General features: G+C 36.6%; 18 protein-coding genes, 2 long non-coding RNA genes and 5 pseudogenes across 24 annotated transcripts; 17 read left to right on the forward strand and 8 right to left on the reverse strand.

Moving 5' to 3' along the window:
* Positions 1 to 5,850: 5,850 nt before the first annotated feature.
* Positions 5,851 to 8,235, forward strand: LOC147569351 (uncharacterized). Its single transcript, XR_015231251.1, has 3 exons — positions 5,851 to 6,056; positions 6,878 to 6,943; positions 8,008 to 8,235. It is a non-coding gene; the product is annotated as an uncharacterized LOC147569351 (long non-coding RNA).
* Positions 8,236 to 11,439: 3,204 nt separating this feature from the next.
* On the forward strand, positions 11,440 to 13,991 carry IQD21 (IQ-domain 21). Of its 3 annotated transcripts, none has more exons than XM_086655838.1 (5): positions 11,440 to 11,586; positions 11,761 to 11,852; positions 12,444 to 12,737; positions 12,959 to 13,303; positions 13,409 to 13,991. In XM_086655838.1, the coding sequence occupies exons 2-5, from the start codon at positions 11,769 to 11,771 to the stop codon at positions 13,871 to 13,873; spliced, it is 1,188 nt and encodes a 395-aa protein (XP_086511964.1). In that variant the 5' UTR covers positions 11,440 to 11,586; positions 11,761 to 11,768; the 3' UTR covers positions 13,874 to 13,991. The 3 variants fall into 3 exon arrangements, with proteins under 3 accessions (XP_086511964.1, XP_086511966.1, XP_086511965.1); XM_086655840.1 differs by having other exon boundaries at positions 11,493 to 11,586; positions 11,741 to 11,852; XM_086655839.1 differs by having other exon boundaries at positions 11,493 to 11,586; positions 11,765 to 11,852.
* A 252-nt stretch (positions 13,992 to 14,243) lies between these two features.
* On the reverse strand, positions 14,244 to 16,913 carry LOC147569353 (DCD (Development and Cell Death) domain protein). The gene is made up of 5 exons (XM_086655841.1): positions 16,098 to 16,913; positions 15,918 to 16,018; positions 14,856 to 14,939; positions 14,599 to 14,709; positions 14,244 to 14,504 (listed from the first exon to the last, which is right to left on the reverse strand). The coding sequence occupies exons 1-5, from the start codon at positions 16,645 to 16,647 to the stop codon at positions 14,463 to 14,465; spliced, it is 888 nt and encodes a 295-aa protein (XP_086511967.1). The 5' UTR covers positions 16,648 to 16,913; the 3' UTR covers positions 14,244 to 14,462.
* Positions 16,914 to 26,187: 9,274 nt separating this feature from the next.
* On the reverse strand, positions 26,188 to 31,357 carry LOC147569354 (cellulose synthase-like protein G2). The gene is made up of 6 exons (XM_086655842.1): positions 30,442 to 31,357; positions 28,877 to 29,029; positions 28,587 to 28,712; positions 27,874 to 28,320; positions 27,425 to 27,772; positions 26,188 to 26,940 (listed from the first exon to the last, which is right to left on the reverse strand). Exons 1-6 carry the CDS (start codon positions 31,057 to 31,059, stop codon positions 26,344 to 26,346), a joined length of 2,289 nt encoding a protein of 762 aa, XP_086511968.1. The 5' UTR covers positions 31,060 to 31,357; the 3' UTR covers positions 26,188 to 26,343.
* A 776-nt stretch (positions 31,358 to 32,133) lies between these two features.
* LOC147569355 (phytolongin Phyl2.2-like) lies at positions 32,134 to 33,673 on the forward strand. Its single transcript, XM_086655843.1, has one exon. It carries the CDS (start codon positions 32,698 to 32,700, stop codon positions 33,409 to 33,411), a length of 714 nt encoding a protein of 237 aa, XP_086511969.1. The 5' UTR covers positions 32,134 to 32,697; the 3' UTR covers positions 33,412 to 33,673.
* A 4,774-nt stretch (positions 33,674 to 38,447) lies between these two features.
* LOC147569356 (cellulose synthase-like protein G3) lies at positions 38,448 to 43,827 on the forward strand. The gene is made up of 6 exons (XM_086655844.1): positions 38,448 to 39,104; positions 41,645 to 41,794; positions 41,932 to 42,051; positions 42,190 to 42,630; positions 42,722 to 43,069; positions 43,209 to 43,827. Exons 1-6 carry the CDS (start codon positions 38,508 to 38,510, stop codon positions 43,758 to 43,760), a joined length of 2,208 nt encoding a protein of 735 aa, XP_086511970.1. The 5' UTR covers positions 38,448 to 38,507; the 3' UTR covers positions 43,761 to 43,827.
* Positions 43,828 to 48,273: 4,446 nt separating this feature from the next.
* On the forward strand, positions 48,274 to 49,647 carry LOC147569357 (F-box protein CPR1-like). Its single transcript, XM_086671909.1, has one exon. It carries the CDS (start codon positions 48,303 to 48,305, stop codon positions 49,554 to 49,556), a length of 1,254 nt encoding a protein of 417 aa, XP_086528035.1. The 5' UTR covers positions 48,274 to 48,302; the 3' UTR covers positions 49,557 to 49,647.
* Positions 49,648 to 71,635: 21,988 nt separating this feature from the next.
* Positions 71,636 to 94,956, reverse strand: LOC147569358 (IAA-amino acid hydrolase ILR1-like 5). The gene is made up of 3 exons (XM_086662512.1): positions 94,753 to 94,956; positions 72,692 to 72,817; positions 71,636 to 71,974 (listed from the first exon to the last, which is right to left on the reverse strand). The coding sequence occupies exons 1-3, from the start codon at positions 94,954 to 94,956 to the stop codon at positions 71,636 to 71,638; spliced, it is 669 nt and encodes a 222-aa protein (XP_086518638.1).
* LOC147569359 (uncharacterized) lies at positions 80,432 to 84,651 on the forward strand. The gene is made up of 2 exons (XM_086655845.1): positions 80,432 to 82,181; positions 82,270 to 84,651. Exon 2 carries the CDS (start codon positions 82,310 to 82,312, stop codon positions 83,474 to 83,476), a length of 1,167 nt encoding a protein of 388 aa, XP_086511971.1. The 5' UTR covers positions 80,432 to 82,181; positions 82,270 to 82,309; the 3' UTR covers positions 83,477 to 84,651.
* Positions 87,884 to 90,622, forward strand: LOC147569360 (uncharacterized). Its single transcript, XR_015231252.1, has 2 exons — positions 87,884 to 87,930; positions 87,970 to 90,622. It is a non-coding gene; the product is annotated as an uncharacterized LOC147569360 (long non-coding RNA).
* A 7,141-nt stretch (positions 94,957 to 102,097) lies between the features above and the next one.
* Positions 102,098 to 110,341, reverse strand: LOC147569361 (protein NTM1-like 9; annotated as a pseudogene).
* Positions 110,342 to 110,967: 626 nt separating this feature from the next.
* LOC147569362 (secreted RxLR effector protein 161 pseudogene) lies at positions 110,968 to 111,671 on the forward strand (annotated as a pseudogene).
* Positions 111,672 to 112,081: 410 nt separating this feature from the next.
* LOC147569363 (F-box protein CPR1-like) lies at positions 112,082 to 113,333 on the reverse strand. Its single transcript, XM_086662545.1, has 2 exons — positions 113,110 to 113,333; positions 112,082 to 112,934 (listed from the first exon to the last, which is right to left on the reverse strand). Exons 1-2 carry the CDS (start codon positions 113,331 to 113,333, stop codon positions 112,082 to 112,084), a joined length of 1,077 nt encoding a protein of 358 aa, XP_086518671.1.
* Positions 113,334 to 121,860: 8,527 nt separating this feature from the next.
* Positions 121,861 to 165,780, reverse strand: LOC147569364 (cellulose synthase-like protein G3; annotated as a pseudogene).
* An 8,043-nt stretch (positions 165,781 to 173,823) lies between these two features.
* Positions 173,824 to 174,507, reverse strand: LOC147569365 (phytolongin Phyl2.2-like). The gene has a single exon (XM_086671920.1). It carries the CDS (start codon positions 174,505 to 174,507, stop codon positions 173,824 to 173,826), a length of 684 nt encoding a protein of 227 aa, XP_086528046.1.
* Positions 174,508 to 178,149: 3,642 nt separating this feature from the next.
* LOC147569366 (cellulose synthase-like protein G3) lies at positions 178,150 to 186,859 on the forward strand (annotated as a pseudogene). The gene is made up of 6 exons (XR_015234802.1): positions 178,150 to 178,874; positions 183,130 to 183,279; positions 183,398 to 183,523; positions 185,097 to 185,543; positions 185,650 to 185,996; positions 186,575 to 186,859. The product of XR_015234802.1 is annotated as a cellulose synthase-like protein G3 (transcript).
* A 22-nt stretch (positions 186,860 to 186,881) lies between these two features.
* LOC147569367 (cellulose synthase-like protein E1) lies at positions 186,882 to 187,123 on the forward strand. Its single transcript, XM_086671931.1, has one exon. The coding sequence runs from the start codon at positions 186,899 to 186,901 to the stop codon at positions 187,121 to 187,123; it is 225 nt and encodes a 74-aa protein (XP_086528057.1). The 5' UTR covers positions 186,882 to 186,898.
* A 3,510-nt stretch (positions 187,124 to 190,633) lies between these two features.
* On the forward strand, positions 190,634 to 195,674 carry LOC147569368 (putative potassium transporter 11; annotated as a pseudogene).
* Positions 195,675 to 201,299: 5,625 nt separating this feature from the next.
* Positions 201,300 to 202,499, forward strand: LOC147569369 (uncharacterized). Its single transcript, XM_086662588.1, has one exon. The coding sequence runs from the start codon at positions 201,300 to 201,302 to the stop codon at positions 202,497 to 202,499; it is 1,200 nt and encodes a 399-aa protein (XP_086518714.1).
* Positions 202,500 to 204,139: 1,640 nt separating this feature from the next.
* Positions 204,140 to 208,347, forward strand: LOC147569370 (uncharacterized). The gene is made up of 3 exons (XM_086655846.1): positions 204,140 to 205,562; positions 206,525 to 207,067; positions 208,029 to 208,347. The coding sequence occupies exons 1-3, from the start codon at positions 204,591 to 204,593 to the stop codon at positions 208,128 to 208,130; spliced, it is 1,617 nt and encodes a 538-aa protein (XP_086511972.1). The 5' UTR covers positions 204,140 to 204,590; the 3' UTR covers positions 208,131 to 208,347.
* A 1,825-nt stretch (positions 208,348 to 210,172) lies between these two features.
* Positions 210,173 to 220,331, forward strand: LOC147569371 (uncharacterized). The gene is made up of 5 exons (XM_086662598.1): positions 210,173 to 211,685; positions 217,299 to 218,225; positions 218,702 to 219,084; positions 219,222 to 219,282; positions 219,442 to 220,331. The coding sequence occupies exons 1-5, from the start codon at positions 210,276 to 210,278 to the stop codon at positions 220,114 to 220,116; spliced, it is 3,456 nt and encodes a 1,151-aa protein (XP_086518724.1). The 5' UTR covers positions 210,173 to 210,275; the 3' UTR covers positions 220,117 to 220,331.
* A 9,803-nt stretch (positions 220,332 to 230,134) lies between these two features.
* On the forward strand, positions 230,135 to 232,345 carry LOC147569372 (uncharacterized). Its single transcript, XM_086662608.1, has 4 exons — positions 230,135 to 230,265; positions 230,518 to 230,879; positions 231,085 to 231,487; positions 231,706 to 232,345. Exons 1-4 carry the CDS (start codon positions 230,135 to 230,137, stop codon positions 232,343 to 232,345), a joined length of 1,536 nt encoding a protein of 511 aa, XP_086518734.1.
* A 14,193-nt stretch (positions 232,346 to 246,538) lies between these two features.
* Positions 246,539 to 248,924, forward strand: SCL8 (SCARECROW-like 8). Its single transcript, XM_086655847.1, has one exon. The coding sequence runs from the start codon at positions 246,915 to 246,917 to the stop codon at positions 248,910 to 248,912; it is 1,998 nt and encodes a 665-aa protein (XP_086511973.1). The 5' UTR covers positions 246,539 to 246,914; the 3' UTR covers positions 248,913 to 248,924.
* Positions 248,925 to 256,420: 7,496 nt separating this feature from the next.
* On the forward strand, positions 256,421 to 260,443 carry LOC147569374 (protein DETOXIFICATION 35-like). Its single transcript, XM_086655848.1, has 7 exons — positions 256,421 to 257,105; positions 257,779 to 258,404; positions 258,500 to 258,556; positions 258,966 to 259,204; positions 259,281 to 259,399; positions 259,877 to 259,963; positions 260,081 to 260,443. Exons 1-7 carry the CDS (start codon positions 256,803 to 256,805, stop codon positions 260,129 to 260,131), a joined length of 1,482 nt encoding a protein of 493 aa, XP_086511974.1. The 5' UTR covers positions 256,421 to 256,802; the 3' UTR covers positions 260,132 to 260,443.
* Positions 260,444 to 277,354: 16,911 nt separating this feature from the next.
* On the reverse strand, positions 277,355 to 282,737 carry LOC147569375 (nuclear poly(A) polymerase 1-like). Of its 2 annotated transcripts, XM_086655850.1 has the most exons (13): positions 282,241 to 282,703; positions 281,917 to 282,133; positions 281,757 to 281,834; positions 281,555 to 281,662; positions 281,160 to 281,222; positions 280,909 to 281,070; positions 280,502 to 280,615; positions 279,778 to 279,840; positions 279,358 to 279,687; positions 278,941 to 279,105; positions 277,990 to 278,838; positions 277,764 to 277,837; positions 277,355 to 277,638 (listed from the first exon to the last, which is right to left on the reverse strand). In XM_086655850.1, exons 2-13 carry the CDS (start codon positions 282,022 to 282,024, stop codon positions 277,593 to 277,595), a joined length of 2,160 nt encoding a protein of 719 aa, XP_086511976.1. In that variant the 5' UTR covers positions 282,025 to 282,133; positions 282,241 to 282,703; the 3' UTR covers positions 277,355 to 277,592. The 2 variants fall into 2 exon arrangements, with proteins under 2 accessions (XP_086511976.1, XP_086511975.1); XM_086655849.1 differs by having other exon boundaries at positions 281,917 to 282,737.
* Positions 282,738 to 288,358: the final 5,621 nt, after the last annotated feature.

Genomic DNA, 288,358 nt, shown 5'->3' on the forward strand with positions numbered 1-288,358 from the left:
GTGAGGGTGAGAGTTGTAGTGAGAATTGTAACCGGGGAGTACACTAGACTTTGTGTACGGTAACTCGGGTAAGTTGTAACTTCATATTCTTAGTGGATTTGCTTGGTGCGGCTGAAAGAGGACGTAGGACTTGCTCCGAACCTCTATAAATCTTGTGTGTCATTATTCTTTATTTGCTTCGTGGTTATGTTTGATTTATTCACCATTTCATCCAAGATCCTGGTTTTCCGCATTAGAGAAAAACTCTAAGTAGACTGATCACCTATAAGGAGTGGTTAATTTTCTCAACAATAGTGATGTTATGTTTGACCCTCAAGGCGACAAAATCTCAACTAACTTGTGAGACAGATAGGAGATAGAGAAAGATGTGAGATCAATTTATGGTTTTATGCCATACTCTTGGTTTCCACCCTTCGAGAGTTCGAGTCTGGGTTCAAGACACAAATATTATAGTACTTTAAAGAACAGAGTGAGACCAGTTTCTCTCTCTGACCGTCTACTTAAGAAGGTTGAATTTCTGGGAGTTGGACAAAATATCACTATTGTTTGTTGTGGTAGTTTTGTCCCACTGTCCTGTCGGAGAATATCATTACTAGTTTCCAAGCATGTTAATAATGATTTTGCGGTCATTTCTAGATCTTTTCAATATATTGATACATGTATAGCCATTTTTAAAAACGTTTTTCTATGACGAGCTCAAAGGGGAGATTCTTTTGTGCACCATCAAGAAATGCAACCCTTCTGCACAGGTACCATTGGAATGGTTCATTGGGGATAATGGTAAAATAAAAGTGTAATTTTCGACTTCTAAACGTGTAGAACGAGTACCAAGTAATTAGTCGAACATGTGAAGACGGTAACTACATTTTCAAAAAAAAAAGGAAAAGAAAAACGATACCCACACAAGTCTAGTCAACGAGGAAGTACAAAATTTATATTTGTATTCATGATCCCAGTGTAACCACACAAGGACCATATAATCTAATATTGTGGTCATGAACATGAACCATTTTAAAAAGAGACCAATAAATCTTCCTGCTTCGCTTTGAATGATAGTTTTAATTGTACATTAGTCGAACCTTACATATTACACATACTATTCATAGAAGAATCAATGAGGTTTGTTACAGTTGCAAGACAAGAAATAAGTCTATTATTGAGACGTAGTGATAAATTACAAATGTCAACACTTGATTGCCCAAATGGTTGACAGTGTTGACATAAACTTCAAAACTCTAGAGGTCTTAGGTTCGGTTTCTAGATAAAGTAGAATCTATAATTATTGAATTTAAATTAAAGAGAGTAGATTTCTCAAAAAAGAAAAAAAAATAACACACATAGCTAGGGATTCATTCATTACATGAACAAGTCTAGGTCGTGAGGTAATACTACTAGTCACGACCACAAATTTTTCTCCGCACACCAACAAATGATGGGTCTTTAAATGGTACGTACCTCTGGCATGATTTCTTCTTGAGCTCAAACTTAAGTCAACTACTAAAATACTCATTTTTTAAGCAATACTTCTAGATATAGTATCGGAGGTGTTCATTTTTATTCCGACAATACAATGATTTACTAAATATAGAATGAGAAATCAAAAAAATATTCAAAATTGTCTATGAATTTGCAGCTGATTGGGGGGCAATTTGGAGTTTGGACCACTTCGTTTGACCACAATGGTTGATCATGTGGAAGTAGTGCTGTCTATGAGACTTTTCTTTTGGGTGGTCCAAAGGATATTATTTTTTTTTTTTTTTTTTGTTGAACTATCCAAAGGATATTATTGAGTAAGGAAATCAATTATATTATAGTTTTTTTTTTTTTGATGAGAGAACATTGCATTAAAGAAAAACGAGAGTACAAAATACAAATCAAACAACTAAAGTAAAGCCGAAACAAAAGAAGGTACAAAATTCCACACTTTTCTGTCTTCATTTCTTCTTCCCCATTTCGCAATCGCATCAGCTGGAGCATTGCAATCCCTCGATACACAGGTGAACATGATTCCTTCGAAATTGTCTATAAGGGATCTAATTTGTTGTATAATCTTTAAGGATTGCCAGTGTAGTCCTATATTTTGACCATTGATGAAATTGACAAGAGCTTGATTATCACTTTCTATATGAGCGTGAGTAATGTTTAATTGTAATGCCCATTGTATACTTGAGAGGATAGCTATTCCTTCACACTCTTCCGCGTTTTGGCATCGCACCGAGTTTGCTGCTGCTATAATGAATTTTGACTCTTCATCTCTGATAATACATCCTATTCCGGCTGGATCTGTAGCTTTGGTAAAAGAGGCGTCAACGTTCAATTTTAAATATGGTGTCGATGGAGGTCTCCATATTTGTTTCTTAGTGGATTTCCTGCATTTGTTAGTGATAGCCGACTCAATCTTGAGAGGAGTGATAGACACATTATTAATTTTGTCTATTATTTGTCGAGGATTTTGTTTGTTCGTGTTAAAACAGTTTTCACATCTAGCTTTCCAAATGAACCAGAGTATCTTGGCGTATTGATTGGTAATATCCTCATTTAGTGTTTTCCATTGTTTGATCCATTGATTAGTCGAGCTAATCTGATCTGTTCTCACTTGATAATTGAACCATATTGCTTTAGCAAACGTGCAGTGAAGCATCACATGGTCTAAAGTTTCGTTTTCATCACAGTTGATACACGAGAATTAGTCTCCAATGAATTTGCCAATTTTAGCTTTGACAGGTAAGCTATTGGTACAACATTTCCATAGGAATAGTTTCACACGTGGTATAGTATTCAAATTCCAGATAAATACCCAGTCGGAGTGGTCTTGCATAACATTCGTGCTTTCTGTTCTTAAATAGTAATACATTGATTTTATAGAGAAGTTACCTGATTTAGTTAATGTCCATATCGGTTTATCTTCTTGATTACCTTGGAGGTTGATACTCAGGATAGATCTGCATATCTCATCATTAAAACATTGCTGTAACATCTGAAAATTCCTAGTGTTATTAGTAATAAGTTGTGAGACCCATTTAAAGTTAGACCCCGTATGGTTAGTTATGGGAGGGGGGTGGTTCGGGATCCAAAAATCTTGCCAAATGTTAATGTTAGTCCCTGTATTAATGTCCCAGAAAATAAGACCTTCCATATTAGAATAATGCTTAATAATAGATTTCCAGGGCCAAGAATGAGTGGCCTTGGGGGGTGGGCTTATGGGTTTCGGGGAAGTACTTGCTTTTGAGCACGCGAACCCATATAGCATTAGGGTTATTGATAATACGCCAGATTATCTTGCTGAGAAAGGCCTGATTATCAAGAAGCGGGAGGCGTAACCCCAGACCACCCAGTTTCTTCGGTTTGCAAATAGTAGACCAGTTGATAGTGTGGAAAGTTTTGGATTTTCCCCACCAGAAAGTCCTTTGGAGGGACTCAATGCTGTTACATATGCCTTTAGGGATGACAAAGCACTGCATTTGGTATCGGGGAACGGCCGCTGCGATAGTTGAAATGACTACCGAGCGACCAGCTTGAGAGAGAAGATTCGATTGCCATTTGGCGAGTTTGTTTTTTATTTGGGTGAGAAGGGGTTGAAAGATAGATTTTTTGTTTTTACCAATGAACAGATTAGTGCCGAGGTATTTGTCGCCAGCCGAGGATTGATGAACCTTAAGTTCACGAATAATCATACGCTTGAATTTCGGATGCGAGTTTTTAGAGAAGAAGATGTTGGATTTAGAATAGTTTATCATCTGACCCGACGCGTCACTAAATTCTTTAAGAATCATCTTGAGATTGTGGATGTTGTCAAGAGAATTTTGACCAAAAATAATACAGTCGTCTGCAAAGAGTAGATGATTGATAGTGAGATCCGAATTAGAGACCGGGAAACCGATGAAAGGGGTATGACTGTTATGTCTATCAAGGAGACATTGAATTATATTATAGTTAGCAAATGTTTGAAGAAATATTTAATTAAGAGACATTGAGGAGTAATGGGCTTTTATTGATGAAGTATTAGTATTATATTGGTCCGAGAATCTATAACTATACATAACCACATATGCTTTTATATTTTGGTCAATGATGTTGACAAGTGGAATGATGCAAATTTTTCATTAACCAGATCTTAATTAATTTTACTGTTTCTGATGTGGAATCATCCAATTTGGTCCAATAGATATGAATGGTTAAGTAGTCAAAGCAATTTCGCCACTTTCGTGTACTTACGAGTAGGGGTGGTAATTTGGTCCGAACCGGCGGATTTTTGTCCAAATTCGCGCCCTAATGGAACGGGTTTTACCGACCCGTTTATTAAACGGTTCGGGTTTGATATGAAGTTGAAAAAAATAATCGGGTTCCAGGCGGGTTTGGTATTAGATAGTAAACCCCGCTCTGAACCGATTAGTATGTTATATATTAAATATATGTTTTATTTAAGGTTATGTTTCTAAACTTTAATCTTATGTTAGCAATTTAACTATTTTGTTAACAATTGTTATGTTACTTTAAACTAAAATAACTTTTGTGAAACAAAATACAAAATATTTTGTTTGAACCCGACCCGACTCAATTCATATTAAACTGAGGGGGTCGGTAGTGATTTAGCAATTTTTTAATTGGGGCGGGTATGGTAATTGAATATCCCCTCCGATTAATTATTGGGACGGTTATGGTAAAACCCGTTTACTAACGGGACGGAGTTGGGAAGGGGATGAACCGTCTCAAACCCGCCCCATTAACATTACGGGACGAGTGACCACACCCTTTGGGAGGTTCCTTAGGGACTAATTCACTCTATGTAGATTGAATGAACATAAAAAGCTAGCAGACAATTGGGGTTTTAACTAGATTTTAGTTATTCATGATTACTTTTGATATCTTGTGGTGTTGTCACTAAATGTGTCCTCTAGCGACAGACCATTTCCTTATTGACACCGTAGTGGCTTGGTGAATCACTTGAACCCTAGCACATTTTGGTTCTAAGATAGCAAACTTGAGAATCTTAGATTGATCCAACTATAAGAAATGAGAGAACATCATTTGTGATACTCCCTCGAGTCATTAGGTTCTTTTCATTTGTTTGGTGTGTCACGGTTTGAATCAGCAGTTAGAAAAAAATCAAAAAGTTGATGGTAATCACGTGGGAAATAGAGAACATTATTGGTTTGAAGTAGTAGCGGCGCCCCCGATGATAAAATCAGGTAAAACTCGTGAACCGCACGTGGTGTTTGGAGGATTGATGCAGTCGCTTGTCATGTGAGAGAGCCGAGAGGTGGTGAAAGAAGAACGTGAACCGCATTTAAACTTGCAATTTGGTCTTCTTCTTATGACGTGTCCCTTCATTGTCTTCTCTTTCTATAGTTCTATATGCGCTCCGGATTATGGCTATAGGCGCCCTATCAGAGCCAAAATTGGTGTGAAGTTTATGTGTAAGTGGTGTGCCTTTTGTGTTCTTATTTTTTGTCCATTCAAGTTTGATCCCTTAGTAGCAACAAAAAGAGTTTAATCCCTTTATTTTTAGGTTTCAATCACTAACTATTTTCTAGGCTTCAATCTCTTCATCACTTATCCGGTGGTAAAAGAACGAAGATGTTTGTGCTCATAAACACAAATTTTGTGTGCTTTTAAGATTTCTGTTTATGATCAAAACATTCACACGTCTAGCCTGGCCCAGTTCCTACGGTCTACCAATCCAAAGCCCTACCTCATCTAAAGCCTGAAGGAAGAATGGTGATGTGACATCCCATATTTTTAAAGTTAGTTGAGGGACTATTTGACATTTGGGTCAAATCAAAAGAGGGGCTAAATCAGCAAAGAGTGCAATTTGGGGGGTATTTTGCAATACGGCCAAATGGAGGGACTTAATTGAAATTTCGGCTATTTGGGGGAAAACTCAGAACCGACTTCTCTTGCATTCTTTCTCTGTTCGATTTTCATGAGAGGGTTAGGGTTTGAGTGGAAGAAAGTCGAAAACCAAGTGATTTGGGTTGATTTTCAAGGAGGATATCTTGTTTTTGTTGAATTAAAGTGTTGGGAAGTGATTGGAGCTAGTCTTTATGGATAATTTGGTAAGTAAAATTCCCTTTCTCTCTCTAGACCGAATTTCTTTTGAATTTGGTTGATGAAATCTTGTTTCTACTTCGAATTTATATTAGTTGCGATGAAATCATGAACAAGTAGAGTAAGAACAACTAAATCAAGTAAGAAATTATGGTTTTGATGATTTTATTGGCTTGTTCTTAAATTCTAGGGTTTGGGGTTTATGGAATTTTGGGTTTTCATGGTTCATATAGTTCTAGGGTTTATATGGTTGGGAATAAAGTAATTTTGGTGTATAAGTAACTTTAGAGAGATTATGTGATATAGGTTATCGATCGAACGACAACTCGAGGGACTGAATTAAACCTACTGTCCGAGCCAATCTGGGATTGACATGTTGCTCGTACGTACTTTCATAAAACACGAAAGTCGTAGCTTAGGTTGTTAGCTTTCCGAAAAGGTATGGTACAAGTCATTTCGATATCGGACGAAAGAATTATGACTGTTTTACCGAACAGTGCGCAGTTAGGAAAAAATTCTGCTTTGCTGTTCGTATTTTTGCAAACTTCAAAGGCGATTCACTTGGATTTTGGGGAATACATCTAATGACTAAATGTTAAGGTTATAAGTCAGTTCAAACAGTGATTGATCGACCCCGATTGGGCATGGTATGAAAGATAGAAGATCGATCGAAATTCGGTTAAGTTCGAAGTCTTCCAAAGTTATCGTTTTGTTTTTATGTTATGAGTTTTCATTGTTTTGTTTTATTTATCGTTTTTGTCGTGCAAGGTTCTTCGTTTAGAACCTAATGTTTCTATTCGGTGGTTTTGGTTATTCTTCCTTATCTCAGAGTATGCGAATGAGGAGGAATAAGGTCGTCTGGTAGGCGGGAGGTCTTTGGTGAGCAAGGACTGAGGTAGGGGTTCTGAATCCTTTATCCAGCATGGTTTTATAGATAATGAATATGCTAGATTATACAGTTATATATGCGCCATTATAACTAGAGTTCAGGTAGCATGAAACTCGATTTATGTGATGAACTGAAATATGCTTGAAATATTTTGATGCGATATGAGAAATGTTTTCGAACTGATTTTTCGATGATTGTGAACTACTGGGATTTTCTTGTATGTACCCGACTGCGGATTATGTCAACCTACGGGCACGTAGCCATTGAGGGTAGGATGACATGTGGACACGGTTGTGATCCGTGTGAGACCGGTGAGGTGGACGACACTAGTCATGAGACCTGTGGGAGTAGAGTGCTTCACTTGCTGGCCATTGGTGCTCGTGCCTCCAGTTCGAGGCTCAGGGACGTACTCCTGACCGCTCGTCTGGGAGGTGACATTGATTGGGAATCCCTCTGCTTTGTGGCGATATGACTCTTGGTTGTTCCACTTCCGTGTTTGATAAGATAATGAATTGAATATGAATATTGGTTTTGATATACGAATGAAACTGATTTTGAAAGATCGCATTAGATGCATGACAGGGTACCGAAGAGAATGAGGTTCAGGTCCTTCCATGGGTATTGGGGGACGGCTCTCTTATTCGAACTCGGTGATCAAAAACGTATTTAGATACTTAAGGTATATATGTATCATGAGGTAAACTCTTCAATGATTGCGGAGTCCCTTAGTGGGAGAGGGGCTTACCGGCTAGGGGTAAGTCTCTTTCTCGAGGAGACGTAGTGCATTAGCTAGTGCCATAAATGGGCTGGTACTATCTAACGCACTCTAGGTTCTCCTGAGGTACTCTCCTCTTATTGGGAGCGCACCATGGGTGGGCAGCTAATCACTGCTATTGCTTGCTAGATTAAGGAAAATGGTTTTGTATATAGTATATACGGTAACTGGTTTGATAACTCGCTTTGTCATGATGTTTACAACTTATTAAAGGAACTTTTGAAAACGTGATGGGTTTTGGATTGGTCTTCTACCAGAATAACTCGTGTCGGTGAGTATTCTGACCCCCTACCAGTTGTTAGTGTGCAGGTTCTTGGTTGTAGCCTCGAGGCGGAGTGTGTATTCTAGCCGGTGATCTTGTCTGACGAGGCTAGCAGGGTTATGTCGTTGTCTTTGGTTTTGTTTATTGGCTTTTCGTTATTTTAAAGTTATGTATTTATTACAGAAACCAAACTCTAATATGTATATACGTAAAACTTAGAGTTGTTTATAAGTTGTATCGGCGTTTTATGAGGCGTTTGTATTTTTGTGGTTCGGGTTTCGACCCGAAACTGAGTTGAGTTGTTTAGCTTCCGCTTTAGTTTATTTTTCTTGTATATGCGAATGTATGGTTTGCATGACAGGTTTTACAGGTACGACCGGTTCGATTTACAGAGGAGACTCTGCCGGATTTTTGTCTCGTCTGTGAATTGCCGGGACGTGGTCGTGTCTATTTTGGGACACGGGGCGTCACAGGTGAGCCCTTCATGTCCCATAAGACCGAAGTTTTGAGCCACCATCAGAACGACTAAGCTTAACTACGCAGTTAACTGAAAGCTCGATAATTTGAGTAAATTTAGACGCTCTTTCAAACTTAAGTTCTCTGGGTATTTTGAGTCGTAGTACCATTTGTGTACTAAAAAATCATCTTAGAATTGTGCATAAAATGGATCTTGTTGATACCACCTTATCGTTGTTGCACATAAACTTGAAGTACTCCGTGAAAATGGATTAACATGAAACAAATACTGATTCAAAAAGACAAAAACTGATCCAAACAAAAAACTATTTAGATTTTTTAAGAGATGATATTTGACCCAAAAATGAGTCAAATAGGAGTCGGCCACAGGCTGAGGGCTGATGTAGCAGGCTCCCATTGATCGAGCCATGCAGAGAAAGATATGGGCCGACCAAGAGCCGGCCGAATCGGCCTTTGGTCTGGGATTGACTCCAACTTTGGGGCCGAATAACACCATTTTATATTATATAGATGTAGAATTTCACGTGAAAGTCAAATGGATGATACTTAATACTTTCACAAACCAATTTCACGTGAAAGTCAAATGGATGATACTTAATACTTTCACAAACCTAATTGGCATGCCTGGTTATGGAACTCTATTTCAAATAATCAGGAATACATTAATAACCTCATTTTGTGGGATATAGGAGATGGTACTTCAGTTAACATATGGTCTGATAGTTGGGTTTCAGGTATTCAAAGACTTGTCAAACCTGATGATACTAAAGGTTTCATTACTGTCTCTCAACTCATTGATGAGAATCACTCATGGAATCTCCAAGCACTACAAACTCTCTTCTCTTCAGATATTATACAAAGAATACAAGCAATTCCTTTAGATGCCCCTCATGATAAACAAAAATGGATTATGTATTCAGGGGACTTCTCAGTATCCTCTCTGTACAAGCACTTAGCTTATTCTCAAAATCAAGCTATTACTCAATCTGCTTCATTTCATGCTTGGAAGGAACTTTGGAACTTAAGGATTCATCCTAGAGTCCAGCTTTTTCTTTGGAAATTGGCTAATGATATCCTACCATTAAATAAACTCCTTTCAACTTACATCTCAGAGATTTCCCCTATATGTCCCCTATGCTTATCAGAAGAGGAGGGAACAATGCATTTCCTTTTATCTTGTCCAGTAGTAAAGAATATTATGGAAATGATCATAGGGAACACAGTTATATCTCCTTCATGCTCAAGTTTCCAGGAATGGTTTTCACATTACAATGAGGCTTCGATCAAAGATAATAATGATCATAAATTAAGAATGATAGAAGAAATATCTATTGCTCTTTGGCATATCTGGAAATTTAGATGCAACAAAGTGTTTCAAGAAACAGAACCTCATATTCCAACACTTATAGCCCAAACTAAAAGCTTCATTCAAACTCAAACAGAAACCTTAAGTAGTTATCCCCTTAGTGTTCTATCTAACCCAAATGTTTGGATTCCACCACCTATGGGAGTAATCAAAATAAATTATGATGTTTCTTTTATGAAGTCTTCTTTAACCTAGGCTTTGGCTATTGTTATTCATGATCACACAGGAACAGAAATCGGAACCTCAAGATCAGTAGACGAGGGTGAAGGAAAAGCAGTCGAGCTAGGCTTTTTGTGGGCTCAGAAGTATGGGTTTAGGAAACTCATCTTGGAGGGAGATTCGATTAATGTCAACAACTTTTTGAATGGACTATCCAGCTCGGTGCATTGGACTGCCAAGAATGTACTGAGGAAAATCAAGAAATCTTCCTCCTCCTTTGACTTGTTAAAATTTTTGTATGTACACAGAAACTTAAATGGGAAAGCTAACTCTTTAGCTGTTAGTACTAGGAAGAGTAGAACTAATGTGACTGTTTGTACTCCTACTCTCTTACCTTCTCTTCATAGCAGCAATGTAACTCACCTTTATATGAATGAATAGATGCTATGACTGTTATAAAAAAAAAATTGGCATTTCAATAAAATGAAGAAAGGGAATCTGTGACGGGAAGAGGTCTTGTCATCACCAACTCTCCATCTGTGAGACATCAAACCTAATTAAAAATAGGTATTGGATTTACTTTCACTTTGAATACAAGCAAAAGAGTATTAGAAACCTTTCAATTTTGCCCTAGTATAATGAAACACTACCTTAACACAACAATTTTGAAGGCAAATGTTCAAGTGCTTAGAACTAAAGCAAGAAATTCAATTGTCTGATGGTGGTGAATTGCCTCCACCTTAGGGTTCCCTACAAATTGACCTTTTGTATGGAGTGGGTGGGGTGCCTGTTTACATTTTCTTTCCTTTATCTTTCTTTCTTTCTTATTTAACTTATTATTTTATACCATGTTTTTTTTGCTTATTTAACTTATGGTTTATACTAATCTGTGATTAAAGCCAGAGCCAATTTACTCCAAAATGGGAGTGGCTAAAAGCACCCAACAATTGCTATTAGCACTTGGGGGAGGAGATTGACTAAGGTCAATCTCTGTAGACTCAAACATTTGTTAGCACCCAAGTATAAAGGTCTCGGGTCGAACCATCCGAAACCCAATCAAACATTTAGATTCACACCAGTCCGAAAGGTTTTAGACTGACAAATTCGAGAGGTTTCGGATTGGTCAGTCCGTGACAATTTCGAGAGAATTTTTAATGGTGAATTTGGTGGTTTTGGAGATCAAGGATTTGAAACAAAGATTCGTTCTCTCTCTAACTCTTCATGGTTGGTTTGAAATGAGGATTCTTTCCATAGTAATTTTACTCTGTATTGTGGGCACCCGGTCCTCCGGGTACCTTTAGCTGCTTCCAAAACCGAATCCAAAATGACAGAAATCGTATTTATGTCAAAGGCAATAATCAGGGAGAATTTTAAGGTAACAGTAAGATAGTAACTGCTTTAGTAAAACACGTGGTGTTTCCCTATTAGTGGGTAAATTGTGCCGCACGGTAAAGTAGGAAAACGAGGACCCCCGTGAGAGCCATAAAAGCGCAACTCCTCTCCGCGGGTCTCTCCCACTCTCCTCCTTGTTTTCTATCTCTCTCTAGAAAGTTTTGATTTGTGATGTTAAATTCACTCAAATGCACTTAAAGACTGAGAAGAGAAAGAAGGTAAACTCCTAATGCAAAGACTCACTTCAAATTTCTACTTCTCTAGTTTACTCTTCTCTCTCTCTAAAATTTGTCTATCATATGGGTGATTTCAACAATCAAGATCAAGAAATATAATTGATGTATTGAAGATACATTTTTTTTTTCTTTTGAGTTTTTAATTTTGTTGGTTAGGCAGATAAATGGGGAAGAAAGGTAACTGGTTCACTTCTTCTGTAAAGAAAGTTTTCAAGTCTTCATCTTCTTCAAAACATTTGGATGAAAAGGTAATTTTGCTAAAACCAAAAAGATGTATGTTCTGTTTATTCCTAATTCACTATTGAGTAATTTGCTTATCTTAAACTATATTTTATATAATCATGTCACTCTAATATGGTAAATGTAGTGTAGGTCGATTTACGACCCTAATGATCTCTTTTATAGTCTTCATATGACCTTTAGGATCTAAGTGTTGTGCTTATGTAAGTTATACACTTAGTCAATTCGTATTGTATCTTCATATTGTATCTTATCAGGTACCCATGTCACCTATCAAATTGTAGTGACTCCTGCGGTCCGGCCTAGTCTTGTTGAAAAACACATATATCTACATATAATAAAAATAAATATGATTGATAAAGGCGGTCCAAATCAACCTTTTGCTTTGTTTACACTATAATTTAGATAATCAAATTCTTGAGGTAGACAACACAACCTAAATCTCCAAAGTAAGACCTCTTGATATTATAGAGGAATGGAATATCCATTTGATTTTGTAATTTATTCAACAAGTATAGAAGTTCTGCTTATATTATTATTATGTAGTTACTCAATCACTTGATCATATTTTTGATATTTGTAATGTGAAATTAACTCAGACAGAGGAACCAAATAAACAACAATTTGAGAAGCAAGAGATTTTGTCATTAGAACACTTTCCCGGTAAAGTTTCCACTGAGACCGAGGATTATCACGAAAGCGCGACACAGTCCCCCGCGACAGAAGATAGAAACCATGCAGTTGCGGTGGCAGTGGCGACTGCTGCAGCAGCCGAAGCAGCGGTAGCAGCCGCACAAGCAGCCGCGGAAGTAGTCCGACTTGCTGGTTACGGACTTCAATCTGAGGAAGAATGGGCTGCCACTTTCATACAAGCTCATTACAGAGGCTACCTAGTAAGTTAGTAGACAGTAATGGCCTTAAAGTTGAGTCTATGTTTGGGACTGAATCCATGTTGACCCAACATATGGACCAATTGACTAAAGGCACCACAACTTTTAGTCTTCTCATCCTACCGAGCAATGTTTAAATCACCTACTATTTGATCACTCATTGGCCATTGACAAACAAAATGGTAGAACCAACTTTGCTTGATTTATAATGTTGTTTATTTCAGGCTCGAAGAGCTTTGAAGGCGTTGAGGGGATTGGTGAGATTACAAGCCCTAGTGAGGGGGCATAATGTTCGAAAACAAGCACAAATGACAATGAAATGCATGCAAACTTTGGTACGGGTACAAGCTAGAGTAAGAGCTCGGAGACTCCATCTACTTCATCAAAAATTCGAAGAGCAAGAACCTAATGGTAGAGAAGAACAATCCAAGAGTCCATCTGAGCAAATGGGGAATAATCGAGAAATCAAACGCCAACATTTGGAAACCGTGCATTATGACTCACACCAGAAATATAACATTGTCGTTGAACGCGAGAAAGCCCTTGCCTACGCGTATCCTTCTCAGCAGGTTAGTACATTTTACTAGACAACTCTTTTTCTTCATAATGTTTGGCGAGATATCATTCAAACGACCCCCCAATAAGTTTCACATTATTTTGTTATCTTGGCAAAGGATGGGGATAAACCACAATGGGGTTGGAATTGGCTTGAACAATGGATGTCCTCTCAACCATGTCAGACACACCAGTTTCCACCTCTTCATACGTCATATGCCACATATACAAATACGGATTACACATCAGAAAGGTCAATTGATGTCAACGTGATCACACCCACAAACTTGGACGGAATTGACACAATCCCATTTGGCAGAAACCGAGTTGACTCAGTCCCATACAAGACCTCACCTCAACAACATCAGTCTGTTCCCAGTTACATGGCACCGACTCAGTCCGCCAAGGCTAAAGTACGAATGCAAACCTCAGTCAGGCAACAACAATCTGTCTCACCTACAAATAAGTGGAACTCGTCCACTAAAAAACAGGTGGGTAGTGACTCGGTGAGTTTGGGGCGCAGGGGCAATAGCTTTGATTTAAGCTGCGGATATGATCAAACATCGCCTTCCCAAGCCTGGTGACTTGACTTCAGATGATTGTGATGATAGAGTTTGTACAATTCTTGTCAATATATACATTTTCGCACTCAATACCTCTATTATCTATGTTAATTTTGTCAACAATTATGTACGCAAACAACTGACTTGTATGTACTTAACACATGAGAAGTAGATGACACTATTAGGGTTGGCCTGCCAGTAGATGGGCATATGTCTGTCATAAACTAACAACTGTCGTGCGAGAAGTTCTATTTCGGTTTAATATACTTGTTCAATCGATGGGTTTGTTGTCCAAGTATTTGCGCAAATAGGTATAATCCCTATAGTCACCTACCTAATAGATTACATAATAAAGTAGCAACAGAAGCCAAAAAAAAAACACACAGGCAAATGTTTTAACACATATATATAGCTCATGTTTTAGCCAAGTTTAGTTACACATATATTTAAGTTTTGAACTCCATTCTCATTCTCCCTTTCAAACTATGTATAAGAAAGTAAACCCTAGTCATTTCCTTCCCTTTGCATCTGTTTTGATTTCTCTTTCTATTTTATACCTTAAGTAACTCTTTCTCTCTCTCTATACAATACATATATGCCCCATTTCTTTTCAAGAACTTTCCTCTGAAAATATGTCTAAAAGTGCAAGTGCCTGCAGAGTATCAAGAAGAAGACTGTTATTATATCTCATCAATAAATCTTCCTCCTACACAATATATATAACTTATTTTGATAATTTGATTTACCTCTGGTATGTTGAGTTCTAATCGGAACTTGGGTCCGTCGTAGTGGTGGAGTACTGGCCTAAACGAGTCTTCCTCTAAAGGCTTACATACTTTACGCGTAACAACCCTTACCTGTATACACACACAAAAACAAGTCTCTGATTATTAGGTTTTTCTAAAGAAGAACCATTCACGTGAGCAAGATCAATAATGCCATGTTTTAGGATGAATTAGAAGAAGTAATAGATGAAACAGTTTGTCGAATTAAGATCGTTTACCTGAGCAGGGAAACGTGATTCACCAGGACATTTTTTATCCTCCCATGCTGATGGATCAATGTTTGTTCCTCCAAAACTTGCAGCCTGAAAGAACAGGATGAGATTACATTACAGACTTCCAATATTATCATCTTACATACACTACATAATTCTTAGTATTATTAGGGAAACTGTGAGAATAGTCCCACATGGGAGAAGGGGTAACTAGCAACCAAGAATATAATATCTAGGTCATCTCCACTCATAGCCAATTGGTTTTGAGTTGAATGACCACAAACTTAACAAAAACCTGTTAGGGTGGTTTGCTCGCGTTGGTAACCATCTACCGAACGGGTCCATGAACACAAGCCACTTAATATCCCAAGCCCTAATTGTTAGTGATAATGTCACTGCTTTCTTTCGTCCCAGGCCTACGCCCAAGCCTTCGCCGGTTTTCACTTGGGCCCAAGCCAAATAGTCATGGGGCGCCTATAGGTTCGCACAGGCAAAGGGTCCACGAAACCACCAAAAGCCTCAATGCTTACTAAGCTTGAGCCAGTATCTACTATAGGTCAGACTAAGGACTAGCCGCTCCCCAAGGCGAGTTAGTACTATCACACGCCCCATGTATAGAAATTTTCGGGAGTGCTACAGTGACAAAATCCTTGACTTAATGATTCATTTTCACTAAAGGACAAAGTTTTTTCAAAGTTTGACTTTGATCTAGACCGTTCTTTTACCCGTGTGACTCATCAAGTCAAGGGTTTTGTCAAAAATTCTTTGTACACTTAGCATTTTCCAGAAATTTTTGGTTCATCCCTTGCCTATCTCCTAACACATGAAAACTTTCATATGACTTTTTACTTGAATTCTCACTTAACACTGTAATCAGATGATCCAATTGTTTCATAAATATTTTATCTAGAATCATAGATCCATCTTTAATTTTTCATTCTTATTTCAAAAACCTATCTTTGTATACTAGAGAGAATTTAGTATCAACATGTAAAACTTATAAATCAATTCAAACACCTTAAAGCCACAAAAAACTACAAAAATAATAATTAGTAAACAACCACAAACCTTAAATATCCCATGGAGTTGGTGGGTGGAGTAGTTGTAAAGAAAAAGGGGCAATCCTGGTGTTATTGCTCTTACTGAATCTCTGTATCTTGGAGGCAGTCCTACAAAAATTAACAAATTGCTTACAAGTCCAATGAATATGAGAGAGAGAGAGAGAGAGAGAGCAAAGTGTTGTCTTACCAAAGAGTTGTCTTTTCAAATTCTCTTCCATGGTATCATTGTTACAAACAAAGATATACCCACCAACAGTTTCATTTCTAGGAAGAGATTCTGTGGGTGGAAGTGTCTTAAATCTCTTATCAACACTATTTTTGCTCTCATCTTTGTTCTTGTTATTACTTTTCTTCCCACTTTTCCCCACTTGATCTTCCTCCTTGTTCTTGTTATTCTTCTTCTTGATGTTGCTATTATTGTTCAAAGTGCTCCCAAATTTTGAATAAACCCCATTAACACCCAAATTCTTCTCATTTCCTCCAACAATTCCACCAAAACTACTCCCAATTTTCCAACCATCATTAAACCCATTAAAATCTATATTTTTGGGTTTCAGATTATTACCATTAGGTCTTTCACCACCTACCCTAATATCAAAATTCCTCCTTTCTTCAGGTTTTTTTGAAGTAAGTGAGTTACCCCAAATAGTATCATTAATTGATAGATTAGCCAAAGTTGAAGATTGAAGCCTGAGTTGATCACTGAATTGCCAAAAAGATTGTTGATTATTTTCCATCTTTTTTTTTCTTCAAACAAGAAGGAGACAGAAATGGGTTTATTGAATGAAGTTCAGGAGATGGTGATGATTTATAAGAAATCTAGAGAGAGAGAGAGGGAGAAAAAGGGTAGGAAATTTCAAGGAAGGAGAGAGAGAGAGAGAGAGGAGAAAGCTTGTTTATTTGTCAAAAAAGACTTGATGAACTGTTCCAACTTTTCTAGATGGTCCAGAAGTTACTTTGGATTGCTTAAGTGTTGAGGGAAGCCAAATATGACCAGGTACTCACTATCTTTTTAAGTGGGAAAAAGACTTTGTGGTTGTGCTGTCTTTGTTTCTTTTACAAGTGTCATCTTCTTAGCTACCGGTTCTTCACAAAGGACTAATCATCTAGGATGTTACTATATGCAACTTCAGTTTTGCTAAAGACAACTATTAGACAAAAATAACTAGATAAAACTAACTAAAATTGTGTCCTAAATTGCTAACCAACACACAACACCAAAAATCAAGTATAATCGAATCTCTCTTCCGTTCTATAAACAATTCTAAAAAATTATTACACAAAATAACTAAATAAAATTAATTGAATTTTGTCTTAAATTGCTAAATCCAACACTAAAAGAAAAAAAATCAAATATAATCAAATTTTTTCTCAAAATTCAAATTTCTATTACTATAATTAATTATTCATAAATAAAATTTATTCGAACATTAAACTAAAAAGTTAACCAAATATTAACAATCAACAAAAAAAATATTATTTTCCAATCAGAGCTTTCCAAGCTATAATTTGAGGTAAAATCCAAAGAAAAAAAAATCAAATATAACCGAATTTTTTCTCAAAAAATATTGGGTTCAAAGAGATAGAGATAGTATCTTTTATAATCCTAATAACTGTGACTTAGTCAAGCTTAGTTTAAATTTTGGTTCTCATCAACGGGTATATTTTCAACAAAAAAGAGTGCCAACGGATATTCATTCATAAAATCATACATAAAATCATACATAAAATCACCAAGTATCTTCTATAACCCTAACTACTATGACTTAGTCAAGCTTAGTTTATACCTTAATAGTGTATATTTCATTCAATCAAATCGTGTTTATAGATTAGAATTTTGGTTTATCAAGTCCAACGGGTATTTATAGATTAGGATTTTGGTTTATCAAGTCCAACAGATATTGTTCAACAAAAAAAAACTAACGGATATATTTTCAACAAAAAAAATCTCATGGGATATTCATAAAATCATACAACATAAAATCACTATGTATATTTTTAAGCTTAGTTTAAACTTTAATAACGTATATTTCATAAAATCATACTACATATAAATAATGTATATTTTTTTAAACCTATAACACGTTTAAGCATTTTTTAAAAATATTAGATAACACTAATACAACCAATTTTATTTTTGTTTGATAATTTAATAAAAGAAAAAATTGTGTCTAGTAAATAATTTTGGGAAGTTAAAACATATTTATATTTAGCAATCTAAGATTTAAAAAATTATTTGCTAGATAAAACCAATAAATCGATCTTTAGTGTTGTTTAGCAATTTAATAAAAAAATAAATGGTTGTGTCTAGCAAATAGCTTTATGAAGCAATTATACAGCTTCATTTAGCATTTGTCATCATCTATATTTTGTGTTTTGTTTGATTGATGACTCTTATTATATGAAAATGATTTTTATTGTTATATCTATGAAAAATGATAAAAGGGTAGATCAATTCCCTAACTGAAGACAGATTAACAGATAAAAAGTTGAGTTGGTGTTGATACTCAACTTTTTATCTGTTAATCAGGTGTCTAATTTGCTTTTTCTTTATAAAATTCGGAGTATAGTACTTTTTTTTTTTAAAGAATATTAACGTGAAATCATTTTATGATTCCTCTCGAAGGTACTCCCCCCTTCCTTTTGGAATTCAAGTGTCGGTTTTATCAATTTCATTGTTACATGGAGCTATGTATAAGTTTCATCTTTCATTTAACCAACTATTGCTTCTAAGATCAGATACAATATTATTTTCAAACACAAGTTGTCAGATTTGCAAGCTACAAAATGAAGAAAACATTACGGATCAAAAATATACTAACAGTTCTCCATCATTGTAATATATCTTGAAGTATTAACGGTTGAAAAATTTAATGCATTTACCACGAAAAATGAAACGAAGGTCGCGTTTAAAGATCAAAATATTTATTGATGGTTAAGTATTTTCCTGTCTCTTCTTTTGTTAAATGCTTGGATGGATCTCTAACACTAGCCATGTTTATTTATTAAGATCAGATAAGACCTTTGGACAAAAAAATCAGGTAAGACCACCCAAAAGGCCTTAAACAAGTACTAGAAACTAACCTTGTCTAGTGCCCTTTCAACAAAAAAAAACCTTGTCTAGTGCCTTTAAGAACAAAAAAAAGTGTTTTTTTAACATGAAATTGGATTCGTATATCAAAACATTTAGTACAATAGATCATCATCTGACTATGAGGATTCTAAGTTCACCCATTCTAGAGAATGTTTAGTTCTTGGAAAGGATTTTGCCAAATTATCAGTTTTGTCATTGTTTTCCTGCAAATCCAATGTCCTGATTATCTTCTCCTATGTAAACTTGCAATTATATTATGCGAATCTCTTTCCAAAATGATGTTCTTTGGGTTGACTTTTACCATTAAAGTTTTTTTTCCAGCAAGTCCACTGCCCTTCTTTCAACAAAACAAAAAGTCCACTGCCCTAAATAACTCGCAACGTCTGAACTAACTCGTCAAAATAAACATCTTTAGCGGTTCTCTGAAATAACAAAGACCGTTCATCCGACCAACTAATGTAATAACTACCTAGAAGTTTCTGGAGGCCTACTAAATAATAGTAACTCTGAAACACTAAACCCAAGTCAGGTCTAAATATATTGAAGTGTGAAATGAAAAAAAAAATTGTTGGGTAGAGCCTTAGAGGACTCGAACTGGCGACCTTTATAGTGAAACAATCCCGAACTGGGCTCCCAAATCCGTCATGCACCATAGATTTTAAGACCGCGAAACAGTGGGGTGATCTAAGCCAATAGACCAAAGTCAAAGTGGCAAATGAGGGAGGTGCCATTAGCAAGAAAGCGCTTTTAGAAGTTTCCTTTTTGTATAAGCTCACATGCCCTTAGTCTTTAGGTGGCGCCTCCTCTATTTTCCGGCAGAATTCAGTTATCAACTCTTGATTAGGCAGTTTCCAACGGTTATTGTTGGTTTCTTTTCAAATTCGGTGTTGGTTTTCACAGATAAAGTCCCTCAGGGACGGTTATCTCCTTTCTCCATCCTTTAGGGATTCCTTTTGTCTTGAGTTAATCTCAATCTTTAGTAATTGTTTTGTTTAACATCATTATGGATTCAGCAGATGAAGAATTTCTACGTCAATTTGCTTCTCTTACAACCGAAGAACCAGCGCCTCCTACGGTGGACGGGGAGGATCTACCACTTTGGGGAGGGGAAGTTATTAAAAGTGGTGTAGCTTGGATTCAAAGTTCGAAAAAGATAGAAATTGGTCAGGCTATGTTACGTTTCTCTAAAGTCTTACACGGTCCGAACAAATTTACCATGACTGAAGTCAAAGATAATGTGTTTCTCCTTAAGTTCATGACTTCAACAGAATTGGAATTGGCTTTAGAGAGTTCGCCATGGGTGATTCAAGATGAATTAGTGGTTTTTCAGTCGTGCCAACGAGATGTCTCTCCGGCTGATCATATATTCTAATCGGCATGGTTTTGGACTCAATTCCATGGGATTCCCCTCAGACATTTGAATAGTACAGTAGTGAACAGATTAGCATCCACCATAGGCAATTTCGTTCCAACTACTGTGGAGGATGCTATGAAATGGAGTTCATTCGGTAGGGTTCGAATTGAACATTCTCTGATTACCCGAATGACTCCTAGGGTAAATCTCAAACTTTCAAATACTAAACTTATTTCCATTGATATAAGAGTTGAGAAATTACCCCGGTTCTGCATCAATTGTGGTTTTTTAGGGCATACAATCAAATTCTGCCCAACTATGTTGGCGTTGGGTGATTTTCTAAAACATCAATTGACTGAGGATCAGAAAACTCGAATTCTCAAGGCAATGACCCCTAAATATAAGGAATATTATAAAGTTCCTCTTAATCAGCGAAATCAAGGGAAAGAAATCGGTTCTTATGGCAGTGAAAGAGCAATATTGTTGGATCTGGAGGACGTTGGTGAAATCAACCAAACAGATTTTGTAAGTAAAACTCCTGGCAAACATTCCATTAATTCTAACTTGGGTGAATCGCTTTCTGGTCCATCACAGGCAAAACGAAGTAGAATCACTCCAACACAAGGAGCCTCGGTTGAGATTTCAATGGGAACGACAACCACGTTCAGCCCAATGGGAATGGCAGCATCCACCTCCATCATGAAATCATCACACGAGGATGATCAGATCAGGACAGATGGAAAGGAAGACAGACCTAAGAGATAGTATAAGCGATCTGCCAAGCAAATTATTATCGACAGCAATGATGAAAGGGTCTCGGCATCCCTAATGCCGACAAATGAACGAGTATTCTAGCCTGGAATTGTCGGGGAATCAGGAACGCCCCGACAAAGGAAACTCTCAATCAGTTCCTTCTTTCGACCAAACCCGATTTGGTCTTTTTATCTGAAACTCGTATTATTAATTATGAATTTTTCTCTTTCTTTAATAAATATGAACTTCTTAATTTCCACCATGTTCCCGCGAATGGTCGTAGTGGGGGACTTCTGGTCCACTGGACAAATTCTATAGATGTAAATGTGGTCTTTTCTAATGCTAATATTATTCATCTTAGGGTCAAAAGACCGTCAGATGTAGACCACTGGGAAATCCTCTGCATTTATGGACCTCCTAGGGTCCAAGATAGGCTTCCCTTCTGGAACAATATACTAAACAGAATCCGTAGTATTCCTCACCCTTTTATTTGTATTGGCGATCTTAACGCCTTATCTTCCAGAAATGAAAAATGAGGGGGGGGGGGGGGGGGGGGGAACCACTAATATTCCTTTTTTGTCTCAGTTTCAGCAATTTGTTCAGAATGCTCAATTGATTGATTTAGGGTTCAATGGCCCCGGATACCTGGACAAATAATCAATCCATTCATCATCTCACTAGAGAGAGACTGGATAGAGTTTTGTGCAATTCAAATTGGCTTTTGCAATTTCCGGATGCGGGGGTCTTTCATCTACCCCGTTACAACAGTAATCACGCTCCCATTCTCCTAAAATTGAAAGTTCAAGGACAGATTCTCAATACAATCGATAAGTTCGAAAATTATTGGACTAAACATCGAGATTACAATGATACTTTTCAGTCGGCCTAGAGTCACACTACTGGATCTTTCCCGGAGAAAATTAGTCAAGTTAAAAACAGTATGCGCTCTTGGAGCAAGACGACTTTTGGTATTATTAAGAACAGACTTTTAATCCTTAGGAAAAGACTCAAAGATATTCAATCCCTTACCCCTACCGATGACTCTCTGAACATAGAGAGTGAACTACAAGAACAGATTATACATTTAGAGGAGGTACAAAGATTGAAGGCAGAACAAAGAGCCAGATCAAAATGGACTCAGAATGGTGACCGTAGCACTAGAGCTTTCCATATGGCAATGTCGGCAAGACGACACAAAAATAAAATTCAACATGTCACATTAGCCAATGGTGACAGAAAGATCAGTCAGGATGAAATAGCGGAAGAATTCATTGGCTATTTTCAGAATTTGTTTCAGGCGGACATGGTCAATTCACCACCTACCGAGATCCTAAATTCATACAAGATACTGACGGTCGAACAGTTGGGCTACATCTCTAGGATTCCGTCATCTGAGGAGATTAAACAAGTCGTGATGGACATGCCTGCAATCAAAAGTCCGGGTCCTGATGGTTTGCCTCATTTCTTTTTTCAACATAATTGGGATACTATTGGGGAAGATCTCACCATCTATATTCAATCGGCATTCCAATCAGGTTGTATCTCTCCTTCTCTGAATTACACGACTATTGCTTTAATTCCCAAAATCAGGAACCCGAGTATGGCCGCAGACTATAGACCGATTTCTCTTTGTAACTCGGTCTACAAATTCATCACCAAAATCATTGCCAACCGTCTGGGTCCATTTTTAGATGAATGTGTGATGTGGACCCAAAATGCCTTCGTACCGGGCAGACAGATCATGGAGAATATTATCATTACACAAGAGCTTCTTCATTCCATGAACAAGTCTACTAATAAAAATGGTCATTTTTCCCTTAAAATGGACATGGCTAAGGCCTATGACCGGGTTAGTTGGAGTTTTTTGGAAGCAGTTCTCCGTGCCATGGGTATCAATGGTACCCTGTTATCCCTGATTATTTCATGCATCACTACTACTCACTTCAACATCCTTCTTAATGGAAATTTGGTTGGAGACTTCACGGCCTCTAGAGGCCTTAGGCAAGGTTGCCCATTGTCCCCGTATCTTTTCATTCTAGCCTCCCAGTCTCTCTCCCTCTTAATTTCTCATTATGAACAACAAGGGAAATTTACAGGTTACAAGGTTAATCAGGCCGCCCCTAGTATATCTCACTTATTATTTGCGGATGACCTGATTATTTTTGGTAAGGCAACAAAAGAAAACTTAGAATCTACTTTACAAATAATGGATGTTTACTCTAAATTTTCAGGACAAAGTGTCAACTTCAATAAATCATCAATCCACTTCAGCAAGGGAGTTCCGACCACCATTAGGAATGCATATACCAATCAACTCCAAGCTCCTCTTATGAATGATCAATCAAAGTATCTCGGGTCCTTCATACTCAAGCCAAGCAACAGGATTAAAAGTCATCAATGGTTAGAAGAAAAATTCACAAAATCTCTATCAACTTGGAAAATGAAATATATTACTCAGGCTGGAAGAACGGTACTAATCAAATCTATTTTATCCTCCTTCTGTACATATCCTTTTAGTTTCCAAATTCTACCTCAGACTGTTATCCATAAGTTAGAAAAAGTAGAAAGGAATTTTTGGTGGGGGCATGATCCCGATGAGAGGAAGCTACATTTCATAAAGTGGGATATTCTCTGTAGTCCAAAGAAAAGTGGAAGACTTGGAATTAGGTCATTAAAAGAGGTCAATGAAGCTCTAATAGCTAAAATGACTTGGAAGTTACTAACAAATTCAAATAGTATATGGGTCAAGTTAGTAAAGGCAAAATACATTACGGGTGATGACTTTTGGTCTTCTTCTAATCCAACCTCGACATCAAATTTTTGGAAAGCTGTTACACATACTAAAGCGACAATTCACAGGAATTGTCTTTGGCTCATTGGGGACGGTTCAAGAATTAAAATTAAGCAAGATCCATGGATCCCTGATTTACAAGGTCATCAGCTACAGTTTAAACAAGAACTTCCAAACAACATATATTGGGTGGCAGATTTAATAAAGAGTGATTCAATGGTTAAACAGTGGGATATGGAGTTACTTAACACATATTTTGAAGAATCATCAATACAGGCTATTTCAAGTATAGTGCTTCCTCAACAACCACAAAATGATAGGCTTATTTGGACTTCAGTAGAGAGTGGACAATTCTCCACAAAATCTTATTACCAACAGATCAAAACCACTCCTATTATTTCTGATCAAGCTTATAATTTTCCATGGAAGATATTCTGGAAACAGAAACAAATGGAGCCGAATATACAAATATTTATTTGGAAATTAATTCATGATGGCTTACCTACTCGAACCAATATTAGTAGTAAGGTACCCAATATAACTAACCTGTGTACCATGTGCGACAGAAGGGAGATTGAAACCAGGGATCATTTGTTCTCTCACTGCAACAGTTTCAAAGATCTAATTAGGCATACGAATAATACAGATCTACAACCTCTAAATACGGATTTAGTGGGATCTTTGAGATCTATGCTTTTACAAAACATTAATGGTAACAATACATGGTTGGAAGCTACTTATCTTCTTTGGAATTGGTGGAAGATGAGGAACGATTTGATATTTAATCACTCCTCCTTAGATATAGTTGGATGTTGGCGAAGAACGAAGGAGTCTTTAAGGTTTGTGATCCCTAACTTACCTCTTAATGAAACTAATAATCTCTTGCAGGAACAACAATGGATACCACCTCCTGAGGGTACAATAAAAATTAATTGTGATGGATCTTTTAGATCAATCATGGTGGGTTCTTGTGCTGCGGTAGCAAGGAACAGCTCAGGCGAGGTAATCGGACAAGAATCTAAACTAATTTTTCCGGCGACTGCTCTGGAAAGTGAACTTCTTGGAATAGAATTAGGTTTTGGTTTGGCTAATCGGCTGGGGGAGGAAGCATTTATATTGGAAACCGACTCTAGGGTTTCGGTGGAGCTGCTCACAACCGTGGATCCTTCAATCCCGTGGAGATTATGGACGGCTGTAAACGACTTACGTGGTGCGATCTCAAACCGGCGAGTGGCAATTCAATTCTGTCCACGTGAGAGAAATCAACTCGCCCACAACTTAGCGGCTTCTTGGTTTAGTCCTTTGTAGAGTCCTCGTTGACTGTTTGACCCATAGTTGATAAATGTGTTACTTAGAAGTCCTGCTTTTATATTTTTGATTTCTCGTGGACAACTTTGTAATATCTTTTGTTTATGGTATTTCCGTTCAAAAAAAAAATCCACAACATTACATGGTACGAGAGTATTTATTCCTCTGATAACTTACATGAGAGTTACATAAGTAAAATTCTAATCATAACTTTCGAACATAAAGGGAAAAGAGTTAACAAGACAGACAAAATGAAAAGATCATTAAGCTTTGGAATGAAAAGACCCTATACAAACATGGGAAGAATAACTTTCAACCTAAAGTGCCTCTTAACTACTTGTGTCACTTTGGTGTTTCCCTATATAAACATGGGAAGAATAACTTCCAACAAAAAAAACATGGGAAGAATAAGATCCCTACAAGGAGATAACAAACCCATAAGGCCATAACCCTAATTATCCTCTTGTATCACAAATGGCAGCAAGCGGATACTCACTGGAGTTCATGCTTAAGAAGTTTATATAATGGGCAAAATGAACTGAAGAAATAATAGAGGGATTATGTGTAAGAGAACGAAGGTATGTACAATGACGAACACATAAAAGCGAAAAATGTAAGGGAACAAGATAAATCAGGTAAACTTCGGGCAGTAATATTATGTGGCTTGCTGCTATTCATGCTTTCGATGATTCTGATACACTAAATCGCGAATCATGGCAAACCACATAAGATACCTTCCCAGAATACATAACAAATTTAGAGACATTTACTAGGCACTCACAAAAATTAGAAGATCTACATTTTTCACATAAGAACGACAATCTGAATTAAGACTTGACCCATAGGACTTGTGAAGTTTTCTTTGTGGGTTTTGCATTGGAGATGCTCCAACTGCTAAGAAAATGATCAAGACAATTGAATATTTAAGCACGCATGCGTGGACTGACTGTACAATATAAAGTATACAACAAACCCCATTTGAAGAAAGATGTTATAAATTATTATATCGGAATCAAAAGTTTAATTATTAATATTGTACGAACAAGCTACCTAAATTTGTCTGATTGCTTCCACGACTCAAACCTATTACAGAGAGGTTCTTTTGAGCGTTTTGATTGAATATGATCAACCATTCAACCATACATGTTACGTTCGAAAACGTACTCTAAAATTTTTGTGCATCGCTTCATGGAGAAACCAACTCCATAACAAAGAACCAATGTAAGGAAAATGGCTATTGAAGTTACTCTTGTAGGCATTCTTCCTCCATCACTTCTTAAAACCATAGCTTCAAAAATAGGCCAAGAATTCGCCACCACAAACCCACTTATAAATAATTGAATAAACATCTCGTCTAACTTCCCATCTCCCACAATTATCTTCATAATTCCCCAACTTAAAGACACTAAATTGATTAATGCAAATGTGGATATTGATACGAAAAATGGTGATTCCACTCCAAAATCAAATAGCTCTTGATCATAACGTTTTTGTTGTTCGTTATCGATCACTTTACTTGTAAGACTGAAATTCGGAGTTGAAATACCAACTTGTTTAAGCGCGAATTCAACGAGTGCAAAACTATAAGATGTCACCCCTCGGATCATCCACATTCTTTGGTCATTCCACCATTGTTTGAATGGTACATCACACAAGTAATTTTCAACGATATCTTGAAGATAAGTTGCTGCGAAGAGGTACACATATAGATAGAACCATTGATCTGAAACCTGCAAAATATATATATCAATGTATACTATTAGTGGAGTTTTTATTATACTTATAATGTAAAAATATATATTCAACTTCATATACTTGTAAATTGAAATAGAGTATGTGATCCTAAGGAACCAAAGTTTGATCAAATCCTTCCACAATTTGATGAAATCATCTGATAATTTAACCCTCTAAACACTTCTAAACTCAATCACGCCCCTTCCACTATCAATGTGGGATTATCCTAACAATCTCCTCTCCAGACATTGACTTTAACTTCAAAAGTTATTCGGCCGACTGTTATATCTTGGACTTTACATACCTCTTGAGCACATTGAGAGTCTCTACTTGGTCATAACATCTCTCCCACACGCTACAACTAAGATAGTGTTTACGATAGTAGAAAGTGTCGCATAATAAACTTTAGACGAGAGGGAGAGAGAGAGAGAGGAAGGGCGAGGAGGAGGGAGGAGGGAGGAAGAGAGAGAGAGAGAATACCTTAGGGAACAAATAGACCCCATTTAGAAGACAAAGCTGTGGAAGAAATCCATATATCACAACTGGTATACCCCATAAGGGCCACATAGAATAGAATCCATAAGCCATGCCCATAAGTAGAGACTTATTTTTAGTACCAAATATGAAAGGGCAGTACTTGGAGAAACCAACTTCAATCAACCCAACTGACCACCGTTTTAGTTGTGTCAATGTATCATTCAAACTGATTGGAAAATCGCCAACAAATGCTGGAACCGCCGGCTCACAAAATACTGAACTCCATCCCTCACATTGCATTCGAAAACCCGTAAAAAAATCTTCAACCAGTGACCCATATCTGAATCCCATCTAGTCAATAGCACATAGATGAATTCAAGTTAGAAAAAAATGTATAAATGACAAAATAATATAACAAGAGAGGAGTATCTTTTTATAGTAAGAGAGCTTACTGTCAATCCCCAGTTTGTTCCTTGCTCATACTTGGATTCTGCAACTTTATGAGCTTCTTCTAATACCAAGCTTGAGTTGATCGAACTTCGATCTAAAGTTCCATTGTTTTGGTATCCAGGGAATGTTTCAACGCTCGCTTGAGATGGGGGTCCGTAAAATGCCTTTCGGTTAACGAAAGGACCAGTTCCGACATAACTAACAGTCCCAAGACCATCTAAACCTTCAGCATTTATCTTAAATGGTCTTTTAAGTTGGTTGTTATACATATCGCTCGAGTTAATGCCTCTGAAGTGTTGAGGGAATTGAACGAAAGCTATTTTTGGACCTTCAATTGGATCTAATAGATGACATAAGGCTTTTCGCGAGGCTCGAGGATCGTTGCTGAACATATCACAGTCGAGACTAAGAACTATTGGTGCGTTTGTCATGATTGCTGATACACGTATCTTCGTAGAGTAAAGTTAAAAAAGAAAACGAAGTTAAGTTCTTTTTCTTGTACAACATTGGAATTACAAAAAAAAACTACTAATTAGATTTTGCAAAGTTCTTTTTTGTTTAGTTAATGATACTTTTACACACGATATATAAGTACTGTTGCAAAATTGAATTTTAAATTTTTCAAAAGTGTGACTGAAAAGATTGAAGAACGCTTTTAGCAAATATTTTGAGGTGCCTGTAGAACTACAAATTGAAAAAAAAATTACGAACGTACCAGCACATTGAGAGCGCCTGCCTTGAAATTGTGGTGAACTTTTTTATTTTTTTCGCGAGACAAATATATAAGATTAGGTAAATGTTCGCCAGAAACATCGATATCTACTCTTCCGTCCATGATCACCTGCCGAATCAATACTTAATTTTATGATTTATACACAAGAATATATTTTATATTATTTTTCTTTGCCAAGAAATGTTATTAGTACCTACAACTAATAACATTTGTCTCGCGAAAACAAATAGAGACTTCCAAAATAAAAGAAAACAAATAGAGAAGAAATAAACCTGAATGACGGGTGGGTGATCATGGGTACTAAATCCAGTTTTCCATTTTACAAAAGCTTCTCGTTCTACTTCTTCGCTAGTAATCATATCATCATCAACATATCCTTTTTCCATCACTCTCTCCACTCTCAATTTCAATTCTTCATATAAGTTCTACAAAATGGATCAAAAATATGTCAAAGTTTCAAACGAAAAAATTGGGGTAAATAGTCTTAAAAAGGATATAACTAGTTTCATATTTTTGGCATCAGGGACGGACCCATTAAGAGACCAATCCTTGTTCTAGTGCTGACCGCTATTTTAAAATTCAAAGGGACTTGTGAAATGGTTTATCATTCTTTTGTTGTCATTATCCAATCACGTTAATTTGCTAACCTAAAAGAATTTTCCTTTTTCTTTTTAAAAATATAATTTATAACTGAAAAATATAAAGAGATAACATGAGGTTTTGCTCAAAGAAATATCACCCCAACATATATGAGTTTTTATATGAATTTTCCAATGACTACGTGTAAATATGTAAGATCAACATCATAATGGACGAAAAATGATAATTTAATACGTATACATTATACAATAAGATAAGATATATGTGATGGAAAGAATCTTTCTTGATTTTCCCTAGGTTTGTGTTTTCGTTTCATTATCTTCTTCACTTGTGCTATTTGCATTTTTTTTTTGTTAGAGAACTTAGGCTATTGGCTTGAATACTGAAAATAAAAGATTAATTATTTTTTTTCTATTTTCCTAGGTAATAGGGAAAAGTCAAAATATATGCAAGTAGGTGAATAAGATTCAAGAAATAAACAAATAACTTTTGGGAATAAAGAATGAGTTGTTAATTTGATATGTAATTATATCAAAATTGGTGGTAAGATATTCATGATATAATAATAGGCAAATTGGGATACAAAAGTAAGAAATACTATAGGTCCAGAAAGGCATTTGTCTTTATATATACTAATTTTTAATAAAAAATGTTTCAATTATGAGATGGTTCATTGGTTCTCACATGCTCTCGGTACTCCCCTCAAGGCCTTAATAAAGAACTACGTACTAAGTCAATAATGGCATGTGAAGACAGTTTGCTTAATTAAGTACACGTTAAATTAAAATAGACCAGTAACACAGTTGGTAGTGGATCTAATTAGCGATACAGAAGTCATTAGATCCATGAAAGTACAAATTTAACATTACTTTTTTTTTTGAGAATTTGACTTCGATGCACGATAGTCATTACAATGGGATTGACACATCAAAGATGTGATAAGTTCGGTAACTGCCAGATTAGACAAGAACAGACTTAAAGCCCAATTAATTATAGTCTAAAATTCATCTAAATTATTGAATTTGGATACAAATAAAGTTGTTTGATAGGTTTTAAGTCTGTAACAAATTTAGGTCACGTAATTAAAATGGTTAATTTCGGACGGTGATAATGACAGGACAATGAGACATTTTTTTTAATGTTATTTTCTCCCAATTATTTGTGCTTCTATGAAATTAAGAGTGTTGTATATGAGTATCAAATGGAGAGAGAGGGAGAGAGAGAGAGAGGGAGATACCTTCATCTTTTCCAACTCTTGTGGGGGAAATCTAATATTATCATCACCAGTGTTACTACTCCTTCCATCATCATTGAAGAAAATTTTGGGACATCTATTTTTGATCTGGTACCTTTTACAAAATGGTAGCCAATGTTTAGCAAATCTAGACCCTTGGATCATGGCGTATAGAGTCATCTGAGACCCACCATCATCTGAGATATAAACAGATATCTTATTTGAAGGGTAATCAAAAGCTAATACAGACAAAACTGTATTCACAACTTCAATTGGTGGTTCTTTGTATGGGTCAGCTGTACAGATGAACACATCCAACGATGGCAGATCTTCATCGGCGACGACTTTTGATAGATTTTCGGGATACACGTTTCGACGAATGGGACGCCATCGAAACGCTTGAGATGTAACCCACATGAAAGCAAAGACTAAATCGGCAATCAAGAGAGTGAAAGATGGTAAGTTGATTGGACGGTTAGAATGAATTAGATGATGATAGAATAAGGCTAAGATGGCACACGTGTAAACTACCATGAACACACGAGTGGGTTTTTGCCTTGGATGGATTTTGAATGAGCTGAGTGGTGGAAGAGACTTGATCTTCTCTCCGCCCTTCATCATGACTTTACCAGAACAGAGTTCTTCTTCTTCTTCTCTACTTTCTTTTGTTCCTCTAAAACTGTATTATGTTAACTTATAAGTGTGTGGTTGGGGTTTTTATATAGTAAGTAAAAGAAGGAGAGAAGACACTACTACTGTTTAGTGTCTACTGGTATAAAAGGGAAATGTACAAATACTGTGATGTATTTGATGATGAGAATTTAGAGGTTCAAACTGGGCGGGCTAGAAACCTAGTTTAGACGGGTCACACTGTCCTGCCGCCTTCACCAATCTGATCCTACCCTTCATGGACCACATCACATATGAGTATGTCACATGCCATATATAGAAGGATTCCCTTGGGAGACTGAAAAACTTGAAGGGAGATTTTAGGGTTATTTTCCTAATAGCCCCTAGCTTTGTGACCAGCTTCCTGCCTAGCCTCTACCTTTAGCAATAATTCTCGTATTGCCACTTTGTTCCGTTATCTTTAACTTTCCGTTACTCTCTCTCCTCCATCTCATTTCCTCTCTCTGCCACATCATTTGAGCACGCCACATCATCATCTTCTCCGGCAGGAATCGCCAGCCGGAAATTTGGCCGGTCATGAATAAAATGTCTCGTAGACATTTCGAGACATTTATCTATACACAAAATGTCTTTATAGACATTGAGTTTGTAGACAAAATGTCTGGGGGACGTTTAACAACACTCTATTTTCAGAGTGTCCTCTTGAGACATCTCTGATTGTCCAACTCATCAATATTTAAATTTCAACCAATAGAAATCAAGTCTTCGTATATTTCCAAAATAACTAATTATTTTTTCACAAAAATAACCATGACATGTAAGTAAAATAAAAAGTTTAGAGTGTTGCATTGGAGATGCTCTAAAATGTGTCAAAACGGACAGTATCAGTAGCAGACTAGAAGGTTGGTCCGCAACTCCACACAATCCTATATTAGTACACAAAGATCTAAACAGAAGTCAATAATATGAAAGGGAGTCGAAGGCAAAATTTCCCCTCCAAATCTAGTAAAGGTAGGTTGAAATTAAGAAGACATCGGAGGGTATTTTAACGAATCCAGAGACATTCTTGTTTAGCTTTCACAAATAACTGACGTTGGATTCGAAAAAGAACCCATCGTTATCGATTCGTTACTTTAGAGAGAGAGAGAGAGAGGAAAAAGTTCTCCTTCAAACAAGAAACCATTAGATTCTTCCAAAAATGAATTTTAGATATCTTTTCTGATACATTCTTCTTCCTCTTTTTTCTTCATCATTTCAAATATCTAAAGATCCAAGAGAAATCAGATTGAATCAATCGATATATTTTGATTTCCGTCTTTCGTGCGAAATCCTTCCAGATTTGATCAATTTTCGTCAATTTCATCTAAATCGCAGTCGATTATGTAAGAAATCGCCTTAATACGATCTTGATCCGGCTGTTTTCTGTTCATCGAGGACGACATTGTTTCCCGGACCAGATCCCTATTTGTTTTCGTTTGAGATCGTCACGGATTTGATTCATGACAATGTTGTTGTTTAAGCGGTAAAGCGGATTTAGGTTTTCGTATCGGAAATTGTTATTCTCATTCTTCTTCCTGTTCTGTTTTGATTCATAAAATTCTATTCTAATCGTTTTTGTTCGATCAACTGATGGTTTCTGATCCAAATCTGGTTTTTTACGCCTCTGTTTCCAAAGGAAACATGATTCTTGCGGAGATCAGCTCCGGCGACAGCGATTTGGAAACCCTAGCATTACAATGTATCGAAAAAACCCCTAATTTCCACATCACATATTCTCACACGATTAGAAACAAAATATACAGCTTTTTAATGGAAGATCCATACGTTTATTTCACTATCGTGGACGAACAAGTTGGAAATTCACAAAGTCTTCAGTTCTTGGATCGAGTTAAAACTTCATTCTTGAAGTTGATAAAGAAAAAATCTTCAAAAAGGTTAGAAAAACTTACTTCTCATTGTTTCCATGAAGAATTTAATCCATTATTTCGCAATTCAATTCAATCACCAGTAGTATTATCATCAAAAAAATCAAGAAATGAATCAAAATCATTGATTGGTAACCAAAATAGAAACTCAAAAAAGAAGAAAAATTCAGATGAGAAAACCATTGAAAGTCCAATTGAAAAGAAAGTAGATCTGTCTAGTGAAGTTAACCTAACTAGAGAATTTTCGACATCGGTTTTGAAGAATGGTTCTTATGTAGAAAACTGTGATTATTTACAAGCTAAGAAAATGTGGAGGAAACATGTTTGGACAGTATTGTTAATAGATTTGATGATTTGCTTACTTCTTCTTGGGGTTTGGTTATGGATTTGTAGAGGTTTTCACTGCATTGCTAGCTAGATAATTTTTTCAAGCTCTTCGATGATTTGAGTTCTAATGGCATTGTTGTTGATTTCTTCGTATCGACGAGTTCTCATATTGGGTACAGCTTAACTTGGGTAATTCTATTTGTTCTTCCTTGTATCGATTTCGTTGTTGTTGTATTTTTCATTCATATGTTATTCTCTGTCTATTAGCTTGATTGTTGATATAAGTAATGCTTGACTTTGTATAGACATTGTTTCTAATTCTTTTATCGATTTGGTTTGTTGGTGTGTTCAAATTCTGTTGGTAGCTTAGATCATTATGAGTAATTAAAAACATCTATTGATATTGCTCATTCGAAGGAGAAGAGAAACAAAAACCCTTAATGAATAATGAGATAGGTATTAGCTTATTGTGGAATTAGTTACAGAATGAGTTATATTATTCTGATTTAGTTATTGTTGATTAGAGAAGAAAGACGGATAGTTTTAATGGTTCTGTGTAATCGAAATGACTTGAATTTCACCAATTTAACCACGGAGTATAATTCATTCTTTTTTCATTTTGAATGTCTGAAAGACTAGTTTTGTTATGCCAATCATTTCTGTAGCTCCTTCGCGGATAGAACAGTTATTTGATGTAACACCTGCCTGGCTCTATACCAATGTTATTGTTTTTGACTTATGCATGATTTAGGGTTTTCACCTGGACTGGACTAGGATACCTTAGATAAGGCAAATACTCTGTTGTTTAGCCTACCTTTGTTTTTCTCTCTTTTATCTTACCCTTCAGAGTTTGAAACTTTGAATGGGTGCAGCAGTGACTTTAGTTCTAGCGTAAAGGTTCCCATTTGACCAGTCATGGATGATGTGAAGAAACACAGATATACCAATTCCATGGATGGGAGGAGAGAGCGAGGGATTCAGTTGTGAGCTATTTTAGACAATGAGTACACCAGAGTGTTCCATGTTGCTCATATTTGATTGTTTTTCTTACATCAGATATTTTGAATTTTTGTTTCTCTTACATGAGATATTTGAATTTTCGAATATTATTGGAGAAACCTAAGAGCAAGTCCAATGAGTCCCGGTCCCGGGCCCTTAAATTCACCTTTTTATTTAAATTTAAGGGTCCGGGCTCAGACCCTCAAAATCAGCTCCAATGGGGAGCGGTCTCGGGCCCTTAAATCTGAATTTTGAATTTATCTTTTTTTTACCCTTCCAACCACCATATTAAATTTTTTATCAACTTTTTTTCTCTATAAAAACAACTTTTTATCAACACGTGTGGAATACGAGAACTAACGACAACGAATAGATCTTTTAAGTTTAAGTTCTTTAAGTTTTTGAATTAATGTGTTAGATTATTTTAAGTTTAAGTTTTTAATGAATTTTTAAGTTTTTAAATTAATTTTACAAAAAAAAAAGAAAAAAATTTCCACCGTTGGATGTGATCCAACGGTGGGATTTGCTCCCCAATATGACCGTTGGGAAGCCCCAACGGTATCTTGGGGAGTAAGGGGCCAACCCTTGTTTCTCTCAGCTCTCCGCCCGGGACCGTTTTCACTCCAATGGGGAGGATGGGGTGTCCCGGGCCCTTAATTTAAATTAATGGCCCGGGACCGCTCCCCATTGGACTTGCTCTAAATGACGGACCTAAAAGGGACTAAATAACTAATGTCTTCAACTTCATCTTCTTCACCATCACCAAATAAGTACCACCACCCCCTACTTCCCCACCCCCTACTTCCCCACCCCAACCACCGAGCTTTATTGTAGAAAGGAATATAGCTTGGCATTGAAAGCTCCACTAAAAGCATCTCCAAGCTCAGCCGGTTGAGGCCGGGTATTTAAATTTTCGGCCTCAGTTGGCAAATCCAACCTCAGTCGGCTCTTAGTTAAGAGTCGACTTGGGGACATCCCAACGGTCATGTTGGATTTTACCCAGCCGTTGGATGTGATCCAACGACCAGATCTGGCTATTGGATCGCATCCAACGGTCCAAATTTTTATTTTTTTTAAATATATTAGTCCCTAAGTCTATTTAGTTTTTTTTGAAGTCTAATAAATTTTTAGATTTTTTTAAATCTAATTAGTCTTTTTTTCGAATCTAATTTGTATTGTTTTAAAAAAAATATTATTTCAAAAATAGTTCAAACACTTTTAGCACACCCACAAAAAATCGACACACACGTTTTCCACATGTATAAATTTTCGGCCTCAAGAGAGACTGGGGTTGAAGCTGAATTTTTTAGACTGAGCTGATGCTGAAAATTTTGAATGAAAAAGTGATTTTTTCGGCCTAAGAGCGGCTGAGGTTGGAGTTGCTATAACAGAGCCTCTAAGCAGCGGCGAGCCCACATAGCACCCCTTGAGCAATACCCAAAATGTGCCCCCCAAAACTCACGTATAGAGCACTAGTTCAAACCTCACTGAAATTTGAAGCCCAACTGACTAATTAGAATCTCAATTATTACTTCCCTACAACCGAGTCCGTATTTCACTTCGACAATTACATACTGTATATGCTACCGATGTACGAACCAAAATCGGATTCGTCTTTTGCTTCATCAAAATCGAAATTTCTAGAACAAAAACTTTATTAGGCTGACAACAAAAGAACAGAGGATGAACAATCATGAGGGCAATTCTTTGCCAGCTAAATAGACAATTATCAGAAGAGATAAAAAAGGAGTGGATGGATGGAGAAATTTATGAACAAACCCCGTCAGAAAAGAGCCCCTTCATCGCATGCAGCAGAAAAATTGAGAGGTTCCCTCTTTCTAACTCTTCATCTCGCTATATCTCTCTATCGCCGAGAGAGGGAAACATTCTATTGACAACACTCTTTTTATTTTGTGATCTTTTCTTACGTTGTGTTTACAAGTAATGCATGTACACTAAAAAAATGCCCGATTTTTCAATGAGTTGGTTATAAATGAGTGGGTTTTATGTGTATATATAACTTTGCGTTTCACTTTTAACTCAACCCTCCGAGCATAATTCTTTCTCGGTATAAGTTTTTATTATTTATTGTCACTAAAATGTGCCCCCCACATCAAATAATTCATGGTTTCGCCAATGCCTCCAAGCTCCATCTTTCCTAGGCCTCCATTAATGAAAGCTCTACCAATATATGCTCAAAGAGAACAAACTAAAAGAACAAAAATGAAGGAGCTCCTCAAATAGAAGAACTCCTCAAACGTAAGAGCTCTTCAGTGGTATACCATTTTCAGAAAAAGATGAGAGTGAAGGGAAAACAGAGAATAAGAGAGATAAAAAAGAACAACAATAAGGTGGCAAGTGAAGAAAGAAGAAACGAAGCGGAGGAAAGAAGGGCATATAACTTTAAAAAATGTAGAGATTAATGTTTTCACATTCGGAAAGTTTTAAAGGCATTCCTGATAAATGTTAATGGTGCCTCTCTCAAGGCATATTTGAAAGGAAGTTTGTGAAAGGAGGCATCAGTCACAATAAAGAAAGGCGCCTTTAAAACTCCCTTTTACATTTTTTATGGTTAATCCTATCTTAGCTTCTAAGATACTTCTGGTCTTTACTCTTTAGTGGTTAAATCAAATTACGTGACACTTTGTGAGAGTTAAATGACTAATTGGTCACAAATTGGTGGTCAAAACATAGTTCAACCTTTTGTTTATTTTTTTGAGAACTCTTTATTTCACAACCGCGAGAGGATAAGTATTCATGGCGTCTGACGCACACAAAGGTACTTTTGGAAGATAAATATTGACCCTAAATTAGATGGAATTAAAGAAAAAGAAAGTTAATTTTGAATTTACGAAAAACATGGAGCTAAAAAGAAAGCTGATCACAAATTATAGGGTCAAAAAAGAAATAACCCTCAACATTATATAAGAAGTCATGACATTATTGTATATGTTGTCAATGTTGTAAGTCAATCCCACATTGGTGGGAGACGGAGTATGTGCTCCTCTTAAGAGGTTAAGCACCCTTCCCTAGTGAGGCCTTTTAAAATCGTGAGGTCCAGGTGTGCCAAAACGGACGGTATCACTAACAGCCAGGAAGGCTGGTCTGCACCATCTTATAACACGTTATCAGCACGATTCGCTCTACTATGATGTGGTCTTGGGACGGTATGTTGTAAGTCAATCCCACATTGATGGGAGACGGAGTGTGGTGCTCCTCTTAAGATGTTAAGCACCCTTCCCTAGTGAAGTCTTTTTAAACCGTGAGGCACATGTGTGCCAAAGCGGACAGTATCACTAGCAGCCCGGAAGGCTGGTCCGTACCATCCTATAACAGTCAACACTTTATAACAACACAATCGTATATGTTGTCAAGAGTTTATAAGAACATATTTATATATATTATCAACATAGAAGGGTGAGAAGGGGATTATGAAAAAAATATGAATGTCTTGTTAACAACATAATTATATATGCTGTAAACAGTTTAAAAAGTGTTAAAAAATGAATTTTTTTTTACATTATTATTTTTAGATGGTATTTTTCTTATTAGGGTCCAGATTTTGGACTTTTCATTCATTTTTTTTTTCAAAAAAGAATGTAAGGCATCTAAAATTATGCATAGTCATACTTCATTTCTGATTTTAAATTATTCAAGATGAAGAAGATCGTGTCGTTTTAGGCGTGTAGTTCGCACAAGTGGAGCTGATTTTTCTGGAATCTTACCGTTAAAGGAGTAGGCTTGCTTTTTTTTATATATATAGATTACGATAGTCACTAGAAGTCACTGATACATCATTAGGATGTGATAAACAACATAACCACCCGAAGTTAAACATCTTAACTAGTGGGCCTAAAGCACATCTAAACTGTAGGTCGGGTCTAACGCCCATGTCAACTATCTTTTATTTATACCGATAGTTAATAGATTCTGGATTTGTCCTTCTACGAAATCAAACTTGGAACTCTGACTTGCTACTACAACAAGAAAAGGTGGAAAACGGAAAAAAAGAAAAGAAAAGAAAGAGTGTCCCTAATTGATCGGGGATGCCCAGGCCTAAATTCCCTAGCCTAAATGTTCCCACGTGCGGTTTTCTTCAAATTGCTTATATATTTCCTCACTTATTTCTCCTCAACCCTATCTTGTTCTGTGTTAGGGATATAGAGTGGGTTAACAGATAAGTCCACCATGGACACTTCCTCTTCTTCTTCTCCTCCTCCTCTTCACACGCTTAAAGTCCTTCATTTCACGATGTTTAATCGTATATTTGCCCTAGTTTACATGTGCGGTATTATCTCTCTATTCTTCCACCACTTCCTCACTCTCGTCCACTCCATCACAACCAACACCATTTTTCTCCACCTCACTTTCATACTTTCAGATGTAATACTAGCTTTCATGTGGGCCACCACTCAATCCTTCCGTATGCGTCCCGTTACCCGCCACGTTCACCCAGAAAACCTATCCAAAGTGGTATCGAACGAAGGTGATTATCCAAAGCTAGACGTGTTCATATGCACAGCTGATCCATACAAGGAGCCACCCATGGGTGTAGTTAACACAGCTTTATCAGTCATGGCTTATGATTATCCGTCCGATAAGATATCGGTATATGTATCGGATGATGGAGGATCAGAGTTGACTCTATTTGCTTTCTTTGAAGCTTCAAAGTTTGCTACTCACTGGTTACCTTACTGTAAAAAGAACAGGATAGAAGATAGATCCCCTGAGGCGCACTTTAGCTCTGTCCATGCTAATAAGTCAGCTGAAGTTGACCAGCTTAAGGTACAAAATAGATTACATAATTTTCTTATTCATGATTTCTACTTTATGGAGCTTGTTTTTAAGTTGATAACCTACAGTCTCTAACCAGTTCTCAAGTGTAGGTTAACCAAACGCCCCAAATTGTTTTATTTTACAAATTCGTATTGGGAAACATGTTTGAATAACTAAATACATAAATTCATAATAACACAGAATCCTGATGAAATTCTAAATATGTCTCAAGCCCTCTATTATGAGTAAAATTATAAAGTATGGTCATTGTGAAAACTTCACATAGTATTTTTTCCATTATTTCTAAATAAAATATCAATCCACAAAAACTAAAAACATATCGAATTGCAAACTATTACATTGTTACCCTATTACAATTGATTATTAGGCCAATCATATAATAAACTTTTAATTGACAGTCATATTGGTCTATACCATAACTACTACTATCAATCTTCAAGAAATTCTTTTGTATTGGTAACTCCATTTGGAAAAGGCCGGTGTTACGGAGAAATAAAGGAACTTTTCGGGGTGTGAAATTTTGAGTGGAAACATAAAATAAATTAGATTTTTTTCCCCTAAACCACCAAATCCTTTTCATCTTCTTCTTCCTTTCACCTACCATCTCCGACGACTTCCATAATCTCCGGCGACAACTTTTTTTTTCTCCTCCTCTCATCTCCGGCGAAGGGGAGGAGCCCCTTCGCCGGAACTCGTCTGGTGTGCAACCAGACGAGTCTGGTTTGTTCTTTAAACCAGATCTCGTTTGATTTTTCAGAACAAACAAGACTCGTCTGGTTGCACACCAGACGAGCTCCGGCGAAGGGGCTCCTCCCCTTCGCCGGAGACAGGAAAGAAAGAGAGATAAAGAGAAGAGAGAGAAGAAAGAGAAAGAGAAGGAAAAGAGAAGAGAGAGAGAGAGAGAGAAAAAAAAAGGGAGATAGAGAAAATGCTGAAGTCGGCGGTCGTCACCGACATCATCCGGCCGGTGACTTTCTGCCGGCGACTTATAAGGTGCGTTTGGTCTGATTTTTTTCATTTTTCATCGTCTTCACCAGAAATATTCCTACTTTCCCCAAAGAGGTGGGCCTCTGGAAAATTATTGTTTTTTGTAAGACTAAAATAAGTTTCAGTGACCTTCGCCACAAGTGGGTGAACAAAAGCGGTAAAGTTTCACTCAACAGATTGACCGTTATCATGGACGTACAGTCGTTAGATTTTTTGTCGAAATCCTAGACTGCATCAAGGTACTTTTTTTCTTGGGTGAAAGTGCATCGAGGTACTTTTCAACAAATAAAAAAAGATTGCATCAAGGTACTGATTGGTCGGTCGCATTATTTTGCTCTTGACTACTCATTGGAAAAAGACAAAAAGATTCCGTAGATCCGGGAGTTGGATATATAATCAAACTATCCATCTCTTTCATAGACCATGTGTTCTTTCCGTATAGTGTGCGTCTAGGTACTGCCATGGCCCAACATGAATAGACCTTTTTTTTTGTTGAAACAACATGAATAGACCTAAACTTTGTTTTTCTTCAGTATTAATGATACAGCTATTTGTCTATATCACTGAAATTTCTTATGATAACTTATGTTTGTTAGTATATTATATGAATTTTATCAATTTTTAATTTGATCAGTTGTTAGTGATAGTTTAATTGTCAAATTATAACATTAAATAGAGAAAAAGTATCAGATCGAGTATTTTTAACTTATATTAAAGATGTTATAGCTTGTAGATGATCATTAATCATTAATTGTACGTTCCATCTTAGCTTCAGACAAACATATGATTATAGTTTATATCATTTTGGTTTCAACGGTACCTCCTTTAAATCTCTCGTTATGATACCATATTAGACTATTTAACTTGTTAGTTGTTCTAATTGAGAACGTCTCCTACAAGATGTCACTTTCACTCTATTATTGTGTTAGACTGCTTAATTATCTTGTTACTTCTCTAAACAGTTCAATTAGTAGGTTTGAAACCCAATTTTCTACATCACTACCCTCATTAAAAAAGAATCAAAAGATTTTCAAGATGTTACTCTTTCATTTGAGGGTTGGGGCTTAAGGGGGACCACTGAACACGATAATATAAAAAATATAGCATATTTCGGTCGAAAGATAATCTCATCAAACCACATGATTTCACGTGGTAGGGGGTCCAATATACAATTACTCGATTGAATAGAAATGGTCACATTTTCTTCTGTGTTGAAATCGAAATGGTTTCTATTGCTTTAATGTTTACTAAGTCAACAATATATCTCAAGATCCACAAAAGAAAATAATTAAAGGTAGATTTTTTTTTTTATTTTGTAAATGTTTGGGTGGCTGAACTTGGTAGGACCAACTATAGAGACAAATTTTTGTCTCGAAGTTTTTTAAACAAAAATCTCACGTCTAACAAAATGAAAAGTTTGGCTGTATCTTGACTTCTTTTATGACCACATTGACAAGTATATCAAGATTAGCTTTCAATGTTGGACCTCTCTTGATTTGACCAACATGATTGATTTTAACCATTGGATTTTTCTGATCTAGATTATGTATGAAACAATGAAGATGAAGGTAGAGAGTGCTGTTGAGAGAGGTTGCATTGTTGATGAGCACATCAAAAGCGACGAGGAACGTCAAGCTTTCAACAAATGGACGGCTGGATTTTCTCGTCAAGATCATCCCACTGTAATTCAGGTATTAAGATGATGACTGACTCGACTCAGTCAACACTTCAGATCTGAGTGGAAACTGAGTTGAATCGGTTATAGATAATATTGAAGAATGAATATCAATAGTTACAAATGTCAAAATGTTATCTTGTTTGTTAACAGGTTTTGTTAGAGAGTGACAAAGACGTCATGGGCCACGATATGCCAAATCTTGTGTATGTCTCTAGAGAGAAAAGCAAGGCTTCCCCACACCACTTCAAGGCCGGAGCTCTTAACGTTCTCGTAAGTTATTTCAGAAACATTATTTTCACATATATGTAAAGTGAAATTGTTTTTTGCACATCTTTCATCTTTTGAAAAGAAACAAAAATTGATTTCTATACATGTAGTAGTGACAGTTTTTTTTTCTTGTGATTTTAGCTCCGGGTATCGGCTTCAATGACAAATGCACCTGTTGTCCTAACATTAGACTGTGATATGTACTCAAACGACCCCAAAACTCCGATTTATATGCTTTGTTTTCTGTTAGACTCGAAGATGTCGCAATATGCTTATTTACAATTCCCGCAACGTTTTCATGGGATCAACACGAATGACATCTACGGTGGTGAAAATAAACGACTATTTCAAATAAACCCTATTGGTATGGACGGTTTGGAAGGGACGAACTATGTAGGGACTGGAACCTTTTTCCGTCGACGAGCTTTCTTTGGTGGCCCTTCTTCATTCATATCTGCTGAAATTCAAGAGCTAAACCCCGAACATGTCGTAGATAAGTCAATTCAGTCTGAATTGGTTCTTAAACAAGCTCATACTGTTGCAAGTTGTGATTACGAACGTGGTGCAAAATGGGGTTCTGAGGTAAGCGGAAGCGGACTATTGGGCTTCACTTGCAATTTTTAAATAAATCTAATAACATGACGTGATAGTTGACATGTACATATGTTTGTAGATGGGCTTCAGATATGGGTCACTGGTGGAGGACTATTATACAGGCTATCAGTTGCATTGTCAAGGATGGAACAGTATATTCTATCATCCAAAAAGGGCTGCATTTTTGGGTGACATTCCAATCAACCTCTATGATGTATTAAGCCAGAACAAAAGATGGGCAGTGGGCTTACTAGAAGTAGCCTTTTCTGAGTTCAGCCCAATTACACATGGAACAAAATCTAGGGGCATCCTTATGGGCTTAGCTTATTCGCACTTTGCATTTTGGGCTATTTGGTCCATCCCAATCACTGTATACTCACTTGCTCTTCCATTAGATATTTTCAATCAAATGAAGATCTTTCCCAAGGTATGTATAGATAATGCAATTCGATGATCCTCAATTCCAGGGGGCCTTAGGCCCATTGATTCTCCCATAACAAGCTGGGCCTTGGGCCAATTATAAGCCCATGTCTTCCATCACTTCTAATGCTATTGTGATATTGCAGGTCTCTGATCCTTGGTTCTACTTGTATGCTTTCCTATTCCTTGGGTCTTATATACAAGATTGTCTGGACTTTGTTCTATTGGGAGGAACTATGGGACAATGGTGGTGTGACCAAAGAATGTGGTCTATCCGAGGCATTTCATCTTACTTATTCGGAGCTATCGACTTCACACTTCAGTCATTACATATTTCTAGCTTTGGATTCAATATAACAAGTAAAGTTATCGACGATGACCAAAGTAAACGTTACGAACAAGGAATTTTTGAGTTTGGAGTCGCATCGCCGTTGTTTGTACCGTTAACATCAGCAGCCATAATCAATCTAATTGCGTTTTCGATAGGTTTAACAAGAGTAATCTTGGGTTATGTGAACATGGAAGAAATTTTTGCTAAATTGTTCATGTCAGGGTTTGTGATGGTAAATGCTTGGCCAGTTTACGAAGCAATTGCGTTGAGGAATGATAAAGGAAGAATGCCTTTGAAGACTACAATGGTGTCTACTTTTGTAGCATTACTTTTGTTTTCAGTAGTCATTTTTACACGTAAAATATGAAGTTGGTTTTGTATTTGACTGTCAACTTAGTTGACCAATAATGCCATTAGCAACGGTTCATATCAAATGTTACCGACGGGTTTATACTTTGATTAGTTGAGCAATCTGTTTTGGTTTTTGACTAACTAGGGATGCATTTAATGTTCTACGTTTTGCACTTTCAAAAGACTTGCAGTGTTTCTCTTCTACTATATTCTCGTACACGAAGTAAAATATTGAGGTATTTGCACAAAATAATTTATCCCATTTTCCTGCGGGATGATAATTATAAAATAAAAAATTTGGGTGATAAATTAGGTCCTAAAACTGAAAATTATGATTTTGGGACAGTGCCATGTGAAATTTGTAGAATATGAGGTCATCTTGCTACAAACTGTTTCTTTAGGTATGCCCAGCCTAAAGTAAATAAGAATCTTCAACAAAATTTGGCTGTTATTGATATTGAAGAAGAGGAAGAAGAAGATGAAATAGGAGAAATTGAAGAAGGAACTGATTTTCTAGATGAAAATGAAGAAGATTTATGGTGTGTTTGGATGCAGGATTCCTAACTAGGATTCCTACCAAAAATGGGATTTGGTAGGATTCATGAATTCTTGGTCTGTTTGGCTACACAAAATCCTAGGACTCTTGAATCCCAAGGATTTCTAATTCCATAATTTGTATTAGCCCAGAATTCCACCCTACCCCCTAAGATTTGCTAGGATTTTAGATTTTTACGCCCCAAATCCAATTCTCAAATCAACCCAAATCCTCCCGAATTTCGGACAGATCTCAAAGTCGGAGTTCCAGTCGTCTTCTTCTCCAACACTTCCGATTTTCAGAGAAAAACTTGAAGCTGAAGCTCGGGTGAGGTATTATCTCTTTCTCTCTCTCTCTCTCTCTCTCTTTCTCTCTCTCTCTCTAACTCGTATCACTCTCTCCTTCTCCACAAAGCTTGAAGTTCCGGATCTAGTAATTTCAAAACCCTAACTGTCTCACTCTAACCTTTTGTGATTTTCAGATTTCTTGCGCTTAGGATGTGGAATGAGTGTCAGCGTTAACATGTTTTAGAATAATATGAACTTATATTTTAGAGCAATATGTATTTGATTTTTAGAATGATATGTCATTGATTTTTAGAATGATACGTATTTGATTTTTAGAATGATATGTCATTGATATTTCAGAATGATATGAATTACGAATTTGTATACTTGTTTTATTTACATTCTTATTTTGTTGAACTATTAGAGATGAATGAAGTTGATTCGCAAAAAAAGGAGAATGTGACATGGACTGTTCCAATGGACAAAGCGATGCTTGACACTTTAAGAGAACAAACTCTTCTTGGCAACAAAGGTAAAGGTGGTAATGCCGGTTGGAAAGGACCTGCTTTTGTTGCTATTTCAAATGCTGTTCAACCCTTATGTCAACAAAAAATCAGCAAAGCTAACATTCAAAATCGAATAAAAACAATGAAGAAGTTAAAAAACGGTGTGGAAGAACTTCTGAAACTTAGCGGCTTCGGTTGGAGCTCTAGTAGGAATATGGTTATTGCTGAGGATCGAGTATGGGATGAACTTATACAAGTAAGTTAAATACCTTCAATGACTATCTTACATGAATTTATCACTAGAGTTATGAGAATGCTTCGGTTGGAGATAAATTCCATATTTTTACCATCTTGGTTTGGAATTCCCTAATCAATGTAAGTCTGGGAATATTAAGAATCTTGATAATGCCCTTGTTTACTTTGATAAATTGGTTTCCATTAAACCATTTATATCTACCTCTACCTTTAATCAACTATTGAGTTCACTTGCCAAAACTAGATCCTACTCAGATGTGTTTACCCTCTATGAAAAGATGATTTTGGTTGGAATCCAAATGGATTTGTTCACATTTAATATTTCGATTAACTGTTGCTGTCAATTAGGTCAGGTAAACTATGCATTTTGTGTAATGGGAAAATGTCAAAAGAGTGGGTATGAGCCTGATTTGATCACTTGTAATACACTTATTAAAGGACTGTGTCTACAGAAAAATATTAGTGCTGCCCTTGAAGTGTTTGATAAAATGACTTCGACCTGATAATGTTACATGTGGAACTCTTATAACTGGCCTATGTAGAGTTGGTGAAGTGGGTCTTGCTATGGAATTCCAAACCAAGATGGTAAAAATATGGAATTTATTTCCTGATGTTGTTTCATACAGTGTGATAATAGATGCTCTTTGCAAATTAAGCCAAATCAGTGAGGCAGTTAAACTTTACTTCCATGCATTTTTGTTATAAAGTTATGATTCCAGCTTTTATTTGTGGTTTTCTTATGGTTTTCTCTCTATTATTTGTAGGCAAGACCAAAATTGAAATTTTTAAGAAACAAGATGGTTGAAGTGTTCGGAGACGAACCGGCAGTTGGGGATAGAGAAACAACAACTAATCTTACAACCGATGATGAGTCTAACACAAATGAAGGAGCTCCTTCTACCGAAGTTGATGTTGACTGCGATTCTTTTGATGTTGGCGGTGATCAATGTCGCTCATCTTCATCTAAACGTGGCGGCTCCGTTCTAGAGACACGCAATAAGCGTAGTCGTTCTATTTCAGCAACTTTGAGCCAAGAGATGACCGGAGTACGTGTCGCAATTGAAAATGTTGCTAATGCAATGGCCCAAAGGAACAACATGGACGACAATTGCTGGAAAGACGTAAAGAAAGCACTTGACACCCTCCAGTTAGATACAGAGACAAAGATCAATTGCTTGGAATGGTTCCATCATGATGTTGAAAGAAGGAGGTTTTTCTTAACAATGGAACCAGATGAACAACTTATGTGGATCGAGAGCAAATTATTTTAGCATGGACAAGAGATGACATTATTTTTTTTACCAGTACTTACTTTTTATTTTTAAGACAATACTTGGATGAGGTTTTCTTTTTTGGATATTATTCATGAATATGAAGGTATTATTTTAATTAAAAACTTATTTTGTAAGAATCCAATTATGTTTGCCAAACAAGCCAAAGGATTTTAGATGAAGGAAACAAGAATTCTAGGATTCTTATAGGTTACCAAACACACAAAAAAAAATCATTTGGATTCATGAATCCATGGAATCATGAATCATTTGGATTCATGAATCCGTGGATTCATGATTCCTGCATCCAAACACACCATTAGTGATTGCTGAATGTAACTTGGCTGTTCTTAGTGATTCTTCAATTATATCAGAAGATGAATCACTAAGAGAATGTCATTTAGCACAAACAACTCCTTGGCTTGGTGATACTGGGACTTCTATTGAGATACGGAAGATATTAGATCTGGTTACTACTAATATACCAGATATGGAAGATATTGGAAGGTATAAAATATATGAGACAGATTGAGATAAAGAGATCCGACGATAAAGAAGAGTCCAAGATATATGAAGATACAGAAGATAAGTTCATATATTCAAGATATGGTCACAATTGGAGAGAACAGTCACACCCACAAAAACCAATACACCCGTTATTTAACTAACTAGTCGTATCTAGCGGTTATATATTGATTAAAACAAAAACATTTTTATGTAACAGTGATTCAAAGTCTAAGCTTCGTCAACTTTCGGAGCACCCTACGGTCTATATAACAACTATAGATGTTAGCCCAATGAATTGAACTGACTTATTTTGGTAATCAGCATCTAGTTAAGAAAGCAAACAAGACAACAAATATGAGACGGTAAAACGAAGAGAAAATTGAATTATTGAACTGTACCTTCTGCATAAGGAAACCTTCAACAGAAGTCTTTAAGAACTTTTAGTAACTCCCTCAGTGGAAGCATGACCTCTATGGGGCAGTGCCAAAGGCATCATTCACATATAGATTTGCAAGAGAAGCTAGCTTATTTGCAAATGCGGGGTCGTAGCTTATTAAAATAGCATACCTTGACTCGTAGGAGTTCCGATAGTGTGGGCACAAGAGGCTTGAAGATGTGTTTGGGAGTAACACCTTTTGGGCGTCCCTGATACCAAGAATTCAGATACAGTATTTTCATCAATCGTCATAAAGCGTAAACAATTTTAGGCTACACAGCTACAACCAATGATTGATTATGCATACAAAACAGGGGAATTAATTATCCCACAAATCTGCAATGAAATTTCAATCTTACCCGCAAAAAGTCTTAAACTTAGGTGATGTTTGTTTTTCTCATTAACTTATCTGACTCGTCCTACTCAAAAAGTCTTAAACTTACGCGATGTTTGTTTTTCTCATTAATTTCAATCGTCCTACTCAAATAAACCCAAAAATCAACCCTAACTATCCATTCAGACGACGAGTCAGACAAAAATAACAGTCTGAAACTGACTCTGATAGAATAAATGTAAATAGTTATAACCGACCATGAACCTTTCCAACCCTAAACTACTTTCTATTTTTTGTTGACAAAAATCCTAAACTACTTAGGATACGGAAACTTCTATTAATGCTAACAAGAGTTATATACCTTATATATAGACGAACCTCTCCCTGTCTCTGGGTTGTGTGTTGTTGAAATAGTTCCTAAAATATTATGATGATGAAGAAGCAGATGAAAAGACAAGGAGGAGTTTGTTCGATGCTGCTGCCGAAGAAGAGCCTCCTCCCTGAAGAAATCCTCATCCATGATATATTTCCCAAGTTACCAGTCAAATCTATCATACGATTCAAGTCAGTATCCAAAACCTGGTCATCTCTTCTCTCTGATCCTTATTTCATCAAACTTCACCATAATCATGCTGTTCAACATGACAAATTCAGTCTAATTCTCAATGACGCTGAAAATAAGAGAATATACTCTATCGATTCTGATTCATTGGCATCTCAAAAACCTCTTCACATTACCGACTACCCATTCATCTGTCTTCAATCCGATGCTGGTTTTATTTTTGTGGGTTCTTGTAATGGTTTAATTTGCTTCACTCACAGTTCTAGTGACCATATCCAACAAATTTACCTTTGGAACCCATCTACTGATGAATGTATATTGGTACCACAACCACCAAATACTACACCAATACTAGATGCTCTCGAATTTTATGAACTTCTCAAACTTGGCTTGGGTTTCGGTTATGATTTCAAGCTTGATACTTACAAGATTTACATGGTTGCAAGCGTGTCGGATCACCCTGGTTCTTTTTTTACTGTTGTCCAATCCTACACTTTAGGTTCTGATTCGTGGAAAGTCAATAACGACAAGATTCCTTACAAAATCCGTGGAGATCGATCTGGCCAGTTCCTTAATGGAGCTCTTCATTGGATGGGAACTCGGCTTACTGAAGGACCCAGTGAAACAACAGACTGTCATGTAATACTTTCTTTTGATGTGGGTGATGAGAGATTCAAGGAATTGTCCATACCAAAAAGCTCGAATCACAAGCGCTCAGCACGATTGTCAACCTTTGGTGTTTTGAGTGAGAATCTTTGCATATTTGATAATAGTGAGGTTGCTTTTACTGATGTGTGGATAATGAAGGAGTACGGAGTGAGTGAGTCTTGGACTAAACTATTCACCATCCCTAAATACAATAACAAGATTAATTCCATTTGCTTCATGGAGCTCATCAACTCTTTCAAGAATGGTGACATACTATTACGGAAACATGTCCCACTTGAACCTGATAACATAGTTTTATATGACAAGCAGAAAAAAACTACAATTCCTAAGCTAAGTGAAGTTCAAGATGTTGTAATGTCGTGTGTTAGTAGTTTAGTTTCACTGAATTCCAAAATTTATTTGAAGCAAGAATTAGGAGATAATTCCATTAAGAATCTTACTCGTGTCTGAATTATTTATTTCAACTTTAGTTCTTTGTAAAACGTTACTTATATGAATATATCAAGCCTCTTCAAAATATTGATGTCTCTTTATAGTAAAAGCTATGAAATTTGTCAACGGCCTTTCATTAATCTTTTGTTTGTATAAGTAAGCTTTGAAGAACTACCCTTTTCGACTGAGATTTATCCCAAGTCCGAGATGTGAATTCAATAGCCGAGTGGGTTCAATGATACCCAAGTCAGGGTTCCGATATTGCTCACGATCATTGTTGTAGATCTAAACTGAAGAACAAAGTAGAGAAAAGTTGAACTAGTTTTTATTGATTATTTTCTCTCATAGTTCTTACAAGGAAAAGACTTAGATAAACACAAATGATCTATATGGACTATACTACCCTTACATTAACTATATATTTACATATTATATTATCATTACTTCAACCCCCCCCCCCCCCCCCCCCCCCCCCCCAAGCTGGAGAGTAGATATTCGACACTCCAAGCTTGATACATATACTCTCTAACTGGTTCTTAGGAAGAGCCTTAGTGAAGATATCTGCGAGTTGATTAAAAGAAGAAACAAAAGGAGTGCATATTTCTTTAGTTTGAAGTTTGGAACGAATGAAATGACAATCCACTACTATATGCTTAGTACGCTCATGAAAGACAAGATTGCTGGCAATATGAATAGCAGCTTGGTTATCACAATAAAGAGGAGTTGCGCTAGTAGAGGAGTAGCTAGAAAAGATTTCAGCCATACAAGCTCACATGTAGTATGCGTCATAACACGGTACTCTGCTTCGACACTAAACCGATCAACAATAGATTGCTTTTTACTCTTCCAAGCAACAAGGTTACCCCCAACAAAAGTACAATACCCTGTCGTGGAGCATCTATCAGATGGAGATCCAGCTTAGGGTTGGGAATCGGTCCGGACGGGCAGTCCGCGGACAGACTTGCTTCCGGTCCGGGCGGAACGGACAAAACTCCACGATGACCGTTCGGACTGGCGGACTAAACAGACGGACTAAACGGAATTTTTTCCTCAAAATGTCCGCCCGTGTCCGTTTTATCCATCCGGACATGCCGGGCACCGGTCGGTCGGGCTTCGGGAATGAGAAATAAAATACGTGCAAAGAGGCGAATATTTAGAATTTACTGAAGTCTGAACCAAGCGAGAAGTGTAACAAAAATAAAATTAAATTACAAAGCAGACAAGATAAATCGAAAAATGAAGTACCAAAGTAGCCTAACATCATTAGCTTCAATTCTTCGACACCATTAAATGCACACGATTAACAAAACACCATTCTTAATCTGTTTCAAAATCCACCTGATGCTTTTTCGAACAAACTTGAGTATGCCGAAAGAAATCAATCGTACCAGTCTTAGACTCGCATATCGTTCTTTCACCACAAATTTTACAGACCGCAACTTCTACAATTCTCCCAACATTATCAGGATCAGGTACTTCAATGATGTCCCACATTTTCCAGATTTTGGCAGTCCTCTTCTTCATGTGTTGTTGTTCTATCCTGAAATAACAAATAAGATATAAAAAGAAATCAGAAAACAAAATACAAGAGTCTAACATAATATCACACGACCATGAATGAAATGAAATAGTTACTAACCCTAATATGCCATCACAATCGGTCAACATTAACAACCCATATCGGATAAAATGAATATAAGAAAGCATACAATACATGTTTTACGGACCATGTTGCCAATGTCCATGACCTACAACATAACTATTTCAGTTGTTCCTAACTCTACAACATGCCTAGAAATCTAGAAACAACATATTTACAATGTTAGAGTTTGTCATCATTTGGTAAACAACCTAAATCAGACCATGTTGCCAACTCTAAATCAACCATCATCAATAGGAAGCGACTCAACTTGAACAAGTCCGAAAACTTCTCTAGGAATCATATCGAGTTAACGAGGTCAGTCCTCAAGTAAACAGAGAAAACATTAAAACAAGGTTATGAGTTTTACCTTTGAATCTTGTAGATCTTATATTGCAAAATTATCACAGCCAGTGTAAGATGAAGAAGAAAAATGATTCAGTAAACAGAGAAAATAACTAATCAGTAAACACTATAATTTGTAGATCTTAGAAACAAACAATCTTTTCTAGATGTTAGAAACGAAGAACGATTTGAAGAATCAGTACACACTATTACTTGTAGATCTTAGAAACAAAAAATGATTTCTAGATATTAAAACAGTACACTTTTTTCCTAGATATTGGAAACAAAAAACAATTTAAAGAATCACTAAACACTATTATTTCTAGATCTTAGAAACAAAAAACGATTTCTAGATTTTTCGAAACAGATAATAAGTAAACAAAAAATCATTTGAAGATTCAGTAAGATTTTTAGAAACATAGCATAAGTAAACCTTAAGGCCTAATCTAAACAGTGAAATAGATCGACAAAAAGGAATAAATATTATTCTAACAAAAAAGTATCTAAAACAGAGAAAAGGAATGAAATATTTAGATGATTAATTTGTAGTTTCGTACCTTTGATTCAATGAGAGTTGAGGGTTGAAACTAAAGAGGGTTGAATCTTCAACCGAATCTTCAAGACTACAACCCAAAAAAAAACATAAACCAACTGATTCTTCGTTGAAGAGTGAAGACTAATGGCTAATGAGGGTTGAACGTTGGATGATTAGGGTTTTAGAATACTTAGAAGTTAGATCTTAGGGTTTGGGATTTCAGAAGTTTTAGGGATTCCAGCCGTTTAAGAAGTGAGAAGAAGAAATGAAGAAGAAATGAAAGGATTGTAGGTCTAGGGTTTTTTTTTGGTTATATACTCAAGGAAATCCAGCGACTCTAATAATACCCTACAAAATCTAATGGTCAATCTTCTTCCGGGTATATGGTCGGGCGGTCGGTCTTTAGCTAAAGCAGTCGGTCACGGGCGGACCTCCGGGTAAGCCCTTTTGTCCGTGACCGTCCGCTAGAACCTTCTCGGTCGGACGGGCGGTCACGGTCCTTTGCGGACATGGGCGGACGCGGGCGGATCCGGGTTTTCGGAACAAATTCCCAACCCTAATCCAGCCCAATCGACATCCCTATGTAACCTTCAATATTCAAATGGCCATTGGGACGATATAGTAAACCACGACCATGTGCCCCTTTAAGATATTTGAGGATCCGAATCACTGCATTAAGATGAGGACCACGAGGGTTAGCCATGAATTGGCTAACACTACTCACAACGTAGGATATATCCTGCCGTGTGATAGTCAGATAGATAAGCTTTCCAACAAGTCTTCTATACATTTCAGCGTCTGGAAGTATATCCCCAACTTCAGGACAAAGTTTGGAATTTGGATCCATAGGCGAGTTAATTGGTTTGCAATCCAAGTAACCTGCTTCCTCCAAGAGATCTAAAACATATTTCCTTTGTGACAAGTTAATGCCAAGATTCGAGCGAACAACTTCGATACCAAGAAAATACTTGAGGTTACCCAAGTTCTTTTACAAAAATGAGTGTCTAAATGATGCTTCAGAATCTGAATCCCTTTCTCTTCACTCCTGTAACTATAATATCATCAACATACACGAGTAAGATAACATTACCTCGAGAAGTCTTCTAATAAAAGAGATAGTGATCGGCATGGTTGCGGGTCATCCCATAAGAAGTAATTGTAACACTAAATTTATCAAACCATGCCCGAGGAGACTGTTTAAGCTCATAGATAGATTTCTTCAGATGACACACCAAGTCACTAGAGGACTCGAAACCAGGAGGCTGAGCCATATATGCAGCTTTCATAAGATCTCCATGAAGAAAGGCATTTTTCACATCAAGTTAATGAAGGGGCCACTCTAAATTTGCTATTAGGGAAATAAGAACCCGGAAGGAGTTCAACTTAGCCACTGGAAAAAAAGTTTCATCGTAATCAATGTCGTAAGTTTCAGTAAACCCTTTTGCAACCAAACGTGCTTTTAAACGACTAACTGTGCCATCTGGGTTATGTTTCAGAGTAAATACCTTAGCATCAGTTGGTCGTGAGACAAGCGGCCAAGTATGATTCAAATTCAACGTGTCCATTTCCTCCTCCATGGCCTTCTTCAACCAGGGTGCTCAAGAGCCTCTCTGTAACACTTAGGCACAGTAACCGAGGACAAAGAAGTAGAAAATGCACGTAAAGATGGAGAGACATTATCAAGAGTGTTGGGTTTTACACCCTTATACTAATGTCAATGGCGGAAATAAGACATCTAATGTCTACATTAGTATTCCCAGGATCACATGCATAAGCCCATAATAATACTAAGCAAAACTAGAAGATGAATACCTTATTCGCTAGTTTTTCCCTCGAACCTTTCCAATTGTTTTTGAGAAGACCAAGAGCTTAAAACGTAGCTCCTCTACTTAAGACACGAGCAATCAACTTGATCTCCCACCTTGTTGTTAGCTAGCACACCAATGGTGGTTGGAAGAAGAACACCTTTCTTCTTTGACTAGATAGATAGTAATGAGAATTAACTCACTTTCTCCTCTGTACTTGATGTGGTAGAGTAAGAAAGCTTAGAGAGAAATTACACACCTTATTCTCTTCCCTAAGAGTGTTTATATAGAACCCTAATAAGAATCCACCTCCTTTTAGGTTTCCTAATACACCCTATAGAATAAGATTTAGGGAAATTATCGAAAATAGCAACTAGTTGATATTTTCTCAATTCCCTAAGGAGATGACGTCCAAACCCAGCTAAAATTGGCTGATTTAATGTTCATAACATAAGGAAATGACCCGCCAGAAATCAGCCCAATCCGAGCCCTAAACGTGCCCAAATCGGTTTAGGCCCAAAACCCTGTTTTTGGGCTTTTTGTACTATCTTTGTCGAATTTCTCTTTAGGCCTATGAGATATATTTATGGGACACTCCCATTATTATATCTCACTCCCACTAGTCATATCCTAGATCAAATTGACACTCTTATGTGTAACCCGTTGTAGGATCCGATCGAAGTTAGCCGCGAATTACTTGGTAATTCGACGATCGTGGTTGGTTTCTAGCTTAAACTCCACGACCCCTAAATCAAGTGGACTTGATGATCTTCTCCATCAATTGTCCTAGCCGACAAATTTGTCGCATTGCCACCTTGGTCGAAGGACATCTCCTTCAGACTTCCACTTGGACTTAGAACAAGTGCAGTGCTCGATTCCCGTGTCAATTAGTATCCCATATGATACGTCACGTCATTCAGACTTTCTTGATATCCGAGTACAACTGTAAAAGACAAACGATTAACTCCTAATCCGTTTGAGCATGGCCACGCATTTTTCAGGTTCTACTCATCAAGTGGCCTTGAGACACTTTGTACCTAATGTGATAAGGATGACACAATCCATTCTTGCGCTCCCACTTAACTTCATGTCTATCCTGTCATTTCCAGTATCTGCTTTATAACCTCCTTTTACGGCGCGGCGTTTAACGGAACCAAAGTCGGACATTCCTTACATAAGATGAGTGAAGCACTCATGTTTTTAGGAATCTCTCCAATTGTCTTTTATGAGAAGTATTTTGACGTTTCATCACGAGTGATGTACTTCTCATATCGAGGGTTATCTAGTGTATAACCTTTTACACACCCACATAGTCGAATTGAATACTCCTATTCTATAGCCCATGAAACTGCGATATCTCATCGACATCCCGTGCGAGTCTTCCTTAATCGTTGTTGTCCATGCAACGACCTGGACTGGGGAGATGATAATAAATATTCCAAGTTCACTCAATAGGGTTTCATTCATCAGATCACATTTCTGACAAACCTATTCGGAATGTTTTATTATTTGTGGACTGTCGTTTAAGTACTAAACCAACCTTAGACGACTGTGAAATAATTAACTTTATTTCCGATAACGAGAGTTTGTAAATTTGAGCCTCTTCCGTAAAACTCATTTTTGCCCGCTCAATTTACTTGTCAAGGTCTATTCTAAATGTACCCGATGCCTTTAGACTTGTGTATGAGTCTCATACTTTGTCTTAGGTGACAGTTTAGTTTGACTACCGATGTAGTCTGTTTTAAACTTTGCTAATTATCAATAAATTTGAAGATTGCTATCTTCAACCTTGATAATTTTTAGTAACCTTTACTAGAGTTAAAGCTTTTAACTCTCATGTAGTATTTGCAACAGTTTCCGGCCTAAACGCTTTTAGCCTACTTTCCTTCCATGTCTGGAAGTTTGCTACGATGACTTGTTTCAACTCTTGTACTACTTCATCCTTTAGCCTTCTATGATGTTTTAAACAGTGTTTCGGTTTTCCAATCCGAATTTGGATGTCTAAATGCTAATCATGTCCAACATGATTGACTTTATGTTTTCAAACATAAGTGTCTCTCTCATGCGTGCTTGCTCATCGGTGTCTTTTCAGACTCCGAGTTTTGCAACGCTCTTTGTCATGAGTTTTTGAGTTGAAATTCTTTTAGACTTTTCGAGTCTTAGATTTTCGGTTTTGGATCTCAAGCGTCTCAGCGTACTGAGTCTTTCTAATCCTATCATCTTTCATGATTTACGCTTATAGACCTTTAGATGCCCAAAATGACATTTTATCCTTATGTGTGGTCCTTTTATTGAGTCAGTACGTTTACTATTACACAACATCTTATGTCGTACTCAATCTTTTGTATGTACTCTGCATACGGACCTGGAAGGTTTGTTGCTCCCGCTTACCTTCTTGAAGTACGTGATTCAAGAATTTCTTCATTCCTCAAGGATCAAACCCAATTTGATTGCCTTTATGAATCGAAGATTCTGACTCTTGCGTGCTTTAATCCGTCGATGGATTCTTTAAGCATGAGTATGGGCATAACTGGACTGGGGAAATCCAATTCCTTTTGTCTAGTTTCGGGAAACTCGAATGTTTCCATCCTTCTCAGTTTTCTATTCTAGAAAACTAATTTAAGTCTTCCGTTGACTTAAATTATCAAGCTACATGTCTTGATGAGATATGGATTCCATGGCGATTTTTGATTTCTAGCCAAAATCTAGAGTCAGTTTCCGTCTCTGTGCAGGTCTTTTATCTCTTCAGAAATAACCTTTATCTTCTGAATCTTTGAGATTTTACTTTTGACCTTTTAGGGCTTTTGAACAACAATTTGGAATATTCTCAACTACTTCGAGATTTTTCCTTTAGAGACACTTTCAGCTACTTTGAGAGTTCTCCTGCGAATTACATTCGCTTTTGTGCGGTAGGTTTTAAGATCTAATCTCCACCTTTTCCTTTTTCGGGAGATCCGCAGTTTTACTGTCTTTTAACAGTTTTGTTGCTCTTGGTCGAACTTAATCGGCCTGTACAATTTTCATGATTGTTCTTCATGACTCTTCATGATTTTTCTCATGATCGAATTAATTCGACTTGTACTTTTCTCCCACTTATTCTTGTAATAATTAGTACTTTTCTCCCAGACTACTAGGTGTGCTAATTACTATAAGAATACTATCGTGAGCAGCAAACACTTTGTTCTCTTGATTGCTTGTGGAAAAAGCCCAAATTTCTTCTAAAGAAATTGCGTCAGACTTTAGCTAAATTTTGTAACGCTTTTACAAGCTTAGTTGTTAGACGGATTTTCGGTAAATTTGTGAGAAGCTATGTCTAGACTTAGTGGATTTTGGAGGATAGGGTTTGATTCGTGTTTTTCATCTTTATCCCTTTTGGACATTCCAAATTTGGATAGATTAGAAATACACGACGATCAACCATCTTTTTTGACTCAAGACCTTCTTTCTTGTCAGTCGACTCATTGCTTCTTTAAGCATTCTTGGTTATTTTGGACATACCGTCCTCATCCTTTTGTGATTTGGATGAACCTGTTTATGAGAGTTACAAGTCTCTTTGCAGGTTTAACCAATTTTAGAATCCTTTTGGTATAGGTTGTTAAATTAGCACTTTATAACATCTCAATATAGAAATAAACTTCTTTATTGATTCACCATAATACTCAGTACAAAGATGATGTTAAAAACTAGAAAAACACTTAATCTAGATTAGTGCCTAAAGTAGACTCCGATCCCTTTCAGCATCCTTAGCAGTCTAGGCTTCTGCTTCTTCTTGGATTTTGTCTTCTTTAGCCAAATACTCAGTTCCCAGCTGCACTTGTACATTCACAATGATAGTCCATTTTAGGTATCCAATACCATATTGGGAATTTTACAGTATTTGATAAATTAACTGTTAATACCTGAACCGAAAACTACTATTCCGTTCTTCTTGTCCTCCAGGAACTTAGGGCAGTTTCTCTTCCAATGACCCTTGCCATCACAGTAGAAACATTTGGTGTCAGAAGGAGGACCTTTGTCTTTAGGTTTGGCAACTCGTTTGCCTTTTCCTTTTGACGCAGTTTTCTTCTTCCGTTTCCCACCTTTCTTGAAACCTTTGTCCTTTTGTACCATAAGAACATCCTTCTTATTCTCCATTATCGCTACATCCTTTTCGGCCGTTAGAAGCATGATATGAAGTTCCTCCAATGTCTTGTCCCATCCATTCAAGTTGTAGTTCATCTTAAACTGATTGAAACCATTATGGAGGGAATGGAGGATAGTATCGGTAGCCGTCTGTTGGCTATAAGGAAAACACAGTTTGGCCAGCTTGCCAATGAGCCTGATCATGTGACGAACATGAGGCCCTACTAGTTTTCCTTTCTCGAGGCGCATGTTCATAAGTGCTTTAGAGGTTTCAAACCTTTTCAATCTCGACTGTTTCTGGAACATTTCCCGAAGTTGTCGAATAATGGAGCAAGCATCCATGTCTATGGACTGCTCTTGAAGAGTTGGTTCCATGGTTGCTAGCATCAAGCACGTTACTGGCTCTGCCTTCTTCCGAATACTCTTTTCATTATCTTTCTCTTCTTGAGTCGAAGTAGCATCCAATATAGGAATTGGAGTTTCTAGTACATTTTGCTTGCCTTCCATCCTGAGAACTATTCCCAGGTTCCTCTCCCAGTCGAGGAAGTTGTGCTCATTCAGCTTCTCCTTCTCGAAAAGTGAGCGAAAGTTGAAATTCTCTTTTGTCATCTTAATTCTACAGAAAGAAATGGCAAAGTTTTAAAACTCGTTATCGTTTTTGAAAAACATTAGTTTTCCCACATTATTCAATAAAATCGTCCCCGATTGAATAACTGATTCCAAGACCCCAGTTCTTCGGAGTAAAGCGGACGAAGGCCCTACCCTTTAACTCCGTCATTCCGGGTGAGCGAACTACTTCACTGATCATACCTTATGACTCTTGGTTGACAGATTTCATTGATGAACTACTAATCTATCCTTTTGCCTCGAGTATCCAAGACTCTCTTGCTGATCTCGTTGATTAGAACCATTTAGACATGTAGGCCTCTTCTATAGACCTACCCGCATTGTCCCAAGGTAGATGAGGTACTCTGCGAAGGCCGACCCACCTTCCTCGAACAAGGGCGCAATGAGTGTCTTAGTTTGGATAAGCACTTTACTCAAAATTACTTTTGGGGACTTTTACGCTAGTCTGGCGTTTGTTATAGTGAACTATTTAGCCTAACTAACATCCACGACATAAAGCGTAAATAAGTAAGTAAATGCGCGCGAGAAAGTAAATCAAGCAGACATGGATCCTAGTATGGCCCCTAACCTAGAAGATCTAATCTCCTTTGGTTTTCTTCTTGTTTCGCCTTTTGGTTCGTCTTAGATCCCCATCTTTGATCCTCCATTGATTTTTCTCACTCGCCTTTGGATTCCTTTCTCGAGCTTCTTCAATGGACTAATTGACCCTAAACTCTAATTACAAGACTCTAACGATTCGCAGATCGTATAAACTTGAAATTAAAATTAATTACAAAGCATGCACCCATCCGTGCTTAAAACAAGAATAGAAATAAATCTATGGCCATACTAGTTTCCCGCATTCACATCACATGCAATCATATAATATCTCAAAGTTAAGAATTATATATGCATGATAATCCGGGAGGTACTTTTGTCGACATCCCATGTCACATTATGGATCTTAAGTCTAAATTCGAAGAATTCGACTAATGATGCGTTCTTGTTTTATCTTTTATGATTCTAAAATCAACTTTAAGAAAAACTTCGTTTTGGGCTCGAGAAAGCCCGGGTCAATTTCGGAAAAACTTGGTTCGATTCTTAATGATTTCATAAATCAATAAAAAGAGAAACCCGTTTTGGCGTTCTGGATGGCCCGGATTAATTTTGGAATTATTTGGTTGGAATTGGAAGAAAATTTAGCAAAAACTCCCACTCGAATGATGGTCCCTTTTCGTGGTCCGAAAAACCTCGAAAAAGCCCGGGACAAGTCCCGGCCCAAGCCTACAAAAGGGCTCGGACAAGATCCGGACATGGCACGGCCCATAGGGCCGGCATGTCCTGGCCGAGGCCTACCAAGGCTTGGTCTCGTCCTGGTCGGAGCCAGGACGCTAGTCCATGCACCAGACGCGTCCTAGACGTGTTTAGTGTGGACCGGACCAACACTAGGTGTCTTGGACCTAGTCTGAGACACCCAGAACCTCCCAGACGCGTCTCCAAGACGCGTCTAGAAGCTTCTATCGCAGCTGCTAGTCGCGTCCAGAAGCTTCCTGGTTGCAGCTGCTGGATGCATTCAGGACGCGTCTCAGCAGCTGCTCTGGATGCGCCTTGTAGACGCGTCCAGAGCTTCTGGTCCGGCCAGGAAGCTTCCTGGCCGGACCCTAGGAGTTTCTAAAACTCCTTGGTTTCCAAATTCTCTTTTTTTTTTTGTTGTGCAAATCTCTATTTGCTATTTTTCAAATTTTAAACTCTTTCTAAAATTTTGAAATCCTTTTTAGAACACTTCTAAAATTTTCAAAACTTTAAAGAAACTTTTAAAATTTCCAAATTTTTGTTTTTGGAGTTTCCTAAAACTCAAAACAACTCTTTTAGAATTCTTTCTAAAATTTCCAAATTGTGTTTTCGGAGTTTCCTAAAACTCAAAAACTACTCTTAATCAAACCAATTTTGGATCAAAATTCTAGGTTGTTGAAACTTTTCAAGAAAATTTTTGAAATCAACTTGATAAATTCTTGAATCCTATTCAAAAGCAATCAAAATTTTTGTGTTTAAAACACTTTTGAAAACGAAATTAATCAAATTGAATCTTTTGAAACACTTTCAATCATCAATCTTTGATTCTCAATTTGAAAACCATTGAATCCCCATCCAAAACATTCAAATTAGATGTTTAAAACTATTTTAAACATAAGTATCAACCTAATCAAGCATGGATTAGTTCGATTCTTAGCAAAAATAAGCTATTTGCAAGAGGCTCTGACGCCACTGTTGGGTTTTACACCCTTATACTAATGTTTATGGCGGAAATAAAACATCTAATGTCTACGTTAGTATTCCCAGGATCACATGCATAAACCCATAATAATACTAAACAAAATTAGAAGATGAATACCTTATTCGCTAGTTTTTCCCTCGAACCTTTCCAATTGCTTTTGAGAAGACCAAGAGCTTCAAACGTAGCTCCTCTACTTGGGACACGAGCAATCAACTTGATCACCCACCTTGTTGTTAGCTAGCACACCAATGGCGGTTGGAAGAAGAACACCTTTCTTCTGTGACTAGATAAATAGTAATGGGACACTACAAAAAAAGGCCTAATAGGGACACACGTTTTTACGTCTGTCCGAAATAAATTCATAACAGGGTCAGTTTTATAATATTTGTCCATAATAAAACTACAATAGGGACAATTGATGTATTTTAGGGACAAATTCTCAGAGTAGTGGGGTGGGGATAGGGGTGGGAAAACGGTCTGGGAATCCGGGTCCCGGCCCGTTCGGACCCGCAACCCGACATGTACCTGAGCCGGGCTTACCCGGCCTGAGAGAACCGGGCTTATAGGGCGGGACTCGGACAGGCCCTTAATTCCGAGTCCCGTCCCGTTTGGTCCGTCCGACACCCGAGCCCGCTGGAGAGCCCGACGGACAACCCGATAGAAAACTACGATCCGTCCATCTGTTCGTATTATATCTCAGCCGTTGGATCAAGTTGCCTCTTCATTTCTTATAAAACCCCTCCCCAACCAGAAACCCTAACAGAACCCTAAACAATCTCTCTCCGCCTCTCTCTCTAACTCAGACGGAAAACTGTAATTAGGGTTTTGAATTTCGTTTGCTCAACTTCAAGACTAGGGAAACATTAGATTCCCTGTTCGTGAATCTCGAGTACTATTTTCAGGTATATGCATGTTCCCTTTTTGTTTTATTTTTTCGTATTCTTCTTGTTTTAAATTAAAAGAAACCCTAATCCGACTTGATTTGTGGTGAAGAACTCATCATCTCCAGTGTCTGGTTGCTGAGCCTTAATTTCTTTTTTTTACTTGGTTTGTTTGTTTATTCTTTTTCACTTCTTCTACTTGCTCCCAGGGATAGGAGAAAAGAAAGCTTGAATCTTTGTACTCACAGTACATGAATCTGCTATTGGGTTGAATAGAATCTAGAAAAATATTTTTCTTCTCAGTTAGAACATTGAAGAAGTGGTAAAAATAATAAAGGATTCATGAAAGATGATGAAGATATTGTTTTATTTCTAATGAACTCAGTTATTTCTTTGATGTTTGTATAGTGTGTTCATGTTCTAGTACGATGTTCAATATTCTTAGCCGTTAGGGTTTACTTGAGATGTAAATTTGAATCTAAAAGTCTTTCACCTTCTAAGAATCTTCGGATTAATCGGAACAAGATTTCGTTTTTCTTTTACAATTTACTTCTCGTAATGTTGTTTAATCCCTCTATTCTATTGTAGGAGTTCATCCTTACATCTTAGTTGAAGAAGAAAGGAGGAAGTCGTGATCCTGAGTCTGCCTCGCGAATTTAGTGATAATGGTGGCTCTTCTTTTATCCATCTTTTTTTTTCTTTCTTTGTTTAATTATTTTCATGTTTTTTCTATTTAGAGTTTGTGTTTGAATGATTTTCTTAATGTTTTCTCTTAATTCAGGAGGCACTATTTGATGATCACAAATCCATCCTAAGTTGTGGAAGTTGAATGGGGAGGTTAAGAAGGGGATGATGTTGATGCCCTATCTGTTTTTTAATCTTTACTATGTAAATTTAGAGAAGATATGTAATTATGTAATTTAGTACAGATATTTGTGTTTTAAGCTTTAATTGTTTTTTTCTTATATATTTTTTTAAGTCACAAAAACCCTAGCCCGCCCGACCCGAGCCCGTTGGAACCCGCTCGGGCAGCCGGGCTCGGACGGGCTACGGGCACTTATAGTCAGTGTTTGGTCCGGCCCGATCCGCCCGACTATTTATCGCGGGATCGTCTTATTCGAGCCCGATCCGCCCGTGTTCGGCTCATAGTTGCCCGAACCCGTCCGAACCCGTCCGAACCCGTCCTATTCCCACCCCTAGGTGGGGATACCAAAAAAATAGCGGCCAATTTTGGCGCAAATATTCCCGCTATTTTGACCTAAATTTACCCTAATATCATCATCAGATTTTATAACCATTTTTTCCTTTCTTTTTTCTCTCTTCTGGTCTTCCCTCTTTCCCAAGTTTCATCAGCCGAGTTCTTCTCCAGGATGAATCTTCACCCAACCAGTTAGTTATCTATATTTCTTCTTCTTATCATCATCTTCTTCTTCTACTACTACCACAAACTATTTGACAAATTCTTGATTGAGTGATTCTAGTGAAATCGGTTGGGACAAATAGACTTGAAGAAATCAGAGAAATCGGCTGCTTTTGTAGGTATTACTATGCTTAAATTTCTTCTTCATCTTCTATTTTTTGTTCCTAACCATAGCTATTATGAAAAAAAGTCCATTAAAACTATTTAGGGTTATCAAATCATAAACTTAATTTCTAATATAAGACAGACAAATTTATTCAGGGTTTTTACAGTGATTATCTAATGCGATTTTTTTCAGATTTAAGTAGAGATTTTAGTTCTTAAATGATATCTTTTAGGAATTGGGTTAAGTTTGGTTTTTAGTTGTCAACTATTAGCTTAATTGCAGACTTATATTACTAATCATGGCGGAAGAAAAGAGGAAGATTAAACAGTGAAGAAATTCAAGATGGTAACAGTTGAAGTAGTAGTTCACCATGGGAGTTGTTTTATTTCTTCTGTTGGAAAAAACCATCTTCATTAAACTCAACAAGTTCAAATTCTTAAGATTTGATGTTTAATAGCAATGAACAAATCCTCAGTTGAATTCGTCTATGTGTTTTGATTTCTCTGGTCAAAAAACTTGTTAAATCACTCGAATAGGTCAATTGGGAAGATGTGGAAAATTCAAATGATCTACATGACTTTTCATTTAGTTTAACATCCTTTGCTTAGTTCTAATATTCACAGATTTGATTTTAGTGAAATCAGAGATATCGGCTAAGAGATCCTAGAGAAATTAGTTGCTCCTATAGGTAATATTTTGATTTAAATTTTTTTTTTGCCAAACTTATCTTATTCCCGAACATCAAATTCATCTTAAGAAGAAATTTGTTGATCTTTTGGAAGTGGTTGAATTGTGGTCTTGATCTTGTAGGTACTTCTTGTGATTTTTGAAATCTAGATTATGTTTTCTTTGATTGGTTTCCATTTTCTACTTGGTTTCGTACTTCGTAGATTTTCATATTTCGATTAGATTGTCGTCAAGTGTAGTTGTGATGTCTAGTAGTTGTTTGTTGGTTAGTCTGGTTTCCTAGTTAAGCAATACAAGGTTGGTTCTTCCTTTTGAATTCATAATAATCCCATTACCTCATTGCTAAAATTTTAGTTTCACTTCGGCTTAGGTTTTTGGTGGTTGTATCACGGGTGAAAATTGAAGTAGTAAAAGTTGTAAGATTTTAACAAAATAAAAGCACCGAATGGTCTGTTAAGGGAAAATTGTATGCAGTTCCTCCTCATTTATTTCTCTTTCTCTAAGAGATATGTGTGTGTGTGTGTGTACTTCTGAACCTCTCAATTTTTTTATTCAATACATGTTTCATCTCTTCATCAATTGATCTTGTTTCAGGCCTTCTCATCTAATGCTTGATCTCCTTTTGATTTCTATCTTATTTGAGTTTTGTGTGTTTTTGTTTAATAATGGTTTATCAGCTTGAATTAAGCTGCTAGGTTTTTACTGAATAGGTTATGATTTTAAATTTTCTTCCTAAATTTACATTTTTCAGTTGATACTAAAGGATCCAGGATCCAGCTGCTTAAGTTCTTGAGTTTTGTTACTAATTTGCATTCTGAAGCTGGAGCTTACACTTGAACTTGGAGATCTTATGCTGGACATCTACTGCATTTTGGAATAGGCAAACCGAAATGCCATGCTTACTTTTAGTGGTTCGTGAAACAACGTATGTTCTTCTCCTTAATGATTTTTTTTTGTGTGTTTGTTATTTGCACTACTTTTATTCTATATTTTGGTTTTTGTACTTATTCGATTTATATCAGCATTTACGTTTTATTTTTTGTTCTTGCAAATATACATTTGATATGCGTTGGCATAATCCTTTGGTAGGTAAAAGTCGTTGCCTCTATCCATGATATACTGTGCACTTTCATGGGCACTTGTAAAACACTTCTAAAGCACTTTTGCCTCTCGTTGGCTGAAGATTGGACATACCAGTTTGGTCTAACCTTTCCTCTTTCCGATCTGCTGTTAATGGAGATCAAAAGGAGCTTATTCTCCTGAATCTCTATTCCCACTTATGTTTTAAATCAATTGCTCTCACCATTTGATAATGTGATATCAAGATGAATATTAGTTTAGATATCTTGTGGTAATTAACATATTTAACTTCATTAAACCAACCTCATTTTAGATACCATCTCTATTTTTTTTTGATGAAGAAGATACCATCTCTATTGGTTAGTTAGAATGCAGTTTCTTGTTCAACATGAGTCACTTGACTGGATCTTATATTCTTATAGTGAAGTACAAAAACTTTAGTATAGACAAAGATCTATAGTTGTTTCTTGTTGGAAGCGTTGATGAATGAAGTTTGATTTTCCAATTAGGACTTCCTTATGTTTTCTTTGTTTCACGTCATATCTTGTCTTACAATTTTATATTGCTTCCGGTACTTGGATCCTTCTCCCGTTATGTATTTGATGCAAAATGGGTCTTAACTCTTAAGGTGTTGTTTACGTTGAACTTGTTTGAAACTTTTTAGACACCACTTGTTTCGTTAGTTGATTTTGTTATCATTCCTTTGTCATATTAATTTAGATGAACACTAGTCATTGGGTTCTCAAATGGGCTTAAGTAGTTGTGTTTTATTTATGCTTTTAATTGAATACTTGTATTGGTTAAAAGTTTTTCTTGTTCATCTAATGATTCTACTCTGATATATTTTACAAGTATTGGTAACACGGCTGCCTTCTGTCTTGGTTGGATATTGAAATCCTTCACTCCTAGTTTTATTACTACCCTTGCTGGAATTCTTTAGAGTTAAGAACTTTAGTTAGTCTGCTATGATTTGACTTCTTGATTGCTTACTCTTTATAATACTTGTATTTTACTTCATAGATATGATTTGGACTTCAACTAATTTGAATTCTTGTTTCTAAAATTTCTCTTTCAGGATGCTTGCTAGTAACTACACTGTATAGTGCTTGTGACAACAAAAGGCAGGAACTTCCCTCATTTCCTTTTGGCGCATTGGAGGTATTTGTAAGATGGATAACCGAAAACAAGTTGGTCAGATGATAAGAGGAAATCAGGAAACCACAATTTGTACCAGAATTTGGCATTGTTGTCGACAATTTAGCATTCTTATCGATAATTTAGCATTCTTATCGATAATTTAGCATTGTTATCAATAATGTGAATATTGGCGTACATGTATTTATGTACGTGAATTTCTTATTAATTAATACAATATGAATAAAATTTTATGGGAAGTTAATGAATTAATAAATTTGTTTGGATTTTCTTTGATGAATTAGTAGCCTTTTAGGCCCAAACAAATTGGAATGTAATCTTTTTGAAATAATAGGCTACCAAAAACTCGCATCAAATTTAATACAAGGAGTTAGGACTGGGACAGACATAAATCGCCCAAAAACATTATTGGGGACAGCTAACTGTCGCTATAGCTGTCCCAATACCAATTGGGACGCCACTTTCTGGGACAGATATCAATTGTCCCTAATAAACTATTGGGGACGGTTTTCACATTTTTGGGAGGATTTTTGCCGTCCCTAATGGCTATATTTTTTGTAGTGGGAATTAGCTCACTTTCTCCTCTCTACTTAATGTGGTAGAGTAAGAAAGCTTAGAGAGAAATTTCACACCTTATTCTCTGCCCTAAGAGTTTATATAGAACCCTAATAAGAATCCACCTCCTTAGAATAAGATTTAGGGAAATTATCGAAAATAGCAACTAGTTGATATTTTCTCAATTGTCTAAGGATATGACGTCCAAACCCAGCCAAAATTGGCAGATTTAATGTTCATAACATAAGGAAATGTCCCTCCAAAAATCAGCCCAATCCGAGCCCTATAAGTGTCCGAATCGGTTTAGGCCCAAAACCCCGTGTTTGGGCTTTTTGTACTATCTTTGCCTAGTTTCTCTTTAGGCCTATGAGATATATTTATGGGACACTCCCATTATTATATCTCACTCCCACTAGTCATATCCTAGATCAAGTTGACACTCTTATGTGTAACCCGTTGTAAGATCCGATCGAAGTTAGCCGCGAATTACTTCGTAATTCGACAATCGTGGTTGGTTTCTAGCTTAAACTCCACGACCCCTAAATCAACCGGACTTGATGATCTTCTCCATCAATTGTCCTAGCCGACAAATTTGTCGCATTGCCACCTTGGTTGAAGGACATCTCCTTCAACTCCTTTAAAGAGAAACATAAAGAGATATAGGATATTTGAGACAAGATCGCTTACCTACCTTACGAAGAGCAATGTGCACATCAATATCAGTATAAGGAGGCGGATCCTTAGACGAAGGAGGCAATGGTGAAGGAGCTAAGATTACGTTAATAGTCTCTTGTGAAGGAAGAATCTCACGTTGTGGACGACGAGTGTACACGATATCAGTCGAGGGTGGAATGGTTTGGGGGTTACTTGAGGATTGCGAATTTTGGGGATCAGTGGAGAATGGTGGAATAGGTTCGAAAATAGGATGAGGAAAAACTACATTCTCACTAGAAATTGTGTCTAATGAATTACACTCTTTCAAAAAATAAGGAACATGCTCAAAAAATGAAACATCTGCACTAACAAAGTGTTTTCTCAACGTAGGACTATAACGCCTGTACCTTTTTTTAGCACAAGAATACCGCAAGAATATACATTTATATGCACGAGGATCAAGTTTATCACGACTAGGACTCATGTTATGAACGAAACAGACACAACTGAAAACTTTAGGAGGAATTAAAAATATCTCATCGTCCGAAAATAAAAGTTGAAAGGGAGATTTACATTGCAACACACGAGAAGGCGTACGATTTAAAACATAAACTGCAGTCGTAACAGCGTCTCCCCAGTACAATTTTGGAACATTCATCTGCAGTAAAAGAGCACGGGCAATAACAATAATTGGACCATTCTTTCGTTATGCTCGACCATTTTTTTGGGTGTAGCTACTCAAGAAGTTTGGTGAAGTATTCCCTTTGATTTCAAGAATTAGGACAATTCACCAGATTTGTATTCTTGTGCATTATCGGAATGAAAGACTAGCACTTTAGCATCAAACTGATTTGTTATTTCGGCATAAAAAGATTGGAAAGTAGTAAATAATTGAGAACGATCATTTAAAATATATAACCAAGTCATTCGAGAATAATCATATATAAAGGTAACAAAATATTTAGGCCCACAAAGACCAGTTGTCCTACTAGGACCCCAAATATCAGAATGTATGAGTTCAAAAGGTCGAAGTCTATGACTATTAGGTCGAGGAGAGTAGCTAGACCTATGATGTTTACTGAGTTCACATGTTTCACAATCAAGAGAAGAAAAATGTGGTAAATCAGGAATCAAGAGACGTATAATGTTAGCGGAAGGATGCCCTAATCTACAATGCCGTTGAAAAGGAACAGAAGAAGTGTGCAAAGCAGTAGACTTAATCGGTTGAAAATAATAGAGACCATTCTTCTCAAATCCTCCACCAATCGTCTCCTTGGTCTTTAGATCCTGAAAAACACAATATTCTGGATCGAAAATTACAGAACAATGAAGAAGTTTGGTAAATTTACTAAGAGATAAGAGACTAACAGGAAAATTAGGTATATATAAGATAGTATAGAGGTTCATCTCAGAGGAGGGGATGACTCTAATGCCACTTACTTGTAATTTGGTGTCGTCAGCCAACGTAACATAGGAAGGAGGAATGTTAGTTTTGAGGTCATGTAAAAGGGTATGGTTACCTGTCATGTGATCAAATGCTCCTGAATCAATTACCCATGGAGTAGAGGAAATAGATTGAGGACAAGTGTTACCTGAAACCAATAAAGTAGCAGCGGAAGAGGATGGAGAGGGATCAAGCACACGCATCTTTTCAATCATAGACTTATATTCCTCCTTAGAAAGGGTTACTTGACCAGAACTAGCCTTAATAACTTTAGAATTACCATCTTTATTAGTAGCATGATTAGCCCATACCGGATTTCCATGTAATGCCCAACAATAATCAACAGTATGGTTCTTACGATCACAGTTGGAACAATATTTGAGGTCTCGCCCTCGACCACAACCATAATATAATTTTTCATCCATTATAAACACTAAGTAAACTGTTAGAATATATAGTTAGTCCCACATTGTTCAATTGCTTAAACTTCTCTCTTGTATTACTCTTTATAAAGATCTTATGTAATAGCTAGGAAATCAATACAATCAATGCAATTTCTCTTTCTTACATGGTATCAGAGCCTAATTCTTCTTTCTTGGGAATAGTTAGTCAATAGAGTCTTCCGCTTTGCCGGCGGCGGTAGTCCCATTAATGGCTACCGTCCGCCGGGTTTTTATCGGTTTTTAGTTCAAGTTTAGTGTTTTTTTTTTCTTTCCAATAAGAGTAGTTCTTTTCTATTGTTGAGATCTAATCATTCTTCAATACTTTTCTCAATAGTATTTGAAGATGATGAAGATTAACAAGAAGATGAAAGATCTAAACAAGAGTGATTTGTTGAAGAAATCACATGATATACTCTTCAATGATCTCAAGCATTTCAAATGTCAAGTCCTTCACAACATCAAATCTATGTGTATCCATGATCCATGAAGTTATATTTTGAGAGAAATTGGAAAGCTATTAGAGAGGGGGAAAAGAATTCATGGATTTCTTGTTAGAATAGTTATATACCCCATGTTTATCTTGAAACTATACTTATAGTTCTCCAAAATCTTGATTTCCAATATGATGCACATTAAGTGTTTGATAGAATGTATCAAAGACATCATGCTTATGCTAAAAGATGGTTTTCTTTTGATGTTTTGAAAACATGTTTGTGGGTTCCTTTATGGTAAAAGAGTTAATTCTCTTAGTTGATTTGCTCATACTTTTCATATCAAGGATGAGAACTCTCAAATGTTTCTTTGGTTAGTAATCTACTTGGTTCCATTAGTTTTTCATAAAATCATATGAAGAGGAGATAAGAGAAAATTAGAATAGAATTGAAGTGGGAAGAATCAAGAATGGTGTTTGCAAACAATATCAAGTTTGAGTAACAAGTTTGTGAAGCAAGTAACCAAAAAGTCGGTATTTTAAATGGAGTAATAACCAACAACAAGTTCGAGTTTGGGCGAGAAATAAACAACCAACAATTTCGAGTTCGAGTAAAGGATGCTTAGAAACAACCACAAATACCACAAATAAGCTGAATCTAGAGAGAGAAAGATAGAAAATGAGTTGAAATCTAGAAAGAGAAAGTTAGGGTTCAGATCTGCCCTATGAAGAAAGAAACAAGAGAAATCCAACTAGAAAAGGGAACTATGAGCCAAAATGTTTTGAGATTTACCAAGAACAAGTTTCTCTTCATTGGATTTATTGCTCTGATACTATGTTGTAGATCTAGAGTGAAGAAAAGAGTAGAGAAAGGTTGAACTAGTTTTCATTGATTAGTTTCTCTCATAGTTCTTACAAGGAAAAGACTTGAATAAATACAAATGATCTATATGGACTATACTACCCTTACATTAACTATATATTTACATATTATATTATCATTACTTCAACAATCACGAACACTACTTAAGGGATTTCGTACTAAACACATCCCCCTATTAAGCCTTATTCTTGACTGGATAAACAAGTTGTCTATGTTGGGTTAATAAATTGTATGGTACCATTAGCAATTTAGCGAGGGCCCTCAGAAGAAAGAAAAATACTAGGTTTAGGTGTTGTTTTTTTGTTCAACCAGCTCTTTTAAAAGAATATATGTTAAGATAAGTACATAATTTGGACAACTATGAATATATGGAAAACAGATAAAAGTAGAAGAAAAAGGGTCAGACTAAAACATTGAAAGGGGAGTATAGATTAATGCACAAAAACATCTGGGGATAAGACGTATGCTTAGCTTAAAGAATGTCACTGTAAATGCAAAGAATATGCGTTCATGTTGTATCTAAAAGTTCGTGTTGTATCTAAAAGTTAATAAAGCAAGGGATGTTGAGTGATAGGGTTTTACTTTTATGATGATAGCTTTGATTGTAGAGAGAGAGGGAGGAAGTAGAGAGTGGGGGAAGTAAAAGTTGGCTCGAATAGCGTGTTGTTTCCCTTGTTCTCTTTTAATATAACAAATCCTTAAACTATATTTTTCAAACAAAACAGAGTAAACCACTTTGTTTGTCTTTCTATCTGATAAATCAGGTTGAAAACGATGAAAACAGTAATTATTAATTAAAAATTAAACATAACAAAGATCCAAGTCGAGGATACCTCTATCCTTAAGACAGTTTACACCATGTATATAGGTACTTTTAATTTTCATACCTTTGTCGTTCTAACACGAGGGCTATTTTCTCTTCTTTTTTTAATTTTCTTTTATTGTTGTACATCGATGGATATCAAGGTTTTCTCATGGTAGAAAGAATTGATATATATATATATATATATATATACAACCTCATGAAAGCGACTATATATAGTGATAGCGCCTTACTCGACTATGTTGGGGGTCTGTTTCCCTTGAGATAAGTTGTTGTAGAGCTAAAATTGCAAAAGAAGCGGCGAGTATCGGGTCCACATTTAAATGAGGTTCAACGGAGTTTGTTCCTTTTCCTTTTATTTTTGTTTCAAAAAAACATACAGCAGCAAATGCAGGTCCAGCAATGGATGCTATGCTTCCTGTGGGGTTTTGGTAGTCTACGTGCATTCCAAAGATTGCTTCAGCTTCACCAAGAGCACCTTCCTTGATCATGTGAGATGCACCTGCACCACCTTCCTCGGCAGGTTGGAAAAGAAGTCTCACTGTTCCCTTCATCAAATACATAGCATTTTAACAAATTCAAACAATAAAGCGAAAATCATTTTGACTGCGAAATCTCCAAAAATCAAGCTACTGAAGCTAGGCTCCTGGAACAATCCAACACATTCTGAAGCTAGTAATAACTCAGAAGTTCCCCCTCTACTGTATCACGCTTAAGTGAAGCTACAAGAAAGCATTAGTCTTTTATGAAAATGAAACGTGTTATAGAAATGCTAGTTACATTCTTCCAACTCGAAGAAAGAATTGTTTGTTGAAAATTGGCTACATAAGCATGTATATATGCAGCACAAATAGATGAGGGGACGAAGATCCAGACCCTATCAAGTCGGACAAAAAACTTTAGGTTAAAAAGTGACCATTACTAATGTGAAGTCCAACCCTAGTTGGCCGATCAAAAAGCCAGGTTTCCAAAAGTTCATTTGGTTCTAGTTGAGCAAAATAGACAATAACATCACATGTGAACATATGTATAGAGCTATTGCATACACGTTTACATCATTTAGAGCATTCAAGAACAAAATATTTGGCCTTACCGAATAAATCCCGAATTTCCACTCAGATCCTAATTTAATCTAGTTCCCAACTTGAGTGGATTTGAAACGTATTTAACTTTGTTCTGGAATTGCGTAAGTTTCACTGTCCCACTGCATTACGATTTTAAAAATACCCAAACTCTATTCTGAAGTTTCAAATAACACTTTTTACCTTGAGATTATCTTTGCTTTGATTAAGCAATTTTGCTGCTCCAAGAAGCATTGTCACATGAACATCATGTCCACAACCATGCATCTTTCCATCAACTTTGCTCTCGTGTTCCCATTCAACAAGACCCTTAAATTGAAAAATGGGAAATCTTGGATATCATCATCCAATTACGTGGCAATGAGTGAAAAGAACTTAGGTATTTATTCTTGGTTAGAAGACTACACTTTGTCTATGTGGGACTATTCTCACATGTCCCCCTACACTTCGGCGTTAGAGCCTAAACACATGTCTTTTCGGGTGACATGGATCAAACATAGCCCTTAGGCCTGTCACATGTGGGTGTAGCTCTTATTATCATGTTAAATTTGTGGACAACCAACATAGGACCAGTGTGTGGACGATCTAGATATTTTCTTAATGGTGAGAGTACCCGTGGTGGGACTATTCTTACATTTATCACCCACATTAAACAAATATGAAGCAATTTAGAGAAAAATCAAAAGATGGGATGATTTTGGTCTATATACTCATGGACTCTATTTTCCAAAACAGATTTTCTCTCTCATCCTTTCAAATTTGGAAACCAAATCTATATATCACTTTCTCTCACTTAATTTTCAGATTTGGAAAGAGTATATTTTCTGAGATCAATTAGCGTGATTTGGGGGTTAATATTCAAAACATATATATCAACTTTCTCTCACTTAACTTTCATTTTGTTCTCATACATAAACACACATCGAATACAAATTATGAAACAAGTTCGTAAATTATGTGTTATTTATGACGAGGAAACCATCATTTGTCATGTATACAACGTAATTTATCATATGCGTGTGTGTCATCCATTATGTACCATTGAATACTTAGATTATTTTCTGACATAAATTACTTGTTTTTTATGTCATGTTAGGAAATGTACCATTGAATCCATTATGTACCATTGAATACTTAGATTATCCATTATGTACCATAAATTATAGTAACTTGTTAGGAAATGTAAATCTGAAATCATGTTTTTTGTTATAAAGCATGTGATTTATCATAAATTATGTATACTGTATAGTAAATAACACAACCTTTGTACGACTGAAAGGAAATTTTATTGAACAATAATCTGTGTTTTATTGTAAATGAAAAGAACATAGTAGACTAGGTAACTTAAAAACAAACTCCGTCAAAATGTTGCCCGAGCTCTCGATCCTTACTATCTTTGGTCTTCCAGGTTTACGGCGAATCAAACATGGTAGTGTTTTTGACTCTTCATTAAATGTACATGGTTCATAGAAGTTAGGGGCAGGGTTTATATGTTCCTTGTAAGTCTTCACGTAAGACTCCGTTGTCCAAACAGGATCATAGAAACAATTTTATTCATCGTAATTTATACTTCTATAGTTTATGTGATGATTCTGTAAGAAATTTCATCAGTGCTGGTTTACTACAAGAAAAAAAAACATATGTATTAGTTAAAAAAAATTATAATCAAATTTACATACATTAATAATGAAACATTTAATAAAAAACAAATGAGATGGATCATAAATAACAGGTACAGATCAATAAATTATGTATAATGTATGGAAAAGTACAATTGTTTATTAGGTTAAGAGAAGTTTTATATGCTTGTCATGGCCACTGTTCTGGTAAAAAAAGGACGTGTAATGTTGGATAAATTTTTCATACTTTACGAACCTTTGATCATTAATACTATCATCTTACGTGAAATGTATGCAAATTGTATCAGAAAAGTATGGTAATTTATCGTAACGTAACTGTAATTTTTATTCTGTTACAAGAATAAAAAAGGATAAACATCAAGATATTATTAGCAAATTTTATCAGAAAACATGGAAAGTTATCGTAAAGTACTTGTACTTTATATTCTGTTATAGGAATAAGTGTGGATAATCACAAAGATCAAGAACTGTACGGACAGATGATTCTGATCTGCAAAAAAAACAAAAAAAAGAAGAGGATTTAACGTAGATCTGAAGAAATATACAATGAACATTGGAAGGAGAAATAACATACTAACATTGAACAAATCATTAAATAAGAAATAAACATCAAAGATCTTAAAGAATTATGAAAGTTTTAGAGAGAGAAAATATAAATCTTCCATTCGAAGGTAGTTAAGATTACAGCAAAACAGATTCAAAGTTATTGAAATGGAAAACAAGAAAAGAAAGACCTAAATCAAGATTTGATGTTTTCAACGATTCTATATGAATCTTTAACCTATAAAGCAATAAAGATAAGATTTTAAACCTGAATAACAATGGCTAGAATAAAGAGATAAACAGTATAAAACCTAAATAACAATGGAGGTTTTGATGAAAGCTCTTGATTGAATATTAAACAATGAAATTTTTAACAGCTGGTGGTGAGTTTAATTTATGTTTAATGAAGATTTCGTTTTTAGAGAGAGAGATGGAAAGTTACCGGATTTCAGTTACGGAATATTATCAACATAGTAGTTAGTTACAATTCAAACGTGATTGGAGAGAGAAAGTTGAGATAAAAATGGAAAAAATATCTTTAACAGTTTAGAATGTAAATCACGTTTTGATATTAAAGAAGGTTAATATAGACATTAAATCTTTAATATGTATTATATGGATTTGTGTTTTCTCTCTAGATGAGACAAAAAGGACTAGATATCCATTTAAATTATTATTTAGGTTTTGAAATCCTTTTTAGGATTATAGAGGACTATATCTCCTATTAGGACCCTATTTTTGGTCTATAAACTCAAAAATTATTTATCATATTCCTAATGGGAGAAGATCAAAATTTGCTAAATTAAAGATCTCCGCGATAATCTCATGAATTAGAAGTAGTTGCTCTAATAAAAAAAGAAGCTTCTTTCTGATCTTGTATCAGACAAATTAAACACAATAATGGATAACTAAGAGATGGGTGTTGGAATTTTGGACAAGTTATTAAGTAATCTATTTTATAAAATCAGAAATTAGTTTGTATTATTTGAATTTGATTACTAATAGTTATATCTTTGATAAATGTATATGGAGAGATATACTTTTTTGTGAAAAGATTTTGTTTGAAAAGTGTCTTTTTGTTTTGAGTTAATTCCTATATGGCCCCCTACTTTGTGACCAGCTTCCTTTATGGCCCCCTTTTTTTCGTAAATTCAAATATGGCCCCCTATTTTCAAGTAAATGTCCTAATTGTCCTTCCTATTTATAATTTTTCAAAATAAAATTAAATACATTCCACCTCATTTCCACCTCACCTCTATCTCCACCTCACATGTCTCTCCACTTTTCTTTCTCTCTCTCTCTCCACTTTTCTTTCTCTCCACTTTTCTTTTTCTCTCTCTCCACCTTTCTTTCTCTGTCTCTCTCTTTCAACCTCTCCCTCTTTGTCTTCCCCGACAAGGTCGCCGGCCGGCGACCTTAAAAAAAAAAAAAAACTCTCATCTCTCTCTCTCTCAAAAGATTCCGGCGAAGGGGTTACCCTTCGCCGGAATCTGTTGAACCAGACCTTTAGGTCTGGTTCAACAGATCTGAAGGTCTGTTACGAGCAGACCTTCAAGGGTCTGTTCGAGCAGACCCTTTGAAGGTCTGCTCGGAACAGACCTTCAAGGGTCTGTTCGAGCAGACCCTTCGAAGGTCTGTTCTGTTGAACCAGACCTAAAGGTCTGGTTCAACAGATTCCGGCGAAGGGTAACCCCTTCGCCGAAATCTTTTGAGAGAGAGAGAGAGATGAGAGTTTTTTTTTTTTTTTTGAGGTCGCCGGCCGGAAAATTTTTCGGCCGGCGAATTTAATCGGAGAAGACAAAGTGAGGTGGAGAGAGAGAGAGGGAGGTTAGGTGGAGAGAGGGGTTAGGTGGAGAGAGGGGTGAGGTGGAGAGAGATAGAGAGAGAGGTGAGGTGGAGAGAGAGAGAGATGAGGTGGAGAGAGAGAGAGGTGAGGTGGAAATAAATATGTTTTTAATATTTTATTTAGAAATTAGGAAGGGTATTTACGCCATTTACATAAAAATAGGGGGTCATATTTGAATTTACGAAAAAAAAGGGGTCATAAAGGAAGCTGGTCACAAAGTAGGGGGCCATATAGGAATTAACTCTTTTGTTTTCTATAATTTAGATCTTCTCAAAACAGATTATAAGTTGTCTGTTGTCGTAAAAATTATGTCGGAATCTCTTTTGCCATCTTCAATATGTTCTAATGGTCCTTAAGTGAAATCTCCACAAATTACTTGGTGTTGTTTCACAAAGGCTTGTCATATCTTGGGAAGCAATTTGCCTAATATCCTTCAAGTAATCTCGAGTGAGAGGGGGCAAATAATGCTTAAGGAAAGTGTACCTAGTACACGTTTCAAGCTTCCATCCTTCTTCTATCCATCAGTATTTGTTTCCCAAAATTATTTCTATAACAATCTTAAAGCATTATTTGGTGAAGTCAGAGACTGTTGTGAGAACAATTAAATTGATAAATCAGTACCGAATAAATTACATTTATAATGGTATCAACCAAAGACAATTCAAAGTTGATACACAAACAAAGTGGAACAGCAGTTTGAAGAGATATATCTCTGATTGGCTTTTGAAGAAGTGATGTGTCTTTTCAACTTATATGACATAGGGCCACGGGAGTAGATTATGGAGGTGTTGATGCAAATGGAGACTGACCTACCTGTTGTTCAATAGTGTGAAATGAAGAAGTTGTACTAAGAATTTAAGCATGATCATCATATATCAGTAACTTGAAGATGGCCAATAAATTTGGATTTGCAAAGTGTATGTCGTTCACACAGGAAGAACATTGCATCACAATTGTTTGTAGGCGACTAAATTCGTAAAAGAAGCGGATGACTTCGACTAAATCAATAATCTATTTCTCTTCAGAGTTGCAATTGGAATGATGTCCAGATAAGTTTTCTATTACTCTCTCTTTATTATAATATTTTATGATATTTGGACTTCTTAAAGAGAGATTGATGAATCTTTTGAAGAAATCTGTATTTCAATCACAGTGTGCATAAAATTCGCACAAAACACTTGCTCACAATAGTGAAGAAACTCTTTATAACCAGAAAGATGTTTCATCATATGACAAACAACTCTTTGTATGACAAAGTGGTTTTATTCTAAATGACTTTGTAGCCATTAGAGTGGATATGTGAAAAGTAACTGTTGGTGTCTTCAGTGAGAATGGGGTGTTTTAATTAACGAGTTGAAATTGAGGCAAATTGGAAGTTAACATGCATGGTATATCTAAGAATTGTGTATTGTTACCGATTCTCCTTGAATCAAGATGGTTTTGTAGAGTACTTTGAGGGGATTAGTACTAGTTATTCAAAAATGAGTCTTCCCAGGATGAATTTTGTTTCTAGACATGAGAATCTCTCGTACTCAACAAGACGATTTCACGACTTTAAGTGCCTGTGCTGATACTGGGTATTTGAACTATGGAAGCAAACTTCCCGCAGTTGTTAGTTATGGGAGTTCTAATGCAAACCAATGAAGACTTATTTTCAAATGAAGATCATCATAGATTTGTTGAAATACACAAGAACAAGAAGAGGAGAAACAATAACTTCTATAGATCAGATAAGTCCTTTCTTTCTATTGTATTTTGAATCGTATAATTAGTCAAGTTATAATTATAATTTTCAGATATATAGTGACAATTCAAAGCCATACTTGTTTATGTGTCTTGTGTGATTATTGTAACTTGTTCTTCTTATGAGAAGAAGACCAGGGCAACATAGTAGCGCTACAGTAAACTTAAATTTAAACGAAGAAAATAATAGAATTATTTGTACTTCGAGAATGAGATGAAAAGCGGAAACGAACAACACTATAAAAGGTTGTATGTGAAAATGAATATAATATGGGATGTTAATTTATAGTGGGGGGTTAGAAAGTTAATTTGTCATGTTTGGATAGGAAGATGAGATCCATCCACATGTTACAAGTTTTTTTTAAATTCCAGGAGAGACTTTGATTATGAACATCAGAGGGCCATGTATTTGAAATAGAGAACAATTACTAAGTTGGCATTATTTGGATGTTAGGGACATGGGGATTGTCTTTTGTCGGAGTACTCTTAGAAAGATGCTTGAGACATTCATATGGAAGTATGGAACAATAGATATAGCACTTCAAATCAGTGATTTTGTTCACCTTGGACATGGAGACCAAGACATAGCAGATTGGTTATTTTTGAGGAGTTATACTCCAAAGATGACGCAAAAAAAAAAAAATGGTACGTGTCCATGTTTATGAGAGGAGTCACAGAGATGTTGAATCGTATGGCAATGTTCCTGGTAAAGTCACTCGTTCTCTTTTGTCGGAGTACTCTTTGTATGAGTTTTCTAAAGGGTCACATAAAATCATGTTAACTTACACAGCAAAAGAAATGTGGGGGTGCCTACATTTTTTTTTTTTTTGAGAACCGATTACATTGTCGTTACAATTGGTATTGAATACATCAAAGATGTGATAAGCCTGCTACCCACCCACTCAAACTCTAACATGACTTGGCCTATAGCCCACTCAAACTTCAACATAACCTGGCCTATAGCCCAACTAGATAATGGCCTAAAGCCCAACTACACTACATTATTTATACCCTAATAATCCCAATTCAAATAACCAAAGATTCCACCTTCTCTGAAATTCGAGCCTGGGACCTCCAGGTTCTGGAGTCACCAGAAGAGGTGATCAGGTAACGAAGTCAAGTTTGATTGTTACCATTTACCAGGAACTCCGAAGTATTGTGTCGGATGACTTGTACAGTCATGAGTTCCTTAAGAGTTTTTTTTTTATCACAATTCAATGATATCTCGTCACTTTACATTAAATCACATTAATATTTGTGATAATAACTTTGGAGATGCCACTGGGAGTATCTACTACAATAAATCACATTAATATTTGTGAATGGGTGATGGGTCATGAAAATGTCCCATCTGAGTCGTTTAATTTAGCCAAGTTAGTCGGTTTCGAGTCTTTATTATAATAAAATGGTTGGTTTTCTTGATTAGGTGTCTTTTGGAGAGTTAGGTGTGAAAAACGGTTAAAATCGAGGAAAAGATGCATAAAGGGTATTTTGGTCATTTGGAGTCAAGGACAATCTGGTAATTTGGCCAAGTTCAGTGCGTGGTTGAAAAGTAGAGGTCGAGACGAGCCCGTAGGAGAAAACGGAAGTCAAATCGGAGTCCGGACGAAGGAATTAACCAAAGTCAAAGTTGGGTCAAATGCTGTTGACTTGGTGGGACACTTTTGGTAGAAATTCGGGCATGCGGTATACAAAGGAACACGTGGCGTTCTCCGGAGGCCGGTCCATCTAAATCCCGTATTCTCGCTCAGCAACAAAATAGACCCTAAGAGCATGATCCGGTGGAGCGCGCTGCAGCTTAATTTGGTGGTCCCGATCCAACGTTTTAATCTCAGCCGGTCGTTCCCGCGCTTTCAAGATCTACGGCTGCTGTGACTCCCGACCCTTATTCTTGTTCTGTGTTGCCCGAAGCTTTTTAGCTTCCGTGCTCCCGACTACGTGGCCTAGTATTAGCTATCCAGATCCGGCGTTCTCCTGATCCGACGGATGCTGTTTGATGCCGCTTCTTTTCCCACATAGCCGCGAAGCACTGAATCGCTTCATTCTAAACCCTAACGGCCAGATTACTTGCCTTCCCTCCTTGCGACAAGTGTCTCCCACTTTCTCTCTTGGAACCCTAGCCGCCGGGGTCATGAGTAGAATTAGGGTTTTATTCATTTTTAATCCTATAATCCCAAAACTAACCCTTCTTTTCATCCTTTTTACCATTTAACCCAACCAAAACCAAAACCCACCTATAAATAAATCATTTTCTCCTCCATTAAAACCTAGACTTGCAAACCCTCTCAATGGCTTCCTTACCTAATTTCTAAGCCACTTCTCTTTCTATCTTCTAACCCTAATCCTCCATTCTTTTCTTCTACCTCTTCTTCTTACCTATTTCTTTCTTCAACCTAATCCATTTTTCCCATTCTTTTTCTATCTTCTCTACTAATACTACTACTTTCTTCTCTACCATTAATAGTCATCTCCTTCTTTCTTCCATATTCTTCCACCATTTCTAACCCTCTTCATCTCTTCTTTCCAACTTCTTTCTAGATCTAATTTCTTCCTTCTATCTCTTTTTCTTATTTGGGTGACAATAAAATAGCTATTACTTGGATTTCTTGGAGTACAATTCTTGAACATAAATGGAGCAAATCTTGGACATCAAAATGGAGATACATGGGAATATGGAATTTGAGCATTCTTGGTGATTTCTTTCCATTAATTTCTTAGTATTTTCATTTATTTTACAATGTCAATGAATGTTATTCTAGATTCCATGTATAGTTAATTTAGCAATCTAAGGTTGTAAATGAAACCCATTTTGGATCTTTATAATACTTGTTCTTGATTAATTAAATCCTTTGATGTGCTTTAATGCCTATTGATTGTCATTTCATGTTGATTCTATAACCTTATTGTCATTCATGTATTATAATTAGATATTTCATGCTTTTATTGATTTATTAGATGAGATATGCCTTTTAGATCTTGAATGATAGTGTAGGAAATTAGTTTTATATGGTAGTCAATCATACATTCTTAATTATAAAATTGTTTTATCTAGAATATCATCCGGAATCCAAATAGTTCATTATATTGGATCCCGAGTAAATACAAAAGAGATTTAAGTAATTAAGTGCTTGTTTTATAAAGTGAAATTATGTGGTGGATTTTATAACCTTAGATATCTTCTTACCTCTATCTTAGTTAGTTTAGTTAGTTTTATTCGTTTTCTTATTTCTTACATGCAAATCAAATCAAATCTATGAAATGGGGTGTGTGTGTGTGTTTTAGTCTAAGTTAGCTATTGACATTTTGATTATTGGGCTAAACTCGCCGTCAATATCCGAAATTTCCTACTTATCCCTTGGGACGATACTCGATCTTGTTTTCAATACTATAACTTGACCCCGTATACTTGCGGGAAAAGACCTAGTTTTAGGTCAACCAAGTTTTTGGCGCCGCTGCCGGGGATAGGTTTAGTAGTTAGGATTTTGTTTGCTTGTTTTGTTCTTTAGTTTAGTGTTATTTGTTAACTTAGACGTTTTCTTTCTTTATTTTCGTAGTTTCTTATCTATTCTTTTTTTTAGGTACTACTTTAAGAGAAAAGCCCAAAAACGGGAACACAGGAGCGAAGGGGAACAAAAGAATCAGAAAGGAATCGGAAGGAAGAACGAAATGAGAGGAGCATCCGCTAGTATCGTATTCTATCTCTTTCTTTCTTACTTGTGTGTGATTGGTGGGATAAGTTTTGATTTGCATTGATAGCTTGTTTGTTAGTTCCTTGAGCATTGTGAGATCATGGCACGTTCTTATAACGGTTGGCCATTCGATGTTGATGATGATGAGCTTATTTCGAGGATTCCCCGCACTAACCGACCTGATATGACCTTAGGTGAATACCAAAGGATGTGTAGAGATGCTTCGATTAGTGAGGGGAATAGACCATTTGAGTCTGACCGATCTTGTATGACCCTAGGAGAATACCGACATATGTATAGAGATGGTCAAATTAGTGATGGATATGGTCCGACAGTAAATATGTATGAGAGACCTCATAGTTCACACTATTCTGATACCAATGATTTTAGAGGCAGGTATGATCCTAGTATGTACGGTGGGAGTTATTATCAAGAGTCTTCATTTAATTACACTTGTGAGCCTTATCACGAAGAGACTCTTGAAGATAGATCTCAATTAGAGTCTGTGAGTCGTCTGACTGAAATGATGTTACAACTTGAAGAGACACAAAATCAATTTCAACAGACGCAGATTCAAATGCAACAAGAGTTACACCAGAGGTTTGAGTCTCTAAATCATCAATTAGAATCTCTAAATCATCCATTAGAGATGATGTTGTCACAGTTATTAGCCGACGAGGAAGGGGTTTTACCACCCCAAACTCAAGAGGGTACTAGGTCCGATGGCGAGGGTAATACGTCATACCCTAATACTAAGTTAAATGTCGACGAATCAACTGAGAGGGCCCAAGAGCTTGAACAAACTGATAACCTTGTTGTCTCGTTTCCTCACCATGTATCATCTCATCATGATAGAACTATATTAGACTTTGAGATTCAGGATGATGGCTCTACGAGCAAGTTTGAGGATGACACGATTCCGAACTATCCAATTTTTGACACTTGTAAGGAGTCAGTCTTAGATGCAATGCTAGGAAGGCCTGATATTATAATTGATTATGAAGCTCCAGATGCCTTTGAGGATATTGATGACGTAGTAGTTAGTGACATGTTGGATAGTTTGTCAGACTATTTGCCTAAGGAAACCATGGATCTTGACTTGGTCCCCGAGCATACTGCCTTACCCTTAGAGTCTAGTTCGACTTTTCACATGATCTCAAACTCGGTTGTTGATCCCTTTTGGGACATTTCAGACGTCTTTCCAAAGACGTCTATGGGCATAGTGGATATTCTGTCCACTAAGCTTCCAGATGATTTTTTGCCTTCGATTGATATTTTGACTCTTCACATGTATGTCGATCCTTTTGATGATTTCTTTGTTGTCGTTCCTTCTATTTATACCTACTTAGTGGACTGTGCACCCACTAAGTTTGGGGATGGCTTGTTTTCTTTTATCGTCTCATGTGCACTTCGTATTCTTTATCTTTTTTTGAGACGATTAGCACCTGTATATATCTTTCTTTGGGTTGACCCCCAAATTTTTCGTCTTTTGCTTTATGATAGTTAGGCCGATTAATGGGTCTTGATGTTTGTGGGTATCATCTCTGGAAACCCTCCACGAGACATAACTCGTGTTCTTGTGTGAAATCAAGAGAACTAAAGGCTAATTGCATAGCTCAATGCAATCGTGTATACCCGCGTTAGTGGTAGGTTTTATATGGTCATATGTTTTATGTGCTTCATTCTCATGATATTTGTTGATATTTTAGGAGCATTTCTTATATGTTTTACTTCCGAGGCGTGGTTTGTTCCAAGTTTGGGGATGGCGCGAGCTTGGCATCAACTTGGAACCTCTTTATACATGAGCCTTGGTAGTATCATCTTTTATCTCCTTCGGTTATGGTAATATCTCTCCACTCTTCTTTTTAAATTGATATGCCTCTTTATCTTTTGGTGAGTATATGCTTAGAACATTGAGGACAATGTTAGTTTTAAGTTTGGGGATGCGGGATATGACCATAACCAATGCATGACCATGGGTTTCAAAGACAAAAGGGTTCAAATTAGCCAAAATTTGAAAATTTTGAACATTTTGAGTAGATTTGCATGTGATTCTAGTGATAGTTTTAAGAATTTTGATGCATATGTGTCGAGTTGATGAGTTTTGTGATTGCTAATGGCCTTTGCATGAAAGTCGAGTCTTTTAGTGTTTGTGTTGTGCCATGTGAGTTACATCTTAGTGAAGAAGAAACATCTCTAAGAGACCTAAAGTAGTCATTAGTGGAGACTTAACCCATGTGAGAGCTCAAAGCCTAAATTGCCATTCGAGTGTACTCTTCCGCGCTAACTCCGAGTAGAATGAAGAGCTACTCAACCTCGTAACTTATAAAAGAGCTCATTTGATCTCGTGTGCTCAATTTCCTTAGCCACTAGGAGTGACATTAGGATAGCGAATTAACCTTGCCCTTGTAGTCCATGAAACCCAATGAGAATGCCAACTAGGGGAAAGCGGATACGCCATCATCTTATATCCCGAGAATGAAGACATGAGATAAAAGAATGAAGAATGTCAAAAGCAAGTATGAAATGAAAAGTTGATTGCAAGAAAAGAGTTGTGTGTGTAGTATTTTGTTTTGGTTGACTATATTTGTGTTATGAAAAGAAAAAAAAGAAAAAGAAAAAAAAAAAGAGAATGAAAAAAAAAAGAAATGAAAAAAAAAGTGATAGAAAAAGAAAGAAAAAGTGAAATAAAGTGATTTTTGTGTATGTTTGAGCATGTGTTAGCTCTTTTGTGTGAGTGATGTGATTGTATATATGTGTTGGTGTTTTTGTTCATGAATAAGTATTCGAAGCAAGAAACAAATGTTGAGATGCTTAAGAGGTTCTATCATGAAGAGGTCGACATTCTCGGGAATCCACCATCATTATTCCATCTCTAGTATCCGTTAACCTTTAGAATGCATTTTTAGAGGGTAGAATGGGTGAGAAGAGCGAGTGAGCTTCCCCACTCTATTTAGTGGTTATATTCCTTTTCGTAGATCATTCGTTCTAAAATATTGTCCTCACCCCTTTTTATTTGTTGAGTCTATAGTCGTGATCACACTCACACATACGAGCGAACCATTTCTGAGTGATTTCATCTTTTAGAGCGTATGTCTGTGAGGCCAAAGTCGAGGCGAAATGTATTAAGATAGGGATCAAGGGTCTGTCTGCTTGGAACTGAAGTGATTCTCATTGTGGCTAGTCAGGTACACTTTGAGTCTAGATTATTAGTGAAGAGATCTTTAACGTCTGTATAGTGTTGTTAACTTTGACTGATTCCTATTAGCTTGCTAAAATTTTCTAGGAGATAAACATTTTTAGTCCGTCTTAGTTGACTTTGAGTGCTTTTGGACCCTATTGTATTTTAGAAATGTTTTTGAATTTTGTGGGTATATTCTCTGGAAACCCTCACGAGACAACACTCGTCCACTAGGACAACCTAGGGGTTTAACGGCTTGTTGCATATGCTAAATGCAACCGGGATGCCTCCGAAAGTGAGTTAGGTTTTTCTTTTATTTTGTTTTGCTCGAGGACTAGCAAAATCTAAGTTTGGGGATGTTTGATGGGTCATGAAAATGTCCCATCTGAGTCGTTTAATTTAGCCAAGTTAGTCGGTTTCGAGTCTTTATTATAATAAAATGGTTGGTTTTCTTGATTAGGTGTCTTTTGGAGAGTTAGGTGTGAAAAACGGTTAAAATCGAGGAAAAGATGCATAAAGGGTATTTTGGTCATTTGGAGTCAAGGACAATCTGGTAATTTGGCCAAGGTCAGTGCGTGGTTGAAAAGTAGAGGTCGAGACGAGCCCGTAGGAGAAAACTGAAGTCAAATCGGAGTCCGGACGAAGGAATTAACCAAAGTCAAAGTTGGGTCAAATGCTGTTGACTTGGTGGGACACTTTTGGTAGAAATTCGGGCATGCGGTATACAAAGGAACACGTGGCGTTCTCCGGAGGCCGGTCCATCTAAATCCCGTATTCTCGCTCAGCAACAAAATAGACCCTAAGAGCATGATCCGGTGGAGCGCGCTGCAGCTTAATTTGGTGGTCCCGATCCAACGTTTTAATCTCAGCCGGTCGTTCCCGCGCTTTCAAGATCTACGGCTGCTGTGACTCCCGACCCTTATTCTTGTTCTGTGTTGCCCGAAGCTTTTTAGCTTCCGTGCTCCCGACTACGTGGCCTAGTATTAGCTATCCAGATCCGGCGTTCTCCTGATCCGACGGATGCTATTTGATGCCGCTTCTTTTCCCACATAGCCGCGAAGCACTGAATCGCTTCATTCTAAACCCTAACGGCCAGATTACTTGCCTTCCCTCCTTGCGACAAGTGTCTCCCACTTTCTCTCTTGGAACCCTAGCCGCCGGGGTCATGAGTAGAATTAGGGTTTTATTCATTTTTAATCCTATAATCCCAAAACTAACCCTTCTTTTCATCCTTTTTACCATTTAACCCAACCAAAACCAAAACCCACCTATAAATAAATCATTTTCTCCTCCATTAAAACCTAGACTTGCAAACCCTCTCAATGGCTTCCTTACCTAATTTCTAAGCCACTTCTCTTTCTATCTTCTAACCCTAATCCTCCATTCTTTTCTTCTACCTCTTCTTCTTACCTATTTCTTTCTTCAACCTAATCCATTTTTCCCATTCTTTTTCTATCTTCTCTACTAATACTACTACTTTCTTCTCTACCATTAATAGTCATCTCCTTCTTTCTTCCATATTCTTCCACCATTTCTAACCCTCTTCATCTCTTCTTTCCAACTTCTTTCTAGATCTAATTTCTTCCTTCTATCTCTTTTTCTTATTTGGGTGGCAATAAAATAGCTATTACTTGGATTTCTTGGAGTACAATTCTTGAACATAAATGGAGCAAATCTTGGACATCAAAATGGAGATACATGGGAATATGGAATTTGAGCATTCTTGGTGATTTCTTTCCATTAATTTCTTAGTATTTTCATTTATTTTACAATGTCAATGAATGTTATTCTAGATTCCATGTATAGTTAATTTAGCAATCTAAGGTTGTAAATGAAACCCATTTTGGATCTTTATAATACTTGTTCTTGATTAATTAAATCCTTTGATGTGCTTTAATGCCTATTGATTGTCATTTCATGTTGATTCTATAACCTTATTGTCATTCATGTATTATAATTAGATATTTCATGCTTTTATTGATTTATTAGATGAGATATGCCTTTTAGATCTTGAATGATAGTGTAGGAAATTAGTTTTATATGGTAGTCAATCATACATTCTTAATTATAAAATTGTTTTATCTAGAATATCATCCGGAATCCAAATAGTTCATTATATTGGATCCCGAGTAAATACAAAAGAGATTTAAGTAATTAAGTGCTTGTTTTATAAAGTGAAATTATGTGGTGGATTTTATAACCTTAGATATCTTCTTACCTCTATCTTAGTTAGTTTAGTTAGTTTTATTCGTTTTCTTATTTCTTACATGCAAATCAAATCAAATCTATGAAATGGGGTGTGTGTGTGTGTGTGTTTTAGTCTAAGTTAGCTATTGACATTTTGATTATTGGGCTAAACTCGCCGTCAATATCCGAAATTTCCTACTTATCCCTTGGGACGATACTCGATCTTATTTTCAATACTATAACTTGACCCCGTATACTTGCGGGAAAAGACCTATTTTTAGGCCCATCAAGTTTTTGGGGGCGAGGCTCACATAGAGAGTAATATTACTATATATTAGTGTTGTTAGAAAGGCCGGGCCGGCCCGTTCCGTACAGGCCCGGCCCGGCCCGGCCAGTTAGGATACCGGGCCAGGTTAGCCCGGGTCTGTTGGCGGTCCCGGGCTGGGCCTATAGTTTTGGACCGGCGGGCCATAACCGGCCCGGCCCGGGAAGAACCCGGATTTCAGCCCGGCCCGGCCCGGCCCGTCTCAACGGTCAGATTTCAAATTTTTTTTTTTTTTTTTTTAACCAAGTACAAAAACGGCTAGTTGGGGGTTTTTACCATTTTTATCCCCCAACTAGCCGTTTTCTAGTTGTTGGGGGGGGGGGGGGGGGGTAAAATGTGTCATTTTACTTCCCCCCTTTTGTTATAAATATCTCCTCTTCTTTACTCAATTTCCATTCAAAACTATCTCATCTTCTCTACTTCTCTTAACTTCATCTTCAAGCTCTATATTCTTCAAGCTCTAAAAATTTTCATCTTTATTATTTTACCTCTCATTATTTAGAACTACAAATATTCAAGATATCAACATTTTCAAGTATTGGTTTAGTAATTAAAGAGGACTATTATTCAAGAGTCAAGTGATCAATTATTGAAGACTTCAATTAATTACTTTAGTAATCAATTACTCAAGACTTCAATTAAGTGTATCAAGTAAGTAATTTACTTCCTTGTCAACTTATTTGAGTTTTTTACATATAATTTCTTTTCTCCTACCCTCTCATTTTTATTTTAGTTATGGATAACTATGATTTTGGTAGTCCCTCCGGACATGATAATGTCCAAATGTCCGGTGAAGAACCAACCGTAGAGACTAATACCCCCGGAACCCAACAATCTAAAAGAAAATTGAAATCCAATGTATGGAATTATTTTACGCAAGAAGAAAGAACGGTCAAAGGGGTTAAAAGTATGAGGGCGGTTTGTATGTTTTGTAAAAAAGATTATGTCGGAGACCCTTCGAAAGGATCGTCTACTTTAAAACGACATTTAGAAACTTGTAAACCTAAGCATGAAGGGAGTGCTCCAACTCAAACAACCATAGTTGGAAGTGAAAATAGTAGTCAACCATTATTTACATATAATAGTAAAAAAATGAGAGAAGATTTAGCTTTATATATTGCAAGTGGTGAACAACCTTTAACATATGCCGAAGATCCAAAATTAGAACGTTGGCTTAAGAATTCCGTTCAACCCTTATATCGTAAAACTAGTAGACACACCATTAGGAATGACATCATTGAACTTTTTAAAAATCAAAAAAATTTTGTGATGAACGAACTACAAAATGTGAAAGGGGGTATTTCTTTTACTTCGGATATATGGAGTGGTTGCAACAAACTCGGTTTTCTAGTTGTAACCGCACATTATATTAACTCCGAGACATGGATTTTATGTAAACGTATTATTGGTCTTCGGTTATGTAGTTATCCTCATGATGGTAATCAAATATATCAACACATATCTAGCATACTTAGAGAATATGATGTTATGAAAAAATGTATTAGTATTACTTTTGATAATGCGTCCGCTAATACAAGTGCCATGTCTTTACTTCAAACTCTACATTTTAATGAATTTTACGGTAAAAAAATAACTCATGTTAGATGCGTATGTCATATCATTAATTTAGTTGTTAAAGATGGTATTAAAACAATTTCAAAAGATGAGAATCTTAATTTTATTGAAAAAATTTCCGATGCTCTTACTTTCATTGATAGTTCAAATAGTAGATGGCAAAATTACTCGGAATTGTGTAAAGCTAGGGGTCTAAAACCCAAAAAATTTATGGCGGATGAACCCACTCGTTGGAATGCAACATATCTAATGTTAAAATCGTATAGTGGTTATGAAAATGTAATTATGGACTTTGTTGGATTTGAAAATCAATTTGGTTTGAATATTTTTGATTTTAAAAAATGTGATTTATTTTTAAATATTCTAAAGGTTTTTTATAAATCTACCACTATATTATCCGGTATTTATTATCCTACCACAAATCTAGTATTAAGAGAGCTATATGATATGACCGAAGCTTTTGCTAATTCTAAGCATTATCAAATTTATGATAAAGTAATTAGTCAAATGGAGCTAAAATTCAAAAAATATTGGCAAGAAATTCCTACCTTATTCATTTTAGCTTCATGCATGGATCCTAGATTAAAGGTAGAAAATACCTCTCTTATATTATTTAACATTTATGATAACCTTGGTAAACGCCCAAATTTTTCAATTGACGAATATGTGTATGGTTTATTAAAAGATTTATATGAACAATATGAACGGATATATGGTACTCAAACGATTCAAAGTAGTGAAAATATTGCTTCGTCTAGTAAAAATCATCCATGGCAAAAATTGTTACTAAATAAAAGAAATAATCAAGGTGATCAAAGTTGTGGTGAATGTTTTGAACTTAAAATGTATTTACAAGGTGTTTTAAACAATGACACAAGCATAAATGATAATAACTTCGATGTTCTACAATGGTGGAGACAAAATGGAATCTACTACCCAATTATGCAAATTATGGCACGTGATTTACTTTGTCCTCCCGCATCAACCGTTGCATCGGAGTCGGCTTTTAGTGCATGTTCACGGGTTTTGACCGATTGAAGGAACCGGTTAAATTGGGATATTTTTGAAGCAATTATATGCGTGAAAGATTGGGATGATTTTGCAACTAGACAAACCACTTACATAGAGGAACTTCAAAAAGAATTTGAAGATCTACAAGTGGAAGATGAAGTAATTATTGAAGATTAGTTACTTATTTATCATGTTGTGTTTTAATTTTATTTTTCTAATGTAAAGATAATTGGAAATGATTGATAGGTTAAAGTGGGTGCCAACCTAGTTGGGATGTGCTTAATCTATAGTGATCCAATTATCTACCTTTTGTTTTGTAATTTTTTTTATTTCATTTTATTTTAATTAAATAAAAAATAACTTTATTTCTACCATTTTAATGTCTTTCATTTATGTTTCCAATTAATTTAGTTGTCTTGCAAAAGAATGAAGAAACTAAAAGAATTACACTAAAAGACAAAATAGTGACCACTAAAAGTGACACCAATTAATTTGAAACCACTAAAAGACAAACTAATCTAGATAAAGAACTAAGGAAAAAAAAAAGTAATACACAACTTATAGGCTTTATGAAAAGAAAAAGTGTTTTCAAATAAAAAAAGTTGTGTTCCAAAAAAAAAAAAAAAAAATTTGACCTGGCCCGTTTTTTGAAGCCCGCGGGCCGGCCTGGCCCGGACCGGTCAAACCCGGGCCAGTTAACAGGCCAGGGCTGGGCCCTTGTATTACCAACCCGGGTTGGGGCCCGACCCGTCAATTTTCAACCCGGGCTGGTTAGGCCCGGCCCGGAAAGGCCCGGCCCGGAAAGGCCCGGCCCGGGCCGGCCCGGCCTTGTTAACATCACTACTATATATACTCAAAACAGTGGGGGTTAATAATTATATTATGAGATATTTTATGGAATTGTGTTTCTCATAATATCGAGAAAACATTATTGAAGTTGTAACAATCTTGATGTTAGAGTGGCCAATCTAATTTCAAGATTGAAGATGTTACAAGTTTAATATTTGGTGTTTCTCTAGAACATTACATGAGAGCCGAATGAAAGAGAGACAATCAATTGTTGGATATTTAAAATTGTGGGGGTATCCAATGTGATTGTTTATCTCTAAATGTGATTGTGCATATAGTGCAAAAATAATGAGAAGATTAGACATGGTCGGTAATATTAAATGTGAAATACATAATTCATGATGGAATTATAATTTATTATATTTGAGACCATTTAGTAAATCAATTTACTAAACCTCTGGCGAGAGGTAAGTTAAATTTAACATCTAGAGAGATGGGGTTGAAACTCTTTAAATAAATGATGTAGATTGTTGCGGAAGCGTAAAAGTAATGGAATCCACCATTGTTATTAAACCAAACTAATGAAATAAAGCTGATGAAATCAAGATAAAAGCGATAAAACGATAAACTTGATTAATAATAAACGATAAACTTGATTAACAATAAACTTGATTCATAATATTCTCTGATCTGAATAACAAGGACAAACCTGACTTCCTTTTGTAGGAACTTAGAAACTTCTAGATAGACTCAATAGGAAATAATAAAACATGGAAACTCCTAAACTCTAACCCTAATGGGCTCGACCATGAGGCCCTCTAACTAGTTCGGCCGTGAGGCCCATCTTGATGGTCTCCATCATACTCCCCGACCGAGAACGAACTTGTCCTCAAGTGAGACTCCACAATGCAATCCTTAATTCCCACTTCGAGCGAACATTGCATTGGGGTTGAAGGACACCCACTTGGACGAAGTCACAAGCTTCAATCTCATAGTGCAAAGAATCTTGCAAAAATAAATGTAAGAAAGAAACTTCCAACAAATTGCAACATCTCCCGTCATCTTTTAATTTGATGAATAAGACCACAAACACCACATAATACTTTATGGAAAAATCAACCTTGAATTTCTTCACTTGAACGATCTTCCCGCGTTCATCTTTGTGTTGCTTATAAACCAAAATCGAATATGGCTTAATCAAATCTAAACTAGAATGAACTGACCTTTTCAAGCTAAAAGAGGATAATTCACTTTGTTCTTCTTTTTCCTCCGTCATTGAGAAAATTTTATTCTTTTTGTCAAGAACTTCTTCTTCAATACCATCGAACACGGTGACCGAAATAACATTCAAGAACTGTCTACTGGATTCAATCTTTGTCTCCACATATGAAAAATATTCATCTAAAGGAAGAAAAACATACCTAAAGATGCTTTTCAATGTAGTCCAATCGTCGACGAATTTTTTCCTTGATCAATGAGTCTCCATTGCATCTCGTTGAATTTTTCATAGACTCTTTTAGACAAGTGTTGTTCGACGACAAAAACCTTATCTTCGTCATGGACTTCTTGGTTTATAAACCAATCTTCCATCTGTTGAATCCAAAAATCTATATGATATTGATAATCAAACAAAGGAATTTTGGAATCGACATTAATTTTGTTTTGATCTTTTCGATCAACATAGAGTTGTTGTGCATCTCTTAAAGGATCCCAACCTAAACGTGGAAGATTATTCCAACATTCAAGATGAGAAGTATTTAAAAAAAATTTATCTGTTCCCAGATTCTTAAAGCTCTTAATACCAGCTGATGTAGATTGTTGCGGAAGCGTAAAAGTAATGGAATCCACCATTATAACAATGATAAAATACGTAAATAAACTATAAAATACGTAAATAAACTGATAAAGTAAAGAACAAAACGATAAACTTGATTAACAATAAACTTGATTCATAATATTCTCTGATCTGAATAACAAGGACTGACCTGACTTCCTTTTATAGGAACTTATAAACTTCTAGATAGACTCAAATTAGGATTCCTAAATATCAAAGATACTCAAATATAGAAACTTCTAAACCTAGACTTAGTAGGAAATACTAAAACATGGAAACTCCTAAACTCTAACCCTAATGGACTCGGCCATGAGGCCCTCTAACTAGTTCGGCCGTGAGGCTCATCTTGATGGTCTCCATCAATAAAAGTCACCATTGACGGCAACCCAACCTAACACTAGGAAATGACTAGTCTCAGGTTCAATGGGTAACAACAAATAATTGATAAGTAACTAATTTCAACACTTAAATTTATATCTAACCCTATCTAGGATGATAAGTGTTGGTTGCTACGGATTGAGGTTGAGTCTAAAACTCTTAATGAAGTTCAGTCAAGGACAAGTGTCTCTAAAGTAGCAAAGATACTGGAAGAACTTCAACTATGTGAACTTAGAAGTGGTGTTGCCTCTCTTGAGATTTAGAGTTTATCTAAGGAGAGTTCATGAAACCAAGAAGCACTTGGTCATATAAGTGCTGAGCGAGAAATGTGTGGAGCAAAAGAACAAATGTATTGTGTGTGTGGTGTAACCGGTTTTATCACAAGGAATAACTGGTTCAAAGCTACAAGCTACCTGGGATTTCGATAAAACTTTGTGCACTTACACTAAGGTATGGTTCAAATCGAAAGATATCATACTTTATGCACTAATACTAATATATTTAGTTTGGCAAATGAGTTTTATTGAGGGTTATTTCCCAAATGGCCCCCAACTTTGTGACCAGATTCTTGCCTGACCCCCTAGATTAGCAAAAATACCCATATGACCTCCTTTTTCAGTTATCTTTAACTTTCCGTTACTCTCTCTCCTCCATCTCTTTTTCTCTCTGCCACATCATCTCCTCCGGTGAAGGTCACCGACCGGCGACCTTCAAATTAAAAAAAAAAAAAAAACTTTTTTTTCTCTCTCTTCTCTCTCTCTAATTTTTTTTTTAAACCCTCTCTAGATCTGGTGTTTTTAAAAAACAAAATTTTTAGAGAGAGAGAGAAATATATTTTTTTATGTTTGAAGGTCGCCGACCGACAACCTTCACCGGAGAAGATGATGAGGTGGCGTAACAGATGATGTGGCAGAGAGAGAAAAAGTAATGGAGGAGAGAGTGTAACGGAAAGTTAAAGTTAATTGAAAAAGGGGGCCATATGAGTATTTTTGCTAATCTATGGGCCCAGGCAGGAAGCTGATCACAAAGTTGGGGTCCATTTGGGAAATAACCCTTTTATTAATAATTGTCCAAGTGGGGGATTGTTGGAATTTTGGACAAGTTATTGAGTAATCTATTTTATAAAATAGAAATGTATATGGAGAGATATACTTTTTTGTGAAAAGATTTTGTCTGAAAAGTGTCGTTTTGTTTTCTATAAATTAGATATTCTCAAAACAGATTTTAAGTTGTTGTAAAAATTATGTCGGAATCTCCTTTGCCATCTTCAATTTGTTCTAATGCTCTTTTAAGTGAAATCTCCACAAATTACTTGGTGTAGTTTCACAAAGGCTTGTCATATCTTGGGAAGTAATTTGCCTAATACCCTTCAAGTAATCTCGAGTGAGAGGGGGCAAATAATGCTTAAGGAAAGTGTACCTAGTACACGTTTCAAGCTTCTAATTTCCATCTCTCTTATTTGTTTATCGAAGACAATTTTTTCTAACAATGGGTTTATCATACTTGCAATGGAAGAGCATCCATATCAGCTCGAAGAGCAACCACACTAGTTTGGGCAAGAGGGTAAGAATAAGAAATCCCTTGTTTATCGAGTTCACTGCAAATAAGAGCACAAGTTTTGTATTCTTGAAATAGAAGTTCTGGGTTTTCATGGATTTCTCTCCTGATTGATACTAACCAATTTTGTTCCTTCTTGGTCGATTTCATAAGCTCTTTTGAGTAGCTTTCATGGTGATCATGGTGAAAGGTAGAGAGAGAAACATATAACAGGAGTGATAGAATTGGCAGAAGGAGAAGACATAAGGGTTTCATACACCCAAGAGAGAAACAATCGAGATTCTCACATAAATATGTAAGCTTAAGTTTGAAGAGAAAAATGTTACCAAAGAAGGGTGAAGATGCCACTTATCACTCATGAAGTCAGGCAGGTAGTGATATTGCTTTAGGACTTTTAAAATATAATTTTTTGATGAAAGGCCAATTTTTGGGCCCAAATACAAAACAAAATCCAACAGGGATTATTAACCCACCCAAAACCCAAAAATCAACTAAAATCTCAAATCAAACCCAAATACACATCCCTATGCTCAATCTGGACCCAACTTGTATCTCTAAGACCTAATATTTTCTTCTAATATCTCTTTTGCCCTCCTATATATATCCAACAACTCTCTACCTCTATAAGAAACCATATCTTTCTCTCTCCAAAATATCTCTCTTCCAGAAATCAAATATCTTTCTCTCTCCATAATCTGTTTTCACTTTCTCTCTGTACCATATTAAAACCGAACCTCACTGACCATCGTTTTCTTCAATCATCATCTTCATCTCTCTACAGTCATCATCTTCTTCGATCATCATCTTCACTTTCTCTCTCTACCTAAACCGAAATACAAACCCAAACCCTCTTTTCTCTCTCGAACCTCAGCGACCATATTCAAACTTTTCCACCTTCATCTCTCTACAGTCATCATCTTCTTCAATCATCATCTTCAATCATCATCTTCAATCATCATCTTCGTTAATCGCCATATTCAATCTTTTTCACCTTTCTCTCTCTAAATAAACCGAGACACAAACCCTTTTCACGTTTGAGCGACCTTCATCATCTTCTTCGTTTGAGCAACCTTCATCATCTTTTATCTTCAATCATCATCTTCTTTAATGGGGGTTAAAAAAAACTTCAAATCTGGTTTTAGGGTGTTTTCATGGTGTTTTCATAGTTTTGTAGAGAGTTAAATATATAGATTTATATATCTACTTATTTGAAGCTCCATTGGTGAGGTTGTTCTTGGTTTTAGGGTATTTTCATGGTGTTTTCATTGTTGTTCCGTACAGGTTTTTTAATATTAGCAACCACTTTATCGTTTTGTAAGCAACACTTTACAGTTTGTCTAAACATTTTACGGGATGTGTTAACACTATTCCGTACAGTTATGTTAACAGTAGCAACTTGTTCTCGTTTTGTTAAAAACACTTTACAATTTGTGTTAACATTTTAAAGGATGTGTGAACATTTTGAAAAATGTTCACCACAATTTTGTATTAAAGATGTTCAGATCAGTCTAACGTTTTCTAAGCATTTTAAGCAGTGCCCAAACATTTGTTAAATTGCAAAGCATAATTCAATTTAAAATACCTACACTTCTCCGCTGATGAGAGAACTTTTGAATTTGAAACGAACATACTCCGCCGTTGTGTAATATTTCCAAATTTGCCTTAACATTTGTTAAATTGTTTGACCACTACCCAGACAAACTAAACATTTCGTATAATGTTGTGACATTCATCTAGATGTTGTAACAACACTCTTGGATGTCATTCGACAGAAGATTATGAACAAGATGACAAAGCACAGAGACGCCGCTATTGGATGGAATACATTTCTTTGCCCCTCCATTAATTATGTTCAGGATGGGAAATTCAAAGTTTCCGAGACGTGAGTTACGTCGAGGCAGGCCCACTTATTTTTGAAGTTTATTCCACTCTTACATGCTCTTGCCGGCGTTTGCAAGTAGACATTCTGAAAAATGTTGAATGAATGGATTGTGCCTTGATATATTTTCTTAAACAAAAATGATATTTATTTCTGTTAATCATATAATGTTATCAACATTCCTCAATATGTCTATATATCTTTGGTTGTGTCTTCACATTTTGTTTATTTCTTTACACATTCCGAAAAATGTTGAAAGAATGGATACTTATGTGGTTAACTTCTTTTGTAGATTTCTTTTTCATCCAAAACAAAGGCAAAACTGTAGATTACATTCATAATAATGTTAGAACATTATCGATTGTGGCTTCATATATTTTCTTAAACTAAAATGATCTTTATATAGAGTTTGAATCATATAAGGTTAGCAACATGGCCAACATTTTGTCGACATTCTCTAAAATGTCTATACATCTTTGATTGTGTCTTCACATTTTGTTTACTTCCTCAGACAAACTATTTATTGTCTATGCATCTCATATATTTTGAAGAACAATAATAATATATTAAACAAATGTACTCCATATTCTTTCAACATCAAGATCCCGCAACAAACAAAAAAAGTACAATACCGCACAAAATAATTTACAATCATTTTTTGTTTGTCCTCTAAGCAAAATTGAAGTCGTTGCGGGTTTACGAATGTGAACATAACACCGTTTCTCAAAAAAACTTCACTATTGCTTAGAACTTCTTTCCCCAAAGCACAAAATATCAACCACACTTTCAATTCAGGTTTAATCTCCACAATCTTGTGTTTTCCTTCAATATTGATGACACCGCCCGATGCTTCAAAAACGCCGTAATACATATGTTAGTATTTCTATATATTTCTTGCAAACACTGTAAGACTTATGCAAACAATCTGTAAAATGTCATACCACCACCACTAATGTACAAATATATTCTGAAATGGATGAAGATTAGGTAACTTGCCCGCTACATTATACATAATGCTTGAGGAACAATTTCTGCAATTCTTAAACATTCTTGAAAATGTTCCAACATTATCAATAACTATACACAGAACCCTAAGAATAATGTAGACAACATTTTCCAAAATGCCGGGACACTACCAATAATGCGAAAATATTATACTTAATGCTAGACCACTATCAATATTGAGAGGACATTTCAAAAATCTGGTGCCACTGTTTTTCTCAAATTTTAACTTTTTTCACAGAACCTTATGTCATTTCGTATGCATTCCTAAACATTATGCAAAATGTTTAGGAATGCATCTTACCTTGGTCTGTGATTCAGTCACCTTTAATACTTTTTTGCTTTTTTTACTAGGCCCTGCAGTCGTTGTCTCTTCACTAGCCCTCTTTCTAGAGCTAGCTCTTTGTACAGCCTATTGTCTTCCTGTTGCTGCTTCTCCTTTTTAAATGTTTTACACAAAATATTCTACACAACCCAAAATGTCAAAAACATATCAGTTTTTACTCATTAATAACCACAAAATCCATCAACACCCCACTAAATGTTAAAACATAAACCAAATTGTCTGCCACATTGAACAATAACATCACTGTAATAATCAAGTAAAACTCCCAAAAATCATAAACAAAGTACTAAATGTCTCAACATAACCCCAATTTCTGGAACACAACCCAAAATGTTAAAACAACCCATTCATTTCATCAACATTCTAGAGAACAAAAACTGGACTACAAATGCTTCTAAATTGTCCCTTGCTACCTTGTGAATTGCTTTCAAATTACATTTGTTATTTCAAGAATTTTTCTTCTTTTGCTCCCTTAACTCTGTACGTTGAGCCTCCACCATCTGCTCTTTCGATTTGGATGTCGCAGATCGATGCTTCAAACACACAGTAATAGATATTTTAGATCTTTCAGCAAAATGGTCCAACACGACTACAAATGCTACAACACCTTAAGCTGATGCCAATGGTTTTCAGAACTTTTCACAAAACCCTAGGAATAAGAGTAGGAATAAGTGAAGCACCATATTACAGAATGACAACACACTAGCAATTATGCCAAAACATTATACAAAATGCGAGACCACAAACAATACTGAGAGGACAAACTCCAAAATGTCTCGAAATTATGTAAAATGCTTAAAAATTGTTTGAAATATTTATTGAATATCATACCTTTGTCTGTGATGATGTCGCATTCATCATTTTCTTGCCTTTTTTACTAGGCCCAGCGGTGGTTGGCTCTTCACTATCTTTTATATGTTTTCTGCACAAATTGAAATGTTTGTAGTATACCCCCACATGTTTTAAACAAACAAAAATGTTTCTACACAACCCAAAATGTTACATCATATCAAGTTTCAGGGGTAAAAACCACCAAATTCATCAACGCCCAATAAATTTTTTTTTATAAAAAAAACAAAATGTCTCCAATATTTACCAAGAACAGAACCCAAAATGTCTCAACATAACCCTAATTTCTTTAACAGAACCCAGAATTCTAAAACAAACCATTCATTTCATCAACAAAGACAAACAACCAAAAATCGAAAACAAAGTACTAAATGTCTCCACAGAAACCTAATTTTCTGATCACAACCCAAAATGTAACAACAAACCCATAATTTCATCAACAAACCTAACCTAAAAACTTGATGAAGAACCATAAACCCCAAAATTACCTTCTGTGAAGATGCATGATTCCGAAATCAAAAACAAAATCCATAAATGTTTTATCACAAACCAAAATATTTTCAACAATCACGAAGAACAACAACTTAAGAGCAAGTTAAACCCCAAAAATCAGAATCAAAGTACTAAAGGTGTGAAACGAAACCCTAATTTTTTTAAAACAACCCAAAATGTCAAAACAAACTCATAATTTCACCACCAAAAACCCTAAAACTTGACCAAGATGTTACATCATATCAAGTTTCAGGGGGTAAAAACCACAAAATGCATCAACACCCAACCAAATTGTTTTTTTTTTAAAAAAAAAACTCTCCAATATTTACCAAGAACAGAACCCAAAATGTCTCAACATAACCCTAATTTCTTTAACAAGACCCAAAATTTTAAAACAAACCATTCATTTCATCAAGAAAAACAAACACGCAAAAATCGAAAACAAAGTACTAAATGTCTCCACAGAAACCTAATTTTCTGATTACAACCCAAAATGTTACAACAAACCTAACATAGAAACTTGATGAAGAACCATAAACCCTAAAATTACCTTCTGTGAAGATGCATGCTTCCGAAATCACAAACAAGATCCATAAATGTTTTATCACAAACCAAAATGTCGACAACAATCACGAAGAACAACAACTTTAGAGCAAGTTAAACCCCAAAAATCAAGATCAAAATACTAAATCTGAGAGACGAAACCTTAATTTTTTAAAACAACCCAAAATGTTCAAACAACCCTAAAACTTGACCAACAACAGAGAGAGGAAGAAGATTTAGAGGAAGAACAGAGACGTACCTGTGTGTTAAACTCTGACGAACAAAAATTAGGGTTTGATGATGCTCGAACAAGAGAGAGAATCACCGGATTTGTTGAAAGAGAGTGAAATAGAGAGAGAGAGATGAGAAGATCAAGTTGCTTGTTGAAAGAGAGCGAAACAGAGAGAGAGAGATGAGAAGATCAAGATGCTCGAACAAGAGAGAATCACCGGATTTGGTTTCGTTTGATCGAGATATAGAGAGAGAGAGAGAGTGAGAGAGAGAGAGAGAGAGAGAGAGAGGCACCAAAACGTTTTGAATGAAGAAAGATAGAGAGAGTTTTAGTTTCTAATCAAGGCTGTAGAGAGAGAGAGTGTTTTGAGAGGAAGTACTTTTGAATGAAGAGAGAGAGAGAGTCTTAGGGTTTTAGTGTCTAATCACTCAGACTAGAGAGAGAAAGAGAGAGGCATGTGTTTGGCTGACGCAATGACAGATAGGAAGGACGTTTGGGCGGGAAATGGGTGAGGGACATAAGAGGTAAGTATTTCTTTTAGGTGGATAGGAAGGTAAAATCACTTTTTGGTTTTTTTTTAGATATTATTCCCTATTGGGTTGGATTCCGTATCTGGGCTCCTTTTTTGGGCCTTAGATTTATCCTCTCTTTAAAATATGTCATTTTCATGACAACATTGCATTCCTTCTCCTCCTAGTATAAAATTGCTTTACCACAATTATAGATTGTCGCAGTCTTTTATATTTTTTTTATCGGGAGGAAATAATCATTTAATTAAGAGATTCTGACGATGCACGATATGAGGTTAGAATTATAATGTCATTTAGTCTTGGATCGAAAAACTAGTTAGATATACACATTCGTGTTGCAAACACCATTAAAATTGATGGAAAAAGTCCATCCAAGTATTGCCCTAGAGATACAAAGTTGACGGCGATACAAAAAGGGTTATCGGCAGTGAGTGAGAGGCAAACCCAAATGTCTATCATTTTCCTTTTTTGTTGCATATTCGGATATGTTTAACCATTTACTATTTATTTTCTAAGTCTTCTTTTTATAGTGCACTCTCTTATGTTTGTAAATGAGAATCCGAGTTATGCGGTTGATAAAGTGGTTAAGATGACCTCTTCTCTGACCAAGTTGTATGTTTTGGTGGAAAACATTTATGATTTTCTGAGAACAAGAAATTGTTGAATGTAAAGAATAAATGTTTCAGAAAAATAAAGTCTTGGGTCTCCGGTCTCCCTGACCAATACAAGTCATACAACAATTGAACTACGTTAATTAGGTCTTGTAAATTTCGAATCACAACTTATGAATTTATCTCTCTCTCTCTCTATAATATATGTATGATATCTCAAATCTCAATTGATGATCCAAACAAATACCTAGTAAAAATGATTGTGCTTTCACTTTCTGCAAGCGGCCAACAACCATTGAGGAACAACCAAAAGTCATGTTGTATCTGAACAACTGCTCACAGAAGCTCTATAAGTATATTATATCCACCATCGATAATGATTTTAGCATATCCTTCTTCTATTGGACTTTTCTAAGTTATGTAAACTTGAAATATTATACGGGATTGTCTGATAGCAACTATATTTTCATGGAAGAGTGAGTCCGACAAAACCCCATCTAGAAGATATACAAAAAACAATTGAACACTCCTTTATAAACACATATAGCCTTATTTTCAACAAAATAAAACATATAGCCCTAAAGTTTGAATATTCCCAGCATCTCCTACTTTTTTTTTTTTTGTTGAAAGCAGCATCTCCTACTTACATGATATACCTAATTTTATTACTACAAAATATACTGCACTATAAAATTCTTTCCCTTTTTATACTGTTACCAGGATTGCTATAATAATAAACTAATTGGCAACATAGATTACCAACATTTCATGGAGATGCACATATTCAATCTCAAAACTAAGTGAATATCAGCCATGGGGTTGATCACAGGAAGTCAAATAAGGAGTTAGAATGTTAAAACTACACATTCTAGCAGTCAACACCACTTCTTCAATGATTTCATCATATACCTCCATCCCCCTGCAAAAACCATGACCAAGACTGATACAAATGCCACTAACACAATTGACTCAGGAAACTCAATCGGCGAACTGGACGAGTTTTCTCCACAAGAAGGGACTCGCCAGATTTGACCGAGGAGGTCTCGTTATGGTTATCAATGGTGGGTTTGGTGGTACTTGATTCTGCCGCTACTTCGGAATCCTGTCACCAAGAAACAAGTTTAGAATCCATGAGTCAATATAGCTGTATATCCTCAACTATTACTTTTACTCTATCAGATACTTACATTGTTTACTGTTGGTTTGCTTTCGTTCTCGTCTCGAAGTCTCTACCCTTGAAGGAAACTACTGTCTCTGAAAGAAAGTTTTTTCTGTAGACGAATTCTTCTTGGAGCAGTTCCCTGTGTCATAACGTTTTGAGAACTTGACTGTAACCAGCTCTGGTTGACTACAAACCCATCATTGTTGTTCACAGAATTGTTCTGCCTGATTTGCTGATCGAGTGTATTCAATGAGTTAGCGAAAGTTTCCATGGTCGAATCAGTGGATAAAACATCTTCTCCCATATCTGTCCTGAAAGCCATATTCCCGCTTCTAAACTCCCCACCAAAAACAGCTTCAGTTTTGGCATATCCTAATACCTTTTGAATCTGTGGGTAATCATTTGCACTGACATGATCGCTGAAGCACCACGGTCCCTTCAAATCATAGTTCTGTAATAACAGATAACATCGGAAGAGTTACTTATAGAAGTATTGTTTATGAGAAGAAGATGGCAGAGAGAATATTATATGGTAACAGGTATTTCAATTCCATGGATCCTTCAAGGTTCCTGACAGAGACATGGTCTCATTTAGAGAGGGAAGAAATGTGGGCATCAGTCACAATTCAGGATAGAATAGTCACATTACAGAACTGGATAGAAACACTAGAAGATTGAATCATGCGATGAGTCCTAGCCACTTCAAGTTTTTCGTATATATTGTGAACTTCTACAAGACTCTTGTATAGTTTGGGGTCGTCAGGGCATCGACCTAACCAATGTTTGTTTTTAGTTTGAAGTGGTTACAATATTGATGAATGTATGGTACTTCGCTGGATTTCAGTTCCGTTTGAGTTGTCAGGATTTCTCTAGTGCCTATGTTTTGGGCATGGGGATCAGTAACAAATAGTCTTAGAACCTCGTCATTCTATTTTGGATGTAGAAAAGGACTTGTACATGTGGTTCTTGTTTGTTTAGTTCCTATATAAACTGGTTTAGTCTTTACCTGTGTGTGTGCCACTTCGGTGTCTATGTCACTACCGGATCCACTATCCTTGCCAGATGCATACATAGGAGTTCCCCCCTCTTCCTGCATCATGCGAATGTAATCACTCTGATTGTCGTATTCAACACCCGAGGTCTTTGCACCAGTAGAACCTTCACAGGATTGCTCTTCCTTGACAAGAACATCCTCCAAAAACTTTTCGACTGAGATATCTTCGTCATCGATAAGATCTTGAAGTTCTAACCTGTTACAGCCATCGGCGAAGTCATTGATGAAGTCATCTACGAAGGCACAATCGCCATTGAATGATCCCAACTCATTCTCCATCTATGAATCGAACTGTGAGAATACACTGTCATCAAGTATCTGCTCAGGTGTTGAATCTGTAGGATTTGTCAATTCATCCTTCGACACTGGCTCCATCTGAGAAAGAAAGAAAACATGCTTCAGTTTTGTATTTCTTTCATACTATCTCTAAATACAAGCAGAATAGCAAGATTTCATTCTCACCTCTTTTAATGTTTTTTCTATTTCAGTGTCCTTCATGTTGGGAGATATATTAGTATAGAAGTTGCTACGATCAGGTACTTGATCAGAGGTAAAGTATTTTGCGTTCCTCGGCACCTACCTCTTCCTTTCTGACCTGCACATGTGATTCCGAAATTTCTTTGAGCGCTGGACGGCTTGAAGAGGTGCATCTTCAGGAGAAGATATGGTTGGAGTGGGGCATGAACCAGTTGGTTCCACTTATTCGCGATTCGATTCAGTCCCCTCATCTGGCTTATAAGAATAAGCGGCAAAGAACAAAAAAAGCCTAGACAAAGGAAAAAAAGGAGAAACAAGGACAAACTGCAAATTAGTAACTCACAATCAGATCAAGCAAAAGCATAACTACTGATTTTAATCTCACAGTGCAATCATAAAGAAACCCAGACTCCAAAGCATATGAAAACAAAGAGAATTGAAATTCTTAGAACAAACAGAACTTGAACTTCGACATGCCATCTTAATATGAATTTCGCTCATACGAAGGGAGACATGTATTTACATGTAATATGCATTTTCAACAATCTTCATCGATATGAAATGTATAAAAATCTTTATGATTATGAGTTAACATAAAGCGTTACCTCTATTTGACACAATGGAAAAACTCAGAACAATTCAATTGATACAAAGAAAACAAGACAGTGAAACTTACTTGTCGACACAATAGAGTGAAGTGCATAAACACCAAATACAGACACTAACTTAAAAGATTTAGGAACCCATAGTATATCAATGGGTAAGCCTAGTTCTGGTTCCACATTCAAGCAGAACCCCTAACTGCTAAACCCTGACCTGTTTAAGTTGTCAGTTTTTTTATCAAACCAAAACCAAAGCAATAACAGAAGAAGTAAGCAAGCCAGATTTTACACTCAGATTTTTTACAGTTAAGAAAAAGTGAACTTTTTCTTTCTCAATGTCATGAAATGAGGCTAATCCCATGGAAACCTAATAGGATCAAGCAAGATGCTAGACATTCAAAATCTAAGCAAAAGCAGAAGAAGAACAATAAGTATAGGAAAATTACTAAAACAAAGTAACCTAGAGAGAGCAATAAAAAATGAATGTGTTATTTCTAGAGAGAGAGAGAGAGAGAAGGGAAGAAACCTAACTGGTACAGGGTACATGCGGTACTCATGCATCTTCCAGGCGGTTCTATCACCATTAGGAGCTCTACCTTTATAGAAAACAAGTGTTTTCTTCATCCCAATCAACTTCGAGTTAACTTTAATGGTTCTAACTTTACCAGTAGCTTTCCAGTAACCAGCTACAGTTCCCCTGTTTGAACGACGACCATTAGGATACTTAGTATCTCGAGGACAGAAGAAGAACCACTCCATATCATTCGATTTAACCACCGATAAACCTAAAAACACAGAGTACCAATTTCAACACAGAGAGTACAAAACCCTAAAAACCATACCTTTAATTTTTTTTTTTGTTGAACAAAAACCATACCTTTAATTCAATTAAAAAAACTAGTTAGAGACAATACCACATATCCATATCATAAAAAAAAAAAAACCTAAATTCATAATAAAGAGAGAAAAATAATTGGATTGGGGTAAGAAAAGTAACTTCCTTGGTAAATCCCATGGCTCCCTAATAGGATACGTTACATAAGGAGGATCGAAAATAGGAGATCCGGCGGTCAAGATAAGTTGCAGAAATAATATACGTGTGTAACACGTGTATGTACGTGACGGATCGAGAAGACGAGATCCGACGATCAAGAAGAATTCATAATATATTTGAAGATACGTGAAGATATTAGAAGATATGTGAAGATATGTAATATTAGTATAATATATTCAGAATATCTCTTGTAACTATCTAATGGTAATATTAGATAGATTTTGTATTATTTCTTAGTTTAGTAATCAGAAACTAGGAAACCCTAAACCCTAAGTTATCTATAAATAGGAGAGGGTTGTAGGAATCAAACTCATCGAGTTATGTCTGACCAATGTAACCGATCAACCCCACATACAATTGTATGTGGTGATTATTAATAAAGAGTTATTTCTCCGTGGATGTAGGTCTTGAGTATTCGACCGAACCACGTTAAATTATCGTGTCTTTACTTCATGTCTATATCTCCGATTATTATATAATCGTGAATTTAACATGGTATCAGAGCAGGTTAATTGATCCTGATTAATGCTTCCGCAATTTTCCAACTTTTCTTTTAGTTGTGATTATATTATATTTCAATCGTGTATACTATTTATTTTCCAAGATTAGTCTTGTGATAGGAGATCCGGAAATCAAGTAAAGTAGGAGATTTTTTCAACCAAGAATAGGAGATCCAAAATTATCGATGATTTTATGGGATTATTAAAGTTCATCGAAGACGCACTTCTTCTCCAACAAAGGTATGATTCTACATTTTTTTTTCAATTTTTTCGGATTTTTTTCAATTTTTTCGAGTTCTCTAGACCTATTTTAGGTCTGAAATTAAAAATAGAAGTTTCTGAACCAAACTATCAGATCTGGTTCGTTTTGTTTCCCTGTTCTGGAACAAAGTTCCACTCGGTTTTTACTACAACCCGCGGCCAAACAAACCCTTAGCACACGCTGACCAAGTCACCGACCTTTGACCCGCGCCTTTGACCCGCGCCTTTGACCAGTCTGCACATGTTGACTGTGCTACACCAATCTCTAACCCGGTTTCTTCAACCCGTGTCTAACCCAGAAACTGGCCCTACCCCTTATTTCTTCTTCTTCCCGTGATAGTACCCTTTTAGGGTTTATTGCTGTTGAACCAGCAACCAAGCAAGTGAGCAACTCCCCCGTTTTAGTATTGCTAATGCTAATAGGTGCCTTCGTTTTGCCATATACCGCCGCCGAAGTCGTGTCGCTGCAACGAATGTAACGAAGCATCGATTTCTTTTGCTTCTTCGTCCATTTTCTCTCTCTAGAAATAAATCACCATTACCGGTCATATATGGCTCAAATTCATTGGCTTTTGGACATGGTATTCACTTAATGCACATTGATTGGGGATCTTCCACTACCCTATTTGTGTTTATACCTCTAATTGAGAAGGTCTTAGTCTCTTAAGAGAAAACCCTAATTTAGGGATTTCAATTTTCCCAATTTTATTTGGGACAGCTTATCTTACCACTGTTATGTGAGTCTTTTGCCACAGTTTCTTGCTGCTGGAAATTCTTTTTGCGACAGAATGTTACTGTCACTTATATCCAATTTTTCTAGTTGCGACACAATTTTTCTGTCACTTCCTATTCTATTTGTGACACTAAATAGATTAATTCCATCTATTTCTCTTTCCGGATATACCCGTGATATTTCTCAAGTCATACTTTGTTTATGACAATTTTATTTCTCTACCAAAATTTTGGACTTTCCCTTCAACGAAGAATTCTATTTTGGATTTTAATTTCGGAATTCAACCGGCGAAATTTTCATAATCATATATTTCTCATGATTATTTTCTTTCTTCCAATTCTATTTTGGTTTTTTTCCTACCACGAATAGAATATATCTATTTTGACCTTTATTTCCAGATTCTCCCGTGACATTTTCCAACTCATACTTTGTCTATGATGACTTGTCTTTCCTACCAAATTAAATTTTGGAATATTTCTCCACCGAATAAAATATCTCTTCAATGAATAGAATATCTCTATTTTTTCGGAATTATATCGATCTTGCATATTTTTGGCAATGAATTTAATGTCGACCATCTTTTTAGTTGTTTCTTCTCCAATATTTTTTGGCAATTACGACAATGATTTCTTGTCGATTTTAAACAAAACAACATTATTTTGTTGTCACTCCTAAAGTTCATACTTGACGTTTTTATACGACAAGATATTGATCATCACAATCTTTTAGTTGTTGACATTTTCTTCATACAATGACCAACTTTACTTACATGAGAAAAATACATGTAGTTTCGTTGTCATTGATTTTCGCTCAATTTTTTGACCGCAACTACCAACCTTTTGGTTGTGACTTAATCATCGTTCAATCATCTTCCAACGCATCCACAATCCAAGAGTTGCAAGAAGACGAATACGACGAATCAAGAAGTATTTTCTTTTTCTCTCTCCAAGTCGGACACTTCAAAATTTACGTGCTCCAACTTGCGGGGGTGTAATAGGATACGTTACATAAGGAGGATCGAAAATAGGAGATCCGGCGGTCAAGATAAGTTGCAGAAATAATATACGTGTGTAACACGTGTATGTACGTGACGGATCGAGAAGACGAGATCTGACGATCAAGAAGAATTCATAATATATTTGAAGATACGTGAAGATATTAGAAGATATGTGAAGATATGTAATATTAGTATAATATATTCAGAATATCTCTTGTAACTATCTAATGGTAATATTAGATAGATTTTGTATTATTTCTTAGTTTAGTAATCAGAAACTAGGAAACCCTAAACCCTAAGTTATCTATAAATAGGAGAGGGTTGTAGGAATCAAACTCATCGAGTTATGTCTGACCAATGTAACCGATCAACCCCACATACAATTGTATGTGGTGATTATTAATAAAGAGTTATTTCTCCGTGGATGTAGGTCTTGAGTATTCGACCGAACCACGTTAAATTATCGTGTCTTTACTTCATGTCTATATCTCCGATTATTATATAATCGTGAATTTAACAGACTTACAAACATCGATTTCAGGAATCACTTCAACTTGTGATTCTTTACCTTTGATCTTCAACCGCAAATAATGATCCACAAGTTCTTTATCAGTTGGACTAAGAGGGTGTTTGATTTTGGGGTAATTTCTATATAGGTTTTAATATTGAAAATATGTGAAAAAGCATAAAACATTTGAAAATTATTATTCACCTCAAAAAGTGTGCAAATACTAAAATACATTTTTTTGTCATTTTGTGTAACTAATTTCTTTTATTTTTATTTAAATTTTAAATCGATATAACTTGTGTTTGAGATATCGGATTTCTACAAAAATTATATATTTAGAATTGATTTTTCATTAGCTTTCTAACAAGATCCACTTTTAATACCTTTTTTTTAAAAAAAAACCCAGAAAAAACTACGTTTTTTTCCTTTACGTTTTTCTGCAAACGTGTTTGCACCAATCTGTTATGCAACCGTGTTTGCACCAATCTGTTATGCAAACGTGTTTGCACTAATCTGTTATGCAAACGTGTTTGCAACAATCTGTTTATTCAAACGTGTTTGCATAAGTTTTAGTGGAGAGAGACGATGTTGTGTAGTAATTGAGAGATGAAATGAGGAAAATAAGAAGTTCTATAGATCTTTGATATAACTTAAGATTACATAATAGTAGAGATAAAACATAATCTTCGTGGTACCTTCACAAAAAAAACATAAAGCGTTCGCCATAACCGAGAAACTTCCATCTCGAAAGAAAAATAATTACGCATCCAAAAGCAAAAAAACCTTACTTAGCCACTGCCTTTACTTCTAAACTAGTAGTCATTTAGTCCGATAGGAGTACACCGCCGAAGATTATGAACCTATCATGAACTATTCGACATCCTCAACAATTAAGCAACCAACTAGCTACCCATAACTCTAACAAGAACAAGATCACCAGACTAAATCTTTTAAGTGCGTAAAGACTAGTATATCATATATGTTCTAAGATTGAGAACTGAAAAAAGAGAAGTTCATTGCGATATTTTCATTTAGTTACTTCAGAAATAATATATGTATCAACGTTTCAAGAACTGAAACTCTATTCAATAACTTAACTTAAAACTGTAAGAACCAGATGTCATTCAAATAACCATACCATTGTCAAGTATCACAAACAAAAGAAATAATGGTGAGATCACCAGCAACATCTTTCTGCATCACCATATCCATGTCCGTCTTCTTGCTAGCCTCTACTATGAACCCACCACAACAAATTCGTCATAGAATTTCCATTATCAAATCCTTTCAAGCTTCTTATCTTGTCCAAAGCTCCATTTTTATCATATAATCCTTCCAATCTTTCATGGCATAAAGAAATCCTCTCCACCCTTCTCCAACTCCTTCTCTTGCCAATGCCGGAACCGTCCAATTCACCAATTCTCTAGCAAAGTTAAGATCAGAAAACAGGATTTTAGTGATGGGCAGTAATGGTGACATTTGGATTCTTAATCTGCACTCCGTCCGTTCAGCTGGAGCAAACCAAAGTCCACTATCTCTTTTGTTATTCCATAAAACACCCACTATTCTATTCTCTTTACTGAAATCATTTTCATAAAAATTTAAATTTCTGTCACATGCCACCATGTCTGTGTTGATAGAATCTCCATTGCTGCTAAGGAGATGTGTCTATCTTCAAATGACCATCCAAGATACCTCGCCATGATTTATAATAGAAAGAGATCTTTCACTTCAAGTCTAAAAACCCTAATTAGGTTTTCAGATTTGATCATCATAGCCTCATTGATAAAACAAAAGAAAGAAGGATTATTAAAATTATCATCATCATCATCAACAACAACAAGAACAACAACATCGACAAGTTTAGAGAGAGTATTTTTTGTTGAAAGCGAGAGAGGGGAAGGGGTTGTTTCGTTTAAAAATGGAAGAGAAATCATCGGCTCTGGTTCTCAAATATAGAAAACCATGGAGAGCACCGGAGAGGGGCAACAGTCCTCGGAAAAACACCCACATCTCTCCGGTGTTGAAGAGAAATTTCGCCATAGAACTACACTGATTCAGCAACAATGAAGAAGAACAATGAGAAAAACCCTAAAAAATATTTGAGATTTTTTGGGAGAGAAAATTAGTTTTAGTAGGAGGGTATTCTGGGAACAAAAAGAATTAGAAATGACCTGATTAGTAATTTCTCATATTATTTCAAACTCAATGTACCATTAACCATAATATTTTGGTAACTTTTACTTAATAGGAAAAGATCCAGGTGTTTTTAGTTATTAAATAATTTTGTAAACCTAAATAGTCATTTTCTCTACTTCCAGACGCTGAAATGTATAGAAGACTTGTTGGAAAGCTTATCTATCTGACTATCACACGACCGGATATATCCTACGTTGTGAGTAGTGTTAGCCAATTCATGGCTAACCCTTGTGGTCCTCATCTTAATGCAGTGATTCGGATCCTCAAATATCTTAAAGGGACATATGGTCGTGGTTTACTATATCGTCCCAATGGCCATTTGAATATTGAAGGATACATAAGGATGCCGATTGAGCTGGATCTCCATCTGATAGATGCTCCACGACAGGGTATTGTACTTTTGTTGGGGGTAACCTTGTTGCTTGGAAGAGTAAAAAGCAATCTATTGTTGCTCGGTCTAGTGTCGAAGCAGAGTACCGTGCTATGACACATACTACATGTGAGCTTGTATGGCTGAAATCTTTTCTAGCAGAATTTGGCTACTCCTCTTCTAGCGCAACTCCTCTTTATTGTGATAGCCAAGCTGCTATTCATATTGCCAGCAATCCTGTCTTTCACGAGTGTACTAAGCATATAGAAGTGGATTGTCACTTCATTCGTTCCAAACTTCAAACTAAAGAAATATGCACTCCTTTTGTTTCTTCTTTTAATCAACTCGTAGATATCTTCACTAAGGCTCTTCCTAAGAACCAGTTAGAGAGTATATGTATCAAGCTTGGAGTGTCGAATATCTACTCTCCAGCTTGGGGGGGGGGGGGGGGGGTGTTGAAGTAATGATAATATAATATGTAAATATATAGTTAATGTAAGGGTAGTGATCATTTGTGTTTATCTAAGTCTTTTCCTTGTAAGAACTATGAGAGAAAATAATCAATAAAAACTAGTTCAACCTTTCTCTACTTTTTTCTTCACTTTAGATCTACAACAATGATCGTGAGCAATATCGGAACTCTAACTTGGGTATCACTGAACCCACTCGACTACTGAATTCACATCTCGGACTTGGGATAAATCTCAGTCGAAAAGGGTAGTTCTTCAAAGCTTACTTATACAAATAAAAGATTAATGAAAGACCGTTCACAAATTTCATAGCTTTTACGATAAAGAGACATCAATATTTTGAAGAGGCTTGATATATTCATATAAGTAACGTTTTACAAAGAACTAAAGTTGAAATAAATAATTCAGACACGAGTAAGATTCTTAATGGAATTATCTCCTAATTCTTGCTTCAAATAAATTTTGGAATTCAATGAAACTAAACTACTAACACACGACATTACAACACCTCGAACTTCACTTAGCTTAGGAATTGTAGTTTTTTTCTGGTTGTCATATAAAACTATGTTATCAGGTTCAAGATGGACATGTTTCTGTAATAGTATGTCACCATTCTTGAAAGAGTTGATGAGCTCCATGAAGCAAATGGAATTAATCTTGTTATTGTATTTAGGGATGGTGAATAGTTTAGTCCAAGACTCACTCACTCCGTACTCCTTCATTATCCATACATCAATAAGAGCAACCCCACTATTATCAAATATGCAAAGATTCTCACTCAAAACACCAAAGGTTGACAATAGTGCTAAGCGCTTGCAATTCAAGCTTTTTGGTATGGACAATTCTTTAAATCTCTCATCAACCACATCAAAAGAAAGTATTACATGACAGTCTGTTGTTTCATTGGGTCCTTCAGTAAGCCGAGTTCCCATCCAATGAAGAGCTCCATTAAGGAACTGGCCAGATCGATCTCCACGGATTTTGTAAGGAATCTTGTCGTTATTGACTTTCCACGAATCAGAACCTAAAGTGTAGGATTGGACAACAGTAAAAAAAGAATCAGGCTGATCCGACACGCTTGCGACCATGTAAATCTTGTAAGTATCAAGCTTGAAATCATAACCGAAACCCAAGCCAATTTTGAGAAGTTCATAAAATTTGAGAGCATCTAGTATTGGTGTAGTATTTGGTGGTGGCGGTACCAATATACATTCATCAGTAGATGGGTTCCAAAGGTAAATTTGATTGATATTGTCACTAGAACGGTGAGTAAAGCAAATTAAACCATTACAAGAACCCACAAAGATAAGACCAGCATCGGATTGAAGGCAGATGAATGGGTAGTCGGTAATGTGAAGAGGTTTTTGAGATGCCAATGAATCAGAATCGATAGAGTATATTCTTTTATTTTCAGCGTCATTGAGAATGAGACTGAATTTTATCAAGTTGAACAGCATGATTATCGTGAAGTTTGATGAAATAAGGATCAGAAAGAAGAGATGACCAGGTTTTGGATACTGACTTGAATCGTATGATAGATTTGACTGGTAACTTGGGAAATATATCATGGATGAGGATTTCTTCAGGGAGGAGGCTCTTCTTCGGCAGCAGCATCGAACAAACTCCTCTTTGTCTTTTCATCTTCTTCGGCGCCATTGAACATACTCCTCTTCCTTGTCTTTTCATCATAAGTAATATTTTAGGAACTATTTCAACAACACACAACCCAGATACAGGGAGAGGTTCGGCTATATATAAGGTATCTCTTGTTAGCATTACTAGAAGTTTACGTATCCTAAGTAGTTTAGGATTTTTGTCAACAAAAAAAAAATAGAAAGTAGCTTAGGGTTGGAAAGGTTCATGGTCGGTTATAACTATTTACATTTATTCTATCAGAGTCAGTTTCAGACTGTCATTTTTGTCGGACTCATCTGAATGGATAGTTAGGGTTGATTTTTGGGTTTATTTGAGTAGGACGATGGAAATTAATGAGAAAAACAAACATGGCGTAAGTTTAAGACTTTTTTAGTAGGACGAGTCAGATAAGTTAATGAGAAAAAACAAACATCACCTAAGTTTAAGACTTTTTGCGGTTAAGATTGAAATTTCATTGCAGATTTGTGGGATAATTGGTTCCCCTGTTTTTGATGCATAATCATTGGTTGTAGCTGTGTAGCCTAAAATTGTTTATGCTTTATGACGATTGATGAAAATACTGTACCTGAATTCTTGGTATCAGGGACGCCCAAAAGGTGTTACTCCAAAATACAGCTTGAAGCCTCTTCTTGTGCCCACACTATCGGAACTCCTAGGAGTCAAGGTATGCTATTTTAATAAGCTACGACCCCGCATTTGCAAATAAGCTAGCTTCTCTTGCAAATCTATATGTGAATGATGCCTTTGGCACTGCCCCATAGAGCTCATGCTTCCACTGAGGGAGTTACTAAGCTCTTAAAGCCTTCTGTTGAAGGTTTCCTGTGAGAGGGCGGTTTGCAATTTTGGAAACTTCCTAAGCAAATGTGAAACCGCCAATGTGATATAGGCGGTTTGCAATTTGGGTTCTAAATCACCAATGTGATATAGGCGGTTCCAATGTGATATAGGCGGTTTGCAATTTGGGTCTAAATTTTAGAAACCAAATTCCTAAGCTATGTCGGCTTATAATAATATAAATAAGGGAGCCAATCACCACATCAACACACCAACACAAGCAACAACAACTCTTCTTTAGAGAGAGTTAGATAGAGAGCAAGTGAGAGAGATTTTGTTCATAGTTTTTGAGCGGTGTTAAATTTCTCGGTCGTCGAAGATTTAGTATAGAGGGTTATTACTATACGGTACCATCTTGGGACGAACTTGCGGATTGTGTTAGTCGTCTTCATCTATCCTTCAATAAAGATTTCTTGTTCGCCCGAGGACGTAGGCTTTAAAGCCGAACCTCGTTAATTTCTGTTCGCATATTTGATTTTGACTTAGCTTTTCGATTAATCTTCATAATCGGATCAATTTCTAGGATAGGTTCGATAGCTTCCGCGACTTTTAGTTCTAACAATTGGTATCAGAGCCTTGTTTGAGATTGAACGAAGAAGAAGATGGGATCGAGAAGTGGTACGGTTAAATCAGGGAAATATGAGATAGAGAAGTTCAATGGGAAAAACGATTTTTCTTATTGGCGGATGCAGATGAAGAATCTGCTAATCTCGCAGAAATTACACAAGACGTTGACGGGAAAGAAACCAGGAGATATGTCAGATGAGGATTGGGAGGAGTTAGATCTCGAAGCACGGGCCACCATTATGTTGTGTCTTGAGAGGGACGTGGCGTTCCTAGTAGACGAAGAAACAACGGCGGCGGGTGTGTGGTTAAAACTAGAAAGCAGTTTCATGACGAAAACTTTAACGAATCGGGTCTACTTAAAATCCAAATTATTCACATGTAGAATGGAAGAGGGTTCTTCTATTCAGGAATATGTGAATAGGTTTGACAGGATTATCTCAGATTTGAAGGATATTGATGTTAAGGTTGAGGATGAGGACCAAGCCCTCATATTGTTACTTTCATTGCCTAAATCCTATGAGAACCTTGTTCAAACTTTGATGCTTGTTGGTGATAGTCGAAGCATGGAAGAGACGAGAAATTCGCTATTAGCGGATGACCTTCGTAAGGTTGCTACTAGCAGTATGACGTCAGGTGGAGTAGACAAAGATCAAGCACAAGGGTTGTTTGTAACGAGGGGGAGGAGTAATGAAAGGGGAAAGGGAAAGGGCGGGAAATCTAGATCCAAATCTAGAGGCTCTTTCAAGAAAACGTGCTTTTCGTTGTGGTGAGCTTGGCCACTTTAAAGCGGCTTGTCCAAAGAGAAAGTTGAAGCAAAAGAACGAAGGCTACAAGGGGAAACAAGAGATGCAAGAGGCGGGATATGTGTCAGAAGAGGCGGACGAATGTTTCTCGGTGACAGAGGTGTCTGAGAAGATCTTCGATAAGTGGATGCTTGATTCAGGGGCGTCACACCATATGTGCCCAAATAGGGAGATGTTTACTACCTATAGGAGTATAGATGGTGGTACAGTTATACTGGGTGATGATAGTATATGTAAAACTGTGGGACTCGGAACAATACGGATCAAGATGCACGATGGAGTGGTGAGAACATTGACGGACGTAAGACACATACCCGATTTGCGGAAAAATCTAATTTCCCTTGGTGTGTTGGAGCGGAACGGCTGTAAGATAATTATAGAGAATGGCTCCATAAGAGTCGTGAAGGGTTCTTTGGTGGTAATGAGAGGTACTCGTTACGGTAATTTATACAAACTTTTGGGGACAACAATTACGGGAGATGTAGCAGTAGGAATCAGTGGAAGGGATCCAACGGCTAGTACGAGGCTTTGGCATATGCGCCTTGGGCATATGTCAGAAAAGGGTCTATCTTTGATGTGCGGGAAAGGCTTGTTGAAGGACATGAAGAAGCCTTGCATGGAGTTTTGTGAGCATTGTGTGTTCGGGAAGGCACACAGGGTGACGTTCTCTACAAGCAAGCACAGGAGCAAAGAGGTATTAGACTACGTACACACCGATGTCTGGGGACCGGCAAAGTTACCTTCCAAGGGTGGTTCCAGGTATTTTGTTACATTCGTTGATGATCATTCGAGATTTGTCTGGCTTTATTTTCTGAAGCATAAGAATGAGGTATTCAACACATTCCTGGTGTGGAAAGCAATGGTTGAGAACAAAACTGGTCGAAAGCTGAAGACGTTAAGGTCGGATAATGGGACCGAGTACACGGATGGGGCATTCAAGGAGTTTTGTAATCAGGAAGGCATTGTGAGGCACTGGACAGTAGTAAACACACCTCAACAGAATGGAGTCGCAGAGAGATTGAACCGTACACTACTTGAGAAGGCTAGATGTATGCGCTCAAATTCGGGATTAGGCGTAGAATGGTGGGCGGAATCTGTTGCTACAGCTTGTTATATTGTGAACAGGTCTCCACATTCTTCTTTAGATGGCGGCATACCTTACGAGGTGTGGTCAGGTGAACATGCAGATTACGGGAGACTTAAGGTTTTCGGTTGTACGGCCTATTACCATGTTAAAGGTAACAAACTTGACAATAGAGCAAAGAAGGCAATTTTCTTAGGATATGCTACAGGAGTCAAGGGTTATCGGCTATGGTGTACGGAAGACAAGAAGTTTGTAATCAGCAGAGATGTGGTGTTTGATGAGTCATCTATTGTAGCTATGGCGAAAGCTACGGTGCCTAGTTGTGGTGATGTTGGGTCTACTAAAGCTCAAGTAGTGGAAGTAGAAGCCGAAGACCAACGGGTTTCTAGGAATCATGATCAGGTGGAGCATCAGGATAATACTCAGGATGAGGAAATTGATGAACCCGACCATGAGGAGGTTCAAGGGGAAGGTACACAAGTTTTACAACAACAGCAGCAGGATGTTTCGGTACACACTAGGCCGAAACGGTTATATAAGCCGGTACAGAGGTTAGGGTCAGACAAACCTCTTAGGCATTACGGGCAGGCAAATGTGGTTGAATATGCACTCTCGGTGGAAGACGACGAGCCGGTCACCTTCAAACAAGCTATTACCGCGGAGGAAAGAGAGAGTTGGTTGGTTGCTATGCAAGAAGAGATGAAGTCTCTTCACAAGAACCAGACATGGGAGGTTGTCCCATTGCCCGAAGGTAAGTCTGTTATTGGTTGTAAATGGGTGTACAAGAAGAAAGAGGATTCTTCCGAGATCAAGGGTACAAGGTATAAGGCAAGACTAGTGGCCAAGGGATATGCACAGAAAGAAGGGGTCGACTACAATGAGATTTTCTCACCGGTCGTGAAACATACTTCTATTCGGGTGCTATTGAGTATTGTTGCTCACGGTGATCTTGAGCTGGAACAACTCGATTTTAAAACTGCCTTCTTGCACGGTGATTTGGAAGAAGAAATTTATATGGCTCAACCTGAGGGATACAAGGTTGAGGGCAAAGAAAATCAAGTATGTCGTTTGAGGAAATCTCTTTACGGATTGAAACAATCCCCTCGCCAATGGTACAAACGATTTGATTTTTTCATGCTAAAGCATGGTTTTTCGCAGAAGTGACTACGATTGTTGTGTATACATCAAGAAGCTTCGCGAAGGTGACTTTATTTATCTCCTTTTGTATGTGGATGACATGCTTATTGCTTCTCGAAGCATGGTGGAGATAAATAAGTTGAAATCTCAACTCAGTCAAGAGTTTGAGATGAAAGACATGGGCGCTGCAAAGAAGATACTGGGAATGGAGATTAAGAGAGAGCGGTCAAGTAAGAAACTGTACTTGAATCAGAAAGGTTACATCGAACGAGTAGTTTCTCGGTTCGGGATGCAGAATGCGAAGGCGGTGTCAACACCTTTGGCACCACACTTCAGGCTATCGGGAAAACAATCTCCCACTACTACGGTGGAGAAGGATCATATGGATCGTGTACCGTATGCTAGTGCAGTTGGCAGTTTGATGTACGCTATGGTGTGTACTCGTCCGGACATTTCACAGGCGGTCAGTGTGGTTAGTAGGTTTATGGCAAACCCGGGGAAGACACATTGGGAAGCTGTGAAGTGGGTCTTGAGGTACTTGAAGGGTACCGTTGATACGGGTTTGTGCTTTGGTGGAGACACATGTCAAGTAAGCGGTTATGTTGACTCGGATTATGCTGGCGATCTAGATAGAAGACGATCTACTACTGGTTATGTATTTAGGGTACATGGTGCTCCAGTTAGTTGGCGATCGATGTTACAATCTACAGTTGCGTTATCTACTACGGAGGCCGAGTATATGGCTATGGCCGAGGGTGTAAAGGAAGCATTGTGGTTGTGGGGTCTTCTGGATGATCTAGGGATTAAGCAGGAGTGCGTGGATGTATGGTGTGATAGTCAAAGTGCGATCCACTTGGCGAAGAATCAGGTCCATCATGCTCGTACTAAGCATATCGATGTCAGGTATCACTTTGTACGAGATGTCATAGAGGAAGGTGATGTTTCTCTCATGAAGGTACACACAGATGAGAATCCCGCGGATATGTTGACTAAAGTGGTGACGTGTAGCAAGTTTCAGCATTGTCTGGAATTGCTGCAAATCGGCTCGTGTTAAGTTGCCCGAAAGGGCGTAATGGCGACAAGATAATCTTTATGTGAAGGGTTGGTAGAACTACGGTAGGCTTGATCCTATAAAAGGGTACGTAGTCAGCCATGGTCATATGGTGCAGTCGGATGAAGTTACAAGAAGCAGATATATCTTACAAGGAGTATCCTGGTGTTCGTCCAAAATTTGAAGAGTATCAAATTGTGTACGAGGTGGAGAATTGTGAAAGGGCGGTTTGCAATTTTGGAAACTTCCTAAGCAAATGTGAAACCGCCAATGTGATATAGGCGGTTTGCAATTTGGGTTCTAAATCACCAATGTGATATAGGCGGTTCCAATGTGATATAGGCGGTTTGCAATTTGGGTCTAAATTTTAGAAACCAAATTCCTAAGCTATGTCGGCTTATAATAATATAAATAAGGGAGCCAATCACCACATCAACACACCAACACAAGCAACAACAACTCTTCTTTAGAGAGAGTTAGATAGAGAGCAAGTGAGAGAGATTTTGTTCATAGTTTTTGAGCGGTGTTAAATTTCTCGGTCGTCGAAGATTTAGTATAGAGGGTTATTACTATACGGTACCATCTTGGGACGAACTTGCGGATTGTGTTAGTCGTCTTCATCTATCCTTCAATAAAGATTTCTTGTTCGCCCGAGGACGTAGGCTTTAAAGCCGAACCTCGTTAATTTCTGTTCGCATATTTGATTTTGACTTAGCTTTTCGATTAATCTTCATAATCGGATCAATTTCTAGGATAGGTTCGATAGCTTCCGCGACTTTTAGTTCTAACATTTCCTTATGCAGAAAGTACAATTCAATAATTCAATTTTCTCTTCGTTTTACCGTCTCATATTTGTTGTCTTGTTTGCTTTCTTAACTAGTTGCTGATGACCAAAATAAGTCAGTTCAATCCATTGGGCTAACATCTATAGTTGTTATATAGACCATAGGGTGCTCCAAAAGTTGACGAAGCTTAGACTTTGAATCACTGTTACATAAATATGTTTTTTGTTTTAATCAATATAACCGCTAGATACGACTAGTTAGTTAAATAACGGGTGTATTGGTTTTTGTGGGTGTGACTGTTCCCTCCAATTGTGACCATATCTTGAATATATGAACTTATCTTCATATATCTTGAACTCTTCTTTATCGTCGGATCTCTTTATCTCGATCCGTCTCATATACTTTATACCTTCCAATATCTTCCATATCTTGTAGTATATTAGTAGTAACCAGCTAAATGACATTCTATTAGTGATTCATCTTCTTCATCTTCTGATATAACTGAAGAATCACTAAGAACAGCCAAGTTACATTCAGCAATCACTAAATCTTCTTCATTTTCATTTAGAAAATCAGTTCCTTCTTCAATTTCTCCTATTTCATCTTCCTCTTCTTCAATATCAATACCAACCAAATTTTGCGGAAGATTCTTATCTACTTTAGGCTGGGCATACCTAAAGAAACAGTTTGTAGCAAGATGACCTCATCTTCTACAAATTTCACATGGAACTGTCGCAAAATCATAATTTTCAGTTTTAGGACCTAATTTATCACCCGAATTTTTGATTTCATAATTATCACCCCGCAGGAAAATGGGATAAATTATTTTGTGCGAATACCTCAATAATTTACTTCATGTACGAGAATATAGTAGAAACACTGCAAGTCTTTTGAAAGTGCAAAACGTAGAACATTAAATGCATCCTTAGTCAAAAATCAAAACAAATTTAGTTGGTTATTTTAGTCAAAGGCTTAAAACCGTTGCTAATACGAGTTTAACGTGATTGCTCAACTAGTCAAAGTATAAAACCTTCGGTAATACTAGATATAAACCATTGCTAATGACATCATTGGTCTACTAAGGTGCTGTTTGTTTTTTTATTTGTGTCTGAATCTGAAATGGTTGAATCTGAAATGACTGAAATTGAAAGGGCTGAATTGAAATGGCTAAATCTGAATACGAATTAGATGTTTGTTTTTTCAAATCTGAATTAGTAGGTCTGATTTGGATTTTGACGTTTATATCCCTCCCAAATAAAAAAATCTCACTTTATCCCTCTTGGCCAAATAAAAGGAACCAAAACCCTAAACCCTTATAATTTAGGGTTTCTTTCTCTCTCTTTCTCCCACTTCCTCTCCCTCACAGTCGCCGACATCTCGAAGACCCTCGCCGGATCTCTCTCTCTATCTGGTCGGACACCCTCACCGATCTCTCTCCATCTAACAAAACACCTTCGTCGGATCTCTCTCTAGTTGTTGAAGATGGGAGAAGTTCCTTAGGTGTGAAATGGGTTTTATACTTTTGGTTTTTGAAAGGTGGGTATTTGGATTCAAGCGATTTTGATGTGAGAAACTGCTAGAAATTTGCAAAGGCATGTAAATTCATGTTCTTCTAATGAAAGGTTTGTTTGTTTTTGTATTTGATTTTTAGGTTTAGATGTGTTAAGGAAGTTGGAGAAATTTTGAGTTTAAGGATGAAGTTGATTTTTGTTTTGGTTTCGATTCAAGTTTTTGTGGTTTTGCCGGTGGCCGTCTAGTTGTTTTGATTTCGGTGGTGGTGCTTTTGCCCGTGGTGGTCATCGTGGGCCGGTTGTTTTGTCGGTGGTCCGGTGGATTAACCGGTGGTGGTGGTCCGGTTGTTTTGTCCATTGTGGTGGTCTGGTTCTGTTGTCGGTGGTGATGGTCCGTTTCTGTTGTCGGTGGTGATGGTCCGGTTCTGTTGTCAGTGGTGGTGGTCCGGTTGTTTTGTCAGTGGTGCTGGGTGTGGTCCGGTGGGTTTGCCGGTGGTGGTGAAATTCTTGAAAGTGAGGATTTTCTTAATTCACAGGGGTAAAAGCGTCATTAAACATATTTCAGACATTAAGCTTACCTTTCAGACTTGTTTTAAAGTCTGAAAATTATGGACTTTGATTCAGCCAGTTCAGACCTCTAACTCATTCAGATAAAATTTCAGATTTTACTAATTAAAAAAACAAACATATGAAATCTGAATTAGCTACCATTTCAGATTTCAGATCTGAAAAAAATAAAAAACAAACAGCACCTAAGTTGACAGTCAAGTACAAAACCAACTTCATATTTTACGCGTAAAAATGACTACTGAAAACAAAAGTAATGCTACAAAAGTAGACACCATTGTAGTCTTCAAAGGCATTCTTCCTTTATCATTCCTCAACGCAATTGCTTCATAAACTGGCCAAGCATTTACCATCACAAACCCTGACATGAACAATTTAACAAAAATTTCTTCCATGTTCACGTAACCCAAGATTACTCTTGTTAAACCCATCGAAAATGCAATTAGATTGATTATGGCTGCTGATGTTAACGGTACAAACAACGGCGATGCGACTCCAAACTCAAAAATTCCTTGTTCGTATCGTTTACTTTGGTCATATCGATTACTTTACTTGTTATATTGAATCCAAAGCTAGAAATATGTAATGACTGAAGTGTGAAGTCGATAGCTCCGAATAAGTAAGATGAAATGCCCCGGATAGACCACATTCTTTGGTCACACCACCATTGTCCCATAGTTCCTCCTAATAGAACAAAGTCCAGACAATCTTGTATATATGACCCAAGGAATAGGAAAGCATACAAGTAGAACCAAGGATCAGAGACCTGCAATATCACAAATGCATTAGAAGTGATGGAAGACATATGCTTATAATTGGCCCGAGGCCCAACTTGTTATGGGAGAATCAGTGGGCCTAAGGCCCCTGGCATCGAGGATCGTCAAATTACATTATCTGTACATACCTTGGGAAAGATCTTAATTTTATTGAAAATATCTAATGGAAGAGCAAGTGAGTTTACAGTGATTGGGATGGACCAAATAGCCCAAAATGCAAAGTGCGAGTAAGCTAAGCCCATAAGGATGCCTCTATATTTTGTTCCATGTGTAATTGGGCTGAACTCGGAAAAGGCCACTTCTAGTAAGCCCACTGCCCATCTTTTGTTCTGGCTTAATACATTATAGAGGTTAATTGGAATGTCACCCAAAAATGCAGCCCTTTTTGGATGATAGAATATACTGTTCCATCCTTGACAATGCAACTGATAGCCTGTATAATAGTCCTCTACCAGTGACCCATATCTGAATCCCATCTACAAACATATGTACATGTCAACTATCATGTCATGTTATTAGATTTATAGATTTAAAATTGCAAGTGAAGCCCAATAGTGCACTTACGCTTACCTCAGAACCCCATTTTGCACTACGTTCGTAATCACAACTTGCAACAGTATGAGCTTGTTTAAGAACCAATTCGGACTGAATTGGCTTATCTACGACATGTTTCGGGGTTTAGCTCAGGAATTTCAGCAGATATGAATGAAGAAGGGCCACCGAAGAGAGCTCTTCGACGAAAGAAAGTTCTAGTCCCGACATAATTCGTTCCAGCTAAACCGTCCATACCAATAGGGTTTACTTGAAATAGTCGTTTATTTTCACCACCGTAAATGTCATTCTTGTTGATCTCGTGAAAACGTTGTGGGAACTGTAAATAAGCATATTGCGACATCTTCGAGTCTAATAAAAACAAAGCATATAAATTGGAGTTTTTGGGTCGTTTGAGTACATATCACAGTCTAATGTTAGGACAATTGGTGCATTTGTCATTGAAGCCGATACCCGAAGCTAAAATCACAAGAAAAATAAAAACGGGAATGCTATGTTCACGGATGGAATTGACGAAACAGATTACGGAATGACGTGGCAATGCAAATTTGAAAGTTTGACCACATCTTAACCGTTAAAGTCGGACGGTCCAGATTTAATTTTCATAGCTTTCCCACGTCACCCCATTCCTTCCCACGTCAATCAATCTCTTCCCAAATCCAGACTTCTCTTCCCAAATCCAGACTTTAGAGAGAGAGAGAGAGAGAGAGAAAACTCAGACTTTAGAGACAGAGAGTACTAACAGGAACAAATTTGGGCATTCTTCTTCTCCTTCATCTGATTTAATAGGAAAGAGTATCAAGTTTGGGTGATGAATATGAGAAAGAAGACTGATTATTTTGTTCCAAGATGGATTTGATTAACATCTTAGCACTTGCCCTAACTCTAACTTGGGTGATTATGATGATGCTACATGAAAACCAAACTTCAATTTAATTTCTTTTCTAATTGAAAGTTCATAATAACATGGAGATACAAAATGATTTTGTTCATAAATTGATAGTCTCCTTACTAAGTTGAGATTCAATCTCTTTTGGATTTAATTTGGTCAGGTGTATGGATGTAAGAGAAGTGGTTCTTGGATAGTACTGGTGATTTCAAACCTAATTTTTTTTTATTAAAAATTGATAGCAATTTTCTTGTTAAAAATTGATAGCATCATCATTCTAATGTTAGTGTAATAGTTGTGGATGGAAGTAATTCTGAAAGGTGACCAATATACGGACAATCAAATATCTTATATGGACAACAATTTTATGTGAACAAATAATAAAATTAGAAATTTTATATGGACAACAACTTTATAGGGGGACATTACTCTAATTTATTTCACTCGCACCCTTTGGAATTAGAATTATTAACTTTAAGTCCTCCAAATTTCATCTTCCATAAACCCTCTTCTTCATTAATAACCATTTGATTTTTAGAGAGAGAAATTGAGTGCTAGTTATTTGTTTTATCACAATCTTTGTTACCACGATCTTGACAAGTTCTACTACTACTATTCTACAATCTTTCATAGTTTGGTTACTCTAGAATCAAAACTAGGGTTATTATTGATGAGATAGGAAAAATTTCTTGATTATAGAAGAAGGGTTTATTGCAACAGAAAAAAAGGGTTTTTAATTTTGGGTAACTATTGATGTTTTATCACAATTGAGAACGGCCTTCACCACACGATGTTGAGTTATAACTCTTATTCCTAATGCTGTGGTGGAAGTGGAAGACTTGTTGCCGGAATTGTTAATTGACTGGTGGCTCTGGTTTTGGTGGCTGTGAGAGATGAATGGATCAGGACGTCGCTGCGAAGACCACCATACCCATTTCGTGTGGAATTGGAAGGTTATAGCTAATTGATCGAACAAAAGATGACCAAATGCCACCGCGGCCGCCACTAGCAAAAGGTTCGTAGAAACCTAGAGAAAGATCATCAACAATGCCATCAATTGAAGAAGACGAAGAAGCAACCTAATTTGTAAAAGCTCTAGAATCTGAATCTAACTACCTATTAGTACCCACAACTACTTCTTGTTCTAGTTATAAATAATATAAAGTAGAGAGAGAAAGATTGGAAATCTATTTGTGAAGGTATGGTTTCTGTTTAGGAATTCTGATCTTATTTCACTGTAGAACCGAGTAGAAAACTTTCACTTGTTTATGATCATCAAGTTAATAATGTCAATTATTGTTTTAATATTTGTTAGCGAGTCCACAAATTAGTAATTGTAAATATTTAGGACTTTATGGAGTTGTCCCCTTATTAAATAAAAGTCAACTAAGTCAAGCATAGTTGACTCGCATCCGACCCGAAAATAGTTGTCCATATAAGAAAAACGGTTGTCCACGTATTGGCCACCTTCTGAAATCAGAAATAAGATTTGTCTTTCTTCTTCGGTCTCTTTAAAGTCTGAGTTACTCTCTCTCTCTCTAAAGTCTTCATTTGGGAGGAGATAGAATAACGTGGGAAGGAATGGGGTGACGTGGGAAAGTTATGAAAATTAAATCTGGACCGTCCGGATTTAACGGCTAAGATGTGGTCAAACTTTCAAATTTGCATTGCCACGTCATTCCGTAATTTATTTCGTCAATTCCATCCGTGAACGTAGCATTCCCGAAATAAAAACTGTCATTACTACATGTATAGAAATCAGTTTTTGTTTCTTTTTAAAAGATGAAAGATGTGCAAAAATCAATTTCACTTTATATACGTGTGAAAGTAATGTTTCTGAAATAACTTACGAGAACGTTAAGAGCTCCTGCCTTGAAGCGGTGTGAGGAAGCCTTGCTCTTCTCTCTAGAGACATACACAAGATTTGGCATATCATGGCCCATGACGTCTTTGTCTTTCTTTTTTTTTTTTTTTTTTTTTTGTTGAAATAGATATCATTAGATTAAATCAAAACGTTATTACAATACTTATTAACTAAAATACAAGGAACATTCCTCCACACTTTATCTCTTCGATTCTTTCTCGCCCATTTTGCTAATTTATCTGCATTATGATTTAGCTTTCTCCTCGTATACTGGAAGTTGATCTTCTGGAACTGGTGAATGTAAGACTTGATTTTCTTTATGTGCAAGATAGATTGCCATTGAACTGCATGTTTGTCATTACAAAGATGATTTATAAGATTAATATTATCGCTTTCTAAGATTACGGACTGGTGATTCATCTCCAAGGCCCATTCCATTCCAAGAAGGATAGCCTTGGCTTCACATTCTTCACTATTTCTCGCCCTACTAGATTTAACTTGAGCTCCGATGAATTTGGATTTATCGTTATGTGCAATTATGCTAATACCCATATAAGATGAAATGTCAATAAAAGAGGCGTCAACGTTAATCTTTATCATATTATTCGGCGGTGGGGACCATTTTTCATCATCAGTAGAAAGATTAAATTTACTATCCTTTTTACTAGGTTTTTTGTTTAAGTTCGGGTAGTTTTCAATCATTTTAATAATGTTATGTAACTCATTTATCTCATGTTGAAAGCAGTGATCACACCTCACTTTCCATAGCACCCAAAGTACTGTAGAAAGATGGATGTTACCTTTGGTGTAGCAGAGATTCCCATTCCCTTCCCAAGAGAATATCCAGTCCGATATGGATAAAATATTCTCTGAGATTATATCGAAATAGAACCAAATGTTTTTGGCTAAGGCACAGTGTAAAAGAGCATGTTCAATAGATTCGAAAATATTGCAGTTGGGGCAGTTGTACATGTTACCTATATATTTACCAATTCTGCCTCTCACCGGGAGAGCAGCGTTGCAAACCTTCCAAATAAAATTTTTTATACGAGGGACGGTCGGGAGGTTCCAAATGAAATTCCAGTTGCGCGTAATCGGGGTGTTCGTGGTATTGCTGCTAGTAAGATACTTATACATCGAGGCTACAGTAAATTTACCCGTCTTGGTAAGCTTCCATTTCAATTGATCTTTTCCTTCCTGATTAATGGGTAAAGTTTTGATAAGATTAATCGTATGGGTATCAAAAGTTACCCTGAGAATATCTTCGTTCCATTCGTTATTATTGATCAGCTGTGCCACTTTAGTAAGGGGGGAGTTGTTAACATTAGTGAGTGGAGTGTTAAGATCGGGGATCCAACTGTCAGTCCAGATATTTACCTCTTCGCCCGAATTGACTTCCCAGGTAGCTAAATCATTCACCATATTATAATATTTTCTGATGGTTTTCCAGTTCCATGAATGATGGCTTTTGGCCAGTCCCGGAGTGTTCTTGTTATGAAAGTATTTCGCTTTGATAAGCTTGGCCCATATCGCTTCCGGTTCAGTCCTGAGGCGCCATGCCATTTTAGCAATCAGCGCACTATTGTCTATCTCTGGGAGATGAATACCTAAACCTCCCTGGTTTTTGGGGAGGCAAATATGCGACCACGCTTTGGTGCAAATACCTTTAGCTTTACCCCACCAGAAATTCCGTTGGACGGACTTGATGCTTTTTGTAATTCCTTTCGGAATGGCAAAGCACTGCATCTGATATCGGGGTACGGCAGCAGCTACGGCCGAAATGACCAGCGTGCGACCTGCCTGAGAGAGGAAAGAGTGACTCCATTTGTTCAGCTTGTTATTGATTTGATCGAGAATATCCTTGAAAACCTTCGTCTTCTGCGCTCCTATGAAAAGCTGCGCTCCCAGATATTTTTCCGAAGTAGCTGCCTGTTTAACTTTTAAGGTTCTCATAATGATACGTTTAAACTTGGGGTGGGAGTTTTTAGAGTAGAAGATATTAGATTTGGCAAAATTAATCATTTGGCCAGAAGTCTCCCCGAAATCCTGAAGAATATCCTTAAGGTTATGAATGTTCTCTATAGAATTCTGACCAAAAATAATACAGTCATCAGCAAAGAGAAGGTGAGAAATCTCCTGGTCCAAATGAGGCGTGGGAAAACCTTTGAAACTATTCTGACCCCTCTGAGCTTTGAGTCTCCTACTAAGCCCTTCCATGACTAATGTAAACAGGAAGGGAGATAGCGGGTCTCCTTGCCTAATACCCCTAGTAGGATAGAATGTAACTCCCGGCCTACCATTAATCACTACAGACATAGACGAGGTGGAGATACAAACATTGATTAGCTTGATCCAATGTTCATCATAACCAAGACTTCTCATAACCTCAGCTATAAATTTCCATTCTACCCTATCGAAAGCTTTCGACATGTCAAGCTTAAGACCAAAGTAGCTATGAGGACCTTTCATCTTCTTAAACGAGTGAATAATCTCTTGACCCATGATGATGTTATCAGCGATTTGCCTCCCCGGAACATAGGCCGCTTGGAAGGGAGAAATGATAGGGTTCAGAGTGGCTTTGAATCTCTCCGCCAGAATTTTAGTTATGACTTTGTAAGTGGTATTAAGAAGACTAATCGGACGATAATCCGCTGGGGTCTGGGGGGTGGGAGTTTTCGGGATAAGACAGATATTCGTGTGATTGATATCCGATGGGAGCAAACCCGTGGAAATTTTTTTTTTTACCAGATCATAAATATCTGCCTTAACAGTCTCCTAATTAGCTTGAAAGAAGAAGGGGGGTACCCATCGGGACCAGGAGCCGCCTCCTTTTTCAAACTCTTGATAGCCCAATCAATTTCCTCAGCGTTAGGGGTGGTAATGAGGTTTTCATTCTGCTCCTGAGAAATGGTATGATGAAACATATTATTCAGATTCGAATCATCTCTAGGATTAATGGTCGTATTGATGTTGAGGAGATGAGAGGTAAATGTCTCTTGTATTTCTGCCACCTCCTCAGTCCAATCGCCGTTGCTATTCTTGATTGCCCTGATCTTATTGTTTCTATTGCGTTGAATGGCCTGAGAGTGGAAAAATTTGGTATTCTTATCTCCCAAGTTGATAAACTTGTCTCTTGATTTTTCCTTCCAGAGACTCTCCTGATAATTGTACCACTCTTCGAGTTCCAGGTTTAGGATGTTGAATTCTTCTTTAGTTCTAGTGGTTTGGAGCTCTTTGATGATCCGGTTGATGTTATTCTCTATATTACCAAACACTCTTTTATTCCAGATGGTAAGTTTAGAGCTTAACTTTCTAAGGTCATTCTGGATATTATTATGTCTGTTGTTGTTCTTTATCTTTTTCCAGTTGTCCTCTATGTAGTTATAACACTCTGGATGCGACATCCAAGTTCTAATGAATTTAAAAGGTTTAGGTTTACTAAAACTAGACTCTTTACTCTCCAGAAGAATGGGTAGATGGTCCGATCCCACTGTGTCTAAGTGCAAAATACCATAAGAGTTAAATTTATGCAGCCAAGAGTGGTTAGCGAGGGCCCTATCTAATCTTTCCTGAATTAGATTTTCCCCATATTGCTTGTTACTCCAGGTGAAAGGATTACCCTGAAAACCGATATCAAGAAGATGAAGGTCACTAATGATCTCCTTTACTCTATCAATATTCGAATTCGTCCCTTTATTCCCTCCCTCCTTTTCCCCTTTGTCCAGAATGCAATTCAAATCGCCGATCATGATCCAAGGAGAGTCTCTATTAACATTAAGATCTCTGAGGATCTTCCAGGGCTTGATCTTGTTTTTACTGTAAGGGGACCCATAAAAACCCGTAATATTGATAGGGTTGTTATTGTTGAGGTCACTAAGATTGACTTGAATCATATTGCTATCCGAGTAGTCAACTTGAACTTTTAAGTGATGCTTCCAATACAGAGCGAGACCTCCGGATTTGTTCTTTGGTTCCACCATGTAACTATCATACTCCTTGGATAACGGTATGTTTTTGTGGATAGTGGACGTCTTGTTCTTCGTTTCCGACAGGAAGATAAGGTCGGGATGGTGTTTGCGAACTAAGTTAAGAAGATGTTTCTTGGTTATAAAAGTGGAGGTGCCTCTAATATTCCAGCTTAAGATAGTCGGATGCTCCATAAGGAACAAAATCTAGGGGCACCTCCCCTAACTCAAGCCCAACAGACAGGAAACTAAACCCACCCACTAGCAGGAAAACTAAAGAGGCCAGATGAAGAACACCACTAAACACTAAGAGGTTAAGCAGAAGGAACGAAAAATCAAAAACAGGAGAAAGAAGAAATCTGCAGATTATCTACTAACAACAAAAGTATAGCTATTTCAACAAAACTAAAATGTAACTAAAAAACCACATGAAGAACTAAAACATCCAAATACTACTAAACCATCAACTTAACAGTCCCAAAGCTTACAACTTCATACGTAAAACCACTATTCTCAAAACATTACAGGACATAAAACTACTTAAGCATAGCAGCTGACTAAACATTGATATAAACAAAAGAAGTCGATTATCTTATACTAATCGACACTAAACAGCTGCATACTGACCTGATCACACAGACTAGAAACAAAATAAACTATAGTAATAACAAGATTAAAAGTAACCAACATAAAACCAGCACACAAGGACTACACCACCAAGCTAAGATTGAGAATTGGACTGCCCATCTTCACCCACCCCCTTTGCATTTAAGTTCTTTTCAGGAGACTCTAAGAGAGAGTCAGCAAAAAGATGCCTTCTTCTTTCCTCCTGGCTGTCCACTGATTCAGGAAAAGGACAATACCAACTATCTGGAATGATGGGGGACAAACTCAATGAGTCAGATGAATTACATGAGGACCTGTAGCTCTTTCTAGTGACCCCCGACGAACTACCTCCTCTCAACAACTCCCTTTGTTTCTTCTTCTGATAATCTCTGAATTCACCCTCTTCCACTTTAACCTCAATCAGTGAGTGACCTTCTTTTCTCTTACCTCTGTACTGGAACAGCTCATGTGGAGGAATAGGAGACTCCTGATTCATTGGGGCTGTGGCAACAGAGATTGCCCAAGTAGGAGGGGTAGAGGGGATAGGAGGGATTACTTCCATAGGGGAGAAAGCTTGCTGAAAACTAGGACGAATACAGGGGGTAATGGGATGCTCTATGATCCTACATACATGACATATAGCTTTAGGAAAACGAGCATAGCTGAAGTTGACCGGCTTACCTCCATCAGTGAAGATCGAATTGAGGGTAGCTAAGAGTGGTGTGCGAACATCATACATGAACTGAATTCTAATGTATGAATTCTTCACCATGCTAAAGTTTTTAGGCTGAACCTGCATTATTCTACCCATGCACGAAAAAATTATCTCCAGATCATGTTGATTCTGAATCGATGAGGGGAGACCAGTAAAGCTGCACCACATTGGCTCTTGCATTAGAACAGGGAGCTCTCCTGATAACGGAAATTCCACTTCCTGCATTACCACTAACAGACCTCTGATAATCCAAGGTCTCCCTTGATTTATCTCATTCATCACAATACTGTTCCTAGGCTGGATCGAGAAGTAGTTATGACCCATGTTGACCGGATCGATTTTACACTCTCTGAAAAATTTGGACTGATAAGATAGGTTTCTCCTAATGAAACTATTCCATAGTTGTAGTGGCAACATAATCTTGCCACAAAACCCGAAGTAATCTCTTGGAGCTCTATATCTTCTGCTGGTTTTGGGTACGTTATGGTTAGGTTGCCATACTCCGACAGGTTAAGCTGGATGGCCATGCTATTAGAGAGCTTTTCAATGTCGATCTCAGAAGATCGAGACGACATTAAAAGAGATAGGGGAAAGATAAAAGTCACTTTCGCAGGATGGTTAGGAGAAGAAGATGAAAACCGAGAGAATAAATAGAAGAGAATGGAATAAAGACTCAGTTCTCGGTACCCTCCAAAAAAGATCTTTGAGACCTGCCACCACGAAAGATCTTGAAAACCCCAGACGATCATTATACTTTCTTCTCGGGAATAAGGGAGAGAGAGGGTTGTGCAGAGGGTCAAAGTAACCACCAAGGGGAAGCAGCCAGGAGTAACTAACACTTCGGTTCGGGCCATGCAAGGAGGGGGGAAGATGAACAATCCAATTCTCACAGACTAAGTATGACACATGTTAGATCAAACTGTAAGAATTAATTAAGAGAGATTCAGACGTACCTCGGTTAGTGTATGTGCGTTGATTGTTCTTCACCCGTCTATTGCTTTTTCCTAGATGGTATTGTCTCTTCGTCTTCCTTGTACTCACACTTGTACAAATTACCTCGTGATCACCGTAGATCTATCATTTTTAGCCGAATCAGTTGGTAGATGTATCTTCCTAGGGTCCCTACTAGTTTGATATGTCTATTGAGAGGTCTAATTACAGTTTTATGAAGCTTAAATGCTTCGAGATGGAGCTTGATAAATGAAAATTAGGGTTTCACAGTTGGGAAAAGGGGAAAGTGGGGAGTCGCCTGGCTTACGTCACTCGGCTCCTTCTCTCTCCTCAAAAACCAAAACCAATCCTTTGTCTTTCTCACTCTCTAACAAAACCTGTTAACAAACAAGATGCCATTTTGACATTTCAAACTATTGATTTTCATTCGGCAATATTATCTACAACCGATTCAACTCAGTTTTGACTCAGATCTGAAGTGTTGACTGAGTCGAGTTGGTCATTATCTTAATACCTGAATTACAGTGGGATGATCTTGACGAGAAAATCCAGCCGCCCATTTGTTGAAAACTTGACATTCCTCATCCGTTTTAATATACTCATCGACAACAGAGCCTCTCTCAACAGCACTCTCTACCTTTATCTTCATCGTTTCGTACATAATCTAGATCAGAAAAATCCCACGGTTAACATCAATCATGTTAGTCAAACCAAGAGAGGTCCAATATTGAAAATTAATCTTGATATACTTGTCAATGTGGACATGTGGTCATAAAAGAAGTCAAGATACAGCCAAACTTTTCATTTTGTTAGAAGTGAGATTTTTGTTTAAAAAACTTTGAGACAAAAATTTGTGTCTATGGTTGGTCCTACCAAGTTCAGCCACCCAAACATTTACAAAATATCTTTCAACAAAAAAAAAAACATTTACAAAATATAAAAAATCTACCTTTAATTTTTTTTTTTTTTTGTGGATCTTGAGATATATTTGATAGAACTTTACTTGAGAGATAATTCTGAACAACAAATTCAAAATGTGTTACTCAAAAATGAGACAACACCTTCTTATTTATACTAATGAATACAACTCGAAGAGCAATTACAATTAACGGACTCTGCCGTTAGTCCTTAACAGTGAAACAACAAAAGAAAACACAATTCTTTTATTACACCTCAGCTACACCTTACACCAATGCTACTATACTCTAACAGTCCCCCTCAAACGAAGACTGCGACGCAGGAAGAAGTTTGCTACGTAAACCATGAGTAATAGGGAGTGAGCATCAGAATTCTGGGAATGCTGAAGACTTTGTATAACCTTATTGACTGAATGACCAAGCCGGTTGTGCCAAACAGAGGTTGGAGCTTGAATAGCGGATAAAGCCGTAGACGCAACAGTTGGCATATTAGGGGAAGGTTTAAAATCCAAATTAAGAGGGTATAAGTTGTTAGACTCATTACCTTCAGCCAAGAGAACTCCACTTTGAAGATCTTTGATTTGATAACCCCATGAAAGAAACTCAATAGAACACCAAATGTCCTTAGTAAATTTGCCAACCGAAAGAAGACTGCGAGTGATATTTGGAACAAGAAGAACATCATTTAGCTCAAAGTCCTTTGAACCAGTAGACATAATAGCAGTTCCTGTGTGTGTAATATCTAGAAGTTTGCCATCACCTATTTGTATCTGGTCAGAATCAGTATAGGCCTTGGGATCATGAATAATGGTTGCATTGTTTGTAATATGACTGGACGCTCCAGTATCATTTAACCAGGGAGACAAGTTTGTAGAGTAAGCAACAGATGAACAATCCTTGTCCGGAGAAACTTCAGTGGTAGAACAAGTCAGAGCCATGATCTTGTCATCAGCAGATGACGGAGATGAATGTTGTAAATTGCGAGCCACTCTAACATGAATACCAGCGAAAAAGTGTTGATTTCTTTTGTCATCGGACGAAGATGATGAAGCGGGGTTAAAAGTCATACCTGCAAACTGTGTTGCCATATTTTGATTGTTGTTATTTGAGGAAGCATACCTATAATAGCACTTGCTAGTTAGGTGTCCCCACTTATGACAAATTCCACAAGGAACTTGACTGAAATCAAAATCTTGTGCAACCTGAGCCATGTTTTTGAATTTGGAATCAGATTGTGGAGCCTGATTATGTGATTTCGAGTTGGCTACTGGTTGTTGAAAAGATTGATGATGGTTGTAGTTATAGGTATGTTGATTTGTAAGTTGTTGTTGAGGTTTTGAGTTATATGTATCGTTATTTGGATAGTTATGGCTATTTGTATTGGTATTTGGATAGTTATTTGTATTGTTATTTGGATAGTTATGGTTATTTGAATTGGAATTTGGATTGTTATTTGTATAGTGGTGAGATTTTGATGACTTGTGATGATGTTGATTAGATGAAGAGGTTTTGGAGTAAAAGGCTGTGGTTTCAGGAAGCTCATCATCTTCAGATTGCTCAAGAAGTCATTGTTTATGACTAAGTAATCGAGATCTGAGTTCAGGATAGGTTAATTTACCAGATCTATGTTGAACTGTAATAACAAAATGATGAAATTCCTTTCCTAATCCATTCAACACAGTACGAATCAATTCAGACTCGCTTACTTTATCGTTTATGGCATTTAACGAGTCTGCGACAGATTTAACTTGACGAAGATAATCAGTAACAGAAAGGTTACCTTTCTTCATCCTCTGAAATTGATTACGCAATTGAGTTTGCTTTGCTTCAAAAGCTTCGACAAACACTTGTTCAAGATGTTTCCAAATTTCAATCAAAGTCCGTAAGCCGAGAACATCTGATGAGATGGAGTGAGAGAAAGTCGCCTTGAGACACGACTTTACAAAGCTATCCTTCTTCCACCATGAAAGATACTCAGGATTGCTCACCAATTTGTCATCAATAGTTATGAATTGAGTAGGTTCTGGATTTGTGCCATCAATAAATCCGATGAGATCTGTGCTAATAAGCAAGGTTTCAATCTGATCTTTCCAGATCAAGTAATTGAAATCATCCAATTTTTCAGCGACAAAGTGAGAAATATTGGAGATCGGCAAAAAAGAATTTGACATCGATGTGGAAGAACCAGCTTGCAAAGAAGAAGATGGTGGAGAAGAAGGAGAAGCCATGGAAAAACGACCGCGGAAGCTTGGTTGTGGAAAACCTAATCTGATACCATGATAGAACTTTACTTGAGAGATAATTCTGAACAACAAATGATTTTGATTCTCAATTGTGTTACTAAAAAATGAGTCAACACCTTCTTATTTTATACTAATGAATACAGCTCGAAGAGCAATTACAATTAACGAACTCTGCCGTTAGTACTTAACAGTGAAACAACAAAAGAAAACACAATTCTTATATTACACCTCACCTACACCTTACACCAAGGCTACTATACTCTAACAATATTGTTGACTTAGTAAACACTAAAGTAATAGAAATTTATCAACCTAAAGTGTGACCATTTCGATTTCAACAAAAAAAAATATGACCATTTCGATTCAATGGAGTATAATATATTGGACCACCTACCACGTGAAATCATGTGGTGTTATAACTAAAAGTCGCGGAAGCTATCGAACCTATCCTAGAAATTGATCCGATTATGAAGATTAATCGAAAAGCTATGCCAAAACTAAATATGCAAACAGAATTTAACGAGGTTCGGCTTAAAGCCTACGTCCTCGGGCGAACAAGAAATCTTTATTGAAGGATAGATGAAGACGACTCACACAACCCGCAAGTTCGTCCCAAGATGGTACCGTATAGAAATTAACCTTCTATACTAAATCTTCGACGACCGAGAAATTAAACACCGCTCAAAACTATGAACAAAATCTCTCTCACTTGCTCGCTCTCTAGCTCTCTCTAGAAAGAGTTGTTATTGAGTTGTTTGTTGATGTTTTGATTACAAAGCACTCAACCCCTATTTATATATATTATAAACCGATAATTTAGAAACCAATTTGAAACCGACTCCAATTGAAACCGCCAATTGACACAGCCAATCACACAAACCACCAATTGAAATTAAAACCGCCAATACTCTATCTTGCCTTAATTTGGAAACTGCCACAATGTGAAACCGCCTATGTCACAAAGCTAATTGCAAGCACCGTCTTTAAACTGCCTCTCACAATTCTCCACCTCGTACACAATTTGATATACTTCAAATTTTGGACGAACACCAGGATACTCCTTGTAAGATATATCTGCTTCTAGTAACTTCATCCGACTGCACCATATGACCATGGTTGCCTACGTACGCTTTTACAAGATCAAGCCTACCGTAGTTCTACCAACCCTTCACATAAAGTTTACCTTGTCGCCATTACGCCCTTTCGGACAACTTAACACGAGCCGATTTGTAGCAATTCCAAGCAATGCTGAAACTTGCTACACGTCACCACTTTAGTCAACATGTCCGCGGGATTCTCATCTGTGTGTACCTTTATGAGAGAAACATCACCTTCTTCTATGACAGCGTAACCGCTTACCTGACATGTGTCTCCACCAAAGCACAAACCCGTATCAACGGTGCCCTTCAAGTACCTCAAGACCCACTTCACAGCTTCCCAATGTGTCTTCCCCGGATTTGCCATAAACCTGCTAACCACACTGACCGCCTGTGAAATATCTAGACGAGTACACACCATAGCGTACATCAAACTGCCAACTGCACTAGCATACGGTACACGATCCATATGATCCTTCTCCACCGTAGTAGTGGGAGATTGTTTTCCCGAGAGCCTGAAGTGTGGTGCCAAAGGTGTTGACACCGCCTTCGCATTCTGCATCCCGAACCGAGAAACTACTCGTTCGATATAACCTTTCTGATTCAAGTACAGTTTCTTACTTGACCGCTCTCTCTTAATCTCCATTCCCAGTATCTTCTTTGCAGCGCCCATGTCTTTCATCTCAAACTCTTGACTGAGTTGAGATTTCAACTTATCTATCTCCACCATGCTTCGAGAAGCAATAAGCATGTCATCCACATACAAAAGGAGATAAATAAAGTCACCTTCGCGAAGCTTCTTGATGTATACACAACAATCATAGTCACTTCTGCGAAAACCATGTTTTAGCATGAAAAAATCAAATCGTTTGTACCATTGGCGAGGGGATTGTTTTAATCCGTAAAGAGACTTCCTCAAACGACATACTTGATTTTCTTTGCCCTTAACCTTGTATCCCTCAGGTTGAGCCATATAAATTTCTTCTTCCAAATCTCCGTGCAAGAAGGCGGTTTTAACATCGAGTTGTTCCAGCTCAAGATCCTTGTGAGCAACAATACTCAATAGCACCCGAATAGAAGTATGTTTCACGACTGGTGAGAAAATCTCATTGTAGTCGACCCCTTCTTTCTGTGCATAATCCTTGGCCACTAGTCTGGCCTTATACCTTGTACCCTTGATCTGGGAAGAATCCTCTTTCTTCTTGTACACCCATTTACAACCAATAACAGACTTACCTTCGGGCAATGGGACAACCTCCCATGTCTTGTTCTTGTGAAGAGACTCCATCTCTTCTTGCATAGCAACCAACCAACTCTCTCTTTCCTCCGCGGTAATAGCTTGTTTGAAGGTGACCGGCTCGTCGTCTTCCACCGAGAGTGCATATTCAACCAGATTTGCCTGCCCGTAATGCCTAAGAGGTTTGTCTGACCCTAACCTCTGTACCGGCTTATATAACCGTTTTGGCCTAGTGTGTACCGAAACATCCTGCTGTTGTTGTTGTAAAACTTGTGTACCTTCCCCTTGAACCTCCTCATGATCGGGTTCATCAATTTCCTCATCCTGAGTATTATCCTGATGCTCCACCTGATCATGATTCCTAGAAACCCGTTGGTCTTCGGCTTCTACTTCCACTACTTGAGCTTTAGTAGACCCAACATCACCACAACTAGGCACCGTAGCTTTCCCCGTAGCTACCATAGATGACTCATCAAACACTACATCTCTGCTGATTACAAACTTCTTGTCTTCCGTACACCATAGCCGATAACCCTTGACTCCTGTAGCATATCCTAAGAAAATTGCTTTCTTTGCTCTATTGTCAAGTTTGTTACCTTTAACATGGTAATAGGCCGTACAATCGAAAACCTTAAGTTTCCCGTAATCTGCATGTTCACCTGACCACACCTCGTAAGGTATGCCGCCATCTAAAGAAGAATGTGGAGACCTGTTCACAATATAACAAGCTGTAGCAACAGATTCTGCCCACCATTCTACGCCTAATCCCGAATTAGAGCGCATACATCTAGCCTTCTCAAGTAGTGTACGGTTCAATCTCTCTGCGACTCCATTCTGTTGAGGTGTGTTTACTACTGTCCAGTGCCTCACAATGCCTTTCTGATTACAAAACTCCTTGAATGCCCCATCCGTGTACTCGGTCTCATTATCCGACCTGAACGTCTTCAGCGTTCGACCAGTTTTGTTCTCAACCATTGCTTTCCACACCAGGAATGTGTTGAATACCTCATTCTTATGCTTCAGAAAATAAAGCCAGACAAATCCCGAATGATCATCAACGAATGTAACAAAATACCTAGAACCACCCTTGGAAGGTAACTTTCCCGGTCCGCAGACATCGGTATGTACGTAGTCTAATACCTCTTTGCTCTTGTGCTTACTTGAAGAGAACGTTACCCTGTGTGCCTTCCCGAACACACAATGCTCACAAAATTCCATGCAAGGCTTCTTCATGTCCTTCAACAAGCCTTTCCCGCACATCAAAGATAGACCCTTTTCTGCCATATGCCCAAGGTGCATATGCCAAAGCCTCGTACTAGCCGTTGGATCTCTTCCACTGATTCCTACTGCTACATCTCCCGTAATTGTTGTCCCCAAAAGTTTGTATAAATTACCGTAATGAGTACCTCTCATTACCACCAAAGAACCCTTAACGACTCTTATGGAGCCATTCTCTATAATTATCTTACAGCCGTTCCGCTCCAACACACCAAGGGAAATTAGATTTTTCTGCAAATCGGGTATGTGTCTTACGTCCGTCAATGTTCTCACCACTCCATCGTGCATCTTGATACGTATTGTTCCGAGTCCCACGGTTTTACATATACTATCATCACCCAGTATAACTGTACCACCATCTATACTCCTATAGGTAGTAAACCACTCCCTATTTGGACACATGTGGTGTGACGCCCCTGAATCAAGCATCCACTTATCGGAGATCTTCTCAGACGTCTCTGTCATCGAGAAACATTCGTCCGCCTCTTCTGACACATATCCCGCCTCTTGCATCTCTTGTTTCTCCTTATAGCCTTCGTTCTTTTGCTTCAACTTTCTCTTTGGACAAGCCGCTTTAAAGTGGTCAAGCTCACCACAACTAAAGCACGTTTTCTTGAAAGAGCCTCTAGATTTTGATCTAGATTTCCCGCCCTTTCCCTTTCCCCTTTCATTACTCCTCCCTTTTGTTGCAAACAACCCTTGTGCTTGTTCCTTGTCTACTCCACCCGACGTCATACTGTTAGTAGCAACCTTACGAAGGTCATCCGCTAATAACGAATTTCTCGTCTCTTCCATGCTTAGACTGTCACCAACAAGCATCAAAGTTTGAACAAGGTTCTCATAGGATTTAGGCAATGAAAGTAACAATATGAGGGCTTGGTCCTCATCCTCAACCTTAACATCGATATCCTTCAAATCTGAGATAATCCTGTCAAACCTATACACATATTCCTGAATAGAAGAACCCTCTTCCATTCTACATGTGAATAATTTGGATTTTAAGTAGACCCGATTCGTTAATGTTTTCGTCATGAAATTGCTTTCTAGCTTTAACCACACACTCGTCGCCGTTGCTTCTCCGTCTACTAGGAACGCCACGTCCCTCTCAAGACACAACATAATGGTGGCCCGTGCTTCGAGATCTAACTCCTCCCAATCCTCATCTGACATATTTCCTGGTTTCTTTCCCGTCAACGTCTTGTGCAATTTCTGCGAGATTAACAGATTTTTCATCTGCATCCGCCAATAAGAAAAATCGTTTTTCCCATTGAATTCTCTATTTCATATTTCCCTGCTTTGACCGTACCACTTCTGGATCCCATCTTCTCCTTCGTTCAATCTCAACAAGGCTCTGATACCAATTGTTATAACTAAAAGTCGCGAAAGCTATCGAACCTATCCTAGAAATTGATCCGATTATGAAGATTAATCGAAAAGCTATGCCAAAACTAAATATGCAAACAGAATTTAACGAGGTTCGGCTTAAAGCCTACGTCCTCGGGTGAACAAGAAATCTTTATTGAAGGATAGATGAAGACGACTCATACAACCCGCAAGTTCATCCCAAGATTGTACCGTATAGAAATTAACCTTCTATACTAAATCTTCGACGACCGAGAAATTAAACACCGCTCAAAACTATGAACAAAATCTCTCTCACTTGCTCGCTCTCTAGCTCTCTCTAGAAAGAGTTGTTATTGAGTTGTTTGTTGATGTTTTGATTACAAAGCACTCAACCCCTATTTATATATTATAAACCGATAATTTAGAAACCAATTTGAAACCGACTCCAATTGAAACCGCCAATTGACACAGCCAATTACACAAACCGCCAATTGAAATTAAAACCGCCAATACTCTATCTTGCCTTAATTTGGAAACTGCCACAATGTGAAAGCGCCTATGTCACAAAGCCAATTGCAAGCACCGTCTTCAAACTGCCTCTCACATGTGGTTTGATGAGATTATCTTTCAACCGAAATGTGCTATACTTTTCATATTATCATGTCCAGTGGTCCCCTTAAGCCCCAAGGCCTCAAATGAACGAGTAACATCTTGTAAATCTTTTGAGTCTGTTTTAATGAGGGTAGTGATGTAGAAAATTGGGTTTCAAACCTACTAATGGAACTGTTTAGAGAAGTAACAAGATAATTAAGCAGTCTTACATAATAATAGAGTGAAAGTGCCATCTTGTAAGAGACATTCTCAATTAGAAGAACTAATACAAGTTAAATAGTCTAATATGGTACCATAATGAGAGATTTAAAGGAGGTACCGTTGAAACCAAAATGATATAAACTATAATTGTATACTTGTCTGAAGCTAAGATGGAATGCACAATTATTGATCAGTGATCATCTACAAGCTATAACATCTTTATTATAAGTTAAAAATACTCGATCTGATACTTTTTCTCTATTTAATGTTATAATTTGACAATTAAACTATGACTAACAACTGATCAAATTAAAATTGATAAAATTCATATAATATACTAACAAACATAAGCTATCTTTCATCAAAAAACAAACATAAGCTATCATAAGAAATTTCAATAAAATAGACAAATAGCTATCTCATTAAAATTGAAGAAAAACAAAGTTTAGGTCTATTCATGTTGGCCCATGGCAGTACCTAGACGCAGACTATACGGAAACAACACATGGTCTATGAAAGGGATGGATAGTTTGATTATTCAACTCCCGGATCTACGGAATCTTTCTGTCTTTTCCCAGTGCGTAGTCAACAGCAAATAATCGACCAATCAGTACTTTGATGTAATCTAGGATCTAGATAAAAAATCTAACGACCGACGATGATAACGGTCAACCAAGTGAGTGAAACTTTACCGCTTTTGTTCACCCACTTGTGGCGCAGGTCACCGAAACCTATTTTAATCTTTCAAAAAGCAATAATTTTCAAAATGCGGTTATCAATAGGAAAGAATTATTTCTTGAAGATTGATAGTGGTTCTCCTAGCCAAAACATCTCTGTAACAACTTGCAATTTGGAATCCATGTTTCGGATTTGTCTTAAAAAAATAGTGGTTATCCTGCGGACCAAAATGGCTGTCAAGTCAATCAAAAGTTTTATGAGATTGCCTAATAATCAATTGTAATAGGGTAACAATGAGTTAGTGGTTAGAGCAGGAAGAGGGTTTTTTGAGGAGAGAGAAGCTTCTCCCCCCTTTCCACCCAAACCCTAACATCCACGCCTAAAATAATACTCAATTCCCAGACTAAATCTTCCTTTCTCACCCAAATCATAAATCTAGGAGCTCCTTATTAACTATACATCAATATTACAAGTAATCCACCCTCTTCCACCAACAACAAATCATCTAGTTTTTATTCAGCAAAGTTACCCCAATTTTCTCGACCAAATTCAACATCCACCCAACAATTCTTCTCACCCAAGTATCATCACTAGGATCAACTATCTATTTTCACCACCTAATAGTAGCCAACCTTCTTCCATCTATTTCATTCTGCCTAGATCTAGATTTTGATTTCAACACTACTTAACCCTATCGGCTGATTGAGGGTTTCTTTCATTTCCTCATTCTCATCGAAGCACACATAGGAGAGGAAGCATAGGAGAGGAAGCATACATCAGCAAGCAACACCACCTGCATGCAAGGGGAGTTCCTCTAACCTTTCTATATTTTGTGCATATTATTGGCTCTTATAATTAGTATCTAGCTAATCTCTTTAATATTACTGTTGGTATGAGTTCTTATATTTCACTTGTTGTTCTGGTTATTATTTTCTTTTCAAAAAGTTATTATTTATTTGTAGGATGCTATTAGGGTTGATTTAAACGTATAAATTCTGATAGTAATATCATCTTCCCTCTTTCTTTTTTCTCTGCACCCATATGTTGAATCCCCCTGTTTAGTTACCCTGCTCTCATGCCCTTGGTTATTGGCCTTTGCCATGAAAGTAGTAGAATATTAAGATATTTGTCTTTTAATTTCCTTTACTACCACTTCTAGTAGTTTGTGTTCTTTCAGTGGAATTGACAGAGCTTAGGGCCTATTTTGTGGGTGTCCTCTTTGGTGGGTTTCGGGTTTAGGTTCGATTAGGGGTGGCCAGTGAGGCACCCTTGGACGTTCTAGCGGTGTGTTCCTTTAAGGGGACCCTTCTCTCTTCTCTAGGTGGGCTGTGATTTTTGGGAGATTTTCTCCTTGGTGGTGCCCTCCTATTCTTAGTTAGGGCTTGGCCGACGCAGGTAGGTCTAGTCTCTTGATGGAGCCATCCATTCTAGCTTGGAATGTCCGCGGGTGTGGGAACTTTGCCAATCGTAAACATCTTAGTGGCCTAATAAAAGAGCATAATCCTGACTTTCTTTTTTCTTTCGGAAACAAAATGTATTAACACTAATCTTGATAAACTTCTGAATTTGAATAGCATTTATGACAAGCATGTTATTGACCCGATCAATAAAGCTGGTGGTCTAGCCCTGTATTGGTCACCTCACTTTGATATCCAAGTTCTTTACTCTGACAACAACATGATTCACGTGCAAGGTTCCTTGATTGACAAGGATAACATGTTTTATATAACAGGCTTCTATGGAAGCCCGTACAGTAAGGATAAAACCAACCCCTGGGAGATCTTAGCCCAGTTAGCCCCTGACACCCATAAACCCTGGCTAGTTATAGGAGACTTAAATTGTGTTTTTGACCAGTCTGAAAAGCTAGGTGGCAAAGAAGTGCAGCAGAGCTCTATTGACTTTAATAAGCAGAATATTAATAATTTGGGACTTCATGATGTAGGCTATGTGGGAAATCCTTTTACCTGGACCAATAAACAGTTTAATGGTAACTTTATTCAAGAGAGACTGGATAGGGCTTTAGTGAACTACTCCTGGCTTACCCATTATCCTAACTCTAAACTCACACATCTGCCTACTCTAGGTTCGGATCATAACCCCATTTTTCTCTCCACCAAACCTAAATCCAATCTGGGGCGTAAACCGTTCAAATTCATTCGCACCTGGATGTCCCATCCTAATTGTGCTCAATTCATCAAAACTAACTGGAGTTCTCTCCCTAGTCAGATTCAAACCAAACTTAATTCTCTGGCCATTAAGCTCTCTAAGTGGAATAAAGAGATTTTTGGTCACATTGAAAACAAAATAAAAAGCCTCACCCAGCAACTCCAATTCATTCACAATGCTGATCAATTTAAAGATACTTTCGCTGAGATTGAAACACTGCTTCTTCAACAGGAAAGCATGTGGAAAGAAAAATCGAGAGTAGCTAACATTAATCTTGGCGATCGCAATACCCAGTACTTTCATGCTAAAGCCACTACGAGAAATCGGAAAAACCAAATTCACTCCATTAAGCTGGAGGATAACACGTGGACGTATGATGACGCTGAAATAGCCAATGTCTTTGTTAATCACCTCCAGAATATTTCGACTTCTGCGGGCTCCACCCTTTCTAATAATCTCATTGAGTGTTTCAACCCTCAGATAACCCAAACCCAAAATGATACTCTCACTGCGATCCCAGAGTTGGATGAAATCCGTAAGGCTACTTTCTCTTTAAAATCTGGAGCTGCTCCTGGGCCAGACGGATATCCTCCGCTTTTCTATCAAGCTAACTGGGATACAGTTAAGGAGGATCTTAATAAGATGGTTTTTGTTTTCTTTAGAGAAGCTACCCTCCCTGAGATGTCTAATCACACTCACATCTGCCTTATCCCTAAAACCAAAACTCCTCAAACTCTAGCTGATTATAGGCCAATCAGTCTCCTGAACACGACTTACAAAATCATCACTAAAATCCTTGCTAATAGACTCAAGCATACTCTGGCTGATATCATCTCCCCGTGCCAAGCCGCCTATGTTCCGGGAAGGCAAATCACTGACAATATCATGATTAGCCAGGAGCTAATTCATTCCTTCAAAAAGACCAAAGGAGCGAAAAGCTATTTTGGTCTCAAGCTGGATATGTCCAAAGCTTTTGATAGGATTGAATGGCATTATCTAGAGCATATTATGCGTCTGATGGGCTTTAACCCCGGATGGATCAGACTTGTCTGTACCTGTCTCAATTCTAGTTCCATGGCAGTTCTGATCAATGGGCGACCCGGGAGCACTTTTAATGTTAGCAGGGGGATTCGTCAGGGAGATCCACTTTCGCCCTTCCTTTTCGCTATCGCTATGGAAGGTCTAAGCCGACTACTAGACAAGAATAACAGTCCTCACCATTTCATCGGCTTCCCAATCGCTAACTCGGAGCTCATCATCAATCATCTTCTCTTTGCCGATGACTGTATTATTTTTGGTCAAAATTCTCTCGACAACATCCACAACCTCAAGATAATTCTTAAAGAATTTAGTGAGGCGTCTGGTCAGATGATTAATTATTCCAAATCCAACATCTTCTTTTCCAAGAACTCTCATCCAAAATTCAAACGGATGATTATCCGTGAGCTTAAAGCTCATCAATCCTCGACGTGTGACAAATATCTTGGTACGAATCTGTTCATTGGTAAAAACAAAAAATCTATCTTTCAACCCATTCTCAACCAAATTAAAAACAAACTAGCCAAGTGGCAATCCAATCTTCTCTCTCAAGCTGGTCGTTCGGTAGTCATTTCAACTATCGCAGCGGCCGTTCCCCGATACCAAATGCAGTGCTTTGCCATCCCTAAGGGCATATGTAACAGCATTGAGTCCCTCCAAAGGACTTTCTGGTGGGGAAAATCCAAAACTTTCCATACTATAAACTGGTCGGCTATTTGCAAACCTAAGAAACTGGGCGGGCTAGGGTTACGCCTCCCTCATCTTGATAATTTGGCCTTTCTCAGTAAAATCATCTGGCGTATTATTAATAACCCTAAAGCCATTTGGGTCAGAGTGCTCAAAAGCAAATACTTTCCTAAAACCCATTGGCCCACTCCCCCCAAAACAACCCATTCTTGGCCTTGGAAATCTATAATCAAACATTATGCTAATACGAATAGTCTTATATTCTGGAATATTAATACAGGGACTAATATTAACGTTTGGAGTGATTACTGGATACCAAACCACCCCCCTCCCATAACCAACCATACAGGGTCCAACATCAAATGGGTGGCACAACTTATTATTAATAACAATTGGAATGTACAGATGCTACAACAATGTTTTAATGATGAAATATGCAGCGCAATCCTCAGCATAAACCTCCAGAATAACCAGGAAGATACACCGATATGGATACTCACCAAATCAGGTAATTTCACGATAAAATCTATGTATTTTTACTTAAGAACGGAACATATGAATGTGATGCAGGACAATCTTGAATGGAAATTTATATGGAACTTGAATATAATACCACGGGTAAAGATGTTCCTCTGGAAATGCTGTACTAATAGTCTACCTGTCAAAGAGAAAATTGGCAAATTCATTGGCGATCAATTCTCCTGTATTATTTGTGATGAAATCGAAACTCTAGACCATGTGCTACTGCACTGCACGTTTGCTAAAGCAATTTGGTTCAACTATAATGTGAGAACAGAACAGATTAGCTCGACTAATCAATGGATCATACAATGGAAAACACTTAATGAAGATACTACCAACCAATATGCCAAAATACTATGGTACATTTGGAAAGCTAGATGTGATAATTGTTTTAATACGAACAAAAAAAAATCCTCGACACATCATAGAACAAATTAATAATGCGACTATAACTCCTCTCAAGTTTGAGAAGGTCACCAATAACATCTGCAGGAAAACTAAGAAGAAACAAAAATGGAGACCTCCATCGACACCATATTTAAAGTTGAACGTTGACGCCTCGTTCACGAAAGTTACAGAACCAGCCGGAATAGGATGCATTATCAGAGATGAAGAATCGAATTTCATTATAGCAGCAGCAAATTCAGTTCGTAGCCAACATGCGGAAGAATGTGAAGGATTAGCTATTCTTACAAGTATGCAATGGGCGATACAATTAAATATCTCTCATGCTCATATAGAAAGTGATAACCAAGCTCTCATCAATCACCTGAATGGTCATAATATTGCTCTACACTTGCAATCTAGGAAGATGATACAACAAATTCAATCCCTTAAAAACAATTTCGAAGGAATCAAGTTCACTTACGTTCCAAGGGAAGGCAACGCTCTAGCTGATGCGATAGCGAAATGGGGAAGAAGATATGGAGAAAGGAAAGAATGGAATTCAGTACCGTCTTTTGTGTCGACTTTACTTTAGTAGTTTCTGTAGTACGATTGTAAGGGGCAGCTTTCTTTTGCTTTTATGTTTGTAGTACGCTTGTTTGTTTTAATGCAATGTTCTTTCATAAAAAAAAACATTGAGTTAGTAATTTTATATATTTTTTCTTTTTTTTTTAGTCTTTTTGGATAGATTTTTTGTAGAAAAAAGTTGGAAAAAATGTTATCTAAACATTTCAGAATGACCATTCTTTATAGTTTTGCTCGTAATCAAGGATTCGAAACATATTCAGAATTTCAAGATTAGTGTTCTTACAACAGATTTTAGTCACTCGAACATCTTTCTGAATACGAATTTGAAAAATAAAAATTTTTGGGGCGTTTGGTTAACCTACACTTGAGAACCAATTAGATTGTGGGTGTTATTGACGTTAGTCGACATAGGTTATCAACTTAAAAACAAGCTCCCATACATGACAAATCATGAACAAGCAATTATGTAATCTATTTTGTACCTTAAGCTGGTCAACTTCAGCTGACTTATTAGCACGGACAGAGCTAAAGTGCGCCTCAGGGGATCTATCTTCTATCCTGTTCTTCTTACAGCAAGGTAACCAGTGAGTAGCAAACTTTGAAGCTTCCAAGAAAGCAAATAGAGTCAACTCTGATCCTCCATCGTCAAATACGTATACCGATATCTTATCGGGCGGATAGTCATAAGCCATGACCGATAAAGCTGTGTTAACTACACCCATGGGTGGTCCTTTATATGGATCAGCTTAGGGGTGGGAAAAAGATCCGGAAGGCCGCTATCCGACCTGTTCGACCGAGATAAAATGCGTCCATGGGCACCCGATGGTCATAACGGTCAGTGTCCGACCGGCCCGAAAGAATTGGCGGACGGTCACGGTCAAAATTCTATGTCGAAGGACCGACCGCTAACCGACCGGTACGAGTGATCGAATAGGTTGACCGACTAAACTGTCCTCATTTTTAGAAGTTGACCGTTGAATTTTGGACATGAATATATGATGATCGTTGTCTATAGTCTTATAGTCCTCTGGAAGACCAAACATTAGTGCATGGCTTAATTATATCGTGTCAAATGATGATCAACTGTGTTTTTTCTTTTTTATATTTACTTTTGGTTTCTTGGTTAAACATCTCCATTTGTAAGTAATTTTGTTTGTGGTAATAAAAATAAAGTCCTCAATTAAGTAAATTTATGAACACGTCCGGTACCGACCGGTCCGGACCGATTCCCACCCCTAGATCAGCTGTGCATATGAACACGTCTAGCTTCGGATAATCATGATCGCTCGAAACCACTTTTGATAGGTTTTCTGGGTGAACGTGGCGAGTAACGGGATGCATACGGAAGGATTGAGTGGTGGCCCACATGAAAGTTAGTATTACATCGGAAAGTATGAAAGTGAGGTGAAGAAAAATGGTGGTAGTTGTGGTGGAGTGGAAGAGCAAGGCCGTATGGTGGGGGGTGCGGGCAGGGCGCCCGCACTGGCCCCCCACCACAAGGGGCCCACTTTCACTATTGGCCTAGTCTATGAGCAAATAACATAGTGTGAGATACAAACATATCACATAACACTGTGCGCTCTCCTGGTTAGGTGTGAAATGTTTCGCAAAACCAACCTGAGTTCGAATCACATGGAGTCCATATGATTCGATTTTATCCTGTTGTTTTTATGAGTTGAGGGTAATGTTAAGTCAACCCGTATTTCCACTCCGTCCCATCCTTTCTTAACTATTTTTTATTTTGAGTACATCTCTTGTCTAATTTGAATGGTTTTTAGAAAATTGAAATCTATTTATTTTTTTATATCCCAACAATATGTAAAACTGTAAATATATATGAAAATAATGATACGAAAGTTACTATATTCAAAGTTCGTCTTTAGATTTTAAACTATGCGTTGTACCACTATCATTTTAAGTTAGCCATGGCCACTAAAAGTCTTTGTATAAACTAAATATTTGATAAGTTTCATAATTTTGATGCCATATTAGGATCCAAATATTCTATGAAAATTTAAAATTTCTATGTTGTTTGTAGTATAAATTTTTGATCTAAGATAAAATAAATCAATATATTTTCTCACAAGTGATTGTAGATTCTTAGACGAGATTTTTTATAAAAATGAAATTTAAAAAAAAAAATTCCTACGATTACTTTCTTCATAATTTTGTCTTTTATTTTAGGGTTATTTTCCTAATAGCCCCCAACTTTGTGACCAGCTTCCCGCTTGGCCCCCTAAATTAGCAAAAATACCCATATGGCCCCCTATTTCCGTTAATTTTAACTTACCGTCACTCTCTCTCCTCCATCTCATTTTCTCTCTCTGCCAACTCACACCACACCATCTGTTACGCCACCTCATCACCTTCTCCGGCAGAGGTCGCCGGCCGGTCAAATTTCCGGCCGGCGACCTTCAAACTAAATTTTTTTTTTTCTCTCTTCCTCTCTCTCTCTCTAAAATTACTCCGGCGAAGGAGACCTTCGCCGGAGTAGGTCTGTTCAAGAACAGACCGTGATCTGTTCAAAGAACAGACCGAGATCTGTTCCTTGAACATACCGAGATCTGTTCAAGGAGCAGACCTTCAAGGTCTGTTCCTTGAACATACCGAGATCTGTTCAAGGAGCAGACCTTCAAGGTCTGTTCCTTGAACAGATCGAGGTACTTCGGCGAAGGGAAACCCTTCGCCGGAGTGTGTAGAGATAAAAAAAAAATTAGAGAGAGAGGAGAGAGAAAATAAATAAAAAATGAATATTTTTGAAAGTCGCCGGCCGGAAAATTGGCCGGCCGGCGACTTGCCGGAGAAGACGATGAGGTGGCGTGCTGAAATGATGTGGCAGAGAGAGAAAATGAGATGGAGGAGAGAGAGTAACGGAAAGTTAAAGATAACGGAAATAGGGGGCCATATGGGTATTTTTGCTAATTTAGGGGGCCAAGCGAGAAGCTGGTCACAAAGTTGGGGGCTATTAGGAAAATAACCATAATTAATTTTTTCTTGTAAATCTTTTATCGTTCGATGGGCCCAGATTTGAATTTCGCACTGGGCCCCCAAATTCTCAAGCACGGCCCTGTGGAAGAGAGTGAGGAAGTGGTAGAAGAATAGAGAGATAATACCACACATGTAAACTAGGGCAAATATACGATTAAATGTCGCGGAAAGGAAGGACTTTAAGCGTGTGAAGAGGAGTAGAAGAAGAAGAGGAAGTGTCCATGGTGGATTTATCTGTTAACCCACTCTCTCTGTATCCCTAACACAGAAGATAGGGTTGAGCAGAAATGAGTGAGGAAATATATAAGCAATTTGAAGGAAGCCGCACGTGGGAACATTTAGGCTAGGGAATTTAGGCCCATCCCCAATTCCCCATTAATGATCAATTAGGGATATTTTTTTTCAATGGCCAATCAGGCCTACTACTGTCCACTGTCTCTTGTTCTAGTAGTTGATCATCTGCTCTCCAAGTCAGAGTCCCAAGTTCGCTGTGAGACGTAGAACTGTAAATCCAAAATCTATTAATTATTGTCGGTATAAATAAAAGAAAGTTTAGATAGGTGTTAAGCTAGTTTAGATGGACTTTAAACTCAGTAGTTAAGATGTTCAATTTCAGACGGTTATGTTGCTTATTACATCTTAATGATGTATCAGTACCTTGTAATGATTATTGTAATTTATACCAAAAAACAAATAAAACCTACTCTTTTATCAAGTAGATTCCAGACAAATTAGTTCCACGTGTACAAACCGACGCCTAACATGACCTGATCTTTTTCATCTTGTATAATCTAAAATCAGAAATGAAGTATGACTATGCATAATTTAGTTACCTTACATTCTTTTTTAGGGGTTACCTTTTCTCTCTCGAGGAGAGTAAGTTTGCCGTCTTTAGAAAGCCAAAATAGAATTAACCTAATAAAAGTACCATTTTTGTGAAATATTAAAAAAAGGTCGCGGTTTTAGGGCATAAAGAATAATGTACGGGGAATAAATTTTCTAGGGAATCCATATTTTTTTTTATATATTTTTAAGGGCATATTATTTTTTAACCCAATAATTAACTTCATCAAACATTGCCCCTTATCTTCATATTTTTTATCACACCACCACAACTTCCCACCACCACCATTGCGACCATCGTTACCACTTTTCGCTCTTTTCTCTTCTCTTCTCTCACTCGTTGCTACCCTCTCTCTGGGTTTCTCCCGCTCCCTCACTATCTTTCTCTATTGCTTTCACTATTTGTGTCTCTTGTTCTCTCACTGTTTATCTCTCAGCCAATCATTATTTCTCGATCTTTCTCTCACAGACACTGTTCGCCGAAGGAAAGTGTTCCCTTCGCTGAATCTAGACCTCGAGGAGGGTTTCTGGTGAACTCTCCGAGGATTTCGTGGCCACGAAACATTTTTGGCCAAAAAACGTTTCGTGACCCTGACCATTTCGTGGCTATAAAACGTTTCGTGGGCACGAACTCTGTGATCTCCACAAAGATATTTGTTAGACCGCAAGAGAGAGGGGGAGAGATATAGACTGTGAGAAAGGGAGATAAAGACTGCGCAAGAGAAAGATAAAGGTTGCGCGAGAGAAAAAGAGAAAGATAACCTAATATACATAAAGATATGTCTACGGCGAGAGAGATGTCAGTGATCTACAACGAAAGAGAGAAAGATCCAGAGTGAGAACGACAGAGAGATAATCAGTGAGAAAGAGAGACAACGCGAGAGAGAGAGAGAGAGAGGGAGAGAGGATGAAAATTAGGGGCACTGTTTGATCAAGTCAATTTCCGGATAAAAGAAGAATATGCCTTCTAAATTAATATTTATTGACTAATTCTTTATTATCCGAAGATTTTTCTTTATTCTCCAAAAGCATGGCCTAAAAATCCCACATTACCTTAAAATTTAACGTTGTCCGATTCCGCGTCTGCAGATAGATAGAAGAAATAATATAGAAGAAAAAAAAGTATTTTTGTACATTGATTGTATATAAAGATTGTCTAAAAGCATCTTCGCAATATTATTTTTAACAGTGCTAGTCAAATATTGATTCTTTTTACTTGTCAGATGAGCAAAAACTAATGATCCAGGGATAGAAAATATTGTTGTTCTCTTTTCTCTATCTTATTCTCTGTTTTCTCTTCTCTCTCCTCTCTTTCTGAAAATGGTGAAGAGCTCTTCTCTCTGAGGAGCTCTTCTCTTTGAGGAGCTCCTTCATTTATGTTCTTTTAGTGTGTTCTCTATGAACATCTATTCGTAGAGCTTTCATTAATTGAGGTATAGGAAAGATGGAGATGGAGCTTGGAGGCTCCGTTAGTGGAGCTTTCCATGCCAAGCTCTATTCCTTTCTATAAATAGAGCTGGGTGGTTGGGTTGGTGAAATAGGGGGTGGTGGTACTTAGTGAAAGTTAGGGAAATCAGGATACCCTCAAGTGTAGGGCATCAGTTGTATATATAGAAGATGATGAGGAGTACATTTACAAAAGTAACCCTGAGTAAAAGGGAAAATGACATTTACACCAAAACATGAAAATACACATTAACACCCCCCTCAAGCCGAACGGGAGGAAACTAGTGAGGAGTACATTTACAAAAGTAACCCTGAGTAAAAGGGAAAATGACATTTACACCAAAACATGAAAATACACATTAACACCCCCCTCAAGCCGAACGGGAGGAAACTAGTGAGAGCTTGATTTTGAGATCTTTGAATCTTGAAGAAGAGAGACCCTTGGTGAAAATGTCTGCGATTTGGTCATCTCCAGGCAGATAATGGACCCTCAACTTTCCTGATTTCACTTGTTCACGAACAAAGAAGAAATCGATTGCTGCGTGTTTAGTTTTGGAATGAAGAATAGGATTTATTGTGAGGTAAGTTGCACTGATGTTGTCACAGTATATTAGTGGTGGAGAAGAAGAAGAAATACCCAATTCCTGTAATAGATTTTGCAACCATCTAATTTCTGCACTGGTGTAGGCAACACCTCGATATTCTGCTTCAGTGGATGAACGAGCAACAGTTGGTTGTGTCTTTGATGTCCAGATGATGAAATTAGGTCCAAGAAATACACACGATCCAGTAGTCGATTTCTATCATCGGGTGAGCCAGCCCAATCGGCATCTAGGTCTGTTTGATAGGAGATTTTCTCGGAGAGAAGAGAAACTTTTTCTCTAAAATAGAATTTTTATCGTGTTTGATAGACAAAACAGGGAAAAAGAGATATATTGTCACGTGACTACTTTTTCCCATTTTTCCTCAAAAAATGGAGAAACTTATTACCCACCTTCTACCAGAGAAAAACTTTCTTTTTAGAAAAATCTACCATCTTTTTTCTCGTAATTCGTAAGCCTCCCATCTTTGACTCCCTCTCTCTCGTCACTTTCCCTCTCATCACTTTCTCTCTCTAGTTTTCAGCTTCAACTTTAATTAGTCATCTCATTCCAACACACCTCCCAAAAAACCTTCATTTGATTTCACTGCATATATTACTAAACCCACTCCAAAAACCCCAAATGTCTTGCAGAGAGAGAAGATTCTTATGTTCTTCATAATCTTTTATTAATTTTTTTTGATTCATACCAGTACTACTATAGATGGTGAAAGATAACCTCAAAAGTCTTCATAATCTTCTATTAAATTTTTTTGATTCATACCAGTACTAGTAAAGATGGTGAAAGATAACCTCAAGAGTTTACTGAAGTTGTATTCAATTTCTCTCTATACTATGTCTCTGGATTCTTATAGAGCATTTTTGTGTTTATTGCAGATGCAAGTCAAGAATCATTTTATGTTAAACCTCCATTCCCATAAAACACCATGGTTCAATCACTTCTTCAAAGTGATGTCATATACCCATTTCATTGATCTCCCATCCAAATCACTTCTTCAAAGTGATGTCATATACCCATTTCATTTATCTCCCATCCAGAGTTTTAGTGGCAAAAAATTGGGTCTAAACTCATAACTGTACATGCTACCCTATTACAAATATCACCGACATAGTTGTATAAAGAATATTGTCATTATAAACAACACAACACTGGCAGGGACGGATCCAGGATTTTCACTTAGGGGTGCGGATTTATATACCTAAATATTTTTTTTTTACAAACACAATAATTAATAAAATACTTATATTCATTAATTATATTGATACATCAACGATTACAAACGTAATTGACCCCTACGTGAGTTCATATTTTGAAATGTTCTCATAATCGACTCATTGTCAATTTCAATAAAGACTACTAAACTATCATTTAACCACGCATCACTCATCCTGTTTTTTAAGCGTGTTTTAACTAGCTTCACAGCTGAAAAAGCTCTTTCAACAGAGGCAGTTGCAACCGGCAAAGTTAGTGCTAAAGTGATAAGCACATAGAAGTCGCGATTCCTAACTATTATGAGCCGATAGAAGAGGAAAGAGGGGATGAGATGGTAGATCTCGGAGATCCTCCCGCGCAAAGCGAATGTGATTCGCAGGAGAACCTTCAAGGAGTTGAGAGTGTCTCACCTGTTGTTCAAGCCCCGCGTAGGTCCGCAAGGCTGATTGAGTTATCGCAACGACAAGAGTTGTTGTTGGTAGAGGATAACGAACCCAGCACCTACGAAGAAGCTATGACGAGCCCAGACTCCGAAAAATGGCTGGGAGCCATGAAATCCAAAATGGAATCCATGTCTGAGAATCAAGTTTGGAACTTGGTTGATTTGCCCGATGGAGTAAAACCCATAGGATGCAAATGGATTTTCAAGATGAAAACAGACAAGGATGGAAACGTGAGCGTTTTCAAAGCTAGACTGGTGGCAAAAGGTTACAGACAAGTCCAGGGTATAGACTACGAAGAAACCTTTTCCCCTGTCGCGATGCTTAAGTCCATTAGGATTATTCTAGCAATTGCAGCTCATTATGATTATGAGATTTGGCAAATGGATGTCAAAACCGCCTTCCTGAACGGTAAACTGGAAGAGGATGTGTACATGACACAGCCTGAGGGTTTTGAGGATTCCGGGAATGCTGGAAAGGTTTGCAAGCTTCAAAGGTCCATCTACGAGTTGAAGCAAGCAAGTCGGAGCTGGAATCTTCGATTCGACGAGAAAATCAAAGAGTTTGGTTTTCTGAAGAATGAAGAGGAATCTTGTGTATACAAGAAGGTTAGTGGGAGCAACCTAGTTTTCTTGGTCCTGTATGTAGATGACATACTGATCGTTGGGAATGACATTCCTATGCTTGACTCCGTGAAAGAGTGGCTTAGGAAGTGTTTTTCAATGAAAGACCTAGGAGATGCAGAATATATATTGGGCATCAAGATCTATAGAGATAGATCAAGGAGGATGATTGGACTTAGTCAAGAGACTTATATAGATAAGGTTCTTGGGAGGTTCAAGATGGAAGACTCTAAGAGAGGATTCCTACCCATGACACATGGTACGACGCTTAGCAAGACTCAGTGTCCCCGAGATCCTGATGAGCTAGCACACATGAAGAAGGTGCCTTATGCTTCGGCAATAGGATCTATCATGTACGCCATGGTCTGCACTCGCCCAGACGTCTCATATGCTCTGAGCATGTGTAGTCGTTACCAATCTAATCCAGGGGAGAAACACTGGACCGCAGCCAAAAATATCCTGAAGTACTTGAGAAGGACTAAGGATCACTTCTTGGTGTATGGCGGGAAAGACGAACTAATCGTGGAAGGCCATGTGGATGCGAGCTTCCAAACGGACAGAGATGATTTCCGATCGCAGTCGGGTTATGTTTTTTGTCTAAACGGAGGAGCAGTAAGCTGGAAGAGCTCAAAGCAGACTACTGTAGCAGACTCTACCACAGAAGCAGAATACCTTGCCGCTTCGGAAGCAGCGAAGGAAGGAGTTTGGATAAAGAAGTTTATCTCCGAACTTGGTGTAGTTCCTAGCATAGAAAATGGGGTTAATCTGTATTGTGACAACAATGGAGCTATCGCCCAGGCTAAGGAACCAAGGGCACACCAGAAATCCAAACATATCCTAAGGAAGTACCACGTGATTAGGGAAATCACTGAGCGAAAGGATGTGGTCATTTGCAAAGTCGATACGGACGACAACGTTGCCGATCCGTTAACTAAACCACTGCCTCAGCCCAAGTATGAGAGTCATAGAAGGGGCATAGGTATAAAGCGCATCGATGAATGGCTTTAGGTTGTAATTGAATTAATGAAAAGGGGTTTTCATGTAATCGATTAGCTACATTCAATAAAAAGAAATAAAGGAGTTTATTTCTGTCGTTAAATAATGGTTTAGTGTTTAATGACGGTCCAAAATAATGAGGAATTCCAGGTAGGTTTATCAGATACGTGATCTGGTAAATGGAACCCTACTAAGTGAACGTGGAATAGATTCATTATAAAGTCCCTAGTCCAGGTCATTGCATGGACAACAATGACTCAAGAAGACTAGCATGGGAATTGACTGATAGCGCAGTTCCATGGGCTATAGGAATATAGTATTTGAGTCAATTACATGGATGTAGATTGGGGAATCTACATTGGATTAACCCAAAGATGAGAGTTTTTTCAAGAAGTTGAAAAAGGCGTCACAAACTCTCATAGGCAAGATTGGAGAGATTCCGTAAACATGAGTGCTCCACTCATCTTATGTAAGGAATGTCGAACTTTGGTACTGTCAAACGCCGCGCCGTAAAAGGAGGTTATAAAGGCAGCATACTGGGGGAGACAGGATAGACATGAAGTTAAGTGGGAGTACAAGACTGGATGATGTCCTCCTATTAAATTAGGAATAAGTATCTCCGGGCCACTTGAGGAGAAGCAACTGTGAAATGTGTGGCCGCACTCAAATGGATTAAGAGTTAATCATTTGATTTGACAGTTGTTCTCTGGATCAAGAAAGTCTGAAACGTGTGACGTATCAGATGGGATACTAAGCGACATGGGAATCGAGCATTGCACTTGTTCTAAGTACAAGTGGGAGACTAAAGGATTTATCCGTTCGGTCTGAAGGAGATGTCCTTCCGAAGGAGTGTCCTTCGACCAAGGTGGCAATGCGATCAATTTGTCAGTTAGGATAACGATGACCACACGTAAAGATCATCCAGTCCGGTCCAATTAGGGGTCGTAATGCTTTGCTAGAAGCCAACTACGATCATCGGATCAAGGAGTTGATTCGAGGCTAACATAGACCGGATCCTACAACGGGTTACACATAAGAGTGGTAACTTGATCGGAGAGATTTGACTAGACGGGAACTGGCTAAAAGTTGGATGGGATTCAACTGGAAAGGCCGAAAGGGTCCGAATGGAGATTCGGGACAAGATAGAAAGGAGGCTCTTTGGGCCGGCCATGAGATGGCCGACCAGAGTAAGTGGGCCGGCCACATAAGGCCCATAGTGGGCTGCCCTGGCCGGCCACACTTAAGGGGATTATCAAAATACCCCAAAAAGGGTATTTTGGTAATTATCTTTTCTGTGACCCAGAAAATAGAAAACCTAATCTGAATGAGATTCTAATTAGGGTTTGTCTATATATTGGGTCAGTTGAGAGCAGAAAAGGTGTGGATTTTTCTCTAAGGAAAATTATACAGCTCTCTCTCTCTCTCTGAATATACAGCTATTGGAGAGAGAGGAATATAGAGAAAAAGTTCTCATTCTATCAATCTAGTTAAGAAGAAGAGTTCTTCTCAACCTTCTACTAAGTCCTAGCAGTCTGAAAGGAAGGGAGATCAAGTCTATTCACTCGGTGTCTCAAGTAGAGGAGCTACAGTTGGAGCTCTCGATCTTTGCATGCGATTGGAATGGTTCGAGGGAAAAACGCGTTAAGGTATTTATCCCTCTCTAGTTCATTGATTAGTTTATGCATATAGGTCCTGGGCAATCTAGTGTTAAACATGAGATGTTTGAGATTCCGCTTACAACACTAGGTAGTGTATAGGATACACCAAAACCCTTCAGCAAAAAACCCCTCCAAGATAGAAGGTAAAAAACCACGGGACCTAGTCCAGAAATCTTCCACTATAATTAAATAATGGGTTACACAATTCTTCACCAATCCTATGGTGGATAAACTAATTGTTCAAGATGTGTGGAAACACTCTTGGATAACAATTCTTCTCTAAACAAATAGAGGATTAACCAACTCTTCAAGATGTGTAAAACACTCTTGAATAACAACTCTTCACCAAAACTATGGTGGATAAACTGAACAAAGAAATAAAGAAATAGAAATCTCTTACTCCTTAGATTTGAACAAATCCTAGATTACTAAAGGTTGAAGAAGATAACCACAAATTAAATTGCTTCACAAGATTAATAATCTTCTTTTCTTCAAACCAATATTCTTCTCTTTCAATCTCTCTTGAAAGAACCACTTCAGAAATCTCTCTTTCTCTGACTTCTCTTTGTTCTGGAAGTTGTTGTGAATAATCTCTTCCCTTTCATTCCCTATTTATAATAATAAATAAGGAGGTTTACCAATGGAAATAGGAATTCCTTTTTAGGCTTGAAAAAATAGAAGTTTCTATTTTTTTCCCAAACAAGGAATAAGGGAAATCCTATTCCAACTAGGAGTCCTTTAATTATAAGGAGGGACCCCAACAAACTCCCCCTCCCGACTTATGAAGAGGGACCTACCATCCCCAAACCCGCAACACTGCTACATAGCTCATGTTTGCCTTTGGGTAATGGTTTTGTCATCATATCTGAACCATTGTCGTCAGTATGGATTTTCTCGATCTTCAACACCTTTTCTTCAAGAACATCTTGGATCGACTGGTATCTCACATTTATATGCTTGGACTTGGAATGGAAACTAGAATTCTTACTGAGGTGGATGGCACTTTGACTGTCGCAATGAATAACATAATTATCCTGTTTCATACCAAGTTCTTCTAACAGCCTCTTCATCCATAACATCTCTTTGCAACATCCTGTAATGGCAATATATTCTGCCTCTGTAGTAGATAAAGCTACACACTTTTGTAATTTAGATTGCCATGACACTGCTCCCCCTGAAAATGTAAATAGGTAGCCTGATGTGGACCTTTTAGAGTCTACATCTCCTGCCATGTCTGCATCTGTGTAACCGACTAATACTTGCTTATCATTACCAAAACATATACGAGCTTTAGACGTACCTCTAAGATACTTCAGAATCCACTTCACTGCTAACCAATGCTCTTTGCCTGGATTAGCAAGAAATCTGCTTACTACTCCAACTGCAAATGCAATGTCCGGTCTTGTACACACCATTGCATACATCAAGCTTCCTACAGCTGAAGCATAAGGAATTTTCTCCATTTCTTCTTTCTCACTTCTAGTTGATGGACACTGATCACGAGTCAACTTGAAGTGACTGGCTAATGGACAACTCACTGGTTTTGTCTTGTCCATGTTGAACCTTTCTAGAACCTTCTCAATGTATCTTTCTTGTGATAGCCAAAGTTTTCCAGCTTTTCTATCACGAGAAATATGCATGCCAAGAATTTGTTTTGTTGGACCCAAGTCTTTCATATCGAAATACTTGTTTAGTTCCTTCTTTAACCTGCTAATTTTAGTAGCATCCTGGCCAACAATCAACATATCATCAACATAAAGCAGAAGTATAATCAAATCTCCATCAGGAAATTTATGAACGAAAACACAATGATCTGAAGCCGTCTTGTGATACCCTTGATCCTTCATGAATGATTCAAACTTTTTGTGCCACTGTCTTGGTGCTTGTTTTAGCCCATATAAACTCTTCTCTAACTTACAAACCAAGTGTTCCTTACCTTTAACTTCAAACCCTGTTGGTTGTTCCATATACACATCTTCCTCCAAGTCACCATGAAGGAAACCGGTCTTGACATCTAGTTGCTCAATTTCTAGGTTCATACTTGCAGCCAATCCCAATACTAACCGTATAGAGGACATCTTCACCACTGGGGAGAAGATCTCATCAAAATCAATACCCTTCTTTTGCCCAAATCCTTTCACCACTAGGCGTGCCTTGTACCGTGGTTGTGAATTTCTTTCTTCGGTCTTGATTTTGAACACCCACTTATTTTTTAGAATTTTCTTATTCTTGGGTTTTTCAACCAACTTAAAAGTGTTGTTCTTATGCAATGATTCAATCTCATCTTGCATAGCTTTCAACCACTCCTTCTTGTGTTCATCATCTAGGGCTTCTTCATAACACTGTGGTTCTCCACTATCTGTAACCATCACATACTCGTGTGGAGGACACTTGGTAGATGGTGCTCTCTGTCTAGTCGATCTTCTCAATTCAGCTGGTGGTTCATGTTGAACATCTATTCCTTGTTCAACATCATCACCCATAGGAACATCTTCATGAGCTTCATCTTCATGATTTTGTTCTTCACCTGCATTATCATGCATAACCTTAGAAGAGATATGTGGATCTATATCAATGAGATCATCACTATGATTCTCATGCTTCTCAACTTTCTCGAAGTCCTCAATAGTTTGATCTTCAAGAAAGACCACATCTCTACTTCTAATAATCTTCTTGTCGACTGGATCCCATAACCTGTATCCAAATTTCTCATCTGCATACCCTAAAAAGATGCATTGCTTGGCTTTGTCATCAAGCTTTGCTCTTTGATCTTTAGGTATATGCACAAAAGCCCTGCAACCAAACACCCTTAGGTGTTCATAACTGACTTCTTTCCCAGCCCACACTCTCTCAGCTACATCTCCATCTAATGGTGCTGAAGGTGATAAATTGATCAGATAACATGCAGTACGCATTGCCTCACCCCAGAAGCTTTTAGGCAGCTTAGCTTCTGAGAGCATACATCTGGTCCTCTCCACAATAGTGCGATTCATGCGTTCTGATACACCATTTTGTTGTGGAGTTTTGGGAACTGTCTGTTCATGTCGAATACCATGGGTTTTGCAGTACTCTTCAAATAACCCGATGTATTCTCCTCCATTGTCAGTGCGAATGCACTTCAATGATTTTCCTGTCTCTCGTTCCACCATGTTGTGGAAATTCTTGAAAACTGCAAGTACCTGATCTTTGGTCTTTATGGCATATGCCCAAACTTTCCTGGAAGCATCATCTATAAAAGTAACAAAATACAAAGCACCACCAAGTGTTTTGACCTTTAAAGGTCCACAAACGTCAGAATAAACAAGCTCCAAAACACTGGATTTTCTTTCAGATGCATTCCTTTGAAAGGAAACTCTGTGTTGCTTTCCTACTAAACAATGAGAGCAAGTGTTTAAATTTATACCTTTCATGTTCGGTAAGTCTTGTCGTTTAGCAAGGATTTGGAGTCCCTTCTCGCTCATGTGTCCGAGTCTTCTATGCCAAAGATCAGTGGAAGAATCTTTTTCAACTGCATTCAATTCTCCTTTACACAGTTTTACTTGAGTCCTGTATAAAGTACAACACTTCTTCCCTCTTGCTATCACCATTGACCCTTTTGTGAGCTTCCACTTTCCATCACCAAAGTGACTGTGGTACCCTTCATCATCTAATACTCCGGTAGAGATTAGGTTATATCGAAGATCTGTTATATGCCTCACATTCTTAAGAATCAATGTACTTCCTGTGCTCGTCTCAATTTTCACTTCTCCAATTCCTACGATTTTTGAGAAACCTAAGTTTCCCATCCTGACTTTGCCAAGGTCACCAGTTCTGTAAGAGTTAAAGAAATCCTTACATGGAATAGCATGATACGAAGCACCTGAGTCAACCAACCATGTTGTTTCTGGTTCTGACTCAGCCATACTTAAGCAAGTGTCTCCACAACCTGAGAGTAAGATAACGTCATCACCTGAGGCAACTGCCGCAACATTATCTTGTTTTTCATCATCCTTTTTATTTTCCTTCTTTGGTTTCCTGCAATCACTCTTGTAATGACCCATTTTTCCACAACCAAAACATCTAACTTCTTTCTTTGGTTTTGATCTCCCCCTTGACTTATCACGGTTATGAGGTTTTCTACTTTTACCTCTCCCCCGTCTTTCTGTAACAAGTGCCTCTGAATGAGACTCGTCTGACGATGATTTCCTTCTTGTTTCTTCATTCAACAAACTACCTGTTACGTGATTCATACGCATTATGCCATCAGGAGCAGAATTGCTAAGAGACACCACCAATGTTTCCCAACTATCTGGTAAAGAATTTAGAAGAAGTAAGGCCTGCAACTCATCATCCAAAACTAACTTCATTGCAGAAAGCTGATTTACTAGACTTTTCATCTCATTCAAGTGTTGAGCAATTGAGGTTCCTTCTTTATATTGTAATTTTCCTAGCTGTCGGAACAAATAAGCCTTTTTGGCAGCTGTCTTCTGATCATATAATTCTTCTAATTTCCTCCATAGACTAAAAGCGGAAGTCTCCGTCGATACATGATGAAAAACACTGGGTTCTACCCATTGTCGAATAAATCCAACAACCTTACGATCTAATACCTTCCAGTCTTCTTCATCCATCTTCATCGGTTTTGTACCGTGATTTTCAATGGGTGCGGCTAGGTCTTTGCAGTATAACAAATCTTCCATTTTTGCTTTCCACATCAAGTAGTTTTCTCCATCTAAACTAATCATGTGATTAGTATTCACTTCCATATTTCTGAACAATAAATCCAACCTTAGCTCTGGTACCACTTGTTAGGAAAAATAACCTAATTAACTTGTTCAGGAATATGAAGATAAACAACGTGAATGTAAAAGCAGAGACACCAAGATTATTTAACGTGGCAAAAAACCCCTCCAAGATAGAAGGTAAAAAACCACGGGACCTAGTCCAGAAATCTTCCACTATAATTAAATAATGGGTTACACAATTCTTCACCAATCCTATGGTGGATAAACTAATTGTTCAAGATGTGTGGAAACACTCTTGGATAACAATTCTTCTCTAAACAAATAGAGGATTAACCAACTCTTCAAAATGTGTAAAACACTCTTGAATAACAACTCTTCACCAAAACTATGGTGGATAAACTGAACAAAGAAACAATGAAATAGAAATCTCTTACTCCTTAGATTTGAACAAATCCTAGATTACTAAAGGTTGAAGAAGATAACCACAAATTAAATTGCTTCACAAGATTAATAATCTTCTTTTCTTCAAACCAATATTCTTCTCTTTCAATCTCTCTTGAAAGAACCACTTCAGAAATCTCTCTTTCTCTGACTTCTCTTTGTTCTGGAAGTTGTTGTGAATAATCTCTTCCCTTTCATTCCCTATTTATAATAATAAATAAGGAGGTTTACCAATGGAAATAGGAATTCCTTTTTAGGCTTGAAAAAATAGAAGTTTCTATTTTTTTCCCAAACAAGGAATAAGGGAAATCCTATTCCAACTAGGAGTCCTTTAATTATAAGGAGGGACCCCAACAGATAGAGTTTAGGGTAGATGAGTTGAAGTTTGTAGGGGTTTATGGTAGATGAATTGAAGTTTATAGAATTTAGGATAGATGAATTGAAGTTTGTAGGGATTTAGGGTAGATGAATTGAAAGTTTGTAGGGGTTATGGTAGATGAATTGAAGTTGATAGAGTTTAGGGTAGATAAATTGAAGTTTGTAAGGGTTTAGGGTAGATGGGTTGAAGTTTGTAGGGGTTTATGGTAGATGAATTGAAGTTTATAGAGTTTAGGACAGATGAATTGAAGTTTGTAGGGATTTAGGGTAGAATTGAAAGTTTGTAGGGGTTAATGGTAGATGAATTGAAGTTTATAGAGTTTAGGGTAGATAAATTGAAGTTTGTAAGAGTTTAGGGTAGATGAGTTGAAGTTTGTAGGGGTTTATGGTAGGTGAATTGAAGTTTATAGAATTTAGTAGGGTAGATGAGTTGAAGTTTGTAGGGATTTAGGGTAGATGAATTGAAGTTTGTAGAGTTTAGGGTAGATAAATTGAAGTTTGTGGGGATTTAGGGTAGATGAATTAAAGTTTGTAGGAGTTTAGGATATTTGAATTAATTTTATATAAGTTGGTTTTTGAATTGATTATATTTAAAATAAAAAAATAAAAAAAGAGGGCAGCTGGGCTCGAACCCGTGGCACACATCTAGAAGCCCGTCCCTCCACCATCAGGCCACTTTGTTCTTTTGTTATTATTGTGTACGCTGGGTATTAAAAGACACAGAGCACTTCAAAAAAAATGTAAAATGGTGAGTTTCCAACTCATACCCTCATGTCAGGCAGTTTTGAATCCCGGTCCCGGATCTTACCATCAAACCGAACCCTCCTTTCTGTTTTCCATTTACGTCGTTATATACATATCGTTATAACTACATGAATAAAAAAAACTTATTACTACTACTAATTTTTTTTTTCCGGGAGGACCGAGGGGGTGCGCCACTGAACACTGGTTTGAACTTTAATAAGTATTTTTCTCAATACTTTTGTAGGGTTTTCAAGATCTATCATAGATACAAGAGTTGTTTACATAAAATAATAGTTAAGACTTAAAGAAGTGAAGCATCAAGGAAATCACTAGCTTTCGTTTTGTGCCCACAAAAAGATAAATTGGTAACACCACCAGAAGGGTTGATTAGCCAACAAATAGGGCTAGATTCTATCCGGATTTTGGCTGGACAAAGTTACTTCAATACAACCAGATTTCTCCCCTAATCTCTATGACCACGATGAGACAGTATTGAATTTGATATATAATTTTTTTTTCGTGAAACAAACAATAGAAAAACGAAATTTTTTCTCTTAATCAATCGAACACAGGAAAATATGGAACTGTCTACAAGGTAAATGTTTCTCGGTGAAAAATTTTCTCGGAGCAAATAATTCTCTATTTTTTTTCCTTTCTCCAAATTACTATCAAACACAACCTGAGTAGCCAATAATTTGAAGAGAATTGGCTCGATGAAAACAGAGGCCATTCGAAATTGTACCTTTCAAATACCTAAATATTCGTTTTGCTGCAATGAAATGTGTTGTAGTCGGAGTGTGCATGAATTTTGATACCTGATTTACACTATAAGCAATGTCATGTCGCGTGAGGGTGAGATATTGTAATGCTCCAACCAAACTTCTGAATATTTGTGGATCCTTTAATGGTTCACCATCTGATTTTGATAACTTTGTTCTTGTGATGACAGGAGTGTGAACTGGTTTTGCCTCAATGAGCCCAAATCGACGTAGGAGATCCAATGTATATTCTCGTTGGGTGAGAGTGAGTGTGTTGTTGGTTCTTGTTGCCTCCATTCCCAAAAAATAACTTGGGGAGCCCATGTCTGTCATATTGAACTTTGACTTAAGTTGTGTAATTATATGTTGAAGAAGAGAGATAGACGAACCTGTCACAATAATGTCATCAACGTATAATAGAAGAATGATTAGATCAGAAGAAGTACTAAGATAAAACATAGATGGATCAGCCATCGATTGTTTAATCTTAAGCTTGAGTAGACAATCACTAAAACGTTGATGCCAAGCCCTAGGGGCTTGTTTGAGTCCATATAAAGCTTTGTTTAGTCGACACACATGATCAGGAAAATCAGAACTAACAAACCCCTTTGGTTGAATCATGAACACAGATTCTTGAAGATCACCATTGAGAAATGCGTTCTTGACATCTAATTGCCTAATAGACCAGTTTCGAGTGTCTGCAAGGGAAAGAATTGATCGAACTGTTTCAGGTCGGACTACTGGACTAAAAGTTTCGTCATAGTCGATTCCTTCTTGTTGAGTGTAACAACGAGCTACAAGACGAGCTTTAAAACGAAGAATAAATCCATCAGTTCTCTGTTTAATGCTATATATCCATTTACTATCCACAAGATTCATGTCTGGTTGTCTAGGGACTAAAGACCAAGTATTGTTTTTCTTGAGAGCCCTAATTTCCTCCTCCATTGCTTCGCACCAGTGCTTGTGCTTGGATGCTTGAAGAAAAGATTGAGGTTCTTCTAAAGGGGGTTGTTCATGGGAATCAACATTTGTAAGAAAAATCTTAGGTTTTCTCGTGCCATCACGACTTCTAGTGATCATGGGATGGATTGAAGAATTTGGGGGAGGTTTTTGTTTAGAGAGATAAAAAGAAGGTGGGGACGAAGGTATTTTAAAAATTGGGGAAAGAAGAGGAAGTAAGGACTAAGTCGCAGGAATTTCAGAAGGTGGGGCTGACTCAGAGGTTGGGTCAGGAGACAAGGTCTGAATAGCAGGTGACGCGTTTAGAGATGGACCACTTGGTCAGAACCTGATGTGGCGTGAAAATGCCACATTTAGGTCACTTAACTTTGATGAGTTAGTTCTTTTCGAGTTTTATTTCTAATTATATATATGTTTTCATTGCTAGGTAGTTTATTTGGGGTTTGGCGTGTAATTCGGAATAAAGAGAGCGAATTATCACATTTTCATCTTAAGCGGCAAAAGGGAAGAAAAGAGCACCAGGGGTATTTTGGTCAATATCATAAGTCAACACAACAAATGAGGTCAATGACGAGGCCGACGGTGAAAGCGGAAGTCGATTCGGAGTTCGGACGGAAAAGTTGTGAATGAAAGAAGCCGAGGTTCGGTCTTGAAACAAGGATTCTATGAAGGCACTCCCTTGCTTTAGAAAGAAGCCCAACCCAAGACCCCAAAGAGGAAGAGAACAATAGAGATTCTATGGGCACTCTTTTTGGTCCAAGTCAAGAGTCTTTAATGATGGACAAAGTCAAGGGTTTGAAGTAGTGTAAAGACTTAGTCAACTTGACTAAGTCTAGGTTTTTATTCAAGTTAGAACTATTCATCATCTTCTTCACCAAGTAAGAGAGGAGGAGAAGTTTGAGAGAAAGGCTAGGGTTCTTGGTGTTCTTCAACAAAAACCTAGGGCTTTCTTCTAGGGTTGAGAGCTTGAAAGAGAGGGAAGAGAGTGAAGGGGCTGCCGGTTTTAGCTTGGCCGGCCAAGCTAACTAGGCCGGCCAAGGCTAGAACCGGCCGGAGCAACAAGAACGAGAAAGGGACAGCAGCTGTTCCGGTATACAAGGCAGCAGCGGGAATAGCCATGGACAACAGTTCGGAGCACATTCAATCGGCATAGAGGAGCTGGAAACGCAGCTGCTGCTCGGGACGTAGTGGACAGTAGCTTCCAGCAGCAGCCCGTGCTCCATTTGAGCAACTCGACCTTTCAAGCAGCAGCTCGGGTGGATGTTAAACCGGCCGGAACAGCAAGGACTCGAGCAGCAGCTCGGACTGCTCGGGACGGCCGCGACATGGTACGGGGCAGCAAGCTAAGGCTCGGCTGCAACTAAATCTTGGCCGGACTTGGACATTTTGGCCGGATTTCTTCATGCCTTGGCCGGATCTTTCTTGACATTTCCGGCCACTTTCTTGGCCGGAAATCATAGGGCTTTTACTCCCCATGTCATTGCCTTGTTTCCCTTGTTGTTTGATTTTGGTTTGAGCTAGAAATTGCTAGAGAGAGAAAGCTAGGGTTAGCTTTAATAGAGGTTGTGTTCTAAATGGAGAAGATGATGGTGGTCGCTATGGGGAACCCAGAATTTGCTAAGGGGAGATCGGTTGAACCTTAAAGACTCATATTTGCCGACGATCTTAGCCTCGAACCACATCGAAAAAGGGGGATTCTCTCATCATTTCCTTTCCATTTCTTATTCAATCGCCATATTAGCTAACTTTAGTGTGTCGATCATATGAGATGAAATGTGATGAATTCGTGATTATGTTTAATATGATTTGATGTTTTGATTATAAATTGATGTTCATTTATTTCGATTATCGTTTTGATCGTATTTTCATGTGTCTTGTCAAGCACTTCGCATAGTTAATAGACGAAACGAAGTATTCGATATCGATCGTAGTCTAAGTCATAATTTCATGTGTCTTGTCATGCACTTCACATAGTTAGGCGACTAGATGACACTTTCGATGACTCGGGATTAACCGATTTAGACGTTTATTTGACTAAGTATGATCTCCGGATATACATAGTACTTAGAGATATCTACTTTAGGAGTCGAATATTGATTGTACCTCGACACATCAAATCGGACTACACATAGTCATAGGTTTATCATTATGGATTCTCAGACTTCGACACCTCTCTCACTTATTTGTTGCCCGAATCGAGTCTTACCGTCTCCCGACTCTTGTTCCTTCGACTCTTCTCTCAAATCTCTCTAGCCCTCTTACGTTGATATTTTAGTTTGTTTTACTTACTTTATTTTCTTATTGCTTATTCGATTATAAACCTCACATTACCTTCTTTTATCTCCGCTTTTGTTTAAGTAAGCCTTTAATATCTAGACCGAGGGATCAGACCCTTCGATATCCAAACTACCTTCCTATCCTTGGATCGATCTCGGCTTTGCCGGATCACTACTTGATACCTCCGCTTGGGTGTGCAACCTTTTCGGGTGCATCAGAACCCAGAGACAGCTGGGGAGACAAGGGGCCAGGTGGAGAAGTGGGAGCAGTAGATGCCACTATCGTACGATTTAGAGAGGACACATTTTGAAATGAACGGTTGGATGGAATGGGACGTGTAGGGGATAGACCGTTTTGAATTTGTTCTATGGGGACAGACGACAGATTGTGTGAGGACAAGTGGAGTTGAGTTAGAGGTACAGTGGATAATCGATTGTCGAGTGACCATTCTAACAAAATGGGGGAAAAATTAGGGTTTGGCGAAGGAGAAGAAGATTGGATTGATGAAGAAAAGGGGAAAGAATCTTGGTCGAAAACTACATGCCGGGAGATGTAAACTCTAGTATATTTTTCGTCAAGACATCGATAGCCCTTATGATCTGAGCTGTAGCCAAGAAACTCACATGGTGTAGTTTTGTTATCAAGCTTGTTCGATCGATAGGCTGTGAGAAGAGGGAAACATCTACATCCATAAATTCGAAAGATAGAGTAATCTGGGTGCTTCTAAAACAATTTGAAGAATGGTGTTTGACCTTTAAAAGAGGATGAGGGTAGTCTATTGATTGTGAAAATAGCTGTTTGAAATGCCTCAGGCCAAAATTATTTTGGAATAGAGGATTTATGTAAAATACAGAGAAAAGTCTCCACTAGATGGCGAATTTTTCTCTCTGCAACTCCATTCTGTTGTGGAGGATGAGGGCAAGATTTTCTATGTTGAATGCCATGAGATGTGAGAAAGAGAGATAGATCAGAATTGATATATTCACCTCCACCATCTGCTTGTAAGATTTTAATGGGTTGAGAGAATTGTTTCTCGACCATGGCTTTGAATGTTGGGAAAATTTATTTTACCTCTAACTTTTGTTTCATAAAATAAATCCATGCAAATCTGGTGAAATCATCAATGAATAAGAACACATATCTAAACCCTGAATTAGAAGAGATGGGTGAAGGTCCCCACACATCAGCGTGGATGAGCTCATTAGGGCATTTGGACAGATGATTAACAGAAGTAAAAGGTAGAAGATGATGTTTCGAAGAAAGACAACTAATGCATTTAATTTGTTTCATTACATTAGTTGATAATGGAAGAACATCATTCTTAATAAGAGAATTTAAACTTTGCAAATGAACATGAGCTAAACGACAGTGCCAAATATCTGGAGATGCTCGACTTCCAGAAGACATTGATTGAGTGAAGAGAGAGATTTGAGTAGATGGAACAGGAGCTGTAGATAGGCGAAAGAGACCATCCTTAATCATTCCTGCGAGAAGAATCTTCCCTGTGGGAAGGTCCTGGACAAAGAAACCATGGCGATGAAATAAAACAACACAGTTAAACTCTCGAAGAAGATGAAAAAATGAAATTAGAGTGTAAGCGAAAGTTACCAACACTAGAGACAGAAGCTGTATTTCCATTGCCAACAAACACCTGATCTGGAACAGGGACATCAGAGCGAGACACAATGAAAGCAGTATCAGAGGCTATATGAGAAGTAGCACCTGAATCCATGTACCAATGAGGGCCCGGAGTAATGGAATCAATACCAAGCGCAACAAAGAATTGAGCTCGTCCATTTGGACGAGTGATTTGAAAGCAACGACGAGCAGTGTGTCCTGTTTTACCACAATATTGACAAATAACAGGGGATTGATCTGGTGGTTTACCCAAAATAGAGGAGGAGTTGGATCGATAATTTCCTCCTCGATTAGAATAAGCTCCTCGAGCTGAAGCTCGACCACCTCCTTTACCATAATGACGACCACGAGGGCATCTGTGGATGAAGGAGAAGTTCTGGTGAGGTGTGGTTTGAGAAACCAGAGCAGTGGGTTGAGGAGATTGAGATTGAAGTAGCTGAAGACGAAATTCATGAGTGAGAAGTTGAGAATGAAGCTCAGACTAGGTTGGGGGAACAGTTCGAGTAGTGATTGAGGTCACGAAGCTTTCATAATCAGATCCAAGGCCTGAGAGAATGATGAGAACCAGTTCATCATCAGAAATAGAGTGGCCAATGGCAGCAAGAGAGTCAGCTAAACTCTTAAGACGAAGAAGGTATTCAGAGACAGAGAGAGATCCTTTCTTAGAAGTTTGAAGCTGGAGCTTAAGATTTAATAAGCGAGCTGAGTTGAAGGTGGAGAAGCTTCGTTCTAAAGATTCCCAGACAGCACGAGAGGAAGTGAGGCCTAAAACTTAAGCAAGAATGGGCTCAGTGAGAGTAGCATTTAGCTAAGAGAGTAGCATCTGATCTACTCGATAACAGTAAACATAATCTGGGTTTGGAATTGAAGATGAAGAGGACTCACTGTAAGTGACCAAAAACTCAGGTGGGAGAAGAAACGTGCCATCAACAAATTTGTAGAGATCCTGAGAGTGAAGGATGGGTAACAGCTGACTTTTCCAAAGGAGATAGTTCGTATTATCTAAACGAATAGAGACCAGATTAGCAAAGTTTTGAAGTGAAGGTAAGGTAGAAACAATGGTTGTGGGAGTTGAAGGAGAGGAAAGAACAGTGGGAGAAGAGGTTGGGTTTGCTGTTGAGCCAGCCATGAAGAAAATAGAGAGGTTGAAGAAGAGAGAATAAAGAAGAAGAAGAAGAAGAAGAAGAAGAAGAAGACTGAGGGCACAAAAAAAAGAATTTTCTTAGGGATTGTTCAGCTCTGATACCATGAAAGTTAGGGAAATCAGGATACCCTCAAGTGTAGGGCATCAGTTGTATATATAGAAGATGATGAGGAGTACAATTACAAAAGTAACCCTGAGTAAAAGGGAAAATGACATTTACACCAAAACATGAAAATACACATTAACACTTAGTTGGTGATGGTGAAGAAGATAAAGTTGAAGTGAAAGATAAAGGTTTTTGGTGAGGAAAACCATGTACCTCCGTGTTTATTTATAATATAACAATACTACAATAGATGGAAACAAATAAAGAGAAATAACATAATTACGGAAATGACCCAAATCCTTAGTGTATCCAATCCTTTCATATCTTGGAGATATTCATAAGAAGATTTCCCTCGATTTATATATTACATGAAGACATAAGTTATTTAGTTTTAGGTCCTTCATTTAGGTTTCTCCAGTAATATTTGAGATTCAAAACATCTGATGTAAGAGAAACAATCAAATATAAGCAACATTGAACACGCTACTGTACTCATTGTCTAAAATAGCTCTCAACTGAATCCCTCCCTCCCTCTTTCTCCCATCGATAGACAGGGTCGTGTTTTGGGCAGGGCGGGCAGGGCGCCCGCACTGGGCCCCCAAACACATGGGGCCCATCTCTTAGAGAGGTGTATTAGTCTAAATTATATATGATAGTTGTTGATATTAGAGAACAGTAGAAAGATAGCTTAGTTGGTATTGGGGAGGGGATTCCCTACTCTTGGCAGAGGTTCAACTCCCATAGTAGGCACATTTGTTTTCTTTTTTCTTTTTCTTTTTTTCTGGGACCTCTTTGATACAAAATTCTAATTGCAATTGGACCCTTAAAAACAATCATTTTGACACTTTTAGAGTTTCTATTGGTTTCGTCTCCTCTGTGAGGTTATGAGTATAAATGTTAAACCAATATTTATTTCTCTCTCGCTACATTTTTTTCTTAAACATTTCGTTACTTTGGTTGCGTTTCATTCATCTTTTGAAGTGTTTTTAAGAAATAGATACTTCAACTACACACTGTACAATGAATTTTATCTTCTCTTTATCGTTTTAGGCCAGGCATGTTCATTAAAGTCTTTGTTCTTCCCCCTGGTCTGTTTGATCTATGACAAACTAAATATACAATATGATATTATTTTAAGATCCAAACATTCGATTAAAAGTTAAAATTTCATTATGTTTTTGTAGTTATAAACTTATAATCGAAGTCTTAAGATAGAATAAATAAATTTTTTTGTTTACCGACGATTGTGAATTCTTAGACTAGATTTCCAATAAAAATGAAATCTTTCCTGTAACTACTTTCTTTAAAGTATCATTTTGTTCATTTATGGTTTCATCTACCGAATGATAAATAATATTGCATTTTGTACATTTTTTTTAAAATTTTTTATTGCACGAAGGGCACATATTCGAACTTCGCGCAGGGCCCCATGATTCTCAGCCACGGCCCTGTCGATAGAATCATAGAATTGGTATATTCGTGTTTCTTCACATCATCCATGACTGGTCAAATGGAAACCTTTAAACTAGAACCAGAGTTACGGCACCCATTCAAAGTTTCATACTCTGAAGCGTAAGATAAGATAGAGGCAAAATAAATAGAAGTAGGCTAAAGAAGTATTGCCTTATCAAAGGTATCCTAGTCCAGTCCAGGTGAAAACCGTAACTCATGCATAAGTCAGAAAAAGAATGAATTACACTCCACGGTAAAATTGGTGAAATTCAACTTCTACTCATTTAACATCTACATCGAAAGTCATGAATCGTTAAGTCATTTCGAATACACAGAACCATTAAAACTATCCGTCTTTCTTCTCTAATCAACAATAACTAAATCAGAGTTATTTTAAGGGTTATTTCCCAAATAGCCCCCAACTTTGTGACCAGCTTCCCGCCTGGCCCCCTAAATTAGCAAAAGTACCCATATAGTCCCTTATTTCTGTTATCTTTAACTTTCCGTTACTCTCTCTCCTCCATCTCATTTTCTCTCTCTGCCACATCATTTGACCACGCCACATCATCATCTTCTCCGGCACCTTCAAATTTTTTTTTTTTAATTCTCTCTCTCTCTAAAAACAAAATTTTTTTTTAAACTCTCTCTCTCTCTACAGATCTAGAGAGAGAGAGAACAGATCCATTGAAGGTCTGCGAACAGATCCGTTTTGGATCTGCTCTCTCTCTCTCTAGAGAGTTTAAAAAAAAAAAAAAAAAATTTGTTTTTAAAGAGAGAGAATTAAAAAAAAAAAATTTGAAGGTCGCCGACCGGGAATTTGGCCGGTCGGCGACCATGCCGGAGAAGATGATGATGTGGCGTGGTCAAATGATGTGGCAGAGAGAGAAAATGAGATGGAGGAGAGAGAGTAACGAAAAGTTAAAGATAATTGAAAAAGGGGGTCATATGGATATTTTTGCTAATTTAGGGGGTCAGGCGGGAAGCTAGTCACAAAGTTGGGGGCTATTTGGGAAATAACCCTTATTTTAACTCATTCTATAACTAATTTCAAAAAGCTAATACCCTACTCATTATTCATTAAGGGTTTGCTTCTCTTCTCCATCGAATGAGCCATATCAATAGATGTTTTTAAGTACTCATAATAATCTAAGCTACCAACAAGATTTGAACACACAAACCAACCGAATCAGTAAAAGAATTAGAAACAATGTCTATACAAAGTCAGGCATTACTTATATCAACAATCAAGCTAATAGATGAATGAAAAATACAACAACAACGAAATTGATACAAGGAAGAACAAATAGAATTACCCAAGTTAAGTTGAACCCAATATGAGAACTGGTCGATACGAAGAAATCAACAACAATGCCATTAGAACTCAGATCATCGAAGAGCTTGAAAAAATAATCTAGCTAGCAATGCAGTGAAAACCTCTACAAATCCATAACCAAACCCCAAGAAGAAGTAAGCAAATCATCAAATCTATTAACAATACTGTCCAAACATGTTTCCTCCACATTTTCTTAGCTTGTAAATAATCACAGTTTTCTACATAAGAACCATTCTTCAAAACCGAGGTCGAAAATTCTCTAGTTAGGTTAACTTCACTAGACAGATCTACTTTCTTTTCAATTGGACTTTCAATGGTTTTCTCATCTGAATTTTTCTTCTTTTTTGAGTTTCCATTTTGGTTACCAATCAATGATTTTGATTCATTTCTTAAATTTTTTGATGATAATAATACTGGTGATTTAAGTCCATTTGATTTCAAAGATGAAGAAATTGAATTGCGAAATAATGGATTAAATTCTTCATGGAAACAATGAGAAGTAAGTTTTTCTAACCTTTTTGAAGATTTTTTCTTTATCAATTTCAAGAATGAAGTTTTAACTCGATCCAAGAACTGAAGACTTTGTAAATTTCCAACTTGTTCGTCCACAATAGTGAAATAAACGTATGGATCCACCATTAAAAAGCTGTAAATTCTGTTTCTAATGGTTTCCAAATCGCTGTCGCCTGAACTGATCTCCGCAAGAATCATGTTTCCTTTGGAAACAGAGGCGTAAAGAACCAGATTCGGATCAGAAACCATGAGTTGATTTAAGGAAAACGATTAGAATAGAATTTTATGAATCGAAACAGAACGGGAAGAAGAACGAGAATCACAATTTCCGATATGAATGCCTAAATCCGCTTAAACAACAACATTGTCATGAATCAAATCCGTGACGATCTCAAACGAAAACAAATAGGGATCTGCTCACGGAAACAATGTCGTGGATGAACAGAAAACCGCCGGATCAAGATCGTATTCAGGCGATTTTTTACATAAATCGACTGCTATTTAGATGAAGTTGACGAAAATTGATCAAATCTGGAAGGATTTCGCACGAAAGACAGAAATCGAAATATATCGATTGATTCAATCTGATTTCTCTTGGATCTTTAGATATTTGAAATGATGAAGAAAAAAGAGGAAGAAGAATGTATCAGAAAAGATATCTAAAATTCATTTTTGGAAGAATCTAATGGTTTCTTGTTTGAAGGAGAACTTTTTCCTCTCTCTCTCTCTCTCTCTCGCTAAAGTAACGAAACGATAACGATGGGTTCTTTTTCGAATCCAACGTCAGTTATTTGTGAAAGCTAAACAAGAATGTCACTGGATTCATTAAAATACCCTCCCATGTCCTCTTAATTACAACCTACCTTTACTAGATTTGGAGGGGGATATTTGCTGTTTAGACCCCCTTACATATTATTCAGGTGCTGGTTGGATCATTTTTCCAGTGTTACTTTAAACCCCTTTTAAAAAACCAAAATTAAATATAACATTTCCAAAAGACATTGGACTGTTTTACCCTCCTATTTCGTGGTGCTATTTACCCAATTCTATTATCGACTTCAACAAGCTTGAAAGAAATTCAACTTTATTGTTACCCTCCACCTCGTGAATTACAATTAACCACCACCACTACCAGCGGAAAACCACCCCACCACCGGAAAACTACCCACCTCACCAGCAATAATATAACAGCAATGCTAGGTTTCACCGAGCTGCTAAAATTTATTTAGGTGGATTTCATTAATCGCTTAGCCACTTAGGCTAACATATGGTGAAGATAGGAACTTTAGTACTCTTCAACGAAGATAGGAACTTCGGTATTCCTCAATGAGGAAAAACGTGAAGTTTTCTATTTGAGCCAACCATTAGCTTGATACTGTAATTTGGGAGAGGATGTTTTGACAAAACAAGCATTTTTCAAGGTACGAGGTTGTTCTGAGAAAAAAAGATTTGTCGGACTTTGGATTTGTTAAAGGGTGAGAGAGATTGTAGTTTAGAGAGAGAACGAGAGTTATAAGCTAAAACCTACAAAAATTTAGAGAGAAAAAGAAGTGATTTTGTATTTATTTAATAAAGAAAAAAATCAATCAACTTCTCAACATGCATTGAAGAACTTTTCTCCAAAAGATTGAAACCATTCAGAGAGATGAGAACAAAACCCACAACAAAAAAGGTAAGAGAATACAATTATTTTCCATGGATGCAAAACCCACCATTTTGTTTTCCACCCTTAGTTAGAGAGAGAGAGAAAAAAAAAGCTGATTATGGAAGAGAGAGCGAGAGTGATGATCAAACTTTCTCTGTGGAGGCAACAAGCTTACAAACTAGGGGGTTCAAACTGCAATATTAGTTTTGTAAAGATAAATTGGAAATTTTTCTAAGTAAATATTTCGTCAAAAAGGAGTCTAAAGTGCAACTCTGGAAAAAGGAAGTTCAAACAATAAGTCAGTAAGATGGAAAGGGGTCCAAACAGCAAATCTCCCGATTTGGAGCAACTCAAACCCCAACCTCACTTATTACGCTTCAACAAAAAAAAACCTCACTTATTACGACCAAAAAACCATCTTTTCAACCCAAAATTTTCGACATCAGTTCAACATAAAAAATCCACTCCAACCCCAATATCTCTTGAGGCCTAAAATTTGTGCATGTACGAAACGCGTGAGTGATTTTTTTGTGAGTGTGTGAAATATGTGTGTGACCTTGTGTTTGTGCGAAACACGTGTTTTGAACTATTTTCGAAATAATTTTTTTTTTTCTAAGGTTGGAGAATTATTCGGGGACCGGCGACAAGTAAGTGGGATGTATTCTCTTTTCGGAATAATAGTTTTTAAAACAAAGTAATTATGTTAATGTTTTGATTAAAAATTTAATTAGTTCTAATTTTATTATTAATGTGTTGATTAAAACTAATTAAAATAATTATCATCTTTTAGAAAAAAGTAATTAAGGATAATATACTTTAAAGAAATTGACTGTTGTTTGTGAACCAACAGCCAGATGTGGTTGTTGATTCACATCCGACGACCAAGATGAAAATGATTACATAACAGTTGGGTTTGAGTATCAATATGAAAATGGTTCCATAGAAAGATAAATTAAGATTCACAGATTCAGTGAGCATTACAACTATCTGATTTAAAATGACATACATATTTATTTTTAAAGGCCATCTTAATAAGCGGCTTAAAAACCAACTAATACTTCATGAAATTCATGTTTAATAAATCCTAAATTTGTACTTTCACGGAATTTAATATGGGACTTCAAGTTGGTGTCCAGACACTACACGAAAAACTACCAATTATTTTTCTCTTTCAACTCTTAGTGGGAATTGCAAATAGTTAGAAGCGAAAATGCATTAGGTTGGCATTAAGGTAGAAATTAGAGTTGCATTGGATTTGTGTTCGGTTGGAATACATTTGCATTATGTTAAACTTACGAGTGTCCTCGAGAATTTGGTGGTCCATACCAAACTTGAAATTAAACATTTGAGTTATTCCTTTTTTGACTCCAACTTCATATTTTGTCTTTTTTTTTCGTAAATTCAAAATTGGTTATTTTTTTGTTAATTCTGTCAGTTAATTTTAATGGTTAACCTTTTCTATTGACATAATTATCCTTATGATTTCTCTAACTTCTTTTTCTCTCTATTTTAAATACGAGTTAATTTCCAAAAAATTTCAACTTTTTTTTTTTTTTGAGAAATCGACTACGTTCTACGTTAGTCGTTACAAGGCATTGATATATCGCGAAGATGTGATAAGCACGATAACCGCCTAAGTTAAACCAAGAAATGAAAGAGGCCTAAAGCCCAACAAGATGAAAGAGGCCTAAAGCCCGACAAATTTATTACATAATATATACTTATACTAACCCAAGTTCAATATTCCTGGATTTACACTTCCAGTGGATCGAACTTGGGACCTCTGCGTTGCAGAGAAATGCACTACCCAACTGGGCTACCAGTTGTTGGCAAAAAAAAATTTATTAAAACTAGTTTTGGGGCCAAAATTAAACTAACTATCAAAAGTCTAAAAATATTAAAGTCATCTCATCTTTCCCTCTCTCTCCTCCACTTCCCGCTCATCATCTTCTCCGAAGAAGGTGTCCAACCGGCCGGAGAGTGCCTTTAAAATCTTCCAGCAAGTTTTTGAGTCTCCCAAGGGAAGCCCTATATATGGCATGTGACATACTCACATGTGATGTGGTCCATGAAGGTAGGATCAGATTGGTGGAGGCGGCAGTGACCCGTCTAAACTAGGTTTCTAGCCCGCCCAGTTTGAACCTCTAAATTCTCATCATCAAATACATCACAGTATTTGTACATTTCCCTTTTATACAGTAGACACTAGACAGTAATGTCTTCTCTCCTTTTGTACTTACTATATAAACCCTAACCACACTTATAAGTTAACATAATACAGTTTTAGAAAAACAAAAGAAAGTAGAGAGATAGAGAAGAAGAAGAAGAAGAAGAACTCTGTTCTGGTAAAGTCATGATGAAGGGCGGAGAGAAGATCAAGTCTCTTCCACCACTCAGCTCATTCAAAATCCATCCAAGGCAAAAACCCACTCGTGTGTTCATGGTAGTTTACACGTGTGCCATCTTAGCCTTATTCTATCATCATCTAATTCATTCTAACCGTCGGATGAACTTACCATCTTTCACTCTCTTGATTGCTGATCTAGTCTTTGCTTTCATGTGGGTTACATCTCAAGCGTTTCGATGGCGTCCCATTCGTCGAAACGTGTATCCCGAAAATCTATCAAAAGTGGTCGCCGATGAAGATCTGCCACCGTTGGATGTGTTCATCTGTACAGCTGACCCATACAAAGAACCACCAATTGAAGTTGTGAATACAGTTTTGTCTGTATTAGCTTTTGATTACCCTTCAAATAAGATATCTGTTTATATCTCAGATGATGGAGGGTCTCAGATGACTCTATACGCCATGATCCAAGGGTCTAGATTTGCTAAACACTGGCTACCTTTCTGTAGAAAGTACCAGATCAAAAATAGATGTCCCAAAATCTTCTTCAATGATGATGGAAGGAGTAGTAACACTGGTGATGATAAGATTAGATGTCCCCCACAAGCGTTGGAAAACATGAAGGTATCTCCCTCTCCCTCTCTTCATTTGATACTCATATTGTCATATACAACACATGTCTAAATTTCATAGAAACACAAATAATTGGGAGAAAATAACATTAAAGAAAAGAGTTAATTCCTATATGGCCCCCTACTTTGTGACCAGCTTCCTTTATGGCCCCCAAATTTCTTTAAATTTAAATATGGCCCCCTATTTTCATGGAAATGTCATAACTACCCTTCCCATTAATATATTTTCAAAATAAAATTAAAAACAAAAACCTAAATTCCACCTCACTTCCCTCTCCACCACTCATCTCTCTCCACGTCACCTATCTCTCCAACTCACCTCTCTCTCTCTCTCTCCAAGTCAGCATATATTAATGGGAAGGGTAGTTATGACATTTCCATGAAAATAGGGGGCCATATTTGAATTTACAGAAATTTGGGGGCCATAAAGGAAGCTGGTCACAAAGTAGGGGGTCATATAAGAATTAACTCTAAAGAAAATGTCTCATGGTCCTGTCATTATCCTAGTTGAGATTCTGCCAGACCATTAGGAATGTTATCACCGTCTGAAATTAAACATTTTAATTACGTGGCCTAAAGTTTGTTACCGACTTAAAACCTATTAAACATTTTAATTACGTGACCTAAAGTTTGTCCACCACTCTTTGGTGTAATTGATGGACACCCCTCTTAAGACCATGAGGTCGTTGGATCGAGTCTCGGTGGAAGCAGTGGCCATCAAGATTTATACCATGTAATTTAGGCTATGAATAATGTAATAATTTGTCGGGCTTTAGGCCTCTTTGTTGTCGGGCTTTAGGCCTCTTTCATTCTCAGTTTAAATTAGGCGGTTATCGTGCTCATTACATCTCCATGATGCATCAATGCCTTGTAACGACTAACGTAGACCGTAGTCGAATTCTCAAAAAAAAAAAAAAAAAAAAAAAAAAAAATTATTTATATCTAAATTCAATAATTTAGATGGACTTTAGACTATAGTTAGTTGGGTTTTAAATATGTTCTTGTTTAATCTGGCAGTTACCGAACTTATCATATCTTTGATGTATCAACGTTTTGTAATGACTATCGTGCATCGAAGTCAATTTCCAAAAAAAAGTAATGTTGAATTTGTATTTTCATGGGTCTATTGAATTCTATATCGCTAAATAAATCCACTACCAACTGCGTTACTGGTCTATTTTAATTTATCACGTGCGTGTAATTAAGGGGAGTACCCAGAGCATGTGAAAACCAATGAACCATCTCATAATTGAAACATTTCTTCTTCTTCACTAATCACTGGGTTAGATGTATGGTACTCTGAAATTCAAGAGATCATGGGTTCGATTCATATGGGTGGTCTTCATTACTCATATATAAAAAAATTATGTAATGGCCTATAAAGGTCTTAGAATAGCCTTTTAGGGTTTTGTAATGGCCTTTTAGAGGTCTTTGTATGTGTAATTTTGACAGTAATAGTGCTCTCTCTAATCATCATGTTGTAATTTGCATTTGTAAACACATGATGTTATCAAATCCATTTAAGATGTTTGGATGTACTCCATCATTAATGAAATAAAAGTTTCTTTGTCAAAAAAAACATAATTGAACATTTTTTATTCAAAATTATAAAGACAAATGCCTTTCTGGGCCTATAGTATTTCTTACTTTTGTATCCCAATTTGCCTATTACAATATCATGAATATCTTACCACCAATTTAGATATAATTATATATCAAATTAACAACTCATTCTTGTTTCAACAAAAAAAATTAACAACTCATTCTTTATTCCAAAAAGTTATTTCTTTATTTCTTGAATCCTATTCACCTACTTGCATATATTTTGACTTTTCCCTATTGCCTAGGAAAATAGAAAAAAAATAATTAATCTTTTATTTTCAATATTCAAGCCAATAACATAAGTGAAGAAAATAATGAAATGAAAACACAAACTTGGAGAAAATCAAGAAAGATTCTTTGCAATATTAGTCACATATATCTTATCTTACAGTATAAGTATTTTACGTATTAAATTATTATTTTTCATCAGTTATGATGTTGATCTTACATATTTACACGCAGGGGCGGAACCAGGATTTTAGGTCCGGGAGGGCAGACATATTACTTAAAGTTATAAAAGAAAATTTAAAGAAGTTATACAAAATCATCTTCTACTAGAAGATTTATTTGCTACTCACCAAATAAAAATCTAAAGCTCTCAACAAAAAAACAAAATGAAAATCTAAAGCCATATTTAAGTATTTAAGTAGTTCCAAAAATAAAATCAAGAAAGTAATACTCTACGAGAATGAAATATAGTTTTTTCCTCCATAAGATACCCTCTTATACTAAAGTTTCAATGTAAAAATAGATGAAACCCACCTTAAGATTAGATTACTAATATGATAACATCAACAAATCAATATCAGCAAGTAAAGCAGATGAAGTAGGACAAGTTGGAGCTACACAAACCCTCATCAAGGCTAACAAAAATTGATAAGATGTTCATGAAATTGGTAGATGAAATTTAAAGCACAATATATTTAGTACTTCAATAATTACTAACATTCATAAGATATATTTCTTCCAAATCTACAACAAAACCCATGAACAAAATTAGCTTTAAGATCTTCTTCATCAAACTAACAAAACCAAAACCCCCTAAAGAAAGATAACTTCAAACTATGATTTCATGATTTGAATCAAGGAAAGTCAGTTTTCATGATTTGAAAGAATGAAAATTAGATTTCATTTAAAATAAAGTTACTAAACTTAAGTTGGATTTAGATTACTGAAGTATACATGAAGAAATTGATTGGGGTTATTAGCCAGGGTTTCTTCTTCCTCTCAAAGTCTCGTCTCTTCTTCCAATGGCCCAGTTTCCCAAAAAATCTACCTAGAAGATATATTATGTATTAAAACTACTAAATTGCCCCCATATAGGTGAAATTTATAAAATCCAGGTCGGGCAGCTAGTTCCGCCCATGTTTACACGTAGTAACGGTCGGTTTTTTCGGTTTTGGCTCGAGCCGAAGCCGAACCAATAAATGGCGGTTTGACTAAATCATCGGCCGAAGTCGAGCCGATCATTCGGCCAACCGACATGGTTCGGCTCGGTTGGTTTCGATTGCTCGGTTTAACCGATCACAATTTAGAGAAAATTGTAAACTAATGTTATTCATTTCATTGCATATACCGGAAATAAAAATTAAGAATCCATCATACTTTTCCGCCATTACATATGCCGAAAATAAAAATTCATCGTACTAATCCACCATTACAAAAAAATAAAAAATAGAAGTGCGAATACAAAATCTATAATTTTAAGTTACTAACTAAGAATAGGTTGTGGTAAATAGAAAATCAGTGAAGACTTACCTTTAAACCTTTCAATCAAGTTGAATAGGTGGTTGATGAAGCCGACAACAACAACTAGGAAGGAGGACGGATAGTAGTATGGAAGACTTGATTATGGGTTTTCTAATTTTTTTTCCTTTTTGGTTTAATACTTTCTAACTTTACGAAATTATTATTTCATTTTTCCTTAGGGTTCGGTCGGTTCGGTTTGGGTGGTTTCTAGAAACTCAAGTCGAGGGCAAATCAGGCCGATATTGGTATGTTCGGTTTTTCGGCCGAACCGAGTCGAACGGTGATCGGTTCGGTCCAAAAATCAATCGGTGCGGTTCGACTTGGTTTGGTTCGGTCAATTGGTTCGGTTTTTGCTCACCCCTATAAAAACTCATATATCTTGGGGTTATATTTCTTCAAGCACAAACTCATGTAATCTCTTTTTAACAAAAGAAAAAAAAAACCTCATGTAATCTCTTTATATTTTCTAGTTATAAATTATCTCTTTTAAAAGGATGCTACTATATGCAACTTCAGTTTTGCTAAGGACAACTATTAGACAAAAATAACTAAATAAAACTAACAAAAATTGTGTGCTAAATTGCTAACCAACACCAACACCAAAAATCAAGTATAACCGAAGGAAATTTCGTTTAGCATTTGTCTTTAAAAATGGAAAAGGAAATTTCTTTTAGGTTAGCAAATTAACGTGATTGAATAATGACAACAAAAGTTTGATAAACCATTTCACAAGTCCCTCTGAATTTCAAAACAGTGGTCGGGGCTAGAACCAGGATTGGTCTCTTAATTGGTCCGCCCATGATGCAAAGAATATGAAACTAGTTATATCCTTTTCAAGACAATTTTCCCCAATTTTTTCATTTGAAACTTTAACATTTTTTTGATCCATTTTGTAGAACTTTTATGAAGAATTGAAATTGAGGGTAGAGAAAGTGATGGAAAAAGGATATGTTGATGATGATATGATTACTAGGGAAGTAGAACGAGAAGCTTTTCTAAAATGGAAAACTGGAGTTAGTACCCACAATCACCCACCGGTCGTTCAGGTTTATTTCTTCACTATTTGTTTTCTAGTTGTAGGTACTAATAACATTTCTTGGCAAGAAAAAAAATATAAAATATATTCTTGTGTAAAAATCATAAAATTAATTATTAAATCGGCAGGTGATCATGGACGGAAGTGCAGATATCGATATTTCTGGCGAACATTTACCTAATCTTATATATTTGTCTCGCGAAAAAAATAAAAAAGTTCACCACAATTTCAAGGCTGGCGCTCTCAATGTGTTGGTAAGTTCTTTGTACTTTTCCTCTGTCAATGTGTAGTTCTATAGGCACCTCACAATATTTGTTGAAAAGCCTTCTTTAATAACCAAATATTTGAAGGTTGGTTACTTGTGCTCTTAACTCAGTTTTAAGAGCATCTCCAATGCAACACTCAAACTCTAAGGTGCTGTTTGTTTTTAGTTTTTTTTTTTCAGATCTGAAATCTGAATTGGGTTTGTTTTCTTATTTGGAAAAATCTGAAATGTCAGTTAGATCAATTAAATGTCTGAATTGACTGAAAAAAGACCCACATTTTCCAGACTTCAAAACAAGTCTGAAACCAATGCCAAAATCTAAATTTGTGTTAATTTACCCTAATAACCCTTTGAATTAAAATACTTCCACCACCACCACCACCACTAACCACCACCATAGAACTGCTAACCACCACCACCACTAACTACCACTAACCACCAGCAACTGCCACCACCGAACCAACACCACTAACCACCAGAGAACCACCACCACCACAGAACCACCAGCAACCACCACCACCGAACCAACACCACTAACCACAACCACCGAACCAACACCACTAACCACCACTAACCACCACCACCACCACCACCACCATAGAACCATCACTACCACCACCACGAACTAGCCACCACCACACCAAACCAAACCGCCACCACAACCAATGCGCCACCACCACAAACCAAAATGTCACCACCACATCAAATCACGGCGACCACCATCACCCACGGCCACCACATCTGAAAGGTGCGTGAAGAGAGAGAAAGAGAGAGAGTGAGTGAGAGAGAGAGAGAGAGGCTCCTACCAGTTAGCTAATGGAGGAAGAAAGAGAGAGCCAGAAAGTAGAGAAAGATATTAGGGTTTTTTGGCTGAAATAGGAGAAAGATAAAGAGTTGGGTAAATTAGGGTTTGGGGTTAAAAAGAAGGAAGGAGGGCATAAATGTCAAAATTCTAATTCAGACCCAATCATTCAGATTTAAAAAACAAACATCTAACTTCCAAAATAATTCGGCAAATTCAGATTTAGCGAATTCAGTTCAGCCAATTCAGATACAAACAAAAAAACAAACAACACCTAAATCTTAGAGTGTCACACAGGATTTTATAGAAATTTTCTTTAAATGCATCTCCAATGCAAAACTCAACATGAATCTCTAAAGTGATGTATCAAGATTTATTTTAGAGATCCTTAAGAGGACACTCTAAAATCGATCTCTAAGTGCCACATAAGCAAATCAATTAGTTTTAAACCAAAATATAGGTTTTTAGAGTTTCTCTTGAGTGTTGCATTGGAGAAGGTTTTGCGATAGAGTGTCTCTAAATGACCAAATAGGAAAGAGACCATTTAGAGATTCATTTTTCACACTTGACACGTAGGATTTTTTTAGTTTTTCTTGAGTCTTCCATTGGAGATGCTCTAACCCTATTCCCGGAAAATATAAATGAAAATAAAATTAAAATTGTGCTCTGTATAATCTTTTCAGTCACACTTTTGGAAAACTTAAAATTTTAATTTTGCAACAGTACTTAACTGTGTTTTTTTTAACTTCACTCTACGAAGATACGTGTATCATCAATCATGACAAACGCACCAATTGTTCTTAGTCTCGACTGTGATATGTTCTGCAAGGATCCACGAGCGTCGCGAAAAGCCTTATGTCATCTATTAGATCCAATTGAAGGTCCAAAAATAGCTTTCGTTCAATTCCCTCAACACTACAGAGGCATTAACTCGAGCGATATATATAACAACCAACTTAAAAGACCATTTAAGATAAATGCTGAAGGTTTAGATGGTCTTGGGACTGTTAGTTATGTCGGAACTGGTCCTTTCGTTAACCGAAAGGCCTTTTATGGACCCCCATCTCAAGCGAGTGTTGAAACATTCCCTGGATACCAAAACGATGGAACTTTAGATCGAAGTTCGATCAACTCAAAATTGGTATTAGAAGAAGCTCATAAAGTTGCAGAATGCAAGTATGAGCAAGGAACAAACTGGGGATTGACAGTAAGCTCTCTTACTATAAAAAGATACTTATCTCCTTCCTTGTTATATTATTTTGGCATCTACATTTTCTTTTTTAACTTGAATTCATCTATTTGTTATTGACTAGATGGGATTCAGATATGGGTCACTGGTTGAAGATTTTCTTACGGGTTTTCGAATGCAATGTGAGGGATGGAGTTCAGTATTTTGTGATCCGCGGTTCCAGCATTTGTTGGCGATTTTCCGATCAGTTTGAATGATACATTGACACAACTAAAACGGTGGTCAGTTGGGTTGATTGAAGTTGGTTTCTCCAAGTACTGCCCTTTCATATTTGGTACTAGAAATAAGTCTCTACTTATGGGCATGGCTTATGGATTCTATTCTATGTGGCCCTTATGGGGTATACCAGTTGTTATATATGGATTTCTTCCACAGCTTTGTCTTCTAAATGGGGTCTATTTGTTCCCTAAGGTATTCTCTCTCTCTCTCTCTCTCTCTCTCTCTCTCTCTCTCTCTCTCTCTCTCTCTCTCTCTCCTCCCTCCCCATCCTGATCCTCCTCCCCCTCACCCTCCCCCTCTCGCTCTCTCTCCCTCTCCCTCTCGTCTAAAGTTTATCATGCGACACTTTCTACTGTCGCAAACACTATCTTAGTTGTAGCGTGTGTGAGAGATGTTATGACCAAGTAGAGACTCTCAATGTGCTCAAGACTCAAGAGGTAAGGCTTTTCCTCTGAAGAGGTATGTCAAGGCCAAGATATAACAAGCTTCGGCCCAATAACTAATGAAGTTAAAGCCAATGTCTGAAGATGAGATTGTTAGGATAATCTCACATTCATAGTGGAAGGGGCACGATTGAGTTTAGAAGTGTCTAGAGGGTTAAATTCTCAAGATGATTTCATCAAATCGTGGAAGGATTTGATCAAACTTTGGTTCCTTAGGATCCATACCACATACTCTCTTACAATTATATGAAGTTGAATATATATTTTTACATTATAAGTATAATAAAAACTCCACTAATAGTATAATTTGATATATATATTTTGCAGGTTTCAGATCAATGGTTCTATCTATATGTGTACCTCTTCGCAGCAACTTATCTTCAAGATATCATCGAAAATTACTTGTGTGATGTACCATTCAAACAATGGGGGAATGACCAAAGAATGTGGATGATCCGAGGGGTGACATCTTATAGTTTTGCACTCGTCGAATTCGCGCTTAAACAAGTTGGTATTTCAACTCCGAATTTCAGTCTTACAAGTAAAGTGATTGATGGTGAACAACAAAAACGTTATGATCAAGAGCTATTTGATTTTGGAGTGGAATCACCATATTTCGTATCAATATCCACATTTGCATTGATCAATTTAATGTCCTTAAGTTGGGGAATTATGAAGATAATTGTGGGAGATGGGAAGTTAGAAGAGATGTTTATTCAATTGTTTATAAGTGGGTTTGTGGTGGTGAATTCTTGGCCTATTTCTGAAGCTATGGTTTTGAGAAGCGACGGAGGAAGAATGCCTACAAGAGTAACTTTAATAGCAATTTTCCTTGCATTGGTTCTTTGTTATGGAGTTGGTTTCTCCATGAAGTGATGCACAAAAAATTTAGAGTACGTTTTCGAACGTAACATGTATGGTCGGTCATATTCAATCGAAACACTCAAAAAACCCGTCTGTCTTAGGTTTGAGTCGTGGAAGCAACCAGACAAATTTAGGTAGAGCTTGTTCGAACAATATACATATCACAACTTTAGTTATTGTCTTCACCTTCTTAATAAATAGACTTTTGATTTCGATATAATAATTTATAACATCTTTGTTTGAATGGGTTTGATGTATACTTTGTAGTGATACACTCAGACCACGCATGTGTGCTTAAATATTCAATTGTCTCGATCTGGATCAATTTCTTAGTCGTTGGTGCATCTCTAATGCAAAACCCACAAAGAAAACTCCACAAGTCCTATGTGTTAAGTTTTAATTTAGATTCCTATTCTTATGTGACAAAATATAGATCTTCCAATTTTGTGAGTGTCTAGTAAACGTTTCTAAAGTTGTAATGTACTCTGGGCGGATATCCTGTGTGGATGCTTTTTCTAATTCACGATTTAGTGGATCAGAATTATCGGAAGCACGAATAACAACAAACCACATAATATTGTTGCTTGAAGTCTACCTGGTTTTTCTTGTTCCCGAATATTTTTTCTTGTTGTTAATCCCTCTATTATATCACCCATTGTATAAACTTCTTGAGCATAAACTCCGGTGGATACCCGCCTGCTGCCATTTGGGATGCAAGAGGAGAACTAGGGTTATGGGTTTGTTATCTTCTTCTCATTCTTCTCATGTTTATATAGGGGAAAGAAACACAAAAGTACTTTGTTTGGACCGACACAAGTATTTGAGAGGCCGGCCCCCATTTAGAAAACGTATTTGCAGGCCAAGTTCACCTAACATATGGGGAGCTCAAGGGCGTATGTGCTTATACAAAAAGGAAACTTTTAAAAGTGCTTTCTCATAACACACATATTATGTTTGACTTAGTCTTAAGGTCTGACTTGGTATTCAAGTCAGTTGTAACCTCCACTTTCAAATTTTGAATTTCAAATATTGTATTCATCTCTATCATCAAGAGAGATCTTGTAAACAACTAATTTGACTATAAATACAATAGAAAAACCTACTGTTAGGTAGGGAGAATTCAATTATTTTCATGGTATCAGTTGTTTAGGTTTTTCTTAATCATTTTCATCTCACCAATGTCTTCCTCTGCACCTCTTTCCTCTGCAAACCATAATCCTCCATCATTAACCAGTCTTGTTCCCTTAGTTTCCATTAAGCTTGATCATACCAATTTCCTTACTTGGAAGAAACAACTCCTTCGTAGGGGCGGAACCAGTGTTTTAGGTCCGGGAGGGCAGACCTATTACTTAAAGTTATAAAAGAAAATTTAAAGAAGTTATACAAAATCATCTTCTACTTGAAGATTTATTTCCTACTCACCAAATAAAAATCTAAAGCTCTCAACAAAAAAACAAAATGAAAATCTAAAGCCATATTTAAGTATTTAAGTAGTTCCAAAAATAAAATCAAGAAAGTAATACTCTATGAGAATGAAATATAGTTTTTTTCCTCCATAAGATATCCTCTTATACTAAAGTTTCAATCTAAAAATAGATGAAACCCACCTTAAGATTAGATTACTAATATGATAACATCAACAAATCAATTTCAGCAAGTAAAGCAGATGAAGTAGGATAAGTTAGAGCTACACAAACCCTCATCAAGGCTAACAAAAATTGATAAGATGTTCATGAAATTGGTAGATGAAATTTAAAGCACAATATATTTAGTACTTCAATAATTACTAACATTCATAAGATATATTTCTTCCAAATCTACAACAAAACCCATGAACAAAATTAGCTTTAAGATCTTCTTCATCAAACTAACAAAACCAAAACCCCCTAAAGAAAGATAACTTCAAACTATGATTTCATGATTTGAATCAAGGAAAGTCAGTTTTCATGATTTGAAAGAATGAAAATCAGATTTCATTTAAAATAAAGTTACTAAACTTAAGTTGGATTTAGATTACTGAAGTACACATGAAGAAATCGATTTGGGTTATTAGTCAGGGTTTCTTCTTCCTCTCAAAGTCTCGTCTCTTCTTCAAATGGCCCAGTTTCCCAAAAAATCTACCTAGAAGATATATTATGTATTAAAACTACTAAATTGCCCCCATATAGGTGAAATTTATAAAATCCAGGCCGGGCAGCTGGTCTCTTAGTAGTTCCGCCCATGCTTCTTCCTATAATGAAATCCCAAGATTTGTATCATCACATTGATGCTACAACAACTTCTCCTCCTTCCTTCCTTCCTCATTGACGAAACAACAAATCAGGAGATACCAAATCCGGCATTTTTGCTAATAGCACCTCCCTCAGACCCTCACTTGCTTTTTTGACTATGTTCAATTCGGTTAAAATCACTCCACACTCCTTCACCCTTTTACAATCTGCGGAGTATAACCGATTTGGAAGCCCAGTTCGGGAGTATTTCTTGGCATGCGCTATAAAGGTTGCCAGTTAGAGTCCTCTAGCCAACACGTTTCTTCATTTCATACTTCAATATATGAAGACCTGATTTGAGCATAGTGTTTCAAGTTATTATTTAGTAGGCGCCTTTGTAACCAAAAAAGAAATAGTAGGCGCCTCCAGAAACATCTAGGTAGTTAGTGCGTTAGTTGGTTGGATGAACTATATTTGTTATTCAATAGAACCATTAAAGATGTTTATTTGGACGAGTTGGTTAGGGCATTGCAAGTTGTTTAGGGCACTAGACTTGGTGGAAAACAATTTTAGTGGTAAAACACAACCTATAGAACACCATTTTAGAAGGAGATTCCCATAATACAATTGCAAGTTTACAGGGGAGAAGATTTTTAGGGCAGCATAATACAATTGCAAGTTTACAGGGAGAAGATTTTTAGGGCATTGGACATACAGATATACAACGGCAAAATTGAAATCTCTGAAGAACTTAGAATTTGGCAAAATCTCTTTTGATCGTTTGACTTGTAACTATGTTATAGACTTGTAAATAGCTTAGCCGATAATTTGGCAAAATCCTTTCGGAGGATTAAATTTTTGCTAGGACGGGTGAACTTAGAATCCTCATACTCGGTGATGATCTGATATACTAAATGTTTTGATACACCCAGTGTCATCTTAAAAAAGAAACATGTTTTTTTTTTTGTTCTTAAAGGCACTAAACAAGGTTAACTTAACCATCAATACACATTTTGATCCTTACTCGCGATCTTAGAAACCCATCCGGTAGAAAAGCACCCAGATAGATATTTTATTAGAACCAAAAACGGTTATGGAGAGATATTGTTTTCTTGTTACACTAGTGGTAGTTCATGGAAATCGTTAGGGTTGTTATTCTCTTTCTAACCGAATCTACACTCTCTCTATAATTAATATATAAGTAATCATGGCGTTGAGTAAAATTACAGAGTTAGAGAGAAGTATTAGAGAGAGAGAGAGAGAGAGAAGTATTAGAGAGAGAGAGAGAGAAAGGATCAGTAGCAGAAGAGAAATGGAGAAGAGAGAGAAAGGAATAGACAGAGAAAATGTATTAGAGAGAGAGAATGGATCTAAAATTCGAGAACTCCCGGCCATTGGTGCTGTTGATGATGAAGAAGAAGGTATTAGAGCCAATGTTGGTGCCGATGATCATGAAGAAGAAGTTCTTGGAGACATTGCTGATGGTGTTAATAATGAAGAAGAAGAAGAATTTCTCGGAGACATTGCTGATGGTGTTAATAATGAAGAAGAAGAAGAATTTCTTGGAGACATTGTTGATGGTGTTAATAATGAAGAAGAAGAAGAATTTCTTGGAAACATTGCTGATGGTGTTAATAATGAAGAAGAAGAAGAATTTCTCGGAGACATTGCTGATGGTGTTAATAATGAAGAAGAAGAAGAATTTCTTGGAGACATTGTTGATGGTGTTAATAATGAAGAAGAAGAAGAATTTCTTGGAAACATTGCTGATGGTGTTAATAATGAAGAAGAAGAAGAAGAAGAAGAGGCAGCCCTTAATGCTCGCAAACTCAAATGGGATATGTATATTGCTGAGCATCCGATCAAAAAAGCGATTCAAGTCAAGAAGGAGATACGAGGAGTTGAGAGAGGAAGGGTTCGTCCCCATCGAAGATTTGATAACCCTAATACACGGGATGAAGATATAAATCTTCTGCAACCTGCTATTCAACCTAAACTAGGTTTCCAAATTATTCTTTCTGGTGCTGTAAAGGGTGTCGGAGGTGCTGGGGATGGTGGCGGTGGTGCAGGAAATGGTGCTGGGGATGGTGGCGGTGGTGCAGGAAATGGTGCTGGGGATGGTGGAAATGGTGCTGGGGACGGTGGAAATGGTGCTGGGGGCGGTGGCGGCGGTGTTGGCAGTGGCGGTCGTGCCGTGTAACAGGGGAGGGTTTGTTTGTCATTTTCTTTTTTTTAACGTTGACTGGAGCATTGACTGGAGCATTGACTCACGAAGAATAATAGATGTGCTTTTGGTGTGGCGACTGGCGACGACGGCGATGGCTGGCGATGGGTGTTTTTTTTTTTTGTATTTTCTTTAAATACTCATTTGATGTACGTTTCACCAATGAAAGAATATAAGGGGGGTTTTGATTCTTGATTAAAGTTTGATCATTTTACTAGTTGGATAAATCCATTTGAAATGCTGACTTGAAAAGAGCACATAAAGAGTTCGATAAAATGCTTGAGAGATCATCATCAAATTTTGAAGTAAATAGGGTTTCAAAGTGATTCGTGGATATCAATCTTTCGAATAAGTTTAGCGTTAGAGTCCTTAAATATCTATCACAATGATGATGATGATTTCTATTGCGGACATTACGCTTACAGTGCTATCAGGTTTAGTTCATTGAGAACTAAGTTCGGATCTTTTATGTTGATTGTTGCTGTTACTTGGGCAAATGATTTGTGATTTCCTTTTGTTTTGTACAGATGGGTATGTGGTTGGCTTATCTTAATAGGGTTTCGTTTGTGCTCTCGTAAGGAAACTGTACTTGAAATCGTCCATTCGATTTTTTACAATGTCTTTGTAATATAGTTTTTTATTGGAGGTCCTTTTTCTCATCCTTGCTTCATGCATTTACAAATTCTGACTATTACATTTCATATTGAATTTTTGCCTTATGTTCTTCCACGTTATGGATGCGTTTCCTCTGCAATTCGTTGTAACTTAGCCGTTTAGTTTGCTAATATAAGTTATCGTAATCGCCTCATTTAATGCAATAACTTTAAAATATGATTGTGATCTATGGACTTGTTTGTTCTTATATCTTATAATATTGATTTTGATTTGCGACAGTATGGACTATTATTTACTGGTGGAGAAGACCGTAATGTTACCGCATGGGTTCCAACCAGTGGGAAGGTGGCATTTTGTATTGAGAATGTACACCAACCCGTATTGTTGTTCTGTCGAGTATGGCTGCAGATGTTGAAGAGACTGATCTCAATCATCATCATTTTGAAGGAGTGGAGAGATTTCCGACGTTATGGTTGCGATGCCTCTTCACGGTGATCAAAACGGTTCCTAGGTAGTTTCCGTTTCGGTTATTGACTGTTTTGTATTCTCATCTTTCTTTTATGTAATTCCTGTTGAGATCTAGTCTCTTTCCATCTTTATTTCTCTTACTTCTTGTTCCTTTCACTATTATGTCTACCCCCATTAGTCAATTTCTTCAGCAATTTGCAGCCCTAACCACTGAAGAACTTTCGGCGATGGGATTCTAACTCCAGCCATATCAGGTCCAATTTCCATGTTTACTTCAATAGTTTGACCCATTCCTTACTTCCTTTCTTCTTTTTTGCTTTTCCAATCTTTCCTCAAAACATACGTTTTTCAAGTGAATGAAATTATAAGAACAAAATTTTGAACAGATATTCTGGTGAAGTCTTCTTTACTTCCATTTCTCTGTTACATTTTGGTCTAACCCTACATTTCTGCAGTTCTTTCGGCTACTGGAGGGATCAATGTAGACCGCCCAAAGATGAGTAGCGGTATATTTCTATCTAGAAACTATATGTGCTCGTGTTATGAACAATTTTATGTTTCTCCTCTTATTGTTGAGATAAATGTAGGTTTGCGCTTAACTTCCTTCACCTTCTCTTTTACTTTGTATGCAGATGTAGTAGTGATGGTCTCGCGGTTATATTAGTTGGTTTATTTAGCATGCAGCATTATGGCACAGATAGAGTCGGACGGTTGTTTGCTCTTATTGTCCTTCTATGGTTCCTTTTAATTGGAGGAATTGGTGCTTTCAACATATGGATACGATAGTTCAGTTTTGAAAGCTTTCTCTCCAGTTTATATTTATGGATATCTCAGGAGCGGAGCTTAGTCTCACTGGTAAGCTTATTTCAAAACAACCGTTATAACGAAAATGTGGAAAAAAAACAACCTAATTTTTGAAATAATGGTTACCCATTATGATAGCTATTTTGGTTATAAGTGCGGGTCTTTTTGTCATGTTTCAGGGACAGAAGCTCTCTATGCTGATCTATGGCATTTCCCAGTATCAGCTGTTCAGCTAGCTTCCACAATGGTCGTCTTGCCTTGCCTTTTGTTGGCTTATACGGGACAAGCTGCTTATATCATGAAGAACCAGGATCACGTAGTTGACGCTTTCTACCATTCTGTTCCAAGTATAGCCTGAATCTCCTATTTTTAGTTGTTCAGTTACTTCTTTGAGCCAAGAAAAACTTCTCTCAGAAAGAATTCACTGGTTATCTACAGATTTGATATAGTGGCCAGTATTTGTTATTGCGACAGGAGCTGCCATTGTTGCGAGTCAAACCACCATATCGCCGAGTTTTCCATAATCAAGCAAGCTTTGGCACTTGGATGTTTTCCAAGGGTCAAGGTTGTTCATACGTCAAAGAGATTCCTTGGCCAGATTAATATACCAGATATTAACTGGATTCTTGTGATTATGTGCATCGCTGTTACTATTTGGTTTAAAAACCAAAGCCAGATCGTAAATGCTTATGGTGAGTTCTTTTTGTATTACTTATATGTCCTCAGTTTTACTCTGCATATATCTATCATAATCAATATATCCATCAAGACCGGTTGAACCAGTGGATTCCATGGTGCGGGCCTTCGTGTATTATTAACATGTTACAACGAGATACACAGAAAAGGCAACTCAAAAGAGGGGTTGTCTGGTTGAACCTTAGTAGGTTTCACTCGATCCTGGTATCTAAGCTGGTGTTTGTTACGTTTTGTCTCAAGTTAGATTCCAGAATGTTTGGTTTTGTCCGACTCGTGCATCTGGTTTTGGGTCCATTTCATTCGGATGTAAAAGTTCGAATTGAGATACCATTTTATGAAATTACCTGAAACGTCTATTATGCCACTGGTGAAACAAGTCAGACGACTCAGTTTAGACAATTGAGACCTAAACGACTCAAATTCCGACAAGTCTGACTCAAACCACTCAGATTCAGAGAATAAAATGAAAAACACCATTTAAACTCCTATCTTGCTAAATGCTTCTAAAAAAATTAGACAGTTCTAACTTTCAAGATATGTTTATTACTTTGTCACCAAACCAGGAACAGCAGTTGTGACAGTTCTGCTTGTAAGTTGTAACGACATTTCTAAAGGTTCTCGTAATGTTATTAGTCTGGAGAAGCCACTGGATTCTGGTTCTGATCTTCGCCATCTTATCCTAAGTTGTCGAACTCAAGGTGGTTGGGTTCCATTAGTAATTGCTTCAGCATTTCTGATCATAATGTCAGCTTGGCATTACGGGACAGTAAAGCGTTACGAAGTTGAGATGCACAGTAAAGTATCAAGGGCTTAGATCCTCGGCTTGGGGCCGAGTCTAGGGTTAGTCCGAGTCCCTGCATTGGATTTGTTTATACTGAATTAGCAAGTGGAGTTCCTCACATTTTCTCTCATTTCATCACAAATCTCTCTGCCATTCACTCTTCTGTAGTTTTGGTTTGTGTCAAGTATCTCCCAGTCTATACTGTACCTCAAGAAGATCGGTTCCTTGTAAAACGTCCCGAAGAATTTCCATATGTTTCTTTGTGTGGCAAGGTATGGTTATAAAGATTTTCATAAAAAAGATGATGATTTTGAGGATAAACTCTTTGATAGTTTTTTCTTGTTTGTTCGACTTGAATTGATGGTGGAAGGTTGTTCAGATTTAGATGAATATAGTCTATATGGTCAAGAAACAGAAAGATCAGGAAACACCAAGATGACAGCTGAAACAAGAAACATGAATTCTTACCATGGGAAGTACTGATGATGCTACTATGACAGTGAGATCTCCATTAATGGCTATCAACTTCTTGACTTGATGTGGGCAAATGAGTAATCAAACAGAAGTAGATGAATTGGAGTTCTTGAATAACTGCAGAGATTCTGGGGTGGTTCATATACTTGGGAATACAGTAGTCAGGCCAAGAAGAGATTCGAACTTCATTAAGAAGATAGTTGTCGATTATTTTTATGTGCAGAGAAAACAGTGTAATATTTCATGTTCCTCGCGAGTCTTTTGAATGTAGGTCAGGTATTCTATGTATAGTGAATCATATACACTTGGAAGACTTTATCATTAATACTAGTAATTTTGTTTGTTTGGATATATACCTTCGTTCATAATGTCGATAGAATGGGCGCCTGTCGCCAACATGTTTCTGTCTATCTTATCTTCATCACTACCATTGACTACCACTAAAGGTTTGTCCATGGAAGGTGAGCCAGGATCCAAGATTAGGCCAAAAGGCGTAGTCAATGGACAACAAGTGAATATTCGCTTACTACCCCTTGTTGGTTCTGAGGGACAAAGAAGGCTAGGTTAGAGTTAAAACTCTGAAATAACTCATTGCCATACTCCAACGAAAAACTCGAAGGAACTTCAACAAAAGGTACTTGTAGTCTAAAAGAACATTGGTAGGTAGGTATCTCCAGTTCTCCACCATCATCCCCACCATCTCTCTCCTCATCCTCAGTCTCTTCACCACCACCATCTCTCTCCTCATCCTCAGTCTCTTCACCGCCACCATCTCCCATCACTGCCTATAGCTAATTAAGGAGTGCCTCAGAGAGTATAGAATTTCCCATTCGGAAGTTGTAAAGGCGCCTCTCATAAGTGTTATTGGCGCCCCCAACAGCCCATTTGACTTGGTAAATTTAATTTGACTGAATTTGGTTGTAGGCGCCTCTAAATGTTGGTTTGTGGGCGAACTTGGTTACTAATTCCGGCTCAGATCCACCAAATTTAGCTCAGATGTTTTGAGTTGAAATTGGTGGACACAAACCGGATTTTGATACGACATTTGACTCATGGTCTACTGAATTCAACACCAACGTTTTAAAGTTAAAATTGGAGTTGAATTCGGTGACTTGAGCAGTACAACTCCACCGATTTAAGGTTTATTCAATAGCTCTAGAGACATTTGGAATCGGTGGACTTGAGCTAATTTTGTACCAAATTGACTCAACTGATTTAAAATTGAAAAAATAAATGTGGGGTGTACCTATTTTGAGAGGAGACGCTTTTAACCATGACGCTAATTAATAAACCGGATCCCCCACCCCCACCCCATAAGGCCATAACACTTATTGGCACCTTTATAACTTCCCTTTTCCATTTCCTGGTTGGGAGATTTTAAAAGGCCTCCCCGTTTTTGTTAAAAGGCCTCCCCATGATTTCGTTGACTTAGTAAAAAACCTTTGACTTAGCTTGGTTAAAGGGCCCCCTCTTTGAATGGGTGAAAAAAACTCCCTTAAAAGGTGTATTTCACCCACATCATCTGACTACGCCACATCATCATCTTCTCCGGCAAGGTCGCCGGCCGGCCAAACTTCCGGCCGGCGACCTTCAAATTTTTTTTTTTTTTTTTATTCTCTCTCTCTAAAAACAATTTTTTTTTTTTCTCTCTCTAGATCTGGTTCATATGAACCAGATCTAGAGAGAGAAAAAAAAAAAAAATTTGAACGGCCGGCCGGCGACCCTGCCGGAGAAGATGATGATGTGGCGTGGTCAACACGATGTGGCGTGGTCAATATCACCGGTCTTGGGTTAAGTTTGACCTAACGGCGTTAACTTTGCCGTTAGGTCAAATATTGATGAAGGAGGTGCTCTTTTGTAGAGGGGGCCCTATAACCAAATGGGTTATAATGAGGGGCGTTTTTAGCGGGGAGGCCTTTTAACAAAAACGGGGGGGGGGGGGGGGGGGGGCCTTTTAAAATTTCCCTTCCTGGTTTCATTTGTGGTGTTCTTAAATAGGGGCAATCTTCCTCATATATAACCAAAACTATTTTTCAACCGTAGTCTGAAATAGAGTTAGTTGGGCTTAAGGGTAGAAAAGGAGAAAAGTACAGGTCATTTTAGGAATTTCTAGGGTTAAAAGAGCACAAAACCCTAAAATATTCAAGTCTGGTCGGCGGATGGGAATATATTCCAAGGATTCTGTGCTTCACGGCTGCTGAGAGCATGTACAACATCAACCAGGAACCGCTAGATGAAGGAAACGTGACAGTGCACGGTTTGTATTGAGCCACGTACCTGGGAGTACCCTACTAAGTTGTTTCGGGTATCAAGGAAACAAGATTAAAGGAGCAGACATACAGAAGTTGTTCGATCTATAAAACGCGGAAGGAGACGGCCAGGATTAAAACGTTGGTGCTGGGACTACGGGGTTAAGAATCACACTTTTAGGTCCATTTCGATGCACAGCGGAAATACGGGAATTGAATACAATGGCTTTCGGATCTCGACACGTGTCTGTAGGTATACCGCGGGCCAGAATCGTGCCCGACATTGTCCAGAATTCTGACTAAATGTTGGCATGACTTTGACTTCACATAATTCCCTCGTCTGGACTCCGATTTGACTTCCGTTTTCTCCTACGGGCTCGTCTTGGACTCTACTTTTCACCCATGTACCCTTGGCCAAATACCAGAATGTCCTTGACTCCAAATGACCAAAATACCCTTGGTATTCGTTTCCAACTGTTTCCATACCTAACTCTGCAAAAGACACCTAATCAAGAAAACCAACCATTTTATTATAATAAAGACTCGAAACAGACTAACTCGGTTAAATTAAACGATTCCGATGGGACATTTTCATGACCCATCAGTGATCTAATGAAAGAAACCCTGCTAAGTGAACATGGAAGCGTTCCATTATATAATCCTTAGTCCAGGTCATTGGTTGGACGATAATGACTTAAAAAAACTAGTATGAGTGATTGACAAGATAGGGTTGTTTCTTGGGCTATAGGAATAAGGGTATTCAAGTCAACGTCATGGGTGTATAAGATACACTAGAAATCCACCAAGTGAGAGTGCTTCAAGAGTTGAAGATATGAACGTCATAACTATCATATAGCAAATTGGAGAGATTCCTGAAAACATGAGTACTCACTCATCTAATGTAAGGTATGTCAAGCCTTGATCCCGTCAAACGCCGCACCGTAAAAGAATGTTATGAAAACGGAGGTCGGGTGAAACAAGATAGACATGAAGTTGAGTGGGAGTACAAGAATGGAATATGTCTTCCTAACGAGAGTTAGGATAAAGTATCTCTAGGCCACTTGAGGAGTGACAACTAGAAATGCATGGTCGTGCTCAAATGGATTAAGAGTTTATCATTTGATTTGCCAGTTTGTCCTCCTGATCAAGAAAGTCTGATAAGTATGACGTATCAGATGAGATATGAAAAGACATAGGAATCGAGCATTGCACTTGTTCTAAGTACAAGTGGGAGACTGAATGATAATTTTCTTTAAGGTCTGAAGGTATATCCTTTCGAAGGAATGTCCTTCGACCAAGATGGCAATGCGTACGATTTGGCTCATAGGATAATGATGACCTTATTGGGAAGATCAATCAATCTGGTTCAATTAGGAGTCGTAATGCTTAGCTAGAAACCGCTTACGACTGTCGGATCACTTCGATTATCCGCGGCTAACATAGACCGGATCCTACAATGGGTTACACATAACAATGGTAACTTGAACATCGAGAATAGACTGATGTGAACTAGCATATAGATGAATATGATCCAGTCTGATAGTGCTTAAAAGGATAGAAAAGAACCGAGCTCGAAAGGGAAGCCCGAAAAGGAGCAAAACCCGCTTTTGGGCCAACCAAGGAAATCTCTTAGAGAGAGATCCCTGGCCGGTGATGTGAAATCTAGTGAACCTAAATCTAGGTTAACTAGATTAAATTAAAAGTCGCAAGTGCACGAACCGTATGTGAATATGGTATGTATTACGAAGTCGATCCCACGAGGGTATGTTCGAAATTAAATCTAAACCTAAAATTAACTAACAAACTAGGAAAGTGGACAATTGATTTTAGAGAAGATATTTGGAAAACTAAAAATTGAAACTTAGAAAACAAAATAAAGTTGTGAGGAAAACTATAAGTTGGTAAATCTAGGATATTGGAATTCACCACTAACGATTATATTCGAATCTAATATCTAATTGAAATTATTATCCCTCTTTGATAACTCAAAAATTGTTAGAATTCAATCTTCAATTTTCGGAAGATAAAACAATAAAAGACCCTTCTCAATTAGCTAAACCCATAACCCACTTCACTTAAAATATCATGCAATTAAGAACCAAGTTGTTAGTTTCTTAGGCTAACCGAAGTACGATTAATTTTGAAACTTTAAGCACATTAAAAGAGATAATAAAATAAATATGATACTAGAATTCAAATACTCTTGTTAGGGTTTCATCCTCTATCCTAGTGGGAGAGTTAGAAACCCATGAATATTAAATACATGGTTCAATTAATAATAAACAAGTAAAGGAAAAGAGTAAAGAAGATAAAACCGGATTAATATTGATGAAGCCCTCGTCTTTCTCCAAAACTTGTTTTCGATGAAACTCTTGAATCTCCCAAAATTGGCACTCAAAAGAAGCTATTATTGCTCTTGTATTGCTCCTCTAAAATTGTTCTTTGAGTTGGTGTGTTGAGGTGTGTTTATTGTATTGGCTTGGTCCTCTTTTTATATGTCCCAATAGACATAGATTTGGAAACAATTAAAAGAATAGTTTAGGAAACCCTTTTATTTTGGAAACCATAAAAAATTGGAACCAATAGGTATTAAATTGTAAACCGCCTTTTACAAGGAAAACACCCGCTCACTGTTGCTTCCACCAAATTGGAAGAGATGCTAGAGGCGCCCAATGATATCCATCCCAGCAGTTTAGAATGAGGCCTAGAGTAATATTCCATGTTGCCTTCTAATAACACATTGGTGATTTATTATGCATTCACGTGGACAGCAACAATGGATTTTAGTTAGTTGTGGTTCCAATCCAAAACTTCTTCACAATTCCATGTTTAGCCTCCAAAATGTACCTTTTTGCGAAACGCACCCCAATTTAACGATACGTTTGAACCGGATTCAACCTTCAAGCACCAAATCATAGATCTAGTTTGATGTTTTCACCAACTTCTTATAACTAATAACTTCTTTATATTTTTGAGAGTTTCCTACAAAAACCATGCAACGTTCTTAATTAAAACGAAACTAACACGTAAAGACTGTAAAATGAAGCCCAAAAAATGGAGTACTTTACGTACTCATCAGCCGACCATAACAAAGGGGTGGTCCGGACAGACTAAGCCCATTAAGGGCTAGTCTTGCCGGCCACCTTAAGGGAAAACCCTAATTAGGATTTGATCCTAATAGGGAATCCCAGTTAGATAAAACTCTAACTAATGCTTATCTTTATTGAGAAACTTTTTGAAATCCTTATTTGAGTAAAACTCTACTAAGGTATTGCCTATATAAGGACCAACTTAGAGTTCAGAAAAGGTGTGAAATTTTCTCAAGAGAAAATCATCTCTCTCATACATCTCAGAGAGAGAAGGAGATTTTAGAGACAACTTCCCATTTATCTATCAAGTCTAGAAGAAGGTGTTTTTCATCTCAACCTTCAAAAGGTCCTAGCTGACTGAAAGGAGGAAGTTCAAGCTATACATTCGGTGTCTCAAGTCGAGAAGCTACACTTGAACCTCTTTATCTTCCGAATACTGGTCGGAATTTAGTTCGTGGGAAAGCGAATAAAGATATTCTTCTTCCCTTCTAGTTTATTGTTAGTTCATGTATATACGATCCTGGATAACTTAGTGTCAAACATTAGATGTTTGAGATTCCGCTACCAACACTAGTTAGATGATTAGGGTAGTCTTAGAGACATGTATCCCTGAAGATAAGAAGAAGATTAATGATGCTCCACCTGTCGGTGGTACTTTTGATATCTCTTTATTCACCATCGAAAAGGGTATTTTGGAAGTTCAGGCAACTGCTGGAGATACCCACTTTGGAGGGAAAGATTTTGACAACACATTGGTGAATCACTTTGTGCACGAGTTCCAGAAGAAACACAAGAAGGACATTCCTAACAACCCTAGGGCTTTCAGGAAGTTGAAGACTTTTTGTGAGAAGGCAAAAAGGACGCTTTCATCCACTTCCAAGACCAAAATTGAGATTGTTACAGAGGAAGCAAAAACTCTAAATAAAGATATAACGAATTCAAAAGCACATAAAGCAAGAGATGAATATTGGAATGATCCGCATCCTGGGTATTTACAAGATCAAATCTCTGACATATTTGCTGCGTTCTTGATTCATGATATAAATTCTAGTAAACCAAGTAAAATTTGTTCCGCTTCGAAATGGTGTTCATCGTTGGATTATTCATTCGGTGGATCTACTTTGCTTAGTAAGGCAGTGGCCAGAAGAATTTCCCCTCGAATTTATGATGCGGAGTATGAAGAAGCTCATAAAAATTACATAATTCGTGATCGATTAAGAAAAGAACTTCTTATCCCTCTTCGAAATACACTGAAATTTCCAGACGTTTCCATAAGTACTAAGAAATTGGAGACTCTGGCTCATATTCGGATGGTCTTGGTCGCCATGGATAACTACAAGCAGATCTTTCTTGAACACGACCAAAAACGATTCAGGAGCTATCTTGATAGTGTGACACGGGGAGAAAAGAAACTTGTTGTTGGGGCATTCTTCCCACACCAGATTTTTACATCATTAGACAACAATGATAATAATGAAGGATGTTCTGAAGTTGCAGAGCTTCAATGGCAATTAATGGTCGATGATTTATTCAAAAGCGGCAACCTGACGAAGTACATTGTCGGTTGTGATGTTTCAGGGAGTATGTCAGGTATGCCAATGGATGTTTTTGTCGCTTTTGGGTTACTAGTATCAGATATGAGTGAAGATCCATGCAAAAGAAAGGTTATCACATTTAGTGATAATCCTCAACTGCACCTAATCGGTGGAGACAACTTTCATTCCAAGACATATTTCATTAGATATATGGATTGGGGGTATTCCACAGAATGGTTTTGAACGGGAAAATGAGGCAAAGAAGTCAGTGCAGGCTCTTATTAGTAAGAGGAAGGTAATTACGCTCTTACGCAAGCGAAAAATGACAAAATAAGCACGGTTATTGTTGTTTGTCTCAACATTCAGCCGAGGTAGGCTACTAACTTGCTCGTTAGAAGTAGTTAAGGAACGGAAATAAGGCCATTTGATATCTATAAGTTAAGTGAAGATTGGATGGATGCTCTATATAAAGCAACCAAGCAAGAAGTTGACCCTGTATAAAGATAGTATTTAACTTTCTTTTAAGCATTATACATCTGTGAGAGTAAGTAGTCGACTTAGACTAGGATCTTAGATTTAAGTGGAGTAGTGACGAGACCCGCATGCTCTTTTGATGCGTCCCTCTCCTCTTCATTTGGATATTGTTGTTAATAAAACACTAAAGGATGTACGGATGATAAAGACGATGTTCGTGTTCAGCGAAGTCCCAGCTCCAATTTAAGATGTGAGACCTGTTCTTCACCTATATTCATCAACGTCTCTTTCTCTCTCTTTTCTTTTTTATCTTTTTCCTCCTCTTTTTATTAAAAAGGGACCAGAGAGAGACCCACCCCTGATCACCCGCCCACCCACACCCCTATTAGGGTAACTAAAGATCTTATCACGTGTCAGACATGCAGTTTGATATCTATTACCTTCACTTTCACTAACTTTTCAAATCGCACCGTTCACTTGTCAGGTAAAATTGGTTGGGTATTTAATTGTGTTTCTCCTCCTCCTCCTCAATTCATTAGTCTCTTCTCTCCATAATAGTACATCATCTATTCAGATATACCATCTAAATCTGTATTCACTTTCTTCTAGGGTAATATTGTCAATTCACTTTTCGTCGGCAATTGTTAATAGCTGTGGTTGAAGATTAGGGACTTATCTAGGTGAGAGAACCTGCCGAGGTATATCCAAGAGACAAATATGAAGTTTGGATTTCCACAAATTTAATCACACTGTATTTAATAATAGGTATCGGACAATTCTCCCGGAGGTGGGAAGTGGAGGTTAGTGTGATCCTCAGTGCAGATCGGATAATAAAGCTCATTGCACGTTAGATTATCAATTGGGTTTGGGGCCGTTAGAAATCAAAATTAATCGTACACAAGTGCATGTATGCTATAAATAGACACTTTATATGACCTGAAGGATAAATGAGTGTTTTTCGGATAACGTATGACAACTACAAACTCATATAGTTATTATACTCCGTAGTTCTTATGATTTGGGTATGTAAATGATTTTCGTTTTGAGAAATCGACTACGATCCTATGTATTTTTTGATTTGTATTGTTCGTGGAAATCGAACCTAGAACATTTTGAGTTTTGAAATTTATGTTAACACCTTCACGTCAACCCAGCGGTGACACACGTATATAAATGATTGGGAAATGATAAAGTTACAAAAGATTTTGACAAAAAAAAGGTTCCCAGCTGATGTGGCGGGTGTGGTTTCAAACTTTAACCAAATCTAGACCGTTGAGAGATGAAAATCACAACCGCCACATCAACTGAGAATTTTTTTTTGTCAAAATTTTTTGTGATTCTAGCATCCCTTTAAATGATTTATGATGGTATCCAGACTCGGTTCAACAAAAAAAAAATATGGTATCCAGACTCCAGTAGGAGTATAACTTGTCGCAGGGTATTTTAGTAATTTTTGAAGAGATGAAATAAAGGAAAGGGTAAAGATAGAAAGGTGTTATTTTTCTCATTTTTGTGCACCATTTTTTCCGCCTAGGAAGAGGAAAGAGTGCAATTTGGCAGCAATGCATGCTTCTTTCTCTCTCTAGAATTCACCCACCTCCTCAAACACTCATCAAAGATCAAGTCCCTTTCTTTTCCATTTTCATCATCTTATTATTACATTCTCTCTCTCTCTCTCTCTCTTGAATTTGATCGGTTTTTAGGGTAAATTTAGCTATTTGAGAGTGGGGTTTTGAATTAGACTAGAAATGATGGAAGATTCAGTCAAGTAAAAGAAATTAAACAATACCCAAGACTTGATTTCTTCATAATTTCTTCATCTGATTCATTTATTTAGAAAATTGTAGAAGAAAGAAGAAGATGAAAGGGTCACAGAAAGATTCATCAGAGAAATTAATTTGGGAACAAATGGTAAATTCAAAAAGTCCTTCAGGTAATTCCATTACTGTATCTTCTTCTTCTTCTCCAACTAGAGTTCTTCCAAAATTAATGGTCTGGTTAATTATTTTCGTTTCATTTACTTATGTTGTTTACACATTAAAACTCGTTTCTTCTTCTTCAAAACCCTGTAACATTGAAGACCCATTTAATGATCTTCCTCACCTTTCAATCTTACCTCAAATCAACAACAATAACAATTTCTCCTCCTCAAATTCCATTAATGGTGAGAATAGAGCTCTGGGTAGGAACAAAACCCTTTCATTAGTTGAAAATATCCCTAAAAAAACAGGGTTGAACCACATTGTATTTGGAATAGCTGCTTCATCAAATCTATGGGAGAAAAGGAAGAACTATATAAAACTATGGTGGAATCCAAAAGAAATGAGAGGAATTGTTTGGTTAGATAAACCTGTAAAAACAAGAAAATCAGAAGATGAAGGAAGAAAACTTCCACCATTAAAGATCTCAAGTGATACTTCAAAATTTTCATACAAAAATCGACAAGGTCATAGATCAGCAATACGGATCTCTAGGATTGTTTCAGAAACATTAAGACTAGGGTTAAAAGATGTAAGATGGTTTGTAATGGGAGATGATGATACCGTTTTTGTAGCGGAGAATTTGGTTAGGGTTTTAAACAAGTATGATCATAATCAGTATTATTATATTGGTAGTTTATCGGAAAGTCATTTACAAAATATATATTTTTCATATGGAATGGCTTATGGTGGTGGTGGATTTGCTATTAGTTATCCATTAGCGGTTGCTCTTGATAAAATTCAAGATCGTTGTATTCAAAGGTATCCAGGTTTATATGGTTCTGATGATCGAATTCAAGCTTGCATGGCCGAACTCGGTGTTCCTCTCACTAAACATCTCGGTTTTCACCAGGTTTGCTTCTCTAAACTTCCTCTATTAAAAATTACTATGTTTTTTGGTTATTTCATCTTCGACAACTTTGTTACCCTACCTACTTAGTGACCTAGATGGGTGACTATGAAAGTTGATTCGTCTCACTCGTAACAGTGAGTTTTTTTTTCGTTAATTTTGGGTCCACTTGATTCTATTCGTTTTAGGATTAGTCTGGACGAAGCATATTCAGACAATGGAAAAAATGGCAGATGATCGGTTGGAAAGTAGCTTGGGTACTTAAAGGCCCAATCTAAGGACCCATTATTAGATAGGCATATTGTTTGCTTGGCGAGGTTTGAGCATAAAAATGTAGGAACTACTCGCCTCAATCAGCCCGGTATCAACGGATTCGTTCCTTACCCCTAGCGGAGACTATCTAACTCGAATTCCAATTCCATCAAGAGTCTAACTCGTTATCACTCTGTCTCCAATTTCATCACGAGTCTAGCTTGTTATCTCCCGCTGCTAGCGGATATAAGATTTTGTCACTTGTTTCGGGTTTGAACGATTTGCAAATGTTTTTTCCTAACATACCAGGAAAAATGTGGCATCTTTACTTGTGAGTTGTGCCTCACAAAGTCACAAGGACTGTTCTTTTACTTTTCCCACACAGTGGTGGCCCACAGTAACCACCGAAATAATTATGTCCTTTAGGTCATTATTTGTGTCATTACTGTGATATGATGTGACTTATCACTTTTACTTGCAGTATATATATTCTTATAAGTTTGTGCCACGTGTAATAATAGTTTTGTAATTTGTTGACCCTCTTCAAACGTGGGTCAATAAAAGTTGATCGAGTAGGTAAGTGTGACCCATTTTAGTTGTTCTTTTTCGTCCATTAGCAAAGATTCTCCTCTCATTGGTCAAAATTGAACGATTCTAGGTCAACAACTTCAGTATCAGAATATTTGTGTTTGACATTATGATTTTTTTTGCAGTATGACGTGTATGGAAACCTATTTGGGTTACTAGCGGCACATCCGGTGACGCCCTTAGTAACATTACATCATTTAGACGTGGTTGAGCCGATTTTTCCAAATGTTAATCGGGTTCAAGCGTTGGAACGGTTAATGATACCTATGAAACTTGACTCGGCCGGTTTAATGCAACAATCGATATGTTACGTAAAGACGAATCAGTGGACCGTATCAGTTTCCTGGGGTTTTGCAGTTCAGATAATACGTGGTGTTTTCTCTCCACGTGAAATGGAAATGCCTACACGAACATTTCTCAATTGGTATAGGAAAGCTGATTACACTGCCTACGCCTTCAATACCAGGCCCGTTGCTCGGAACCCGTGTCAGAAACCTTTTGTTTTTTACTTGTCTGAAGCACAATTTGATTCTTTAGAGAATCGGACGGTGAGCAAGTATGTTAGACATCGAGTTCCCCACCCTCCTTGTAAGTGGAAAATGACGGATCCTTCCAATGTTGAGAGTATCGTGGTTTTCAGGAGACCCGACCCGGATCTATGGGAGAAGGTATGTACTCTTTTCACCACTAGCATCTTATTCATCTTTTATATCATGGTGCCAAAGGGCTATAAGTTTTCCACATTGCATTTTGTTAGTTTTTACTGCAATTTTACTAACATTTTGTATCCGTCATACTAACTGTGTCGATTAGGAACATCACTATTCTTTCTCAGAATATTCAAAAGAAAGTTATCTTAGATGCTAGCTAGGTATGGCCCTCTGCCATTCTTGTTATGGTGGGAAGGACTATTCTCCATTTTTATGGGGATAATAAACAACTAATTTAATAAAAGTGGATTTATTTGGGTGTTTGTGGAATAACAGTATGTGTTAAAGACAAAACCTAGCTAGGTCTAAATTTGAATAACAATATCCTTACTATATATGGTTTGTTAAAGGCAACCTTCAGTAATAGTTGGAGCCACTCATCTCTAGTTGTCTCCTTATTACTGGTCTGATTAATATAAACAATATTTTAATTGTTGTATTTAATTAGTTTTTACTGAGAATTAGACTGAAGGAGTGGGTAAAATGTTGGAACAAACGATAAAGTTTTCCTAGGGGAGACCTTTTTTAAACAGATGTGGTGTTTTTGTTTGACTACTAAGAAAAGATATCACCTCCGAAAACATGAAAATACCCTCAGTTACTTTATATCTCTGCTTCGGTGCCTATGGTATGAGTCCTCAACTAACAAATTGGTTTGCTTGCATCACGTGGTAAGATCCCACTGTAATCTTTAGTGCGAGTGAAAAGTATTGAACGAACTACAAGAACTTTCGGTTACTTAATAGATCATAAGCTAAATTTAGAAAATAGTGTTCACGTAAATGAAATCTTGTTGTTTAGATGCTCATACGTTTGTGGCCATAATAGTATTCTTTTGTCTTGTTGTAATTATAAGTTTTGATCAAGAAACCCTTCTTTTATATGGTAATTAAGTTATACTGGTTGTTTGAATTTGCAGAGTCCAAGGAGACATTGTTGCAGGATATTGCCTTCAGATAAAAAAGGAAGCATGTTGATTGATGTGGGAGAATGCAACAATGGTGAAATCAGTGAAATTTAGAGAGAGAACTAGCTAGAGAGAGATAGAGAGATCTATATATATATATATATAGAGGGAGTGTTGTAGTTGTTGTAGTTTGTTATTTAGTTATATTGGTTATTTGTAAGATCAAGGTTCCTAATAGGGTTAGTACTTTATCAAGTAAGTAGAACAAATTCAAGTAATGTACAAAAAGCAACTTCTTTTTGTAAGGAATCAAAGGAGATAGTTCTTCAAATAAGGTAGTATATGATATATGGGTGTTAATTTGACCCTCACTATTCTTGTTCTTTTGATGCTATAATAATGTAAGATAATAAAGTAGTGGGAAGTTTAATCCTCCCTTTCGTTTTTTTAGAGTTAATTCGTATATGACCCTCTACTTTGTGACCAGCTTCCTTTATGACCCCCCCTTTTTTTTTTGTAAATTCAAATATGACCCCCTTTTTTGATGTAAATGTCATTACTACCCTTCTTAATTCTAAATTTAAAACACTAAAAAAAAAGTTATTTCCACCTCACCCCTCTCTCTCTCTCCACCTCATCTCTCTCTCCACCTCATCTCTCTCTACAACTCACCCCTCTCTCTCTTTCCAACTCACCTCTCTCTCTTTCCAACTCACCTCTCTCTCTCTCTCTCCAACTCACCTTCATCTTCTCCGATTGAAGTCGCCGGCCGGCGACTTCTCAAAAAAAAAAATTTTTTTTTTTCTCTCATCTCTCTCTCTCTGGTCTGTTCACTGCTCCGGCGAAGGGAAACCCCCTTCGCCGGATTTTTTTAGAGAGAGATGAGAGAATTTTTTTTTTTGGGAAGTAGCCGACCGGAAAAATCTCCGGCCAGCGACTTCAATCAGAGAAGATGAAGGTGAGTTGGAGAGAGAGAGGGTGAGTTGGAGAGAGAGAGTTGACATGGAGAGAGATGTGTGGTGGAGAGGAAATGAGGTGGAATTATAATTTTATTTTTATTTTTAATTTTGAAAAAAGATTTAAAGGAAGGGTAGTTAGGACAATTACATTAAAAAAGGGGGTCATATTTGAATTTACGAAAAAAATGGGGTCATAAAGGAAGCTGGTCACAAAGTAGGGGGCCATATAGGAATTAACTCTTTTTTTTATAAGGAAATGCTAAGCAAAGAATCTTTGATAAAATTCTTGACTTGATGAGTCACACGATTAAAAGAACGGTCCAGATCACAGTCAAACTTTGAAAATCTTGTCTTTGAGTGGAAATGAATTATTAATTCAAGAATTTTGTCATTGAAGCACACACTCCCCTTTTTTGTAATAGCTCGCCCATGTTAGGGGTGATTACCTGGTTCTTAGAAAATTGTTAAGAAATCATCTCAAAACAAATACTTTTTGTGTTTGAACCCTGTTGGTTCAAGCAGATTTTGAGTCACTTTACCTGTTTTAACGGGTGAAAAACACATTTCCACTTCTTCTCATATTGGCAAGGCCCAAACTTTAAAATCACAAACTTTATATTCCCCTCTGTGATCGATTTCCGCCCTATAAAATTTTGAATCATCTCATAATTTTGAAGTTTCTCTTATATAAACTGTTGAATCACTCTAGAAGAGGTGCTAAGAGACCCAAGGGTTTTACAGTCCAATTGTGAGAAGCCCCTTATATAAACAGTTGGATCACACCCTAAAATTAAGGGTCGTATCTATTAGGTAAGCAGTTACGGTCAGGTCGGTCGGTCCATCCGGCCGTGTCTATCAGTTTAGACGAAACAGTTATCTGGTCAAGGCCCTCTAACCACTTCCCGCCAATTAATTACCCGTCGAACAATCGATAAGCCGGGTACCCCCGGTCTACCTCGAAGTTGGGCGGATCCAAGCCGGTAGCAGGCCTTCATAAGGACGTCTAAAGTAGTTAGAGCTGGCGCCTATAAAACTTCCTAAATCAAATGACAGCAGGAGAGGTAAAGACCATATGAACGCCCGCCCTTAATTTTTCGAGGTGGTTGTCTGAAGTACAATGAATTAGTGTAATTACAGCTGTCATAACGCGGAATTCCAACTCAGATTCGTACACAGAAATAGTCGTTCCCTCCCTCCATTTACAATCCCAAGGAGAAAACCCCCAAATTGTTCAAATCACAAACTAACCCTATTTGTTCAAATCTTCTCTCTCTCTCTCTCCCTCCCTCTTTCTCCGATCATGGACAAATTCCAAACCCTAAAAGTCCCCAGAAGATCTTCTCTCATTTCCCTCTTCTTGTTTCTTCAAGTTTCCATCAGCTTTAATCAATCATGGGGTTTCATACCTGCAGATAATTACCTCATCCATTGTGGATCTTCTCAAAACACAGAAATTGACAATCGCATCTTCGTTTCCGATGATTCATCGAGCTCTGGAACCAAATTCTTGTCTTCATCTGGATCAATCTCGCTCAAGGATCAAAACCCAATTCAAGGGTTATCTCCTCTTTATCAAACAGCTAGGGTTTTTACCAAACCTTCAAATTACAAGTTCGAAATTAAAGAAAAAGGAACTCATTTGGTACGTTTACATTTTCTTCCTTTTGATTCTCCAAAATTCGATCTCTCAAATGCACATTTCCATGTTTCTGCTAATGGGTATTTGCTTTTAAGCAATTTTACTAGTCAGAATGAAAACTTTTATAGCAGAAACCCTATTTTAAAGGAATACCTAATTTGGGTTGATAGTTCTAATCTTGATCTTTTATTTGTTCCTTCAAAACAATCATCTTTTGCTTTTGTTAATGCAATTGAGGTTATTTCTGCACCTAAAGATCTAATTGCTGATATTGGAACATATGTTAGTAGTGAAGGAACTGAGAGTTTCAATGGATTAACTAGGGTTGCATTAGAAACTATTTACAGAATTAATGTTGGAGGTCATAAAGTTACCCCTTTTAATGATACTGTTTGGAGAACTTGGATCCCTGATGATGGGTTCTTGAAATTAGAAACTGCTTCAAAAGCAATCTTCTTCACTGGTCATATTAAGTACAAGAATGGTGGAGCAACCCGTGAAGTTGCTCCTGATAATGTTTATAACTCTGCTAGAATCATGAGTAATCCGAATATTTCGACGCCAAACTTCAATATAACATGGGTTTTCCCTGTGAGTTTGGGTGATAGATACCTTGTTAGGATGCATTTCTGTGATATAGCTAGTATGGCTCTCAATGAGCTCTTTTTCGATGTTTACGTAAACGGGTTTGCTGCATATAAAGATTTAGATCTCTCGGAGATCACGGGTATGCTTGCTTCTCCTTTCTACGCTGATTTTATAGTCGATGCTAAGAGTTCAGAGGATTTTACGATTACTGTTGGTCCGTCACGGTTGAGTAGTCCCGGGAGAGTTAACGCTATTTTGAATGGATTAGAGATCATGAAGGTGAGTAATTTAACGAATAGTGTTCTTGATGATGAAATCTCACTTGATTTACAAGATCACCCAAAAGGGCATAATGGGATGTTATTGCCTTCAGTTGTTCTTGCTAGTTTATTGATAGCTGCATATGGTCTCCATAAGAGGAGAACCGAGGTTAATAACTACATGGGATGGTCACAGTTGCCGGTTGATATTCCTGAAGGCAAATAGAAAAGAGTGATACGATCTTAATCGGGTTACTTGATATGTTTCTTAAGGAACAATAAGTTTTTGTATACTATAAAACATCAATGAAGAATGAGTCTATGTTAGTAGGGATCGTGAAAGAGACACGATATGTTTATACTATGTATCTTCTCTCTCCTAAATTTGTAACAAAAGCATGACGATTAACTATTGGATCTCCTTGTGTTATTCCACAATGAAATGTTTGAACTTTGTGTTCTCTTAAGCTATGTTTTGATTTGTACCAAGACACTCGTGTATTCTGAATATTGTGTAATGTATATTTCGATCAAATATGTAGATGTTGACTTAATGGGTAAGTGAATTCCATCTGTTTCGTTTGTTGATTTATCTTAACCTAGATGTGTTTTAACTTGAGTATGCAGTATATCACAACCTAGATGCCCTTGTCGAAGGACCAGAAAGATATTGTCTGGGGCAGCAGCTTCTGTGTGGGAAAAGTTCCACTTGTACAGATTCGTGGCTGTACAGACGTTTCACTGATCGGATTTAGCTAGTCTGTTGGCGGACGGTTGGCCCTGCTACAACCCGCAAAATGGACAAAAGTCTCACAGCCTGCACAGACTTTGTTGGTTGGTCGTGGGTTAACCCAACCCCAACCCCCGAGCAACCCCCAGGTCGGCTGTAGAGACATCTCACAGCAGCCATTTGTGTCCTTAGTCGCGCCCAGAACTATTTTTCCACTTTTTTACTTCATTATATTTAGAGGGCATTTTAGGAGGTCCTGAGATTATGTTTCTACTGCATCATCTGTTATATTACGAAAGGCCGCGCCGGAATAAAGAAAATTCTAGGGGGAATAAAGACATTCATTTTCAGTCCAAAAAAGCGTTCTTTTGATTTATGTCCCTAAATCTTCATCTCCTCTCATCCTCTCTCTCTAGCTCGTCTTCTCTATCTCTCTCATTTTAAACCCCTTAACATAATCGATCATTGGGCTACACATATGTTTTGTAATTCTCGTATTAACTCCTTTGCTCGATCCTCCACAGATCCAAGAACAAAATTCATATCATTGAAAGTAACTTTCATTAGTTTAAGTGTTGTAACTATGATGGTTTCGATCAAATCTTAACTCCTATAGTCTTGTTTGATTTTGAGTGTGGTGATTCTGTTGTTATAGCTTATGGATCCGACTAAATTTTATCATTAACAGTTCGAAGATTTAGTTTATGGGTTCGAAAGGAAAATTCAATTGAATAAAATTAGGGTTTCTGGGAGATCTAGGTTTTACTTACCAGATCCAGTTTTTTTTTGTCTATGTATGTATGTATATATTAACTACTTCTAAACTGTAGTTGAGATTTGTTAAGAAATCCTTCTGGATTTTTTGCTTCTTCTTGTTTAGGTTTTGCAAAATTTCACCCTTTCTTTCCTTAATTTCTAGAAGTTCATATATGGATAACACGATCTAATATATGTATTTTGATGTTATCTTATGAATTGCAGTAGAGGGTTGTTTGAGCTTCTTGGGTCTGGGGTTATTTTGGCTTCTTCAATTAAAACTACTTAGATCTTTTATTTGGTTCCGCCGTTATTTTCAATTAGGGTTTATAAGTTGAAGGAGATGACCTGCAAGAGAGAGAGGATGAGAGAAGGAGATGAAGATTTAGGGGCATAAATCAAAAGAACTCTTTTCTGGACTGAAAATGAACATGTTTTTATTTGCCGGAGAGTTATCTTTATTCTCCAAAGCCGCGGCCGAAATTATCTACCTCAGAAGCCACTACTTTTATAAGGAAAATCAGTTGGAAAATATTATAGGGAACTTTTAGTTAGACAATTATCACCCAAAACAATATTCTTCCATGATGAAAAACTCCTTTTAATCTTTCACCTATATATTTTAAGTCTTCAAACTTTTTTTGTAAAACCTAATATGGAGATAAGTTAAAGAAATTTTAATCTTCAAACTTATTTTTCATTTTTATTTTCAGGAAGCACATAAATTGAATGGGTCTTGTTTAGTACCCTTTTTTTGTCCTGAAGTATCAAACTTTTTTTAAACCCTAAATATAGTTGAGTAGAATTACATTAGAGAGATTTTGTAACCACATAAGAAGCAATTTTAAGAGAAATAGATAGTTGAATACTTTTTCCTCTAAACTTCTAATTGACTTTTCCAATTGTGGTGGTTATTCAAATAGTAACTGTGATTATATGTTATACTGTTTAAAAACACTAAAATTGTGCACTATTTGAGAAATAAATTAAGAAGATTGAAGGGTCAAACTATTAGTGAGAATAGTCTTTTAACCATGTATATTTTTCTGGTTAAATTGATATTATTCTATGATTTATCCCAAAGAATTTCTTCTGCTCTCTTAATTCAACAGAAATAGATAGTGGAATAATTTCAAGAAAAGGAAACAAGGAAATTGAAATATCCAAAAATTCGTTTACTACAAGCCGCTCGAAGTGTTATATACCAAATCAAGGCCGGCACAAATATATTGAAGGCCCCAAGCGAAACTAAAAGTCGGGGCTTTCTATAATGGATGTTAGAAAAAAATTAAATAAAATTTGGAATTCGCAAAGGGGAGGAATTATATCTTTAACCTCTTATCCATGATCTAAACTTTTTACCACTAAGTTGCACCTTAAATTATGTTACAAATTAGTTTAAAGTATAATTATTTCTTCGAAAGTTACATACAAAATAGGAAACATAGAACCCTTGATTATTCATTTATTTGGGTCCAAAGCGGCCGCTTTGGTAACCAAAATAGTGCTCAAGAAAATATACGTAGAGCATTCGTATTACATTTTTCGTCGACTACCAATCACTCTATAACTTATAATCATTCAAAATAATTTTGAAGAGTTCCTTTTGAAAGTCTTCGGGATAAAAGTCTTGTTTTATAAAGCAAAAAAATTGAAATTAGTAATTAAATAAAACCACACGTTTGTAGAGCTGGCATAAATCATAATTAAGAAAGAGGGAGGCAATGCCTTGCAAACAAGGGAGTCTTGGATAACCTAATTAAATAATTATCATAATAAATATTTTATTAATTATATATTTTAGTTAAAAGAGTATAAAATACTACAAAGTTAACAACAAAAATAGTTGTTAGAAAAAAAAAAACACTGTTTGTTAGTTTTTCTAGGGTTTAGGTAGTAGGGTGGGGAATGGGGTGGTGCATGACGTATAACTTCTGAATAGTTTACTAAAAATAATACGCATGAGAGAGGAAATGAATTGAGTGTGAGTAATTAGGGCAAAAAAAGATAGTAAAAATGGTGAAAGATCAAATTCTGATATGATCTTAAATGTTGTATTAGGCATGGGTTAAAAATCAGAGAACAACTAAACGTCATCAGTTTTATAGGGTGGTCCGGTTGAGATTAAAAGGCAAAAGGCCAAGTTGGTATAGAAGTTGGGCTAGGTTGGAGGACCACCAACTTAAATAGTAAAAGTGTTGGGAGAGATGATAGTCTTCACACTTTTTAGAGAGAGAGAGAGAGAGTGGCATGAGAAAGAAATGATACTTTTTTTTTCGTTTATTATTGGGAAGTGATATTTTCTTTGGTTATTTTGTCACACATTCACAAGTTTGTTCAATATGCGTAAACGGTCCAATACTACCCGATGTTTAAGTGACGATTTAGGAGTTGCTAAAAGAAACTTGAAACTAGCAACAAAACTTAATTTACTTAGAGTTTTACTTAATGATCTATCGTTTTTTTCTTCCCCAAGGATTAGACGTACAAATCTAATTGACTCGGACTACAGACACGATGATTGGCCTTTGTAAGGCCAAAACCATTTAACCCAAGCCTTTATAAAGCCCAAACGATTTTGGGATAGCCAACCCCATGTAACACTTGCGCAACCCAGATTGTCGCACCCAACCTATGTAATGCTTTACAGAGACCAAATTGCGGTATCCAGCCAATTGGCCTATATAAGTTCCGACTTAGTTAGTCTAGGCCCAAAGGTCTGGTTACCACCATACTTGTGTATGTCTTTTCAGGGGACGTGTCGGTTTGGTTAGATCGAATTAACACTTGTACATAGATTTAACGATTGTCTTTTATACGGGTAAAATGGAAGGGCAGAAAATAGGTGTCCGGGTCGGGTAAGTGGTTTAAATTCGGGTTATAATGAGAAATTTGTGGGAAATATTGGACCACCTGATGTCCACTCTTGTCCAGCACCTAGTTATAGAACATTTTTCAGTATCTATTCCCTCTATCTCTCTCTCTCTCTCTCTCTCTAGCTTATGGGACTCAAAACCCCAAAAAATCTGTAAGTTTTTCCATCAGACCCAGATAGAGTACTAACACCAGACTCCCCAGAACAACATCATCCATCTGAATAGTCTGATTTCAGTTTCAAATTTCCTTGGAATTCGGTTTCATCACCACTTCCTCATCCCAATATTTAGATTCTTTCATGAAAAGAAAAACAAGAGAGAGAGAGAGAGAAGACTGTGTCTGATTTAGGTCAACTTAAAACAACATAGAGAAATCATGTGGCGGCTTATTAGCATATGACATTTATCTTGTATGAATTAGTAAGAGGTATTTTTTCTTCTTCTTATATTTTATTTATATTCATTTTGTTTGATGTTTTTAAATATTATTAAAATTATATTAAAAATATGTGGGGTAGAAAGTAAAAGAATATAACCAATAATTGAAAGGATTTTGACTTGTCTAGGACTCTATTTTGGTTTTAATTATGTCCTCATGTATTGACCCACTTGCCTTGTATTTATGTCTTTTGTTGGTCTATCGTATCGGATGCATTATATTCACATTCACAAATTCACATTGATTTTATAGAAAAAGTTAGCGGAGCAATAAAATCAAGAATAAACAGACACTCCAATCTTTTATTGTCCATTTGACGGTTAGTACTTCTATCATCGTGTGTTCTCATTTTTTTTTATCGACCAGCTATGTCATATGAAATTAGGGTGTTTGATCGAAGAGGGCTTATGATATAATTTGATCCATTGGTCTTCAATTATTGGGTGGTCTAGATCAATGGCTTGTGAATTCTAGCCCTAAGCTAAGGAGATAATAAAGTACCACAGAGATAAATATGGGAAGAAAGTAAGAGAGATAGAGAGAGAGAGAAAGAAGAGACATCACATGGTCTCCATCTCCTACTATTTTGTAAGGAGAGATTTGATCTTCTTTCCTAGGTTGGGTCTCTGTAGTATACTATGTTAGGGTTAGTTTAAGTTAAGAGAAGTCTCTCACAAGAAGAGTTTATTCCATAGCTCCCCATCACCACCATCACCACCACCACCACTACCACCACAAGAAGGGCTAATCATCCAATTCTTGGGTAATTCACTAAAACCTAAAAAACCCACAATTTATAAGGAAAAAAAACTTACCATGGGTTTTGCTGATTTTTCATTTTCTTCTTGTTTAGTTTCTGTCTTTCTACCTGTTTTTCTCAACTGTTTTTTTTCTTTACTTGTCTAGTCTTCATATACTAAAAAAAAGTTGATTTTTTTCTTACAAATTGCAGAAACCATCTCCATCTTCTATAATCATCAATTCATCACAATCAAAGAAGAAGTATATATATCAAGTTGTGGGTAACTGGTTATTTTCATGGCTAGTGAATCTAGGTCAAATAAAAAAGCAGTAAGGATCTTGGATTCTCCATCATCAGGATTTTGTTACTCAAATTCAACAGATAATAATCTTGTAGTGATGAATCAGATTCAAGGTTTTGATGAAAATAATCAAGGAGATCAGCAGCTCTTCAATCTGACAACTGGGATAGAATTGTTAGCTTTTCCATCTAAGAATATAAATACATCTTCTTCTTCTTCATCAACTCCTATGTGGAAAAGCTTCTTCAATACCAACAAGCAACCAACAAATAGTAGTACTATTACAAACCCTAACCCTAGTACTACTACTGGTTCATCAATAGTACCCACAAATGATTTCTATCAAACTTCATTAATCCATGATCATCATACAACTTCAAATCATGATCATGAGATTAATCTACTAGTTTCACAACCACCCATCTCATCTTCTTCATCATCTTGGCAACAAAATGATTCTTCTCTTCATCAATATCATCATCATGTATTTCCATCTCATCAAGGGCTTTCACTTTCTCTATCTTCAAACAAACCTCCAAACAGTACTAGTATTACAGAATTAATACAACCCTTTGTTAATCATCAACAAGATCAAGATGGGTATTTTGGAAAATCAATAAATTTCCAACAACAAAATCAAATTATGCAAGATGATAATGAAATGCAAACCCACTGCTTTGAGGTGAAAAACTCAAAGTACTTAATTCCTACTCAAGAACTCCTGAATGAGTTCTGTAGTAATGGAAGTAAAGAAAGTACTGATCATTATAAAGTACAAAGACAGAAAAATCAGAAGATCAACCAATTAGAAGATGAAAATGGTAGTGGGTCTTCAATGAAACAATCATTCTTGTACTCTACTCTTGACCTACTTGAATTACAAAAACGTAAAACCAAGTTGATTTCCATCTTGGAACAGGTACACAAATTTTCCCTTTTCTTTTTTTTGTATTCTTCTCCTTATTCTTATGTTTTTTTTTCTTAATTAAATTACTTAACAATCTGTTATTTTTTTCTTCTCCTATCATTTTTTACTACAAAAAACAAAAACATATATATGTACCAAAAACAAAACCCTAATTTTTATTTTTTAACTAGGTAGTTGATTGATGATTCTATACTAGTAATCTGTTCATATCTTTGGTGAGTACTACTTTGAAGCTAACTGTGGGCCTTCACATTAATATTTTCATCAACTCTTCTGTCTTCACTTTCATAATTTCATTACATTGGAGAAACATCTTTTTCTTTTTAGTTACAAGGCATCTCTTACTTCCCTCTATAACAATATATTCTATATATATATAGAGAGAGATAGATAGATGAGTGTAGTATTATTCATCACATTTTGTTTCCTTATCTTTCATTTTTTATTTGGGTTTTGGGGAAATGTAGGTGGATAAAAGATATAGACTATATTGTGATCAAATGAAGGCGGTTGTGGCGTCGTTTGAGGCGGTGGTTGGGTATGGAGCAGCGTCGGGTTACTCGGCATTGGCGTCTAAGGCAATGTCAAAGCATTTTAGGTGTTTAAGAGATGGGATTGTGGAAGAAATTAAGGCAATAAAGAAGGCAATGGGAGAGAAGGACATAGTTGCACCAGGGACCACAAAAGGAGAGACCCCAAGGCTTAGGCTACTTGATCAAACACTTAGACAACAAAGGGCTGTTCAACAAATGAGTATGATGGAGAGTCATCCTTGGAGACCCCAAAGAGGTCTCCCTGAAAGATCTGTTTCTGTTCTTCGTTCTTGGCTTTTCGAACATTTCCTTCATCCGTAAGTCTCTCTCTCACTTCCTCATGAGCTACGGTTTCGACCGTCATGCTTCTTTTAATCACCAAGTAAGAGTTTTACAGTGATCATATATATCTAATTATCTTTTATGTTTTTGTCCTTGACAACCAATATTACAGGTACCCAAGTGAAGTAGACAAACACATTTTAGCTCGTCAAGCAGGACTTTCGAGAAGCCAGGCAATGTCTACACGAATCTCGCTATGAACTTAGTATTCCAAATGAAGATTTAACATCTTAGAAATCACCATAATAGTATATATTTTCTTGCCATTTTTGTTTAGATATAGAGAAAAAAAATAAAGAGTAGTTCTAACATAGGTCCATGTCTATGTGCAGGTGTCTAATTGGTTTATAAATGCTAGGGTTAGATTATGGAAGCCCATGGTTGAAGAAATGTACTTGGAAGAAACAAAGGAACAAAACAATGCTATAGCATCTTCATCAGATTGGGTTGCAGTTGGATCACTCGACGATAATAATCGACTTCTGAATCAAGATAACCTATCTCAATTACACCACGAAGATCAGAAACCAACTTCTGATCAACTAGCCCATGGTGACACTGAAACTCTCTCTTCCATTATCAACATCCCCACTAAGTTAGATCAGAACTACCAACATTACAACCATCATGAAGAAGAAGACCAACAACAACAACAACAACAACAACAACAACGAAGATTACAGTTCGAACGTCTACCCGAAAACGAGAATTTTGGTGCGACGAACTTGGATTTCTCATCTTACAACAATGCTGCAGGAAGTTTGGATCATCACCAAAGTAATCTTGGGAACGGCATTTCCTTAACACTTGGATTACAACAACATGGAGGAAGTGGTGGTATGAGCTTATCATTTTCGCCGGTATCTCAACAATCTCTATTCTTCCCAAGAGATCAAATGGGCGATTGTGATGAACAAGTTCAGTACTCCATCTTAGATGGAGAAGCTCAGAACTTTCCATATCGAAACCTGATGGAAGCACAATTACTCAACGATTTATCCGGATGATTTAGCTGCATAAAGGATTCGATCGTCTGCCGAAAGATTATGGATCAATGGTGATGTATAGTAACTAGAGAACATCTATCTATATATATAGAACAAGCAGGTAAGGGTATATTTATATACATACTCCAAAGAGGCATAGTTAGGGAAGTCATATATATATACTATAGAACATTATTGGTCATTACAGTTTGAGTTAATGTATGTCTTTATATGTCTGCTTCCTCTTCTAGCTAGAGTTCATCACTTTGAGACAAAAAAAGACATCTAGCATTATAAGCTTTACTATGAAGGCCAAAATCAATTAGGGTATTTTTGTTCTCTTCCAAAGGGGTTTGTGCAACTTAGTGAAAAACTTGTTTCTACCTTCCTAATGATATTAATTGGTACTATAAGATTTTTCTTTGAAGTAATTCTAACTTTGCCTTTTGACACTTATTTAGAGTGAAGCAGGTTTTAAGAGCACATCACCCATGCCTACTTTAGGGTGTTTGGGGCGTCACATGTGGTATCAGAGTTGAGCTCGAATAATGAACAATACGATAGTATGTAATTGTTTGGGAGATCGAGCGTTGACTATGGCTGCAAGATCAAACTTAGTAAGTGCCAAAACTATTTAGATGACTCACGCAGCAACGTCAACCAGAAACGAAATTCTGTAACTATTGGGCTTGGGCTTGAACAAATAAGAAATTATAAGTAATAAAATAATAATAATAATAATAATAATAATAATAATAAATAAAGTTATAATATTTAAATCCATTAAAGTAATAGGTATAGGTTTTCCAGTAGTGAACACTACTTTTTTTTACTTAGAAACTTCTCTACTTAGAAAATATAAATGCCATTGTACTTTAGTAACTCCATCATTTTTGTTAGTTCTTCTTTCTCTTTCTTGAATAGTTAATGAGAAACTTATAAAAGCTCAAGGACCACAAAAGCATAGCAACCTCAATTTTATAATATCTCATTTTTCAAGTGGTTGTAGATTGAGTTGGAGTTCTTTTTTTGTGTTTTTCTTTTGTCTTGATCTCTAGCTATATCTACCAAAACTAATCAATATACAATATTAATGAGCTTGAATCGTCGGTGCTTTCGATTACAACCTTATCTTTAACTTATGGTTGGTAATGTGGTCCCATAATTTTACTTTTAATAACATTTCTTCTTACACCCCATTTACACCAGTCCGAGGAATCATACAAGGTTTAGTTTTTATCTGCAAAAATAAAACGGCTGTTTCAATAATATTAAACTACCGATTATCTTCGTGTGAATCATAGAAATAGGTTTAAGCTAAGCTTAAAGATAAACAGGGTACACAGAACTAAATGTGGCTCCATTGACTAATTTTATAATCAATTAGAATTTGTTTCTTTTGTTCCAAAGTGGAAATTTCGATTAAATGTTCAAAGGTTCTTTCCATTGTGATGTTCATAGTCACATAAAATACAGTTTCATACTAAAAAAAATCATCATCAAATTTTAAAAATTAATTGTGAAATAATACCCTGATTTTCAATTATAGTATTGAAGGCCAGCATCAAATGCAATTTATACATGAATCACTTTCGTAAGAAATAAAAAATCACTTAAGTCTCACATTTTGAAGTAGTGGTTGGACACTCATTTCACAATCTAGAAGTCCCATGTTCAGTCTACAGGAGTAGAAATCTATGATTTAGTAAATTTTGGTTGTAGATAGGTTGGGCTTTGGGGCCTTAAAATTGCCTTTAAGTAGTTGGCCTTTAAGGGCTCCGATCTTTTAGAATTAGTTTATTATAGTGTTTATCAAATTCACGAATCTTGATGTATCTTCATATTAGCCCTTCGTGTTATATTAATGCCTTGTAAAGACTCTTGTCGTCTATGTAAAAAAAAAAATCACCTATCGAATCATTTTGATGTGAAATAACAAAAAGAAATAATATTTCATGATGTGTTAATGCATAGTAATGACTCCTGTAGTCCATGCAAGAAAAATAAAATAAACACCTACTGAATCATTTCGATGTGAAATAACAAAATCGATGTATATATATATATATATGTATGTATGTATTTTGTTGTTTAGGCTTTGAAGTTTCATCTGCATTTATACCTTTTTTTTTTATGAGATATCTGGATTTATACCTAGCTTGAACAACTCTTTTCCATATGAGAACTTTATATGTACACACTATATTTTATTTATAATGGCAATTTCATTAAAAAATGATGACAACGAGCCATCACAGAGAATTACAAAAGAAAAGCACAATATAAAAAAACAATTAGATAGAAATTAAAATTTGTTAATGAAAAACTAAATCTAAAAACGGAGTAGTCTTCTTACAATCCAACAGGAAACTCTAATAAAAAATAAGTACTTTAATGGAAACAAGTTATTGTTCGGGACATATGTACATCCCATCATTCCTCTCCAACCAAAGAGCTCATAAGATAGTAAATGGAGAACGAGCGATCTAGAAAGATTTTCGAACTTTGCTTCTAAATTTCTTGGTAATCACGATCAACTCTTCTTCAACTAAGACACAAGAACTAATATTTTGTGGGAAATTATCAGAAAGAATAAACCAAATTTGTTGGGCATATGAGCATTCTGAAAACAAATGGTTGCAAGATTCTTCTTCGACCATACAAATAATACATCTTTTAATAAAAAATGTACCTCTTTTATGAAGAGAGTCTGTAGTAGGAATTACATTATGCCAAATAGCCCAAAGAAAGAATGAGATTTTAGATGGAAGAAATTTGTTCCAAATTTCACTTTTGGGAAAACTCTAAAGGATATAGAAGGAGAAATTTGTTCTTCTAAATGTTTATACAACGAGTTTGAGGAGAAGAGATCATTATTCGATAAAGTCCATACTCTTGTGCTAGGCAAGTTAGAAAGTGGGGTGCCGAAAGCATTTAAGCGAAGATGAAGTTCTGAAGCTTCAATGGCTAGAGTGGAGGAAAGATTGCTCGGCATGCTCAAGTTCCAATTAAAATGATTAGAATGTTCAACTACTACCTGTTGGGTTTTGTACGTGTCAAAGACTATTCATCATCTAACTAACGTTGTAAGCGGAATCTCAAACATCATATGTTTAACGATAGATAACCAGGATCATATGCATGAACTAATAATGAACTAGAAACTGAAAGTAGAATACCTGGATTCGCTTTCCCGCGAAGTAGATTCCAATGATTTTATCCCGAAGAAGATGAGAGCTCCAATTGTCGCTCCTCTACTTGAGACGCCTGAGTAAATAACTTGCTCTTCTTTGTTGTCTGCTAGAACTCCATTGAAGGTTGAGAAGAAGAACCGTTCTTCTTTTGATTAATTAAATAGATTCGAAGCTTTTCTCTAAAATCTTCTATCTCCACTTAGCAGTATATTGTGAGAGAGAATCTGCTTTCTCTTGAGAAAAATCCAACCCTTTTATCTGAACTCTAATGACCCTTGTATAGAGAAGACCTAATAGGAGTCTCACTCAAATTAGGTTTCAATATGAGTCCCAGAAAAGATAAACTCATCAGAACTCTTTCTGACTGGAAATTAGGGTTTCTCCTAATTTAGTGTGGCCGACCACTTACGTCCATTAATGGGCTTGGCCTGGCCGGCCTACTCCCACATTATGGCCGGTCCTGATCAATCCCTTACCGGGCTTGGCCAGGACACCCCATAAGTTGGTTTTCCATTTTTTCAAGCTTCTCTTTTGAGCCCGATTATTTCCATCTTTTGGCACTATCAGACTGGATCATATCCATATATAGGCAAGTCCCCACTAGTCAACTCTCTCCGATCAAGCTACCACTTTTTGGAGCAACCCGTTGTAGGATCCGGTCTATGTTAGTCGCGGATTAACGAAGTAACCAGACGATCGTAAGCGGCTTCTAGCTAAGCATTACGAGCCCTAATTGAACCGGACTAGATGATCTTCCGGATAAAGTCATCATTATCCTAACTGATAAATTGAACGCATTGCCACCTTGGTCGAAGGACACTCCTTCGGAAGGACATCTCCTTCAGACAGCAAAGATATATCCTTCACTACCTCCCTAAGAGAAAGATCCTTGGGGTTTTGATTTCTTCCACAAATTAAGAAAGGAAGTCTTCAAGGGAATAGATTCAAGCCAAGTATCTTCCCAAAATAAAGATTTAGTGCCATCATTGATGTTGATGATCTAGAGAGCTTTAATAATCGGTAAAGTTGAGAATATATCCCTCAATAGACCTCCAAATCTGGACAAGACACTAGAACTAGGGAACCAAACTGCTGCATTGCCTCCGTCTTTGTTTCGGATAATCTTAGTCCATAAAGCCTTCGGTTCATTACCGTAACGCCAAGTTACCGTAACAACAAAACTATTTACTAAGGAGAGCCACGCTATTTTTCTTATATGCACGTATCTACTTCTACGGTTTTTTGTGGCCAAATCAATATAGATGTGTGTGCGTACATAGTTTCGCCTTTTCCCGTTATATCCCTTTGTAGGTTTACCTCTAATGTGGATCCACTTAACAACAGAAGCACTATATAGAGAAATTGAGAAAAACTTGGAGCAGTATAACCTTCAACAAAAAAAAAAAAATTGGAACAGTATAGAGGATGGGCTTAAATATATTTCTATATTGTCACTTATTCTTTTTGTCTGATGACAAGAGAAGGTATTAAGGTAAGTGATCCTTATGGCCAATCTGCTCACAACTTTTTCATGTGAAAAATACAGTGATTTTTTCTCTACCGACATCACTCAGTTATGCCAATCACTGGTAGCCCAGTTGGTCGTGCATATACTCTGCAATGCAGAGGTCTAGGTTCGTTCCCACGGAAGTACAAATCCAGGAATATTGAACTTGGGTGTAAAATAAAGTTGTTTATGTAGGCTTTAGGCCACTTATTTCGTCAGCCTATAGGTCGTCTGATTCGTCGAGCTTTAGGCTCAGTAGTATTTCGGCAATGTCGTGTTTATCACATCGTCTCGATGTATCAATGATATGTAATGACTAACGTAGATCGTAGTCCATTTCTCAGGGAAAAAAGACGTCACTCAGTTATTTTGAAGAGTTCGGGAGTGAAGGAAAAACGGTTTTCTTCCTAGAGAGAGAAAGAGTTTCAAGATCCAGCCTTTCCGGCGAAGGGTTTCCCTTCGCCGGATCTCCCTCTTTTATGCTTCCTTCATAATTTTCTTCCTCTTTTTCTATCCTAAATCGTTTGATTCGTTCGGGCTATGGTGGTGATTGAGCGGGATCAAACTCTTAACTTTGTTTAGTTTGATTCGAGATGGTGATTTACCCAATTCCTTCTCTAAGTACGGCTTGGAAGAAGATTCAATGGATCATACTCTCATTTTGAATCTGCTTTAAGTTTCAATGGTTTCATCCCCTGTTGCTTCAATTTCTTAAATCAATTCTTCTTGCCGGAGTCGATGTCAAATCCCATCACATCATCTTCATTCATGTTTTGATCCCAGGGTTCTAATAATTCCATTTAATGGTGAAAAAGGTGTTTGTTTGATGTCTTGTTATCATTGAATTTGCTCTACTACAACATATGAAATGGAACCAACAACAATTACAGAGAGATAAATAGATAATTAAACAGAAGATGAAGAAGGAACAGAAAGCTCTATCTAGAGTTTCCTTTTAATAGAGGAAGCAAGTTTCTATCTATCTCCATCAAATCAATGAAGACAGTGGTTTATCGATCGGCTTTAGAAGAAAATTGAAATGGAATTTTAAGGAGTAACTTTTCCGGCTATAAGTCTCCGACATTTATTCCGGCCAAATCTGGGTTCAGAGGCGGGTTTCTGGCGACAGTGGCGGTTTTCCGACGTTAGCGGCGGTGGCTCTTTTAGTTTTAATTCAATAAGTTATTTTAGATTATTTTCAGTTATTTTGTCGACCTTTAGGGTCTTTTCATTCACGACCTTCAGGGTCTTTTCATCCTCGATCTTTAGGATCTTTTTCTTTTTCGACCTCTATGGTCATTTTATGGAGTCAGTGCCTGGTCCAATTTCTTTCCCTTCATGAGGCACTTTGCATTTAAAGGTATGTAACTCTCATGAAGTTTTCAGAGGAGAGAAATAAGAATTATCTTCCATGTAACATTGTGATTTAATCACTTATGAATGTAATGATTCGCATGGTTTCAAAAAAAAAAAAAAGTAGTAACATATATAGCCTAGCCCTCCTTGAGAGACAAAATATAAAGTTGTGCTTACATACTAAAATACTAGACAGTTAAGACCGGATTATGGGGGCTTAACGAATGGGAGGAGTCTATCAAACTTTTATTACAGATCTCTATGCAACTTGATCAACGCACAAAAGGTTTGTATGTCAATCCAAGGTGGCATCGTAGTGGGCTAGAAAGCTTTAATGTGTTCTAAGTTAAGACTGAAAGTCAACTCTATTACGCACTTTTAGTTTTTCTGTTTGAATCCTTAAACTATAGCTAAACTCTCTCCCCGGTCCCTACTTTTCAAACCTATAATGTTATGAACCATAGAGACGGAATACCCTGTTATATAGATAAAATTTTAAGAGAAATGTTTGTAATTCTCAAGTTTTTAAGAATGGATTATAAAAAGGGACGCTTCTTTGAATTTTCCAACTGAAAGTCCCTCGTATTCTGACAAATTGGATTAGTCAACGTTTTGGAGAAATCTCTTGTTTATGTAATTGAGTAATCTGTCTATATATATATATATATATATATATATATATATATATATATATATATATATAAAGTCCCTCGTATTCTGACAAATTGGATTAGTCAACGTTTTGTAATTCTCATGTTACTCTTCATCCTTGTGATGGGTTATTTATGCTATTTGGCTTTTTCTCAAAAAAAAAAAGGATTTTTGAGTCAACAGTCCAAAATCTGGGGGGTAAACCCAAAAAAAGTCCACTCTTGCCCAAAAATTAGTTGCAGGTCCAAATGTCAGTTTTTTTTTTTATTCCCCTCTTGCCCTTGGACGGGACATGCTGACGTTTTCCTGAAAAAAAAAATGTCTGGTAAATAAAATAATTTACCAGTATACGAAAAATTTAAATTTTCAAAATTTTTTGAAAATTTGAAATTTTCAAACGAAATTTCAAATTCCCGCCCAGCAAACCATCTCTTCCCGGTAAATAAAATAATTTCCCGTACACAAAAAATTCCAATTTTCAAATTTTTTTGAAATTTTCAAACGAAATCTTTTTTTCGAAATTTTCAAACAAAATTTCAAATTCCCCCAAATTTTTTTGAAAATTTTAAATTCCCGGGCAAATATTGAAAATTTTAAATTCCCGCCCAGCAAAATTGTCTAGTACAGAAAAAAATTTCCAGTAAATAAAATAATTTCCCGGTCACAAATTTTTTTTTCGAAGTTTTGAAATTTTCAAACGAAATTTCAAATTCCCGCCCAAATTTTCAAATTCGTTTACGAAATTTCAAATTCCCGCCCAGCAAAAATGTCTAGTACAGAAAAAAAATTTCCAGTAAATAAAATAATTTCCCAAAAAAAATTTCGTTTCCCGGAAATTTTTCGGTGCCTGTTCCGTAATTTTCTGAACAGTACAGATTCTGATGGACGGGTTGTCAGATTATTTTTCAGAAAAAAAATCGTTTCTCGAGAATTTTCGATGGCATGAACGGTAAATACTTTATTTTCTAAGGGCCCTTTACGTAATTTTGACCCCCAATCTGACACATTGGACCTCCCTTTCATTTTTAGGCAACTTTGGATGAAATTTTCATTTTGGCCCCCTTTTTGGACCAATGGCCCAACCCCCAAAAAAAAAAATAATAAATAAATAAATTATATAATCCGGTCTTACACAAATGGGTCCATCTTGGGCTACTATTCTAATTTCTCCTTTTCCGAAATTTGTTTTCGAATACCACTCTTATTTTCTCTAATAAATTCTAGAGCAGATGAAATTTAATGGTGATTTTAGTTTTCTTTTTTTTATAGTTAATAAGAAATTATAACAAATATCAATGCTATTGGCACTGGGGTTATTGATATTAATTAAAGCAATAAATCAATAAAATAATGAAGTTGACTCTCATACAAAGGGGAAAAAATGCACTCTAATTATTATTAGAAAAAGAAAGTATACACAACTTTTAGTCATGCGTCAATTTTTATTAAGACTCTCATTCTTCTGCGACGAAAATAGAAATCTTCAATTTTTCTCATGTCTTCCTGTGTAAATTTCTAAAGTTGTTTTGTTTACGTATATGACATGGTTGTTTTTGCAAAATAAATAATTAAGTATTTTGAAAATATATGAAAACTTGACTTCTCTTGGTTTTAATATTAAATTGATAAGTTGGATAGCTAGAAATATCTCAAGAGAATACTTTAGAATTATAATGTTATTTTCAAATATCTATATTTAACTGCTACCTCATCTTAGAAATTTTAATTGATTTACATCAAAATAAATTAAATAAAAATTCTAAATCACATTTGAAATGTTTAAGATTGTTTCTTCATTAGATATACTCTAATTGGAGGGATGAGTCTTCAACAAAAAAAAAAATTGGAGGGATGAGAAGTAGGTAAGTTTCACAAATGACAAAAGTGTTTCAATGCAGCCATGTGGCAATGTGGGAAACACATATTTGGAAAGACAAGCAATCATGGTGGACTATAGAGTTTTTGTTTTTATAAAGTGGACTATAAAGTTTGTATAATTTTCAACATAAAAAGAAAGGGTTTGTATAAAAGAAGATGAAGAAGGATTTATCTCTCAAAAGAGCAAAAAAACACATAGGTAACAAGTTAGGTGGTTATAATGTGGCTACCAATATCCCCCCTTATTTATTAGAATTTTTGGGTCTATGATCCAAAAAACTGGTCCTAATAGGAGATTTAGTCCCCTCTAATCCCATAAAGGGTTTAAAAACCAAAATATTATTAGAAATAGATATCTAATCCTTTTGGGTCAATCTAGAGAGTAATCACAAATCCCTAGAACAATTATACTTTCATAATACCCAGTCTAACCTTATTCAAATATCTTAACAGTTTAAAAAACAAAATCGGTTAATATATTTTCCATTTTTATCTCAATGTTTCTCTCTCCAATCACGTTTTATATTAAGCAATCGTGATCTTATCATAATAAGGAAGTTTTGTAACTGATATCGTATCATCTTTCTCACTCTATCCCTTCATCTGTTGAAAAACGTAATTCCTTCATTAAAACAGAATCATTTGAGTTGCAGCAATCATAATCACCATTCTTAATCAGGTATAAAATTCATCTGTTTACAACTTTCTTTGATCTTGTTTTAGATTATGAATATGTTGATTTACAATCTTCAACTTCCATTAATGCAATTATATTGTTAAAACTTCATTAGAGCTAACCAATCTCAGGTAAACAATCTTCTATTTAATGTTTCTGTTTCTTATGGATATGAATCTATGATTTTCTTTCTCTCTCTAAGGATCTATTCAATGGTAGCTGGTTTGATGAATTAACTCTTCATTACTGAATCTAACTTAACTTTTTAATACAGAAAGATTCAATCCTCTAAATATAAGTAGATTAAGCTCAATGAGATTTGTTACTTTTTGTTCAGATCCGGTTTTCAATCCTTCTGGATAATTGAATCGTGTGTTTTCCGTACGGTTCATCATAACAGAATTATAAGCTCCTACACTTTATCATAAAGTATCATAATTTATTGTAAATAACTCTATCAACAGAATCTCAATCATTTTGAGCTTGTAATCTACATTTCATAATGTCATACTAATTATATATACTTTACTAGAATATTAATCAATGATATGTTTTTTGTATAACAAATTACATGTTTTAAATACAAATTATGTATACTTTAACTTAAATCAGAGTTCGTTTTTTTAACAAAAAATATTCGCAAAATTTTTATTCATAATGATTCTTTATTATCAATTATGAATATTTTACTATAAAGTATGCATGCTTTATTATACATAAGTATATTTTTATGCAAAATTTATGTGTATTTAAAATTTTTACAACGTGTTATCACAGATGGATTCCCAGGCACAATCAACACATCAACTTAAGCAAATTAAATTGAAATCAGAGGGTTGGGATAAGATATTTACAGAAGTAGGACAGCTCTTCCCCGGTGGTGCCAAATCGTTTCGATATGCTCTCAGGCAATATAGTATCAACACAGGACATGATTTCAAATTCTTAAAAAATGATACAAAGCGTGTTACTGCTGTGTGTCCTGTGGAAGATTGCAAATGGAGAGTGCATGGTTTGGCACCATTAAATTGCGATTCGATGTTCATTTTGAAAGATTTGGAAATGAAACATGACTGTGCTGATTTCATTAAGAAGACCAAAAAACCCAAAATCAACAGTTCTTTTGTTGGTAAACTTATTCTTGATGATGTTTCGAGAAGTCCAGATCGTTCCACTAAAAGTTTGAAGAATGATTTCTTGAAGGACTACGGCGTTCAACTTCCATATTACTACACATATGAGGGGAAGAAAGTTGCAATGAACGAAGCATTTGGCCAGGAAGGAGATTCATATGCAAAACTTAAATGGTATGCTGATGCCTTTTCACGGACAAATCCAAACAGCATAGTCCAATTAGAAATCGACGACGCTACTCGTCGATTTCAAAGAATTTTTATAGCACCACATGCTTGTATGGCTGGATTCAAATATTGTAGACCTGTTATATACGTTGATGGAACCTTTTGCAAAACTCGTTTCAACGGTTGCATTCTATCTGCTGTTGCTAAGGATGGAAACAATGGTTAGTTACCAATACTTGTTCAAAATATTATATATTATGACTTCAGTTATTATACTTTTAATGTCATTATTTATAATTTTAAAATTACCTCCATAATTTAGAACAAACTTTTAAGTATCAATATACATTAATTATGCTTTAGTTGTAATTGTGTTATATTTGATTACAGTATTATGGATTTGTCTAACATATTTCTTTATTGCAGGTCTGTTTCCCTTTGCTTATGCTGTTGTTGACGCAGAGAATGACATTAATTGGGAATGGTTTTTGGGTCATTTACGCAATGCGGTGGATATGGAGAAGACATATACTTTTATTTCAGACCGTCACAACGGTATTATCAACGGTGTTAAGAAAATTTTCCCAACAGCAAACCATTCTTTTTGTGTTTGGCATCTGAGGAACAACCTCAATTTAAGACTCGCTAATGGAGCTCGAAAATCTAAGTTCTTTCAATCATTGATTTTCAAGGAAGCCAGAGCTATTCCAGAGTCTGAGTATAATAATACTATTAACCAGATGATACAAATGGGTGGTTCCAAAGTTGCTTCTTTTTTTCAATCCTTAGACCCTGCATCATGGGCAGATTCATTCTTCCCCGGCCCAAGGTTTGATCAATATAACTATACAAAATATGTTGGTGAAAATCACATATGATTCTTACTAAATTTTTCATAATTTATGATGTTAAATTCATAATGTTTCATACATTTATTATACTTTTACAAACATCATTGCTACTTTGGACAAAGTAGCTGTAATGTAAACACCTTTTTGAATTTTTTAAATCATGATTTAACTATATTATTTTGTTTTGTTCAAACAGGTACACAGCAATAACTTCTCAACTATCGGAGTCCTTCAATAATCAAATCAAATTTGCTCGTGTACTACCAATTACAGCAATGTTGGATGCAATACGTACACATATAATGAACAAGATGAATGTAGCACGTGAATTGTCCAACAAATGGACTACGTTCTTGTGTCCAACCATCACTGATCTTCTGAAATCTAAACATGATAGTGCAGCTACTTGGAATTATGCACAGGCTGCTCCACTCATATTTGAGGTTTATTCTGATCCATCACATAGTGTTGATCTTCTAAATCTTACTTGTACATGTAGAAGGTGGCAGGTAGATATGGTTCCTTGTGAGCACGCTATGTTGTGCATAAAAACTTTGGATGACGATCAACAAGATTGTTTTTATGATCCTATATGGACAACTGAGTCTTATGTTAAGACTTACCAGGAACATATAATGCCAATTCCAAATTATGATGAGCCTCGTTCATTTGATGAAGACACAAAAACACTCCCACAGTTGATTCGTCGTAGACCGGGTAGGCCAAGAACAGTACGTATCGAGAGCTCAGGAAACATTCCAAGGAAATTGAGGATATGTGGTAGGTGTAAGCAACCTTCCTACCACAATCGCTCCACATGTAGGGTTAATATTTGATGTTCTTTCTTCACTTACAGCAAAAATAATGTATCTCCGGTTCTTATTAATGCGAAACAATTTTGAAAATTTAAATGTTTATGATAAATGACTTACTTTGTTTTCAAATGTGTGCACAATTTACTTTAAATTATAAGTAATTTAGGAAAAAGTTGTTAGTATTTTTTATGGATACTAGAATTTATCCCATAAATTATAATAATTTAGTATACATGATAAATTATTCCGTGGTAATATTTCTGAATTTGTATCAGTACACCATATAAGTGTCTGAATCTGGATTATAACTAACATAAATTACTATAATTTAAATCACAATCCAAACACTTATAAAAAAAAACCAGATAGAGAATCTGTCAATAGATTGATTTTGCGTTCAAATACTTCTAGATATTACATTCGACCAAAAATTTCAAGACCTTCCAAAAAAATGAAAATTTAAACTATTATAAATTCTTTCTCCACTGTTCTTTCGTTTCATTCAGAAGCTCGTACGTCACTTGCGCCCTCTTTCGTTGTGCTAAAACCGTCCAATCATCACTAAGAAAATCTTTAGGTACATCCCATTTGTAATTTTTCATGAACAACATCTCCATATGTAGCATAATAAATGGTCCACAATCCGCACTGTACATCATACACAAATTAATTAAAAATTGGCAGCCATGGAATAAGTATCTGTTAATGAATATGTATAATAGTAATATGTAAAATAATCTAGCAAGGTTGGTACTTACTACTCTCCTTGTTGATGATCATACGGCGATTTTAACTCCTTACATTTCTTTTTATATTCAGGGCTAACATATTGTATTTCATGAAGCACATCAAGTATCTCCTGCGCATACTTCTTAGCATTTTCTTCGCAAACTTTACGCATTTTGATGTCGAAGTACAAGGAGTTGTAGTGTGTCCAAGTTTGATCATAATAATCAAAAACAAGCAACGTCCAATGGATACCCCTACTTACATCTGTAATCATTGCATGACACATGGGTGCAACTAAAAACGACAGCAGCCCTCTATCAGCCTCATTTAAAATCCGATCTTTGAATACTGCGTTTATGTTTGCTTTGGTTGCCTTGCATTTTATCATTGTCTGTACAATAACCATTCAAAATTTGCATACCAAGTTTGCATTTTATCATATAAATATTAAATAAAACATTAAACAATACGATAATTTTCATGTAAATCCTCTATAATTTACAGACTATAATCTAAAAGTTTGTGACTGAACACATCTGTATACATAAAGTTGTAACAAGATGTGTAATGTAATAGTGAGTAGTGATGTTGTTTGATAAATTATCCATGATTTAACATAAATTATTCATTTCATAATATAACAGAACAACCAATATCATGTAAACTATTCATACTTTATAAATATAATGCATACGTTATTATAAATTATCTGAACACTTACCCATAACTCTGCTCCAAGAATGAATACTTGTCCAGCTCCAACCATTACTTCATCAAATAAATGTTTTGCCCACCAATTTATGATCTGAGCATCTGTCTCGCAATTCATCATTAGTAGGTCCAACTGTCTCCCTCTGATCTCACTCATGATTTGATTTGTCCAAACAAGTGTTCTGCATTAGTGTTATTGTTAGTCAATATAGAAATATTAATAAAACTCTTAATAAAACTCTTTAATAAAGCTCACAAAATGTCAATTACAAACACAGTACTAATGCTTCAACAACATAAACATTGTTCAACAACATATAACATATAAAATATATATTAAACAGATTACGTGTTTTTTCCTTCTTTGCTAAACTCTTCCAACAGCCCCTTTTCATCATCTTTAACTTGTTTCCATACTTTGCTCTTCTTCCAGTTGCACAGTGGCTCATTATCATCTGATGCTGCTTTCTTCCCTTTAGTATCTTCTTCAGTTTCGACATTCACCACCTCCTTTTTCGACATTGTAGCATGCTTCTTAGTAACCTTACCTCCAATTAATTTTGGATCTGCCTTTTCAGTATGCTTTCTTGTCCTGGGGGCTTCCTTCACTCTTTTGATAAGAGAATTTTGCTTAGGTGTTTTAACAACATCATCTTGTTTCGATCCTACACCTTTTGATGCTTTTGACTTTGTCCTTGCCTTCTTTACTGTCTTTGGTGAAGGCTCTTCAAAATCATCATCTTCATCAATTAGTACATCTTTTCCTTTGTAAGATCTTGCAATTTCTGCCACACCAGCAAAGTCACTTGGCTCATTATCATCAATACCAAGGTCAAATGTTGGTGTGCTACTATAAACTCTTTCTTCCACCGCTTGATACTTGACTATTGCTGTGCATGGTACATTTTCATCAAATGCTGTACAATAAAAAACAAAACATTTGAGAAAAATAATGCATATTTTTTGTGTTGTACTGTAACAAGTGATCTAAACAAATCATATTGTTGTATAAAGTATATATAATTTACGTTGTATATATAAATAGATATTGCAATTATGCATACTGTAAGCATTGAAATACCCAAATTTCTTATAAAAACAAAAGTTAGAAAGTCTCACCAAAGTTATTGCCACCATCATAGTTATCATCACTATCATGTTGATTACCACCATCATCAACAACAGTTTGCTCCACTTCTCTATCTTCTTCTTTTTCACTACATTCATACCCACCTTCCATTCCATCTTCTTTTCCTACATCTTCATCATTTTCATCATTAACTTGATCTTCAAATTCCTCCACATTAACTTTTTCTTTCATTTTAAGTTGACCCTTCAACTCAGCATTTTCTTTTTTCAACATCTCTATTTCAACATCCTTTGACTTCATTCCACTTTTTAGAGATTCAATCATCTCTAGCATATCAATTTTCTGATCATAGGTTAATTCAATATCAACCTTTTCAGTAAAATTGAGCAAACCATGCTCTTCTTCACTATTTTCTTCTTCAACACTAACAATTACCTGCATTTTAGCATAATTTATTCAAAAATTATAATAAATAATATATATTTCATGATTTCTTCATAATCAGGTAGTATCATGTAACAATGTTTATTATAAATTATATATACTTTATGATAAATATGAAAAAATGTTACAGAAATCATACCTGATCTTCTTCAAGTCCGGCAATATCGCTCTCCATTCCATTACTAAAATCATCAACTGACCATCTCAAGAACCTTGGATATTTTTTTGCATTCAAAGTATTCTTAGGATAAAGTGATGTGTGCATGCATACCCAGAACTATAGAAGAAAAATTAAAAATTCCACATCACAAAACGATTATAAACATAATTATATATAAAGTATGTTATCTTCTGGATAAATTATAACATATATCAAGTACATTATGCATACTTACAGGTAAAAGTAACAGACAACCAGATGCTTTTGTTGGTTCTTCAGCATGTTTGTCAATGGTTTCCATCATGTAAGAGTGTATGGCTCTTGGCCATGACACCCTATTGATAGCCCTTCTCGACATTATGTTCTTATAAATGCTTGGAAGAACAGTGAAACCAGCCAAAGTTGCAAAGAGGAAGTTGGCTGCTAACAACATGATTAGAAGACTCACAAATTCGATTGCTGGTTCCTGGTTTCTAATGCATCTCTGTAGTGCCATTGCAACATAAGCACTTGAAATCCCCTTGTTCTTGTTACTTGACTTTCTTATAGGTTCTTCAAAATATTTCATTAAAAAGGAACACTTGAAGGGATCTTGTTCATGAAACTTTGGGAAAGCATCGTATTCTGCACCCTCCATTGGCATACCAAGCAATAGGGATACATCTTCTGGTTTAAACTCTAACTCAACCCCACCAATAATGAATTTCTTTGTCGATTTTTTGTATCGACACAGAATATCTAGAATTGCATTTATTGGACGAGTAATATAGTTTTCCCTAAGGATGAAACCCTCTGCCATGGAATCAAAAAGCTTTGAGAAAGGTGTTTTTCCAATCTCTTCCTTCATCTCTTCCGTCATGTACTGACGGTGGCTTGTAATCAATTCGATGGGTTTACTCAAGCTGTATCTGAAAGGATTGACAGTCTTACCCTGTGGTATTATCTTCTTTTCACCCACTATGTCAACAGTACGACAATTGTTCTCTTTTTCCTTCCCTTTCTTTGTAGTTGAGCTTGCTCCAACCTTTTACATAAATTTGATACATTTATATGTAAAATTAACAATATTACATGTAAATTATATATAATTTACAATATAATAACATAATGGATTGAAAGTATTAAAACTTTCTCATAAATCATACCTCTTTGACAGAAAGTGTTCTATTTTTCGTCTTTTTACCAGCTTCAACTTCTAAATTGGATGAGATTTCTTTGTTTTTTGATTTCTTTGAAGGTCCTACTTCTTCCTCTGCTGCTTTCCTTTTTAATGGACTTCTTCTGAGAGGTGTAGAATCCTTGGTAGCTTTAGGTGTCATTTTTGTCTTCGGTGCCATTGAATTATCCTTCAACCAAAATTAAAATGTTCTCATTCAGATAGAACCCTAGAAACACATTTTATAAGAAATTTCGTGTAATTTATACATGATAAGAATAAAGATTAGTAACATCATGAAAGCAAACAACTTGAAATCATACCAAAACCCCTCAATAAATCACCAAAATCGTGCAAATCACGTAACTAACCCTAGCCCCCAAAAATCAAAGAATCAAAAATTTAATGGCAGATATGAAAACGACTCTTCTTTATGACATAACAGTATGTGTAATTTATAACACTCATCTCAAACTTTAAGTTGTACTACTAAGCTTACAACTTCAAAAATAGGTTCAGAACGCAAAAAAAACCCTAACAATCGAATCTAAAATCTTACCATAACGATGAAACTAACTTCTTTATGATCAAAATCTAACATGCAAAACCGGATTTATAATGGTTTTCACCTGACAGTAACGATGGTTCAAAAAACAAACGACCGAACTAATCGACGAGTGATTTCATCAATACCTTTTCACCTGAACCGGAAATCTCAACCGAAATTTTTAAAGATGATGAAGGTTGATGAAACAGCAAGATTCGTAGCTTTCGATGATGGCGATTCCGTGATCGATTTAGGGTTTTTTACCGTTTCGATTTTTTGGGTAAAACCCTGATTTACCTAAAAAGTAAAAAGAAGAGAGAGAAAGTTGTGATTTACCAGAAAGGTATAAAGAAGAGAGAGAAAGTTGGGTAGGTATAAATCGAAATTTCCTATTTAAAACCCATAAATTACGGATTATTTCTGTTACAAAATCTCCTCGCGCAAGCAACAAATTTATTTTCCCTCTTTATTGGTTAGGGGACACAAACGTAAATCCTATAGAATTTATAAGGTTTTTTGGTCCATAGAGTAAAAGGACTAAATATCCATGTTTCCACAAGATTGGACCCTAAACCTTTTTTGATTTTTTTTTTGGTCTATATCCCAACGGACCCTATTTATTATCTTACGCAACCCACTATTTTTGGCACTAATTTTTCTCTATCTTACAAAATAATGCTAATACAAGTAATAAATGTGGATAATTGTGAATTCAAAGTGGTATGGTCATAAGTATATCCCTAAAGGATGTTAAGTAATTGTAAGATTTAAGTAATAAGGGATTAGTATGTTACGTGCAATTTAGTGAAAATCGTTGCAGATATAAAGTATTCTATAAGACTAGAATTAGTCTATAATAGGTTTGTTTGGTTAGTAGGTGGGCTTGAAGAACCGTTCAATATTAAATATTTAGAAATCAACTGTTGAGAAGGTGCTCGATAAGAATTTGAATTTGTGAGAAACTCAAATAACTAAATATCCAACACCACCACTAAAATATCATGTCTGACTATGGAACTGCGTTTAAATACTCATTTCTAATTTCTAAACCGCCATCTTAAACTTTCAAAAGATTAATTTCTATAAGATTAGGTTATGTATGAGGTTACTTATGTACTTTTCTTTTAGTAAATAAATGCTATGATTTTTTGGTGCCCCATAAGTAATTCCTCATTTCCTCTCTTTATATCATAGGGATAACATCACACATCTCCTTAAAAGGATCGGAATTAGCCATTCAAAGATTCCCTGAATTACTTGTAATTTTCTTCTGCCTGTCAATAGTGGATTCTCTTTTTCCCCTTAGTTTGTATTGTTCAATTAATTTAGAAGTCGTTATCTCTTTTGGAGTTTTACCTAGAGGTAGACTTTGGAATTCACAATATTTTGTACTATTACATATTTTTATCAACTAATTTCGTTTGAAGCGGTAACGATTTAAAATGATAGATACAAATTGTTCACTTCATTGAGTGAATAAGATTTGATTCAAACTCCAAAGTAATCGTAACATTTTTTAGCTTTTGTTAATTAACTAGAAAACAATATTGTCTTAAAAAAATAAAAACAATGGTGCTAGACGACCGTTTTTTTTGTTGAGATTGCACATTAAACCGAAAGAAAAACGACATCACTAATCAACAATTAATTAATTAGCAAACAATACTATCTTAGAAAATAAAAACAATGGCTCTAGACGACCTGAAATCTTATGTCACAAGTGATGACATGACATACTCATTTGCATGATATCATCACTCTGATCATGTTTGGGAATAAACTTTTCATCAGTTATGTAAGAAAAGCCTAAGATTTGGACCCAAATACGAAAAAAAACCCACTCGGAAATAATAATGTAAAAAAACCTAATTTTTAAACTGTTGGCAACACTTTTAAAACTGGTGGCAACACTTTTGAAACTGTGACAACATATATAATTATGTTTTTAGTTATGTGTGAACAAAAACAAATTTGTTCATACATTTATAAAATTGTTGAGAGCAAACTATGTTTTGTTCAAAAATTTTAAAAAATGTTTTTTAATTTCAATTTTTAGATTTTTTTTTTCATTATTATTCTGGGTTGGGCTTCTTTGATATTTTGATTCGAATTTTGGACCTTATAATTTTCCTCTCATAAATTTTGGGCCATCTAGACTTTTGCAGGTAAAATAAGAAATGGGAGAATTATTTTTGTTTTACTTTTTTTTTTATGAAAGTATTTTTGTTTTACTTTCTCAAGTCTAATGTTTTTTAGAGTTAGCTCAAAGCTAACGCCAAACATGAAATTAACACCATAGGTTAATGGTTTTGTAGAATTTGACATTTGTAGGGGTCATAGTCATGGACTCTATTCAAACCAGCGTTTTCGTTTTACTTATTTATTTATTAGGGTTCACTAGACCGCGTTTTAAGTCATTCCTGTTTTTCAATTTGATGGAGTAATCAGTAGCTGGAATCAATTCCTAAAATTTTGCCCAATTTAACCAATTAAGATATTGGGAACCAAGTTGGCCCAATTTTGTAAATACATTTTTTATGTTCATTTCCTTCTGGTTGTGATAGAAGATTATGTTGAAGTCTTTACTTGTTTACTCTTATTGTTGTAGACTAATATTATTGCCGACAACTAAGGTAGATATTACTGCTATGACAATATATAATTCATATGGTGTTATTTTAATCAAATTATTTCTTAATTATGAACTTTGATATTTACAAATGCAATTAAACATTACTTCCTCACTATTAATGTCTAATTAAGGATACATCTTTATCGATTAGAAATTAGTGAAATTTCGTCATTTGCACTTACAAGTACAATAGCCCATTTTTCAATGAATAGAAAGAACTAACGAGATCAAGAGGTCTTCTTTGAAATTGGTCACTCAGAGAAACATCAATTTTAACCTAAAACAAAGAACAAATTAAAATGTTAAAATTTCTGTTTAGAGCTTTATGATTTTCGTTTGTCGAATTGTTGTGGTTTATTAATTTTAAGTGTCAGAAAAATATTGTTGGTGATGTAGAAACAACATATATGAGAGGAAAAGAAAAATAGGTATGAGAAATGAATTTTCGTTGGTAGAACATCAACGATGGTAGCATATGAACGAAGGGATACAAGAGATTGAATAGAATAGAACAAAAAAACAAGATGAGGTTATTTCGTACTTTTTACTTTTGTGTGAAAAAAGAAGGTACCCATAATTGGTCTTGAGTGGGGGGAGGGGGTGGGGGCAGCAATGATAAAGGGAAGTTTTATAGGCATCCCCATGAACCCATAGGCTTGGTAAATAGTAATTGACCTTGTTTGGTTAAAGGGCCCCATATAATGGTTTAAAAAATCCACTATAAGGGTGTAAATCACCCACATTTCTATATGTCTCAACCCTAAATCCCTCCAAAACTCAATCCCTAAACATTCCTCTGAAGCCACATCCAAAAATTGTGTTTCTATTCATCTCTAAGGCCATGAGGTATCTTTATTGTTGCAAACCACCGTGAAACAACTTCTAAATCTTTTGGGAGAAATAGCAAAAGATCCAAAACAATTAATTTCTGGACAAAATTCAGTCTCTCAAGAGGTATATGAACATTTCCTAACATTTTTTTACATGTTTTATGATCTATTTGTTGGTTGTATGATTTTTTTGTGTGTGTTCAATACGAAGCACAATTCAGTCTGGTTCCATCGAATAATGTGAACATGGTATGGTGAGACCAGACCGAATAGAATTTCTCTTAGTAAAAAAAATCTAAACGATGGGACGTAGTGGATTCATTACCTACGGTGGGCTTGAACCGTAAAAGTTGCATAATTCGGCTCGAACCCACCGCTAATTGGTCCAGTAGCACCAATAGCTACTGGCCCAATTTTCGGTGGGCTCGGGGCGAATTATGCAATATTTACGGCTCGAGCCCACCAAATTTTTCACCAGTAGATTTTCGGTCTGGTGCGACTAGAAAACTCACTTGGGGGCTTTCTCCCTCTCTTGATTTCACCCACTTTCAGACGAAATGCTTTCAAATAAGGTCCGCAAATCTTCTTTTTCGTGTTGTTAACCAGTATATTCAAGTATTCAAACAATGTAATTTCAAAAAATCGAAAAAAACTAAACCCAGAGTTACGAAGAAGATGAAAGAGGGGGAGAGAGAAACCGAGAGAGAATGAGGGAGCGAGAGATGAAAATGATTGTAGTGATAGAGGTGATAGCTTTTACAGAGAGAGAGAGAGAGAGAGAGAGAGAGAGATGAAGACGAGGAATATGAGCGGGACTTTTTATCCGTCAAGAAAGTTTTTGTTGGTTTGAGTAATTTTGACCTAACGCCGTTAGCTTGGCCGTTAGATTAAATTAGAGAAGATGGGGCACCTTTCTCTAAAGGGGTCACTCTAACTAAAATGAGAGATTTGGGGAGCGCTTTTGAAGGAGGGGGTGTTTAACAATAATGGGAGGCTTATAAAATCTCCAAATGCTAAATTCCCAATTTACAAAGAAAAAAATATTCGTGCGTAATTGGATGCAGATTTCTAAGTATGATTCCTACTACAAATGAAATTTGGTAGGAATCAAAATTTCTTGATCTGTTTGGCTATCAAAAATCCTAAGACACTTAAATCGTAAGGATTCCTAGGTTCAAAGTTTGTATTCGACTAAAATCTCACCCTACCCTAAGATTTGCTAGAATTTGGATTGTAAAATCCAATTTCCAAACTTAAAATTATCAAAAAAACAGAATTCATTTACAAACGCACATTTTTTACATAATGATTATTTTAAAAATATGTTTTCTTTCAAAAATCGTGTTTTTCAAACATCATTATTTCAAAAATTGTGTTTTCAGAAACCGTCTATTTAGAAACAAATATTTCAGGTAATTATTTTTTTTAGAAACAATTTTACAGACGCTGATTTGTAAGAATTTTTTTGTTCATAAATTGTTTTTTTCTTTTCAGAAATCGTTTTTTTTTTCACAAACCGCGCTTTTAGAAACCGATACTTTCTTTTCAAAAACTATTTTTTCAAGCACTGAATTTTCAAAAAACATTTTTCGTCAAAACCTTTGTATTTTTTCTAAGAAATCATTCATCTTGACACATCTTTTCAGAAATCGTTTTCTACAGTTATTTTTTAGAAACATTTTTTCCATATGCAAATTTTTTTTCAGAAACTGATTTTTTCAATAATCACTTGTTTTGGTCTCAAGATTGTTTATTTTCAGAACCCGTTTTTTTTTTTCAAAAACCATTTTTATCAGAAACTGAAAATAAAAATTTCAGGGAAAAAAAGGTCTTCCAAAAAAAGTAACGGATTTAAGGTAAAAAAAACTTTTTCGGGGGAAAAACTATTTTCGGGAGAATTGGTATTTTAAATAGTTTGAGATAAAACTGTTTGTGAAAAAACCAGTCGATGTTTCGAAAGAATTTTTTTGAGAAAAAATTTTGGGGGTTCTAAAGAATTTTTTTCGAAAAATGGTTCTTGCAATCAATTTATTAAAAAAAAAAACAAATAATTATTTTAGTGACAATCAAAAAATATTTTGACTCATGGTTGGATCATGAATTCGGATGACGTATGGATCTTTAGAATCATAAATTCAAAAGAACCATAAATCCGTAAATTTAAGATTCCTTTATCCAAGTACACCATAAATCTCAAATAAACGAAGAGGTGTTAAGATTTATTTGGACCCATATACTATAGTACCACCTTGCAACAAAACAGAAATGGGAGATTTTATAGCAATGCTATTTATTGTTAAAGACAATGTATTTTACAATCTTGACTTGGTCAATTCATCATGAACGAGTTTGGTTAAAGGCAATGCTACTTTCATCTTCCCCCTTCCTTCTTCATCTTCTTTTCTTATCTTCTTCTTCTCCTCATTCATCGAAGAACGACAGATTGGGAAAAAAGTTATAGAGGTAGTGATGATCACGAGCACACAGGGAAAGCCTCGTCTTTTTAAATTCTAAGATTTTGTGGTTTGTTTCTCTTCTCTCTCTCTCTATCTCATTAATCCTCTTGATTATTATTTGTTCGTCTTAAGATCGAAACTCTTATTTTCTTCATGATCCTTCCAATTAATCAATAGTCATATATGTAATTATACTGTTAGCCTGCAGAGAAACAACATGAGCTCATAAAGAGTGTCTAGAAGGTCTCTTCTCACTCTCTAGAAATACAATTTTATAACCCTCGAAGCCAAATGTAGTCGAACTTGGCTGATTTAGGAAACCATACCCTGACACTATTAACTTCTCTTAACAGTTTTGAGTAGTGAGAATGTAAGCAACTTCATTACAACAGATTCAATTTTTGGGCCCAGTAAGTAAATTTCCCTCCCTCTTTTTGGTTGTTTAGAGAAACTAAAAATAATAATAATAATAATAATAATAATAATAATAATAATAATAATAATAATAATAATTTTCACCTATGAATAAAAACAAAATGACAGAAAAAGAGAAAGAAGGATAATGAGAAGAAGGAATGAGAGAGAGAGAAAGAAAAAATTCAGTCGCGACAGGCTCCTTTAAGTCAAACCTTGATTTAGGCATTGCTTCTTAAACACACGTTGCCTTCAACCAAACTAGGAGTTGCTTTTAGCGAGATTGCCTATAACAACTTTGGACATTGCCCATAAAATCTCCCAAAAAAAAAAAATACTACAGTACCAATACAATTTCTATTGTGTTCATAAATGAAAAATGATATATCAAAATAAAGGTTGTCCAACAGTATTATTTTTTTTGTTCAACAATGAAAAAAAACAGTAGTATTTTTTAGGATTATGTTTTCAATAATAAGCTAATCAAATGAATCAAATTCACAGAGGCATTATTATGATGCTTAATGTTAACAATTAATTATCCTGGTGATCGATAGTGTTGATATAAATTCAAAATTGTGGAATTCCGAGGTTCAATTCACCGAGGAAGTAAAATTCATGATTTATTGAGCTTGAGTTATTTAAAATATAAATAAAGTAATTAAATGGGCTTTAGGCCACTAGTTTAGATGGGCTTTAAGCTAAATAATTTAGAATGGTTGATTTTAAGTGGTTATCATGCTTATCACATCTTCGTGATGTATCAGTGTTTTGTAGTGACTTCGTAGAATTACCGTCGTCGTTCTAAATGGGTATCTGTCGTGTCATTTTTATACGTATTTAGCCACATTTTACTTTTTTTTTTTTTTGATGAAGGAGCCACATTTTACTTTAACCCTCAAATGATAATATTTTACTCCCATCAAATTTGGCAACACTATGATTTAATTTTTGCATACTTATGTGGAAAAAAAACCTTTACAATCACATCATCTATCGAGAATAAATAGTACAAATTCATTGATATAAATCAGCTCATGTGATGTAGTCGGAAGCGCCACACCTATTAAAATAAAAGTTATTTTTAAATAGTCCCCTAGTTTATAACCAATTTTCCTTTTAGGCCTCTAGTTTATCGAAATACTCAGATAGTCTCATTTTTGTAGTTAACGCCAAAAACCGCTAATTTTAATTTTGTCTTCTTTTAATTTTCTGACATATTCAATTCTCGTTTTCTTTCTCTCGTCATTTCTTTCTTTTTCTAAAACCCCTCTTTCTCTAAAAAAATTCCAGAGAGAAAGAAAAGTGAAAATTATAGCAAGAAAAGTTCTACATTCATCATCAAATTTTTTAAGGTTTCAAATTCATCATCATTATCAGATAACTATCATCGTCATCAATAACTATAATTAGACATTCATCATTAACAACAAAAATAATTTAAGGATTGAATTCCAAAATCATCAGCAATATCAGATAAATTATCAAAATAATCAAATATCATCAAAATCCAGACTTAGACTTATAAATCTGCCATAAAAATGGCATAGTTACAACTTCCAACTAAAATTCGAAGATTTTGAGTATTCTACTAATTCGGTGTCTGATATAAAGCCCTAGAACCCGAAATTGTAAAGACCGTGGCTTTATCTTCATCCCTCCATACCCACAATCAGATTCTGTTTGAGTTTTCATTTTCAACATCCCTATAAAACTAAAATCCCAAACCCTAAAAGTTAAAAGTCAAACAATTTTAAAAGTGAAGCTTTAATCTCACACATACCCTTCTCTCAAAATCACTTTCTTTTTTCTCTCTCTCGAACCAATTAAACCATTAGTAAATTAGTATCATCCACATCCAACAACAATGAATATCGAGGGACCATAGTAAGTTTTGGAGAGATGTTAATAGATTTTGTACCAACATTGCTAGGAGTATGATGATGATGATGGTGATGATGAAGGATCATTTTTTCGTTTGAAATTAATAGTATCTGGAATGCTAAACGGATGGTTCTTAAATTCATTGATCCATAATGGTCGATTGATTTCTTTAATCTAAAAAAACAGAATTTGAGGTTAAAATTGTGAAGAACAAAATCACTATAAATTTAGTAATTCTCATGAAAATTTCGGAGAAGATGATAACTCGAGTTTCTTATTAATCCAAAGAGACATAGAGAGAGAATGTGAGGGTTTATTTTGAACCATGAAATTTATAGAGAGAGAAAGTAACAAGGAAGAACATGAAAAGGCCTTTCACATTCAACACTAAATGAGCTTTGGGAAGATGCAAGAATAGAAGGGTAATTTTGGAATTAGAAATCTGACATAAACGACATTCTGACAAAAAGGGACCATATGACTATGCTCGATAAACTAGGAGGCTATACGAGAAGCTGGTCATAAACTACGGGCCATTTGAAAAATATCCTTTGGAATAATTTGTTCCAAGTCCATAGATGTAGTATAGTCTCTCCTTTACAAATCCTTCCAAACGCGCCGCAGGAAGAATGGGTCCCAACAGTATTCACAAAAGTACATCGGAATGATCGGAACCGTTAAGAATGAATAGTTTATACTTGTTGACAAATAATCAACGGCCACAAAATAGAATATCCTTTCCTCACTGGGTCCTACCACTATAGTTCTACGACCGGTTCGTTAGTGGGTCCATTTGCCCAAGGGTATTTTCGTCCAAGTCCATAAAAACCGGAAAGAATTTAACTTTCGTCTGAAGCGACGTCCAGCTTTCTTCCCAGCAGTTGCACTTTGCCGCTAAGTGTATCCTATACACTAACTCCTATATTTAAATCGTAATCCGGACTCTAGTATGCGCCCACGTTGCTTTACCGGGACCCACTCGTTAACGCGATGGAATAAATATCCACGTGGTAAGTATAAAAGTAGGGAGTATATTAAATACGGTGACTTGTGTTACATAATATCATTAAGTTTATGGAAGATTTTAAATGGTGCGAGTTGGCCAACGTACACAACTTTCTGCAATTGGTTTTGAAATTCTTTGAAACCGACAAGTAAAGTAATGAGAAACTGACAGGTGTGAGTTAAACTGAATGAGGTGACTGGTAATAGGCAGTTAATCAAGAAGAAAAGAGAAGAAGAAGACGGTCTCTTTTACTTTGTTTTAAAAATAAGGACAGAATTAAGGCTTTGGGGGGTTTGAAACGGATTCCGATGTTTCTGAACGCCTCTTTCTTCTCTCATAAAAAACCCTGCTTCTGTTTCTCTCTCACTTTCTCTCACTAGATTTCTCTTTGAAAACTCTCTCTCTCTCTAGATTTCTATTTTCTTACGTTTCGTCTTTCTCTTTCTTTCTTTCTTTCCTAATGGTTTTCTATTTCTGATTGATTCGCTTTACTATCAATTAGTTGTTAGTGTTTCCGGTTTTGTTATAATTATGGCTTCTGGATTTCAAGGCCGTGGTGATTTCTATAACTCCGGTGGAATCAATGGGGGCGGTGGTGGTGGTGGTGGTGGTGGCGGTGGAGGAGGAAGATCGGCGGTGATTAATAATGCTCAAGTTCAGTATAGATCACAACTTGGCGGTGGAATTCTTCTTGATTCTTCTTCTTCTTCTTCATCTGCTGGTATTGTTCCTGGTTCTCCTATGATTCCGCCTAGACGAACCGATCTACTTTCTAAAAGATCTCTGACTGAACTTCAACAACAGCAACATCAACAACAAGCTTATTTAATGAGGATGGTGAAACAAAGAACTGCTCAAATTCAGAATCGAAATTCTCCAATTTCTCCTCTTTCTCCTATTGATTCAGAAATTTCATCTTCATTGAGGTATGGATATGGCGGACAAGGATTTGGAAACGGAAACGGAAATCGAATCGGTATTCCTCTTGTTCGTCCACCGCAATTGATAAACCCTAATATTAACATTCAAAGTAGTTATCTTTCTTCTCAACCTTGTTTGTCGAATCTTTCTTTTTCTACTAACAACTCTCTTCAGATTAGACAACAACAACAACAACAATCTGTTGTTTCTGTTCTTGATGAATCAAAGAGTTCTGATTCAGAAGAGAAGATGAGAGATCGGCTTCAAGAACTAGAGAAACAGCTCTTAGCAGAAGATGATGATGATAATAATGAAGGAGATCAAGATGAAGGAGATGCTGCTTCTGTTATTACTGGTAATGAATGGACTGAAACTATTCAAAATTTGTTATCTCCGAGTCCTAATCAACAAAAACCTCTTCTTTCTCCATCTCCAACTTCTTCAACTTCTTCTTCTTCATCATCTTCAGCATCTCAGTTATGTTTATCTTCGTCAAAACAAACCCTAATAGACGCAGCTACAGCAATCTCAGATGGAAATTTTGAATCTGCTCTGTTAAATCTCGATCGTTTAAAACCGATTTCAAACATCAGAGGCGATCCAGAACAAAGATTGACTGCTTATATGGTATCTGCTCTTCTTTCTCGTATAGATCCAGAAAAAAACCCTAAATTACTGACTGAATTATCTCCAACAGATGAGATGATTTCAAGTCGGATTCTTTATGAAGTTTCCCCTTGTTTCAAGCTTGGATTCATGGCTGCTAATCTCGCAATCCTCGAATCAATCAAAGATCAATCTCCATACGATGTTAACCTTCACGTTCTCGATTTTGACATTGGGCAAGGAATTCAATACGCAACCCTAATTCAAGCCCTACATGAGAGAAAAATTTCCGCCATTAAGATCACAACTGTGACCGATCCATCAAAACCGAACCAAGACGGGCTACGAATCGTTGGTGATCGGTTACGTATGGTAGCTGCACAAGTTGGAATCGGTCTGAAATTCAACGCTGTAAGTAAAAAAATCTCTGACTTAATTCTTAGTAGAGATGAACTCGGTATCGACTCGGACGATTCATTAGCTGTGAATTTTGCTTTTCATTTACACAATTTACCAGACGAATCGGTTTCGACAGAGAATCCACGTGATGAGTTGTTAAGATTCGTGAAAAGTTTGAAACCTAAGGTGGTGACGTTAGTTGAACAAGAAATGAATTGTAACACGGCACCATTTGTTACTCGACTCACTGAGTCGTGTTTATATTACCGATCTGTTTTTGACTCGTTAGATATAAAACTGAGTAGAGATTCCGTTGAACGATTCCGAGTTGAGAAATGGTTAGCTAAGAAAGCTACTAACTCAGTTGCTTGTGAAGGAAAAGAAAGAGTCGAGAGGTGTGAAGTGTTTGGTAAATGGAAAGCAAGAATGGGAATGGCTGGTTTTAAATTGAATCCACTGAGTCAAAACGTTAGTGAATCGTTGAAAACAATACTGAGTTCGATTAGTGAGAATAATCCTGGTTTTACTATTAAAGAAGAAGGGGGAGGAATCTGGTTTGGGTGGATGGGTAGGGTTCTTACTGTCGCTTCTGCTTGGCAATAAATTTATATAAAATTATGTGTGACTCTTGTCTAGAAAAAAAAAAAAAGGAATTAATATATGAAATTATACCTTTTCTTATTGTTCCCTTTATCTATTTTTTAATTTTGCGTGTGCTTTTCTACATTACTTATTTCGGCGCAAATTATGGTATTATAGCGAGTTGGAGTAGAAAACAAAATTCTAATTCCGTATTCTCTGATTGTGTGGTTTTACATAAGTTGAATTGAGAGAACGATATTGAAGAAGTGCAGAAAATAGTAAAACATCTTTCAAAACAGACATACATGAAATGAACGCCCTCCCACACACACATATATATATATAGATAGATGTATTTAAATACTAGGGACAATCCACATGGGAGAGTGGGTTTTTGTAATCGAGCTTCAAGTTTCTAATTAGATTTTTCTTACTGTGATCTATTTGGAGAGGTGAATTGGTGTTAAAACAAAGAAAATTAGAGCACTATGTACAAACTGTTTGGTGTTGATTTCCTGTTTTTACACTAATCCTATACCAAGTCAACCAAACACGAGAATGCTACTAATGTTAATCTGTAGTTGTGTCCTTTCCTTTTTTACTTTTTCTACTGAGGTAAAGTATGAACACTACTGGTAGGATTTGACATTGGACTTCATTGATTTATGGCTTGCCATCTAAAAAAAACAGAGTTAATTCTATTTTGACTCCTCTAAAGATGACTAACTTCTAATTTGGCTCTTCGTCGACCGACCATTTGTCGACGACCGGCAAAGAAAGTGACGGACAAGGATGTCACTAGTTCTGAATAGAAGGGTAAAGAAAGAAAAGCAAAGGTTGATGTTAAAATTGAGTGACAGAAGTATGAAAAACGATATCAAGTTAGACGCTGGTTATGTTTAGGAGGGCATTTTTAAGTTGGTCATTTTTAGGGGCCAAAATGAACTTAAAAAATATTAATTATAATGATTTGAAAACAGATGAAATAAAAATTTAGAGAATGTAGAATATTTGATAAAAAAAGTAGTAGTAGAATATTTAAATAGAAGATGCTCTAATCCTTTTCATACTAAGAAATCAAGTTTACAGTTCATACATATAAAGCAATAAAAGTAGATACTTCCCATACAATAAATTCATATTATTAAACAAGCAAGAAGTAGCACTTCCTTCTTATTTAATGAGGGATAGAAAGTTGGCCACAAAGTTTGGTACAAGTTAGATCACCCCCTTTTCAACAAAAAAAAAAAAAAAAAAAAAAAAGTTAGATCACCCTTTAACTAATTTATTATCTCAAATTGGAATATGTGGTTGGAAGACAATCATTAATCCTTATCATGGAAAACATTTTCTCCTAAAAGGCTTTAGATTTTGTATTCCCAATTATTTCTTTTTAACTAACTCATTGACATGCATCAAATGAATATTGGGTGAAATTTGGGAGGGATAACATCTTTTTGTTCTTAATGATTCTGTTTAGTGAAAAAAAAAACGACTCTAAGTAGACACATATTGGTAGAAACATCGTCTACCGTCGAAAATGCAACTTACTCAATATGATTTAGAGTAACCAAAAGTAGACTGTAGGCGTATGCCGTGCTATCCCATGCTCAGATTGCTGTCGTATAAGTTACCTCCGTAAACTAATGAAAATAACATGTAGCCACTTCAATAAAAGATGAAACTTTTCAATTTACCATGTACTGATATCTAAGAAGAGCTTCTGTAACTACTTGGGCATATCTCCTAAAACTACGTACAATTGATTTTCATACGCCACCGTTTTGGGAAAAGCAGAAAAATTTCCGGGGAAGACGGTGGAAAACTAAAATAATCCAAACCAAACGCACCTTTAAGTTGCCGGAAGAAAGTTGTCGGCGACGACCGGCATCTTCTCTCTCCCCTTTTTGTCTCTCTTCTCTCCTGACTCTATTTCTATCTTCTCTCTCTCTTCTCTCTCCTGATCCTCTCTCTCTCCTAACTCTCTCTCTATCTACTTTCTCTGTCTCCGACAAAAGAAGGAACCCCTTCGCAAGAGACAGAGAGCGAGAGAGCAGATAGAGAGAAGAAAGAGAAACAGAGGAGAGAGAAAGAGAGAGGCAGAAGAGAAAGAGATAGAGAAGGAGAAGGAGAGGAAAAAAATATCTCGCCGAAAATGGTGGAAGTCGCCGGTGATGGTGAAATTCGCCGGAAATGGTGGATGTCGCCGGAGATCTTGGTGATAGGTGAAAGAAAGAAGAAGATGAAAAGTGGAGTGTGAAGATTTGGTTGTTTGGGAGAAACAAAAAATTAGTAATTTTTTTTGTTTCCACCCAAAACTTCATATCCCGAAAAATTTCTTTATTTCCCCATAACACCGGTCTTTGCCTATTTATTTGTGACAAGGTGTGAAAGTCAAACAATCATCTGGGTCTAACTTAACATTGGAAACGTAACACCCCAACCGTTAAGAAAATGGGAAACGCTAAAATTACAAAAGATTTTGACAAAAGAAGTTACCCAGCTGAAGTGACGGTTGTGGTTTGAAAGTTTGACTAGATCACATGCATTGAAAGATGAATATCACAACCGCCACATCAGTTGGGTAACTTCTTTTGTCATTTTTTTTTTTGTGATTCTAACACTTCTCTACAAAAATATCAAGCACATTATTCCCAGGTGTGTCATGTGGGTTACTTTTATCTTTGGTAAAGGCAGCAAAAGGAGGCTGCCAGCCCTTGGAATATAACCTAGCCAAAACCATATTGGTCCAGCGAAAGAGCAAACTACAACCAAGTGACTTTGTTTCTCATCCTGATTACATTGAAACAAAGATTGTTTGGTCTTAATACTTACATGTTAGAGTCACATCAAGTTTCAATAAATTAGACCAACTAAGGGTTGAATCAAAAGGATTGTTAGTCGTAAAGGTATATTCTTTTCCACTAAAAATGCATTTTTATGATGTTTATATGATTATATCTCTACTTGAGGCCGAGATAAATAACTTTTAGATTTCATACGAGGCTCAATATGTTTCAATAGTACTATGGAATGTAAAATGAAAACGAAAGTTCAGAGTTTCAAACAAAACATAATTGAACTAGATTCAAATATAAAACGCTAAACATGTGGAATGAAGATCCAAATGCAAATAAACGCTAGAAAGCGAATAAACAAGAATGCTCCATACAAACAAATAATCCTTCTCTTTATAGATAATATTTGATTCAACCACTAATTCAAATTTAAATAAGAAAAAACCTGCACTGTACACATGTCTTATATTTATGTTTATGTTTACTTAATAAGAAATTTTATATGTAGAGACGTTTTTTAAATTTGTTCTCAAAATGGTTCATATTATCAACAACAATAATAAATTTTGCCAACTAATTTGTAAGATAGATTTCTAAATTAATAGGATATTAGGTGCAACCCCAGAATGGTGTTACTTTTTGTCTATGAAAAAATTGGAAAAATTGCTAAGATGAAGTCACATTTTACCAACTAAACTTGTCTCTTTGTTGTGTTTCTTGTTGCAGTAATCACTTCCGTTGATGTTAGAATCACTTCCTATCATACTGAGAGGGCCCTTCGTGTCTTTTTGGTGACCCAAAACGGACACCGTAAATGTGATTATATCTCTTACACACATATAAAGCGGTGGAATTACGACAGGGCTGGCATGCACTGCGGGTGGGCTGACTAGGGCTACAATTTGGGTACGAGCGCATGTATTATTGTATAATGTATTCATTTAATACAAATTTTAATAGAAGTTCATGTGGTAAAATGGGTAGTAGCACTTTAATGTTTATGTCAAGTATTCGGTTCCCTTGCACCTCAAATTTTCTCCTTCAATGACTTCTCTTTCAGACGTGGACTTTAATGTTCGTCCTAACTATGTAAATAAACAATGCTTTCTTAAATCTTTTTAATTTTTTTTTGTTGAAAGATTTTTTTTTTAGTTATTGTTCTTATTTTATTCTAATATTAAAATTCACAATCTTGTCTAAAATCCCTCACAATTTTTAACATTTTTTTGAAAAAATGTGCCGATTAAAAGTTAAGCCCCAATTTAGATATATGCTCCTTGTACAACTCTTATATAATACGAGAGAAAATCAAATTCCAATTATTTACTTGCAATTTATCATAAAAAGATGCATTTCATTGGTTATATAAACGCTTATTTTCTTGTTACAATGGAGGTGTATAAATTTAACCATGAATGAGAAAATCTAGTGAGATACCCTATAGTAGGTTAATATTTTTTAATCTATAGTAGGTTTTTTTTGGTTGAAGGTTAATCTATAGTGGGTTCTTTCAACAAAAAAAAAAAAAAAATCTGTAGTAGGTTAATATTTTTTTTTATCTTCGACACTTAACGTGATGAAATTAAATTTAGTGATGACTCAAAAGTCAAAACACAAAAGAGATGTCAACAGTTGGTAGCCCAAGTGGTTCCAAGGTGTTGACATAAACTCCAGAAAGCCCTGGAGGTCCCAGGTTCGAATCCCAGAGAAGGTGGAATCTTTGGTTATTTGAATTGGGATTATTAGGGTGTAAATAATGTTGTTGGCCTTTAGGGCATGTTCTAGTTGGGCTATAGGCCCGGTCCTGTTAGTGTTTGAGTGGCCGGTTATCGAGCTTATCACATCTATGATGTATCAAGTGCCAAATGTAACGACATACGTAGATCGTAGTCGACTTCCAAAAAAAAAAAAAAAAACACAAAAGAGATTGGGGGTGGGTGTGAATAACAATAAGCCGCAACGTTATCATGGCCGGCCCTGGGCCCAAAGCAGGCAAAGCCTTGCTTTGGGCCCCAACAATTTAGGGGCCCCAAAATTGTGTTTTCTAAAGAAAAAAAATGGGAAGAAACTTGTTAAGCACCAGATTTTAAAGGCCACCCAGCTAAAAAATGGCCACGTACTTCTCACAGACGCACTTTAATATTTGTGGGGCCACACTAACTAAAATACAAGCATAAGCAACTCTTATTTCCTCTGTTGGGGCCCCCACCTTCCTCGTTAGAGATTGTGCTTTCTCAATGGAATGGCAAAAGCAAAAACCTACCTCCTCACCCAACCGGACCGGACCACCATTATTCTACAACCTTCTCATTTTTCCATCTCTCTGATTTTTGTGCATATTATAATTATTTAGTGATAATATAATACCTCATTCATGAAATCTTTAAACTCTAATTCATTACACGTTTATTTAAAGATTATTTGATTGGTTCGTGTAGTTCTTTTACTATCATTGGGAGACAATATTAAAGCTCTAAATGCTAGAACTCATAAAATGTCGTTATTCACATAAAACCATGATCAACTTATCATGTAAGATGTAACATGATCTAATTGACTTTGTTGAATTTCTCTCTAATCCGGACACTGATGATTTTCTAAAAAAAAAAACCTAAACGAGAGTCAATTTAAATATTAAACTTTCTAATAAGTAATGGCCAGCGCTTTGGGAAAAGCTAAATAGTTTCCGGGGTGTGAAGATTTGGTCAAAAATTGGTCAATTTTGTTTGACAATTTTATTTAGGGGGAAAGCAAAATAGCTTCTCCACCTCAGCTCTCTCTCTCCACCTCACTTCTCTCCCTCCACCTCATCTTCTCTCTCTCTTCTCCGATAGGTCGCCGGCCGGAAAATTTTCCGGCCGGCGACCTATCGGAGAAGAGAGAGAGAAGATGAGGTGGAGGGAGGTGAGGTGAGGTGGAGGGAGGTGAGGGGGAGAGTTTTTTATTTTAAGCCATATTCCCCATAAAATATGTTTCCCCGGAAACTTTTCAAAATTTTGCATATTCCCTTTAAAATTTCAAACCCCGGAAACTATTTAGCTTTCCCCAAAGCGCTGGCCTAAGTAATACCTGTGCAATTTTTATTCTCTTTCTTTCATTGTCATTTTTGTTCATTGTCTTCTGATTTCCTCACATGATCATTTGGCACTATCATCTGTATATTAATTATTCTTCATTTTCTTATTATTATCGTGTTATTTGTTTTTTTTTTTTTTATAGAATCTTGAAGATTTAATAATGCTTCCAACAAGAGTTAGAAAATATGTTTGGATGCGAAGAAAAAACTAGTTTAGTCTCAAATTGGTGCTCTCGATAAATCTATCAAATTCCACAATTGAAAAAGAAATTATTGAAACTTTTGATTGCTCATCGATCATAGATGTTTTTGCATATAATTTTTTTTTTTTGAAAAAAAAAACAAAATTCGACTAATTGTAGTTATTAGTAACCTAATAATGTTTAATTTATATAAAGAAAATATATATGGTAATTCTATAGTAAGTACAATTTTTTATTTGCATGTAGCATGGAGCCACCTTTAACAAAAAAAAAAATGAAGCATGGGGCCACATTTTCGAAGCTCGCTTTAGGCCACCAAAATGTCAGGACCGGCCCTGAACGTTATACCATGTGTGTGTTGGACTGTTTATTTATATTTCTAATGAAACACTCAAATTTAGATTATAAGTTAAGATTTTTAGAGTTTATGTCCTGAAGCCCAACAACATGGAGCCTAAAGTCCGACGAACTTATTATTATGTATACCTTGAATAACCAAAATTCAATAACCATAGATTCCACTTCTTATGAGAATCGGACTTAGGACCTTCAGGATTTTGGAGTTCATGTCAACACAATCAACCACATAGACAACCAAACGTTGATTGTTAAATTTAAAATTGATATGTGAATTAGAGAGAGTTATTCTACATATCTCTATTAGAAACAAGAAAAAGTGGAATGTCTCTACCTTACCACTTAATTTGTTAAAGAGATTGTAGCCCCACTTATAGAGTAATAGAGATTGAAGGATCAAAATAAATGAATGAACAAAAGGGCCATCCCTTTTTATGTTTTATATATGCCTCTTTTGAGTAACTTGGAGGAAATCTTAGAGTCCCTCCCCCAAAATGTGGGCATATAATTTGGTGGGTTAAAGTAAGACTTTGTTCGTTTTGGGCCAACGTCCACACAAATATCGATGGACCGACACTACACAGAAGAACAACTATGTTGTACAAAGTAAGATAAAACCACTACAGTGTAGGTTGAGTCGACTAGAACCTAGCCTACTCCCAGAGTACCCCATCTGATATGCCTGTACTTAGATCGCCTCCGACCCCGATCAGTCTAAAGGTATAGACAGGCTTCCACATGTTATGTGGAAATGGCTTTTTGGCAATCGACCCGCTCGATTTGGGTAGTTGAAGAGTTTTTAACAATAAGAAACTTCTAAAACTTGAATAACAAAGTCGGCCGAGTTAGCAAGTTGTTGAAGAAATAAATGGTCATTATATCGTAACTTGTTAGTTATTTCCAACTAAACTTATTTTGTTTTCAACAAAAAAAAAAAAAACTAAACTTATTTTGTTGGAGTTTCTCTCATTTTCACCCACAGGTCCACAACCATCAACCTAAGAGAGAGAATGAAGAATTTTGACACGTGCAAACAAACCCTATTTTTGGTGGGGATTTTAACCAAAAGACTAGCCTTTACCATTTAAAACAAACAAATTCACATTTTATAGAATTAATTTGTAGAAGAAAAGAAATCAAAAGAAAGGAATAGAAATGGGTATTAATTGAGGAGGATTCTTAAGAAGAAGAAGAAGAGATCAAGGTTTGTAAATGGTGGTAAACCTAACTTGCTATAGAAATTCTAACACAAATTCATTCGTTCTTATATAAGCAATTCACTTGATCGTTGACCTTTCGCTAATTGGTTTTAAATAGTGGGTCGCTTTAATTTGGTGCATTTGTGGGTTATCCCACAATATATTCGTGGATACAATAATTACAGTAAGATTTGAATTCTGATATAGACACACGGAAAGAAAATACGTATGTTGTCACCCAATCAAAGTAGACTTGATTTGATTATTTGACGGTTGATATGAATATCGAAGAAGATCACAATGTGGAAGAAGGCATAGATCTTCATCATGCCCCAAACGCGGCGGTAGATACATGTGAGGGTGATTATCCAACAATTTCAAATTGGTCCGAAGCAAAAGCAATATGTTGGGTGGAAACAATAAAAATATGGACAATAGCAGGTCCTATAGCATTTCAGATACTATGTATATATGGTATAAATTCTGTTACTCAAATATTTGTTGGTCATATTGGTGATATTCAGCTCTCTGCTGTTGCTATTGCTTTGTCTGTCATCTCCAACTTTTCCTTTGGATTCCTGGTACTTAATTGCTCTACTCAACTTTTCTCTCTAAAAAGATTTACCATGTTTTCGCTCTAGAACATCGGAAGTACAACCGTGATAGTCTGCCCGACACCTAGGTCGGTGGAATCCCAACCGTGTAAAACTATAGTGGGGGTCGTCCGTGTAAAAGTGGGGGTGCCTTTTAATTTTCCAAAACTAAGTTTTACTCTCAACAAAAAAAAACTAAGTTATACCATGAGGAAATTGGGGTCCTTCCATCTTGGTGATATGCTACCTTTTCTTACTAAGTTACGTGGCCACTGCCGAGTTTACCGTACCCACATTTTCCTTTTGTTTTTCGGGTAACTAACTTTAGGCGTATCAACCCGTCAAGCACAAGTAATTTCAAATACTAACCTTTGAAATAAAGAAAAAAAAACTTGCAGCAAAACCCACCCTTAAATCCGTTTTTGGTCTATCTGGTGGGGGTCATAACTCAATATGATTATATTAAGGCCTCATGACCAAGTAAACAATATTTCGGGTCTCTTCATTTATAGCCAATTGTCTTTGAGCTATATGTCTACAAACTTAATGCTAGTCGACGGAACTTGAATAGGAATCAGAATAAATTTACTATTGTTTCAATTATTAGGTCAAGCTCTCACTCATATAGCTTCTATTTTATTTTTTTGAACATATGGTGTAGCTTGGAATGGGAAGTGCATTGGAGACACTATGTGGGCAAGCTTTTGGTGCAGGACAAATATATATGCTTGGTGTTTACATGCAACGTTCGTGGATAATCCTAACAGTTAGTTGCATTCTTCTCTTACCAATTTACATCTTTGCAACACCAGTTCTAAAACTACTCGGACAACGAGACGATATCTCCGAACTTGCCGGACAATTTTCCATCCAAATCATTCCTCAAATGTTTTCACTTGCCATTAACTTTCCTGCTCAAAAATTTTTACAATCTCAGAGTAAAGTTGGGGTTCTTGCTTGGATTGGATTTGGAGCTCTGATATTTCATGTTTTTTTGCTTTGGCTCTTCATATATGTATTTGGGTGGGGTACTGTTGGTGCTGCAGTGGCCTATGATATCTCGGGTTGGATAGTTTCCTCGGCCCAAGTCATTTATGTCGTAAATTGGTGTAATGATGGTTGGAAAGGGTGTTCTTGGTTAGCTTTTAAAGAAATGTGGGCTTTCGTTCGACTTTCGTTAGCTTCCGCCGTGATGCTTTGTTTAGAAATATGGTATATGATGGTTCTTGTTGTTCTTACTGGTCATCTTGGTAATGCAGTCATTGCAGTTGGCTCAATTTCTATCTGGTAAGAGTACTCATAGATCATAACATATTACAAAGTTATATTTTAAATACTAACTTATTCTCACAACTCGTTTTCGTTTTTTGTCTTTCTTTCAGTATGAACATAAATGGGTGGGAGGGGATGTTGTTTATTGGCATCAATGCTGCTGTTAGGTACAAATGATCATGAACTATAGTCTATCTTCTTATTCGAATTGGTAACTGTGAAGGCCCGTGCTTCCAGAGTAGGCGCAGGGATGTCCTAGCAATTTACAGACGAGACTTCAATCTGGCAGAGTCTCCCCTGAAAATCGGATTGTTCACACGTGTAGAACCATCATTTATTTACAGTGAAGACTCTGCCGAACTTGAGTCTCCTATGTTTATCGCCAGGCAGTGGCAGTGCCTACTTTTAGAGCACAGAGCACAAAACAAAGCCTTAGTTCGACGTAGTTTTTCGAGACCATAATTCTCGTCAAACGACATCATATGGGTTGTAGTTCAATTGTAAATTTACTCCCTTAAGTGCAAAATATATATATACTCCACGACTGAATTCATTATACTTGATTACTGTTTTCAGTGTTAGGGTATCAAATGAACTTGGATCTGGACACCCAAGAGCTGCAAAGTATTCCGTAATGGTTGTAGTCCTTGAGTCTCTCCTTATTGGGTTGTTCTTCATGTGTGTTATTTTAATAAGCCGAGAACATTTTGCTATCATATTCACAAGCAGTGTGGAACTGCAAAAAGCTGTTGCTAAATTGGCCTACCTTCTCGGCGTCACTATGGTTCTTAACAGTGTCCAGCCAGTAATATCAGGTACCCATATATTCCACCACATTAAGTATATATGTATGTATGGAGAGATTCACAAATGTATCATTTGTTCTTGTAGGTGTTGCGGTTGGAGGTGGTTGGCAAGCGTTGGTCGCTTACATTAACCTAGCTTGTTACTATGTTTTTGGTCTTCCCCTTGGATTCCTTCTCGGTTACAAAGCAAATTTTGGAGTGGAGGTAAATCAATTGTCTTCCTTGTGATTGTCCTACATTAATCAGAGTCTCCAAAGCTTGAGCTATAGGTGTGAACTCAAGCTTAGTTACAAGGTGGGCTTGAGCTCATTGTTAGGAACACAACTTTGTAATAGTTAAGTTTGGGCTTGGGTGATAAAAAGGTATTCGCTAGGGTCTTGGGTCATTAGAAATGGTATTAGAGTCGAGGATGCTCGTCGAAGGGTGGGGGTCATTGACCCACATCACTTGGGGGAGTGTCTACACATGGGCTATATGCGCAAGCCCAACATATTAGGTGTCGGGGATTTATGGGTTGACTAACGAATCCTTCGCCCGAAACAAAACCCTGTTTTACCAACAGGGCTTGGGCCTAGGTAGTAAAAACATCAGTAACTGCCAGAGCTTGGGTCATTACCCTCTTCTCCTCCACATTCTTCACCTCTTCCTCCTTAATGGGTCTTTGTTATGCTGCTAAAACAGGGAATTTGGGCTGGCATGCTTTGTGGAACTGCTCTACAAACATCAGTGCTTTTGTTAATCATTTGGAGAACCAACTGGAAAGAGGAGGTAAGAAAATGTTTCCCCTAGACATTGAAATATCTCTATTTTGCAACTAAATGGTCATTTTTTCGTTACTTCATGTTTATTTCAAAAGCTCTATATACCAACAACTTAATGTTGCAGGCCGCCCAAGCATCGGAACGTGTGAAAATGTGGGGAGGTTCGGGCGAGTAAGTTGTGAATATCGTGAACAGCTTTTATTCAGCAAATATACTCAATTCTATTTCATTTTTAGTGATGTTCCTACTTCATTTTGCCCAAGTATCTTCAATGCAAATATTTGTTGAAATTATAATTTTGGGCTAGTGCAAAATCTTTTGATTGAAAAACTAGGGCTAGTGTTTTCTTGCGATCAATGAATCTGTATATTCTTCTTGTTGCAAGCTCATGTTGATTGTCGTGCTATCTTCTTATCTGTCGTACTCATCAATTGTAATTTAAACTAGTAAGATACTTTAATTCAATAAAAATTTCAATAGAATTTAATTTGTTTGTATTTAAATATAATATGACATGTATCGTTAACTCTTTTTGGTCCCTAATTTCTGAGTAACGAACCGCTTTGACCCCAATTGTATCAGGGCTTTTTTCTGCCCATCGACTAAAAAACTGTTGGGAAAGATACAGTTTTTTAATTACTTCTACGAAACGATGAAATATACTTCTTAGTTCACCATGCAATCGATTCCACCCAACTCCTAAAATGAAAACACTTTCATAGAAGACACTTCTTCCCTATTACACAACCTATAACTTCAATTGGGCCGGGTATTCGAATAATGTATGGGCCCTACTTGGGTATATATTTAGAACCACAAAACGGCGCCGAAAGAGAGTGGAGCACTCTTAGATGTCTATTATGAATTTATGGTTTCATACTTGAGGGATATTGGTTTAATATTAAAGCAATAGGGTGATGACACGTATAATGTGAATCGAAATCCCTGCCACCCCATTAGCATTTTATCTGCAAGACTGCAACTAAGAGATAAAAAGTGGGGACAAAAGTTGCAGAGATGAGATGGGGTAGGAGAAGAAAGGAAGATAAGAAATGTGTGCTTGGGGATGCATTGAATCTGACTTTAAGGGTATGAATCTAAAGTGAGATAGAAAGAAGAAGAATCAAAAAAGAAAGAAGAAAAAGGAAAGATATCCCATGACTTTCGTCTCTATGCTTTGTTAGCAAGTTGCATCTCTTAGACTCTCACATGTCCTTTCACCGCCAATCAGTCATTCAATCATTTTTATTTGGGCTCCATAGCATATACTATTTCCCTGTGTACTCTACTAGTTCTACAATATTCATAGCTTTAACATGTACATACTACTTGTAATATAACAAAATTTTATTTTTCAAAGTTTTTTTTTTAATTAGTAAGCATGTGCCTCGAACCCTTGACCTCTAAGTTACATGACTTACCTCTTTTCAAAGTTGCTTGTTTCTCACTATTCAACAGATGAATATAAATTCATAACAAGTAACAAGTTGCATCTGAACTCTGAAGTGACTTTTCACTGACAATCAGTCATTCAATCATTTTTGTTGGGGCTCCATAGTATATAGTATTGTTTTGCGTACTCCACTAGTTCTACAAAATTTATTGATGCAGGCGCATCCCAAACGGCCCCACAAGGCCACACGAACATGTCCTAGTCGACCAAAGATTAGCAGTTTAATAAGAGTCCTAATTTAAGTATGATTCATAATGAATCTAGGTTTAGGAAGTTTCATTATTTTTAGTGTTTCTATTATTTAGGAAAGTCCAGTTTGTGTCTATCTAGGAAAGTCTAGTAATCTATAAAAGGGAGTCAAGTCTTTGTTTATGATACATTGAAGAGAAAAACCCCATTAAAGTTAATCAAAGTTTAAGTTTATTCAGTTATTTATAATTATTTTATCGTTCTTCGTTTACTTTTATCGTCTTTCTTTTAATTCCGCTGCGTCTACATCATTTATAGCGCGATATATACATACTTATAATATAATAGTATAATTTTATTTTTCAGAGTTACTTGTCTCCCACGGTTTAACAATTAAATATAAAATAATAACTAGTAACAACTTCCATCTCCCAAGATTATCTCCAACCATGACCATCTCACTTATCGAGCTCAACTCAGTTTAATGTACCAGGTTACACCTGGTATATAGATAACCACTGAAAAAGCGTTAAATGTTAACGCTAGTATAAAAATCAATACCTTTAAAGAAAATGAAAGTAGGCATCTCGAATGCAAGACTCAAATTGATGATAGTCTTTTGTATTAAGAATCTCAATAGTGACATATAAGAAAAAGAATATGAATTCCCTTAGGACTTTTTTTTTTTTTAAGTTTTGCATTGTAGATGCTCTTATCTTTAGAGTGATTGAATAGGGGATTACCTGAGTAGTAGTACTGTAAGTCAGGGTACAGTACTCTCCTCTGCTATATAACTTCACCACTCCCAATACTTTCTATAAATAGAGATGTTAAGTACAGCCTTTTTATCACCAAAACTGTTCAGATTCTCTCTCTCTCTCCCTCTCTCCCTCCCCCCTCCCTCCCTCTCTCTCCCCCCCTCTCTCTCTCTCTCTCTCTCTCTCTCTCTCTCTCTCTCTCTCTCTCTCTCTCTCTCTCTCTCTATATCTATCTATCTATTTATCTATCTACTTTGATCTGATTAAATTAGGGTGGAGGTAAGGTAGTGCAGATGTGGAGTTGCTGACAGAAGATAGAGAGCACAGATGATGAAATGCAAACACAACTAGGAGGAGGAGCCATCAGCAGCTGCATCTCACTCTTTTGTGCTCTCTATGCTTCTGTCTTCATCCATCACCTGCCTCTCTCTCTCTCTCTCTCTCTCTCTCACACACACACACACACACAAACACACACACATATGCATATCTGCATAGAGGTTTAACATGTACTTTTAGTCTATAGAAAAGAATCAGACTAGACATGCATAGTTGGAGATGGGAAACGTTTTTTTCCGTTAGAGTTTGACTCAAAATCTCACTCAGACTCCCAGAAATTAATAGTAGTATCACCCTGAATACATTCTTTCCTTGATAATCTTTCAAACAAGAAGGAATCAATTTATGAATAATACCGTAAGTGATCGTTGGGCTTTTAAAATATATACTATTTTGTTTGATTATCTTGTTATATGTTTCCTCTTTCCAGGTATTTGCTTTCTATTTGTAGGTAAATCCATGATCTCCTTAGATGTGAGAAGCATTTTCCATAAAGAACTGCTACCAACGCTTATCGGATAAATTGTGGCTCACCGACGAGAACATATTGAGACCGAAGAAAGAAGACAAAATTATTCGTAACTTCGATCCCAATACCTCCTAGGCATAAATGTTAGTCTTGATCTCTTGGGAGACAATAGTGTCTAATATGTAATGCTTCTCCCTTAAGCACTTGGCTATACCCTTTTGCTACAAAAAAAATTGGTGATCCTTCAGAAGACAGATTACTATAATTTGGAGTTTTAATCATGCCATATAGCTATTGGCAATACCTGTATCAATTCTTAGACATGGAACTAGTTGAGTTGTTTCTTTATTTTACTTTTGTTCAATAAAAAGTTTCCTCAAAATCTGAGTTAATTCTTTGGGTTAAGCCTGAGTTATATCTTAAAGTAAGTGTCAAATATTAAGAGCTTTCAGTATGTTTAAATTTAATGCTTGATTGTTTTCTACTCCTTGGCTGGTAAAGTCCATGGTGTACTCCCATAATAAGACAAGAGGCAATTTGGTCTTTTCGCATCTTTGTCAGATATGAAAAAATTAAAATACCCCTTGTCATATTAACCAACCCAACTATGGAGTATGTGTGGAAGTACACCATGAGGTCCCCCAATCATTTTTTAACATAATAATAAATTATTGTCAATGATGGATGGTCAAAATGTTCAAAGTGAAATTGAGTTTCCTAGTAGCTTGCTCAAATAATTGTTAACCCACACATTGGACAAATCAATCATATATTTTCAAAATATGGATCTTAATAACATGATAAGTCAAAAAAGAATACTAATTCTGAAATGAACCAAACAAATAAGTTTTGCATACACTATCTTTTGGGGTTCACCAAATAAATCATTTTTGTGTGAGATCGTATTATTATTGCATGAAACAAAACGTAAATAACCCTATACGTTTTACTATTGAACTTCATGCAATTGTGTTGCTTACGAAACAAACCTATTTCTATATATTCACTAAACAATCAACACATTAGTATTACATTTGTGTTTTTCTACGAGACAAAAATAAATATTAAAAAATTGAACTTTTTATCTATTTTATATTGAGTTTACTCCTCTCGATAATTGGTAATTGAGTTTACCCCCTTCAACTTACTATATTTGTTAAGAACACTACGGCGACGTTTGATGTGTGAAAAAAGAGTATGACTACCAAGAATAATGATAATGTGATTTTAGTATTTGTAAAACCTTACTTTAGTGTTAGGTTTAGTCAAGAATATGATTCGTAAAGGGAAATGCTAAATGTACAAAGAATCTTTGACAAAATTCTTGACAAAATGTCATTTGAACGGTGCCGATCAAAGTGAACCTTTGAAAAACTTTGATCAATTTTTGTCTTTTAGTGAAAAAGAGTCATTAAGTCACAAATTTTGTCAAGGATCTTGTACATGTAGCACTCCCGTTTAATTTATGATTCCAATTCCTTTATGCTAAACACAGTCTCACTATTCTTTCTACAAATAGTAAAACCAAGGGAGTAAACTCAATTATCAATCATTGAGGGAGTTAACTCAATAACGTGTTGAGGGGGTTGGGTAAAAAAACCCTATATATAAAGACTTAACATTAGCTACAACATCAAAATGTTGAAGTTTGAGCTAGAATATTAATACTTTTCTTTTATTTTTTCATTACTCCCGAAAATAAGGAAAATCCAAACAACCAATTAAAACAAGAGAGACTAAAAAGGAGTTCAAAAAGGCACAAGAAATACGAAAGTAAGGGACCGGAAATCTTGGGATCAAAACAAAAAAAAGGTTGTTGCTAAAGGACTGTAAATCCTTGCTCCTAGGATCCAAGGAGGGGTTTTAGGAAGGACTAAAAATCCTCCACCAGCCATTTATTCACCACCATAGGCGGGATTCGACGTTCGGTTCGACTGAGCGAGCTGTCTTTGAACTTGGGCTGAGAAGAAAAAGAAAGCTTAATAGAGATTCTCCTCTTCGGATGGAGTAAGTGGCTCCTACTACAATATTACATATTGCCTTCGGTTAAGATATGAATGAGACTACCTTTTCGGGATAAAGAGAAAAAGCAAAATTTTATTGACGGTTCCTCTTCGCTTTATTAAATGCTCTTTTTGTGAAAAGTAAGCGGTCAAAATGCTACTCTTTTTTCGGAGCTCTCCTTTATGTTAGGGGGGCACTCAAATGGAACTTCGATCGGATGCGGGTATCCAATCCCGCCGCTGAGATGTCCAGCGGATTCCTGGGCCTTGACGAATGGCCGGCCACCTTTTACGTGTCCCGCCTATTATATTACTATAAGTCTTTTCCCCCTATCTTTATCTTACTTAAAACTTATTCAATACTGGGGACTCAACCACAAATCTGTTGAATGAAGGTAGCTTGCTTACTCTCCGATCCAGAATAGCCCGATCTTTATTTCAACCGATCCGCCGGGTCAAGCGAGGCTACGATAGGAAAGATGGAAAAAATGCTTTCTTTTCCGCCTGCACGAATGGTGTAACGACTGCCCCGCTGTCTCCGACAAGGACCCGATGAAATTGAATTCTCCGTGAAGATGCGGAGTACCAACGGCTAGACGGTAAGACCCCGGGGAAAGCATGGGAGAAAGAAAGATGCACAAATAAGGGCGACCTGAGATGCCGCCCAACTTTCTCCTTGCGGAGTCGCGTTCGAGGCTTTAGATTTGCTTTAGCTGCCGCTTTCTTTCATAACAGAGCCGGGAATAACGGCTGGCATAGAAGTCTCTCGCACGCAAGGAGATGCTGCTGCTGGATGTCGCGGTTCTGGGGCGCCATGATCCTTCTCTCTGGAACAATCGAGGGCCAGAGCGTCGAGCACGCAGCAAGAATTTTGAGTGCACTTGCATGCAAGGCGGGCACCGCCAGCGCCAGGTAGAGCTATCGCGTGCGGGCGAAGGAGATGCATTTCTGGTACTGGTGGTACTGGACACGCTCTAGGGGAATAATCTCTTTATTCTTTCTGCCTTTCTTTCCAGGCTAGCACGGCTCGCTTCGCTCTGAAAGCGGAGGTCGCTGCTGTTAAGCTTGGCTTTATGGTTCCGTTCTGTCAGCGCTTGCTGGTTTTTCCATCATCCAATCCACAACAAATCGAATGAAACCTGGCGAAAAAGAAGGGCGCAACAGCCTAACCCCAATCCCAGGGTGGGAACTCTTAGGAGCTGGTCACTGAGGTTGGTAAACCCAGGGTGCCTACCGTACTTGTTCCTCTATCCATCCACGGACAGAGGGCTGAATTCTTTCTTTCGGGGGGAGGGGGCACCTGACATTCCTGCAAATAAAGCAAAAACGGCTCCCATAGAAAGTACATAATGGAAATGTGCAACCGCATAATAAGTATCATGTAGAGCAATGTCTAGCCCAGAATTAGCCGGTACTATTCTAGTGAGTCCTCCTATGGTGAACAAAAAGATGGACCCTACAGCAAATAACATGGAGGCTTAAATCTTCAGTTTTGAACATATGTTTCGTCCTTCCAAAAGATGGTTGAGACTCAGTATGGGACAATTGTTCAAGTCCGAAAAAAAGAATCTTTTCTTAAGAAGAAGGAAGAAGAATGGAGTTTTTAGTGGAGTTTCAGTTGACTTAGCTTAGTAAATTAATTAGTAAAGTGGATTTCTCCCTTGACTCTATCCAATTTTTGAATTCCATAATGGAATTGAATCCGGGATCCAAGTAGATTAGGTTAAGGCAAACATGAGTTCAACCCTTTTCTCATCGGGCCAGGATCGATAGCCGTTCGACCTGAGGGAAAGCTCCAACAAGCAACTTCAATCTTGGCTTAAACAACCAAGAAAGGGGATGCGCGTGCCCCTTACGCCATATATATATATATAAAATTATATATATATATATGCTATCTAGTGAGAACCCGAGTACGAATGTGAAATACGTATTGTAGGCGATCAGTCTTTGTAGCTGGGAGGAACCAGAGATTGCACTCGAAGTGACAGTGAAACTGCATACTTTCACTTGATTTGAAACTGGACTTACGGAAAAAGTGCAAGTTGATTTAATGTGAGCCTACGCTAGGATGCCTCAATAGGGTCCTATCCAAAGTGAAGTGCGCCGATGCGGATTGAAAGGAAGTTGGGGATGGGCATAGATCCTTCCGCCTATCCTGAGCTCAGTTGATTGTTGAAGCAGTAGCTCTGGATCGAGAGCTGGATGCTTACCTTATTATTAGAGAAAGGGGAAAACCTATAGTCTAGTCAAAGTACCAGTGACGGTGACTTGGTTGCGTAACGTAATATGGATTCAGTCAGCGAAGGCACCATATGGAGCCCCCGTTTTATTCCAGAAGAAGCGGGAGCCTTGTGCATTGATTATCGGGCGCTCAACAAGGTAACCTAACCATCAAAAACAAGTATCCACTTTGATTGCAGACTTCTTCGACCGAACGCGAGATACTTCTCGAAGTTGGGGGGGCTCTGGTCCTAGCCTTGCTCCCGTCTTTCCTGTCCATCCAAAAGTGAAAAAACCTCGAGTATTTGCAATTCCAAACCCCGGGGTTGGGCTGGGAAGAATGTGCAAGACGATTTCTTCAACATACGGATTTTACGATCATCTCATCCCCGAAAAGGGAAAAATAGAAGGGGTTGAATGAAGTTGGGTAGGCTTCATAACCACCACCGTCATCTCTGTCCTGAGTCTACTTCCCCTTCAAGTGCCTATAGCCTATATCTGAATCATTTATTCCCGTAGCAGAGCAGTACGCTTGTCACTCTTCTTTCCGTGCTTTCTCACTCTTGTTAGTAGTGATGTTATAAAGGTCGGGCTGGGCCGGGCCAGTTGACGGGTCGGGCCTAGCCAGCCCGGGTTGAAAGTTGTCGGGTCGGGCCCCAACCGGGTTGGTAATACGGGCCCAGCCCGGGACTGTTAACTGGCCCGGGTTTGACCGGTCCGGACCAGGCCGGCCCGCGGGCTTCAAAAAACGGGCCAGGTCAATTTTTTTTTTAGGAACACAACTTTTTTTTATTTGAAAACACTTTTTCTTTTCATAAAGCCTATAAGTTGTGTATTACTTTTTTTTCCTTAGTTTTTTTTATCTAGATTAGTTTGTCTTTTAGTGGTTTCAAATTAATTGGTGTCACTTTTAGTGGTCACTCTTTTATTTTTTAGTGTAATTCTTTTAGTTTCTTTATTCTTTTGCAAGACAACTAAATTAATTGAAACATAAATGAAAGACATTCAAATGGTAGAAATAAAGTTATTTTTTATTTAATTAAAATAAAATGAAATAAAAAAATTACAAGACAAAAGGTAGATAATTGGATCACTATAGATTAAGCACATCCCAACTAGGTTGGCACCCAAGACTTAACCTATCAATCATTTCCAATTATCTTTACATTAGAAAAATAAAATTAAAACACAACATGATAAATAAGTAACTAATCTTCAATAATTACTTCATCTTCCACTTGTAGATCTTCAAACCAAATTGATTTTCAAATCCAACAAAGTCCATAATTACATTTTCATAACATTAGATATGTTGCATTCCAACGAGTGGGTTCATCCGCCATAAATTTTTTGGGTTTTAGACCCCTAGCTTTACACATTTCCGAGTAATTTTGCCATCTACTATTTGAACTATCAATTAAAGTAAGTGATGTAGACTGTTGCGGAAGCGTAAAAGTAATGAAATCCACCATTGTTAATAAACTAAACTAACGAAATAAAACTGATAAAATAACGATAAACAATAAACTTGATTAATAATAAACTTGGTTGATAATATACTCTGATCTGAATAACAAGGACAGACCTGACTTCCTTTTATAGAAACTTAGAAACTTCTAGATAGACTCAAATTAGGATTCCTAAATATCAAAGATACTCAAATATAAAAACTTTTAAACCTAGACTTAGTAGGAAATACTAAAATATGGAAACTCCTAAACTCTAACCCTAATGGACTCGGTCATAAGGCCCTCTAACTAGTTCGGCCGTGAGGCCCATCTTGATGGTCTCCATCATACTCCCCGACCGAGAACGAACTTGCCCTCAAGTGAGACTCAACAATGCAATCCTTAATTCCCACTTCGAGCGAACGGTGCATTGGGGTCGAAGGACACCCACTTGGACGAAATCACTAGCTTCAATCTCATAGAGGAAAGAATCTTGCAAAAATAAATGTAGGAAAGAAACTTCCAACAAATTGCAACATCTCCCGTCATCTTTTAATTTGATGAAGAAGACCACAAACACCACATAATATTTTATGGAAAAATCAACCTTGAATTTCTTCACTTGAACGATCTTCCCATGTTTATCTTCGTGTTGCTTATAAACCAAACTCGAATATGGCTTAATCAAATCTAAACTAGAATGAACTGACCTTTTCAAGCTAAAAGAGGATAATTCACTTTGTTCTTCTTGTTCCTCCGTCATTAAGGAAATTTTATTTTATTTTGTCAAGAACTTCTTCAATACCATCGAACACGGTGACTGAAGTAACATTCGAGAACTGTCTACGGATTCAATCTTTGTCTCCACATATAAAAAATATACATCTAAAGGAAGAAAAACATACCTAAAGATGCTTTTCAATGTAGTCCAATCGTCGACGAATTTTTTTCCTTGATCAATGAGTCTCCATTGCATCTCGTTGAATTTTTCATAGACTCTTTTAGACAAGTGTTGTTTAACGACAAAAACCTTATCTTCGTCATGGATTTCTTGGTTTATAAACCAATCTTCCATCTGTTGAATCCAAAAATCTATATGATATTGATAATCAAACATAGGAATTTTGGAATCGACATTAATTTTGTTTTGATCTTTTCGATCAACATAGAGTTGTTGTGCATCTCTTAAAGGATCCCAACCTAAACGCGGAAGATTATTCCAACATTCAAGATGAGAAGTATTTAAAAAAAAATTATCTGTTCCCAGATTCTTAAAGCTCTGAATACCAGCTGATGTAGACTGTTGCGGAAGCGTAAAAGTAATGGAATCCACCATTGTTAATAAACTAAACTAACAAAATAAAACTGATAAAATAACGATAAACAATAAACTTGATTAATAATAAACTTGGTTGATAATATTCTCTGATCTGAATAACAAAGACAAACCTGACTTCCTTTTATAGGAACTTAGAAACTTCTAGATAGACTCAAATTAGGATTCCTAAATATCAAAGATACTCAAATATAGAAACTTTTAAACCTAGACTTAGTAGGAAATACTAAAACATGGAAACTCCTAAACTCTAACCCTAATGGACTCGGCCATGAGGCCCTCTAACTAGTTCGGCCGTGAGGCTCATCTTGATGGTCTCCATCAGTAAGAGCATCGGAAATTTTTTCAATAAAATTAAGATTCTCATCTTTTGAAATTGTTTTAATACCATCTTTAACAACTAAATTAATGATATGACATACGCATCTAACATGAGTTATTTTTTTACCGTAAAATTCATTAAAATGTAGAGTTTGAAGTAAAGACATGGCACTTGTATTAGCGGACGCATTATCAAAAGTAATACTAATACATTTTTTCATAACACCATATTCTCTAAGTATGCTAGATATGTGTTGATATATTTGATTACCATCATGAGGATAACTACATAACCGAAGACCAATAATACGTTTGCATAAAATCCATGTCTCGGAGTTAATATAATGTGCGGTTACAACTAGAAAACCGAGTTTGTTGCAACCACTCCATATATCCGAAGTAAAAGAAATTCCTCCTTTCACATTTTGTAGTTCGTTCATCACAAAATTTTTTTGATTTTTAAAAATTTCAATGATGTCATTCCTAATGGTATGTCTACTAGTTTTACGATATAAGGGTTGAACGGAATTCTTAAGCCAACGTTCTAATTTTGGATCTTCGGCATATGTTAAAGGTTGTTCACCACTTGCAATATATAAAGCTAAATCTTCCCTCATTTTTTTTACTATTATATGTAAATAATGGTTGGCTATTATTTTCACTTCCAACTATAGTTGTTTGAGTTGGAGCACTCCCTTCATGCTTAGGTTTACAAGTTTCTAAATGTCGTTTTAAAGTAGACGATCCTTTCGAAGGGTCTCCGACATAATCTCTTTTGCAAAACACACAAACCGCCCTCATACTTTTAACCCCTTTGACCGTTCTTTCTTCCAGCGTAAAATAATTCCATACATCGAATTTCAATTTTCTTTTAGATTGTTGGGTTCCGGGGGTATTAGTCTCTACGGTTGGTTCTTCACCGGACATTTGGACATTATCATGTCCGGATGGACTACCAAAATCATAGTTATCCATAACTAAAATAAAAATGAGAGGGTAGGAGAAAAGAAATTATATGTAAAAAACTCAAATAGGTAGATAAGGAAGTAAATTACTTACTTGATACACTTAATTGAAGTCTTGAATAATTGATTACTAAAGTAATTAATTGAAGTCTTCAATAATTGATCACTTGGCTCTTGAATAATAGTCCTCTTTAATTACTAAACCAATACTTGAAAATTTTGATATCTTGAATATTTGTAGTTCTAAAGAATGAGAGGTAAAATAATAAAGATGAAAATTTTTAGAGCTTGAAGATGAAGTTAAGAGAAGTAGAGAAGATGAGATAGTTTTGAATGGAAATTGAGTAAAGAAGAGGAGATATTTATAACAAAAGGGGGGAAGTAAAATGACACCTTTTACCCCCCCCCCCCCCCCCCCCCCAACAACTAGAAAACGGCTAGTTGGGAGGTAAAAATGGTAAAAACCCCAACTAGCCGTTTTTGTACTTGGTTTATAAAAAAAAAAAAAATTGAAATCTGACCGTTGAGACGGGACGGGCCGGATAACCCGGCCCGTCTCAACAGCCTGCCGAGCCGGGCTGAAATCCGGGTTCTTCCCGGGTCGGGCCGGTTATGGCCCGCCGGGCCAAAACTATAGGCCCAGCCTGGGACCGTCAACAGACCCGGGCTAACCTGGCCCGGTATCCGTACTGGCCGGGCCGGGCCTGTACGGAACGGGCCGGTCCTGGGCCCAACCCCGGCCGGCCTGGCCTTTCTAACAACAGCACAAGTATGGTAGGAGATGCGACAATTACACTCCGAGGGTTGAGCCCATAACCCCTTATTATCTTCCCGACTTGGCCTTGAGATGCTTAAGCTTCATCCTTCCAACAAAATAAAGAAAAGAAATGTCAAAGCCTGGATTCGAACCAGTGTCAACTCAAGTATCTTTCAACACCTTATCCGTTGGGCCAACAACAATTTTGTTATTAATAGCTACCTTGGGATTTTTTGTGTTTAACAAAAAAAAAATCAATTTGAACCTTAAGATGTTGCGGCAGTATTTAATTTTAAGATGATTCAAGAAGAAACTCAATATTTAAAATTTCTTGTGATGATCTCAATTGTCTACTCAATATCAGAAACAAAACTATCCATCTAAAAAGTTAAACTTAATATCTAAGAAAAAACATCTCACTTGAGACATGCCACTTCAAGTTTTGTTTTATTTTTTCCCCTGAAGATGTTCTTATGGGAATTTTTATAGGGCCCTCCCATTTTTGTTTAAAGACCTCCCCATGAATTCATTGACTTGGTAAATAGTCATTAACCTTGTCTGGTAAAAGGGCCCCCATGCAATGGTTAAAAAATCACTTTAAGGGTGTATATCACCCACATTAGCAATCTACATATCTCAGCCCCAAATCTCTCCTAAACTCAAATCCCTAAACATTCCTCTTCTTCCACTTTGGTGATAACCAAACTTTCAAAAAAGTAAACTTAGGGTTTGAGGAAGATGAAAGAGGAAGAGATGGAGATTAAAAGAGGGAGAGAGAAGGAGAGTAACCGAGAGAGAATGAGGGGGAGATGAAGATGAAATTGGCGGTAGTGATAGAGGTGATAGATTTTATAGAGAGAGAAAGAAGATAAACTGAAGAAGAAGATAATGAAACAGAGCTACTGGCCCAATTTTTGGTGGGCTCAGGCCGAATTATGCAACATTTACGGCTCGAGCCCACCGTATTCGCGACCGGGAAGCTCACTTGGGGGTTTTCTTCCTCTCTTGATTTTCACCCGCTTTCAGGCGAAATGCTTCCAAACAAGGTCCACAAATCTTCTTCCTTGTGTTGCTAACCAGTAGATTCAACGTTTCAAAAAATCGAAAAAAAACTAAACCTAAGATTATGAGGAACATGAAAGAGGAAGAAATGAAGATGAAAAGAGAGAGAACAAGAGAGAGAACGAGAGAGAAACCAAGAGAGAGATGAAGATGACAATGGTGGTAGTGATATAGGTGAGAGATTTTACAGAGAGAGAGAAGATAAACTGAAGAAGAAGAAGAAGATCAAACAGAGGTTATGAGGAAGATGAGTAAGACTACCCAGAGGTTATGAGGACGCCCTATAAAATCTCCCTGCTCTTATTTTCCCCGGCTCAACTATATGGGGGTTCAAAGGTGTTCCAACCAGAAAAAAGCAAAATGAGTAAGACTACCCAACCCGCCAATTTTAAACCCCCATTTGAACCGTCTAGAGAGAAACTCTTGTTTCCCTCTCCTCTCACCTGTGACGTCACTTGGAGAGAGAAACAAGAGTTCTCTCTAGACGGTTCAAGTGGGGGTTTAAAAGTGGCGGGCTGGGTAGAGTTTTTGCACTAAATAAGTGCAAAACACTTATTTTTACTTGCAAAGTGCAAGAAACTTGATAAGTGAAAAAAAAGAGCACTCGATAGCCTCAGCCCTCAAGCATGGTTTCTACCGTTAGTGTGTGACCAGATTTTTCCACCCCACACTCCCTTATTCAACAACCATAAAATACCTTGAGGTCTTTTATGTTCCAATTCATTTTGTGTAGAACTTTCTTCCATGAACATGACGCAGCGGAAAACTGATAAAAAGCCTTAGAACTCCGTCTAAAGACTATTGAACCGAAATTGATAACAAGAATACTAAAATACTGAATTTTATTGATTGAATGCATAAAACAACTCCTAGATCCCCCTTTATATTGACTTAGGGTTTCCTTAACCTAATCAAACTCAAATAACAATTTCTAATAAATAAAATACTACTTTCCTAAACCTAATCAAATTCTAATAACAACTTCTAAATAAATAAAATACTAGAATCTAAAACCTAAAAAGTTTCATAAAAATATAAAACTGCTAAAAATAATAATTCTCTACTAACAAAAATATTATGCTACTAAAATAACTAGATTTTAAGATATCCAAGATACTTGGAATATCTGATGAAAATCTCCCTGCATCAGTCTCCTCCACTTCAAAGAAACTCGCCTCGAGTTTACTGATTGATTGGAAGGTTGTCTTGAATGGTACACCCATGAGAAAACATTGTCGTGAATTGTGCATGGGAATCACCAAGCTATCAGATTGGACGGGAGACTTTATTAAGTCACAGAAAACTTGCGGACTATAATTGTGATGTGATTCAAACTCCCTTTTCACTCCAAAAATAAACTTGTATAGATCATGAGTATAGTGATTGAAAATTACGAACTTCGATGAAGACTTTCTAATAAAACAACTTATCAATCCACGTGAAACAATTTTAGATTCGTCAAATTCTGAGACCGGATCTTCGTATGAAGGAACTTCAATTAGACTAATGTTTGACTTCCGAAGTTTTTCACCTTCCTTTGTTTCAGCTTCTTGAACAACGTCCGTTGTCTCAATTTCCTGAACAACTTCCTTTGACTCGATTGGTTGAACCACTTCCTTTAACTCAATTTTCTGAATAATTTCTTCAGAAACAAATTCCTTACCGTGTAAATTGATATCAGGAGATTTATTTGTGAACACAATAATGTTAGATTTTGATTTGTGAGTAATATTACTTGAATTTTCTATGCTCACAATTTGTGGTGGTTCAACATTCTCTAAGGGAGTCGTTTTTACCTTTTTAATAGTTAAGTGAGGTTGTTCTTCCCTCCGAAATCCAAACTTTCTATATTTCCGTTCCTCAGCTTCAAGTTTTAAGGCCAAGTTGTACGCCTCCTGAATAGTCCATACTGTAACTATCCCCACCTTTTCTCGCAAACTAAATTTTAATCCGCTTAAAAATCGATTTGCTACAACATCTTCATATTCTATAATGTTCTCCATATTGTTTCTTTGAGCCAGTTTTGAAAACTCCTCATAGTACTCACCCACCGAACGCAATCCTTGTCTACAGTTCTGGTAAGTCATAAACAAGTGTTGTTGATAATCTGGTGGTAAGAACCTCTCTCTCAAGTTTTCTTTCATAGACGGCCAATTCTGGATTGGAGCCCTTCCTTGCCCCACTCTTTGACGTTGTAACTGATCCCACCAAACAGCAGCACTTCCTTTCAGTCTACAAGTAATAATGTTTACCATCTGTTCACCAGGAACAGTATATGACATATTCACTTGCCGCTCAACCTTATGTAGCCAATCAAGGAACTCTTCGGCCGACAAATAACCATTGAAGAGTGGTATTTCTTCCTTGATTTTGTATTTATCATAATATCTACGCGGATATAATTGGTTAGGATAATAGTTACCTCTATTTTCTTGGTTGGCAACATATTGTTGAAGTGGTTGTTCTCTGCCTTCGTTTCCATTAACAGCTTGGTTGTGGGCGAATCCCTCAACACGTTCTCTGTTAATAGGTTGCCTAGGTTTTGTATTGACATTCAGGTTGTTAATCATCTCCATAACTTGGGTTAGTTGATGACTCAAACCGTCAATTTTTGCCCACATGACATTGTTACCTCGTTCACCGTCGAGGTTTGTGTTTCTAACTTCGTCTTCTGCCATTAAGCCAGGAGAAACCTCGCTCTTGATGCCAACTGACGCAGCGGAAAACTGATAAAAAGCCTTAGAACTCCGTCTAAAGACTATTGAACCGAAATTGATAACAAGAATACTAAAATACTGAATTTTATTGATTGAATGCATAAAACAACTCCTAGATCCCCCTTTATATTGACTTAGGGTTTCCTTAACCTAATCAAACTCAAATAACAATTTCTAATAAATAAAATACTACTTTCCTAAACCTAATCAAATTCTAATAACAACTTCTAAATAAATAAAATACTAGAATCTAAAACCTAAAAAGTTTCATAAAAATATAAAACTGCTAAAAATAATAATTCTCTACTAACAAAAATATTATGCTACTAAAATAACTAGATTTTAAGATATCCAAGATACTTGGAATATCTGATGAAAATCTCCCTGCATCAGAACACCACCACTTAAACACATGATTCTTGTCAATCAATAATGGTCATGATCACTTGGATGTGATATATTGATGGTATGGTTTGTAAATGGTGAGAACCTATTCTATGAGAAGGATAGAAAAACATAAAAATAAAAGAAAAATGTTAAAATGTACTTAAGATTTTGACGTAATTTATATGGTCGGTGTTTTATGGAAATGAGAATAGTTTTCGGGAAAAAAAGTGAAAATCCAAGAAAATAAGAACCAAACACACCCTCAAGGTCGCCGACAGAGTATTGCCTGCCGAGGTCACCGGCGACGGCCGACGACAGTATGTCTCTATTTTTTTTCTCTCTCTCTCTGATCTCTCTCTGACATCTCTATCTCTTTCTTTCTTCTCGTTTTCTTCTCTCTCTCAAACTCCGGCGAAGTGGGAGGAGCCCCTTCGTCGGATTTCTGGTTTCCAAACGAAACCGATCTGGTTTCGTCTGGAAACCAGATGACCAGACGAGATATGCTCTCGTCTGGAACCAGATGAGACCAGATCTTATCTGGTGTGGTTTCCAGACGAAACCAGACGGAGATATAGTGAGCGAGAGAACAGAGGGAGCAGAGAGAAGAAACAGATAGAAGTATTCCCTGAAAGTTCGCCGGAATTTTTTGCCTGAAAGTTCACCGAAATTTTATAGAGATTGTCGAAGTTCATGTGGAAGTGGGAGAGGAAGAAGCTGAATATATGAAATGTTCGGGAGAAACAAAAAGTTTTTGTTTCCACCCAAAACTTTGTACCCCGAAAAATTCCTTTATTTCCCCAAATCACTCACCTAATTCATAACTTAATCACTCAGTGAGTAAAAGAACGGTCTAAATCGTAGTCAAACTTTGAATTTTTTGTCTTTTAGTGAAGGTGAATCATCAAGTCATAAATTAAGTCAAATCTTTTTGTCATCGTAGAACTCTCCAAAATGAAAAATGGCCAAACATGTAAGAGGTAAAATCCCACTTATTTGAAAGTAAATATTATATATTTTTTTAACATTCTTCTTTGCTGCAGACAGAAAGTTCCACTGAGGGGACTGAATAAGCAGTCAAGAACCATAATACATGGCCATTAAACAAAATAGTTGCTTAAGAGTTCTTTTTTGTATTTTTTTCATTTTCATTTTTTTTTTTTTGCCGAAAAAGATCGCTTTCTACCTTCACCACCTCGACTAAGGAAGCTTTTATGTGCTCTTGCCTGTAGCTTTCACCATAGTAGTTAGACTCAACCTGCAAATATTATAACACATTCCGAGCTTAAGCAATTAATACTATGGGAAGGGGACGCCCAATTATCTGAGGTAAAGTTCATATCGAAGAATTAGAGACGGAACAGCCTTTATATGATTGTTTACCTGATAAGAGGTCTCCTCTGGTTTGTCGATGAAGAAGCAGCAGCATGGTTACCATTCCCAAATGATTCAGCAGGCTTTGTTCAATAATAACAACTGAGTCAGTTTTCCTTGAAAATGCAATAGAAATATCTCGGAATATGTGAAACGATGAACTGTTGGTAGCAGCTATATCAACATTATAGTAGTAATAACAGGAATTATGCATGGGAAGGTTTAAAAGACAAACCTCTAGTTCCTCTAAACTGCCGTTCTGGAGATGACCGACTCCGTTTGCCATCAATGGTAGTGTTGTCTGCTGACTCTGTTCCGTAATTGACGACTCTGCAAGACTGCCATTGGCGATCTCTCCGGAATCTCTGACTTGTGAAGATTCCAACTCATCTTCAAGTTCTTCGAGCTCTGGGAAGCCGCCATTTGGAGATACAGTTCCATCTGGCACGGTGGTAGCAATACCAGACATGACATCTTCTCCACCATTTATAGGTGGAGTCTCCAAAGGATTTACAGGATATGTCGCATTCCCATTCCGAGTATCAGACTCTTCCTCCATAGCTCCTTCTGGTTGAGGAAGTTCATCCACATTGCCTTCAACTAAAGGATTACCAGTAACAATAACCCCAGCTGTGGGCCTTGTAACTGGCAGAATTAGACTTCCAGAATCACCAACAGAACTCTCACTAGCCCCGTGAGTTGAAGCTACAGATCTCACATTTCTCTGGTTCGGAGCATTATCCTCATCTAGCATCCGCTTCCTTCCCCTTTCTAATGCAACTCCTGAAGTGCTAGCTACTTTGGGAGGACGAACTCCACCTGGGAAGACAAAGAGGGGAATGTTCCTGCGTCTTACATGAGATACACGGATTTCCATTCCAGGCTTCCACATAGTGTACATGCCAACGGCGTTCTTGAATTCCTCAACAGTACATCTTATATCAAACTGTTCACCTTCCTGTACAGGAACCCCTTGTCCCCTTTGTAAACCCATAAAGTAAGAACAATGGAATGGTTTGGATTTGTCTGGGAAGTCACCAGGATGTGGATGGCATTGAAGCATATTAGAGGTGGTCCTCTCAATCTGGGAAAGGTCGAGCATAATTATAAAAAGGAGAAAAAAAAATATCCCTTAGACAAGAAACGTAAAAGTCAAGTGCTATACGCAAATAAGAACCAAAATCACCTTTAATGTAAGCTGGCGAAGTCGGGACTCGACCCATCCCTTCCAATTTCTCAAGTCATCCTCATTTTCTGCATTTATATCAATTTGCAGATAATTCTTATATGCATCAAAGAAAGGATAGGGTTCAAAGAGTGAGTTCCAGTCGGCCTTATTTATCTCCATTTCCTGCAAGTATTAAGTATCATACTCAGTTCTCATGACTAGGACAAACAATATGTGTCCTTTATCTTTGCCCTTAAATAGAAGCATTTAAATCTTGACACTGTATCCAAAGGAAAATCCAAAGGTTTTGTAACATATAGATGTTATGGACTTGTCTACACACAAGTAGCAAAAGGAAACTAACATGCATAAATCAGTTGAATCACGTAATCTGCATTAGTAGTAACTCAAAACAGCTTGCAAGCTATGACATACCTCACAAATACCATGTCCTCTCTCAAATTCTTCCGTCATGACTCGCAATGTGCTATTAGAAACATTGTAGCTAGAATTCATGCAAGGATAAGCAGGTGTTATGATAGGCATAGTATGCATCCTATCTCGTGGATTTCTTCTCGGATCCCAAATAGGGAGTCCTAACGTTCCTTCTTCAATTGCGCACAACATAACTGGATTTGGCCATCGCCACTGAGTATAAACCCTAAAGAACCGAGAAACCAACATACTAGGTGATGCATTAGGATAGAGTTGGCATATGCGAGCAACAAGCAACGCCCAGTTTATACCACCAAGAAACCCTGCAACCTGAACATAGCACAGACCAAAGACAACTTAATAAGATATATAAAGTACAACGTATGAACGTAATTTGTCTACAAAAAGAAAGCGACTTACATTAGAATAAACTCCTCGACGCTTCGCCCAAAACCTCATACATCTCAAAGTCGTTCGGAAACTCTAGCATACACACACGAAAGTACATTACAGTTGTGAAGAAAATATAGAATAACAAAAAAATAATAGAGAGAGAATGAATCATGTAACTTGCAAGGATCAACAGAATCGAATGATACCCATCGTTGGGTTACCCCCCCCCCCCCCCCCCCCAGTGTCCCTCTGTCTTATTGGGTTAGATGACGAGAATGCGTAAGATAAACTTCGAGCAAATTTCCTCTCTAGTGACACCTAAGCCTTATTTAAACTTGCTCACAAACCCAAAACTAATGACTCATTAAGAACAAGGCAGGTGGGTCAGTGGGGGCAACATCATCGCATCAGTGTGCATTAGGAAGAGGTCATTACAAATGGTATCAGAGAAGGCAGATGAGTATGTTTAAGTACTCATACAACTGTATGTTGGGTTTAGCCTCCAATGGAACCCATTTGCTGGTTGTAGAACAGTAAGTGGTGTGCATAGTCCCACATCACTAATGGTGGAGGAACCTCCGAGGCCCTTACTGGGGTTTCCTCTATGATGACAAAGCCATTTGAGAAAACCGCACCCGAGCCCAAGTGTGATGGGTAGAAGGTAAGGTGAGTAATTTTTATTGTCTACTAGAAAGGGGTTTAGGGTATCAAACACAACATAATGGCACATATAATTTAGTTAATTGCCAACCTGGACATTTGGTACCAAGCGCAGAATCTGATCGGTAACTCTGCATCCATTGAGACTACGAACTGTCTGCTCATCTGCATTCTGCAATACAGAGTCTTGCGAAATATCCAAGTCCTGCAACAAAATATCTCTTAGACATGAACTCCCTCCGAAGGAATAGGGGAAACAACAAATGAGCGAACAGACAACGAACTACGGGGTGTAAATTTATTATTTATCTATGGGAGAAAGAAACTAGAGGGGGATGCCATTTCGTAAGCAATGAGCTACAATGTCAAATGCTGGCATGCTGCTCTATACATTTATCAAGTCCACAAGGAATAACAACCGAAATATTCAAAGAATTCCGAGGAAAAAAACATCTGAATCCTTGGTCATTGAAGGGATTAAGATATACCAATACTTACTTCTGGAATAACCCAGAGCGACAACTTCGCGTAAAGAAGATCAATTGATACCCCACAAAATTTGAATTTCATCACGGGGACATGAGCGTCTGGCACAGGATGCAATTCTGATACTTTAGGCATCTCAGTTAGCATCCTATACAGTTCCACAAAGAAATCTTCCTGCAGTCATGTTAAAAACTACGTTTTGGACGAACAACTAAGATATATACCGCAATAGCAAAAAAAGTAGTGTATGGCTGAACACTCACTTCTCTCGTTGCATGTCTAGGTCCAACACAGAGTGTGTCTATATCTGCACCAGGGCCGTGCACCTAAGTAACACATTAACCACAGAAAGAGTTATCAAAATTACCAATTAAGAGAAAAAGAAGCCAACGCAAGAAAATTGCTCTCAAAACATGGACATTATTAGAGAAAAGATTAGATACAACTTCAAGCCATTAGATATTGATTTTATGCATTTAAATAATTTGATTTACACTTGATTCTCCTTCACATGTATTAAAATTCAACACATATATGCCATATCTTACAAATTCATTTCTACGTTTCACTATTCCAAACTTGAAATCAACTCTTTTTAAACCATCAATATCTGCAATTAAGCTACATATCCTTCAGACTATTACTTCCAACAACGTACCCCAAGGCGATAAGAACCAAATGTGTATATCTTGGCATTGGCTTCTTGAACCAATTGCTCATTAAACCCCTTATTTCGGCTCACCACTTTTACCCATGTCTTTACAATCTGTTCAACATTCAAAGAAACAAAGACAGTATATAACTAAACAACCCGGATAAACAAAAGCAATGTAAAAGCAGAACCATAAAGCATGACAAACCTGGTCTAGCCTACCCAGCACTTCCTCCCTAGACACAGCCTCCTCCTGACTTTCATACAACCCAACATCTGCCAAGAACTGAATGAAGCCCAAATACAAGCTTTAGATTTCAGAGCTCAACAAAAGATTTTAACTATTACAACTTGTAAAATCAACAAACCTTCTCAAGTTCTTGGGTCTTGGTAACATCAATCTCAGACGGACCAGCCAATGAAATCGGTTCCGTGACTCCGAGATGTTGCCCGTTAATTAATCCAGGGTTCGCCATAATGTAAATTTAGTTTACAACCTCTTTTTTTTTATAAATTACTTTTTTTTTTTTTATTGAGCACTGATATATAGATTAGTTCTTACAAATTTTTCCCCCCTTTGGTTCCCTAATTCCAAGAACAAGGAATTCTTCAAAATATAAACAAAATTAAAAGATCAAAAACACAAACATGAAACTAAAGAAATAAATAGAAAAGGCATAATCTTGCCGTACTCTTCAGTGCCGATTGTTCTAATATTCAGTCAATTTTAGGTACAAAGGATCCAAACAAGAACAGCAAAGAAAAAGAACAAATTAAACCCTAGAAACAGATCAGAAATACGCAGTACAACCAAATCTACTAGTAATATATTTCATTCATCCTCTCTCTTTTGTTTCTCTCTTTTTTTTTTCTTTCTTCAACTCTCAGAAATCAAAACCCTAATAAATAGACATAAAATAAGGAGACAGATACTTCTTGAAACGGTAGATGACGATGATTACGAAGAAACCTTCTTTTTTAAACCAATCAGATCATCCACAGATGTCACCAGAGATTCTTATTTTGCATTATCGTCGGAAACTTGGTTGATTTTCAGAATGGAGTTCCTTCGTTGCGATCTCTGAGAAAACCCTCTCGATATCTTTAAAGAGAGAAGAAAAGAAACTCCCTAAAGCAGAGAGAGAAAACAAGTCTGATAATGGAAACGGTGGGTAAACCATTAAAATATGGGTTAATTTCTTTTCGGTCCTCTACTTTACGACTAACTTCACCTTTAGCTTACTTTTTGCAAATTCTAGTTTGACCCTCCTTTCTAACTGTTCGCGGGCCATCAACTATTTTATAATTTTCCGAAACTATCCTTGATCAAGTCTTTCTTATCGGTAGAGAGAAAAAAAATCAGTCAAGGGAAATTTTTGAAAAATACTAACAGAAGTAATTAACACTCAACGAAATTTTATAAGGAAGGGTTAAATTTGAATATAAGAGTAATAGGAGGTTAAAAAAAATAAGTCAAAAATAGGTAAATAAGATATTAAATGTAAACGAACGTCATATGGGGTATCTCGTGAACACAATGGTATTGTGTTTAGGCCTCCACGTAGAAGCGATATAGTTCTTTGCTGCCTAGTTTAGTATAAAATATAGGTCTTTCTCTAAATATAAGTTATAATTTTTTTTCTATTTTTAATATATGTAAATTCAACTTCCAACAGAGGTGGTACTAGTTATCACCTTTTATTTATGGGATATGACCTCTTTGTCTGGAGAATAAGGGTGGAGTAACTTTAAACTTTTTGTTCCATCTTACGAAGTACTCCTGCCTCATAAGAAGATAAGGGTGTTTGTTTTCCCGTGTGTGATTTCATAAGTTTTCAATTGTTTTCTGCGGCAGAAAGACTTCTTTGCCCGTTAGGATCCTTTTTCTCCATGAAGGTGTTATAACAAATTTCTACGAGGATGTGTGTAAACAGATATTCATAAAGGAGAAAATGGGTTGTTGCGATTTCAATAATTCACAATTTAAATTAGAAATAATTTATTTTTTGTCATTTGCCCCATGGGGTCATGATGGAAAAATCCATTAAATTATAACCAGTCTTCTCTTTCTAGAGTTTGGACAACTAAGCAAACTTGATTTCGATTAGCAAAACAAATACAATTGATTGTAAATAAACTGAGTGTTTTTGTTTATACACTCCTATCAAAACTGAAGTAATTATTTTGAAAGTAAAAGTATTAATGATTTAGCTCCTGACACAAGTAGCTCCTTTTTCCCACATGAATCCCTCTGAAATGTCGATTGTGGAAGGTCGCTTATAACAATAATTAGGGGTGTCTATAGAACTTCACTACTTTAACTCACAAATAAAAAGCTAATAACAATCCCCGTTTAAGGAATGTTGTGCAGGCTTAAGAAATGGTTCCTGCGGAATCAATGAAGAAAATGTACACAACAATGTTATCGGGAAGATGTATTGATGGGTCCAATCTGAGAGAAAAAATGAAGGATGTACAGGGCTAAAAGAAAAACATAAATGTTTTTTTTGTATATATTGATTGGTTTAATGGGTTTAGATGTGAAAAACGAGGAAGTTGTGGATAGTAGATGAATAGTTTATGAAGTTCTTGAGTATATAACTTTAGTTAATCTTAAAAATGGAGATCCCAGTATCCACTAATTGGCAATTGGATATGATTTTGATGAGTAGTTATGCATGCAAAAAACATAAAGACTAAGAAGATTGACTTGAAATCTGGAACATGGCACAAGATCATCCTTTGAAATCACACGATGGATGAAGAAACCCTAAATACGTAGTCATTGATGACGAACAGTTAAAGAATCAGCTAATGTCGCATGATAATGTAGCCATTCTTATAGTTCACAAACAAAAATTGTTAAAACCCTAATTTCAATCCTAGATATACATAATTCAATTCCTATATTGATTTAAATCGACTAAATGAATTGAGAAGCTAGGGTTTGAAAAAGGATGAGAAGTTAATTGGGGATGAATTTTGGTTATAAATACAACACAATATCGATAATCTTGGAGTGTAACAAATAATAGCGGATCTAATCTGAGCAGACGAAATTGTGTGTAAGGGTGGGGAATGTAACAGTGGCACATCTGAAAGACTAGATTATACAGACGAACTCGAGCTTGCTAAGTATCTGAATTTTGTGGGTGGATTTGTTCTTTGTATTTTTCGTAAATAAAATTGTCTGTCAGATAGACTTGAAATAAACTTTATAAGTGCTAAGATAATGGTTATCATTTCATCGATTCAGATTAAAAGCTTTTTTAAAAAAAAATCTGTAAACAATATCGTATTATTTACAAATCAAAGTATACAGAAAGAGAAGAAGAGTTACAATATCAGAGTTAAGAACAAGAAAATATAACTTTGAGTACATCCTCCAACTTGCAACTTTCACGATTGTAATAGTAGCAGCAAAGCAATCTTCTTGAACTAACGGTTTCCCAGCCAAATCGAGACCATAACCACAAGCTCGAAAAAAGCATGTCAATTGGTGAGCAACCGACATAACACAACCTTAACCAAGACAACCAATTTAAAACCTGAAAGACACAGCTTCATGGAAGTCATGTGATCCCTTGCAATCGGAACCCTAAGATTCCAGAGTACCCCACCAGAATTCTCTCAAAGGAGAAAGTACGCCCCAACACAGTGTAAAGAGATCGTAACGAGGCACCTGGTAAAGTGGGGTGCTGACGAAACCCAGACAAGAAAGCTCGGCAAAGCCAGAAAGAAAATACAGATAAACTGCAAAGGGTGAAAGGTGAGGCAGAGAACCAGAACTAGTTAAAAGTATGATAATGGTTGAGGCCGAAATAGTAGTGCTATCCTAAATCGAGGCCCATAATATTTCCAAAGGAGACGATGAAATCTTACCAGAATCTAACGGTCGGTCCATTAGAAATAGGAGTGGGTCCCCCCTGAATTCTCCAGGGTTGAAAGGAGTGTCCATAAGGTAAGAAGTCTGGGTCCAACAATACAACATATAATTTGTCCCTAAAACAAGCAGTCGGACCCGGTGAAATAAAGACCCAATGTTGGGCCCACAGAGCAGGCCAACTCATTAGAATTTAGAAAGGGTGAAATTGGGTTCAACAATTGTACAAAAGCAAATGTATGAAAGGCAAGTGACTCACTTCTTCGAATCAAGTTGACCATACACAATTCAAGCAAAAGATGACCGACAAAATATGGGAGTTTTCGGCAAGAAGTTCTGGCCTAAATGTGTGTCGGTGAAGGTGTCTGGAGTGGATTGTGTTAGATGCTAAACACCCTCCTGGATCAAAAGGCCAAGTAATAAGTCTTAAAGACCATAGCCAACCTAGTGGAGTATTAACCTTGCGACTGAGAGTGTAAAAGAAAAAAGATGCAGTATGGGATATATTCGTGGAGGGGAAGAGGTTAAAATAGAACTAGATAACTCAAAGCAAAACCAACTAAAATAAGAGCTACTTGGGTGTCAAGAGAGAGGTGTTAAAGATTAACCCTAAAATACCAATTAAGATAGAAGCTATGTTTAGGGATCTGATTTGTGTAAAATGAAATTGAAATAAAAGAAAGAAAACCGCCTAAAAGAACATATCTCAAACTTACAAGGCTTGATTGTTCATCAACTTCCTCTTTTATGGCTGGGATAGGCAGGGACGGAACTAGGAGTAGTAGTCAAGGGGGGCCGAACCAAAAAAAAAAGTGAAAATCTAAGTCTACCAGTGCTCGAACCCAGGTCTCTCACGTCCAACACTCAAACCTCTACCATCTCACCCACAATGCATATATGTTATGTGTATGACTCGAACTTTATTTATGCAATAAACCAGAAAGCAATCCGAATTTTAAAACAATTTATGGCAAGTCAAGGGGGGCCATGGCCCCCTTTGGCCTGCATGTAGATCCGTCCCTGGGGATAGGCCAATTTCTCCTTCTGTTATCTTGAAGTTGAGTCCTTCCATTTGCAACCGAAGGACCTTTTAAAATATCGATTTTTTAAAAAGAATAACCTAAAAGAGTTTGAATTTTTCGTAATGTTCACGTTGATTGACGAAAAACATAACAAACGAAAGTATAACCAAACAAAACTTTTGTATTTACAAAGCGTTTGACCTACTAACAATATAACAGAAACAATATAACAGAAACGATATAACAGAAACGATCTAATTTAATATATCGAACATGAGGCAAAGAATACGAAGATTGTTTCGACGACAAAAATAATGCGAAAATTATTTTCTAGATGGCCAAATCTAAGTTCGCTACAAATGCACTTAAAAATGGTAAAAAATCAGAAAAAATTGTGACAGGACTTTGAATGAGATACTTCATAAATAACATATGCAAAAGTAACATATACAGACGTAGAATTTTCTCACAACCAAGAAAACTTCCACTTCAGAAAATATGGTCAATTGTATAACACGTAGAAGTAGCAAAGACATTTTTGACAAAAAATAATAATTAAAAAAGTGTCACCGTCTTGCATGATATCTCTTTTTTGTTGGAATCTTTTATCCCTAACTTCATTATTTTTCTACTTTCATTTGTTTAATTTATTATACACACACACACACACATATATATATATATATATATATATATATATATATATATATATATATATATATATATATGTCTTCTCATTTTATTTATCGAATTGTCTATAGTCTTTTCAAGAAAAAAAAGTGTCTATATTCTAAAATCCATACTTATATGTAAACAGATCAAATGTTCGAATCACCAAATTTCCTTCTAATCAAAAACAAATTTAACAAAACAACAATGTGCGCATATAACTTAAAACTGGAGCTATTTTCCAGATAGTCCCCTAGTGTATTACCAGCTTCCCGCCTAACTCTATAGTTTATCCAAAATACCCAAATGATTTCCTATTTGTTGATATCTTTTATTACTGTTAATTTTTAGTTTTCAAAAATGCTCTCTTTGAATTCCATAGTCAAATCTCTTTGTCTCTCTCTAAACACTCTTTCTCTTCCCCAGATTTTCTCTCTCTAAAGATGAATAATATAAATATCTTATTGACTACAATGTAACAAACAACAAATTCGAAAGAATTAAATAATTCATCTTTTTTAAGTCATTAAATCCCAGTGAACAACCTTTCGTCTCAGAATCATGGGAAACACCAAAAGCGAATGTAGTGAAGATTAATGTTGATGGCGCTTTTTCGGCAAATCAGGGAGCAGCAACATGTATAGCGAGAAACCATCAAGGAGAAGTATTAGCCTGTGAAACAAAAACTTTTCTAGCAAACACATCTATGAAATCAGAGTGTAGATTGATAATACTTGGGCAACAGCTAGCAATTCATTTAAGCTTAACATGTTGTGAAATTGAAGGTGATGCAAAAACGGTATTATAAGCATGTTCGACACATTTGGACCACTCCCCTTGGAAAGCCAGAGCATTAATTGTCGAGATCTATGAAGAAGAAATTTGAATTTATCGTCTTCAAATTTTTACCTAGAGAAGGCAACAGTGCACCCCATTCTTTGACAAAATATGCTTTTGGGAACAATGTAAGCAAATTATGAATGGGACCAACTCCACCTAATTGTATCAAGGATGTTATCCAAAAATATAATCATCTGATGCTAAATTCTATTGAATACATAAAAATGCAAAAGGCTATTTCATAAAGAAAAAAACAGTTCATCTTTCATGAGATTGGAAGAATTAAACAGTGACTTATTTTCATCATCAACTATTTCATCGTTCATTAGATTTGAAGGAATTAAATAGTTTGCAAGTTGTCCTCAAACTATTTCATCATCATCTATTTCTTCTATC

This window comes from Eschscholzia californica, unplaced genomic scaffold (genome assembly GCF_041429995.1).
Source record: "Eschscholzia californica isolate CP2 unplaced genomic scaffold, dmEscCali1.0.p SCAF_1, whole genome shotgun sequence".
Taxonomy (NCBI): domain Eukaryota; kingdom Viridiplantae; phylum Streptophyta; class Magnoliopsida; order Ranunculales; family Papaveraceae; genus Eschscholzia; species Eschscholzia californica.

What these genes read in the sequence shown, in the direction of transcription:
- IQD21 (XM_086655838.1), top strand. Translation starts at nt 11,769, where the DNA reads ATGGGGAAGAAAGGTAACTGGTTCACTTCTTCTGTAAAGAAAGTTTTC. An exon ending in CTCATTACAGAGGCTACCTA is followed by an intron (nt 12,738 to 12,958) that starts GTAAGTTAGTAG and finishes TGTTTATTTCAG; the next exon opens with GCTCGAAGAGCTTTGAAGGC. An exon ending in ACGCGTATCCTTCTCAGCAG is followed by an intron (nt 13,304 to 13,408) that starts GTTAGTACATTT and finishes ATCTTGGCAAAG; the next exon opens with GATGGGGATAAACCACAATG.
- LOC147569353 (XM_086655841.1), bottom strand. Translation starts at nt 16,647, where the DNA reads ATGGAAAATAATCAACAATCTTTTTGGCAATTCAGTGATCAACTCAGG. An exon ending in AATCACGTTTCCCTGCTCAG is followed by an intron (nt 14,710 to 14,855) that starts GTAAACGATCTT and finishes GTGTGTATACAG; the next exon opens with GTAAGGGTTGTTACGCGTAA. An exon ending in TAGAACTCAACATACCAGAG is followed by an intron (nt 14,505 to 14,598) that starts GTAAATCAAATT and finishes GATACTCTGCAG; the next exon opens with GCACTTGCACTTTTAGACAT.
- LOC147569354 (XM_086655842.1), bottom strand. Translation starts at nt 31,059, where the DNA reads ATGATGAAGGGCGGAGAGAAGATCAAGTCTCTTCCACCACTCAGCTCA. An exon ending in CAGGCGCTCTCAATGTGCTG is followed by an intron (nt 28,321 to 28,586) that starts GTACGTTCGTAA and finishes TACTCTACGAAG; the next exon opens with ATACGTGTATCAGCAATCAT. An exon ending in GAACAAACTGGGGATTGACA is followed by an intron (nt 27,773 to 27,873) that starts GTAAGCTCTCTT and finishes GCTATTGACTAG; the next exon opens with ATGGGATTCAGATATGGGTC.
- LOC147569355 (XM_086655843.1), top strand. Translation starts at nt 32,698, where the DNA reads ATGGTTTCTGATCCAAATCTGGTTTTTTACGCCTCTGTTTCCAAAGGA.
- LOC147569356 (XM_086655844.1), top strand. Translation starts at nt 38,508, where the DNA reads ATGGACACTTCCTCTTCTTCTTCTCCTCCTCCTCTTCACACGCTTAAA. An exon ending in CCGGAGCTCTTAACGTTCTC is followed by an intron (nt 42,052 to 42,189) that starts GTAAGTTATTTC and finishes TTGTGATTTTAG; the next exon opens with CTCCGGGTATCGGCTTCAAT. An exon ending in AAATGAAGATCTTTCCCAAG is followed by an intron (nt 43,070 to 43,208) that starts GTATGTATAGAT and finishes GTGATATTGCAG; the next exon opens with GTCTCTGATCCTTGGTTCTA.
- LOC147569357 (XM_086671909.1), top strand. Translation starts at nt 48,303, where the DNA reads ATGATGATGAAGAAGCAGATGAAAAGACAAGGAGGAGTTTGTTCGATG.
- LOC147569359 (XM_086655845.1), top strand. Translation starts at nt 82,310, where the DNA reads ATGTATGAGAGACCTCATAGTTCACACTATTCTGATACCAATGATTTT.
- LOC147569358 (XM_086662512.1), bottom strand. Translation starts at nt 94,956, where the DNA reads ATGAAATCGACCAAGAAGGAACAAAATTGGTTAGTATCAATCAGGAGA. An exon ending in TGGATGCTCTTCCATTGCAA is followed by an intron (nt 72,818 to 94,752) that starts GTATGATAAACC and finishes TTTCAATTTAAG; the next exon opens with GGTCTTGTTGAATGGGAACA. An exon ending in AAAGCAAAGATAATCTCAAG is followed by an intron (nt 71,975 to 72,691) that starts GTAAAAAGTGTT and finishes TATTTGATGAAG; the next exon opens with GGAACAGTGAGACTTCTTTT.
- LOC147569363 (XM_086662545.1), bottom strand. Translation starts at nt 113,333, where the DNA reads ATGGCGCCGAAGAAGATGAAAAGACAAAGAGGAGTTTGTTCGATGCTG. An exon ending in GTTCAACTTGATAAAATTCA is followed by an intron (nt 112,935 to 113,109) that starts GTCTCATTCTCA and finishes TCACCGTTCTAG; the next exon opens with TGACAATATCAATCAAATTT.
- LOC147569365 (XM_086671920.1), bottom strand. Translation starts at nt 174,507, where the DNA reads ATGGTTTCTGATCCGAATCTGGTTCTTTACGCCTCTGTTTCCAAAGGA.
- LOC147569367 (XM_086671931.1), top strand. Translation starts at nt 186,899, where the DNA reads ATGTCCTTAAGTTGGGGAATTATGAAGATAATTGTGGGAGATGGGAAG.
- LOC147569369 (XM_086662588.1), top strand. Translation starts at nt 201,300, where the DNA reads ATGATTAGGGTAGTCTTAGAGACATGTATCCCTGAAGATAAGAAGAAG.
- LOC147569370 (XM_086655846.1), top strand. Translation starts at nt 204,591, where the DNA reads ATGAAAGGGTCACAGAAAGATTCATCAGAGAAATTAATTTGGGAACAA. An exon ending in AACATCTCGGTTTTCACCAG is followed by an intron (nt 205,563 to 206,524) that starts GTTTGCTTCTCT and finishes TTTTTTTTGCAG; the next exon opens with TATGACGTGTATGGAAACCT. An exon ending in ACCCGGATCTATGGGAGAAG is followed by an intron (nt 207,068 to 208,028) that starts GTATGTACTCTT and finishes TTGAATTTGCAG; the next exon opens with AGTCCAAGGAGACATTGTTG.
- LOC147569371 (XM_086662598.1), top strand. Translation starts at nt 210,276, where the DNA reads ATGGACAAATTCCAAACCCTAAAAGTCCCCAGAAGATCTTCTCTCATT. An exon ending in TTGATATTCCTGAAGGCAAA is followed by an intron (nt 211,686 to 217,298) that starts TAGAAAAGAGTG and finishes TAACTGGTTATT; the next exon opens with TTCATGGCTAGTGAATCTAG. An exon ending in TTCGAACATTTCCTTCATCC is followed by an intron (nt 219,085 to 219,221) that starts GTAAGTCTCTCT and finishes CCAATATTACAG; the next exon opens with GTACCCAAGTGAAGTAGACA.
- LOC147569372 (XM_086662608.1), top strand. Translation starts at nt 230,135, where the DNA reads ATGGATTCCCAGGCACAATCAACACATCAACTTAAGCAAATTAAATTG. An exon ending in TCGTTTCGATATGCTCTCAG is followed by an intron (nt 230,266 to 230,517) that starts GCAATATAGTAT and finishes TGTTTCGAGAAG; the next exon opens with TCCAGATCGTTCCACTAAAA. An exon ending in TGCTAAGGATGGAAACAATG is followed by an intron (nt 230,880 to 231,084) that starts GTTAGTTACCAA and finishes TCTTTATTGCAG; the next exon opens with GTCTGTTTCCCTTTGCTTAT.
- SCL8 (XM_086655847.1), top strand. Translation starts at nt 246,915, where the DNA reads ATGGCTTCTGGATTTCAAGGCCGTGGTGATTTCTATAACTCCGGTGGA.
- LOC147569374 (XM_086655848.1), top strand. Translation starts at nt 256,803, where the DNA reads ATGAATATCGAAGAAGATCACAATGTGGAAGAAGGCATAGATCTTCAT. An exon ending in ACTTTTCCTTTGGATTCCTG is followed by an intron (nt 257,106 to 257,778) that starts GTACTTAATTGC and finishes CATATGGTGTAG; the next exon opens with CTTGGAATGGGAAGTGCATT. An exon ending in AAGCAAATTTTGGAGTGGAG is followed by an intron (nt 259,400 to 259,876) that starts GTAAATCAATTG and finishes CTGCTAAAACAG; the next exon opens with GGAATTTGGGCTGGCATGCT.
- LOC147569375 (XM_086655849.1), bottom strand. Translation starts at nt 282,024, where the DNA reads ATGGCGAACCCTGGATTAATTAACGGGCAACATCTCGGAGTCACGGAA. An exon ending in GTCGAGGAGTTTATTCTAAT is followed by an intron (nt 279,688 to 279,777) that starts GTAAGTCGCTTT and finishes TGCTATGTTCAG; the next exon opens with GTTGCAGGGTTTCTTGGTGG. An exon ending in TTCGCCAGCTTACATTAAAG is followed by an intron (nt 278,839 to 278,940) that starts GTGATTTTGGTT and finishes GACCTTTCCCAG; the next exon opens with ATTGAGAGGACCACCTCTAA.